The sequence below is a fragment of the Biomphalaria glabrata genome, chromosome 8, assembly GCF_947242115.1.
Source record: "Biomphalaria glabrata chromosome 8, xgBioGlab47.1, whole genome shotgun sequence".
NCBI classification, from domain to species: domain Eukaryota; kingdom Metazoa; phylum Mollusca; class Gastropoda; family Planorbidae; genus Biomphalaria; species Biomphalaria glabrata.
Window position 1 is genome coordinate 24,836,136 of NC_074718.1, and position 282,010 is coordinate 25,118,145.

Here is a 282,010-nt window from a genome sequence, read left to right on the forward strand (position 1 = left end):
TGTTTTCAATATCTTCAATTGAAAAGATAATGTAAGCATTAAAGGAAGAAGAATTACTAACTTGCGCTTCGCAGATGATATAGATGGCCTAGCAGGGACAGAAGAAGAACTCGCTGACTTGGTGATGCGCATAGACAAGACTTCCGCAGTATATGGTATGCAAATAAATGCCGAAAAAAATCAAATTATATAGCCAAGGGGGCCTTAAAGGGGCGTCGGTATTGGAGGTTAAAAGCTGTCAGTAGTTTTAAATATCTCGGAGCTATCGTCTCTGACGAGGGAACCAAACCTGAACTACAGCAGCACATGCAAAACTCTATACAATATGGAAAGACCTATACAATATGAAAAGACCTATACAATATGGAAAGACCTATACAATATGGAAAGACCTATACAATATGGAAAGACCTATACAATATGGAAAGACCTATACAATATGGAAAGACCTATACAATATGGAAAGACCTATACAATATGGAAAGACCTATACAATATGGAAAGACCTATACTCTATACGATATGGATAGCCATCGATGTAATACCGCCATCGATACCAAAATCAGACTGATGCGCTCCATGGTCAAGGCCACAATCTTATATGCTGGCGAGTCTCTGACGCTGACTTCTGAAATAGAGAGGAGAATCTTAGCAATGGAATTCAGATGCCACTCTTCTTCTTGAAACTGTCAGGTAGAGTTGAGCCTTCGGTTCTTGGAACTCCACAGAAGGACCGCATCACAAACAAAGAGATTAGAGATAGGGTTATTACAGCGATCGGACTACCTGATAACCTGCTAACTACTGTCAAAAAACTAAAACTCTATGGCTATATTACAAGATCTTCAGGGCTCGCAAAGACCTTCCTTCGGGGAACAGTACCAAGAAAAAGTAGAAGATGCAGACAAAGAAAGCGATAGGAAGACAACATAAATGAATGGACGGGCCTACCATAGGAGTTCTATCCAACCAAAAGTCAAAGAGGAATGGAGAAAGACTGTCGTCAATTCCTGTGTGGTGTCCAAACGGTCCAACAGACTAGTCACTAAGGGATAGGTGAAGTTGAAGCCTTGTTATAGTGAGCCTTGATGGCCTAAAGTCAAGCTAATCAATGCAAGCTGAAAGGCGGAGTCTTTGCAGCAAATGTATGAATAATATTCAGTTGTACACATCGAGATTATGAGAAGATGCGTTTTAATATGATTTATGTTTGAAATATTTTTGTTCTCTATTTCCAATTTTTAGAGGCCCCCGAAAGGGGAAAAGACACTATTAGTTTTATGTAGCCTGTCTGTCCGTCTCTCCGTCCGTCTACCCTGTTTATATCTCAAAAACTAGAAGGGAAAATGAATATTGGACATCATGATATTTTAGATCATTCAAAGTTCTGATGCAACGGCTACTTTTTTCTTTTCTGAAAGCGAAAAATCTAATTTCATCAATTATGAAAGCAGTTTTTTTCATAAAAAAACACCATTTTTACAACTATTAATAGTAACAAACACTGGACTGGAGCATGCATATCACCATGGAACACCAAACTAAAGGAATTATTTTTTATTTTTTTTTACGGAAATGTTTTTTCTTGAGGCTTTGAATAAGAGATTGACCCTTTACAAAACAATTAGATCAATTAGATACTCATTATAAGACATCAGTTAGGCCAAGTTCACATCTAACTTCACATTCACTTTCACCTATCCCTTGGTCTGCTGGACTTTTGGGGCACCACACAGGATCTGTCAACCTTCTTTCTCCATTCTTCTCTGTCATATGCCTTTGATAGAATTTCATTATGATATTCTTTCTGAAAATATTGAAGCCTGCCTTTTTACCTGCCTGGGTGGACCACTTCCACACAAACTGTCTTTGTAACCTTGTTTTGTTATTAAAGATTATGATATTCGTAACCTCCAACTCGCCTTACATCAAGAGAAATTTTTGAATACAAATTATTTGTAATGAAATGGGTTTAGGCTGAGGGTAATATGCACTTGTTTTTAGCGGCCCAAGAAATAAGGGGAAAAGACGCTATTAGTTTTGTGTGGAATGTCTGTCCGTTCGTCCGTCCGTCCCGTTTAGATCTCGTAAGCTAGCAAAGATAGTGAAAATCCGACATCATAATATTTCAGACCATTCAAAGTTCTGATACAACGGCTACTTTTTTCTTTTCTGAAAGTGAAAAATTTAATTTTTTAAATCACTTATGCAAGCAGTTTTTTCATAAAAATACACCACTTTTACAACTATTCACTATTAATAGTAGCAAACACGAATGCTCTTTAGTACGGAGGACCTCTATGTATCATATTTATAACACATTTATGCAAATGGTTTTAGACTTTTTTTACACTGGTATTGCTAAGTTACGTAAGTTCTATCAAACTAATTACTACATTTGCATCATATGGAATGTCTACTTTTTTTTTTTTTAAAGAGAAAACATCTATTTAGTATGAGTATAAGTTAGACATAATTTAAAATAGCAATTAATAAGTAGTTTTTCATATTATCGCGTGAACTGCAGTGGTACATTGTATATATAAAAAACTTAACCATAGCCATTGGAAATTATTTTTTTTACGGAAAGTTTTTTTTTCTTGTGGAATAAGAGATTGTCCCTTTACTAAACAATTAGAGCAATTATACATTCATTATAAGACATTAGTTAGGCCAGGTTCACATCTAACTTCACATTCACTTTCACCAATCTTTTGGTCTGTGGACCGCTGGGGCACCACACAAGATCCGCCAACCTTCTTTCTCCATTCTTCTCTGTCATTTGTCTTTGATAGAATTTCATTCTGATGTTCTTTCTGAAAGTATTGAAACCTGACTTTTTATCTGCCTGGGTGGACCACTTCGTGGGCCGATTTTGAGTTTGTGTCTCCACACAAACTGTCTTTGTAACCTTGTTTTTTTTATTATTATTATTATTTTAAGACCACCAAAGTCGAACAGACTTATGAAGTGGCAACGAGCTATTGGTCTTCACTTCCCACTGGTTATGACGTTGTAGGTCAGTGTTCAGGCCTTCCATAACGAATGGTCCCGATTGTCTTTAGACCAAACCTAAGTACTGACCAATAGCTATTGTCTCAATGTGTCATAGACTGATCAGATAAGGACCGCAAACTTGTGTATTAGATGAGGTAGCCTTGGGGGGGGGGGGGTGATTGGGACAACCGCCCTAGGCCCCGCGCTTGAGGGGTCCACCGATAACAGAAATTATCAAGTTAGTTGACTTTTTATGTAAAATGTTTCTCAATCATTAGTTGATTAATGGACACTAATCAATATTAGAGGACTGGAGACAATATGTTATTATATGCTATACAGATCAATTACAATATAGACTGTAAGGTTATCTTAAGATCAATAGTATATTACCTACTTAATTAAGGTACCGTACTAAGTTTTGTAACAATACTACTGAATAAGGCATACAGCAGATGGATCTGGTACTTGAAGCAACTAGCATTTCTAAAGACAGTAGCGTGCTCAAATGTGACAAATTTCATTAGACATCAATTATTGGCAATTATATATTTCAGAATGGCGGTATTTTATTTCTAATCTCTTATTCTCTCTCTCTCTCTCTCTCTCTCTCTTATATTGCATATATTGTCTATGGATTATGACCAATACCGATACCTAAAAACATCTTGATAAATACTTTTCTGCTGCTTAACATAAGTGTCATGTATCATAATATCATTGTCAGTGCCTGCAGCCTCCAGTTTCTCAAAGTAGAGGCACCACATCCTCCCCACTCTCCCATTGTCTTATCATCTGTAACGTCAGTTTATCCCTTAACACACTGGGCCCCACACAGAGAGAGAAGGATAAGACTAAATCATGTGTCGCCTTTGTGATCATTCGTCTGACAGGGGCGTAGCCTTTTTTGTTTTTTGTCTTGCAATACTGTGGTATCCCTCAATGGTATTGTAATAATATATTACAGACCAAAAAAAATGTGAAACACAGCATGCATCTTCAATCTTCGGAATCGAAGATATTGACATTCATTAAAAACACTACATCAAATTAAAGGTTAGAATTATAGTGTGACATTGAAGAAGAAACACAAACAACAAAGTTCAAAACAAAACTTAAAGAAATTGTTTATTTTACTTGCCGGTCGGATTATGAGACATGAAGTAATTCAGTACAATTACATGTTCTTCAGATAATATTTAATACAGTAATATGTTACTATTTAACTCTTTGCTGACCAGAGTTTAATCCCCACTAATTGTAAACACATCACTAAATATCATCAAGAATTGAAATGGCGGATGTTTCTTTGTTCACTATAATGTGTATAAATAAATGACATACATAGAGGAAGCTCAGTTGACACCGAACAACAAACGTTAAAAAGATGAAATTTGATAAATGCCCACCTTTTCTTTTTTAATTAGTTTGGAATTGCGATAATTTATTTTTTTTTTTTTTGTATGTACGAAATTCATAACAAATATATTTCTATTTGCTGCGAACAGAAAACAGCAAAATAAAAATAAACAACTCAAATTAGAAGATCAATATAAATGCAAACTGTGATAAAATAATGTCTATAAAATGAACATAAACAAATACAAGAATAAAGGACTAGAATAAAAGCCTCAAAGATGTAGTCAGCACAGTCTTTAATTCTTGATAACAAAAATAATTTCAGCAGAGATTGTGACTTATAATTTCATAATGAAGAGCGTAATAAAACCAATATATATATATAGTGTGGTGCGCCCATCATTCCATATCGTCTGCTCAACGGCTAAGCCAGGTCACTCAGCTCTGTTTTCTGTCTACAGTTCTCTCTTGCAACCCACTTGGTCACCGTGTCCTCTCATTAAAACTTACTTTCTATCATTCGGTACAAAATGGTTTGTTTCACTACATGTGTATGTCCGCTTAAAATTCTTTCAGATCATTTGAACATTAATAATTATATTCAGTGATCTTAGCTGAACATGATTCAAACAGTTTGGTATCAATGCCTGGTCTTTACTGTGTTCAGGTCTCTCAATCAATATATTCACCGACATTTGATTGATTGATTAAATAGTTGTTGTTTTTTGTTTAGAACAGCAGGCGACGGTAGAGGACAGGCTTCGAATTTGAAACCATGATTACAGTCCGAATTGCACACCACACAACCAGGCAGCCAGTCAATTTAAGGTTCGAACTCGGGACCTTCCTGATGTCCGAAGCGCATTCCACTCGACCAGTCAGTCAATTTAAGGGTTCCAACCCTGGATCACTCGTTTCACACAATATCTACACGATCTTATCACAAGAGACTCTAGATGCACTTGAATAATTCACCCAAGTCAAAGCGCAATAATCTGTAGCTGTTTTAGAAGAGAGTCTGTTTAATTCATGCAAATAATTGATCTAAACTCTTGCTAGGAAGTGTTTTGGAATTCGAAATTTTAATTCAAATTTGTCTTCCAGTTCTCTGAACATGTCATAGAAAGTGCTATATGGCAGGAATTAAACTTCAACACAATGACTGAATTACTAAAGTAAAAATTATGGCGTTCATTTAGAGTGTACCGTCTCAGTGTTACGTAAACTTTATCCTATGTACAGTGTTACATCTAACACATTTTATTTTTTAAATTCAAACAAAATAACTATATACATTTTATTAAACATGGAGAAGTTTGTCTTTGGTAGGTAGCAACAACTTTCAGATATAAATATACAAAATACTGATATGGTTTTGGATTTGAATGCAATATTTTTTTATTGCAAGAAAAAAATATAAAAAATCTGGGCATAAATTTTAGTCTTTTTCTCGTTCACTCCAATGCTGGGTCATAATCCCCCAGAGAAATACCGTCCATTTACCAATCGATAAACTGCCGCTTCATACAGTGACAATGTTTTTACAGAAATAGTTCACGTCTTGAAGCGAACTTTGAGTAGTAACAACATTTTGATAGAAGTCATTTTAAATTGAACAGTGACCTGCTAGAAATATCATTAGCGTACCAAAAAAAGTTTATTTGGCACAACTTTTTCGTCTTAACTTTGCATTGTTCATTTGTTTTCTTTCTAGCTAACAATGTTATTAACTTTTCTGACCATTTCTCCACTACATCTGCTCAGGTTGTGATGTATCTAGAAGTTACCAGATTTTTTTTGCAAGAACCGGAAGTGTTGCGTCATTTCAGTTCTGCCGCCCAGACGTGTTGGGGCCAGCCAGTTCTGCCCTTAGGTTTTTTCTCGGGACACGGACTAGACCCTTGACTGCTTGTCTCACTCTCTCCATCCTGTAAAAAAAATAAAAAAATGAAAAAAAAAGTTTAAAGCGTTGTCGTTAAGTAACTCAGATTTCCTCCTAAAAAAAATAAAATATTCCTATGCAGCCAGCGCTTTCACCACATTATTTTTTTCCCCTAGATCTGGGTATTTGCTTTAAAAAGAAATAGAAATACGAAGAATGCATTAAAAGTTAGACTTCTTGCAGTCAAAAATAATTGCTTTTCAAAACGTTATTTTTGAAAATGTATTTAAATTACAAATAAAATATGTTAATGCACCTTATTAAACTATTTAAAACTGTTTTAACAATTCATCACTCTGTGGTTACTCAGTGTTTTGAGTTTGAATGCTAGGAAATGATGTGAGGTCTGCTAAAACGTTTGCACTAATCTTTACCCAACAGTTAAATCCAACCGCAATAGTAGACACACAAAAAAAAGGTATTTAGGGGATTTTTTTTTAAATTGTTTAAATACCATTAGACTTTGAGATTGAAAAGTAATAATATCTTGTATGTAAATGTATCACGACCTTTCTGTCAGTATGATCACGTTATACCAAACATCTCAGTATTATTGCAATATATTTTTAAATATTAATTTGATAAATCAGAATGTTGTCAAAACCGTGTCTATAACATACAACAATACAATGAGATTTAATTTGTAATAGGTTGAAACAAACAATCATAATGCGTGTTAAAGCAAAGATCAAACATAGAAATCTAAGGAAAGAAACAGAAAGTGGAGTCATTGATTTCACATGTTAGCACCCAAGCTTCTTTTGTCAACATTCCAGTCATTAAATATCTTTGTTTCAAGATTTGAGAGATCAAATTTTCTGAATTCATCCGGTGGAGATGAAAGATGGAACTCTGTTAACGGACGTCTCCGGCAGACGTTTAAACTTGCTCAACAAATGCCGCCCCCAGTGTACATCCTAAGTACTCACCAGACGTCAGACGCAGGTAGTTATTGCCTGCAGGAAGATCCGTGGGAGAGAGGGGGGAAAATGCTGGGCTGGGTGGGGTGGGTTGGAAGGGGAGATTAACTATATGCACGTGAAATCATTTGCCCTGGCAGTGGACGGTGGTCATTTGCACGCGCAGACAGCAGTATAAATGTTTAGAGAAGCTGGGGGATCTTTGTAAAACCGGAAGTGGATTGCTTGGCGCCGGCCACTTGTGACGAAACGCAGTCAAGTAGACATTCTGGCTAAGTGAACGGTCCAAATATTTCTCAGACGTAGATGTACTAGGCGCTTGACCGATGCAAATAGACGAAGATGGAGTGGGAAGACAGGGGTTTTGAGCTTGGGGATCATAATATCAACAGAATAGGGTCAGTGTAAATAGATGGAGATGAACCGCCTCAAAGAACTGAAGTTGAGACCAGGATCAGTGTAATCAATCCAGCTCGGTGAAATGTGTTGATCTTGCAAAAATGTGGTACATTAATTGCTAAAATGCCACAGAGTGTTTGAGGTACTCTAGAAAGTCAAGTGTTATGCAATGTGGCAATAATAATAGTAATAATAATTTTATTTATAAAGCGCTGTTAACAAACATGATATAGGTTCAAGGCGCTGTGATAACAATACAAACAAAATGCAAGAGCTAAAATTATTATTTTTTAAGGGTTTTAAGAGAAGGGTTAGGGTTACCTATTATGTAATCTTTGAGATTTTAATAAGGGCTGTTTTAACAGAGAATTGTTTAATAGGGCACCAGCGATGAAAGTTCTGTAACGTAGGGGTCTGTCTAGGCTTGTGTCATTTACACAAAAATTAGACCTGGGCATTTTTTTTTTCATTAAATCAATATGTTGATGGTTTAAAAATTACTAGATAAAAAAACAGAAGCACGAGTAAACCATTTTTTTCCTTAATGATATCTATATATATAATTGTTTTTAAATCCTAAGTTTGAGAAGCAGTGGTGTAAAAGAGTTACAAAGCGAGCGAACTCGGCCACAACTATGCACTTTAACAACCCCTGCAGAGAAAAAAGTCGTCATTAAATTTTAAGACTTCATTAATAACCTATAGACTAGATCTAGTCCTTTAATTTTTAAATGCCCAGAATTCTCGGTGCAGTCCGGTGCGCACACTTCCATCTCCATCAAACAAAATGGCAACCGAAAAGCTACAAATTTACAAAAACGCCATTTTGGAGTGCCAAGCACCATTTGATTGGCTATCAACATGGCGTTAATGCGCCCTAGCGCCGTGGGCGGCAAAGATAGATAACTCTTAAGAGTCGGGTGAAACACAGATTATCTCATGTTTCACCTCCCTAATTTAGCATCTATTTCTTTTTTTTTTCTTCACCCCCTTCCTTTTTTACACATTCCCTAGTTCTCCACTCCATTTTCTGACCCTATTTAATGAGTTATTAAAAAATGCCAAATTCACAAAATAAAATAACGGAAATAAAATAGTTTAGCGTTGCATTTTTTTTTACGCCTGTTTAAGTGGTGACGGAACAATATATTTCAGAAATTAAGTTAATTAGTCCATGCCGTGCCAAAGTAAGTGTTCTTGTCAAAACTCCCATAATTCTGCCACCGCGAGCCTCTTGAGAGAGAGAGGGAGAGAGATGGAGAAATAAGGAAGATGGAAGAAGCTATTAGTGTAACTTTAATAGGGGGCACTTTGTACCGTTTCAAAGAATGTGCACACTCACCCGCAACGTGCACTTTAAGGTGTTGGTATGTGCACCTGCAAGTGACAAATTGAATTCAGGGTATTGTTAGGTGTGCCTCCATGAGTCAAGGAACGCTCAGCGTGTTGGTATGTCACTTGAATTGGGCAAGTCACAGTCGGTTGGTATGTGTACCAGCATGATGCAGGTCACAGTCGGTTGGTATGTGTACCAGCATGATGCAGGTCACAGTCGGTTGGTATGTGTACCAGCATGATGCAGGTCACAGTCGGTTGGTATGTGTACCAGCATGATGCAGGTCACAGTCGGTTGGTATGTGTACCAGCATGATGCAAGGTACTGTACAGTCATCTTTGAGTCCATTGGAAATAAGAAATGTGCTTCGATCACGAAGGAGGAGCTATAATATAGTAGGAATCGTGAACTAATTGCTGCTTTGTGATTGGTTCATCTCTTGAGACAGTACGACTGAAAACCAAACAACTCAGTCTGTGGAGACTGTGGAGACTAGTGGGATGCCGTTTATTTTGAAGCGTCAGTACAACCATTTTATATTAGGACGTTATGGGAAAGCTCTCATGCCCTTCTTAACCTTTAACCTAATCATAAAGTTAATTCTCTGCCTTTTTTTCTCAGAAGCTAAATCCTGCTATAGAATGTTATATTGTTATTTTAAAAATTAAAAAAAAATTATTTAATTATTGACATCATTATTCTCATATTGTGTGTTGCTATGTTGAAGGCTTTGATTGTAATTAGGCGCTAGATAACCATTTCGCTGTTTGTGGATCGCGTGATCTGATTGTTAAAATTATAATTTAAAATGTATATTGCCATATTCATTATTATTACTTTGTATTTATATTCATCTTGAGTAGGTGTACATTGTTATTATTTGTAATTTTGACAGCCTTTGTAACACGTCTGCTTTGTGGCAAAACAAATAAATTTGTTAAATTGTTTTAAAAAATTGACTGCTTTTATTTGACATAAGGTAAATTTCTGCATAGCTAAAAGAAAGTGCACGAATTATAAGCCTTTCACGAACACACTACTAATCAATTCTCTAGTATATATATATATATATATATATATATATATATATATATATATATATATATATATATATATATATTGTTGAACTTGTTTAATTCTTGTGTGAAGGAAGAAGAGATCTGAACCGAGGACCAGCTGCACCAATGTGGTCGCTGTGATGAAATTAAAACCAGGGTTAGATGAAGGCGGGAGGTTATAGGTCACAGTTCAAGTTATACAGTGGAATAAAGAAACTAATAAATGCTACAACAAAAAACTCACACGCATGCAAAAGTCGGTACTGTCACACACACTAGCACACACACACACACACTGACAAGTTGGTATAGTGCACCCAGCAGCCATGTCTTGTCTTTCAACACTCACGAATGGCAGCTACCAACACACACTGCGACCAAAACAAAAGGTACGATACGGGCGCGAAGTAGAAACTAAAAAACAAAAATACCCGCACCATCTCGATCCCCCCCCCCCCCGCCTTTTTCACTATTTTCACCCCAGTAAAAGTTGTGGAAGTGACTTCATTTAAATGTACTTAGTGAATCTAGCCATGTGAACTAAACACAACGTCGGCCGATGGAAAGGTGAGTGGAGGGGCGAGACGCCTGAAAGAACTGTAGCTGTAGCTGAGATTCCAATAATGCAAGGGGGGGGGGGTAAGGTGCGACGAGGAAGGGATATAGCGTGGGCAAGGGGGGGTAAGGTGCGACGAGGAAGGGATATAGCGTGGGCAAGGGGGGGTAAGGTGCGACGAGGAAGGGATATAGCGTGGGCAAGGGGGGGTAAGGTGCGACGAGGAAGGGATATAGCGTGGGCAAGGGGGGGTAAGGTGCGACGAGGAAGGGATATAGCGTGGGCAAGGGGGGGTAAGGTGCGACGAGGAAGGGATATAGCGTGGGCAAGGGGGTAAGGTGCGACGAGGAAGGGATATAGCGTGGGCAAGGGGGGGTAAGGTGCGACGAGGAAGGGATATAGCGTGGGCAAGGGGGTAAGGTGCGACGAGGAAGGGATATAGCGTGGGCAAGGGGGTAAGGTGCGACGAGGAAGGGATATAGCGTGGGCAAGGGGGTAAGGTGCCACGAGGAAGGGATATAGCGTGGGCAAAGGGGGTAAGGTGCCACGAGGAAGGGATATAGCGTGGGCAAAGGGGGGGGGGAATATAATGAAAACTCGGCAACATAAAAACAAAATGATGTCTTTCACTAAAATTTTAAGTTCGTCGTGCGATGAGTTTTCAGTACATCCGGGTGTTTAATGGGCACCATGGTGAGAGGTAGAATGAACTCGGGGAGCTTCGTAAGTCCATTGTGCCCCTTTCCGTAACCTACGACAGCCACGGTACTCCCTACCCCACCAAAACCAGAGGGGCATCTTGTAAACGATATCAGAATCTATTTTAATGATCTTGTTGTAGATCTACATACCTTTGAACATTGTCTCAAATTCACGAGTAAGAAAGTTGTTTGACAAGGTCATGTCAGTAGGTCCAGGACAGAGAGCAAAAGTTGGTCAAATAGTATAGGAAGCACAAGACCAAGGTGTGTCTGGTCTTAAAGCGTTGGAGGGGTCCAGGATACCCTCTACTGGTGTTGTCTTTCATATTATTTGTATTAGTTGTGTTCTGCATCATATTGTTACGTATTTCTGAATCTTCTGGCTAGATGTATTAGTTGGCACACAAATAAAAACACAGCAAAGAACTTGACGACTAAACTTTCAGTTTCATATAACTTTAATGACTATTACCTCTAACAATTTGTTACTGTAACATGTAGCGTAGAAGACTGTACAATATCTGTCAGTTTACAGTTAGCTATACTTCGTTGCAATTCATCTCTTCACTTCGTTGCAATTCATCTCTTCTCAACTTTCCTCGAGCCGTATTCCACAGAACAGACCAACGACACACTTCCCAGTGTCGCTCCAGGTCTCCTAAAGCTGAACCTAGTCGCACTCAAGTCTACCGAATCAGAGCCGCACACGTCTTACATCGACTGTATCGACTGTAACGGCTCAAGTCCACTGTAGTTCGCTGTATAGACTTTAACGACAGTAGTCCACTCCAGTTAACTCTACCCTAGTTAACTTGCACCGAGTCGTACACATTTCTCTTCCACAGAGCCGCACACGTCTTACATAGTCTGTATCGACTGTAACGGCTCACTCACGACTCCATACGACTGACTTTCACATTAACTCTCTGGCTTATATAGAGTCCCTAATCGCTTGTCCAAAGTTGCACAAACACGGCTAGTATTCTCTGAAATAACACGTGAGGAAACGTCACATCCTGTCTCTATTTATACACGTAGATTCCAGAAAACACTCGATGCAGTGTCATCAAGTCGGGGTCACACGTAGTGACCTTTATCTGTCACTGTTCATTAGTAACTGTCCCCCTACTTAGATCTGTTCGTCCCCTGGAACAACACGTGTGGACACGTCACATCCTGTCTTTGTTTGCACATGTAGATTCCAGGGAACACTAGTTGCTGTGTCATCTCGCCGGGGTCATACGTTGACCTCTGCCTATCACTGTTCATTTGTAACACTGCCCCCTTCTTAGATCTGTTCGTCCCGAACAGATTCTACTTCATCACGATACTGATGAAATCGATCGACGATCAATTAGGAAGCTTTGGTGGTTGCCCCCTTCTCAGAGATGTTCTTTCAATCTGGCAGTTGTCCATCTTCTTTCCATAGAAGAATGGGAGCCAAATCCTCATTTTTCAGCAGTTCCTCACAAGTGTTTTCATCAATCTTGATATGGAAACATCGACCTTCAGATGACTACATTGGGCACTCTTGTCGAGAAAATTCATCAGCATTCTAACGAGTTCGTGCTTCACTGGCTGAGTTTTACATTCTCCAGCATCTTTTTACAGAGCTTCTTCAGAGATACACAGGTTCATAACAGTACAGCAATATTCACATGTTCTTCTTACAACAGCAACTGACTTTGGGTTTGTACAATGCCTGTTGGATTGATCTTCTCGTACAGTTTTATTAGTACAGTTCTATCTCAGATGATTACTCACTTCACAGTTCTGGCATCTTACACTAGTTCTGTCCTTCTTGCTTCTGACTTGATTATCGTTCTTCTAAAACCTCTGTTATACTTCATCAAACCTATTCTGATGAGGAATGTTCTTAGATTATTCATTAGTGGCTTCACACTTTCAACTGATTCGTAAGGCTTTCTTCTTTGGTCTGTGGTCCCGGACAGAATCTTTCTAAAAACATGGGCTGTGGAGTTTCATTAGTGCAGGTGGGGGTTTATCAGTCGGAGAAGTGGTGGGCTTGTTTTCTAACAACATGGGCTATGGAGTTTCATAAATGCAGGTGGGGGTCTATCAGTGGGAGAAGGGGTGGGTTTGTATCTTGATCTTGTTGGAGCCATCCACGTTGCACTCTGCATATGTCGCTTTCTCCGCCTCCATTTGATATTTCTTTGGTTGCGTTGATGTCGTTGTCGTTGTCTTGCTTTCCTGTCGATCAATGCTGATGGCAGCGACTTAGCACATAGGAAGGCATTGTATTTCATAGCTGTAGTCATCAAGACTGTTGATCTAACAAGTTGCTTCAGCATTATTCTTCGATGGGTGCTTTGCGAATGAGCTGCAAGTCCACTTGAAGGCAAGTTGTCAAACACGTCATCACCTTCATCCGAGTCTGGAGGACTCGACTGTGGGGCAGGTTGATAACATTCAACGTGCAAAGGTCCATCAACTTCAGCATCAGTTTCTATTGTAATTCCTTGACTATCACCAGGGCTTCTCACACCTACCTTGATAGCTGTACAAGCTTCTGTTAAGTCTAGAGCTTGTTGGTGTATTTCTTGGCATTCACAGTCTTCTTGCATAGATACGTACGTACAGTTCTTGTCAAACGCATGGGTGCAATAATCCAGCTTCGAGTCCCTCTCGTAGACACTGGCAGATAGACAGAAGTCTTTAAGGCCCACAGCAACAGGCTTGGACGCAGACCCAACGTTGTCTTGATCTGTTTGGCTGGTTGAGGTACTCATATCAGGTTTATCTGTAGCTAAAGCTTCGGTCAAACTATAGGTCTCTTCTATTGTTTCTTCAGCGGTCTCATTCTGCTTCTCGTTGAAATAGTAACAGCTACCGTCTCTTTTCATTTCTTGTGGGCCACATTCGTTTGGTTTACTATCACAGTCACAGACAGCACAACCATCACCAGCATCCCTATCGTAATTGTCTGTATCGCCACATTCTTGGTTGGACAATTGTTCGCTGTTCATCAATGGTGTAGTTCTTTCATCTGTCGACTCAATCTGATAATGTTGGGTGTTCAGCAGCTCGTTAATCATAATTCTAGTTTGATCTTTTATCGTATTTATTTGTTCTTCTGTCTTGTTGGGCGTGGTAGCTATTTGTTCATTCTCATTCATGACTTTAATCAACTGGTTAAATGAAGAAATTCTGGTGTTGATTTCTGATTCTATCTCCTTAATGCTCTCTTTCACCGAGTTCATTTTGTATTGCAAAGTTCTCAGGAGCTCCATCGTATTAGGTTTGATTTCAAATTGGCAAGTGTCTGGATTCTCATCTTCCTCCAACAGGGCTTGTCTGAGACGTGCTGTTAGCGTTTCCTTATTTCCGTTAAGCTGTAGACCTCTTTCTCGAAGCTCTTGTCTAAGTTCTTTCATGTCAAGTTCAATTAGAAGTTTGATGGAACACATTCTAGCCAGAAATATCCCACTTCTGACACCAATTGTTACGTATTTCTGAATCTTCTGGCTAGATGTATTAGTTGGCACACAAATAAAAACACAGCAAAGAACTTGACGACTAAACTTTCAGTTTCATATAACTTTAATGACTATTACCTCTAACAATTTGTTACTGTAACATGTAGCGTAGAAGACTGTACAATATCTGTCAGTTTACAGTTAGCTATACTTCGTTGCAATTCATCTCTTCACTTCGTTGCAATTCATCTCTTCTCAACTTTCCTCGAGCCGTATTCCACAGAACAGACCAACGACACACTTCCCAGTGTCGCTCCAGGTCTCCTAAAGCTGAACCTAGTCGCACTCAAGTCTACCGAATCAGAGCCGCACACGTCTTACATCGACTGTATCGACTGTAACGGCTCAAGTCCACTGTAGTTCGCTGTATAGACTTTAACGACAGTAGTCCACTCCAGTTAACTCTACCCTAGTTAACTTGCACCGAGTCGTACACATTTCTCTTCCACAGAGCCGCACACGTCTTACATAGTCTGTATCGACTGTAACGGCTCACTCACGACTCCATACGACTGACTTTCACATTAACTCTCTGGCTTATATAGAGTCCCTAATCGCTTGTCCAAAGTTGCACAAACACGGCTAGTATTCTCTGAAATAACACGTGAGGAAACGTCACATCCTGTCTCTATTTATACACGTAGATTCCAGAAAACACTCGATGCAGTGTCATCAAGTCGGGGTCACACGTAGTGACCTTTATCTGTCACTGTTCATTAGTAACTGTCCCCCTACTTAGATCTGTTCGTCCCCTGGAACAACACGTGTGGACACGTCACATCCTGTCTTTGTTTGCACATGTAGATTCCAGGGAACACTAGTTGCTGTGTCATCTCGCCGGGGTCATACGTTGACCTCTGCCTATCACTGTTCATTTGTAACACTATATTACAAAAATAGTTGCCCTTTTATTTTACAAACTTCTCCGTTGAAAATAATCACGCGAGAATGGATTTAGAAGTATACCCGTAGGTGTTCATACAAAAAAAAAAAAAAGGTATGGTGGTATGTTTTGTAGATCTAGGTAAGTTCATAGTCAATTACAATAAGGGCTACCGATAGTGTCTGGGTTGAATTATTAATACCATATAATTATAACAGAGATAATTTTGTGACATATTTAGAGATACATATCATTTTCAGATTGCAAAATATCTTCAATAAAAATTAACTGTATCACATGAAGATTTTAATAGAATTCTTATCAATTTTTCTGGATTTTGTACAACGGAGGGCTATTGCAGCTTGTTAATTATCAATGCCTCTATTTAATGAAAATATATTTAACGGGTCAACGAGTGGCATTACAAGTGACCATTTATAGCCAGGTTTTCCCAGTGCTTTTTTTGTGTGAAGGTACGCATCAATACGGCGTACCGGCACCTTTTTCAATGTGGGGATGAATAATTACTTTAATACTTTTCTTGTATTTTAACGTTTATTATTAATGTATTAGCAGTTAAAAGTTAGGCAATATATCACTGATTACCGCCCCTATTTTTGTTCTGTTTTTTACAAAAAAAAAAACACTGGATTTTCCTCTATTACATAGGCCTTGACAAATACGACAGCACTGTTGCTTGATTGCTGTCCTAATGTGACACTTGCTTCCCTCGTCAACTAGTTCATACAAATGTTTACACTGTTAGTTTTGACACGCTATTATATAAAGTGTATATAGTGAATACTACTTGACAGGGGCGGACTGGATGTCCAAATCGGCCCAGGCATTCCTATACAGTACGGCCCATAAATTGTATATCATATGATGGGCCTATCAGTTCTCAAAATCATTATTTTTTTTTATAATGTATCGGTAACTGTAACTTTATAAGAAATAAAGGCCTTATGTTGCTTTTTAATCGCTATGTATTTAGGCCCTAAAAAGATGAAGCCTACTAATAGCACTGTCTACGAATGTAGGCTATTACATTATTTCTGAAAATGTGTTAGATTAATTTAGTATTACACTGTAGTTGTAAAAGATGTTTTTAACATGACGCTTATACAGCCCTTTATATATGAGAATATAAAACTTTTAACAATTTAATGCGTGCCATAGTGGCATTCATAAGACCCTTTAGGTGGCCCTACCGGCCATTTGTGTACCGGCCTACCGGGAATTTATTCAAATGCTCATATAGTCAGTCCGCCCCTGCTACTTGTTCAGCGAATGTTTGAAATAATTTGGGATAATTGTCTTTGCTGGAACCTCGTACTTGATGTATCAAGAAGGACTGACACCGTGGGGGGGGATGGGGGTCTATGAAATTGACCAACACCTGGAAAAGAGAACAAGCGGTGTCTCGTGCTCACGATTGCCCGTGCAGCAAGATTAAGATACACAGGAAATTGAGTTAGTGTGCGTTTCAATGGGAAACACCTTAAGTGCTAAATACATACACACACATAAACACATAAGCATGTACACGCACACAAAGGTATATACACACATGCGCATGCAGTAAAGAGAAAGGGGGGGAAAAAGCGATCCGTTCAAAAGTGTCAAGTGTCAATGGCTTGACAAGATGGTGACATGACAGTGAAGGCAAGTGGCACTGACGATTCGCCTCATTAGCGGTTTAGTCCCGGTGTCATTAAACCCTAAACCCTTGACCACACCCACCGCCCTAACGAACGTGAACCACGGCGGCCCTAATGCTTGAAAGATAATTACGTAATTGTTCTGTACACATCGGAAGGCGAAACCTGCAATAAGAAGTCTACTTAATAGACACATAGTTTCCTGAACTCTCACTTCCTTGTTGCCTAGGTTACGTGTTTTAAATTGTAACGCTGTTTACACTACGTAGACCAGATAGAAAGAGCCGATGTACCTCTACAAACCCGTTGCATCAGTGATTCTCAACCATTTGTTAATAAAGCCACCTCTGTCCATTCCTTATGCTATAGTGCTCTGCATGGATGGTGTTATAATAAATAAATAAAGAGGTAGTTTATGTAGGAGGGAGGGGGGGGGAAATGTAAGGGGGTAAAGCCCCTTCCCTTATAAAAAAAAATCTGGATTATCCCATGGTACCTTTGAAAACTGCCAACACAGGCCACGCTCTCTTTAGGAAAAACATAGTGAAAGAAAAAGGAGGAGAGAAAAAAATCTCCTGTTAGGAACCCTTGCTTTGGAATAATATTCTGGCGGACAAGGGTAGATAAGGACGACCCGTCTTCGAAGCAAGAGTTATCTCCGCTACACACTAAACATCTCTCAGCAGAGTGATTAGCCAGCATTTATTAAAATTATATTAAGTGTTACGGGAGAGTTAAATAAGACAGAGAGGGGGGGAGGAAAAATTACCGAGAAAAGACCAATCAAGTGGGAGGGGGTGGGTTAAGGGGAAAAACAGTATTTAATGTGTAAAGTAGGGATGCACAAACTACGGCCTTATGGCCTCTTCCTCCCCGTGGCGCAGTGCAATCAGGCCCATCCAAACTACTACACTGCCTCATGCTGTCGAAGAGGCTCAGTTCCATTGAGATGGACGAGGATGCGGCACATATCAGAAATGTATTTAGGGCAACTACTATTCCAAAAAAAAAAACAACCAAAATTGATGTAAAATCTTTTACATTTTTCAAATGTTCCTTCAGGGTTGATTATCTACTTCCTACTTCTCCAGCGGGACGACCGGGGGGGGGGGGAGCATTTATGAAACAGGGTTCATTGAGACGAACGACAGTCCAGAGCGCACAGGGCCTACCACACGACCAGTCAGCCAACCGATGTATAGAATGTGTTCGGTTAAAATGAAGAGTCCAATTCCTTTCAACCTTTTATTGGTTCAGTCTAACCATCTCGATGTGAAGGGAGATCCAACAAGCGCGCGCTCTTACACGTACCCATGTTTCACTCACACACTGATAGGCGAATCACAATCTCAAGTGTCGTACACCACAAGCTCCTTACAAGCCTCCACTTGTGTAAGCCTTCTTGAGGTTTTCATGGGGCGCATGCCCAGGTCACCAGAAAGAATGACTTGCCTCAGAGTCCCAAAGCAGTTTTTTTTTTTTTTTTTTTCAGAATGACGAACCCGATTATGAAATCAGATTTCAATAGCGCTTTTTTTTTTTTTTTTGTTAAAGATGACACTAGCTGCCAACTACAGTAGCAATATACAATGGAATGAACTTTTGTTTTTTGTAAAGTATTCCATCTGAAGACAATGTAAGCATCGCGTTTTTTTATTTCAAGCCGCATATCTCGCTTCCATGCCGTATGATTGTCAAAAAGAGCTGAGCCGAAGGCTCTTCGAGCTCTAGGCATGTAAGCCTGCTTTAACAAATCGTTCAGTCTGGAAGATATCCAAGTCAATGCCTATGTAAAGCATTGCCTACCGACACATCTGGCACTCCGAGCGCATGTACTAGAATGCATGGCCGAAGGCCGAGTACACCGGGAACCCCCGCCATTTTCCTATGTTGTATCAAGCTAACGGTGCAGAATTCGCAATTAGTGTAACGGTCCCTTGAGGAACGCAATATCGACAGGGACGTGGAAGCTCTCTTTCAACTCCGCACCGTGCAATGGGAGAGCTCTCGCATTCCCTTGGACACTCCCACAGGAGTTTTGTTTTGTTATTCATTTAGCCTAATTACTTCTCCAAGTAATCGTTTCCACCCGGGTGCCACGTTGTGGTAGAATAGCATACCCGAGACGCTTCCATGCCTGAAAGTTCTATCAGACTCGTCAGAACAGTGAGCACATATACACATGCACCAGCAGACGAAACACTTACTCGCATATCATTTGTTTTATATTTGTTTTAACCACTGATATAAGTATAATACTTATTATAACTTCTTAACATTAAAAATCAGTTCTTCGAAATGATTTCAGCTACAGGAATAAAATTATGTACTTCTGCCTGGACTTCTGTGTAATCGCCATTTTTTTCCCGGAAAAAACAATCTCGACTTTTCCCAAGCTCTGACGTGAAGGCACAGACACTACTTTATAGTCAAGAGTTGATACAGACACTACTTTATAGTCAAGAGTTGATACAGACACTACTTTATAGTCAAGAGTTGATACAGACACTACTTTATAGTCAAGAGTTGATTGATTTTTTTTAAAGAAATATTTAACGCATAGATTTTAAATACGGACACCCAGAGGTCTGATATTATGTTGTTGTTTTTTTCTCAATACGTCGGCAAGAGTGTAAAATTTAGTCGAAGACTCTCTTTACAAATATTATATAATGTGAACTTACCTAAAACTGTAGACCCTAGTTAGATCTATCGACATCTATTCTTCATTTTATTTCACTAATTATTTTAAAATGCGGTATAGCTTCAAGCGATGGAATTTCTTGGAATGTACAGGATTGATCTAGAGCTGCTTGCTTTTGTTTTACTGTGCATATTTTTAAAAAAAAATTTATACCAGATACCTGGATCTTGTTTTCGGAATATGGTTTACAACGATGTCCTAATTGAAACTAAAGATTTCGGAAAAAAAAAATATCCTGTTGTTTCAGAGGCGGTGAAAGGTTACGATGAGGCCCCTTGAATCTCTTGAGTTTCCGAGAATCTCAATGGCGGAAGAGTGAACGTTTGGGTGCCCCTACACTGCCCTCGCAATCAACCTGCAGAAGAAAGGAAGAGCCCGTTTAATAGCATCTGTGTGAGAGTCCCTGTAGATGCAGAGTTCCTAGTCGTGCTGTATTCAGCCAGTAACAGTCTTTCATCACTTGTAAGCCTTGACGTCTTCTGATAGGGAACTCACTTCAACCAAATGGAAAGCGGAAGACAGAAAGAGAAGAAAACGAAGAAAAAAAAAACAGAGCGATATGAGGAAAGAAGGAGGAAGCTCTGACGAGCTTGAAAAGACAGAGTAGTGGGAAATGGGGGAGGTGGGGGTGGAGGTGGAGGAGTGCGTCAGGAGAAACTTCTCGAAAGAAAGACATTGTGATTGTGGATATATGTACATACATACGCGTATACCCATATACATACATAAAATGCTTGTTTTGTTTGTTGTGTTTTTTTCGCTGTTGAATTTCTGCTTTTATAATTTGACATGATTGTGTGTTTTAGTTTGAGAGAGCATGTGGGCCAAGGAGATAAATAGCACACCAGTTTCTTCCTTCATTTACGTCCACAGATAGTGAGTTGTCACTTTGACGTGCAAGCTCAATGGCGTATTTCTTTTTTTTTTATGACCAGTCATAAGTCATAGCTTCCTACATGAATTATGATCATTTCCGGAACGTAACCAACAGAACAGATTTGAAACAATTTCCTTTTTTTTTTTTTAAATAAGCAGTTGGGAGGGGGGTGCTCTCATGACATATACTTTAAATACAGATTTAGATATTAATATTTAGTGACACGTTTTCAATACAAATTTCAATAGACCCATGGAAAAACATCAGATAGAATAGATTGAATTTTCAAGCTCATAGTAAAGTCAAAATGTAATAGAGAGTTTCATAAACAAGCCGTGAAACAGAAGTAGAATGTAGACAAGTTTCCAGTTATTAAACCGATAAAAGTGGGATGTGAGCCATGGATAATAGGGATGTAGCAAATGTGTTTCTGCCTGGACAGAGCAGTTGTTCAGAAAGGTCGAAGGGGGTGGGGGGCGTCTCCATGGGGGGCCTACAGTCCCAAAAGTCTCCCACTGAATTATAACACGAAGAAGAAATGGAAGAAGAAGAAAAAAATATTGTGCATAAGATTCTGTTTTGTTGTATTCCTGGCACAAATCGTATAACTCTGTAATAACTCTGTATAGTAGATATACTATTATTGTTCTAGGCGGCAATAGCGGAGTAAATTTACTGGGTTTTGCGGAGGGTTGTTTTTATTGTACGATAAGCAATCTCCTGTAGGATTGTGTAAGAGTAACCTCATCAATGGTATCCACGTGCTCAGAGTTTCTATCTTTGTGGCCGCACGCAGCGAGGGGACATTCTCTCTTTAATTTCACATTTTTATGAAACCAGAGATCTAGCGTTCTGAAAAGATGTCTATTTATTAGTCCCGGTAAGTAGGGGAAAAAAAACAAGCAACATAAAATCCCGTCAATGTTAACAGATCCACCTCACAGTGTGTCCCCCGCCCCCTTCTCCCATTTACCCTTTCCTTAAAGCACATTCATACTCATCTCTGCGTCTTATGACAGGGCGCAGTGAGGGCGCTATCTTCTCAAAGCCAGTATCTCTACTTACATGACACCGAGAGAATCAAATATTATTGCGCCTTGCGAAATTTGAAACCACGAGTTATGATGGGATCTTTGAAGGCTGAGGCTAGACTGAGGGCCAGAGTTATACAAGACTAGATTTGACCAAATGTATATGGTAGTCTTAGCGACTGTCTGTACGAGCTATAGAGTTGGTTTGGCTGGGGGACAGAGATAGTTTGAGATCTTTTCTGACATTATTCAAACGAATGTCAAATAGAAAGTTTTCGCCTGCTATTAGAGAACAAAATGTTTTGAGGGCCATTTCAATAAGAAATATTTATATTTTCATTTAGTACAATATGAATTTAATTTTTAAATTTAATTTTTAATTTCTTTTATTCACCAACGTCAGTAAATCTAGTCTCTAGTCTCTTGTTTTTTTACAACAGCGATTCTTTCACCTCTGCTTCCTTCTAAGTCTCAAAAAAAAATAAAAAAAAATCTGCATGCGTCTACGTCTACCATTACAAAAATGAAAAAAAAAAACTTGAACGATCACTTGACGTACTGTATGCTGGTGACATTTGGTCTTTGAAAGTTAAGACATAGTTTTTAAAAAGTTACAAATGCAAGAGTTAAATTTCTAAACTAAACCTCAAATTTAAAGCAAACATCCGACACAGTCTCCATACCTTGTTGTCTTCTGGCAGCCAAAGAAGGAATGAAATATAGAAAGATATATTAAAAGAAAAAATGATAAGATAGTCAGACAGACAGACAAACAGACATATAGATAGATAGATAGATAGATAGATAGATAGATAGATAGATAGATAGATAGATAGATAGATAGATAGATAGATAGATAGATAGATAGATAGATAGATAGATAGATAGATGGATCGTGGGAACAGCATGACCAGGTTTCCACGGATCACGGGATCACCCCCACACCCCCACCAACACAGTCCCTCTCCCATCATATACTTGTAGCAACAAAGTTTATAAATACGTCTGCCCGAGTCTCTAGACAGGGGTGCACCTTGTCAAAGAAATCCTCGCCGGGCGTCGACAACAGGTGGACGCGGGTCCATTGACCGCGGCCCGCTGAGAGAGTGATTCGGAACCTAGCGGCACCAGCTGTCTGATTGGGTGCTAAACCTGTACGGAACACTGTGCTTGTGTGTATGTCAGTGTGTATGTCAGTGTGTATGTCAGTGGACATTTCGCCATTTAACGTTTAGTACTTTTAAAAGTTATCAGTTGGTCTTAAGATAAAATAGACAAGATGAGAACCAAGTTAGAATCGATTGGAACACAGACATAGAGGATTCCATGTTCATCACTGAATGGAACACAGACATAGAGGATTCCATGTTCATCACTGAATGGAACACAGACATAGAGGATTCCATGTTCATCACTGATTGGGATAGCAAAGAGAAACCAATGATGTTATTATCAACGACTTATACAAGAAAGACAAGTATATTCTGAGAGATGACGAACAATTCAAAAGTGAGAAAGAATTCAAACGAAATTTTAGAAAGAATAAAAGCAAAAGAATAAAAAAAAAAAGATCGGAAGAAAAATGATGGTAAAAAGAAATGTAAAGAAAAAAGAAGAAAAGAATGTCTGTTAAAACAACTTCTCAATACACTGAAATGTCAACATTTTGGCACTGAAGCTAGTGACAAGTCATGACTGTCGTTATGCCAACTGTCAGGTTTTTTTCTTCCTAAAAATAACAACACGCTATGACACGGTTACATTTCATAATTTCTTCTTTAAATTAAAACCACGCTCCCAGGGTGCTCTGTAAATGTTTTTAATAGACTGGAAAGAATGAATAGGAGGCTGGCAATGGGGAGAAACCTGGGACCGAGAGAGCAGTCAGTCGCTCCGCCAACTTTAAAATTGTATAATTTGTCCCCTCAAAGTATCACGTTTCCTACTTTTTAGATTGTCCGGGACGTTACAAACACGTGCATTACGCGGCTGCGCTTAGTCTCATTTGTACAAACTAAAAAGCTTCCCTCTCTTTTAAAGAGCCTTAAATGGTTGAAGTTGACAGGCAATAAGAATAATATTGTGAGCCCGAAAACAGAACGCGATGAATAATTACGTCACAGGGCTACGTCTCGTCAAACGCCCCCCCCCCCTCCATCCTTTCCTATTTTGCGTCACGGTCCTGTCACACTTAAATTGCCGGTGCGCCTTTTCGACTAGGAAATTTTTTTCTACCGTCGGAGGCTTCTTCCTTCAGGCGATTGTCGAGCGGAGACGACGTCAGATCGGGTGTTTAAACCACCCACTCCCGCAGCGGTTGCAATGAGTGTACGTTCCAAATCCAATCACGCCGACTTGGACAAGCGACTCGCAGACTAAACTCTTTCCAATCGTTCGGCTAAACCCATCTCATACATTTTTAAACGGCTCTGCCCAATGTTAAGTCACGTGGCCCAGGTCGCGTGATCTCCATTGCTAACTTGCAGCTCTCCTACTGGTATTTTTTTCTTTACGATAATTGGTATGAGCGCCAGCGAATATTTTGTGTGAGTGGGACACGGGTCGATCACGCAGATGGGGCACAGGCGCCGGAGACGCCGGTGTGGGCGAGCCGCAGTCAACCAAACCAATGGTAATTTCATCAAGGGAGTCGCAGAGGGCCTGGCCGCGGCCTGATAAATTAGCGGGATACTGTTACGGATAAACAAAGTGGCCATCAAGTCCAATCTCTGGCCTGTTCGTCACTAGCCTATTGATCTGGGGGTTATATATATATATATATATTATTTAAGCAGAAGACATTACATTCCTACTTTTACACAAACTATGTACTGTAGATTAAATCTATCTAAGTGGATATATGAAAAATTCCAGAGTTTATCTCTATTAATAAAATGAAGATCCAGATAATGTTTAAAAAAATAAAGTGACATCACAACAAAACACGATGTGTGCAAATCGTCACACCGCTGAGGAATCCGTCACGATTTAGAAACTTTTCTGCTCGATATGTTTATGCGGCTGTTTGATCTAATAATGTTCTTGAATAGATCAAATGGATGGTTGCCTGGTTGTGCTGTTTGCGCGCTGGACTGTCGTTCGATCGTCTCGCTGATCCCGGGTTCATAACCTGCACACTGCTATCCCCCGTCGTCCTGCGGGAGGTTTGTACTAGAAGGTAAATTATCTTCAACTCTGAAGGAGCATCCGAAACATGTCAAACAAATCACATGAGTAGGCCTACAGTGATTATTTAAATTAGCTGAACTCAGAATAAGTCAATGAAATCATTACTTGTAAAAGGTGGTACTAATGCATGAATATATTAGATGCACAGGCATGGCATATAGTTACACTCATTTTATTTTCTTGGGAAAAGGGGCAAGACCCATTGTCATATTCTTGAATAGGTACCCACTACGTTACTAGCTTATTCAACACAACCTTGCCCCATTTGGTCTCACTTTTCATCGACCGACAACTTTTGTGTTTTTTTATGTTTGAGTTTATTGTTGATTGATATTTGTGGATAAAAACAGTCTGGAGTATTGCCTGTGGATAAAACGTCTGGGGTATTTCCTGTGGATAAAAACAGTCTGGGGTATTGCCTGTGGATAAAAACAGTCTGCGGTATTGCCTGTGGATAAAAACAGTCTGGGGTATTGCCTGTGGATAAAAACAGTCTGGGGTTCTGCCTGTAGATAAAAACAGTCTGGGGTATTGCCTGTAGATAAAAACAGTCTGGGGTATTGCCTGTGGAGAAGTGAACTAACAAAACAAATGCAGGGAGCTACATCTCAAGATTGTGTTCAGGTGTCAGTGTTAATGAGCAGATAGCTTTTCACAAACTGGTTCAAGTCTGCCATCTAGTTCCTTTTTTAATCCCCCCCCCCGCCCCTACTACCACAATCTTTCTCTCTCTCTTTGTCATCTGACGATGTAGTCTTGGTCAAAACTAATTTCTTCCTGGAACGATGTGTTATTGCTGTGTGATGCGAGCTGTTATTGTTGGCGATGTTTATCTCTCTATGTGGTATCAAGTACGTGTCAGAATCTTGTCCAAGCTAAGAAGTCATTAGCTCGTGTTATTGTACTCTGTACTGGGATGGGCTGGGTTTCTAAAATCCAATAGCTGATGACGCAGACCGTTGAAATTACTCAGAGAATGAAATCTCTTAAATAACTGCCAATTTTATCCCCCCACACACACACACAAACACAAGTACATACATCCAAACATAAACACACACAAACACAAGTACACGCATTCACACAAAAACACAAGTAAATACATACATATACACACAAACACAAGAACATACATACACACAAACACCAATACATACATACACACAAACACCAATACATACATACACACACAAACACAAGTACATACATACAAACACAAACACAAGTTCATACAAACATACAAACAAAGCAGGAACATCAAGAGTACGGAAGTTATTATCTATCAAATATATCAATCGTTTTGGGAGGGGGGGGTCGTATCTGAAATCTGTATTTCATCAAATTCACCATCTGTGGCGCAGCTAAGGTTGGGGGGAGGGATGTAAGAATCCCTCCGAGTGATTGAAATTGTTTTTTACATTAAATATTACGCAAAATGGAGCCCCTCCCCCGCCCCGGACCCCCAAACGATGTTGAATTCCTATCCATGCCACTGTCCACCATTCAATGATAGAGTTGGTGAGTAGTGACACACACAAAAAATTAAAACAATAACAACAATATACCATTCACAGTTTAAAACAAGATATAAACAGAAACACCTACTATATAATATAGTGATCTAGTTTGTTATCTATAACAATGCTGTCTTCAATACCAGTCTGTATGTCATATTGTGTTTATGTTGTTTGTTGGTCGCCAGTCTCATTGGACTCTTCGCCTACATATGTAAACACTATGGTATGTTTTAATTTAAGTCTGATTGATGATTTTGATAACTCGTGTAAGACGATTTTGTACTTAAATATATGTATTTAAAACAAAATCATGTTGTTATAAAAATCATTTACTTAGAAAAATAGATAAAAATTTTATTTATATTATAAAAAGATGTAATTTACTTGTATCCATTAGTTATAAAAATCCATTAATAATTCTTTAGAATATAATAGTTGTAACTAATCAATCAACTAATAGATTAAAATTTGTATTTCTATTTATCGAGTCCAAGACACAAATAAACATGATGTAAATTTATTTTTAATTTTTTGATAAGGTCTTTTTAGTATAGGTACTTGATTAGTAGAGAATGCCGGGTATTAAAGCTAGTGTCTATCCAATTTATATACAGATGAGCAGTCACACGTTCTATACTACGGTTGAAACCCACTAATATAGAGTAGGCCTACACACATCAGTCGTAACCTTCTCATATGTCTGCATTATAACGCACACCACACACATACTGAGTACACTTTTAAATAAAACGCCTCTTCCCCAATAACACACTTTTTGGCCCTTGTATATTCAGTGGAACAGTCAACATTACAATTTTTGGCATCATTTTTTATATAAAACATTCCTAACCACGAACGTTCAGTCCGCCTTCCTTTTTTTTTTTTTTTTGAAAGGCCAGTAAAGAACTGTTTTAAAGACAGCAAACCTCTCTTCGAATCACCTGTGCCATCCTGACATATGGCAATACACCCGCACTATACACATTCGTATCCGTAAATTATAGAAAGACTAAATAGCAATTTGTTGAAGCTTTACTCGTCCCGCACTAAAGTTTAAAAGATTAGTGTATTAGTCTACTAGTTGCATATTTTTATTTATTTTGTCAGTCATATATCTTGGTCTAGAGGCGCACCTTATTAAGAATAACTAATGTAAACAAACCATATTATACTCCCCCCCCACACACACACCAAAAAAAAACAACAATAAAACACACACGTTTAATAGTCCATTATTTTCATTCTGACATTTCGAGCATATAAAATTTTATAATTATAAGAGGCTTCTTGTACATCCAGATCTAGTTTTAAAATTGTGCTAAAAATTAGCATTAACTTAAGTCTTTACACTTCAAACTGTAGCAATTTTCTCCACACAAAGACACACAAACATTCATACAGATGTCTCGTGTTATTGTAAAAATACTTTTGAAATCACATTCACTCTGACCATCATCTAGAGGAGATTTAAGATCTAAATCTGGAGCTGTGTACAAATAAACATAAATAATAGAAACAAAAACGAAATAAAGTTTGAAGCCCCAAAACACTTAAAGTGGAAGAAAATTGAGAACCACATTTAAATGTCGGATTAAAAAAAAACATTGGGCAGAAGTTGTGAATATAAAATCGTTTTCGATAAATTTAGCCGGAGCGATTTTTTTATCTTGAAAATAACTTAGATGTTCTAGGCTTAATTTAATAGCAGGTGGAATTTTTCGCATGGCAAGTGGGAGAGTGCGATAATCAGTCAGTTGGTCATCAGGAGCAAGGATTCTATATAGTAGCTCAGGCTGGAACTAAAGCTGAAGTGTATTACGTGCCTTCACTTATGGCCTTGCCTCTTTGGAATAAGATAAAATAATGTTCACATTCATAGTCACGTGAAACTCTGTGATCATTTATTAGATTCACGACATTTGCCTTTTTTTGTACTATTTTTATTAATATTATTATTATACTACGTTTAAATTAGTTATGAAGCCCTTTAATGAGATACTCACATCCATATCTAGATGTTTTCCTACAAAGCTCATATCTGCTCAATCCGTCTGTCTGTCTGTCTGTCTGGTGCACATATTTTACACGTTATTTCTCCCACATCCATTCTCGGATCAAGTTGAAACTTTATACACTTATGTATTGTCTCTTACAAAACATGAATTAATAAAAACAATTAACCAAAAATTAATTAATTTGTTGCAATTAATTCATTTTATTTGATATAGAAAAAGGAAATAATTCTTACAATATTGAGATAGATCACTAAATGTGCAGTTATTTCCCTTATTTAAGCTTTGTTGGTTTTTTTTAGTTGTTTTTTTTTTACTGTGTTTGTTGTCTATTGCTAATTGTATTTGTTTTAATCTCTAATGTTGAAGGTCAAATAAAAAAGAGAGGGAGTGTAGAAATAGTCGACCAGAACGGGTTCAATGGTCAGGATTAAGTGGACATTACAAACTGGTAGCGCCAAGTAACCCTGTCTGATTCTCCACCCCCCCTCCTCCTCCCATCTCCACACACACTTCAGATGTCCGGGAGACATAGAAATGGCAGCAACCACCCCCTACCCCACACCATGACAAAAAAAAATCGCCCTAAGCCTGTTAATTTGATTTGTCAGCAATCGCCATTTTTTTAGTTCCACAACTTATTAATCACAGATGACCGCGGCGTTGTTCCAACCACTTCGGATAATTACATTAATCAGATCGTCTGCTGATTAACCCAGTGCCGGGCTGGGGCGAGGGAGCGTCGCCGTACAGAGGGAGGGGTCAGACATGCGAAACACTATCGGCACCAATGTTTCCGGCTTGTTTTCACGCCTCCCCCCCCCCCTTTTCCGCCTTTTCCTCCCATTGTGTTGATGATTTTGTGTGTATAGTCTGAAGAACTAAAGGGAAATGACTCCTGCTAAAATGAACATATTGTTCCATGTTTGAGACAATCAACAATCAACCAACTTGAACTGACGAGTTCGTAAAAAAAAAAGTAAATACGTTACGTCAAAAAAATACATTTAGTTTTAGAAACACTTTTTGAAAGTCAATGAGATTTACGTTGTACGTAGCTATCATCCAGGATCTGCTAAATCAGAGATCAAACACAGACTGGCGGACAGACAAAAGCAATGGTTGTAAAAAGTGTAGCAAAAGGATTCTACAGACAGACTGTTGAAAGATGGACAACCCAGGGCCGGATTTACCAATATGTAACATAAGCTTGCCCCCCACCCCATTCCAAAACAAATATATATCTAGCACTGACATATAAATGCTATAATTGCTGAACTTATAATAAAGAGCCCCATATCTAAAATAGCTTAGGGGCCTTTACAAGACTAGATCTGGACAAACTGTCAAACGTTCAACACACTGGAAGCGTACTAACGTATATGTGATCAGTTACTAATTACTATTATTTCATTCCCACCATCTTTCGTCATATTCACAGTCAAAAATGTGAACCATTGATTTGGACAACTTTTCATTCTCCTTTCGAGCTGAAACTTCACACATAAACTCTTGAGAACACGATTCCTAAACATTTCAGAAAGTTCATGAATTATTGAATTGATTAAAAATTTTAAATTACCATTGACGTCTATTAGACTCAGGGAAACTAATAACGATTGTGTATATTCCTTACTACTGAGTATCATTATTATTTCTTGTGCATATGGCCGCCCCCCATGCAAAGGTGAGACAAATTATGGACTATACATTATGAATGTTTAGTTGACTATATTGTTCGAACAAAGAGATTGGGTTTTTTTTCTTTTTAACTTCATAATTTAACATGTACTCCTAAAGCTTCAGTGCTTGATGCTTGAGTCTCTAACTGGTAAACTCCCCCCGATGCACCACAGCCGGGAGCCCGGGGGTTAATAAACAGTTGGCGCCCCTTGCTCTAAAAAGACGGATGGTGGAAGGGAGAGGATGGTAGATACATAAATAATCTTTTTTTTTTCAAAATATTCTTTGCCTCACATCAGCTGACGGCACCCCGCGTTGTAAAGTTGAATGGAAATTTTTGGCCGATACCGCAATGGGAAATACATTGGGAAAAAACTTTCTATTTTTTACAGGGTACAAATACTATATATATATATATATATATATATATATATATATATATATATATATATATATATGTATGTATATATATATATATATATATATATATATATATATATATATACTAGCCTGACATTACCCGTGGCTTGCGGGCCTTAGTTTGTGTTTACTAATCTAGTGGATTGGATTTAGATGTATGTTAAACTTATCTAGTGATCCTTTCAAGTTTTTTCTCTTTCGCTACGAAAATAAAATTAGTTTTGCGAAAATGGGTTTATCCGAAGCCGATACATTCATATCTATTAAAAACGAAAAGAGCGATAGATGAATAGTATATAAAGTACAATTAAAACGGGTTTACCCGATTTGTTAAATGAATGGGATTATAAAGTAAGTCAGGACGTCTGAATTCACAGATATATGGAAGGAATTTATGTAAAAATGCATTTGAAATACAAAATTGAAGGTTAATTTTATTAAATAATGAAATCAATAAACTATATTTTGTATTTTCATGTGTCAAAGTAAAAAACTATCTGCGCAAGGTGTAGATCTTAAAATTAGATCTAGATCTAGACCCTTTCAATCTTTTCTCATGTAACTATGGCCTAGATCAGTGGTTCCCAAACTTTTGTGTCTCGTAGACCCTTTGACATGTTTTCTGGTTTTCGGTAGACCCCCTGCTTAACGTTTATAATTTCATTTTTGCAAATTCATAAACTCCATTTTTAAAACTAATTTCTAACTGTAGTGAATGGAAGAGTGAAAAATTAATATAAAGCTTCATTCAAAGTTACAGAGATTTATCTTTTTTTTCTATTCATAAAATTCAAATTTAAACCAATTAAAATAACAATTAATATTTATTACTGGAATCACTAAACACACTGGAAATGTTTTGTTTTTTTTTTTTGGATATATATTATCCGTTTTTATGGATATATTGTTTCATATAGGAATTCGTTGTTCTATGATGTAGTCATCAAACATTAAATATTAATTAACTTATGTATCATTGATAAAAGTTTTCGCAAAGCGCAGTTTATCGTGTATTTCTTGAACTTTCACGTGTGACTCAAATATTGAACACCCACAACTGTTTTTACTAACAGGAGAACGGGCGAAGTTGAGTAACTGGCTATGTTTTATCACGCTCACATCTGCAATATTTTAAGTTTCAATATCACTGCCTGGTATGGCAATCTGAGCATTAAAAATAAAAATAAACTTAATAGAATCCTAAATGCTGCTGGCAAAATCATTGGCAAAAAACAAACCCCATTTGGGCAGTTGTTTGAGACCAACATCTATAAAAAAGCTAACAAGATCCTCGAAATAAAGAATCACCCTTTGTGTCAGGATTTTGTGATTTTACCTTCACAAAAGAGATACAAGACACCGATAGCAAAGACAAACAGACACAAACACTCTTTTGTTCCCCTGGCAATCAAATCATTAAATAAGAACAATCTGGTATAAACTTTGTCACATGTAAATTATGAGTGAGTCTGGTGTGAATGTACACTTTGGTTTCTTATAATTAAAATGTTTTTTGTTTGGTGTAATGCACAAATTGTAAGACAAATTTCCTTACGGATAATAAAGATTATTATTATTATTATTATTATTATTATTATTATTAAGCCAGTAACTTCGAGCAGGAAGGGCTCATTAGCTTTGGCTTGCAGCCCACCTAGCAGAAGGAAAACTGAATTCAAACCTCTGCTGCCTTGCAGCTATATCCAAACACGGGAAAAGTTTCATGGTTCAACCCTTTTAAAAATAAGGACCCGGCGACCCTTAAGCAGTTTGCAGCTCACTGCACTACATTCTATCAGAGCCTGTGACACCGCTTATCCAAAACTGTATGTATGTCGTTTGCAAAGAATTACATTAGAAGCTTTTAATTTTATAACTCATGCCACCGATGTGTCATTGAACTGTATTTTTGCTTAAAGAAATTCTTTTAATAATATCTGATGTAGTTTTATGTAAAACAGTTGTTTTTTTTTAAATCAATGTTTTACCTATAGTGTTTTCCGTATTTTGCTATAAGTAAAGAGATATTGTAAGACGCTCACAAACTATCATCTCTATATGATGTGGAAGAGAGATTTTGTGGGTCTATTCTGAACGTTATCTTTGAGTGTTTGAAAGTTTTTCAAATCTTTATCTATTTTGTCAGGGTGGCTTTGTCTCAGATGATCCTCCAACGTAATTAGTTTCAGAGAGTCATAAAAAAAAGGCACTTAGGCAACCGCTTGTTTGATTATGAAAGAATAAAGCCCAATTTTAAATAATCAACGCTGTCCAATCTACGTTTCTTATTGTTAAACATTAGTTACATGTAGGCAAAATTAAGCAATTTAAATAAGTATTGAAATTAAATACAACAATTTTTCTTTTGAATAGAAGGATACATATTTAAAGGATTAACTAAGGTACAAATCATATATTAGTTTAGGAAATAATTACATTAATGGGATGTTAAAATTAAGTCACGACCTGCTTAAATGAAATCCATTATCGTAGACCCCGTGGACATCTCATAGACATCCAATTTATTTTTTCACTTACGTAGACCTCTTGGAAGTCTTCGTAGACCCCTGGGGGTCTATATGGACCACTTTGGGAATCACTGGCCTATATCGATGAAGTTATAATTCTTTCATAGAGATGGTCAACTTTTTTTTTTGAGGGTCTTATGTTTGTTTTAGGGCTACAATATATACACTACGGTCTACATTAGCACCAAAGGAATATTTCTGCCAAGTTTTATCAAGATTTGTCAAACGGTTTTGATTTCTATTCGTAACATACATACAGACATACCTACGCCATACTTTCTACTTTATAATATAGATATATATATATATAGAGAGAGAGAGAGGAGGGGGGGGGTACAGTATACCACGTAGTATTGCAGATCTAGTTCCGATCTACAAAATGTGCCAAATTCAACGCAGACACAACCGTTGTCTGCCGGTGGTCGTTTTCAATTCCTCTTTTCGACATCTACTTTTTTTCAGCAGTAGCTTTTCTATTTTGGACTCTTTTTGTATTCCACTGCAACAATACTTCTATTACTACTATAAAGAATAATACATAAATTGATTGTAAATCCCAGACATACATGAGAATTATATAGGCCCTACACTTTGATTTAGTTCTCACACACATTGGGCCTAGAAACATCGTCCATTTCTTGTTTGTTTCTTAACGTGATTCATTAGCAATATCCAGATCTCTCGGATACGTTGCTAAAAGAACGAATGAAGTAGCTAGTTCCATCCGCTATAGTATTTTTGCAAAGCCTACATATATATATATATATCTGTCTGTCTGGTACTCATTTCGAAAACGTTATTTCTCACACTTCACATTCTTGAATCAAGTCAAAACGTTGTACAATTGTTTAATGTTCCTAGCAAAACACGTATCACTCACAAAAAACAAACAAAAAACTAATCAGTTAATTAAATAGTGGGAAATAGGGGAAATAAATCTTACAGTATTGATATTTATGGCTGTAAATGTGGAGTTTTCCCTTAGATAAGCTTTTTTTAAAAAGTATTTTATATTTTGCTTTTTTTTCAAATAAAAGATCTAGTTTAAAGCGTGTGTGTGTGTGCGTGCATTGGCGTCCTTGGCCTTGCACAAATAAATGAAAGTCTAGAAATGCAAAGCGATGGATGTAGCATTTCCGGAAATAAAGGGATACAAATCTAACGGACTAGACTCAAGCTGATTACCTCCCCGGGTGACGGAGTAGATTGATAGCTCTGACGTCATGGGGGGAACACACTAGGTGTCCTGCAATGAAACTCGACGGAGACGCGCAGTAATTTTCTCTGGTGCGCCTTCAGGGATTGTAGACTAGGATTCTTTTTTTTTTTTTAAGTGTCTGGAAAAAATGTAGAGAGATAATGCGCGTTAGCAAATAGATCTATTTTAGCGGTGATAGAGCGTAGACGTGTAACTCTTGTTCTCAGAGATCATTTTTTTGTTGTCTTTGTTTTGCTTGTCAAGTGTAGGCAGACATTGAAGTAGAACATAGATCTACACCATTTCTTGCATGGCTTGCAGACAAACGAATGTATTTCACTAAAACGGGTTGAGCTTGATGATTGGTTGATTGAAAACATTCTAGATCAATTTCTAGAGCAGTGTATTGTGTATTGAACAAAAGAACAATGGTGGAGGGATATGATTGTTATGGAATGTGTGCGTATTTGTTTCCAATGTGACTATGAAGAAAGGGAGCATAAATTGTTTGAGGATGACGAAAGGGAGCATTTATTGTTAGTTTTTTAATATGATGCAATACAAGCGGCTCTGTCATAATCATGTTAAGATCGAGAAGACTCGAGAATGCCAGAGTGCATGGACGTGTTTATAAAATTGTTTCATTTCGTCTCAAATAGAATTTGTCTTTGCTGTAATCAAAGTTATATTTAGTTTTACTCACAAAGAAGTTAGTTAAGTTATTTCAACTTTTATAAGTTAAACAAAACCTTAATACGCCTACAGCGGTTTAGTTGTCTAGTAGGAGTTTGGGGCTGTAAGTCAACGACCGTCAACAATGACCAACTTGGGCGGAATACTAATTGAATGCCTCTTTTAAGGTTTTGATTTATATGTGTGCGTGTGTGAATGAGTGATTGAAAAAGGCTACTCAGGGCTACAATAGATGTACTAGATAGCCGGAATACCATTGCTTTATTCTGAACGTTCTATAGTATACCATTGTGCCTAAAATAGACACTCTAGGCTAGACTATGGAAGTATATTGTAAGTATTAGTTTTAAAATTATTTTTATACAATTAAAAAATGGTTCGCTTTAAGAAGATCCAAAGAAGACAATTTTTTTATATTTTAACTACATTTACTAGAAGATTTAATTAATTAATTTGTTTTATATTTGACTGCATCACATGTAGTTAAGTTAATAGATCTTGTGTGGTGCCCCAACAGTCCAATAGACTGAGGAATAGGTGAAGGTTAAAGTTAACTGTGTAGATAATTAGTTTAGTTTTAAGATGATCGCACTATTTATTTTCTCTTTGGTTCCAGGGACACACTTCATGACGGCTCCAACTTTAAGAACATTTTGTGTATGCAGTCTTGAGGACTAGCAACAAACGTACGTACACATACTGACACTGAGACTAAATGTGTTCAAAATAGACTGTATGCAGTCTTGAGGACTAGCAACAAACGTACGTACACATACTGACACTGAGACTAAATGTGTTCAAAATAGACTGTATGCAGTCTTGAGGACTAGCAACAAACGTACGTACACATACTGACACTGAGACTAAATGTGTTCAAAATAGACTGTATGCAGTCTTGAGGACTAGCAACAAACGTACGTACACATACTGACACTGAGACTAAATGTGTTCAAAATAGACTGTATGCAGTCTTGAGGACTAGCAACAAACGTACGTACACATACTGACACTGAGACTAAATGTGTTCAAAATAGACTGTATGCAGTCTTGAGGACTAGCAACAAACGTACGTACACATACTGACACTGAGACTTAATGTGTTCAAAATAGACTGTATGCAGTCTTGAGGACTAGCAACAAACGTACGTACACATACTGACACTGAGACTAAATGTGTTCAAAATAGACTTTGTCAAGACTGCCATGGATAAGTCGAGGGCGGTAGGTCGAGGTGTTCAGGTCAGAGGTGTCCCATGAAACACAGAAAGCTACAGTTTAAAGACAGCTCGTAAACGGACTGGCATGTTTAAGAGTTTACCAGCGCCCATGTAGCTGTAGCCGTACTAGATCTACTAGCCGTGCCAAATGGCGCTAGGGAGGAAGAGAGAAAAGTGTTTTTAAAAAGAGAAGAGCGGCCATGGGGGAGTTTAGAGAGTATTGAGTTTAAGATATTCTCTACCCGAACCTTCTTTCTTTCGCAAAGTTAAATGCCACAAAATATAATCGGTATCTACTTTCGCCTTGTGTGGTCCAGCAAACTAAATTATGATTTATTCACTTTTGTTATAGTAAAGAAAACAAATGTTATCTATATAACTTTATATTGCTCTTGGATATAGCTATTGTAAGTGTAATCTATCCTAACGGCAGATGGAAACAACACATTAGCAGGGGTACTCTATCGTGTATTTTACCTCAGATATGAGTATTTTTATAGGGGGGGGGGCGGAACTTGTGGTAGCTTATGCATCCGATTTTACCGGAACATTGTTCAATGTTCTGGTAAAAGGCTTATAAATGCGTAAAAAAGAACCCTCTTGGTGTTATGGGTATAAAAATTAACTGTTACAAAATCATATGTAAAATTAAACAAAGGTATACAGCAAGATCTGTTTGTATGCAGTTCACAGGCTGGGTAAGTCATCTAGCTCAGTGATGCCCAACATAAATCGACCAGCGGGCCATTTTAATTTCCGACACTGGTGTCGCGGGCCACATAAAGGAAAGAAAAAAAAAACAGCGAGACTTTATTTATAACTAAAAAATATTGGCTTATTATCATGTTCTGCCAAAAAGTAAATTTTAATTTTTCTTTGATAAATTCTACATTGAGTCTCATAAACGCACAAATGTTGGTCATGGTACCAATCAATCGGAGTAAAATCGATGGCCCTAACGTAGGTAAAGAGATATTTTTAAACTTTTTCTTTGGAAGCGGGGGGTGGGGGGGGGGGTAGCGGATTTTATATACTTTGTGCCGACATTCGGCGGGCCGGATGGAACCACGTCGCGGGCCGGATCTGGCCCGAGGGCCGTATTTTGGGCATCACTGATCTAGCTGAATGATATATTTAAGACCTCCTTGGGTCTCTTTTCGCGGCTAATGATAATCTCAATTTCAATGTTAGAAATATAAGTCAAACTTTTAAAAAATTTCGCCTGACCTATATATTTACACTTGCAAACATATGCCCCATTCATAGTTAGTGATATATAAAATATATTATTTCTTGAGTTATAGTTATTATGGCTATAGTTATAATAATCCTATAAAAATTATAGGGTGGCATAAAATTATTCGATCTATAATCTTCTCCAATCATTCAGATCACAACTGAATCAGATATCAAGATTATCGTTATTAGTCCTTGGTTTCAAAATCTTTCTTTAAACCTTTCCCAAATATTTCTAATCGAACTTATATACTATGTCCATCCAAACTTATTGATACAATTAGACTTAACATAAAATTTGTTGTTGTTGTTCTTTATAAGTAATTGTTGTTTTTCTTGTCTAAACGCATATTTACAGTTTGTTGTTGTTTGTTTTGTTAGTCCCGTATAGAACAAATTAACCAGGTAACATCTTTTCATTGCTTTGGTTCAATAATTCATCTTTCCTCAAGGGGTATAACAGTAATTTCCATAAAAAAAATTGTTTTTATTAAAATGAATTGTAAAAAAAAAATAATAATATATGTTGAACACTTTTCTACAAGCACCAATCTTATACCGAAATATTAAATTATGAATATAATATTTGTCAAAATTTGTTTTTGTTACAAAAGAATATAATCTTGATTTAATTTTTAGTCCTCAAGCTCACTTCATTAGACACTTCAAGATAAATAATTATAACAATTGTAATTAAAGCTGAAAACATCTTCACATAAGAATACGGCACTGGTAAACTCTTAAACATGCCAGAATATATTTATATGCAGTTACTATGAAAACACAGTAACCCTGAATAACGGTTTAAATTGTTAGTAAATCTAATTTAAATTTATAAATACATTCATTTAAACTTAAAATAAGAACAATTACAGTTATATATGTGTTTATTTTTCTTCTTTTTTTAAAATCTAAAGAAATTACAATATTTGTGAAAGATAAACTACACAATAATTACTAATAATTATCCTGCTAATCTAAAGCAAGTTATGTTGACCAAAGCGATTATAATTTTGTACAAAGAGTTTTACTGTAATGTGCTGAGTTCCTCTCTGTAATCTAAAAAGTCTCCTGGAGAATTTACTTTTACAACTTGTAATAGCTCTCGTTTGTACATACAAAATAGAGGAGGAAAAGGCGACACCAGTCTTACGGTTGCAATTAGTAGCCTACACTGCTGTTGTTGTTGTTTTACGCCGTGGGCTAGTACTGTAGAGTGTAGATTAAACTAGCCTCCAGAGCATGTCACTAACACCAACTTAACTCTGTTGTTCTAGGTCGTATCTTGCACTGCCACCCTGGGAACTCGGGGGAACGGGACGCACGTGAGTTTATTGGAGGAAGATCAGCCAGGTGACATTTAGTGCTCTCCAGTACCGCACCAGGGGAATTCCCCACCTTCTTCCCATCATTTTTTTTTTGTCTTTTTGCCGTTTAAATATTTAATTTTTATGTAAACCTGTTTCTTAAACGCTTTGTGTACATACCAAAGAAGAAAAAATGAGTTAAAGCAATATAAATGTAAGCAGAGCATACATTGTGTGCAATTTTAAATTGAAATTAATGTAAAATAAATAGTCGCTTTGGAAAGGAATACAAACAGATCTGAGGCTGAATACAAACAGATATATCAGGGGCTGCATGGACCAAGCGATAAGTCTTGTTGCGCTACAAGTTAAAAATGTTTTAATATCTTGTTAGCCCCCCCCCCACTCCACCCGCACGCTCTTAAACCCATCCCCAGATTAGATAACTGAACACATTACAAGATGTCAAACATTGAAAACGATGTAATGTGGTCATAGACTGGCGACTACTTTAAAGTTGAAGACAGAGAGTGAAGTCTACTTTCAAGATTTTGATACGTTACGTTTTAATCTTAACAAATTAGAACTCTTTTAAATAATTGTGAAGTGCAGTGGCTACACCGTCACCCAAGTCTGAGGTACTATCAACATGGATCATATTTATTACAATGAGATCTTTCAGATTTATGATTACGAATAGAAAGGCTAATTATTTTAGTCTAGTAAATATTTTAGTCTATTTATATCTAACCACTTTTCACTTTTCAACGCCTTCTTAAGACCCTCGCTATATTAACCCATTATATTGAGGTGAACTATAGATAGATGGTAACTATGCTTGCCAGAAAGTGTTTTAGATGCTAGATGCCTGAGAGAAAACTTTAATGAAACAAAAACGTTGGTGGATCAAAACAAACAAATGGAGGTCAGAACAAACAGATGGAGTGCAGAACAAACAAATGGAGGTCAGAACAAACAGATGGAGGTCAGAACAAACAGATGGAGGTCAGAACAAACAGATGGAGGTCAGAACAAACAGATGGAGGTCAAAACAAACAGATGGAGGTCAAAACAAACAGATGGAGGTCAGAACAAACAGATGGAGGTCAGAACAAACAGATGGAGTGCAGAACAAACAGATGGAGGTCAGAACAAACAGATGGAGGTCAGAACAAACAGATGGAGGTCAGAACAAACAGATGGAGGTCAAAACAAACAGATGGAGGGCAGATCTCAAAGAGTGAGCTCTTTGTTTCCACTTACCGACTCACGTTTTCGTTTGTCTTCTCCCCTGTCCAGTAATGTCCGAGCGTGTGTTAGCGCCGATGACACGCATACATCAGGTTTAAGGTTGGTTAGGTTGACGGTAGACGTGAGGCCTCCGTTGTTGGTCAGCCCTTGAGCGCTGGACACCATAGACTGGTTTGTGGTCACTTTTTTGGTTAGCTCCGCTTTGAAGCCGGTTCTGGAAAGTTCTGGGTCGTCTTTGGCCAGTATGTCCATGAGGTAAGAGATGTAGCTGGTAGCCAGTCTGAGGGTCTTAATCTTGGACAGTTTGGTGTCCGAGGGAACATTTGGGATGCAGCCCCGCAGCTGGGCGAAGGCGTTATTAATACTGAGCGTCCTCCGCCGTTCTTTTTTGTTTGCTGTCACCCGGCGCTTAATGCAACGCACGGGCACCCCGTTCTCGTACTGGATGAAAGACTGGTAGTGAGTGCCCCCGGGTGAGTTGGCGCCCGGCGCCCCAAAACTGTGATAGCCGTCGGGAATGTGTCCAGTGACCGTGGTCAGCTCCGGCGGCGGAGAAAGCATCCAGTTGGGGAAATATCCGCCCGCGACGGCGGCGGCGGTAGTGTCGGGGTGCTCAGGGTAGCGAGCCATCTGGTGGTGGGGATACGTAGGGTAGAACTCGTGCGGGGCGGCCGGTGAGGACATGCCTCCACCGGTGACCGCGGCGCCTCCTCCGTTGGGAAGTGGATGGTGTCCGTGGTGATAGTGATGCGTCTGGTGTGGATGTGGATGATGTGGATAACTCTGCGGGTAACCGCCCACTGTGAGACTCATGTTGATTGGATACTTAAAAGAATTCTCAAACAAAGTAACTGTGAATCCTGCTCATGGAACCTAAAGCAAAAGAAAACAAGATATTTTTAAAAGAATAAGCTTATCTAAGGGGAATAACTATACATTTTGCAAACATATATCTCAATAATGTAAGATTTATTTCTATTTTTGATGTCCAACAATATTAATCAATTACTACTATTTATATCACTAATTGCTTAGTTTTTTCTTTTCTTGATTAATGTTTTGCTAGAAACAATGTTTCAAGTTTCAATTTGATCCAAGAAGGAGAAATAACGTGTTCAAAATCTGAGACGGACAGAGTGAGTTGATAGAAGTTTTGTACCAGACAGACAGAGTGAGTTGATAGAAGCTTTGTACCAGACGGACAGAGTGATTTGATATAAGCTTTGTACCAGACGGACAGAGTGATTTGATAGAAGCTTTGTACCAGACAGACAGATTGAGTTGATAGAAGCTTTGTACCAGACAGACAGAGTGAGTTGTTAGAAGCTTAGTACCAGACGGACAGAGTGAGTTGATAGAAGCTTTGTACCAGACGGACAGAGTGACTTGATAGAAGCTTAGTACCAGACGGACAGAGTGAGTTGATAGAAGCTTTGTAAAAACACAAAGTGTAATAAACAGTCCGAATATAAACAGCTGACACACATCTGAGTAAATACGAGACATAACTATTAGACGATTTCTACTAGAAGTTTTGACTCAATTTATTTGTGGAGATTTGATCATTGATCGCATTTTTAGAGACATCAATAGTAAGAATGGAAATGTTGCTGAATCCTACAGACATCAGGAGAACTTAGATCTAAAGAAGAAATAGACCTAGGAATTCATTCTCTTTCAAATAGTTCTATTCATATTGTCCCTAAAAAAAAAAAGAACAGATATAAGCAACGTCTATTAGTCAGATTATAAAATGAAAAACAAAAGTTAGACATTTAAAAAATACTTTAAATCCAGATCTAGTTAAATTACTATAAGACACTATTGAACAGTATACACTTTTTTTAATGGATGTCATGCATCCAGAGAAGTCTGTCAAACGGCAATATATATATCATTGTTTTTATTTTCGCAACTGCCAGAGTAACCCTAAATAATTACGTTTAAACACTGCCTGACTTTTAGGCCTGTATAGACTTAGAACATAAGCTAAAATAAAAGAATAGATAGGTCATTATTTTAAATTAAATAGACTTCTCGTCAAATACAATATTAATTATATAAATCGACCTAATTCAAAAGCAAAGAGTATTTTTTTTTAAATATCAAATGTCTGCCGCCCCCTCCCGATTGTTCTAATGTTCTTTAGTTGAAGTCTGCCACCCCCTCCCGATTGTTCTAATGTTCTTTAGTTGAAGTCTGCCGCCCCCTCCCGATTGTTCTAATGTTCTTTAGTTGAAGTCTGCCGCCCCCTCCCGATTGTTCTAATGTTCTTTAGTTGAAGTCTGCCGCCCCTCCCGATTGTTCTAATGTTCTTTAGTTGAAGTTTCCCCAAGCTGATAACGTGTTACAGTTTCTATCTATGTGTCAGTCTTCTATCGGAACACAAAATGTTATGTTCATACGGATTGAAAGTGAAGCTAATACGAAATATATATAAATACATTAAAAATAAAATAGGCCTATAGGTTTTGTAAATACTCTAGAGTCTAGGTCTAAACTAGTACCAGACTTCTCATTTTATTGTTTTATTGATTGACCCGACACAATTTCGTTAATTAAGAAGATTAAATTAAATTAGTCGTTAACTTAAGATTTAGCTAGATATAAATCAAATGTATAGCTGGCGTACCAGACAATAGAGACAAGATCTAGAATAATTCAGATATATTAATGACATAACCCTAACATCGATCCTATTTATTCATATCTAGAGTGAATCTATATGATCTAGATCTATAATGTCTAAATATTTTATATCCGATATTCCCTAGCTGCCTAGCTAGTGTCCAAACCTTTGTTTTTTAATGTTATGACTTGATAATGACAGTTATAGTCCTGAGTTCAGCACTGACTTGTGGGGGTCCATTCAACCACATCACGAAATGAACTGAGACAGTATCGAGTGGACACGTGGAGACCAAGCGGTCTCGTCTTGTGAAAATTCTTCCGTCTAAATTTCAAGAAGTCACTCGAAACCCGCTAAGGGAGGACCCTTAAGCACGCGCCTTAAGCCTGACGTCATTGACGATATTCACTCCCCCTTCCCCTCTCCCCGTTTCTCAACCAATTGGAAATCGATTCGGCACCGAAGCCGTTTCCCCATAAGCGTACGTGGCCCCGCCCACAATCTGACTAGAACCACCGCCTACCGTCTGCTGAGGTGTCAGCTACAGAGCGATAACCAGCGCGTGCGTGTTGAGGTGGGTGCACAGTCGCATCATGGCTACCCCTTAGCTGGGGGGGAGGGGGGAGGAGGCGAAGGAAGAGGGAGATCCTGCTGGTATTACAAAATAATGAATTACTTCTGCCGATAATCGCAGGAATCGGATGAAAACATCAAAGGAACCAGACAACAGAACCAGATATATTCCCTCCCCCCCCCCTTCTCTTTCCTTATCTAGAAGGACAATGATTTTAAAATCACAGTTTTAATATTGCGGTCAAGAAAAAAGTAATTCATCTAAATAACAAGTTTTTACTAAACATTGTAGAGATGGAGTCGCTGGTTTAGAATCTCAATTAATTACAGTGAACAGATGTTAATTTGGGACTACTTTGCAGACGAAAGCCAGAGCTATGAAGAAGTCAAGATTATTATCAACGCAACCCTGTTTTCATTTGCTTTCTCGTTCGTTGTAATTAATATTAAATATAAAAACTTTAATTGCTCGTGATGGTGAGAACTAGTCCATGCGACTCATCGACCTAATGGATGCAGTACATTTAGAAATCTCTCTGTTTTCTCTGAAGATGTAGTTGCATTTCATTTTAAAACAAATGTAGAACTGAACCAACGGTATTGGATAGATCGAGTTGATGAACATATAGAAAATATCATTAATGATAAATGAGACCCATAGATAACGCTTTAAAACTGTAAAAGTCCACTTTTCTTGTGTGTATCTACAACAAGCCATATAAAACAAGGTTACAAAGACAGTTTGTGTGGAAACACAAAGGTAAAAAGGCAGGTATCAATATTTTCAGAAAGAACATCAGAGAAGAATGGAGAAAGAAGGTTGACAGATCTTGTGTGGTGCCCCAGCGGTCCAGCAAACCAGAGGATGGGTGAATGTGAATGTGAAGTCTAATGCGAACCTGGCCTAACTGATGTCTTATAATGAATGTCTAATTGATCTAATTGTTTTGTAAAGGGTTAATCTCTTATTCAAATCCTCAAAAACAAAATGGGACATTTCCGTAAAAAAAAAAAAAACACCTTTAGTGAAGTAATTTGGGTGTTGGAAGTTCACACTGTAGTACACGAGATAATATGAAAAACTACTTATTAATTGTTGTTTTAAATTATGTCCAACTTATATGCATACTGAGGAAGTTTTTTTTCTTAAAAATAAGTACTTTCATAATAACCACTTTCATAATAACCACTTTCATTTGTGGTGTAGGACTGTAGGCATTTTAAAAAAAATGAAATAAAAAAAGATCCGAAGAAAGTATTAATTCAAATTTAAAATAGTAGTCTAAATAATATATTTTTTTCAATAGAGTTTCTTCTAGAAATTATTTCTTTATATTGGATATAAATCTAACAGATATATCACAGAACCTAAAATATTTAGAATTTATAGTTGACTATTTATCTCATAGAAATGAGATGTTCAAAACGTAAGACTATTCCAATAGTGAAAAGACAGAATCGTGTCTAGTATCAAATAATGCAGATCAATGTTACCATTACAACGAAGACAGCCACACCATCTTCCTTTCCAGACAAGGTTTTAATTCAGTCAGAATGGAAATTGTAATGTATCGATTTTTTTAAAAGATTATTTTCTTGAAAATTTAATGTTAATTTCTTTTTCCAGTGTCTACAAGCACAAAGAGGAGCAGAGCTTCAAGTCAAGTTCCTTAGGTCGGCAGTATTTGAGGGTGATTTAGAGTTCGCAAAAAGACTAGTCATTGAACGACCAATTCTCATTCTGTATACACCATATAATAATTCTCACCCCGGACTACACTTGTCTATAGAGGTAAGGTGCACTGTGAACTTTGGTACTCTCTTTAAAAAAATAATTAAAGATTTTATGTTTATATACACAACTTAAATACTGATGAGTACATTTGGGAAATCAAGTCTCTTGTGACGCGCATCGAACGTCTACAAAATACTGCTGGCGGTGCAGATTTAGGTATTACAGTGGTTCACACATCACTAACGTTGTATAGGTCTATTACGTACTAGTCTAGGTCGACCTAAACCAAAGATGGTTTTAGCTTCGTGTTGATGGGGCATGTCAGCCTGAATAACGCAACTCATCTAGGAGAAGGAAAAATCCAAACTTCCACTTTGTGGCGATACTCCCCCGTGTGGGTATCGGGGCTGGGAAATGACCAAGAGTAATAAATAACCTTACTGCCTTTTCAATTGCATTTCACTAAGCGAATAATAGTGGACCTTCCCCACCCCCTATAGGTGCTTTTTTACACTACTCCAGACGGAGGTCTATGTCTCACTACACTCTACTACTGGATATAAACCCATCATGAATTTTTTTCTGGATCTGGTGAATGTGATAGCGTGATAGCGTGAAGGGGCCAGGATGCGACGATTCCATAGTGCATACCCAGGGCACAGTCCACCTTAAGCTTTCTACTGCAGATTAGTTTTATTTGAAGAGTTCTGTGGATGGCGGACAATGGACCAGTGGCCAACCCCACCTTGTCCCATGGCTATTCCGGTTACTGTCTTTAGACCCAGATGTTCTTTTTATGTCAGTATTGGAGAAAATTGCCAGAACAGAAAACTTCCTTAAAATGCGGGGATTATATATTTAAAAAAAAAACACCTGAGGAAACACCCAGCCTACACTAAATGCCAAGAAGAAGAAGCCAATGGTATGAAGACATGCTTCACTTGGATTCAATTTTATATCCTGCATTATGGGGTCATCGTACAGAAGTTGTTGTCTACTTTCCGGGCTTCTTTATTTGGTAGAACGCGGATTCATTGCCGAGATGAACGACTCCTAACCAAACAATAGAAACCAACTAGAAATGTCTGCTTGTGGTGGCTTCTTACAAACATTAAGACAGACACAAATACTTTCATAAAATTGTATCAACATCGTCCGAGTTTTTAATTTTTTTTAACAAAATTATAATCTCAATTAACACTCCATGATTTTTTTAAAAACATTTTTAACTTAGAAGCTTATAAGTGCTTCCTAAACTATTTAGCAGAACACTTTGCTTATTTTTTTAATTATTTCAGTTAATTATTCCAGTAGTCCGTGGAACATCTATTCAAACCACGCTAACACTAGGGTTCCACGGAACACAGTTTGAGAGACACTGTGCAATGTATTTATCTAGCTTTTCACTTAGTGGTCCGTGGGCACATTTTGACTAAATAAAAAGGTTCCCGGGCAAAAAAGTTTTGAGAACCTGTGAGTTATTACATACTAGTCAAAATAAAAGTGACAATACTTTGACTAACACTAGTGGAAAGAATTGTCTATCTAATTGGGACACATACACAAAATAATGAATTAATAAAATAAAAGTAAAGCTCCCTTTCAGACCATGCGGTCTAGAGGGAAGATGCTGTAAATGTTATCTGTTTCTTTGATCAACGCTTAACGAGGGTGTCATGTAGCTAGCACAACGACCAATCGTCTTTCCCCAACTATAGTCTGGTACCCATGGGTGGACACAGGGGTGCCCTAAAGATCCCAAAATTAAAAATCCCAGTCTTTACCAGAATTCGAACCCGGGACCCTTCGGTTCGTACGCCTGGCGCTATCAGTGAATAACTATATAGGACAAAATATCTTGATTTGTTTTTCTAGTTAAGAGTACATCCTTTATGATCACAGCCTTTTCAACAATCTTTGAAAATATCGATCTATTGCAGATTTAATAAATGGAGGCATTTTTTGTTGTTGTAAATCTGGTGTTTAGAATACCAAACTAATTATAAACTATATTAAATATGTATTTAATTATTTTTCCTACCGCACTTTTTAACACTGCAGAAGCAAATGTTTCGTTTATATTTAATAACAAAGTTGTTTTTGTTTAATATAATTTATTTAGCAATTGAGTATTGTCACTATAGCGTCGTCGTGAAGCCAATGCGTATTTTTCTTATAACAGTGAATGGAAATGATTTTCTGTGGATGTCTCGGGGCCAGTCGACGCTCTAAGAAATCCATCATCTAATTGACAAGTTATACATACTTATCTTTCTTCTTAACAGACTTATAGTGGTGCCATTAACTTATATAGCAATTAGGGTAAAGTGGGAAGGATGCGGTTAACATTTTTGTTTAGCTAAATCTTAAGTCTACCACTAGTGGGTCGAATGACGATAGGATAATTATGTAACTGACCAAAAAAAATGTTAACATAGCAGTCTCTATTTGGTCCCGATCGCCCATTCACATCCCCCCCCCCATCTGTACCTTTCACACCTCTGCTGTAAGTTCGTGGGGTGTTTACCTCTATCTTGACACTGGTGAGACAGACAGTGGCGAGACGGAGGAATACAATGTGTCATCACCTTGTACAGAAATCTGGCAAGTCTAGACCACTGGATGTAACAAAATAAAAATACTTGAGCTAACGAGCTGGAAAACAAGAAATGATCTCGACATGATGTGTGACCAGTGTCCTAGAACTCTATGTGCCTATAACTAGTTGCGCAACAGAAAATGTATGTATATAAAAAAAATTAAGTCGAAATAAATGGACGAATCCAGGTCATGTAAATGTAACCAATAATTTTAATTTTAGAAGATTTTCACGATTAAAAAAAACCCAATGTTAGGGTTGCAAAAATAAAATTCAAAATTGCCAACTAAATAAAAGTTTTAAAAGTTGTTAGTCTGTAGTGGAAAAGTAGTATCACTTCATATACCAACATTGCATCTCAATAGTTCCTTAATTTTGTTCACTGAATGCACCAAAAAACTTGCTATTCATGGGCGACTAGGACGGGGGCGCTCGGGTTACACCCCTCCCCTCCCCCTCCTCCGAAATAGAATCTTGTGACAGCCTATTTGCTTTAATTTGTTTATTGTTGGGTGAAATTTTAATGTTAATCCATCAATTACATTAGCGCAAAAAATAAAACTATATAAAGCAAACGACAGTCACCAAATTCTATGAGCGTAGTCAAGAGAGTGTTTTGAGTTTAAAAGCCCCTCCAGCGGGACCTAAGTTTAAAACTCCCCTCCTGATAGTCTTAAGATTAAAAACCAAAAGTAAAGCAAAATACAGTCACCAAATGTTATGAGCTTAGTCGAGGGTTTTATTATTTTTAAGTTATTTAATTTTCATGCACGTTTTAGCTCTGCAGAATTAAAGTTCTTGAGCTCTTCAGGTTGCAGCTCATTTTGTTTTTATTTCGTTCGCAACATTGAAGTTCAATTGAGCGTCCTTGACATTGGGAAGTTCATTGTGAAAATCTGCAATAACATTTGTTCTAGTTTCTGTAAAAACATGTTCATTATTATTTTTAAAAAAGGTGAAGTAAGGTCCACCTTTCAGACCTAACAATCTTAAGGCAAATGATGGAAAGGTCATCTGTTTCTGTGGCCCACGGTTGACGAGGGTGTCATGTGGCCAGCATAACGACCAACCGCCTTTACTTTTCCCCAACTATTGAGGTACCCGTTAGAGCTGGGTGGACTCAGAGGCGTCCTAAGAATCTCGAAATTCAAAAATCCAGTCTTCACCAGGATTCGAACCCGGAACCCACGTTTCGGAAGCCAAGCGCTCGACCCGTCAACCACCATTATTATTGTTAATTAATTTCAAAGAATCGTCTACTCTAAATAATATCTTGTTGGCTAATTCCTTTTTTTTTTTTTTTTCATCTTTTTAATTCAAATCACCTTGTGAATCTTGGATATGAACTCAACTCATACTTCTCTCAGAAAGAGTAGACCTTTATGGAGAATTTAATTTTATTTATGCTACTTATTGATATTTCAAACCCGTTTTTTTTTTAAGTCGCCTCCCCCCCCCCCCCCCATCTGAAATATCAGCGTGTAGTCGAAAGGAAAAAAATTAAATTGTTTGTAAATAAAGGAAAAAAAAAAGGGAGGTGTGGCGGGGTGGGAGAGCAGTAGAGTATTTAGCTCTTTCTTCGTCCCTCATCTTGGATGGTTAGGGCACCACATATGATCTGTTTACCGTCGCTATTCATTCTTCTCTTTTGCAACGATTAGAGTCTCTTCCATTGACAGACTCATCCATGTTTTCATACCATCGTTTTCTTTGTGTCTCCTTTTCCTTGGTACTGTTTCCTAGTACTGTTTCCTGGTACTGTTTCCTGGTACTGTGCCCCGGTACTGTTTCCTGGTACTGTGCCCTGGTACTGTGCCCTGGTACTGTTTCCTGGTACTGTGCCCCGGTACTGTTTCCTAGTACTGTTACCTGGTACTGTGCCCTGGTACTGTTTCCTGGTACTGTGCCCCGGTACTGTTTCCTAGTACTGTTTCCTGGTACTGTGCCCTGGTACTGTGCCCCGGTACTGTTTCCTGGTACTGTGCCCTGGTACTGTTTCCTAGTACTGTTTCCTGGTACTGTTTCCTGGTACTGTGCCCTAGTACTGTGCCCCGGTACTGTGCCCCGGTACTGTTTCCTGGTACTGTGCCCTGGTACTGTTTCCTAGTACTGTTTCCTGGTACTGTTTCCTGGTACTGTGCCCTGTTACTGTTTCCTAGTACTGTGCTCTGGTACTGTTTCCTGGTACTGTGCCCTGGTACTGTTTCCTGGTACTGTGCCCTGTTACTGTTTCCTGGTACTGTTCCCCGGTACTGTTTCCTGGTACTGTGCCCTGTTACTGTTTTCTGGTACTGTGCCCCGGTACTGTTTCCTGGTACTGTGCCCTATTACTGTTTCCTGGTACTGTACCCTGGTACTGTTTCCTGGTACTGTGCCCTGTTACTGTTTCCTGGTACTGTGCCCTGGTACTGTTTCCGTGTACTGTGCCCTGGTACTGTTTCCTGGTACTGTGCCCTGTTACTGTTTCCTGGTACTGTGCCCGGTACTGTTTTCTAGTACTGTGCCCTGGTACTGTGCCCTGGTACTGTTTCCTGCAATTGTGCCCTGGTATTGTTCTTCGGTACTGTTTCCTTGTTAAGCCTACTGTTCCCAGCAGAAATGTCTTTTTGAGGCTGCTCGTAGATCTTATTATATGGCCATGCTGTCCCAATTTACTTGCGTTGTTTTTTAACAGTGGTCAGAGAGTCATCATGAGCCCCAATCGCCATTGTGATCCTGTTTCATATTCCCACTTTTATGGTGATGTCTTTGTCAGTGATGTCTAGACTAGAGAACATTTCAATTCCTTGGCTGAGATCTTGCTATCATTATTTCATTTTTAGTTAATTTGAAAATATTTGGAAATGAAATGCGAATCTATATTCCTCGCAAATTACTTTGTAGCCTATGTATCGGATCTCCCGTTCAGAAAGACGGCGGGCAGGATTCGAACCCTGGACACTCCAAATCTCGTACCAGACGACCAGACAGCCGTCAATCAATGTTTCCACACAACGCACTCAGAAGTCCTGAACACATATACACACACACAACAGAAAGACAAAGTGCAGAGGGTCCTGGGAATGATATGCGTACGTAAGGGAGGGGAGGCTGGGAGCGGTGAAAGCTTAAAAACAAATTTAACGTGAAAAGCAATTTGAAAACAGTACTTTTTAAAAGCCTATAAAATGTAGTTTTACAGTCTATGTATCCATTCTGAAATATGTCCTGTAGAAGTGGACACAAAAAAAAAAAAAAACTTCCGCTTTTAAAGAATGTTCCACGGAAATTAATGGTGTTTTAAATTTAAACGCCGTTCTACGTGCGCTCGATGCTAAACTAGACTATCGGCTTGACACATTTTAGCGGTAAAGTCAAGAACGGCTCATGTATTTTTGGTCACAAAATATATAAATAAATGTCCCTTTCGTTTAAAAAAAGAAATCCGACATTAATTGTTTCAATTTTTTAGCTGCCTCGAAAGGGGAAAAGACGCTATTAGTGTTGTGTGGCCTGTCAGTCCGTCTGTCCGTCCCGTTTAGATCTCGGAAACTAGAAAAGAAAATGAAAATCGGACATCATGATATTTTAGATCATTCAAAGTTCTGATGCAACGGCTACTTTTTTCTTTTCTGAAAGCGAAAAATCTAATTTTTTAAATCAATTACGCAAGCAGTTTTTTACAAATTTTCACTATTAATAGTAACAAGCATGGGAGGCTTTTTAGTAAGGGAGATGACTATTTACAATTATTTAATTAACATATTTATGCAAATGGTTTTAGATTTTTGATCAAAAATATTATTTTTTACAATTGTATTGGTAAATTATGTAAGTTCTCTCATACTAAATGCTAGATTTACAAAAAAAAATGTTAACTTTTTTAAAGAGAAAAAATCTATTAACTATGCTAATGAGTTGAACATAATTTAAAACAACAATTTATAAGTAGTTTTTCATATTATCGCGTGAACTGCAGCTTGTCGGCAACACTACAGAACACAAAAGGCATTTTTTTTTTTTACGGAAATTTGTTTTTTCTTGAGACTTTGAATAAGAGATTGACCCTTTAAAAAACAATTAGATCATTTAGATATTCATTATAAGACATCAGTTAGGCAAGGTGGGCCCCGGGGGGATTTTAAAATTCTCCTCCCCCCTCCTCCGTCACCCTAGCTACGCCACTGCAAATAAGTCTTCGTTTTTTGCACCCACTATTAAGTTATTTTTTTTAAATATTGTTATCTTATTTTGTTAAGTGTTCCCCCCCCCCCGGAGCCAATCCTCCCCCATCCGCCTCCCATGATACACACAGCCACGCGCTAGCAAGCCCAACCACGTGGGCACTAAAGTACCGCCTGGCCATTACACCATAAAGGCCAACCACTACGGAGTACAGATTTGAAGCAGTGATCTCCATGTAAGCTCCCTAAGGTGCCTCTCGCCGATGCAGGAACAGATACCCTCCCCTCCCCAGATCTGTATCGGAGTTATTGGATGGGATGCTTGCTCTTTGATCGCCAAGCACCACATAATTTGCCAAGCTAAACTTTTGCCCCGAGGAGACGTCTGTTGTGAAGCAACCTTTAACACAGACACCGGCCGCTGTATATTTAGTTTTAACACTCCTCTTTCTAAATGAAATGACATTCTCAATTCTGCTGCAGTTATCACACGCCCAGAGACGTTCTCTTCTACAAATCAATGTCTCGTGTGCAAAACATGTCGTGTGCAAAACATGTCGTATATCTTTCATTGAAACAATTCATTATAAATGAAAACGTACATTCGTACAACTTTAAATTTTCTTCTTCGTTCTCATTTTACATGTCGGAGAGTTCAGATCAGTAATCCTATATTTGAGATGAACCGCGCAGTGGTTTCCAGATCAGGCAGTTCTCCGTATAGTTTTTGTTCTATAGGAGGGTTTGGGGCCAGAGTCTTGTTCGGGCCTCTTGATATAGTATGCAGCTTTGAAGGATATGGTCAGCATTCTCTGGTGATGCTCCACAAGGGCAGGTTTCGCTAGTCCCGACTTTAAGCTTCCGGAACATACTTATGTTGTCTCATTCTGTTGTGTCGGCTCTGAGTCGAAAAATTGTGCGCTGGTCATGTCAAGAAAGCTTATAATAGGCGTCCCTTGTCTTGTAATTGGGATGTGAGCTGGTCCAATTCTCATTTAGTCTACACTCTACTATTTTCATCATTTCTTCTGGGTAGAGAGGAATTTTCATTTGTTTGTTCATTCTTCCAGCTTTGATCAGTATGTCTGCTTTTTCAATGCTTTCTAATTCAATGTGTGCTGAAATTATTTGCTTTCAATTATTTGTCAGAATGGACATGGAATGTTTCCACAACATAACAAGTACAACAAACAGGGTGCGAAGGCCAGGTGTTAAAGGGTACGAAGGCCAGGTGCTAAATGGTGCAAGGTCAGGTGCTAATGGGTACGAAGGCCAGGTGCTAAATGGTGCAAGGTCAGATGCGAATGGGTGCAAAGGCTAGGGGCTAAAGGGTGCAAAGGCTAAGTGATAAAGGGCGCAAAGGCCAGGTGCTAGAGGGTGTGAAGGTCAGGTGCTAAAGGGTGCGAAGGTCAGGTGCTAAAGGGTGCAAAGTCTAAGTGCTAAATGTTGCGAAGGTCAGGTGCTAAAGGGTGTGAAGGTCAGGTGCTAAAGGGTGCGAAGGTCAGGTGCTAAAGGGTGCAAATGCCAGGTGCTAATGGGTGCGAAGGCCAGGTGTTAAAGGGTGCGATGGTCAGGTGCTAAAGGGTGCAAATACCAGGTGCTAATGGGTACGAAGCCAGGCGCAAAAGGGTGCGAAGGCCAGGTGTTAATGGGTGCGAAGGCCAAGTGCTAATGGGTGCGAAGGCCAAGTGCTAATGGGTGCGAAGGCCAAGTACTAAAGGAGGTGCGAATGCCAGGTGCTAATGGGTGCTACTTACGAACCGCTGGTATTGAGTTTAAATCTTAGACATTTATTTTGAGTCTGACATTTGTTGAGGATAGTGAACTCGGTTGGTCGTTTTGCTAGCCACACATCAATGATCAACGTCAACTGTTAACCTCAGCTGACGATAAGCTTTAACCCTTAATGGCGTGTGGTATTTTAGCCTCCAAACTTTAGAATCGTAACTCCATTCTGTATGCACACATTATAAAACAGCTCAGCAGTTTAAGAGTTAAAGAAGTCTGCACAAGAGAACACTAGGTCCTAATAGGAATCTTTTTTTATTTTCTCACACAAACTTAGAAGCGGCACTTGAAGAGTCCATCAATGGGTCATCTGTTGAAGGCAGATTTCAATATTCTCAGCACTAATGTCAGACGCTAGGAAGTAGGGTAACATCTATTTAAAAAAAAAATACTTATTATTATTCAAGTATCATCTATTGAATAGTTGGCATGGCGTACAAAGATGTTGACGTAGGGAACATGTTCTTCCCTTGGGTCAATTGTCTAAATTAACTACCTGGTAATGAACTAGACACTAAAAACCACTTATTAAACCTTGGTTTAAACAAAAAATTGTGACTTTTGCACAAACAATATGCATTCTTTCTTTAAAAAAAAGATTAAATGTATAAAAACGTAATATGTAAATTGTTAGCAACAGAAAACACTTCCTTCATGTTTTATGATGTTTTAATAAAAAATATTTAAAAAAAAAATAATCCTTTTCCTTTAGTAGTCGTCTAACGTCTTTATGAGAAAAACAAATAATTTTCAAAAGGAAATGTTTCGAGTTTTGAAGAGAACAAGTTGCCTTTCTACGTAAACTCTGGATACTACAAAATACCACTACAATTTTTTTAGTTTTTTTTTTAAATAAAAACGTGACAGATGGACGGACAGATAGAGAACACGAAACTAAATGCTTTTTTTTTCCACTTCTGAGGCCGCTAAACATGTTTCTGCGAATAATAAACACAGTATTTAAAAATAAGATCATGTTTAAAAAATAATCTTTGTCAATCTATATTGGTTGGTGTCAAATGTAGTGCTAAGCATTCCTTCGGGTCACACCAGAGAGAAAGAGAGAGAGAGAGAGGACATGAAGCAGCCCATGAAACAATTCTGCTGAAACAATTGTCTAACTAAACTCGTCCATTGATAGCTCATTGCGCGTCCTTGACATTGTTTAGTTGATCGTGGCCCTCCCCACTGGTTAATACCATACTAGATCAAACATCGCCTTGGTTTGCCTTGGTTACTTTCTTTCCTGGATCTGCAACTGTCTTAGCCCGTTCATTTCTTCCCATTAAATGACCACAAAGTTCTGTGGCGGAGGCAAGGAGGAAACTGTTACCTTCATTGAACGACCTGGAGAACCTCCACCCCAAAGCTGTACGATGAGGTAACCCACAGTTTAGCACTTCGTTATTAGTTTTATCTGCTTCCGCCTACGTACGTGTCCACGAAGATGCCACGATGAAGCCTCGATAGCTGAAATCTTTAAAAAGACTCGTGTCATTGGTGTATACATTTTAACTTCCTGTTATACCATCAGGTGAAATAAAAATTCGGTCTAAAGTTCAGGCTATAAAATAAAAATATTAATTCATTATTGTTGGTACTGTCATAAAGTGTTGAAATAGATTTAGATAAACAATGGTTTTTGGTTTCATTTTTGTTCTTTATTTTCTTAAAAAAGTGCAAGTACTAAACCTAGTAGTTTTAGTCATTAAGCCTTAGATTTTCATAAATATTTAGACGAAATTTTTAGTGACTTAAAAAAAAAATATATAAAAATCTCAGTACAAATAAATGATTTCTAGAAGTAAATGCTGGATGAATGCCTGGTCGTGTAATATGCGTTCAGAATTGTTGTCCCCATGAGCACGGGTTCTAAACCTGCCCGCTGCCATTCCCTGTCGTACTGTGAGAGGTTTTGGCTTCAAAATCTGAACGAACATCCGAAACATGTAAAACAAAGAAACGCAGTTTCACAATTTTTTTAAAAAATATATTTGACATGTTTCGGATGTTTGCAGGACGACAGGAGATGGCAGCGGGAAGTGCACAAATACGGGACCATCGAGACCACCGAACGACAGTCCAGAGCGCCAACCACCACACGGCACAGTCTTTCCCTCCCCTCCTTTTAGGCCAAGTCAAAGTCACAACTCCAAGACTATGAGGTAGTTCCGAATCTCTGACCTACTTTATAAAAAGTCACGTTACTGTGGTCTTATATATGGCAATATCTTCCTATGATAAGATGTAGATCTAGATTTAGTGCTAGCCTAAATCTAGTAGTCCTACTAAATAATCATAAAAATTAGTGTAACATACTTTTTATTACTTAAAGATGTATAGATCTAGACTATTTTCAGGTTTAAATTACAATGAAATCAATGAGGTCATTAATGTAAACAACACAGCCACGTGACTGAGAAAAGATCCGGAACTACCTCTAGTTTTGTTATGGTGTTACAATAGAGCTCATCTACATGCCTCATCAACATTACTCCGCTAGATGCCTACTAGTCATGATCCTTCTCAAAGTATCTGATCCCAACGATTAGTCTTGCCATTTTGTTGAACAATAACCACAAATATGAAGATGTACCGACAGGGGAGGTGCATTTGGGGGGTTTTAAAGCGGAAGACGAATTGGGGGTATGTGCATGGGGGAAGGTGGCCAGGAAAGGGAGATGAAGACACGAGGGGAACAATGAATGAAAAATGAGTCCCACAGTAAACCTTCAACGTCGTCAGGAAGTCTAAGGCGGAAACGTGATGTAAACGGAGCGCCAAACGGTGTATACAAATTCCTCCGCGACTGTAAAGAGTTCCACGTCTAATGACCGGTCGTAAAAGAGACACCGAAAGAAACGGGGGTGAGCAGAGGAACAAGAGGGGGGAGGTCAGGGTTGGGGGGGGGGGGAGGATGGAGCGAAGAAGGACGGAGAAGAAAGCTAGAAGAATTCACTCGCTTGGCATGTATATAAACGAATAAAATACTTTATGGAGCTGCAGGGGGAAGAATTGAGAGAAGCACGACCAGAGAGCCGGAGTCTTTAAATAAAATAATTCCTCATGATGGCGCTTGTCCCGGTCTGTTTACATTTCCTAGGGAGTGGCCAGAAAGAATTTTACGACTTAATAATAAATACATTGGAAATAATTAAACTGCAAATGTTCGTTCGTTGAACACGAACTTCAAAAAAAAAAAAATCTGGCATCTAGTGATCTCATTTTCAAACCGAAACTTATTTAAAATATTTAGTTCAATACAATAGTTAAACAATAATAACTTTAGTTCATTTTTATTGTGCAGGTGGGACTTATGGTTAAAACATTATGGGGTAGATTTTTAAAGGACTTTCTATTCTAGTACTAGATCTAAGTTCATTAGGATGGTTATATTTTGTTGAAAGAAATAGGAAGATTGAACCAAAGGGAAAAAAGGTTGAGAGAGAAACAGACAGACAATACAGACACACACACACACATACACAGACAGAAAAAGTGGAAATGTGGATGGGAGTTGCAATTCTATATGAAACAAGCGATTGGGGAGGTACTCAGATGTACCAAATCAGTATCATAGAGCATGGGCGTAGCCAGGATTTTTTTTCGTGGGGGGTTTTGGGGGGAATTTCTCCCACCCCCACCCCACCCCACCCCCACCCCCCACCCCCGAAAAAAAAAATTGTATGGATGGATGTGTGGGTGTGTACATAATTAATCTCTAGTACATTCTGACCATTCATTCTTTTGGAAGACGTTTATTGTGCCCCAGAATAGGTTCTTCCTGGAGTTAGTGAAAAAATTGTAGACTCCTCGCCCTTGCCAGCAAGAGGTCTGGGGGAGCGCTGAGCGTGGGACAAAACCCCCTCCACCAAGCACTATTTCTGGTATTGAAAGCCAACTAAATGCATATTCTGAGGTACCTACAGAGCATTATTTTGCTATCAAAAAGGTTTATTTCAAAAACCTAATGTGCTATTCTTACTGACTTAGACCCTTCCGCGGCGTTCGGCGCATTTGCTGGCAAGCTGTTTCCACAAAAATCTGTCACTGGCAATGTCTGAAGCCTCTTCCCACCTGCCATGAGGACCTTGTTGAATGAGTGGCGTCAAGTTGTACTAGGATATCATCGCAACTCTTATTATGCGTATTTTCATTTTGTCGGAGAACATGTCCCGCAAACCTCATGCGACGCTCTGTCACAAACTTACTAAGGGGTCGACTCCCAGTTCGGCATAGGATTTCCTTAATTTAGACCCAATCTCTATAACTGACTCCTAAAATCTTTGTAGAGCCACATTTAGTGCTTTTCAATTTCATTGCACTTTATTAATGGAGCCCAGCCACTGGTAGACGTGTAACTTCTCTTGACTATGATCTTGGAATTAGGTGATTATTTTGCTTTAGATGTTATATCGAAAAGGTAAGTTTTATCGTCAAATCATCTGTTGGGGGGGTTTTAAACTAAAATATATCTGGAGTTGTTTTTTTTTTAAATTCAAAACCACATTTAGCTACTTTCATAGAATTAGGTGACTGTAGTTTGCTTTAGAAATAACTTTGAAGAGAGAGGCTTTCAACCTTAAAACGCTCTGTAGGGGGATTTTAAACCCAAAACTATCTTAGGGGTTTTAAACTTTTAAAAAAGCCATCTGGAGGAAAGGGGTTGAAACTCAACCCCCCCCCCCCCCAATTGGCTTGGCTACGTTCAAAGAAATTTAGAGTATAATTTGCTTTTTTTTTATATTGAAGAGGTATTTTTAGCATCAAACCCCTCTGAAGGGAAATTTAAACTCAAAACACCCAATAGGCTTGGATACACTCATAGTATTTTTAGTGCGTAATTAGCTTTTTTTTTATATTGAAGAAGTATTTTTAGCTTCAACCCCAGCTGAAAAGGGGTTTAAACTCAAAACCCCTTTGGCTACGCTCATACAATTTTGAGTGTGTAATTTGCTTTTTTATATTGAACGCTTTTGGCCCCGAACCCCACTGATAAATTAAACAAAACTGTAGATGTCATAGGAATGCGTTTCTGTGATAAAGAATGCAAGAAAACGCTTTTGGTGTCGGTCCACGGATGAATAATAAGCTGAAGATGTCAGGAGAATGCGTTTCTCCAGTGAAAAATGCAAGAAAACGCTTTTGGCGTCGGGGCTTTGCCCCGAACCCCACTGGGGAAGCTTACAGCGCTCCCCCAGACCCCCAAGCTTGCAAGAGAAAGGCCTCAATATGACTGTTTTTGTTTTTTTTTCTCCGAAGGTTGAGAAATACTGCTTTTTTTTTATTTTCACGCACGTTTATGCATAGGGTTAGGGTTTACTGGGCGATAGAGTTGGGGTTTGGAAAAAAATCGCCCCTCCCACTTCAAAGTTCTGGATCCGCTAGTGCCCCAAATTACCCATCACTAGCGGATCCAGAACTTTGAAGTGGGGGGGGGGGGATTTTTTTTCATATATATATATATATATATATATATATATATATATATATATATATAAATTAAAAAAACAAAGCAGTGTTTCTCAACCTTCGGCTAAAGAAAAAAAAACAGGTTTTTCAAGGGTTTAGGTGGGAAGGGCAGTAGAGGTTTCGCCCCCCCCCCCGACACACACACCAATCGGACAACAGGGGAACGACATAATATAAAGATCGGTTAAAATATCAATAACAAGTTTTAATCATATAGATATTTAATTGATTCTTTTGGCAAGCTGTGATTTCTACAAATAAATTGGACCGCCTCCCCACTCAAAAGTTTATGGTTGGGGGGGGGGCGGATTGATGCTATCGCCCCCTCCCGACCCCACCTAATCGGCCAACATACTAGAGGGGGGGGGGGCGAAATAATCTAAAAATAGTTTGAAATATAAATAATTAGTATATATTATTAACATAAGTAATAAATTCGTATACAAATTGTGTGACTTCTATACTAAAATTCGTCCGCCCGAGTGGGGGGGGGGGGGCGATCGCCCCTACCGCCCCCCCCCCCCCCTGGATCCGCCAGTGCCTGCAATCATTTAAATTATTGTGTATTCGTATGTGTGTGTATATATATTGTTTGTAAATTGTGTGTGTGCATTGTGATGTATTGTACTAATGTCTAAGTTGTTAAATGAAATATGGCTTGAAAAAAATCTGAGCTTGTTCCTTTTACTATTAGGTCCGTCATCGTCATGTGTCTTTCGCTCCCCATCTGATCACCTTAGATAAAAGTAGCCTACAAGCTTTACCCACAGACTAAACCCGACGATTAGCTCCCAATATATTGCGACATCTTGTTTGAAACATTTTGTTGAAGATTAGAAAACGATTGGCCGATTCCTACTATCCCTGATAGTATCGTCTTGCTTCGTTGAGTTGTTTATTTTGTTCCAGAAACTATCCCTCTCCCTTTTTTTGCGTGGTCCTAATGTAAGTGAAATAACCACGGAAATCTTGCACATTACTTTATGTAGTGAGGAGACGAACTTTTACAAAGCTTTAGCTGTAACTGCGATCACATTCTGGAGCTGATTTTAATTTACTTCTTTGACTTTTAGGTTACTAGACTAAGAAAATTACATTTTATTTAGGTGTGGGTAGCCTGGCAGCGTAGACATAGGCAATGGAACGATGATAAGTTGGGGGGGGGGGGGGGGGGAATTGATTAATACTAAACCTCATTGGTAATCATTCGAAAGATGTGAAATAATGAATGCTCCCTTGGCCATATCCAAGATGGCGGTCCAGTTTGTTTACATACATTGTTACTAAATGTAGCCAGATAAACTGATTAGGAAAATCGTCGCCTTACCGCATTCATTTCCTAAAAGCCTAATGTCTAAATTTAGTTTGGTAAAGAACAGAAAATACCGAAAATGCTAAGTGGTCGAAGTGTTCGTATAGCTGTTAAGTATCGTAGCTGGAATCCTACACAGCAAGAGTGGAAATTAGCCGCACAATGTGTACAGGTGGAAGAAAAAGAAAGAATTGGAAAATTTGTTTTTAAAAGAGACGCGAAATCAGCCATGGTACATTTTTTATTTATCTTAATCTGTAAGGTTAAAGTTATACATAATCAAAGAATCTAGATTAAACATCTATATTAGATATTGTTACGTATCTCTCTCCTACTATCCAGGCTCTCTTCCAACTGCACCACACGACACAACAAACTTAAAGAACCTCACAACTCAGGGCTCCAAAGTATCAGTCAGTTTAATTGCAAATACATTACAAACACTGTACAGTTGGCAACAACATTAACACTGTCTTTACAAAAACCTAGTCTTGCTCCGCCTGACTTCACACACCGTGCTGGTTCTCGCCTCGTACTGGTCACATAGCGAGGTAACGTGAAGTCCCGTCTTTCTGACACACTCGCTCTTATATAGTGTCTCTACTGGCCTTCTAGAATCGGATGGAACATTCTTGACCACTCAGAATGATCACAATCGCCGTGACTTGCGTGCGTAATATTTACACACAGGTCGTTGTCGAACTGGCGTGTACTGTCACTCACAGTTGACCGATCGTCCTGCGCTGGACTGGGGCAATTTGGGTAGGCTAAAAACACACAGCACTACCCCCATCTGTGTCACCACCAGGTTTACAACACTGTCCCCTCCTTAGATCTGTCCGTCCCGGACAGCATCAATCTCATGACATGGGATGTGTAGTTTCATCGCTGCAGGTGGGGGTCGATCGGTGGGGGTGACAGTGGGCTTGCCTCTCGAGCTAGAGGAAGCCACCCACGTTGAATTCAGCAACTGTCGCTTTCGTCTTCTCTGCCAGTTGACCTTCACCTGGTTGCACTGACATCGTGGTCGCATCGCCATCCTCGAACGCAGCCAACGTCGCTTTCTTCTCCTCCAGTCGATCTTCATCTTGTTGCAATGACGTCGTGGTTGCACCACCAAACGTCGCCTTCTGTCATTCTGTACTGTGGGCAGCCATTTTACACATGGGGAGGGATTGGATGCCAGGGCCGGTGTCACCAAAATCAATGGCCTAACAGGTGGTTTCAAATGGCTTTCTCGAAGAGGACTTTTGGGATGGGTTTCCGGTTCACTGAAGGGGACATTATGGGACAGGTCATCACACTTGTATGGAGGACATGCTTGTGGGGCAGGTTGGTAACTCTCCACACGCAAAAGTCCCTCTCCTTCGGCATCAGGCTTCATTCGACTAGTCTCAGCAGCGGACCAATCGTCTGTTGGGTTGAGACCTTTTCGATTACTTTCTACTTGCATGGGGATCTCTGCTGCGTCATCAGGTTTCGATGGGTGTTCATAATCATCACCAGGGCTTATCTCGTTGGTCTTGACTTCTAGACAGACATCTGCAGGTTTCAAACCTCGCCGGTAGCTTTCATCATGCAAATGTTCTTTAACACTTTCATCAGGTTTGTACTCGCTGAGGATATTGCAGCAATCATCACATTTCTTCTCATGGGAGCTACTTTCGTACGGCTTGCTATTAGAGTCACAGGAAGCACCATCTTCACTAGCATGGCCGTCGTATGTGAGTATTTCGTAGCACGGGGTTTCTACCACCTCGTTCAAAGCGTTCAGCTCGGGGCTCGTCACTTCTTTCACTGAAGTGTACATCTGTTCTACTCTGGTACAGGTATCTTTCTGTAAATCACCCTTCAACACGTTTTGAAAGTCCACCAGCATCTGTTGTTGAAAGGTGATCAGCAGCTGCACTACATCAGGTTCTAACTCAAACAGGTAGGTGTCTGGATCTTCACCTTCTTCAGTTAGTTCTTCTCTAAGGCGTGCTTGCAAGGTTTCTTTCTTTCCTATTGCCTTCAGCCCTCGATCACGGAGTTCTCGTCTCAGTTCTTTCAATTCAAGTTCGTTCAGCAGTTTCAGAAGAGCCATAGTAGATCCGATCCCACTTCTTGACGCCAGTGTTACGATCTTCTCTCCTACTATCCAGGCTCTCTTCAAACTGCACCACACGACACAACAAACTCAAAGAACCTCACAACTCAGGGCTCCAAAGTATCAGTCAGTTTAATTGCAAATACATTACAAACATTGTACAGTTGGCAACAACATTAACACTGTCTTTACAAAAACCTAGTCTTGCTCTGCCTGACTTCACACACCGTGCTGGTTCTCGCCTCGTAGTCCCGTCTTTCTGACACACTCGCTCTTATATAGTGTCTCTACTGGCCTTCTAGAATCAGATGGAACGTTCTTGACCACTCAGAATGATCACAATCGCCGTGACTTGCGTGGGTAATATTTACACACAGGTCGTTGTCGAACTGGCGTGTACTGTCACTGGTCACAGTTGACCGATCGTCCTGCGCTGGACTGGGGCGATTTGGGTAGGCTAAAAACACACAGCACTACCCCCATCTGTGTCACCACCAGGTTTACAACAATATAATTAATTCTAGTAGAACTAAGAATCTAAATCTATTCTCCTTCATTTGTCATATGATTGATTAGCCTCATTAGGCTTAGCCAGCTTTGACATGATTAGGCTTTGACTTTAGTCTTATACTTAGTGCTAGTGTTTAGTCTTAGTCATTACTCTTCAACTTTAGTCAACTCTTTTGAATTTGTTTTTACTATCAGGCTGTTTTTCTAGTCATTCTAGATCTATATAGAATAGATGAGTGCTTTTAACTTTTACAAAGAAACAAAATGTACTGTCAAATTCAATGGAGCCCAATCAGCACCTTTTGAGGTTAGCAGTGGTGTCAAGCAGGATGTGTGCTCACACCTACTCTGTTTGGCCTATTCTTCTCCTGCCTACTTCATTATGCGTACAATGACATCAACGAAGGTGTATTTCTCCTTTCAAGATCCTCTGGAAAACTATTTAATGTATCAAGGCAGCAGGCAAAAATAAGGTTAGGAAGATACTTGTCAGATCTCCTGTATGCTAATGATGCAGCTATTGTGGCTGATTCTGATTTTCAGCTTGGCTGACAAACTATCTGCTGCTTGCCAGAAGTTCGGCTTAAATATTAGTCAAAGCAAGACTAAGATACTAGTTCAGAACACAAATACTGCACCTTTCATAATGATTAATAGAAACCACTCGAAATTGTTGACCATTTTTGCTATCTTGGCTCCATCATATCCATTGATGCTCTACTGGATAAAGACATTAACAATAGGATAGCCAAAGCAATGGACACCATGTCACTGTTGCAGAATAGAGTGTGGGACAACATATTACTAACAATATACTTTAGCCTTAGTCTACCAGACCTGTTTGATGAGCACTATGCTATATGGAAGTGAAACATGGTCAACCTACTCATGGCAGGAAAAAAAAGCTAAATGTCTTCCCCCTCCGATGCCTACGGCAGATCTTTAAAATAAGGTGGCAATATAAAATAACCTATGAGGAAGTGCTACGAAGAGCAGGGTGCCAGGGCATCCACTGTGTTATCAGCAGAGATGCCTTGGCTGGCTTGGCCATGTTTGTAGTAGGCCAATAGGTTGACTTCCACAAGACATTCTGTATGGCGCTCAAACAGAAGGCAGGAGAGCCTCTGGTCTCCCACTTTTACGGTATGCGGATGTATGCAAACGCGACATGAAGCTTTTCAAAATCAAAACAAGCAGCTGGGAAAAGTGGCATTGGATAGATCCACATGGAGAGAGAGCATAATGGAAGGGTCTCAGATTGCAGATGGTGACCGGTCATTTCATCCCCTGGTCACTTCATTCCCCGGTCATTTCATCCCCAATTAAATATTTTATATATAAATATGATTATGTAGAATTCTTTTTGACATTTTATGACTTGTTACTAATGCGTTTATAGTGTTTCCTCTTCCACATTATTTTCTTAATGAGAAAGCTTATATTATATTGTAAATCTGGGTGTGTACTTAGCTATAGCGCTTCTATTGGATGTGGGGGTTGTAATATCATAATATTATCCGGATCGAAGGCCAAGGTTTGGTGGAAGTAGTCAAAAATCATTTGAGAATAATTATGATCTTGCTGCTGATAACTTATCATCAAAGGCCAAGGTGTGTTGCAAGTAGTGGAAATCTTTTGAGAGATAGAAGTGCGATTAGAATAATTATGACCGTGCCGCTGAAAACTTATCATCAAAAGCCAAGGTGTGGTGCAAGTAGTGGAAATCTTTTGAGAGATAGAAGTGCGATTACAATAATTATGACTGTGCTTATCATCAAAGGCCAAGCTGTGGTTAAAGTATGACCATGTTTCACTTTAGTTTATTTTTCAATCGCTCTTTCTTGAAAATGGGCGTGTCATTTTTAGCCTTGAAATAAGCTTTTATTTTTTTCTAATAAAGGTGGAGTTCACCCATCCTCGTGATATCATGTCGCCTGTATAAGTTTTGCTTTAATTCCTTTTAAACATTAACATGTTACAATTTTGTCATTTAAATAAAAAATGAATATATTAAATATTGCTCATTTCATGATTTTTTAAATTACAATTTGTTAGATAAAAATGATCAGATGATGAAAATATCAGGGGATGAAATGACCGGGGATGAAGTGACCAGGGGATGAAGTGACCGGGGATGAAATGACCGGTAACCATTGCAGATATGCCATACAAAACAGCAGCAGAAAGAAGGGTGAAAATGCAACAGCACCTGGTGATTACATATGCCCAACCTGTGACAGTAGCTGTATATCAAGGATTGGCCTCTTTAGCCACACATGAAGTTGCAAAGAAAAAAAAAATCGTCTCTCGAGACGTAAGATGATGAGAATTTGAAAGAAGCGATGGCAACATAGTGACTATGATTGCATCTGGTCACCTGGTGGCTATATATGGTTACATCTAGCGGCCATTGGTAAATAATACCGAATTGCAGAAATTACCTTGTCCTGACTCTAGTCTAGATTCATCTAGTTTTAGAAATCTAGAATCGAGACTAAATCTGGATTCTAAATTGTTTTCTAATTATTATTGGCTTCTGAACCAAGGGGTCCAGGGTTGAAATCCTGGTGAAGACTGGGATTTTTAATTTCAGGATCTTTACGGTGCTTCTGAATCCACCCAGCTCCAGATCTAATTCAATTGGCACCTGACATTAGTTGGGGAAAAGTAAAGTTGGTTGTGGTTGCCACTTGACATACTCATTAACCATGGGTTACAGAAACAGATGATCTTTACTGTCTCTCCATACAAGTAGCTGCCAACAAAACCAATCTGCCCTACAGATTGAAAGTTCTGAAAGGGGAACTTCACTTTATTATTAGTAATTAGTAATATTTTCTCTCTTGAAGGAAATATAGATCTACTTAGAATTAATGTTTAAGACTAATAGAGAGATCTAGTGTCATCTAGATTCATGGTAATTAGCAAGGATCACTCACTTAGAGAGAAGTAATCACTTAGTAAGAATCTATTAAGTATTACCATTTTGGTTTCCTCTATGAAAAAAAAAGACATTTTGAATTTATAGACATACTTATAAATTGATTGTTAGGCACTTTAACAGTGTCTAATGCAGATAAACCAAATGGAGGTAACACTCAACGAAATCCAATAACACAGGTGAAAGGCTGAACAATCAATATAAGTTAGTTGACACTAATACTGAACAAAAAGTTTAATAGTAATGAAGGGAATAGCGAATTTCAGCTAACTCTCTACATTCGTAACAAATTTCCTATCTCCAAGCCATCCCGAAAGTAGTCTGTATACATCGATTGTTATTTTGCCATCTCATCTCAAAACCTAGTCTAGTTTTTATTAGTCCTGTCATTGTCAAATTTTCCCCTATTTCTGAAACAAATAAATAGTTCCTAATCGTGCCATAACAGATACATATACAATTCTTTCTGGTTTGCTGCATGTATGAAATACATGTATAAGGATAGTGGTAAATATGAGATGTGGAGGTTTACAAAGGATTGCTTGTCTGTTTTGAGATACATGAAATTTAAAAAATTAATAATAGCCAAATAATTAACATTTTTTTTGTCAAGAAAGAAGTAAAAACAATAAACAAAAAGTAAATAATGTAAATATTTCTTCATGGTCTGCATAAGGACAGTCAGCGAAATAAGACAGAAATTATACAGGCAAGTACTGGCAAGGCTTAAAAGCAAAAGTGCAACACTGGCCAGAAGAATTACTGACATTGTACGGCAATACAAGCTCTTTATCTACTCTCATTATTGTAAATCTGTTTTATTGATGTACACTGTTACCTCACAAACACATAAAAACAATTTTTACTTTATATGTATATAGAATATTTAGATTTTTTATGAGATTAATCTATATGTTTATTTCATGTGTCAAAATTTTTTTCATGTATAGAAAATAAAATATAAAAAAATTATTTGAAATATTACTTACAAGAGAGCTAAATGGCCAGTGACCCAGCTCAAAATATTTTGTTATGAAAGTCGACATATTTTTGTTTTTGTGATTTATAAGAATTGTATTATTTGTTCTTGATACCAAAACATAAAAGTTTTTAGTGCTATAGTTATCACATTTCAATTTTGGTTACCCATTATATCAAAGAAATCATTTTGCAGGTTGGTCGTCTTGTCATGCGGTATGCCATGTCACGAATATTAAATGTACCTTCACGAACATTACGATTTAGCAGAACAGATAAAGGAAAACCATTCCTGCTTAGTCCTATAGATCGGACTACACCCCGTTGTGATGTCAGTTTTAATATCTCACATCATGGGGACTATGTTGTGTTTGTTGCTGAGCGCGGGCGATTAGTTGGTGTGGATACAATGAAAATAGAATGGCAGAGTGAGTAGTGACTTGAATATTTGGTACTTTATATTATTTTTTCTTATTTTCTGTTCTTTATACTTTGCTTTCATTAAATACAAATCTGATAGATATATGAGGTTTTAGAAAATAAGATAATGATTTAAGGAATTATATTAAATTTGAGTCTTAGTGTAAATTCATGAAAAAGTAAAAAAAAAGTAATCCCTGTTGTCATCTTTTGCCTAATATTGTTTGTAGAAAGCAATCAGCATTTTCTCTTCAGGCTCTTATACTTAAAGTTTTAGTCCTTTGACTTTCTTAATACAGATCGTCCTTGATTCCTAATGAGGATTTACAAATTAATTTTCAACTTCAAATGGCTTTGAAAAATACATTTACATAATTTAAACCAAATTCAAAAGTTATTCTTGTTTTTATAAAGTGTTAATAAAAATAAAACTACATTTTAAAATAGCAATGACTAACTAATTAATGTGCCAACTTTCAGTGACTGAAAACCTTTGATTTGAAGATTAAAAGGGAGAACCATTTTTCTTTTCTTTCATCTCTTAGGAAACAAGCCAATCAAAGATTTTTTGACTACAATGGAGGACCAGCTGACCTCAGTAGAGTGGAAACAAGTCAAGCAATTTACTAGTGATTTGGACCAACTGAAAACTTTTCTCAGGTTTTGGGTAAGTTATAACTTTATATACCTACCACAATTCTGAACTAATTTATTCATATTGAAGAAATTGTATTTGATACATTTGTACTTTATGTAAGCCTTACACAATTTCTAAAGGCATGTCTCAGCTGTGTTATGGCTTAAAAGGTCTTTGGCACAAAAAGTTATTTGTTTCACAGGAAGGGAAAGTTTTGCCTTGATGCTGTGACGTAGCTATTAAAAACAAGACTAGGATTTAGTGCAGCGAAAGGTAAACAGAAGACTTTTGGCAGCTCTAGTGTAAGGTCTGTTTTAGTTTCTGAAGTAGATATTTAGATAATAATGGCATTTGACAGTTCCCTTCATTACGTATTAAACTTCTTGTTTGACATAGTTCATCAGCATAGAGTACCTTCATATTGTTGGCCGTTCGCCTGTGTAATTTGGTTATTTGAGTGTTACCTAGATTTATCTACACAAGACACAGTGTGGAGTCACCTAACAACTGAGTTGTTTTGGCATGATTGCGAATTTGGTATGCAAAGTTATTTGTTTCATAGAAAGGGAAAGATTTGCTTAGAGACTGCAGCATGGCTATTAAAAACTAGACTAGGATTTAGGAAGTGTAATGAAAAGTAAGCAGAAGACTTTTGGCAGCTCTAGAGTTAGGCAGGCTTTAGTTTCTGAAGTAGATATTTAGATAATATGACATTCATTACATATTAAACTTCTTGTTTGACATAGTTCATCAGCATAGAGTACCTTCATATTGTTGGCCGTTCGCCTGTGTTATTTGGTTATTTGAGTGTTACCTAGATTTATCTACACAAGACACAGTGTGGAGTCACCTAACAACTGAGTTGTTTTGGCATGATTGCGAATTTGGTATGCAAAGTTATTTGTTTCATAGAAAGGGAAAGATTTGCTTAGAGACTGCAGCATGGCTATTAAAAACTAGACCAGGATTTAGGAAGTGTAATGAAAAGTAAGCAGAAGACTTTTGGCAGCTCTAGAGTTAGGCAGGCTTTAGTTTCTGAAGTAGATATTTAGATAATATGACATTCATTACATATTAAACTTCTTGTTACACATAGTTCATCAGCATAGAGTTCATAGTGTTGACCTTTCACCTGTGTTATTTCGTTATTTGAGTGTTACCTTTTTTTATCTACTCTTGACACAGCTCGGAGGCACCTAACAGCTGACAAGCAGCAAAACATTGTGCATCAAATGCTACCAGGCTGAACATATTTAGTTTTATTTGTATTGTTATAGTAATATGTTGTAAAAGTGAGAAATAGTTACTCTTATCTTGATTGTAAATTGAAATTTGGATAATTCCAGTGTCTCAAAGAAAGTCTAGTGAAGACATTGGGAACTGGCATAGGGTTTGATGTCAGCCGCTTAAACTTTCAACTTAAAACAACAGAGGTTAGAGACAGTCTAATGGTCAGAGACACACAGGTTGAGATTGATGATGAACCAGCTCCAGAATGGCACTTTGAGGAAACGATGCTGGAGGATCACTGTGTTGGTGTAGCCATTCAGGTAGTTGCAACTTTTGTATTGTAAGTTACCAAATGGTAGATCAGATTTCATTTTAAATTCTAATCTTAAACTTGTATTTGGGATATAAAAGAGTTGAACATTTCTTGTGCCCTGACAAATACTAAATGTTGTTCTTTTGCTGGTTTAGCCATTTTTATAGATTGTTGACATGTGGCCATGGAATTTAAAGCATTTCTGAGTCCACACTTTGCTAAATTGAACCTAATATAATTTTAGAGGAGAGTTTATATTGTTAAGTATTTTTTATTTGTTTCTTAGTTTGTTGACAAAACAGACACAATCAACTTTAAAGACTTTATTATCTGTACAAGATAACAAATGAACACTGAACAAATTTACTGTACAATGACTGAGTTGAACTGTGTTGGGCCATACTGAACTGAACTGACATTACAAACTCAACTCTCTATACTTGTATAGGATGGCAAAAAGCTTCTAGTGACTCTTAGAAACACAGTCCTCTGCCAGTTGCTTTGAGAAGGTCACCTGATTACAGGACATTCAGTGTGTTCTCTAATGGCCATCTTATCTTATAAATGATAGACAATACCGGTACTTCAATAGAGATGATATAAACCTATATAGACAATTTAAAGAAACTAAGCCAGAAAGAGTTTATAAAAAGTATATTATAATTAAACACCTTACCCAAAAAGTAAGCAGACAGCTGCAGAGTGAATACATAAACTATGTAATATCTAAGGATAACAGTAAAAATCTATAGTCATTCAATAAATCTAAGAAAATGGAAACAACAGGAGAAGCACCACTAAAAGGAGAATATAACTTAACACATAATGATAATGACACTTAAGTCAACATTGTAAATAAATACTTTGCATCAGCATTCTCAGCCTCAGGAGACAAAGACATATTACTTAATTTGAACCAAGTAGACAACATAGGAGATATAGAAGTACAAGAAAGAGGGATCCAAAAACTATTAGCCAACATTAAACATAAATAATAAAACATCTGGACCTGATGGTATTCCAGCTAGATTACTCAAAGAACTAAGCAATGAGCTTGCACCAGTGTTCAAAATACTTTTTTCATGCATCTCTTAATCAGGGCAGTTTACCAAGGGACTGGAAAGAAGTTAATGTCACTACCCTATTTAAAAAAGGAGAAAAGTCTGACCCAGGAAACTACAGATCAGTATCACTAATCAGCATCACTTGTAAAATCCTAGAACACATCATAAACCTTTTGTAACAACATCAGACTTTTTTATAGCATTAATGTGAATTCCAAAAGTTGGCAATAGATATCGCATTTCCAAATATAGATGCTGTTGTCTTTTATTTCTTTTAATTATTGAATTCACTTGTAGTAATGTGAATTCCAAAGTTGGCTATGAGTAGAATCAATTGTTAAGATGCTTAGGTCTCATTTCCAATGCTAATGTATCCTTTCTATACAATTCTGTCTGTGTTGTTTGTTCAGGCCAGTCTGGGTTTATGTTCCCATGACTACCCAGTATTCTTTTGTTATCTTTCATTTGACGAATTTTGGGAAAGATAACATTTTATTTTCATTTTCTTTCTTACCCTTTTTGTTGTTCTCCCCCCCCCCCCTTTTTTGAGGTTCTTATAAAGAATGTTAATTCCCCTTGACCTGACATCAAAAAGGAAATACTTTGCTTATCTCCCCTAACAGTGCATCCTCTGACAGAAAAGAAAGCAAACTGCTGTAAAACCTTTCTTTTTATTTCCTTAGCAATTAAAAAAATTTTTTTTTTTTGACTATTCTGAGTCTTGATGTTTAATAACACATTTTTGTTTTTTAAACTCACAAAATAAATAGGACTTAAAAAAAAACAAATATAAAACTTTTTCCCCTCTTTTTATGTTTGCTTCTATTACTATCAGTTTGAAGGTAGAAGTTTTACTGTAATGAGAGACTGTTGGACTCAAAGATAGGTTCATTCATCAAAATCTTGTAGTCTGTCCTCATAGAAATGATACAGAAAACACCATCTGGCTTGTCTTGCTCCTGTGTCCAGGCTGGCTAATTGTTTTGAATGAAAGTTGTTTTCATTTGCAGCAGTTAGCAATCAGTTCTGGAGTCTGGGCAAGACTTGCTGTTGAACTTATAGTTGCCCTTCCTACTTTTAATAATGTGACTTCGTTATAGAGGAAAGAAAGGGCACTAAGATGGTAACCAGAGAAATATGAAAAAAACAATGTTTTGTTATGGAGTCTCCTACTTATATGAAGCTGTGTCTTGTATTTAGACTGAAACATTTAACTTCAAATAATACATTTCATAAACAATTTTTGTGTTTCCAAATAACTTAAGTTCTATTATTTAATGGTTGTCTGGTGATTTGGTATGCACTCTGTACTCTTGTCTTTACTATCCTGGGTTAAAACACTGCCCATGTCTATCCCCCCGCTGTTCAGCTGGATGTAATAATCTTTGATTCTGAAGGAACAAACATAACAAACAGCATTGATGAACTCTACATTTGTATGAATAAAAGTTGTTCTGGCTAGATTTTAAGTATTATTCTGACAGTAGCGTTTTGCCATAAGTACTGGGTTTTTTTGGGGCACATCGGCACAATTTAGGCCATTTTGTGCTTAAGTAAAGGGAGATAATATATTATGTCACTTTATATAACCATATAGCAACAACTTTCCAATCAATATCATCATCACTAGTATCTGATATTTCCTCTATTCATAACATCTACTCTAACTTTTCAATGGCTTGTAACAGAACAAACAAAAGGTGAACCACAGCATTGACAGTTGCAACAGTTTAGGCTACACAGGCATCAGGGGTTAAATTAAAACAAAATTATAATAAGCTTTGAAGAAATATTTTAAGTGCTTGGTGAGAGATGCCCCATTAGTGGCTTAGTTAGATCTGTTTACAGTTGCTGAGTTTTTTCATCCCTTATGCTGTAAAACCTTCTCAAGTGTGAGCTTAATAGAAACAACAGTGCATAGAGTAGACACAGCACTGAGTAGGGACACAGCAGAAAGTAGACATGTCTATCCATGTCTTGGTGAAAGTTATCACATTATTTAATTATAGTTTGAGGGGACTAGTTGAAATGGAAAAGCAAATGACTTGGTTGTGTGAAGTTTGATTTTTTTTTGATGATGTTCCAGTGAAGAATTTAGCAGTTTAATAGATTTTTTATAAATTCACACTATCTTATTTTTTTCACAAAGCTTATTATATCTGCCTGTCTGTCTGGTAAAAAGTTTGTACATGTTATTTCTCCCACACCCAATCCCGGATCAAGTTGAAATTTTGCACAATTATTTCTTGCACCTGACAAAACAAGAATCAATTTTAAAAATTAACCATGGGATATTGTGCTTCCTACATTAGTTAAGTGAAATAGCACACTTATAGTAGATTCCATTGGAAGATTTCTGGAGCACTAATGTACCTTTGGACTAGACTATGATTGTTGTATCAGCATTTTGTCCCCCATTACTATGTTAAATATTAAGAATTATATAATTAATATCTCATTCAATGAATTGGTTGGTTCTTAATAAAACTAGTTTCAACAAATACACATTTATTAAATTACATTGTGTTTAATCCTCTCAGGATAAAAACTTTGACAAGAATGAAGAGGCACCATCATTTAGACTGCTTGACATACAAGACATACTGTCAGCTTGTGAACCGCTGACAGGTTCCAGCCCTGACCAGGAGTACTGGGAACTGTTTAGTAGTCGGGAGGAGGAGCCTGAGCTCAGATGACACCAAAGGGGTAAAAGGGGGTGTGTAGGATACGATGAAGCTAGCTAAATGAGCTTAGACTGATTTCATTTATAAGCATTAAGCAGAGTTGAACAGATGAAATTTATGTCTTTTCAGGGAGATGTTCTAGATAGTTGTTTGTATTTTGTTTATGTTCTAGATATTTGGTTGTATTTTATCTTATTAGAGATGCTGTTGCAAAATTTTGTTGAATTTGTATTAATATAATTTTTTTTGTCTATTTGAACTTACGTGTATTTCAGCATTTTATGTTACAGTAATTGATAGGATGTGTTCATATTTCAAATCCTAAGTGTGCATAATTGTACAGGTGAATGTACAAATATAAGTGAGGTAGAACTGGCCTTATGCTTTTTAGTGGCTCGTGGAAAAGCCACTATTTACTTATAAGTTGTAGTTGGCATACATAGCATTGTTTTGTTATTTTTTTCAGTTTTATGTGAATTTTTTAAAAATTTGTTAATAATTATAATAATATTTTATTCAAATCTGAAAACAACTTTAGTTTCATTTGTTTAAACTTAATATTAGTCTCTTGACTATAGTAGTCTTTGTTTTTTCCCCCACATGATCTATTATTATTTATTTTGTATTGCTTGTTTTTCATGTTCCTGTCACATGCTCAGTGCATTCAGGTCCTAGTTCTTTTGTGGACAACAGTGAGGAGGGGAGGAAGGTTTCCTTGCTTTTGACAGCAAACAAAACTCAAGTCAATCTCAAAGTCAAAAGTTCTAGTCAGTATTGGGATTCAAACTTGAGCTCTTTCAGGTGGATAGCCAAGTGGTTTTAGCCACTCATGCTCACATCCCATAATTTATATGTTGCTTACTAAATTTCAAGGAATTAATTTTTAAAAATTGCTTTTATATAGTGAATTTTTCATGCTATGGTCCAATCTCTAATGTGGACATGTGGGTGCAGGGTGTATCTGGGAAGAGGTTTCAGAAATGTATTAACAGCATCAGCAAACACAACTGGTCTATGCTACTCAATAGCTCAGACTGTTCAGAGTTCATAGAACTGAGTAATCAGAACAGATGGGGTTAAAAACTTCTACTAGTTTTATTTAGTCTCAACAGGGAAAGTAATTCTCCTTATTTGAGCACACTAGTCTTCCATCAAGTCTGTGTCAACTTCTGAAAGATGAGAACTGTGCTTGACATTAGTTGAGGACAGATTTTTTTTTATGATGTAAGTACATTGAAAGAGTGAAGCAGTTTGTTTTTAAAAACACAAACATAATACTTAGGATGATGAACATTATGCATATATATATATATATACCTTAAGACAATTTATCACTAATAATTTGTAGCAGTAATTACTTATTAATTTATAATTTGAAGCATCAATACATAAACAAAATGTCAGTAAATAAACTGAATTATTTCTTTCAATAGGCTTGTCTTATGCTTCTTGATGACATGCCATGATGTTAAGTGTGTCTATTCAGTGGATGTCTAAACATTGTGAATTGAAAACTGAATAATTTTGATATGAAAAAAAAACTGCTGATAACAAATGTGAACATGTCGATGATTTATCATATGAGAAGTGTTTCTAAGACTGATAGTTACATCATCTTTTAAATCTGGTCAAATAAAACTTTTAGGATTTATAAGTTTCTAACTTTCCTTCAGAACTAAAGATTGTTAGTCCCAGGACGGCATGGAATGGCAGCTGTCAAGCTTTTAACTTGGCACAATCATGATGATGGTCCAAAGAGCATACTACCTATACTACCTGGCCAAGAGTCATACTACCTGGCCAAGAGTCATACTACCTGGCCAAGAGTCATGCTGGTATCTCCAATGTAACACAATAATCACTTCTTTACTTTTTTTTTTTTTTTTTAAAGAACTTAACCTAGATACTTTTATTATGAAAGGTATGATAGCAACTAGTTAAGTATTAGTCAAATAAAAGGTGAAGCTTTCTAGCTCAAGGAATCTAAAAAATAGTTTTATGATAATCTCATGAGGATCTATTTAAATGCAGCTATTATAATTTCAGAAGTCCATGTTAGCATGCCCATACAAATTTGTTAAGCATTAAAGATGGCTGCCTGGTCGTGCGGTTTCCGCGCTGGACTGTAGATTTATCGATGGTCGAAGGTTCAAATCCTGCCTATCTAGGAAGTAAACTATCTTCAACTGTGAAGGAACATCCGAAACATGTAAAACATTAAACAAACAAAAGCAAGCTTTTACTAAGTGTTTTTATTTCAAGATATGTAACATGTCTCTCTCATGGAAACTTAAGTACAACATTTGAATTACTCTAAATTTTTGTTGTAAGCATTAATATAACAATAACTGCAAATTCATTATATTTATATATAATTATAATTGATACATAATGTATAAGTCTATACAATAAACACTTTTAAATTATAAGTCTCCAGTTTTTAATCACTGAATTTGCTTTGGTATATTATAACTCTCTTTCGGACGCTACAATCGTTGATTCCACCAGAATGTGGTAAATAATTATGGAGAGAAAGAGTTAATATATGGCCAAAACCAATGTAACAATGACATTGTGCACACAATAAGTAAGATTACATAAATAAATAAAAATAGATTTTGTGCTAGATAAATTAATTTTAATTCTATGTTAGCAAAACTTAGTTGGTTTTCTTTTTGAATAGACTCATTATTAATCAACTGTACAGCCTACTGCTTGCTTGAACTAAGTAGGACTATTAAATAAAGCTTTGTATTATGCCAAAACAATTATACATTTTAACAACCTTTTCCAACTAGACAAAATCAATGCAATGTCTCATTCTTATGTCATCAAAACAAATATGTCATAGATCTAGGTCAAGCTCATCACAGCAAAACAAATATGTCATAGATCTAGGTCAAGCTCATCACAGCAAAACATTGCATTGATGACACACAAACTTGATGATAAAAAAAACAACAAAAAAACAGAATAATTAAGAAAAAATAAATAAACAATACAGTAAATATAATAGAAACAATGGCTTGCAAAAAAAAAATCAACAATTTTGTTTTTAAGACCATTCAATTATGGGTTGATTTTGTGCTCTCAAATAAAAAAAAACTGACTAAACAAAGACTTAAGTTTTATCTTTCCTTCTTAAAATGAAACCAATGAAGATCAGACTCTGTGAGAAGTTTTTGAAATGTACACAGAACAAAGTTTGTCTTCCATTCAATAAGCCAGAGCCATCAAAATGTTAATATTTGTTTTTTGCATCAGATTATTGCTATTTAGAAGAACAAGTTGCTACTAAAGCACATAAGATGACTCGTGTTCAGAAGAGTGGTGATGAACAGCTAACTTAACATATTGAAAGTTGCCTGTTTGGATTATAGATTGTAAGAGGTAATAGATAATAATTTACAAAAAAAAATAATTTAAATGGCCATTCAGGCTTGTCTACATTATTTAGTTTTTAGTCATAATAATGTCTCTGTTCAAATGGCATGAAAATACTATCAATATAGTTAACTATGTCTGTCTTCAGTGCTATCTACTTCACCAAAATAAATAAAAAATTATTCAGTAAACCAGGATTTCCAAGATGGATGCAAACCCCACCAGGTTGCTGACTCTAGGAGACATCTGACAATTAGTGAGAATAAACAAATGTTCACACAACCTGTGGTGGTCAGATTTCAGTAGCAATGCACACAACCTTAACAAAGTTGTACATTAACACAGTTACAAGCATTAAAAAAACAACCCTAAAGGTTATGAAGTCAAAGGTTGCTTCAGTCAAAGTTTCAGCAGTTTGTCAGTCAAGTGAACACCCATAACAGTTTTGTTGGGAGTTGAGAAAATACAAATAGGAAAGGGGGGAGGAGACGTTAATTAATTGTTGAAACTCGAAACATGGAAAATATCATTTAAATAATTGTTAACATATAAAATCATAAAAACCAATTAGAAAACAATGACATTCATAAAAATATGCTATGTATATAAAAAAAGCAAATTGTAAACTCTGGCCTTAAAACAAAAAAAAAAAAAGAGAATTACAGTCAACTCTACATGCTGGTAGAAGCAGGTTTTCTTTGATTTTGTCACATGTGATTGTCTTACAATTTAAAACAATAGAACGGTCAGTGTTATAATACAAGAGCATTGATAACACACAAAGGTCTGTATGAAGTCAGATGTCACTAGTTGTCTCAACTCTTGAAGTACTTGAAACCAAACTTTAATTCAGCAAAGACACATAAAGCACTAAACATTTGTGCACAAAAGCTCTTTTGAAAAAAAAAAAGGATTTTTTTTTACCAGCCACTAAAAACTAAAACTTGGCCTTGTCACCCCCTAACAAACAAAACATTATACACAAAATAATGTCTTTTCAATTTGTAACCTATTTACATCTGAGTGCCCCTCCCCCTTTTCTGACAATAGATGAAAACACACATCAGGAAAGAATGAAACTAGTGGAATTGTTCATTTGGTTAAACCAAAGTTAAACCAGGAAGTGCAATGCTTCCAGCCAGTGGTGAGACTTCTATTCTGCAGCATTACTAAACAAGAGAGGCCTAGTGTCATCAGTGTTGATCACTTCTTCTTCTCTCCTGCACTGTAGACAGAATGCATTCATAGAGTTAGGACATGCTGAACAGGGTTGGAAAAAAATACAATTTGAACAAACTTAACACACTAGATCTAGCATATACTGAAATGGAGAGTATAACATGTGGGACTTAACATTAACATTATAGGTCTTTTTTTTTCTAATTGAGTTTTCTTTATCTTTGCCATTGGTTTCTCCATTAATCTAAATAATGGATGTCATTCTCTGGTTCTATCAATGTCTTGTATTTGAGAAAGCTTCTATCAACTCTCTCTGTCTGTCTGGTACATTTTGTGTACACACTATTTCTATCAACTCCCTCTGTCTGTCTGGTACATTTTGTGTACACACCTCCTATACCCACTCTAGAAGCAAGTTACAACTTTAAACAATTATTAATTGTACCCAAACAAAACATGAATACATTTTAAAAAATTAACCAATTAATTAACTATTGGTAATTATTTTGTTTGGTATTGAATAATTGAAGCTACTTATTGAGAGATGTGGCAGTATATATGGAGTTATTCCTCTTGATTTGTTTTGTATATGGTTTTTCTTCCACTTCACATTCTCTGATCAAGTTAAAATTTTGCATAATTATTCAAAATTATTCAAGATCACAATACATGAATCAATAATAAAAATAAACGAATTAGTTAATCAATTAGAGGTTATTAAATAATTTTGTTTAGAAAATGGGAGCTTATTACTTCAGTAATGAGATAAATCAAAGTGAATTTGTGGTTCTTCCCCTTGTTCTGTTGGTTTCAATGACGTTCTTTTGTTTTCAACTTTTTATCAGCTGGTACACCATTACTTTATTTTATCTGAATCACCTATTTCTTACATTCTCTGAGTTTACAATGACTACAGATTTCTCTAAGTTGACAATGACTACAGATTTAAATTAAAGTAAATATTTAAGTTTGACACACAAAGAATATATTTTTGATACTCGATAACTTACAAAATGTCTGACAACTAAAAATGATTTAATTTTAAGAATAATACTAAACATTATTTATGCACATTTTCTAAATATCAAGTAAGTGAAACAAAAATACAAATAAAGTTACCATTTGTCTCAGCCTCAAACTGACTAGGATAACGACCACACACAGTATCATGAAGGCACCTAAGCCTATCAGACCATACTTGACCCATGTGGTCAATTTGATTTTATCAAGAAGCTGAGATTTGAAGTCACTAGCGTCTTGGTCAGATATGACAGCACTCTGAAATACAAGACAAAGAACAGTGGTAAGGTACTGATCTTTTGTCCAGATAGTGAAAGAAACAATCTTTTTCCTTCAATATTCTTCTTTTAGCTGCTGAGCTTTGAGCTCTTTTGCAGACTTTGCCAAGGAAGTATAGTGTGCTGTTTTCTTCAGTTGTTCAACACTGTCGTACAGGGTCTTGGTTGGGCTTTAGTGGTAGTAGGGTCTGCCTAAGGTGGATTAGGAGAAGCACTCAAAGAGGATATGGTTTACGGTTTCATAAGGGTGGGCGCAGTTGTCTACAAAGGGAATTTATTTTGTTCAGATGGTAATTCAACAGAGGTGTGTGTCCTGTTCTTAGTTGGAAGATCGTAGATTTTTCTTTGCAGGGGAGGAAGTTAATACTGACCAGTTTGTTGGGCATTTTCTTTGTACATGGCTCTGCCTGTGTTTCCAGTTGCCCATTGGTTGAGCCACTCCTCTTTGTGATTGTTGACTAACATTGACCTTAGGGTTAGGTAGTTATCAAGTCTATCTGGTAGTTCCATAGATGATTCTGCCTTTGATAGTTTATCTGCCTTTTCATTTCCCATGATGCCAATGTGTCCAGAGATCCAATGTAGTATGAGATCGATATTTAATTTTGACATCATCTGATGGATTATCACAATTAGTGTTATCCACTCTCTTGGGCTGTTTGAGGTGCTGCTGTTAAGTGCTTGCAGAGTGGATATAATACAAGCAAAATGTTAAGTAAGATCTGAAACATAATTGTAGAACATGGCAGGACTAGAACTATATTTAAAGAACATGGCAGGACTAGAACTATATTTAAAGAACATGGCAGGACTAGAACTATATTTAAAGAACATGGCTACATAGCCCTAGAGAAAAAACAAAGTTCACCTCGTTTAGCCATATCACTGGCATAAAAATTGGAGATTTAATGTTGGCAAGCTCCCTGGTAAAAAAAAATACATAATAAAATTATTTGGTTAGTAATGGATGGTACAGTTTTGATATTAGTTTCCATTTTAAAATGCATTAATAGTGCCTTCTTAAATAAATTCAGATTTTCTTCAAATGAATTGAAAATTATAATCATAATAATTTTACAACTGACAGAATGGGAAAGAAATTAAATTTAATATGAAGTAATTGTTAAAGATTAAAATTATATATAAATGTAAATTATAATGTATGTGTTAATAGATATTTTTTTGAAAGACATCGGATTTGAAAAAAACTAATTTGAAATAATCATTTTTACACCTCACTTTTAATTTCCTTGTTAAATGAAGAGATGAGATAAAGTTAAATTTCTTACTAAAACATTTTTCTTTTCTTATTTTCTTTTCCTGCAAACTTTCAAAGTGAAAACATTTTATTTTCATTCAGATTGACAGCTTATCATACATGGTCTGATAATGTAACTTAGGATAATTTTAAAGACATCAGTAACAGCTAAAAATCGTCTGATAATTAAACAAGATTAAGATGTGATCATAAAAAAATTGAACAAACGTTCAAAAGACAATTATGTGCTCTAGGGTTACTTGGGTTAAAGACCTTCAGTTTTACTAGATAAAAGTAAAAATTAATATTATCCTTTAATAAGAAAGAGAAAATAAAAATTTAAAAAGTTTAGACTTTAGAAGAATGAGTCAGTTCCAGTACTTAAGTTTAAACCAAATATGAAATTTAGCAGCTAAATTAGAATGTTCACATAAAATCAACATAGTTGGAAAAATAGTGAAAACAAAATGTGCATGTAAAAATGACATTTAATTTACTTTATCCAATTTCTACTGACCATTATTTTCTATGATCTCATCTATTAATAATACAGATCGCATCTGTTGACTAAATATTAACATCTATGTGTTGAATATTTTTGTCTTTTAAAATTGAATCACATAAGGATAAAACAACAACAGGGAAAATTATAAATTACAATTTTATCTGTTAAGTAGTAATGAAATTTTTTTAAAAATCCATTCATGATTGATTAATCTATTTTGATATGTTTTATTCAACATCAGAATTTTTTTATGAATTTATGCATTGATCAACACTGTTAGATTGGTTGATGACGGAGTCTAAGAAAAAACCTACGAAAATCCTTCAATATGTTGTATGTATGTATTGATCTGTAGCCTTTTTCCTACATTCATGGCCACACCAGTCATCTGAAGGTATGATAAAGAAGAAGATTAGTAAGCAGTCAAAAAAAATCATCACATTGTGTGTACATTCCTGAAAAATTAATGACTCTGGTAAATATTGTACAATTTTAAAACATTATTTTAAATAATATTTACCTTTAGTAAAACGGTAATGTAATGAAAAAAAAAATGTTTCAATTGTTACAAATGATAATTTAAAAAAAAAAGTTTCTCAGCAAAGCTTAATCGTATCTTATATATTACAGATGTTCCTTCAAAGAAGAAAATAATTCTGTCCTAAAACATCCATGTGTCAATCTATTGTTATCTAATGAACTGCTCCATGTACAGGCACAGTGTGTCACACAAACTATCACAGGTATCACATTAAATAGCATTTTGATATTTGGACTTTTATACCACTCAATATTAGAGTTAGGCCAAGTCAACTACAAGAAGCATGTCAACGAGATAACTTACTGGCTCTATGTCAATGTAACTCTGATGCTCCTCACGATTGGGGCTCAGGCCATGAATACTGTCCACTGTCTCTTGGTCACAGCCAAGAAAGTGGGGCATGGACATAATAACTGGTGCCCCAGAACGGCAGACACTGACATTAAGGAGCCCTGATGGCAGGCAGTTGTCCTTGGGTGTGCAGAAACCAGCATTGTAAGGGTTGACTGTGACATTACCAAACATAATATCAGGAGCGACAAATCTATCCATACCTATGCCCTTCACAGTCACATCCTTAGTGTAGTCCATGCCTAAAGATCTACAATGTGAGAAAAGTCTTCATATTAGCAGAGAATGTTAGAGTACACATTTAGGAAAAAAATAAAAGGGATTTTTTTTTCAATATATTTCCACATTTAATATATAATATATATCTACATAAAAATATACTTTTTTTTAATAAATTGTTTGCATTAAATTTTTAAAAATGAAATGTCCAATATTAGATATTAAGATATTATATTTAAATATTAAGTAAGAGAACTGCAACAACATAGGATCCCCAGTCACAATAGATCGTATAGAGCTAGAAATCCACTTAGCCAATTACTGTAAGTCTTGAGTTCAAATAACAATTATCTTATATATATATCCCAACTACATACAGTTTTAACCATTTTTTTTTTAAGTTAATAGACATGTTTAAAAGAATGCATTGCTACAAATGTGACAAAGCCATAGGTCCTCAATATATTCTGATTTTAAACAATTTTCAACAAAAATTGAAATTCTAGTCTACACAACAAAAAAAAGCACTTTATCACATTAAATAAATATGAAATGACATTGGCCATGCACATTTTGTTAGTTGTATTGAGCTTGCAAATGCTTCAGGACAATCTTTTTGTTTGTTTTAAGTTTCACAGCAAATCTGAACTAGTCTCTTGTATGAGACTTATGCTAATGTCAAGACTTACCGACAAAGATCAGATGAGAATAAATATTTCGTCTCCTCTTTGGCTATGAATGGAGGGTATATAGTCCCATCTGATGACACAAAAGTAGAATAGGATTTTTAACATTTAAATTTCAGTATTTGTTTTTTTATATTTCTGCTTGTACTTCTGAACAAACTTTAAACACAAAGAATCATTAATTAAACATTTTGATTATGATTCTGATGTCATTCTTTTAGAACAATGGGGCCCAACTGTTTATAAATCTGAAGTCTTATTGAAATTAAAAATGAATATACCCCACCACATTAGCTTGGTACATGGGGAAAGCTAGTAGTGCTCACTATTCATATATTTAGTACTAGCCAAATATGACTGTGCCCTGAAAGGCCTTAGTTTGTGTATCACTGATCTAGTGCATTGAATTTAGATCTGTCAAACACAGCAAGATGTTCCCTTAACACTTTTTTCAATTTTCACATGAAAATGAAACTATGAAATAGGGATTTACCCATTTAGCCAAAATATTTATAACTACTATAGAATACTGTGAAAATGGGTTTACCAGATTTGTTTAAAAGTTTTGTGCTTCAATGGAGATAAATTTAGGTGTTTTTTAGGGCCTTCTTGTTGTGGCATAGGCATTTAACATACACACGGTCTAAGGAACATTCATGCTAAATTTTATCAAGATTGTCAATGAGTTTTTAATTCTATACATAACATACATGCATACTGCTTACATTGTGCTTTATTTATTAGATACATTATAGAATTTAAATTATCAATTTTTAAGGTTCACTACCACTACTACCACATCTATTAGGATGCCACAGATTGAACTTAAAGGATTAATACTTGCAACTAAAAAGTTATATAGCAACAACTAACCTGTTCCATTAATCATGTTTGAAACATCAGAAGTCCAATAGTTTAATTTCCTAAGAAATATGTGAATTTAAGTCAACATTAATATCCAATAACTTACATGTATTTCTATATACATATATATACAATAAATGCAAAGAAAAAATAATTGTCATTTACTTGATTCCTAAGCTAAAAATACAGAATGTTGATGTGAGTTTATGACAGTAGATTTAGTTTGTTTCATTGCTAATTGCAATGCCAGTTTTGTATGTTTAGCTAAAAGCCATTCAAATTAGATGTGAGATAATGCACATTTAAAATAGTGTAGGGAAAAAGTTAAAAACTATTTCATTTTTAAGGAGTTTATTTGCAAGTATTAAAATTTGAGATGAATTATTTAAAATAATTTTTAACATTTTGCATTGATATTTTTTTGCTTAAAAAAATCATGTCTGATTACAAGGGTATTGAGGTTTAAGGCCTGCACAAAAAATGAGTACTGGTACTTACAAATAGACAGTTTTGTAAGAGCCTTAAAAAAAAAAAAAAGAACTAGGCTCCAATGAAAACAATTTTATTATTGAGCAATTTGAAAAGACATTTATAACTTACTCTAAATAGTTCCAGGAAATAATTTGCCCAAAGTTGTCCATCGATTTGATTCCAGAATAGATTTCATAGAGACCATCATCTGTGTTATTTTGCTAAAACAAAAACAAAAGGAAAAATTTGAGGAATAAGTCAAACAGCCATGTCAAGATGGAACCTAGAAAATAATCAGGGGAGAGAAGGAATGCTTTCATTTATTAATTCTTAGCTCTACAATTGTTATGTACTAAACATAAATCTGACAATTTTATCTTCATAAACAGTAGATTTGACTTAGAAACGTAGCTTAGAATGGAAATATTTACAATTTATATCCACCAACTAAGTCCAAGATTTCAATTTGTTATAGAAAAAACAATGAGACTGGATGTCATTTAATACTAGTAGTACTTGCAAAATATATCTTTAACTAAACAACTAGATTCTAGAGCTTTATAAGTCAGAACCATTGTTCATATTGAGTAAACATTATAAAGAAATACAATTCAATTTAATCAATTATTAATGATGATTCATCAAATATCTAGATACTGACTAAATTTGTTTTAAAGAGGAAACATTTGTGTTCATTCCAGGGAGCAACTTACATTATAGAACAAACCAAATTCATCTGAGAAAGTGACATTCACATTCAAGTCTTTCAGCAGAGTCTTGACTGTCTTCAATAAATTGTCCTCATACCCCCACATCAACTGGTTGACAGACAGTGGAATAAAAAGTCTCTCCCCCAGAAGTAGGAGCAGTGCATTGATCACTTTCTTGAGAACGGTGTACTCTCTCTTCACTAAGTCCATAATAGTCTGGTCAAGCACAAATTGTAATGCAATAGCTAGTGACTTAGAAAATCTCAAATGTTTATGGTTTTATAGGTTCATACATATAAGGATCCAATTAGTTTTAGTTTAATATATTTAGTTAAAATATTTGTTTGTTGTTTTACATGTTTCGGATGTTCCTTCAAAATTGAAGATAATTTACTTCCTACTCCAAACTTCCGCAGGGTGATGGGGGATGGGAGCGGGCAGGAACATCAATAAATGTTAACGACAGTCTAGCACACAAACCGCACAACCAGGGTTCAGATTTGGGAATTCTGTTCACTTGGATTGGGTCTCAAGATGTTTGTTTTATTTGTTCATATATATATATATATATATATATAAGGATCTAATTAGTTTTATTTTAATATATTCAGTTAAGTCTTCTATTTCATGGGTTCAGATTAGGGAATTCTATGGACCTGGATTGGGCCTCAAGATGTTTATTTTCAAGGAGTTGGGCAAAGGTTCTTTTTTAAATTAAAAAACCATATCAATAATTAATACTACAAATTTTCAAGTTCTTTGTTGAAATAGAATATAGATAATGTGTATCAATTACTTGAAGTTCAGGTCATTTGTTTCAATGAATATTTGAATATCAAACTTGACCAGAAAATAAAATCTAAACTTCATTTCACTTGCATTATAGAACAAACTAATCTAAACTTCACTTAAATGTCAAATGTATACTTATTAAACTCACCACAGCAGGCAGGTTTACTGTGTAGTAAGTATCATCTTCTGAGCCAACAGAGTTCTCACGATCAAACACAAAAGACCTCAACTCCCGGTAGGTTACTGTCCCATTGTCAAAATATTTAATGTCAATTTTTTCTCTGTGTTCTCTGAATATAAACATACATTTCAGTTTTGTTTAAAGTTCTCTATAAACCTGGCAATTACCACTTCAGGCAAATGAATAACTACAGATGGGGCAACAATCAATTTGGTCAGTTATTACAAAACTGAAAACAATTCTTGAATGTATTTATTACTTCCTTGAGACAAACTTGGAAGTAATGGATGGTATATTTGCACTAAACCAAGGAATGATTTAACAGGGACCCCCTACTAAAATGAATAGGAGCAGATTATGTCACTTGAAATGCCAGGTGGCAGAACAACCAAGACCCAAATGAATCGATGAGTCAAAAGCTGATCTGTGTGACACTACTCTTGAGGTTTTAGACTAAGATGCTATAACAACCAAGGCCCAAATGAATCAATGAGTGAAAAGCTGATCTCTGTGACACTACTTTTGAGGTTTAGACTAAGATGCTATAACAACCAAGGCCCAAAATGACTCAATGAGTCAAAAGCTGATCTGTGTGACACTACTCTTGAGGTTTAGACTAAGATGCTATAACAACCAAGGCCCAAATGAATCAATGAGTCAAAAGCTGATCTGTGTGACACTACTATTGAGGTTTAGACTAAGATGTTATAATGGAAGAAAGAAATCCAGAGAAAGCAAATTCCATTTTTTGTTCTTCATAACATATGCTTACAATTAGTAAAAAATACAGCCTTAAAAAGACAAAATGTATTTAAATGGGAGAGACAATATTTCATGTAGGACAAGATGTTATGTTTTAAATGATTGTCTCAAGGAATTTTTGATGATTATTATTACTAAATAAGTAATAGTGTTTAACAGTAGAAGTCTTTAAGATGAAGTATAATAGAATCTCAACAGACTATTCCATTTTATGGAGTCATGAGCCCTCAAAAAAATATATATAAATATAGATTTATTAAGTGTTTTTATTATATTTATATATTTATATATACATTTCAGAAAGATTATATAGATCTACATAATTAAAATTACCAAAAAAAAACAACATAGCAATTTAAAAATAATGTTTGTTAAAATCTAAAAATTGAACTCAAAGATTACCTATAGGTGTAAGGCCCATGCTGCTGGACATGGGGTTTTCTCCCTTGAATAATTTCATCATGGTTGGTTACATTGAATATCCAGATCTGAAATTTGATTGGAGTTCTTGGGGACTGCCAATTTTTGAAGGAATCTGAACCATTTTTTAAAGGAAGATTCTGAAAACATACACATTTTAATGAATGAAATTCAATATTATTTGAAACGTTTCAATTCAACGTGTATGTTTATGAGAGGTAAATGAGTTGAACGAAATAGTAAAACGGTAGAGTTTCAAAAACTTGACCTAATGTGGACAGCCTTAGCAATGATATGAATACAGAAGAGAATATTCCTCGACCCATATGCTAGGACAAATTTGTACAAATACTCCTTCTTCCATAAAGCTATTAGAGCATGGAATGGGTTGCCTGAGCTAGCCAGGAAAACCAGTGACTTGGCAGAATTTAAGTCATTGGTTAATATGCATGACTAAATGCATGACGCGTAGGACGTAATCATCTTCTTTTTTGAAGTAAAGTCTGTATTATATAAGATACTCTCTAAATAGCTTTAAACCAAGAACAAGTATGCCCTTTATGACGACATATAGTTTTTATCACATGAAAATGAATGAATGCTGTTAAGAATGTAAAGTAATTTATCAGATAAGACTGAATTAAAATAAATACTTTATGAAGGCATAAAGTTGTATATAATAATAATAATATGTCAAAAAGTGGGAGGGGGTTTTATTTGCTATGCCATAAGATGGCAGAGTTATTCTGACTGCCAGGCTATTGAGTGCAAGAGTTTACTGAAATCAAACATATTAAAAACAAAATGAGTCAAGACAGGCTATACAAATGACTTAGATTAATTAGTTCTTACATTATTAATGTAACAAAGAATCAGAACAAAGCATATTGTAGAATGGAATACTTCCTGACCGTTTTGTATGCAGTCTGGGATGTTGTCAAGTTGGTTTTAAGTTCAAATATTGCCCATGGTCATGTCTGCTAGATTGAATTAGGATTAGGCTAAAAGTAATACACTTCATTCTAAAGAAACTTCTGAAACTTTCAACTTGTCAGAATGAACCAAGACAGACCACAGAGTTGAGTTTGATAAATTGGTAGTTACATCACACTCACAAAAACTATTAAATTCCTTTTTCTTTTTGGCCTTTTGCTTTGTGTATGGAGTCAGTAATGTAACACACAAAAAAAGAGCTATTGTTATCCCTTGTTATTTCTGACAAGCTAAAAATATTTTAACTACAACAGTAAATTTCATTGAGAAGATACTGCTTGCCAAACTTCTTACTATATTAAATCAATGAAAATCAAAAAGTACTTTAAGAGGTAAAAGTGAAATTCTCATCTCTCTCTCTCATATGTCCCTTGACTTTCATCGTAGGAGTGCTGTGACAGTTCAAGTAACCACCCTTCACTTTTCCCAATCAGCAGCTGTTCTAAGCAGGATATCAAGAGAGAGGCCGGTCCATTCTTTTATGTTATCTAGCCAGCTTTTCTTTGGACGACCCTGCTCCCTCCACTGTACCTTGAACAATGACTTTTGATAGTGAGTCATGTCTTATAATATGACCAGAACAGCTCAGCTTTCATCTCTTCACAGTATTGAGGAGTTCTTCCTTCTTGCCAGCCCAGTGTTGACTGGTAAAAGTACATTAGGGGGTGGCAAATAGGTAAAAGGATCAGCCTGACCAGACCAACATGCTCATCCTTATGAGGTCATCAACTTCAATCAAATACTCTGTATGAAGTAGCAAAATGCTGAGAGGTGCTTTGATAAAATACTCTGTATTAAATAAGAAAATGCTGAGAGGTGCTTTGATAAAATACTCTGAATTAAATAAGAAAATGCTGAGAGGTGCTTTTTACATTCCTTTCAAGTCTCATCTTCTCAACTTTGACCACCTCTAGCTCTTTGAAAAGATGAGTTTCATCACACTTAAGTGATCTAATGTATTCTCTTTATCAGACAAGTCATAAGCCATCAAGGGTTTCGGCTAAGCCATGAGCTTACGCCTGTTTATGCCCTGAGTATATTTTTAACACCCACTCTGTTGAGATGACTAAAAGAAAATTAGTCATTTGTCTGCTTTAAGTATCTAAATTGAGGAAATGAAAACTAAATCAGCTTTATAGTTTTACTTAAACTATAAAGGCTTTTTTAAAAATGTCTTTTTATGTTCAATTAATTGGAAACTTAAAAGATTTTATTAAAAATGTGGAAGTCAAAGAATGCAATGATCACTTAATTCATGAGATCAATGAATCAAACGTTAGTTATATTTATCTCGACCTGAGAGTGAATCATGACAAATGATGGAATCCATAAAAACCCTACTTACACCCTTCACTTCAGAGTGAATCATGGAGTCAAAGACATACAGCAGTGAACAGCCTGCTGCCAAGAACAGCACACCCAGCACTCCACACACAATGAGCCCCACACATTTTTTGGTAGCCATGCCTGCTCGCTACCACCACCACCACCGGAGATCTTCTTTTAGTAAACTAGGCAGCAGCATCAGCATCTAGACAATGAGAAACAAGAAGGGCACATCAACACATCATGAGACACAAGAAGGGCACATCAACACAACATGAGACACAAGAAGGGCACATCAACACAACATGAGACACAAGAAGGGCACATCAACACAACATGAGACACAAGAAGGGCACAACAACACAACATGAGACACAAGAAGGGCACATCAACACATCATGAGACACAAGAAGGGCACATCAACACATCATGAGACACAAGAAGGGCACATCAACATAGCATGAGACACAAGAAGGGCACATCAACACAACATGAGACACAAACACAACATATGCATACATCAGCATCTAGACATTGAGATACAAGAAGGACCTGTCATCACTAAGTGCTACATACATTAGCAAACCAAGCCAATTTGGGAATATAATATTCAATACAGTGCAGATTCAAGTAGCATTAGTGGATCAAGTCAGATGGGGGAGGGTGTTGGGTTTACAGCCAACAAAATAAATCAGAAAACTCTCCACTTCCATCTAACAATCCCCATTTGAAAGGCTAGTTGTACAAACGAACACAACAGCCTTCAAAACAATGCATGTGCATTAAAGCTCTCGACAACAAAACGGTGGTAATAAATAATGCTAAGGTCCCTTTTGGTTTAGGTAAGGAATAGGGGAAGCCAGCAACAACACCAAGATATTGTTTATTTAGCACACCACGTTACGACAGATCACATGCTAGGCCCAAGAGAAAGAAAAAGCATCTTGCTAGGTTCTGGTTATATTGGGCGGGGGGGGGGGGGAGAAGAGAGTTGCCTTGAATTAATTATCTTATCCTAAATAGAAAGTGTTCAGGTCAAAATAACGGTGAATTGAATTCAATTCAAACTCTTAAATTGCCTTCAGTGTTAACCAACATAGTTGGCTAAGTACAGCGCTCAACATGGCTCAGTTACACTAGCTAACCAAATGGACCTTTCCAGTCTAATCTTCTTATTGTTGAGTTGAACTATTTCCTGCACTAACCAACATAACCATTACTGTACTGTTACCAATACTATTCTAAGGGTGAGCATATTTAAACAAAAAACAAAGTTCCCATAAAAAACAGCACCTTTTTCTGACCAGGGTTTTTTGAACGAGTAACTGCCTACAATGTGAACTGGTTTGATGAATTACCAAGACCAATGTAGATAGTCGGGGTGGCTTAGTGGTAAACCGCTTGGCTTCCGAACCGAGAAGTATCAGGTTCGAACCTCGTTTCTATTGTCGAATGTTAACGAGGGTATCATGTGGTCAGCAACCGCCTTTACTTTCCCCCAACAAATATCAGATAATTATCAGAGTTTATTGGTTTATTGGGCGCCCTAAAATCCCTACAGCATTGATATATATGTTTCAGTTTGTAAATGTGGAGCTATTCCCTTTAGATAAGCTTTCGTTTTTGTTATTGTGCTTATCTATCTATCTATCTATCTATCTATCATCTATCTATCTATCTACTTGTCTTTTGCTTGTTATCTATCACGGCGCACCCGAGTCTAACCAACTCTAATGGGTATCAGACATTAGTTGGGGAAAAGTAAAGGCAGTAGTCGTTGTGCTGGCCACATGACACCTTCGTTAACCGTAGGCCACAGAAACAGATGACCTTTACATCATCAGCCCTATAGACAACAACACACACAACATTATGATATTAAGTATTATTAAGTGACATAACACTAAGTACCCAACAAACTTTAATCCAAAATCTAAACAAAATAACACACAAAACGTAGATGTGACCATTCTTTTACGCTCATATTATAATGGACAAATCTAATGTGTCGAAAAAAATTAGCGCGAAAATGTCTGGCGCCAAAACGACCACTGCGCTAAAAACACTGCGCCAAAACGTCCTGCTTCGCAAGAACAGAGAGATAACACTGTCAAGTGCTTAAGAGCTAAAAGTGAAGTGACAGATTTAGAACTGCTGGAAATGGGAGCCGTCCGGATATTTCAGTCAATGTGATGTTTACAGTTATGTCTCATCACGTGCCTCAATTACAAAAATAACATGTACAGGTGACCTAATGAGCAGCGCCTCGTGAGTGACACTTGACTAAAGTTCACATCAGTCATACTTTAGTTCCTTCACAATATACACATACACAGAAGCAGTTTGTCATTGCGTCTCTTAATTTAGGGATGATGCTCTACCAACCATTTTGTTATTGTTGGCAAATCGACACAATTGAGGCCATGACATGCCCTTAATTTTTTCAAGGCCAAATAATAATAATAATAATAATAATAATACTGGCAGGTAAATCCCTAACCAAAGCATTGTTGGGTTACTACCTCACTGCAGTTAGAACCAGTATGACTGTAATGCGTCACTGGGGTAATTAACTAGCCAATATTCCTGGGAAAAAAAATGTTTTTTTTCTTGTCACTAATTAAATCTTCTTATTTGCTGTTGTGCAGGCAATGACAAGAATGCACGAGCCAAAACTAACAGTGAAAGAGCAGGAACTTAGATGTAAAATATTTTGCAAGACTGCGACTGTGTTTCCTATTCGAAACCAAACAGCCATTTCTTTCTCCCTTTGATATTGGGTTCAGTGGATTTGAATTGATTTTTATGGCACATCGGACACTTTAGAGTCACTTTAGACCATGTCGTGTCCTTAGTTTTTCAATTACGCAAAGGGGGGTTGAAAGGAGAGGGAGATAGTGGAGGGTTTCGAACCTTAAAACTTTCAATCATACAGCAAAGGAAAACCTCCAGACTTGTGATCCACTTTTCACGCAATAATGGAAAGGGGTTCAGGGAAAACGTGTTATCCGTAAACTTGTGTTCCTGGAGATAGCGAGTGAAGATAAAACTCCAATGACCTCAACAAAGTTTATCAGTGATGACCTAACCAGCAGAGTGTCATCAGCTCTTCATTGAACAGGATCACTTTGGCCAATTACAAGCGATGCGGACCAGAACATTAGAAAACAATGATTGGGACATTGGACCTAAATCACGTGTCTGTATTCATGGCAAAAAGCAATCTTGTATTTTTTAGACAGTCAGTTGATATAATCTTTGTAAAAATAAAATAAATTTGACAAAGTTTGAAGCGTCCCTGAGCACAATGTACCGCACATACACTGTCTGCTCTAGACAGTGTACTTTTGTCCGCTCTCTAATCAGACAAGTCTATCAGTGCAATACTTCAACGGGATTCAATCTATGAAATAAAAAAAAGACTTATCTCTGTAGAGTTATGATTACCAACAGTGGCTCGAGGATTTGATACAACTTATGTAAACACTGGGAATGATATGAAACGGTTTTTAAAACAACGAGAAAGTACCCTTCTTAACGTGACATGCGTGCTCTCTCATTTAAAGTTTGTGTTGTTTCAAATGTCAAGTCATTGCAGAAGAGCGTAATTGCTATGATGCATGACCTAGCTCCAATTCTATTCACCAAAAATAAGAGGGTGCTCCTAGTTAAATCAGTGACTAGTCTAGTAACTAGATTGTTCCATACTAAAAGTAACACCATTATGAACTCATTGTATTTTTCCAAATAATGTATAACAAGGCTTGTCTTCCAGTTCGAAAAGGAAGGAGCACAGTATTTCACCAAGCTACAGAGACCTAGCAGTAACCTACATTTTTTTGCCTCACACGAATCAGACAAAATCGATGCCCTATGGTGATAGATTTAAGTTCTCTTTTCACCGCCTACGCCTGTCATTGGCTGCACCTTTCCTTGAGTCTCAAAAGTGTATCTCCTGGTCTTTGTAAGAACTCTCCAGCTTTCTCCTGGGGTTTTTCCAAATAAAGTCACTGTTGTAACAAAAGTTATTTGTACCTAAGCAAAGTGCACCCCTCTCTTAAGATAAGTTTATTATTCCAAACAAATGGAAATTCAGTTTGACTACAATTGTCCACCTCAGCATAACTATAATAACATAACAATACGAAAAACATTCACACACAAAACACTTACACACTCACACAACCGGAGCTTTATTGAACAGCCTGACTGAAAGTGGAATAAATGAGTTTTTAAATCTGTTGCAGCCTTAACGGAGAGGAGACGACCACACATTATAATGTACCGTAACAATCCATTGAAAGACGGTGTGATGTGAATGTCTTAGGAAGCAGTTCTGACAAACGGAATTGATTCGAGAAAGGATTTCTGTTCACATAAATACAACTCAAGAATGCAAGTTAGGCCCATTTGAGATTCAGTTCCCAACATTGTTGTTGCCTACAGAATGAAGTTGTCAATTCTTCAGACGCGAGTGCGGAAAGAAACTTTTCAAAGTTGAAACTTATCAAAACTATCTATGATCAACAATATCGCAAAGAAAAGACTGTGAGATGAAGCTATTTGTAGCAAGGAACTAACCTCAATAATGGACAAACATTTGATTTGATTCTCTCTTATCAACGTTTTGCACAGGGACGAGCTTGAAAATTAGACTTCCGTTTAGGATCATCAAAGCCACTGCTTGTTAAGTTGTACTGTTTTAACAGTGATATCTTGTCTTACTCTATCAAGTATTAAACAATATTAACTCCAGTGGAGTCGCCAGAAATAATTACTATATAGTTTGTTGATTTTTAATGCAAAATACTAATCAATATAAGAACGATACATATATATATAATTCAAACGTGATCAGGGCCCGCGTACTGCTAAAGTTGTCACTGAAAAAGGAAAGAGGGAGAAGCAATGAGATGTGAAAGACAATAGAGATGTGAGAAAGACAATAGCGATGTGAGAAAGACAATAGAGATGTGAGAAAGACAATAGCGATGTGAGAAAGACAATAGAGATGTGAGAAAGACAATAGAGATGTGAGAAAGACAATAGTGATGTGAGAAAGACAATAGCGATGTGAGAAAGACAATAGAGATGTGAGAAAGACAATAGAGATGTGAGAAAGACAATAGAGATGTGAGAAAGACAATAGCGATGTGAGAAAGACAATAGCGATGTGAGAAAGACAATAGAGATGTGAGAAAGACAATAGCGATGTGAGAAAGACAATAGCGATGTGAGAAAGACAATAGAGATGTGAGAAAGACAATAGTGATGTGAGAAAGACAATAGTGATGTGAGAAAGACAATAGAGATGTGAGAAAGACAATAGCGATGTGAGAAAGACAATAGCGATGTGAGAAAGACAATAGAGATGTGAGAAAGACAATAGAGATGTGAGAAAGACAATAGCGATGTGAGAAAGACAATAGCGATGTGAGAAAGACAATAGAGATGTGAGAAAGACAATAGCGATGTGAGAAAGACAATAGAGATGTGAGAAAGACAATAGAGATGTGAGAAAGACAATAGCGATGTGAGAAAGACAATAGCGATGTGAGAAAGACAATAGAGATGTGAGAAAGACAATAGCGATGTGAGAAAGACAATAGAGATGTGAGAAAGACAATAGCGATGTGAGAAAGACAATAGAGATGTGAGAAAGACAATAGCGATGTGAGAAAGACAATAGAGATGTGAGAAAGACAATAGCGATGTGAGAAAGACAATAGCGATGTGAGAAAGACAATAGAGATGTGAGAAAGACAATAGAGATGTGAGAAAGACAATAGCGATGTGAGAAAGACAATAGCGATGTGAGAAAGACAATAGAGATGTGAGAAAGACAATAGTGATGTGAGAAAGACAATAGTGATGTGAGAAAGACAATAGCGATGTGAGAAAGACAATAGCGATGTGAGAAAGACAATAGAGATGTGAGAAAGACAATAGAGATGTGAGAAAGACAATAGCGATGTGAGAAAGACAATAGCGATGTGAGAAAGACAATAGAGATGTGAGAAAGACAATAGCGATGTGAGAAAGACAATAGAGATGTGAGAAAGACAATAGAGATGTGAGAAAGACAATAGAGATGTGAGAAAGACAATAGAGATGTGGAGAAAAAAAGGGAGACAATGAGAGAGAAGACTAAAGATGTCTTTGAAACAATTTAAAATGACGATGATTTAAGAAGGACGTCATTGATCCTGTATTGCCATCTGACAACAACACTCCTAGACAATGATCTCGCAAACAGTTTGAGTGAAAGTGTCTCTCCTAGACAATGATCTCGCAAACAGTGTTGAGTGAAAGTGTCTCTCCTAGACAATGATCTGGCAAACAGTGTTGAGTTAAAGTGTCTCGCTGAATGCAACTAGCAATGTTTCTAATGTCTACAATTCTGTGTGCATGTTTTAATTGTGAGTGTGTTAACTCTTTCCGTCCGTAATTATTTTTTTACTTTCAGACGGAATTCTTCATTTGCTCATTAGTATTTCACTACCATATTATAATTAAGCTTCAATAACTTTGTCTCGTTGTGATCAGAAAATGTTTTATTTGGTCTAGGGTTCAAGGGGAATGGATGCTCCTTCTATAGAACACAAAGAAAAGTTTTTAAAATTAAATATTACTTTAATTTAATGAGGTCAAATCAACTATGGTATCGTCGATTAGGAGAGAAAGAGTTAAATGCTTTATGATATATAATAAAAGATATTGAAAAAAATATATTCATATCTGAACTAGCCCCATGACACTGTCGTTGACCTATTCTCCCCCCCCCCACCCCATAGATTGCAAGATCTGAAACATGGTACCTAAACATATGTAATATAAATAATATAATATAAATTAAAAAAGGAAAAGTTAAAAATTAAGCAAAAAAAAAAAAAAAAAAAAAAAAAACACAAAGCAAAATAAATGCTACAAGTTGAGTATGCACATAACTAAGAGAGATTTACCTAAGAATCTCACAGATCTGTTGACACTGCCATCCTCTACTGGAGACATGTGTTAATGTATTCACTGCCTATCAACAGTTAATGATTTTTTTTTTTTATTTTGTGGCTTTCAATCTATGGCTACTGTTATCAGTGGAAATGCTTAGGAAGAAACAAAACAGGCGCACACAGAGATTCTTGGCCTACTTTATTCAGAGACTACACACTACTGTGTGCCCTGTGTTGTGTCTAGCGAAAATGTAAGTGTGTAGCATGATGTTGTTGGAAAAGAAATAGTTCTTCTTTGTTTATACTTTTGTTTATATTGCCTATTGGTACTCTTCTGTACATTTTGGTATTATTGTGTTATTCTCAAATGTTGAAATGGTTCAACATAACAATACCAACAACAGGGATGTAAATTTGGTTAAACATTCTTACATGAATGAACAATTAATTATGCTTTAATAATTAAACAGTTAAATATTTTTATACATTTTTGAAGTAAGATATATTCTGTGATTTATTTTGTTATTACTTGCATGTGTTCATGTCTGATACATTTTGTAGACCATTATTATAAATAAATGTAATACTTGTCTTATTACCATTCTGTCAGGTGGGGGACAAGTAGCTAATAGAGCAGCCACCAGGGGCATGCAGTGCTGGACTGGGGTCATCTTTTTTATTTTGACAACTGAAATAAATATATTCCATGTTAAATGCATTAGAAACTCCTTCCACTTGATCTAGGTCTAATTTTGCAGGGCTTGTCTTCTGAGCCATGATTTTAACTCTAAGTTAGTGTTTCATAATTAATAAGTGACATTGCTAGGGAGGGGAGATGGGTGCAGGCCACACGAAAAAAATAAAATTTTATAGTAAAATCAAGGGAGAGAAAAAACAGACATAAGCTAAATACCCAAACAAGCTTCTGAATATTTAATAATGATGATAGCTTTAAACTTCACTCAAAATGTTATTTAAGTCAATTTATAGAATATATATATTTTTTTTACTAGATTTCTTCTTATCGTACATGTACCATGGTTATCTCTTCAGAGTCAGACTTAGCAGTGCGCAGGGTCCTGGGCAAGTGTCATATCAGGACCATAGGTATCATAGGCTGACAAAACATTTTATTTATCACTGGACCTCTTATGCCTTGGAGGTGGTTGCCTCATTTGTCACCTTGTTAGGCTGCCTCTGAACTCGTTATTATTCAAAATCCTTAAGTGTCCTAATTATTTTATTAAAAACCCACCTTTTTCCCCGTCCACATATCTTCAACATTATATTTTTATTTCAAGTCTTAACTCTTGTAATTTGATTGGGGAGGGGGGGAGTATTTGCAGAGTAATAACTGATTAAGTGTGTTGCTTTTTTTTAAAAGAAAATGAAGATAATTAGATCTATGTAAAATTCTAAAATATAATTTTCCTTTTTAACTAACTGAAATCAGAAGAAAATTTGGAACTATGATATAGAAAATATTTATATCATATTTCTAGATTTATTGTTTTTTAAATAATGATGTTTCTATTTTTTTTTTTATGCTTTAGGAAAAGATTGTACAAAATTTATGTATGTCAATGAAGTCAAAATAAAGAAGCACTCAAAATAGTGAAATTAAATGGTGCTACAAAGTAAGTGTGACAAAGCAAATAAAAAGTTTGAAACTAAAGATGACAGGTTAAAATTGATAGTTAAAACATATAAAAATCTGCTAGCCCAAAAAAAAACTTAAATAACAAGCAGGCAAGACATAGAATGTTGTATTTTTCTCATAACATATATTCCTAGTCAATTTAGATAACAGTTGACATACATTTTAAAACTCTAAATCAAAGAAGATATTTTGAGATCTACATTTCACAATAGACTGTAAAATATGAAAGCTGTTCTTTATCTTTTAGACAAAGTCTTTTTTTCTCCACTTTTATTTTATTAGCTACTTGACATTCTATTTCTAATTAATCCATCGTCAATTTTAAAAAAAAAAAGGGAAAAAGGTTAGAATAATATAGCCAGGAAAAAAAGCACACAACAAAGTGTTGATGGGCCATAAAGTATAATGATTTTCATTAAGATAAAAATGTAGATCTATCTCTTCTTATGGAATTTTAAGAAACCAATCAGGTTAGAAACTATATAATTATAACTTAGACTCTTTATATTAAATTAATAAAGTGAAGGGATTTGGTTACGCAAACTGTCACAGCACCCAAACAACGAAAGTGAAGGGACACCTATAGCCCAAAATTTCAAAGTTTCACTTTGACAGCGCATAATTTGACAATGGTTCGACATAGAAAAGAAAATGAAGTATCAAAATCTTCTTTAGTTTAAGGAGAATAAGGATGACTACTTATATTTGTACCCCTAACCTATATTTGTTATTATATTTAAGGTCAAGAGGCCGCGTGTTTTCATTTAATTCAGACAAATTTGACCCACTGGACATTATTTGATTCCAGACACCATAATTTATTTCTGACAGTCTCTATATTTAGGCATCAATAAACACAGATTTTAATTCTATATTAACATTAACTAAATTTTAAGATACCCAGGCATAGCCCCTCACATGAAATCATCTAGATGTTTTCAAATTATGCATAAATACGAACACAAAGAATAAAAATATGAACACACTTTTTTCTACCAAAATTAGGTCACTGGGATAGTGACTTCTACACAGACTTTTAGACTATTTTATGTTTGCATGATTAGATGTGCGTTGAATGTTTGTGTTTTTTGTTTATTAATTTAATACATTTCTTATACAGATGATCTTTTGTAGTATAGTACAGGTAAGAATAGCCATTCTTGCCTAAATAGCTGAATCCTCTATATTCTCTCTATATAAATCTAGATCTATCCAGTAGGTCTAGATCTAGGCATTTAATGTAACAAGCTCGCTCCAAACATTTGCCCTTTTATTTTCTAAAAAAAAAAAAAAAAAATATAAGATCATTAACATTGATGTCCAAAACTGGCTGTTTGAAATAAATTTTGGTAAGAAAATCATAATTTAATTCAAACACCCTATTAATTTTTTTTGTATGGAATCAAACAACTTGGCTTATGAATCAAATAAATCAGCTCCAAAAACAGAATAAATATAGCCGTGCTCATTAGCATAGACTTAGCCAATCAAAAAATATAGTCTTAACTCAACTGTCTTAACGTCTTAACCATAGGAAGAGGTAAAGTCATCCTGGTAACAGGTAAAAACAACTTAACCTGACTTACAAATTTGAAAGTTTTTTTTCTTACATAAAAAGATAGCTAAATGGAAGGAAATTGGGTTAGAATCATTGGAAAATGGACAAGTACAGTGACATTATAAATATACCAATATACAGCGCGCTAGTTTCATATTAAATATAACAATAAAGATGTAATTATTGTAATGACCACTTACCACTAAAACAGCGAGTGTCTGAATTCCTGTAATGTCCGGATTAAATAAACTACTCTAGATAGTAAGATAAGACAAAGTTTATTTTAGACTGTTACTTTACTGTAACTTTAAGACATTAACTCAGCCTGCTAGTAAGTTAATGAAGTCTAAGTCGACTAAGTGACTCTAAGTCAGTATTTGAGTAAGTCACTGTAAGTGAGTAATGAATTTAAATGAAACAAAAACAAGTCTCTTTCAGTTTCAGTTCTCAGATCAGTAGTCTAGATTTTTTTAGATCAATCATGTTAACATATCTGGATCTATAGTATAGTCTATTAACAAACTTACTCAATTTTGAATTTCGAATATTCGTTCCAAAATATGGGTTCAGTTTCAATATTCTACATGTACTGTGAAACTATATCTAGCTACTGTACAGTGTCAGTGTAGATCTAGACTGTTATAATGTTACTGTATGTATTTGTTTTACCAAGGGAGACTATTCAAAAACAAAAGGAGAGGGGGACTAGTGCATTATTTTACATTTTAAAGTTCACACTATTACAGTGATCTGTTATTATCATCATATCATGCTACATGGTAGCATTCTAGATCTATTCTGTTAAAAAAAAAAAAAAAAGTAAAGTTCCCCTTCCAGACCTTGCGATCTTTAGGATAGATGATGAAAAGGGCATCTGTTTCTGTGGCCCACGGTGTTAACGATGGTGTCATGTTACCAGCACAACGATCAACCGCCATTACTTTCCCCAACAAATAAACTAATGCCAGGTAGCCTACCCATTAGAGCTAGGTGGACTCTATACATGCCCCCCCCCCCCCGATTCTGATTATCCAAATTCTAGCCATTTTTTCGCACCATCAAATCAATAACTTCTAAGTAGCAACTGAACAAGTAGTGATTCCACTGGTTAGTTAGTAGTAGATTAGCCTAGGCGTATCAGGAATTGATGACCAACCATGTACGTGCTCGCCTCTGAATTCTGAGTAGCCACATTTTAGCCAATTTTTAAATATTTTAACAAAATATTTTATAATGAAATACATCTTCCAGATCTGTTTTGTTTTTATTACGTAGATGTAGCCTAGATTTAGTCAGAATCCGGGGGGGGGGGGGGGGTGCAACTGCACCACCATGTACCCCCGTGTGGGTGCCCATGCATTATTGATTTAAGAGTTTAATCTTATCTTATATAATACAGACGTTACTTCAAAAAAGAAGATGATTACGTCCTACGCGTCATGCATTCAGTCATGCATATTAACCAATGACTTAAATTCAGCCAAGTCACTGGTTTTCCTGGCTAGCTCAGGCAACCCATTCCATGCGCTAATAGCACTAGGGAAGAAGGAGTATTTGTACAAATTTGTCCTAGCATAGCATAGCATAATAAATTAATGTTTAGGAAAATTTTGCGCATCGTCTTCTAAGTTTAAATCTAAAGGCCTATTATTGGAATATTATAAAGTGCAGTATCTCAACAAGTGGTGTTTCCACTGAAGTACAGTTGTAAAGATATGCTATTATTGTAACTAGTAGTTTATGTCCGACCATGTAATATGTTTTGTTTGTTTGTAAAATGTTTTACATGTTTCGGATGTTCCTTCAGAGTTGAAGATAGTTTACTTCCTAGTCCAAACCGTTCGAAGGACGACGGCGATGGGAGCGGGCAGGGTTTGAATCCTCGACCGTCGATAAATCCGAACGACAGTCCAGCGCGCAAACCGCACGACCAGGCAGCCATGTACGATTTATTATAGTCTTGCAATTCTTTGCACTATAAAGGTTGTCAAATATTCTGTAGCATGCTAGTCGTGACGATTTGTTTTCATTTGCACATAGATTTAGTTATTATGAATGCCACAATGTCGACTTTCACAAGACTTTATGTATGGTGATTTAACAGAAGGCACTTGATCCGCTGGTCGTCCACAGCTAAGGCATACTATATACTGATGTATGCAAACGCGACATAAAGATCGGCACAAACAGCTGGGGAGAAAGTGGCACTGGATAGATCAATATGAAGTGCGAGCATTCAAGAAAAGGTCCTGCCATACACAACCGTTGTAGAAAGAAGGGTGAAAGTATAAACTACACAAAGGATTGGCCTCTTTAATCACACAAGAAGTTGCAAAGGGAAAAAATTGTCTCGAGACGTAAAATGCCACAATTACTTTTTATAATATTTAGCTAAGGTCTAGAATATGTTTGTGGCCTTGGAGAAGTGCCACTTGGATGGATGGATGGAGAAATCCTTGCCAATTATCTTTCGATGTGATAATGCTCTAGTTTCTTTGAACAAAAGTCAAGAGTGTAAATGTATTAACTTCTTGCGGTGGGTGTCAGCACTCCATAAAATATAGCATGTTAAACACGTCCACCAGTTTACAAAAGAAGAGATACAAGAAAGTTCTTCACATGCCATCGTTCGACTCAAAACGTTGATTTGGATCAATGTAATACTGGCAGCAGCAAGAAACCAAAAATATACATCATGAATTAACTGCATTTGTTGGGTATTTTAATGAAGAAATTGTAGATATCTCAGGCACTGAGCAGATGTCTCTTTGAGTGTTCGTTTTGTCGATTGCAATTGTATTCGACTTCATTGGTTTAGTTCCTGTGGTTGAGAGTGACGCACTGCATGTGTCTAATGTCATTGTACAGTCGTGACATAGACAAAATACTCGGCCAAGGCTGCCCCCTGATGGCTAGTATTCTTTTTCCGTAACTGTCCCTAGCGATAGCGTTGGTGCTGAATTTATCTTTTTTGTGTGAGACATAACCAACTGAAAAATACGAATCCATTCTAGATTTAAGTCTCAACTTTGAGATCTTTGACTGTTTGCTGGATCTTAAAATAACGACTGCAAGTGAAACCAAACAAACTGTACATGTGTAGTAAATGTCTCCGCCTCTTGTTTCTGATTTGTCCTTTCATTGTCGTTAATTAATTATCTGTTCTTGAACAAGTTTCCACGGTGTGGCAGTCTTTTCAACTTAACATAGTGGCCGCTCAACCGCACATCCTTAATGACATAAAAACCAACATGACCATCCTGAGGAACACGTCAGATTGAGGAAGGAGAGACTGCTGGCAGAAAAACTTGATACCGAATATTGAGTTGCTGCTGTTGAGAATTCGCAGTCGACAGACACACTGAGAAAAAAATACATGTTTGGATTTTGGGAGTTATTACAGTACACGGCTTTACATTACATATCTTGATTCTTAAGTTTCTTCATTACGTCAGTTCAACTTGTTTTGTCTTCATCCTAAAAGCTGCAATGCAAAGAAGAATATCAGAACTGCACGATAAGCGTTCATCGCCAGCTTATCCATCGCGACCAAAAGCAATGCATTAGTTTCGGCAGCCACAGTTAACGTTTGCAGTTTTTTGTTGTTGTTTTTTTTGTTTGTTTGTTGTTTTTTTTGATCGAACGTAGGGAATCACGGTCCTCACGGATAAAGTTAACAGTGAATACTTTGTTTTGGCCTGAATAGGGGCAGTTCTTTTCTTTAATATTATAACAAGAAAGTTGAGGCTACGACTTTGAGCCATGGTAGTCAGCTTGCACTCCGCTGCAAAAAATCCTGCGGGCCCCATGACTCTATATACAGGTCTAGAAAAAATATATTGTTACGAATCTCACTATCCAGGCTCTCTGCAAGCTGCACCATACACCACCAACTTAAAGAACTTGACAAGTCAGGGCTCCAAGATAACGTAAAGGTTTAATGTCCATAAATAACAGCCAATACTGTACAATTGGCAGCACGTACACTGTACAAATATCTCTCCGATAACACCGTTCCGCCGTATCAAGTCTTGCACTGGCCTCTCCGTCTCGTTCCGGGCTTACACTGGGTTCCAGGACTGACTTCACACACTAGGCTCGTTGTGTCGGACTCGATCGCAGACCAAGATCAAGACGCCAGTCGTCTCAACTGTACTTGACAGTACTCCGCACTGAACCGTCGTAATGCTCCGTACAGAACCACACCGTTGAACTGTGCTGTAGTCGACCGTGTTCTGAACTCCTGTCGTGAACCCGCTTTCTGAACCGTCTTGACTGCGTCACCTCCGCTCTTATATAGGGTCCCTACTGGCCTTCTCGAACCGGACAGAACGCCGCTCGACGTTTCTAGGCGGTCAGATGACTAAAACTCTCGTGACGCTCCTGAGCTCTGTTCACGTCGGCGATCTTTCCCGAACTGCCGTCGATCCTTCCCGAACCGCCGTGTTGACACTCGTTTCGGCTGATCGTCGTAACTCGTCAAGGTTGACCGCTTGTCTAGCGCTGGCCTGGGGCGATTTGCGTCGGCTGACTACACACACACCACTACCCACATCTGTGCCACCACCAGATTTATAACAATATGATCGCAAAACCTAAACTTGCCATAGACTATCATAACGTCTGTATTATGTAAGAGGATAAGAAGAAGAAGAATCGAAATCTAGATATTGTAGATCCATTGGATTTCATGTTTAACCTAATTATGTGGAATGGGTTTCGGACTGTCGTGCGATGGTCCCGTATAGGCTACAATTTAGGAGGTTTGAGCTCTGTGACTATGAGTCACAATGATTGACGAGATGACTTAATAATGAACATTTCTGGAGCGTATTAAACAAAACGTTCATGTCAATTATCTAGGCATTATCATCAACAACAAGCTTTCATGGGAAGACCACCTTGGAACTCTGACAAAGAAAACAGCCCAGCGACTCTTTTTTCTATACAAACTCAACAGTTTTAAATTAAATAAGAAGATCCTTGAGACATTTTACGGCGCGACTGTACAAAATCTGCTAACATACGGAATAAGTTGTTGGCAAGGCAACGCCTCATCTAAACTGTTGCAACGTCTAGAAAACATCATTAAAAAAGCATCAAAAATTACACTCACAACATTACCACATTTAAAGGAACTTTTTGAACAAACGTGCCTAAGAAAAATCGAAAAAATCTTGGAAGACAACGGCCACCCGCTCCATCAGAACTACGCCAGGTCGTCGCGAAGTGGGCGACTGCTGTCAATCAAAACAAGAACGGAGCGGTACAAAAACTCGTTCGTACCTCACTCGGTCAGACTCTATCACCGCCACTCATTGATCAGGGAACATGAAATGCACCAAGATACCTGTGTGTAGTCGCTGAATGAACTCTTTATGTTGTCTGTTGTATTTATGTGTATTTTTCGTTGTGTTGTCTTTATATGAGAAACGAGTCCTTGTAATCACAACAAATTTCCGTAAGGATCAATAAAGCAGTCTTAGTCTTAGTCTTAGTCTAGTCACAATTGAGTATTATTCAAGTAAAAACAACATTATTAGATCTACCAATGCTTAAAAAACAACAAAATGGGGTTTCAAGCCTATTACCGCTAGCCCTCACTATTCCAAAGCAAATGATCTAGCGGAGAGTGGAGTAAAGGCTGTGAAAAACATAATTAAAAAGTCTGAAATGAGAGAAGATGATGTGGAAATGAGTCTATCAATGTATCGATCTAGGCCATTAGAAAAAGGGTTGAGCCCAGCTCAAATGATGATAGGCAGAAGACTGCGTACTAATATGCCAATGAAGAACGATCTGTTAGTGTTAGGCCTAAGTGTCAACATTGTTCAAAATTTGTAACTGAACATAGGCTACACTTGTAAAGCAGAAAAAAAAATCAGTGTTGTATTAAAATAGAGTCAATAGAGGAATGACGGTTTAAGATCAACTAAAAGAAGTTGACACTTAAAGACTTTGGGATCATGTTAGTCAGCAGTGGTCTCGCTGTGCTGTAGTGAGAAGACATATTGCCCTTAGATCAGCGTTTCCCAAAAACTTTTGACCTATGTGTAGGGCCTACCTTTAATAATTTTTGTACCCCTCGCCCCCTTCTCGAGTTAGAATTTTTCCTCTAGATTGTCAACGAACATCGATATGAAAAAGAAGTTGAGTTTGACTACTTCCAATTAGACTACTTACAATTTGACTACTTACAATTTGACTACTTCCAATTAGACTACTTCCAATTTGACTACTTCCCATTTGACTACTTCCCATTTGACTACTTACAATTTGACTACTTCCAATGACTACTTACAATTTGACTACTTCCCATTTGACTACTTCCAATTAATCTACTTACAATTTGACTACTTCCCATTTGACTACTTACTATTTGACTACTTCCTATTTGACTACTTACAATTTGACTACTTACAATTTGACTACTTCCAATTAGACTACTTACAATTTGACTACTTCCCATTTGACTACTTCCAATGACTACTTACAATTTGCTACTTCCCATTTGACTACTTCCAATTAGACTACTTCCAATTTGATTACTTCCCATTTGACTACTTCCAATTAGACTACTTCCCATTTGACTACTTCCAATTAGACTACTTACAATTTGACTACTTCCCATTTGACTACTTCCAATTAGACTTCTTCCAACAATTTGACTACTTCCCATTTGACTACTTACAATATGACTACTTCCCATTTGCTTGCGAAAAAGTTCGTGCATTCAAAAGAAAGTTTTTAATGTAGTTAACTATTTTCACGCTTTCATCCAGAAATTTTCTGTTGCCGAAACGTCTCTGTGTACACATCCATATGTGGATATGACATTTAAAGCAACATTTTGAATTCATGCAACGTGTCTATGCATTACATATTTTTTTCATAACCTTTAAGATATATTCTCTTGTTGTGTGAACTAATAAAGGCTGTTAAAAGGAAAATTCGTTATGAATATATTTTTTTTAATTAAAAAAAAACACCATACATTAGCAAAATTATATTTGTTGTGAACATTTCTTGTAGCCTACATTTTATAAAAATATTTTTGACTTTGTGATACTGAAAATAAAAAAAAAAAATCTTTCTTTGTTAACGTATTGTAACATTATCTCCCGTACATTTATGTATAGTTTTTGAATTGGTGTATTTTTATGAAAAAATCGCTTGCAATAGTCATTTTGTTTTGTCTATAGAAGAGAGGGATTTAACTGCAAAAACCCCCTGGTATGGGTTTAAACTCAAAAACCCATTGACTGCGCTAGGATGCAAGTGATGGTTTAGCATTAAAATATCACCTAAAATAAACAAAATCAAAGCAAAAAATCAGTCTCTAAACTCCGACCCCCCCCCCCCCCCAGGCAGGGGGTGGGATTTCATTTCTGGAGGGGAGGGGGGTTGAACCCCACCCCCTTGGCTACGCCCATGAATTAAACTGTTTGTTTTTAGAAAACCAAAAGTAGCCATTGCACCTAAACTTTTCATCGCATGGCCAAATTATATTTTTCATTTCTCTTCTAGTTTTCGAGATCTGAGTGTGACAGACAGACATTTTGCACAAACCTAACAGCTGCTTTTCCCCTTAAGGGGGCCGCCTATATATGTCTATGTCTGATGTGTAAATAATGCACAACTAATGCGGAAGATAAGTTTAGATAAAATGGAATTAAAAATTACCGTCTCAACCATGTCGGAACGTTATATTTGTGTTTATTTCGTGTTCTTGGGATCTTTACACAAAATAAGTGACGTCATTTCAATATTTAAGGTAGATTACACCTTTCAGTTTCCTAGGCCTACTGTAAGAACATCGAATGAAAACTTAAGAAGAAGACATTTGACTTGAACAGAACAGGCCGTTACGACACGTCTTGCTGAGCATACAAACTTACAAGGATGTCTTAAAACAAATCAACAGCATTAGAAGCGTTACAGTCGTCTGCATGCTCATTGCAGCTTCATCGAATATCGTGCACACATCGGTATCAACTCTAGCCAGTCCGCCCCTGATCACTAGGCTAGTGTTTTATATAGATATATATTATTATTGCTTGTTAGAAAGCTTATATCAACTCACTCTGTCTGTATGTCTGGTAAAAAGCTTGAACATGTTATTTCTCCTTATCTCGGATCAAGTTGAAATTTCGCACAATTATTTCTTGTAACTGACAAAACATTAATCGATTACAAAAAAAAAACAAAACAATTAGTTAATTAACTTTTTGTAATTACTTATTTTGTTTAGTATCGAAAAAGGAAAGAAATTGGACTTAACAGATGTGGTGGTATAAGTTGAATTAGTCCCCTTTATACTTTGTGTAGATACACAGATACCCCCTTCTTTCTTCACTCCTTTTTCCAACTGGTCCAGACAATAATAGAATCATATATGGCCTCCTTCAGTCCGAAGCGAATGTGGATCATCTTATAGAAATGAGACGAATGCCTGGGCATTAGCTGTGGTCGAACGACGTCGCCCACACACCACTTCCCCCCTCTCCACGCAGCTGATGTATCCAAAGGAACGGCAAGTGTCGATACAGTTTGGGGTGCTGCAAACTGCCTTAGGGTCGCCAGCTCCTGAATTTTCCCCAGGGTTGACTCCCGAAGCTTTTACCATGATTGGGTAAAGCTGCAAGGCAACAGAGTCTTGAATTCAGAGTTTTCCTTCTCCTAGGTGGGTAGCCAGCTATGGCTAACGAGGCCCTCCTGCCCGAAGCTTACTGGTTTAGGCGCCAGTTACTCACCTTTACCCCTTCTCGTGTTAGGATCTTAATACATTGAGAAATCTAAAAGCGTGAAATAACGCTAAACAAATAGGCCTACAATGGGTAAAAGTATTTCTAATCGTACAGATTTATTATTGTTATTCTAGAAATCTATATCTATTTCAAATTTAATTGATACAATTATAATTACTATACGTTTTTTTTTCTTGTTTGATTTAATATAGGCATACACATTGATTTAAATCTACATGCTTAAACAAGCAAAATACTTTTTAAAATTATTAAGCTTATCTGAGGGGGGAGAATTCCATATTTACAACCATATATCTCATAATGTAGAATTTATTTCCCTTTTTCAATATCAAACAAAAATTCACCAATAATTAATAGACAAAGTGATTAATTTATTTTATTGATTCATGTTTTGTTAGGCACAATAAATAATTGTGTAAAGTTTCATCTTGATCTGAGAATAGTTGTGGGAGAAATTCTGTGGCATTTTACGTCTCGAGAGACGATCTTTTCCCTTTGCAACTTCTTGTGTGACTAAAGAGGCCAATCCTTGATACACAGCTGGTTGGGCATATATAATCACCAGGCGCCGTTGCATTTTCACCCTTCTTTCTGCTTCTGTTGTGTATGACATCTGCAATCTGTGACCCTTCCTTTATGCTCTCTCTCCATGTGGATCCGTCCAGTGCCACCTCTTCCCAGTTGCCAGTGTCGATTTTGAAGAGCTTCATGTCGCGTTTGCATACATCCGTATAACGTAAAAGTGGGCGACCAGCGGCTCTCCTGCCTTCTATTAGATCGCCATACAGGATGTCCTGTGGAAGTCAACCTACTGGCATTCTACGAACGTGGCCAAGCCAGCCAAGGCGTCTGCTGCTGATAACAGAGCGAATGCCTGGCATCCTGCTCTATATAGCAGGGAGAAATATTGTTTAAAATAATACCAGATAGACAGACAGAGTGAATTGATGTAGCTTTGTAAAAACAAAAAGAAATATTTAAGACTTCATTCATATGAGTAGTCCTAAATAGTCAATTTTTTTTTATAGGACTACTGTTTTGAATTGTTCAGGCCTTTTAACAGAGTATGGAGCTCTTAAGAACAAGGTCAGCATTCTCAAATGCTCCAAACTTTTAGCTTCCTGGGCATGTGTTGTCTCTTATTCTGTTGTGTCTGGTTGTGCGAAAAAATGTTAGTAGTTGCGGTTTCATGCTAAATTTGCATCATTTATATTTATATCATACCCTTGCCAGTTTAGTATTGGCCTATGCTACAACAAATTCTTCCCCAACTATATTTACAAGAAAGAAATGCTAGGAAATTATGTAGACTTACACCTGACATTAGCAAACAAGTTCAGACCAAATTAATCAAGCTTTAAATCACTAATCCTTTTGCGCCCATAGGGTTGGTAACTCTGTGTAGTAGAACTATAATTGGATGCATAACCATTTCAAACTTGAATGGTGTTACACTCATTATCCCAGCTGAGCACTTTTACTTTGCAACCTTCTATAAACTATATAATACAATTTTTCTTACCAATTTTCTAAGCAAGGGTGTGTTTAACACATTCTCCCTTATTCTTATTATTGTCTACTAGCAGAAAGAAACAAGAGGAACAATTTATTTTGTTTCAAAGATATTTCACTAACAACATGGAATTTATTTACCAACTTATATAAAACTTTAATAAGATATAATTTTAAAATCTTTTATTTGGATTTTGCACCAAATATATATTTATAAAAGCTTACTTAAAAGACCTTTTTTTGTAATTGCACATTGGTAACTATAGCAATGACCATACATTTCCATTCAAAAATTTTAATCTCATAAATCTCTTCACAGCATAAAAGGCTCAAAGTTTCATCCATACACACATTTACACTTGAGAAAAAATTGTAATATCACAAAATAATGTGGTAATATGAATAAAATAAAATTTAAAATAATATTTTTAACTCTTTGACTACTGGTACCACACCCTTTAAAAGAAACAAAGTGACTTATGGTAGATAAAGAGTTAAAAATTTTCATTCCGAAACAAAAACAACAAATTCAAACATTCACAGACTGTAAATATATTAAAAGAAAAATAATATTGCAAAGCACATCACGTAAGACTAGTTGTCTTACCACTATTACCAAAACTATCATAATATGCAGAATCATAGTACGAAGTTTTCTCTATGGAGAGCTGATCATCCTCTAAGGAGTCTTCCATCTGCCTGGCCCCTGTTGGATTGTTGGGTCTGTTCTGCGGCTTTGTATTTTCATCTCTTCCCTCCCTTGATTGAATACTGGTGCTGTTCAACCTGTTGCTGGTGAAAGAGTTTGGAGTAACAGGAGAGGCTTGTGCAGAATCACTTGTACCATTGATATCAACTGTTGCCTTTTGGGCTAATCTTTTACTTCGATTTCTGATCACTGGCTCATATTCTGAATCTTCAATTCTTGTGTACAAATTCTATTAAAAAAATATTTTATTAGTGATGTAACGGCTGCATCATATGTAAGATCAGTCATGATCAATAACTTATAAGCTTTTTTACCCAGATTTTAAAGACACTTCAGTTCATGTACCAGTACCTATTATTTTGTTTTGTTTGTTACCCATTGTGATGATAGTACTAAACACTTTACCATATTGTTGGTAGTTGACAAAGGGGTGGGGTAAAAGAAAATATGCTAGTTAATGAGCAAGCATAAAATACATAAGACAGTACTCACTTCTTCATGGACTCAGTAGTTGAAATATATTGTCTTTATGGCAATTTAAATTTATTTAATAGTCTACTTTTGTTTAAAAGTAGAAAAATAAAATCTATATCAGCATTGCTGTCCCCTTAATTCTAGAAACATTACAATGTATAAAATTAAAAAAAATTTGCAATTAACCATTTCTTGAAAGTGTTTTTTTCCTTATAGTAAATAGAAACAAGAAATGCTTATGATATGTCAAGGAAATATTTTATATAAAACGAAAGTCACTAAAAACTCACAATACTAAGTCATAGAAATAGAAATTTGAGGGTTTATGTGTGGGTTAGGTACATTTGCTCTAAAGTGCTATTGTCTTTATTATTCTGCTGCAATACTAAAAGAGCTACGATTATAATCAATATGCTGTCAAATTAATCTTATGATAAAAAACAAACCTGCTGTCTACTTTTATATTTCCAATAAGTGACTAATGATGCTGCTACCAGAAGAAGTACTCCACCAAGGCAAAACAATCCTATTCTTATAAAGGGTAGAGCATCCATTGGATCTTGCATTAGAGATTTTAAAAGATTGGCTGTGTCTGGATCAATATTTGCTACCTAGTGAACAAGACAGAAAATATATATTAGAACCTACAAAGAAAACTAAGTACAAATACATTATTATATTGTATAAGTTGCTGAAGGAAAATGAATAAAAATTGAAATCATATTATTTGATATTGGTCAAAGTATTACAAGAATCTCTGGTCAGTATTCAATCTGCACCACATTCACTTACATAAGAGTAGGCATGTTAATCCTATTCACCTCCCTAAAAAATCCCAACATATCTGATCCTAATACACCCCTCATCAATTCATCATACCCCATCAATATTATACATTATGCATCAATACATACATACCCCATTAATACATACATACCCCATCAATACATACATACCCCATCAATCCATAAAACAGGAATGTAGCTGATTGGAAAGTTTTTGAATTTTCTGATAAAAAAAAAATATATTAGTTCAAAATTAGTATCAATTATTCTTTCCTCCCTGTAAAAAAAATTGCTTAATTTTATTATACATTTTTTCAGCCTATAAAAGCTTTATTTAAAATAAAATAACACACTTACGTAAAATATTTAAAGCTTTGAGTTCTTACGACAATTTGATATCTGCGTGCTGCTCTCATTGAAATCCCAGTCAACTGATGAAAAAATTGTTAGAAAAAGTTGAAATTGCAATATACACACACACACCTACAGTAATAAAGAGTCTGTTGGTGAAAAAAAAAAATATTTCTATACCTTTATAAGAAACCTATTTTTTTTGGTCTCAACAAACTATATTGTCTCTCTCTCTCTCTATATATATATATATATATATATGAAGGAGGAAAAGCGGTGAGTGATAAAGCATGTGGCTACCAAACTGAGGGGGCCTGGGTTCGAATTCTGGTGAAACTGAGATTATGAATATCTGGATCTTTAGGGCGCCTGAGTCCCCACAGCTCTAATGGGTACCTGGCATTAGTTGTGGAAAAGTAACGGTTGTTGGTCATTGTGCTAGCCACATGACACCCTTATTAACCGTGGGCCATAGAAACGGATGATCTTTACATCATCTGCCCTAATGATCATTAGGTCTAAAAGGGAGATTTTTTTTTTACTATATATATGATGAAATGAAAATTTTTTCATTTTAAAATAATAATAAATTTAATTGAACTACCATCTAATTAATTATGACAAATTCTAAGTATCAAAAAGAAAAAGCAGGTTATTAGGACTAAAATGATCCTGCCTAAGTGAGTTCTCATAAAGTAGAATTAGAATCAACTGTCTTTGTTAAGTATGTTCATAAATGTGGACATACAACTCTTTGAAGTGCCTAATCTTTATCAAATATAGGTATGGTCAGACATTGTTAAGTCATGGAGCACCTTTCAAAAACAGAATAATCTTAACTTGTTAATAGCTCGGAATTTCATGACATTTTTTTCTTAGCTCATGCCAGAAATCACAATAAACAAATTTTTTTTAAAAATCAAATATGAATTATGTGATTTTATAAATAGATATCTATATTTAATTTGAGACCTGTAAGTGCTTACTTCATGAATGTCATAAAATGGTTGGTGATCAGACTGAGAAGGTCTTAAACCTGTGACCTGTTTTTGATAATAAGGATCCCCACCAACAAAATGTGGCAGAGACACATACATTGGAGCAACTGAAGAGTAGAGAGTAGAGAAGAGTTTTAAAATGACAGAGTAAAAAAACAAAACAATAAATAATCTTTATTATCCTGAGGGAAATTAGTCTTACAATTATGCACTAAACATAAGAATACATTAAGATGACAGCAAACCAAACATACATTAATACCACATTTTAATTAAAAATAACTTATGAAGTTCATCAGAAAGTTGGATTTTATTAAAGTATTAAATTGCTAAGGGAGCAAAATAGATCTTATTTTAGGGTCACATTTATATTTTATAGTATAATAGCCGGATATGACCTACGCATGTAGGCCCTATTTGGATATTACCGATCTACTAGATTGGATTTAGATCTATGTCAAACATGGCAAATGTTCCCTTCACATTTTTTAATTTTAGACATGAAAATAAAAGTAGAGTGTGAAAATGGGTTGACCAGTTTAGCCAACATATTCATATCAAATATGAAATACCATAAAAAAGGGTTTACTCCATTTGTCAAAATGTTTCGTTTTTACTTCTTACATACTCCTTACAATTGGCTTTATATAATATTACATTTTATTTAGTACTACTATATAGGTGTCAATATTCTTAACTTACAAAAGGAAGCTTCGGATAAGTTGTATACTCCAGATGGAAGACAGTGGGATGGATCTGGTGTACAGTAACCAATATTTTCAGGGTTTTGTGCATTGGCAGCAAATTCTGAGTAAGGCACATAATATCTCAGAGTTCTGATACCTCGATACGAAGAAGTACCATTGTAGACTAGTTTGAGAGATCTGCCACAATGTAACGGCAAAGAAAATGTTAATAAGTAGATAGGACTAGGCTACATATTATATCATTCTTATGTGCAACATTGATTCATAAATAATCTTTAAATATATATACTCTATTGTAACAAGGAAAATTAAATATAGTTGTGTATTAACCTAATAAAACACTACAGGAAAACATGTCTTGATCCTAGCTTTATTGTACAACAATGAAAAAAACAGTTCACGATAACATAGTACACACACACAAGCTGACCTGGACACCACAACATTTTGACACAATATTGCAGATGAGTTCAAAACACATAAGAAACATAAATACATAACAAGTTGTAAAATATGTTTTAAATAACTTTATTGTGTACATGATATTTGAAACCTTTTCAGAGTTACACTACCATTTTGTGAGCTATATTGCAATTCTCATTTTAGGCTAAATGTCAAAACAAAGTCTTTACCTTTTAAAATTGACTTGTTTAAAATCTTTAAATAGGTAGTGATTATTGTTGAAGTTTATAACTTACCTGTGCAAGTAAGCATCAAATATAGACAAATTCTTGCTAGTATCAAGGAATGGGGGATGCATGGAACCATCTGATAAGTAAAGCATTTTCACCTGCTTGAATTACTTAGCATGTAAAATGTAAAAATTTGTTTTCTTTAAATCTTTTAGTGTCTTTTTAAAAAATATATTTAAGATAACATTCCTTTCAATATATTTCAAATGTGTTATACATAAACATGTTACAAATAGCCTTTCTAAACATTTGAAAATATTTTGATAAATCTATTTCACTTGCTTGACTACATCCAAAAGAAAAAAAAATTATAAGAAAAGAATTATAAATTAGCTATCAGAATTAGATCATCCATTTAAAGATTAGTTGTTTCTTTGTTGTGTTTTTCTTTTCTTATAATTTCCTTTTAGAAAAATTTCAATGTAATTTGCTGGACAAGTCTGCTTACTTCAAAATTAGTTCATAGAAGTTTTTTTTTTCTTAACCCTGAATAACTATTAAAATCATTTATTTTGAAAAAGTTTGGTATCTTATGGTAATAAAGCCTTTATTGATTTTTTGAAATGCACAACAAACATAAACTAATTTTGTTCCTTCTGACTGCCACATTCATTTGACATGATCATAGTTCTATTGTACATGAATATCAGATCAAAACAATTTTGCAGCTAACAAAAATACTTTTAAGTTCACTAAGCCCTCTAATTATTAAGGTAATATCTAGATTTAATAATCAAAATACAGTTTAAAAAAACTTTTCTAAAATAAAATATATCTTTACCTGTTCCTCTGATACCATTAGCATAGTCTGACTTCCAGACAGATAACTTCCTTTAAAAGAGAAAATTATTACAAATCTTTATTTTTAATCTAGAAAATGATCCATTAGCCAAAGTTCAATGATAAAGATATTTAGGAATTTATAGGAAGGAAGGAAAAAAGTAAGCATTGTACTTGGAGTTCAAAAGTGGCAAAGAGAAAAAGAATCCAAACTTACTTTAATCCATTCCATCTGTCAATAATAGCAAAGTTATCTAAGTCTCCATTTGTACCTGAGTATACATTATAAAGACCATCACCTGTATTGTTTTTCTGGGAAGAAATTCAGTCATATAAATAAAATAAATCTGCCACTTTAAGTATCGAGCTATAGAGGAATCCACTTCAGCTGAAGTGTTAAGAAACACGACTTGACATACACTCCAAACAAGGGAAATAACTGTGAAGTCATCATTCATAAAAGTATTTTCTATTATATGTGGGATCACAGTTTGTCAGAATACTTCGGTATCTCTGCAACAGATATTTTGAACAATGTTGAGGGGGAGGTGTCAATGTTCTGCAGGAATGTATTTTGTATAAGTGAACATCAGAAATTAAAACATTTTACAGCTTTTTTAATTTCAGTTATCAGGAACTCTGGCAAAAGTAACTTAAAATTTACCAATTTTTCAATAAAGATAAAGAAGGGAAAAAAAAATGAAGTAAATTTGAATGAAACAAAACTCTGATTTTGAATAAATTCAAATTATCTAGATTCCACTGTCCATTTTTTATAGTAAAAAAAGTAAAGTTCCCCTCTCAGACCTTGCATTAATAGGGCAGATGATGCTATGGTCATCTGTTTCTTTGGCCAAGGATTAATGAACAGGGTGTCATGTGACCAGTACAATGACCAACTGCCTTTATTTTTCCCCAACTAATGTCAGGCACCCATCAGAGTTGAGTGAATTTATGGGCACCCTAAAAATCCAGAAAATCAAAATCCCAGTCTTTAAAACCAGGACCCCAGGTTCAGAAGTCAAGCACTTAACCACTCAGCAACTGTGCCCCTATTTTTTATAGTAAAAAATACAAAATGAGATTACAATCTTAACAGAAAAAGAAAAATATTAGAGACCATTAACATATTTATGGTGAAGACTGGAATGGATCTTTAAAAGAAATGGCAAGTGAAAACTAAAATAGCATAATGGATAAACAAAATGTTAATACACTTAGGAAAGGTCTAAAAAATGAACATATGACTATATTAATTATCAAGTCACTTGAACCCACTATAACCACTTAAAAATTATTTTAAATATTTTTTTTGTTCTAATTTTTTTTTTTTTGTTTCATTTCTTCTTCTTCCTCATTTTCTATAACTTCATTAAAGTACAGTCAAACTTATTGCAAGAGTAGATTAAGCCTTTCACACAAGACCCACTGACCACTTTTGCTCTCACTTTTGTCTTTTTTGTCTATACTTTATCATGGGCTAGTTTTTCTCACCCAAGTTGAGAATTCAAAGAACACTACAACTTACATCTGTATAAAATCCAAATCTCCCACTGAACAGAGGTGAGGATATGTTGAACTTCTTGGCTGTTTTTGCTGCTTCTTCTAAGACTGGATCCTCATAACCCCACCAGATATCCCGCACTGATAATGTTCTGAACACATCCTCTCCTTTGCTAATGAAAAAAGCATCTATAACTGTCTGAAGGGCTGGGTACTCATACTGCAGTATTGTAGCTGTGGTCTAGTTCATGTAATAAGCAAAAAGGTAACAATTAAAGAGGTTTCCATTGCACCATTTCGGAAATGATATACAAATTATTTTGTGAGAAGAACACACATCAATGTTAAGTTACAATAAATATTAAAGCTAATGCCTAAACTACATTATGTTCTATTTGTAGTGCCAGTTCTCAATTTTTTTTCCAGGGGCTTCTCAAACATTTTTTCAAGGTACTTCTGTGCTCTTTTCTTTGACATACATAATTAATTCTCCTTTCTATCAAGTGCACCACAAATGTGCCTCAATTTATAAACCTAATGCAGATGATAATTACCATTTAATTATTTCAAAATGCCACAACAACTACTGCTATAAAGTTCTTACTATATAAGGTATGTTTATAGTGGTAAAATTTTCATCATCTGGTCCCACTGAGGCATCTCTGTTGAAGACGAATGTCTGAGGCTGAACATATTCGACGGTGTCATTGTCATGCCACTTGATACTAGTCTTCTCAATGTGCATCCTATAAGATTTAACAAGTCTTAAGTTAAAGTTAATGAGGTTGTGGAGCTGTAACAAAATGATCCTCATCATGGGATTTTTATAAAGACCATAAATGGTAAAATTCTAGTTTGTTTTTTTTAAATCAGCAGGCATCAGGACTTCAAGGTGGGCATCAAAATAGTATGGCTATAGAAATAGATACTTGTGAATTTCTTTGTATATTATATATAATATCTTCTTTCCAGTTTGAATTTGAATTATAATTTATTAGAACTTTAAGATTACACCTACCGGTGTGTCATATCAGATTAGATCATTTAGTACTAAATGTGTCTCTATAAAGTGATGTACCTGTACTTTGTCTTTTTTTTAAATTACTAAACCTTTATGTTGTACACCTGCATATTTTATATCTTCTTTCCATGATTAATGTTAATTATAGCTTATTAAAACTGTAACATATTCTGTGATCATTACAGCTATGACATTTCAGATGATTTGGTATTGAATGTGTCTCTATTAAGTGATATAAGCTTATTGTTTTTTATAGACAGCATTCTCAAAATGTAAATATTTCACATGTTTCTTAATATTTCCCTTGTTTCGGATGTTGAAGATAATCTACATCTTACTCCAAACCTCCCACATGAGGACAGGAGATGACAGCATACAATGTATGAACCATGTACCATTGAGATGACCAAATGAGAAACAAGTGTGCTCACCACACACTGCTAGACCAGGCATATATTCATTTTTAAACATGTCAGTTTTAATTACAGGTATTGTTCTGTTAGTACATAGAAGTTGATAACTGTCTGGCCAGGGCCAGTAGCGCTTTTGGATGCCTTCAGGTGAGAGTTTGGCGGAACAGATCGCTCCACCTGCCTACAAAAATCATTGTCTAGAGTTTGAGTTTTGAATTTAGGCACATCGGCACAATTTCGGCCATGTCGTGCCAGTAATCCTTTAAGGATCACTCTCCCTTTACATAACAAGGGCTAAATTCTATACAGTTAAATCATTAAAAACAAGGTTTATTCACAGTTAAAATAGTAAAGGTAGTAAAAATTTAATAATTTGGTAAAAATTTTATATAAATATTATATGTTCACAATTCAAAAATCAGATCTTCATAGAAAATCAGTGTCTACCAGGCGGTGGTTCTCTCAACCCTTCTGTATGGCTCTGAGACATGGACACTTTACAGGAAACATCTAAGATTTCTTGAGTGCTTCCACCAAAGATGCTTGGGCTCCATCATGGACATACGGTGGCAAGACCGCAATACAAACAGCGATGTCCTTGCGAACGCAGGTATGGACAGTATAGAAGGACTTCTTTTGGCCCAACAGTTGCGCTGGGCAGGGCACGTATCCCACATGGGAGACAAACGTATGCCAAAGGCAGTCTTTTTTTGGTGAGCTAAAAGGTGGTCGACGTAACAGAGGCGCCCCACAGAAACGCTTTAAAGACCAGCTTAGGTGTCAACTTTCCTTGGCTGACATAGGAGAGAGCACCTGGTTGCATGCGGCCTCAGAATAAAACAGCTGGAGGTCACTCACGAAGGCCGTGGGATACACATTTGAGACCAAAAGAAAATTTGCTGCCGAGGACAAACGCAAACAGCGAAAAGAAAATCTAGATCGACGCCTGCGGACAATGGTTATGCTTGTCCTGGATGTGGCAAAATATGTAGGTCACAGCTGGGACTGCACAGCCACAGGAAATACTGCATTCCTCACTAATCTTCGGACTCGAAGACTAGCCTTATTATTATAGAAATATAGAATAGTTAACAAAAGAATGAATTAATAGAGACTTCATCTTAAGTAAGAACAGAAGGCATTAAAAGCTCCCTTTATTATATCCCATCCTTTCAAGTAATTTTCATAAAACAACAACATTAAACAATGTCATCATATAAACAACATTAAACTATGACATCATATAAACAACATTAAACAATGTCATCATATAAACAACATTAAACAATGTCATCATATAAACAACATTAAACAATGACATCATATAAACAACATTAAACAATGTCATCATATAAACAACATTAAACAATGTCATCATATAAACAACATTAAACAATGACATCATATATCACACCATTTGTTTTAAAATTCTTATTCCAGGCATTGTAAAAATAAAGTCAACAAGTGCACTCACATGTACACATATGGTCCTTTCTCAATTACAGAAGGTGGGGCAGTACCAGCTAGAATCTCATCTGGATTGGTGATGTGGAAGACATAAATGTTGAAACTAACTGGAACAGGAGGCTTCTGCCAGAACTTGAAGGCAAAGCTTCCATTTCTTATGGGCAGTTTCTGAAAGACAAACCAAATAAGATACTAGTCAAAATATTTTGTTTTGCAATTCATAGAAAATTCAATCATAGAACACTCTTTGGTACGGTAGAAGTGTTCCATATGATATGATATAGCATAGTTATGAAGTGTTCCATGTGATATGATATAGCACAGCTTTGAAGTGTTCCATGTGATATGATATAGCACAGCTTTGAAGTGTTCCATGTGATATGATATAGCATAGTTATGAAGTGTTCCATGTGATATGATATAGCACAGCTTTGAAGTGTTCCATGTGATATGATATAGCACAGCTTTGAAGTGTTCCATGTGATATGATATAGCACAGCTTTGAAGTGTTCCATGTGATATGATATAGCACAGCTTTGAAGTGTTCCATGTGATATGATATAGCATAGTTATGAAGTGTTCCATGTGATATGATATAGCACAGCTTTGAAGTGTTCCATGTGATATGATATAGCATAGTTATGAAGTGTTCCATGTGATATGATATAGCATAGTTATGAAGTGTTCCATGTGATATGATATAGCACAGCTTTGAAGTGTTATGATTTCTATTTACTACTTGCAAGACAATGATGGTATAAAAAATAGTATTTGATTCTACTTGTTATTTTAAATAACTTGTTTCTTAGTAAAATAAGGTAAAGTTAATAGATTGTTACAGAGAATATTAAGTTATGCTTCATAGAGGCTTTGGATGGCAAAAAAAAAAAAACAAATTAAGGAAAAATTAGAAGCATGGTAGCTACAGATTTTGGTTGATAATGTTTCCTTGATAACCATTTCATTTAGCCATCAGACAAGCCAAAATGTACTGAAGGTTTTTGATGACAAGCTAAAAAAGTTTTTTTGATGAAAAGTAAAGATTTCCTAAAAGATTTTTATGATAAGCAAACATTTACTAAAATGGTTTTTGATAAGTTAAAATGTTCTTTTAAAAAAAAAAAAAAAAGGTTTTTGAACCAAAACATTTTAATAGGTTATTGACTTCTGACACCAAAACACTAATGTAAATATAAACATACTGAGAGAATGTAACTGTAAGATTCATATTCATGTTAATAATGAGCAATAACTTTGATAACATGATAAGCTCACACACACTTTAAGAACTGCTGTGAAAAATTGGAAGAAGAAATGAGTCCAGGCAATCGGATCCAGCTACTATACAATGCCTAGTATGTAGCCAAACATTTCTGGCTAGGTTACCAGCCACATGAGAAGGTCCAAAATGTAGAGCGAAGCCCCAACAGAAATATTGGGATCCCAGACAACTGGATACATGGAAGCCCCAATGCCTTACCCCCACATGCCCAAAACTGGATACATGGAAGCCCCAATGCCTTACCCCCACATGCCAACAACTTTCCAATACCTATACAGGATGAACATGAATTCACTTTTAAAGTTTTCCTTCCATTGCATTTCTCATTATAATAAAAAAAAACAAGCAATAGAAAAAAAAAATACTTTTTATAGCAAAGCTTATTGATGGAAAGAACAGCTAATAAGGGGATTATATCCATATATGTATATATATCCACATCTCTCGTTAAATAGCTTTTATTCCCTTTATTTCGATATCAAACAAAAGAATTCATCACCAGAATGGGAAATCGGAGAAAGAGCAAGTTCAAACTTTTTACCAGACAGACAGACAGCGTTGAAATAAGCTTTGTAATAAAAACAACTACATAGGCCTACCGGTATTGAATGTGAAATGATATCTATTGGTCTGCAATACAATGTCAAAATTTAGCTCAGAGCATCTTCCCAACCCCTTTCCGCAAGAAAAGAAAAAAGTGAAAGCTAGATAGTTCATTAAAAACTACACTATTTGTTACAGCTACTGAGAGACATCCATAGTTCACCTCAGACATCTCCTGATGAGTGATGGCATCCACTATGTCGTCAAATACGATGGCTGTAACCAGCAACATCAGCGAAGACAGGCAGAGAACCACGAGAGACACCAGCCGCTTCTTTCTGGAACCTTTCACGCATGGCGACATCTTCTTCGCTGGCCTTATCGCATACCTACCATTTTTTGTAGTTTTGTCGATACGCTTGGGGCGTATAAATGGAACACTGCTTTGAAAACTAAAAACGAAAAAAAAATGTTCATGTACATTTATAAACTTCAAATCGGATGTTCTGGCCTTAAGCCAAATATAAATAAATAAATAGTTTTTAAAAAACGCTAATATTAAAACGCACTAAAAAAGTACAAAATAATTTTGGAAGGAAACAAAGTTACCAATATAGTTTGTGTGTAAACACAAACTCAGAATAGGCACCAGAAATGGTCCACTCAGGCAAGTAAAAAGGCGGGTTTCAATATTTACAGCCAGAATATCAGAAGCTATAAACTGCTAAATCTCAATAACCACAACCCTATCTCAATAACCACAACCCTATTTCCGGCAATACAAAAAGAAGAGACGTGCAATGTTAGGCCAACTGACAACATGATACCACAATATAAGGAGATATATTTGTGTTATTTTTATTACACTTTTAACATTCCTAGGTTCTCGATGAACTGATTGGTATATAGATATGGTACAATCATATGTAAACCTGGCCTAACTGATGTGATTGAATGATTATCTAATAGACGGTTTCCTAAAGGGCCAATCTCTCATTCAAGGCCTAAAAAAAACCTTTTCCCTCTGGTTACATCTCTATACTGATTGTGTTATAGGTACATAGCAATATCTATATGTATTATGCGGTGTATATGATAATATAAAATACTGCTTGTGAAATGTTTTAAATTCTGTTCGCGTTATATACATACTAAATGTATTCTTTCTCTTTAAAAACAAAAGTGTACATATTATTTTAAATAAATGTTTTACCAAGTGTAACAGAAAATGTTAAATTTTGTACTACAAACGATTTTTTAGAAAGTTTTTTTTATATAAAATAACAAAAACGTTTGCTTAATTTTTTTTAAATAAACAGGAAAATTTTCTCCCTAATTAATATAGTTTGTTGTGTTTTTGATAATCAATAAATAGTGTTATAGTAAAAATGGTGTATTTTTACAAAGCTTACATCAACTCACTCTGTCTTTCTGCCTGGTAAAAAGTTTGTTCACGCCATTTCTCCCACATCCAATTACGGATCAATCTGAAATTTTTGCACAATTATTTCTTTTACCTGACAAAAAATATCAATAAAAAAATTAACCAATTAGTTAATTAACATTGGTTATTAATTTTTTTTTTTTTGCTATCTCAAACAATGAAAAGAAATTGTACTTGACTGATGTGGTGGTATAAGTTGAATTAGTCCCCCTTATACTATGTAGAGTCGCCGCTTTAAAGTTTGAAACTAACCATAGATATTTATAAAACCTTCTATTTTCATAAGCACTTCCCTGCGGTTAATGTGTCTCTTCTTGTACCCTCAAGTTGAAGTTCATATTGTACAACTTTGTTGAAAAATGCACTTAAAAGGCGATCACGGTAACATTCACATAGATACACCTTCTCTCTCCCCCATCCCTTTGTGACTTGAAGTTTTGTGTACTTTATTATACAACATTTATGAACAGTATAAAAATTAAGTATTCATATCTATTTCAGCCACACACCTATATATATTGCAAATAAGGGGGCAGTGTAGAATTGTTTAATCTCTAAGAATGAAGATCATGCAATTTTTCATAATTCGGAAATCCGAATACAATAGATATACATGTTTTCAAGTTACATGAAGTTACTTCCTTCGGCCAGTCTATATTTATTTATGTCTAGGGTCCAGACGAATGTTAGGTTCATAGCGTAATGAGAAAGCTAAAAGCATGAAATTGCACCAAACAAAAACAATGGGTAAAAATATTTCTAATCGCACAAATTTATTATTGTTAGTCTAGATCTATTACACATTTTATTACATGACTGATCCAAATTTATTGATTAAACCATGATTTAACTACGATTGAAATAAGCTTTTTAAAAGTATTTTTCATATTTTCTTGTAATGAAAACAAAACCTGCTTGCATATTCAATGCACTTTAAATAACGAACAGGCTGTATATAGTGAAGACATTTTGTCGTCTTTAACAGCATTAGAATTCTGTCGAGATCATCAAATTACGGGCGGTTTGAGAGGCTCAAATTCTATTTTGAAAAAAAAAAACTGGATAAAACTTTGTGATTGCGCGCAATCACGAAAAACGAAAACGAAAAACAAGTAGCTTCTCCAGCGGAATGTTAAGGCACCAACAGAGAAGCTTCTCCAGCGGAATGTTAAGGCACCAACAGAGAAGCTTCTCCAGCGGAATGTTAAGGCACCAACAGAGAAGCTTCTCCAGCGGAATGTTAAGGCACCAACAGAGAAGCTTCTCCAGCGGAATGTTAAGGCACCAACAGAGAAGCTTCTCCAGCGGAATGTTAAGGCACCAACAGAGAAGCTTCTCCAGCGGAATGTTAAGGCACCAACAGAGAAGCTTCTCGCCCAGTCAGGGATGTTGATTCCATATTCTGAATCCCTTGAGAGAGTAATTGAAGGAACCTTTCTAGTGTTCAACCCTTTGAGAACACCTTCCAATAGGCATACACATATTCACATAATTGAAGGAGAACAGTGTTTACAATCAAATAATCGACACCAACAGTTGGGAGATAGAAGCACTAGATAGATCCACAAGGAGAGCAAGCGAAAAGGAAGGGTCTTGGATTGCCAATGCAACACACACCACTACACACCAACAGTTGGGAGATAGAAGCACTAGATAGATCCACAAGGAGAGCAAGCGAAAAGGAAGGGTCTTGGATTGCCAATGCAACACACACCACTACACACCAACAGTTGGGAGTTAGAAGCACTAGATAGATCCACAAGGAGAGCAAGCGAAAAGGAAGGGTCTTGGATTGCCAATGCTACACACACCACTACACACCAACAGTTGGGAGATAGAAGCACTAGATAGATCCACAAGGAGAGCAAGCGAAAAGGAAGGGTCTTGGATTGCCAATGCTACACACACCACTACACACCAACAGTTGAAAGCACTAGATAGATCCACAAGGAGAGCAAGCATAAAGGAAGGGTCTTGGATTGCCAATGCTACACACACCATTTCACACCAAAGGTAGAAAAAAAAAAAAGGTGAAAAAGTTGTAGCGTCTGGTGGTTACAGATGTCCAACCTGTGACCAAGATGTCCAGCCTGTGACCACAGCTGTGTATAAGGATTGACCTCTTTAGTCACATAAGAAGTTTAAGTTTAAAATCTCCAAAGGGTTTTGAGTTTAACCCCCCCCCCCCAAAGCCAGAGAGTTTTGAGGTCAATATTAAACTAAAGCAAATTATAGTCACCAAATTCTATGAGCGTAGCCAATGGGGGATTTGATGTATAAGCCCCCTCCAGATGGTTTTGAGTTTAACCCCCCCCCCCTTTTACATGTGGTTTTGACGTTATAACTCCTCTTTTGGATAAAAAATCTAAAGCAAACTACAGTCACCAAATTCCATGAGCGTAGCAAAAAGGGATTTTGGTGTCAATTCTCGCCTTCAAACTAGAGGAAAAACAAGGCTACAATTACTAAATTTCATGAGCGTGGCCAAATGGGGCTTTGAGTTTACTCTCCCCCCCCCCTTTCCAATGCACTACTAAAGCGAAACTATACGTATCATTTTTTACCGGTGGCTGGGCTATATTAATAAAGTGCAGTGAATAGCGAATTTGTTTTTTGACCTACATTTTTAATAGAAAAGTAGCAGGATAATGCACTGTAGATACCACAGAATATGCATTCTTTTTAGTTTCAAATAACGGAAATAAAGCTTGGAGTCGGGGCACCTCACTGGACCCCGCTGATAGAGCTAACAGCGCTTCCCAAGACCCCATAGCTGACAAAAGCGGTTGTCTTCTGTCATTCCATTAACTCAAGAGGGGTACCTATACTAGGGTAAAAAAAAAAAGTTAGAAAGAATGGTCAGAATGTAATGAAGATTTATTACGTGTACACAAACATGTATATGTATATATATATATATATATATGCAGATAGATAGATAGATAGACAGACAGACAGACAGACAGACAGACAGATAGATAGATAGATAGATAGATAGATAGATAGATAGATAGATAGATAGATAGATAGATAGATAGATAGATAGATAGATATGTGTGTGTGTCTATGTGGGTGAAAGAAAAAAAAATCCCCCCTCCCTAAAAAAATCCTGACTACGCCCATGATCTTTATGTTGACTATAAAAGTATAGGCCTACTACTAGATATATCTATCTATGTACTAGATACAGCACTACTGAAATGTACCATCAGCCTAGAGTGGTGCAACCAAATCAATGTCAGATGTTGACCAAGACGGGTCAAGTTAGACTAGAGCACTGATAACCGTCAACATCGCGTGCATGTAATGAACACAATGGAAAGTACATGAAGACCTGGGTGTCGCTTGATTAACAAAAGTACACAGTGGTTCTCACAAGATAAGCTAGTAAACGCAACGAATCCTAACTTTAATTACTGTCGATCCGCATTAAATGCTGCATTAGCTACCATATTTTGATTGTATACCTGTACAAACAATTAAAGTAGCTCTTCTTTGCAAGAAAAGGACAATTCTGTGCTTGTCAGCTCGATTTGTCTATGTTAAGACCTAATCTGACTCCATATAAAATAAAGCCCAACTCACCACATGACAAAACTAAAAGATCCACCTGTTAGTGGCTAAAAAGATCAAACTACTTTTTTAAAAAAATTGAAACAAAACTAAAAGTAAACAGTAGTTAAAAGTGAGTGAGAAAATGCACCTATATACTATAATAACTAACCCATTTTTTTTAAAGTAAATTAATTAATAGCCATAAGCTTTAGGCTTTTTTTTTAAATATAAATTATACTTATCGACCTTAAAAGTAAGAGAAAGAGTGGCTTCTTGTCTGGCTTGTGAGGCTTATGTGGACCCGAACTGATCGGCTGTACAAAGGTTGGAGATTGTGTGGCTTGTGAGGCTTATGTGGACCCGAACTGATCGGATGCACAATGGTTGGAGATTGTGTGACTTGTGAGGCTTATGTGGACCCGAAATGATCGGCTGTACAAAGGTTGGAGATTGTGTGGCTTGTGAGGCTTATGTGGACCCGAACTGATCGGCTGTACACTGGTTGGAGATTGTGTGACTTGTGAGGCTTATGTGGACCCGAACTGATCGGCTGTATACTGGTTGGAGATTGTGTGACTTGTGAGGCTTATGTGGACCCGAACTGATCGGATGCACAATGGTTGGAGATTGTGTGACTTGTGAGGCTTATGTGGACCCGAACTGATCGGCTGTACAAAGGTTGGAGATTGTGTGGCTTGTGAGATTTATGTGGACCCGAACTGATCGGCTGTACACTGGTTGGAGATTGTGTGGCTTGTGAGATTTATGTGGACCCGAACTGATCGGCTGTACACTGGTTGGAGATTGTGTGGCTTGTGAGGTTTATGTGGACCCGAACAGATCGGATGCACACTGGTTGGAGACAGTGGCGTAGCTAGGGTGGGTGGAGGAGGTGGGAGAATTTGAAGATTCCTTGGGCCCCCACTTGAGGGGGACCCCCAAATGAGTGTCCAAAATTTATTTTTAAATAAATTAAATATTACGTCACTGTCATGTAGTCTTACTTTCCCGTTGTTATATATGTTAGTGATCCTGTTGAATGTATTCCACACAGAGTAGTAGCACTTTCCGTGCAGGGCATAGACATAAATAAATATAGACTGGCCGATTAAAGAGTTTTATGAAACGAAAATTTGTGACTTGAAGTTTTGTGTACTTTATTATACAGCATTTATGAGCAGTATAAAAGTTAAGTATTCATATCTATTTCAGCCACACACCTATATATATTGTAAATAAGGGGGCAGTGTAGTTTTGTTTAATCTCTAAGAATGAAGATCATGGAATTTTTCATAATTCGGAAATCCGAATACAATAGATATACATGTTTTCAAGTTACATGAAGTTACTTCCTTCGGCCAGTCTATATTTATTTATGTCTATGGTGCAGGGTTACTCTCAATTTCAAGGAGTAACTTCCATAGCGCTAACTAGTGCCGTGTTATTCTCAGGAAGTAACTTTGTATATAGGCTAGTTTATTTCGTCATCCTTATTTAAGAAGAAACCTGATAAGAGCACTGAAAACAAAGGAGACCATGAACGTGTCGAAGAAAAGTATCACTATTCAGATGATTCATACAAAGATACAGCAGTCGAAGAAGAGAAAATGTCTCTTGATGAGAGAAGTATAGTGCTGAAGAAACTCCAGGACTCCAGGGGAATACCTTTTACCACAGTCAGACAAAACATCTAAAGTAATTGATACAGATGATGAGTCAAGTGATGGCCTTCCAAAATCACGTATTTTTCCAAAACAAAGATAAACAGTGCACAGAATCTTCTTCTTGCAGTGGAAAATTATGAAATTTTTGCTTATCTGAAATTCTGATCAAATCTACTTAGCCAAATCAATATAGTTCAGAAGAAACTACAAAAGTCTGGACTGCACATACGGGAAGCTGCTGAAGAAATTAAAACCTTTTCATGCTTTCTGCAAAATGATGAGATACTGACGAAACTGATCAGCCAATCCATCGAAAGAGCAAAAGAAGGTAGTGAATGCAATGGATTTCCTGTAATCAAAACAACCAAAAGAAAGAAAAGACTTGATGGGGAGTTGAGTTCTGACGTAGGACTGTCAATAGAACTGCAGTTCAAACGCGACAGAAGTGCTGGACAGACTTCATTGGGAGATGAAGGATATATTCCAAAGGCTGGAAAACCATGTGGACACATCTGGGTTTCTTCTTGAACCAAGACACATCTTGGAGTCTATGAATGATGACACGCTGATGAAAAACTGTGTTACTTTTTCCTGTTTTATGTGTTGATCAGACAATGCGTTTCTGATTTTATAATTTAGTGTAGTTTTCTATTACAATTACTGTACACTCAAATAATATTGTTATGTCGGAGATTCCAATGTAAACTATTAATTCAAACAATGAAGATCCTCTAATAATAACAAAGCTTTTAATTCTGAAACTAGAAATCACTTTAAGGACAACTTAAACCCCAAAATAGAAATTACATCATTTAATAATGAACATTTTTTTATTACTAGTCGACCCACGGCGTAGCATACGCCGCTATTTTGCAGGACCGGCCTTGGGCCACTGCAACCGGTTCCCTGACATATCATCATACGAGACATTACATCATTGCAACATTTCATCACCATAACATTTCATCATTGCATAAAGTGCATTTTGCAAACATAAGTACATGTAGGCGTAATTAAGTAATTAACATACTGAGCAAGTTAACCCTAACCCTAAATATAAATGATGAATTGCTATAAGGATGAAATGTTGCAATGATGAAATGTCTCGTATGATGAGGTGTCTGGTCACCCTGCAAACTATGCGACCGCAGTGAGCCCCGCACTTTCATAGGACCCGCGCTAATTCTAGGTGTAAATTTTTAAATTAAACCATTTTATAAATTATAACAGCTTTCCCGCGGCCTCCTGATTTACCAGGAGCTCCTTGAAATCTCTTGAAATTGCAAAATATACGACAAAATCCTGGAAATCTTATGAAATTATTAAAACATTTTGAAAACTCATACAAATCTCTTGAAATATATACACAAAAATTGTCATTTTGGGGTGTTATTCAATATGGAAAACGCCAATCCTACGTAAATCACGTTAAGATGTTTGTAAAAGGTTGTACATGTTTCGGATGTTCCTTCAGAGTTGAAGATATTCTACTTCCTAGTCCGAACCTCCCGCAGAATGACGGGGACAGTGGGCAGGGTTTGAATCCGGTAAGATCGAGACGACTGAACCACATGAATCATGTCATTGAAACACACAGCTCGTCTCTATGTACACTGAGAACATAATAAGGCACTTCTGGTGTCAAGGTAGATGACGAGAGCAACATTCAGCCAAGAAGTGTGCGAAATATGCATTTAATGCAAAGAATGATATAGACTATAAGTATTAAAAAAAAAAGCCTTGCAGTGTGCTAACAGTTCTATAAGTTTAAAACCAAACAAATCTTCGAAACTTAAAAACAGAATCTAAGAAAGGGTTTCACGTGATCTAAATGTACACTTCGTTACCAGTGAACCGTGACTTGCAGTGGCTCGTTACGTTCTTGAAGAAAATGTCTGAAAGCCAATCACTCAGCTAGAATAAGTGTCAGACTGGTTCACTGAAAAATAGTTCATCTGTGAGGCAGTCGTCAACAAGACAGAAAATACTTTTTTTTAAAAGATGTTCCTGTTTTTGTTTTTTATTTCAAAATAAAAAGACTGTCTTTTCCAAAATGGTCCAGATAAGTGACAGGATCAGAGCGTATTGAAAAGGCTTAAAGCATGTAATTGCGCTAAACAAAAATGGTAAAAATATTATTAATCGCAAACATTTATTGTTTTTGGTCTAGATCTATTAGAAACTTAATTACATGACTGATCCAAACTAATTGATACAATTTATTTCGTATAAGTTTTTTTTTAAAGTATTTATAAAAAATGTTTTTCTTGTTACTCATTGACTTTGTGTATTTCATTAAATAGCTCCACCGCAGTGGTGTATAGTGTTACCACTGTATTGTGGCAATCAGTGCCGAGGTATAAGATCTGATATTACAGGACGACATCTTGTAGGGGAACTATCTAAAAGTACAGAAAGTTGACAACTTTTTTTTTTAAGTGACTACATGATTGTTTCTTTGTATTGAAATACGTAGTGAACTCACGAACAACAAGAGTCTTTGAGTTTGTAGGTTATCGCCGATATCATTTGCTCAATATTCATCTCAAGTAATCAGTTTCATTGATATCTTTAAAAGATGTTTTATCTCTGTATCTGTACTTAGGGATCTAGATCTATATCTTAATGCTACAGAAGCAACATGTTTTCACTATCTGTATGCATTATATGCTCCACAACACAAGGATTATATAGAGATCTAGTTGGCAAGTTGTCTATAAATATTGTAACCGCTTTTTTTTCTAACAAAAGTAATTAATGATGTTGTGAGTGAAGAAAACATGTTGCCTGTGATGTTGTGAGTGAAGAAAACATGTTGCCTGTGATGTTGTGAGTGAAGAAAATATGTAGCCTGTGATGTTGTGAGTGAAGAAAACATGTAGCCTGTGATGTTGTGAGTGAAGAAAACATGTTGCCTGTGATGTTGTGAGTGAAGAAAACATGTAGCCTGTGATGTTGTGAGTGAAGAAAACATGTAGCCTGTGATGTTGTGAGTGAAGAAAACATGTAGCCTGTGATGTTGGGAGTGAAGAAAACATGTAGCCTGTGATGTTGGGAGTGAAGAAAACATGTAGCCTGTGATGTTGTGAGTGAAGAAAACATGTTGCCTGTGATGTTGTGAGTGAAGAAAACATGTAGCCTGTGATGTTGTGAGTGAAGAAAACATGCTGCCTGTGATGTTGTGAGTGAAGAAAACATGTTGCCTGTGATTTTAGGAGTGAAGAAAATATGTAGCCTATGATTTTAGGAGTGAAGAAAGCATGTTGCCTATGATGTTGTGAGTGAAGAAAATATGTAGCCTGTGATGTTGTGAGTGAAGAAAATATGTAGCCTGTGATGTTGTGAGTGAAGAAAACATGTAGCCTGTGATGTTGGGAGTGAAGAAAACATGTAGCCTGTGATGTTGTGAGTGAAGAAAACATGTAGCCTGTGATGTTGTGAGTGAAGAAAATATGTAGCCTGTGATGTTGGGAGTGAAGTAAACATGTAGCCTGTGATGTTGGGAGTGAAGAAAATATGTAGCCTGTGATGTTGTGAGTGAAGAAAACATGTAGCCTGTGATGTTGTGAGTGAAGAAAATATGTAGCCTGTGATGTTGGGAGTGAAGAAAACATGTTGCCTGTGATGTTGTGAGTGAAGAAAATATGTAGCCTGTGATGTTGTGAGTGAAGAAAACATGTAGCCTGTGATGTTGGGAGTGAAGAAAACATGTAGCCTGTGATGTTGGGAGTGAAGAAAACATGTAGCCTGTGATGTTGGGAGTGAAGAAAACATGTAGAATGTGATGTTGGGAGTAAAGAAAATATGTAGCCTGTGATGTTGTGAGTGAAGAAAACATGTAGCCTGTGATGTTGGGAGTGAAGAAAATATGTAGCCTGTGATGTTGGGAGTGAAGAAAATATGTAGCCTGTGATGTTGTGAGTGAAGAAAACATGTAGCCTGTGATGTTGTGAGTGAAGAAAACATGTTGCCTGTGATGTTGTGAGTGAAGAAAACATGTAGCCTGTGATGTTGTGAGTGAAGAAAACATGTTGCTTGTGATGTTGTGAGTGAAGAAAACATGTTGCCTGTGATGTTGTGAGTGAAGAAAACATGTTGCCTGTGATGTTGTGAGTGAAGAAAACATGTAGCCTGTGATGTTGGGAGTGAAGAAAACATGTAGCCTGTGATGTTGGGAGTGAAGAAAACATGTAGCCTGTGATGTTGTGAGTGAAGAAAACATGTTGCCTGTGATGTTGTGAGTGAAGAAAACATGTAGCCTGTGATGTTGTGAGTGAAGAAAACATGTTGCCTGTGATGTTGTGAGTGAAGAAAACATGTTGCCTGTGATTTTAGGAGTGAAGAAAATATGTAGCCTATGATTTTAGGAGTGAAGAAAGCATGTTGCCTATGATGTTGTGAGTGAAGAAAATATGTAGCCTGTGATGTTGTGAGTGAAGAAAATATGTAGCCTGTGATGTTGTGAGTGAAGAAAACATGTAGCCTGTGATGTTGGGAGTGAAGAAAACATGTAGCCTGTGATGTTGGGAGTGAAGAAAATATGTAGCCTGTGATGTTGTGAGTGAAGAAAATATGTAGCCTGTGATGTTGTGAGTGAAGAAAATATGTAGCCTGTGATGTTGGGAGTGAAGAAAACATGTAGCCTGTGATGTTGTGAGTGAAGAAAATATGTAGCCTGTGATGTTGTGAGTGAAGAAAACATGTAGCCTGTGATGTTGTGAGTGAAGAAAACATGTAGCCTGTGATGTTGGGAGTGAAGAAAATATGTAGCCTGTGATGTTGGGAGTGAAGAAAATATGTAGCCTGTGATGTTGTGAGTGAAGAAAACATGTAGCCTGTGATGTTGGGAGTGAAGAAAATATGTAGCATGTGATGTTGTGAGTGAAGAAAACATGTAGCCTGTGATGTTGTGAGTGAAGAAAATATGTTGCCTGTGATGTTGTGAGTGAAGAAAATATGTAGCCTGTGATGTTGTGAGTGAAGAAAATATGTAGCCTGTGATGTTGTGAGTGAAGAAAATATGTAGCCTGTGATGTTTGGAGTGAAGAAAACATGTTGCCTGTGATGTTGTGAGTGAAGAAAACATGTAGCCTATGATGTTAGGAGTGAAGAAAATATGTAGCCTATGATGTTAGGAGTGAAGAAACTATGTAGCCTATGATGTTGCGAAAACATTTCTAGACGTTTAAATCATACGGTACCGTTTTTAGATGTAGGTCAGTAGATCTATTTATAGACTACTTTGGCATTGACCTAAATTTATATAAAATAGCTGAATTGCATATATATTTTATGGGCGTAGCCTGGTGGGAGGGTTCTAAGTAGTCTTATTTCAACCCCCCCCCCTCGAATTGATATTTTGTGACTGTTTTTTTTTTTGGTTTATTTTGTTTATTGTAGGAGATATTTTAATGTTAAACCATCACTTGCCCCAGCGAATCCAATGAATATTTTGAGGTTAAAATACTCTCTTCAAATTCCATGAGCGTAGCCAAAGGCGTGTGTGAGTTTTGAGTCCCCTTCTTCAATATGACACTAAAGCAAACAACACAAATTCTATGATCGTAGCCAAGAGGTATTGATTTTGCTTTTAACCCCCCCCCTTGTTTCCAGACAGAGGGTTTTGGGTTGAAAAACCCCTCTTTAGCGGGTTTTGAGTTTAATAATCTTTAGTAGGTTTTAAATTTAAAAACCCATCTTCAATGTAAAACTAAAGCAAACAAGTAAATAAATTATATGAGCTTAGCCAATTGGGGGAGGGATGAGTAAAAAAAAAACAAAAAACAAAAAAAAAAACTAGATGGTTTTGGCGATAAAACTTCCCTTTTCGATAAAGAATCTAAAGGAAACTACAATCACCAAATTCCATGATCTTAAAACCCCCTCCCCCTTCTAGCAAAAAGAAAAGCAAAGTTACTAAATTTCATGAGCATGGCCAAAAGGACTTTGTGGCTACCCTCCCACTACAATAAGAAACTGAAGCAAAACTATTGTTACCATTTTCTACCAGTCGCTGGGCTCCATTAATAAAGTACAGTGAATAGTAAATTTGGTCTTTGACCTGAGATTCCTCATAATATGTATTTTTTAGTCTTAAATACCGGAAATAATGTTTGGCTCACAGCGCCCCCCCCCCCAAAAAAAAAAACCTCCTAGCTGGCAAAGGTGGGGTGTCTACTGTCACACACACACACACACACACATTCATATGTTAACCCCCCTCCCCCGAAAAAATGCTGGCTATGCCCAATATATATTTACAGATATTTAAAGCAAATATTTGGCAACGACTAGGATCACGAGACCTTTCCATATGCTTTGTTATTTTTCAAACAAAAGAAATGATAAATGACCATGAAAAAGGGAATTGTGGATCTCGGGTCAAGTATATCCAGGTCCAGGGGTAAGGATAAAATTACGTTTAGACATTCTATATAGGCAACGACTATAGATTACAATAAGCAAAATTAAAGTGAAATACTTTTAAAAAAACAAAAACAGAGCCAATACCAGACATATCGGAGAATGGGAAGTGGGAAAAATAAAAACATTTAAAAGAATCCACCCAGACAGACAATGTGACTGAGTAAGTTGATATATTACAAACTTTGTAAAAACATGAACTAGGCTATCGAGATCTAGATCCAGGTCTAAAATGTATTGATCTTTATCCTATTTTCTGTTGTATTGTCCAGCGGCATATTTCAGAAATATTTCTCACATCTTACTGTAGCCCACATGTGTGTGTTAAAAGTCTAGTGCTCTCTCCAGTCCCTCCATCATACTCCATGACCTTTCTGAACTAGACCTAGAGCTAAAGCTAATTTTTTTGACTGCCATGAGTAGTAGTAAAAATTTGATAAAATAAAATTTTAAAAATATATTTAACAAACTACGACGCACTGGGTTAAAAACTACTCAACATATAATTACAATTTCCCGCCTTTAAACTTACTAATGTCTATATTTTGTAAAGGGCGATTACGCTGTATAAATTGTACACTATTATGAAACGCGACATGGTATACTTTGGCCTAAAAAAAACACGTAGTATAGATCTAGATCTTTGAGCTGGAGTCAATAAAGTTAAATATTAAATAGTGGAATAAAAAAAAAAGACTATTTAAAGTAAAAAAAAAAAACGATTAGCTTACCTACTCTTAAAGGTGAATTACTCTAATGGAAACATTGTATAAAATCAAACTTATCCATCGAGTTAAACAGCGCAGTCCAACGTGACACACTGCTACCCTCCTGACTACACAGCTGGCACGAGCTCATCTCAAGTCTCGGTAACCCATTTGCACGTATGGAGCACACCAACGCACACTTATTTGCACACGCACACGCACACATAAGCTGCGATGTGATAGCAAACACATACACATTCGTTCCAGTTTATATAAGAGGGAAAAAAATAGATCAAGCTGGCATTGTTGCTTCATGGCTTGGCCTAGATTTAAATAGAAAGAGCCTCTGAAGTGAAGCAAAATAATAATGCTTTAAATATACCCGAAATAAAAACTAAATGGAGAGCTCCCTGATTTGGAAACCACTGCGCGGTTCATCTCATATAATGGTCTAGTCATCTGAACGCTCCAACAAAAAGATGAGAACGAAGAAGAAGAAAATATACCCAGATCTCAGGCATCGCTGGAAATGTTGTCAAACGGAGCCCGACAGTTAATCAAAACCATTGTCACTTTTACCAATCTTTATACATTCCCCCCACCCCCAATACCTTAATTTAATGGCCTTAAAGCCTACGTAGAAATTAAAGTGTGCAAATTACCGCATATGTGTAGCCCAAGTGAAACAATGTTTAGAAAGAGTACAATAGTTGCATTGAGGTGTAGATTTGTAAACTGCATTCACCTTCACTAATCTCTCAATCTGTTTGGGCACCACACAAGATCTGTTGACAGTCTTTCTCCATTCCTCTGATCGTCTTTTGCGGCACTTTTGCCCTCGATAGTATCTCTTTCAATGACAAGCCCGTCCATTCTTTTATGTTGTCTTCCCATCGCTTTTTCTGCCTGGGCTCCTAGTAATATGGCCATAGAGTTTTAGTTTGCGTTTTTTGACAGTAGTTAGCAGGTCATCGTGGGGTCCAATCTCTTCATTTTGTATACGATACCTTGGAACTTTTGTAGTATCTCAATTCCATTGCTATGATCCTATTCTCTAGTTCTGCAGTCAGTGTCTAAGTTTCGCAAGCTTATTTGCCCATGAGAGTGCATCAGTGTGATTTTAGTGTCGAGGGCTATGCCTTTGTCTTTCCTTATATATTTATGAGTTTTGATAGTCCTGCTGTGGACTGTGCTAATCTGGCTAGTAGTTCATGTTTGGTATAGGCAATATTTTTTTTTCTTGAAAATTATGTTTCCACTTCCGAACGAAACAGCTGGAGATTTCTTACAAAGGCCGCGGAATACACATTCGAGACCAAAAGAAAAATTGACTACCGAGGACAGACAAAGACGGCAAAAAGAAACCTAAATCGACCATGGTTATGCCTGACAAATTATGTAGGTCGCCGCTGGGATTGCTCATTTATTTTTGGACTCGAAGACAATCATTATTATTATTATTATATTTCCACGAAACTAGTCTAGCTATATTTTCTTATACATTACAGTTGTTGGTTCAATGAAGAAGCTACTTTGTGGAAATATAGAGCAAGAAATAGGCTTGCGAACAGCCATTACCACTGCTTCCTATGTCTGCCTGTTTGTGTGGTATGCGCTCTGGTTCGAACCTTGCCTGTGAGAGATTTGGGCTAGGATGTAATTATCGTCATAATCTGAAGCAGAAACACATTATACAAACATTTTAGATCCTATGAGAGACAGTCTAGAAATGAAGGGAATGTTGCATGTATTGAATGAAATGCATTCTGCACCAGAATCGCAATGAATATATAGATCTATATATATATCATGGGCGTAGCCGGGGGGGTTTTAGGGTTCAGACGGGGGAGACGGACTTTAGTGACTTCTTTTTTGCTTTGATTTTGTTTATTTTAAGTGAGATTTTAATACTAAACCACCACTTGCCCCAGCGCAGCTAAGGAGGTTTTGAGTTTAAAACCCCTACCAGGGGGTTTTGCAGTTAAATTTCCCTCTTCTATAAAACAAAACAAACAAAAAATAATGCAAACGACAATCCTCAAATTCCAAGAGCATAGCTAAGGAAGATTTTGATTTTAAAACCCCCTCCGAAATTTACTATAAACCCCCTCTTCAATATAAAAAAGCAAATTACACACTCCAAATTCTATGAGTGTAGCCAAAGGGATTTTGAGTTTAACCCCCCCCCCCTCAAGTGGGGTTTGAAGATAAAAAAAATACCTCTTCAATATAAAAAAAAAGCAAATTACACACTCAAAAATCTTTGAGCGTAACCAAAAGGGTTTAAAATGTAAACCCCTAAAATGACTTATGTGTTGCGTTTATAATGATTTACGGCCCTGATTGAGGATGACTTCATATTACTTGAGTTTCTGCACTACTTGTTACGTCGTAAGACTACAACTATAGCACAACAGTTAATAACAATCACGAACTGAATAAGTCCTCATTTTGCAGACAACATATAGGTTTATTGCATGAGAGATAAAATAAGTTTGCTGGCAAACAGAGCCATAGAAAATAGACAATAGGCTTCACGTAATCCAATAACATATTACACTCTCTTGTATAGCTCCTTACTCTCAGGAGTCCAAAATCAACTAACTAAAATCACCCCGTGGTCAGTCACAGACCCAACATCCCCTCGTGCATTAGCACGAAGTAGTTACATGATTGATAAATCACTACTAGTTTACTTTGTGTCACAGTGGTTCTAAAACTAATGTGTGACAACCCCCTCCCCCCCCCCCCCCACCAGTGGGTTTGAAGCTAAAAAAATACCTCTTCAATATAAACAAAAAAAGTAAATTGCACACTTAAAATTATTTCAGCTTACCCAAGCCAAAGGGGAGTCTTGAGTTTAAACCCCCCTCCTCCAGATGGTTTTTTTTTAGTTTAACACCACTCCAGATTTTTTTAGTTTCAAATCCCCCTACAAAGAGTTTTGAGGTTGAAAACTCCCTCTTCAATATTATTCTAAAGCAAACTACAGTCACCAAATTCTATAAGCGTAGCTAAATGGGGTTTTGAAGTTGTTAAAAAGTTAAAAACCTCACAACAAATGATTTTGACGATAAAACTTCCCTTTTCGATATAAAATCTAAAGCAAACTACAGTCACCTAATTCCAAGAGAGTAGCCAAGAGAGGTTACACATCTCTACCAGTAGCTGGGCTCCATTAATAAAGTGCAGTAGTTAGCCATCTGCCTAAATTGAAAAAGACTATATGTGGCTCAACAAAGATGGCTAAGATGGATTTTAGGAGTCAGTTATAGAGATCGGGTCTCAATCAAGGAAATGCTTTGCCGAACTGGGAGTCGACTCCTTGTTAAGGTTGTGACAGAGCGTCGCATGAGGTTTGCGGGACATGTTCCCCGACAAAATTAATTACACATAATAAGAGTTGCAATGACATGGAGGCCATTACGAGGAAATCGCAAACAGGAACATCCTAGTACAACTTCACGTCACACTTTCATAGAGGTCCTCAGAGCAGGTGTGAAGAGACTTCAGACATTGCCAGCGACAGATTGTTGTGGAAACAGCTTGCCACCCAATGAGCCGAACGGCGCGGGAGGATCTAAGTCAGTAAGAATAGCACGGGTTTTGAAATAATAATAGCAGAATATTGTACAGTAGATACCTCAGAATATGCATTTTTTAGGCTTTTAATACCGGAAATAGTGCTTGGCGGCGGGGCTTCGCCCCGCGCTGGGGGAGCTCGAAGCGCTCCCCCAGACCCCATTACTGGCGCGTGTAGGGAAGTCTACAAATTTTCCACTAACTCCAAAAAAAAACTAATTCTAGGGTATAATAAACGTCTTCTGAAAGAATGAAGAGTCAGAATGTAATAAAAATTAATTCTATATACACACACAAATATCTATCTATCTATCTATCAATCTATATATCTATATATATATATATGTGTGTGTATGTACGTATGTATGTAGCGCTGGGGGTTGTATCTATTGTTTCTTAAGTCTCGTCCTATTTCAAGTTTGTTTTCATAAAGACTCAGACGACTAATTAAGCCTATACAACCACTTCAGTCAAGTATAAGTTCTTTCCATTGTTCGAGATACCAAGCAAAATAATTAATTATCAATATTTGATTAACTAATTGGTTAATTTTTAGCGGCCCCTGAAAGGGGAATAGACGCTTTTAGTTTTAGTTTTATGTGATCTGTCCGTCCGTCCCGTTTAGATCTCTGATACTAGAGAAAAAAAAAAGAAAATCGGAAATCATGATATTTTAGATCATCCAAAGTTCTGATGCAACGGCTACTTTTTTCTTTTCCAAACATTATAATTTATAAAATTATATATGCATGCAGACTTTAAAAAAAAAATACCGGTACACCACTTTTAAATTAAAAACTTCATGGGAGGTAAGTTTTTTAAAAAGGTCACAGACTTCTTCATTAATAGCTCTAGCTTCATTTAGGCCTATAGATTCGTGCATTGGTACAAAACAAATGGAAGAGGTATCAATAGATCATTATAAAATATATTTTCCATTTATTAACTAACTCATGGAATGAAATACTGATTGAAAAGTTGTTTTTAAAAAAGAATTTTGATACGAACTTCGCTTTAGTTATACGTTTTTTAAAAAAACGAACGTCTTTTATAGCGCACTATTATGACATGTCTTCATTACACACTTGACAACAAGCTAGATTAGACTACATAAAGCCAATAAAGGCCAGATGTAGATCTAGATTTAGATTTAAATGCATTAAACACTTTACACCTATAAATTATTAAGGAAATAGTTTATCATCTTACAGCTAAGGGGGTGCAGATTTATTTATTATGTAAACAGTAGTATCACTTTAAGAAGTGAATCGGATGCGAACAGCAAAGTGCACTATTACCCACTATGCTGTTCGCATGGGAAACCGGTAAGTTGTGCGGGCTCCTTTTTAATTTCCTAGCCCGTCTACTCCAATATATTAATCGACATTGTTGGGAAGAGGTACGCATCTGGGAGCAGTGGCGTCACTAGGTGGGTCCGCACCGGGTGACACCATTTTAGGGGTGACAATTAAGTTGGAAAAATTATAACTTGGCAAAAGGAGACACATCGGAAAAGAAAATAATAATAAAATCACAGCACAACGTTATACCATTTCTGTCTTAAAGTATAGCAAAGGAAACCTGTTTAGATGATGTTAAGTCTGTTTATAATTTTAATCAAATATCAATGTAAAATTTGCAATAACACTGTAATAAATATCATGAACGGTGGGATTTTATAATCATTTTACATTTGAGTAAAAATCAATTAAAAGTAGGTAATCAGCTCTGGAAGGTTTCCATGCTGTTCTTAAGTGATCAGTTAACTTTACTCTACTTATTCCAGAAGAGTTAGAAGAATCTTTTATGCTTTAATGTGAAAAATAATGCCAAATATTTTTTTTTAAATGTATTACTTTAAACGATCAAAATAAGACTATGTATTGAATATTCCTAGTCCATTGTGAATTCGATGGGGGCCACAAACTCTCTTTGTAATCTTCTTAGTATCGATTCTAGTGTTGTCAGGTAAAAGAAATAATTGTGTGCATTGTGGGAGAAATAACGTGTACAAACTTTTTACCAGACAGACAGTTAGTTGATATAAGCTTTCTAAAAGAACAGACTAGCTCGAAGATCTGCTGAAGGTTTGGACTCGTATGAAATAATGTTCAATTCTGAAGGAATATCCGAAACATGTAAAACGTACAAACTATGAAAGGGCAGATTCCTACTTGAAACGATTATATTCGCATGCTGCCTCCCCCTCCCCTCCTCCCAAGTTCTTTAACATCATGGGCGAGATACTCGATACGAAGAGGATAAAATTCATCCATTTCATCTTTTGTTTTTTTAGGTTGGAGTTTCTATAAATAAAATAAACCTTTTGATTTAACAAAAATTGCATCATTGTTAGTGGCCCCCGAAAGGGGAATTGACGCTATTTTAGTTTTGTGTGGCCTGTCTGTCCGTCCGTCCGTCCCGTTTGGATCTCGTAAACTAGAAAAGATATTGAAAATTCGACATCACAATATTTTAGACCATTCAAAGTTCTGATGCAACGACTACTTTTTCTTTTCTGAAAGCAAAATTTTATTTTTAAAATCAACCATGCAAGCAGTTTTTTTTTTCATAAAAATGAACCATTTTTACAATTATTCACTATTAATAGTAAAAAAAAAAAAAAAAAAAAAAACACGGGGTATTATTTAGAAAGGAGGTCACCTTTTACCATATTTTAAACACATTTATGCAAACGGTTTTAGTTGGGTTTTTTTTGTAAAAAAAAAAATCATTTTTTCAAAATTGTATTACCAAATTAGATAATTTCTGTTAAACTAACTACTACATTCACAATTATTTTTTTTAAAGAACCAAATCGTTTTAGTGTGCATATAAATGGAACATAATTTAAAACAACAATCAATAAGTAGTAGTTCATACTATACACGTGTACTGTAGTCCGGATAAATAGATCATAAGCTTACTAAATGGACAAGTTGTGTTTTTTTGTTTTGTTTTGTTTGTTTGTTTGTTTGTTTTTGCCTATGAAGAAAACGCTAAAAATGAATAGCACAAAAGCTGAGGGGTGTTTTCCTTTAAAAAAAAAAAAGAAAAGGAAAAGTTTTTTGTTTATTTTTTTATGGGAAGAGTTCTAATTGAGGCTTTGAACGAGAGATTGGCCCTTTACGAATCAACAAGATCAATTAGATAATCATTCAATGACATCAATTAGGCCAGGTTCACATTTAACTTCACCTTCACCTATCCCTTAGTCTGGGTGACTACCGACTTTCTTCATTCCCTCCTGTGCTTTGCCTTTGGTAGAATTGTATTCACTTAAAGGCCTGACCATTCTTTGATGTTGTCTTCCCATCGCTTCATATTCTTCCTGGTATTGTTCCCCGAAGGAAGGTCTTTGCGAGTCCTGAAAAACTTGTAATGTGGCCATAAAGTTTGAGTTTACGTTATTTTGACAGTGGTTATCAGGTCATCATGGGGTCCATTTGCTGTATTAATCCTGTTTCTACTCTCTTCACTCGTGATACAACATTGTCAGCAACACTTTATCTTATATATATAATACAGGTCAGACGTTACTTCAAAAAAGAAGATGATTACGTCCTACGCGTCATGCATTTAGTCATGCATATTAACCAATGACTTAAATTCTGCCAAGTCACTGGTTTTCCTGGCTAGCTCAGGCAACCCATTCCATGCTCTAATAGCACTAGGGAAGAAGGAGTATTTGTACAAATTTGTCCTAGCATATGGGATGAGGAATGTGCCTTTATCTTTGTGTCTTTCAGAGAATTTTATTAAATTTTGTTTTTGTATTTGAAGATTATGGTTCAGTGTTTTATTTATTATTGCTACTTTACTTTTGAGCCTTCTGTCCTGAAGGCTTTCTAAATTTAGTGATTTTACTAAAGGTGTTACTCTAGTCAAATGTGAATATTCGTTTGTTATGAATCGCACTGCTCTATTTTGTGTCTGTTCTAGTTTCTTAATGTTTTCTTGAGTTGAGGGGTCCCAAACAGAGGATGCATATTCTATTATTGGCCTAACCAAGGTTAAATAACATTTTAGTTTTATGTTCTTATTTGATTTATAGAAACTCAACTCAAGCACGTCTCCTTTTGTGTATCCTCGGAGGTAGGCTTGGAGATGTTTATAGTTTATTGTTTATAGTTTCTTATATTTTTTGCTGAAAATATTGAAACCTGCCTATTTTTACCTGCCATTGCTGACCAATTCGGGGGCCGATTTTGAGTTTGTGCTTCGACACAAACTGTCATTGTAACCTTGTTTGATTTTTTTTTTGGACAATATTAAAACTCACGCACACTTTACAATGTTAGTGAATTAACAATACTTACACAGCAAACTTCATTGAACGAGCACGCACATTCAAAACATATAGGTATGTATCATTCTTCTTAGATATAGAATCAAATGAGCAACACAATTTGCAACACAATTTGCGCCAAATTGAAAAACATTAAAGCAACTTCACCAAATTGACCATCGCGCCTGCTTCGGAGGTTTTTATTGGAAGGATTTATTTTTTTTTTTTTTGGTGGGAAGGGGCACTAACAGTTAAACGCACCTGGTGAGTAATCCACCCACTGATTTATTGTTATATAAAATATAAAATAAGGCTAAAATATCAATACAATGTCTCGTCAACCCCAGTCTCTTCACCTTTACAGCCAGCTATTGAATCTGTTAATGATCCTTTCCTATAGGAACATAGGAAGCATCAGTGACCTAGTACTTATATCAAGACAATTTGTAACGGTCAATGATCCACCATGCGATAACTCTGAAAAGTGCAAACCTTGGGCACTTTTATATCAGATACATACTTGAAACTAATGACAAGGGAGACAATAGCAAGTATTAGGATGTCTGGTTTGGACTTTGAACTTGAAATCCTGGTATGTTATTGCTTATATCAGTGATGTCCAAACTATGCCCCTCGGAACAAATGCGGCCTTGCGACAAAGTCTTATCGGAATTTTCAGAGGTAAGTCTCAGTTTGATTCGTATTTGTTCATTGCGGTCCCTAAACGCTTGTCAGAAACGTAAATGGGCCCCATGCTGAAAAAACATGGACTCCATGCTGAAAAAATCTGGGCACCGCTGGTTTTATAAAAGAACATAAATACGCAGAACTAGAGTCATAGCTTATTTTATTTATTGATTTATCTGTGACTGAAGAAAAAAAATTTAAATAATACTTTTTAAAAAAGCTTATTTTGAGTGAAGGGAGAGCACCGTTCAATACCTGCCATTATTTTCTAAACCTAATCTAGATACTAAAATGCTAGATTCAGCCTAGATCTACTAGAGTTACTTTACTACTCTACTAGAAAAGTTACATGGTCATCTGTTCTATGTGGCACACTGTTAAGGAGGGTGTCATGTGGCCAGCACAACGGTCAACCGCCTTTACCTTCCCCAACTTATGTTAGGACCCATATAAGCTTGGTAGACTCAGAGGCGCCCAAAGATCCCGAAATTAAAAACCTCGGTTCGGAAGGCAAGCGCTTTACCGCTCAGCCACTGCGGCTCAGGATATCTAGAAAAGATTTTAATTTATAGATAGATTTGAGCCAGACGACAAGATATTTTAACAGAAATTCAAAACTGGAATACAAATACAGGCATCAAAAGTTAATTTCGAAGAAGCTAAAACTGGGAAGTATTACCATTGTACAATTCCAATGGAATACCATTTTAGTTATAAGTTTCAAAAATAACAAACTACTTTTATAACGCGCAGTATTGACATATCCTCATTATAGGGGCCTACACTGGACAGTCTAAATAAAACTAAATATAGAGGCAAGATCTAGATATATTTATAATATATATATTATAAATGTATTGATAATTTGAACAAAATTTTAATTATTAAGGCAATAACGTATCTTCTGACAGCTTAACGGTGCAGATTTATTTATTATGTAAACAATAGTATCACATTAAGAAATGAATCGGATACGAACAGCATAGTAGGTAACAAAAGGCCTACTATTCATGATCATAACATTGGCCTAGGTCAAGTAATTTTAAAATTAAACCTGTACATTCATACGAGTTCTAGTCTAGGGCGCGGTGGTTGATGAATGGTTAAGTGTTTGGCTTCCGAACCTGAGGTCCTGGGTTCGAATCCCGGTGAAGACTGGGATTTTTAATTTCGAGATTTTTAGGGCGCCCCTGAGTCCACCCAGCTCTACTGGGTACCTGACTTTAGTTGGGGAAAGTAAAGGCGGTTGGTCGTTGTGCTGGCCACATAACACCCTGTTAACCGTTGGCCAAAGAAACAGCCTAGATGACCTTAACATCATCTGACCCATAGATCGCAAGGTCTGAAAGGGGAAACTTTTAAGTCTAGATATAGTAGGCCCCTAGATTCTATATCAAGATTCTATATCTAGCTCTAGATCTAGACTTAGATCTTGAATCTAGATTTAGATCTAAAACTAGGTCTAGAGCTATGTCTAGTTTGTTTTTGTATGACAAATGACAATGGAGATATTAATTTTTATTTGCGAGGGGAAAGTCTTTTTAAGTCATTTGTAGCTAAAGTAGGTCAAGATTTTTTTTCGTGTTGCCAATTTATCTAATTTTGGTCGGGGCTTTAGTTATTAAAATAGCTCTTACAAAAAATCATCAGCTACATGTATGAGAAATTTACCTTTAAAAAAAAACACAACTTTTTGTTCTCGTTCTTCTATTACACTTGTTAATTCTAAAGATTCTATTTACATTCTAAAGAATTTTTTTTGAGAAATAAAATATATTAACAGAATAGAATAAAGAATTTTGATTTAGTCTTTTGCATTTGTTATGGACATATTATTATACTTTTTTTTAAAGAACATGATTTGTAAAAAACAATATTAAAAAATGAAATTTTCTTGTGATTTTATGATCGTAGAAGATGTGTATATATATTTTTATTTCTTACTTTATTTATTTATATTATATACATAGGCCTATACTTTTACGAATGGTTAGGTTTAGATCTATACATTGGTTCCACTTCCAACATCAGTAAGCAAAATTCTTTTTTTCTCAATACTTATGAACACAAATTAAAAACTTTTCTTACCACAATAGCTAATTATCTTTTTTTTTCTTTTTGACGTTAAAGTTTGAATTGGAAAACAACACAAAACAAAATCTGCATCAAATGATTATTGAAGAGCAAGAAGGCAATGTATCGACCTTGCAGATCGCAGTGTTTTATCTCGTGATTGGGTCGGAGTTTTTAGTAAGATCTAATCCAGTGTTTCTCAAACGTTTTACCTGAGACCCCTCTCGTGGTGAAGAAAAGAAATTCGAGTGCGCTCCCTTTAGCCTGTTAGAGGATCTGAGAGAGCGATGAAAGCTCTCCCAGCTGGGTGCGGGCGCAAAGCGTTTTCCTGAGATATGAACTTGAGAGATTCATTACCCAGGCCATGGGCGTAGCCAGGATGTTTTTTCGGGGGGGGGGGGGATTTTTTTCTCCCCCCCCCCGAACCCCCCCCCCCTTCCCGAAAAAAAAATATGTTTGTATGGATGGATGTGTGTGTGTGTGTACATAATTAATCTCTATTACATTCTGACCCTTCATTCTTTTGGAGGACGTTTATGGTGCCCTTGAATAGGTTATTCCTGGAGTGAAAAAATTGTAGACTCCTCGCCCTTGCCAGAAAGGGGTCTGCGGGAACCCCTGAGAGCTCCCCAAGTTCGGGTCGGAGCCCCGCCGCCAAGCACTATTTCTGGTATTTAAAGCCAACTAAATGCATATTCTGAGGTACCTACAGTGCATTATTTTGCTATTAAGAAGTTTTAGTTCAAAAACCTAATGTGCTATTCTTACTGACTTAGACCCTCCCGCGCCGTTCGGCGCATTTGCTGGCTAGCTGTTTCCACAAAACACTGTCACTGGCAATGCCTGAAGCCTCCTCCCACCTGCTCTGAGGACCTCCATGAAAGTGTGGCGCCAAGTTGTACTAGGATGTCATCGCAACTATTATTATGCGTAATTTATTTTGTCGCTCTGTCACATCCTTATTAAGGGGTCGACTCCCACTTCGGCATATGATTTCCTTGATTTAGACCCGATCTCTATAACTGACTCCTAAAATCTGTCTTAGACATCTTTGTAGAGCTACATTTAGTGCTTTTCAATTTCGGCAGATGACTATTCATTGCACTTTATTAATGGAGCCCAGCCACTGGTAGACATGTGTAACTTCTCTTGACTACGATCTTGGAATTAGGTGACTATTTTGCTTTAGATGTTATATCGAAAAGGGAAGTTTTATCGTCAAAATCATCTGTTGGGGGGTTTAAACTAAAATATATCTGGAGATGTTTTGTTTTTTTATTCAAAAACACATATAGCTACGGTCATAGAATTTGGTGATTGTAGTTTTTTTAGAAATAATATTGAAAAGATAGGCTTTCAACCTTAAAACTCTCGTAGGGGATTTTAAACTCAAAACTATCTTGAGGGGTTTTAAACTTTAAAAAAAGCCAGCTGGAGGAGAGGGGTTTAAACTAATATGCCCAAATTCATTTCCACTAGTCTAAATAAAATCCTAATACCATTAATGAGATAGATCTAGAGAATAGACTTAAATATATTATATATATCTAGACTAGAAATCGGAAACAAATTCTTATCCGCGATTGATCGATTCACAGACCTATAAATATAGATTTTTATGTACGTAACTCTTTTTCAAGCTGTAAGGGAGGTAGCACCAAATCTAGGAAAATCAATCTTTTCTGTCTTAGAAAAGTAATGATCTTTAGTTTTCAAAGTTTAGAAATAATGCAAAATCATTTCTCAGATTTTCTTTAGAATGGGCTATTAATCACATAACTATACATTCACGCAAATATATGAAACAAAGCCATTTCCTGTTATAATAATTTTAAAAATCCCATTCTATGAAGGAAAATTATAGAATCGTCTAGTCCCCATCCAAGCTACGCCGCTGTTCCAGGAGAACATTGAGTTACATATTTTAATCTTTACCTAGGCATTTGTAATGATGACACACTTTGGAATAAACTTGTTGTATCTGCACCAGGGCAGGTTTCGCATTGACTTAGCCTTAGATAATATCATCTAATTGGTTCACGGCCTTCTTTTTTTTTCCCTGTCCAGGCATATCATTGTTATTATATTGACGTGAACCTGCCATATAGCTAGATATTGAATAAGGACCAAGGTTTTCCGCATCAAATGTTTCTATATTTTGCTGACCAGTAGGCACAAGCCCTAGTTAAGTTCAAAGGAGAAGGCCTACTAACCATAAGGAAAATAATAATTTTACGCATCGACTGTTGTTTTTTTCTTTTAATTTCTTTTGTTGTTTTGCTTTATTTTATTTTTTTAAATACAGAGCTTATATCAACTCACCCGGTCTGTCTGTTTGAGTGGCATCTTGTACACGTTATTTCTCCAACTTTCCATTCTCGGATAAAGTTGAAACTTTACACAATTCATTGTCGATGACAACACATGAATAAAAAAAAAGATTTCTTTGAATGTTAACATATCCTTTTCCTCTTATCAACGTTTCTATTAAGAAAAGATACCCCCCCCCTTTCTCTTCTTAATAATGTCTTCCAATTAGTGAGATGTAAATCTATATTTTTATTAAGTCTTCTTCTTCCTCGTTCTCATTTTTATGTTGGAGCGTTCAGGTGACTAGACCAATATATGAGATGAACTGCGCAGTGGTTTCCAAATCAGGAAGCTCTGCATATAGTTTTCTTTCTATTGGGGTGTTTTGGGGCCAGTGTCTTGTACGAACCTCTTGGTAAAGAGAGCAGTTTTGAAGGATATGGTCAGCTTTCTCTGGTGACACTCCACATGGGCAGATTTCACTGGTTCCAATTTTGAGCTTCGGTACATCGAAAGTCAAAAGATTAGACGTTGATACTGTCGGGATAGCTTATAACAGGCATCGTCTTTCTTGTGATTGGGTTGAGAGCTTGTCCATTTCCCATTTATTTTATTTACTGTTTGTTTCTATCTACATTTCTTCTGGATAGAGAGCAATGTTTAGTTGTGTGCTTATTCTCCCACTCCTGACGAATTAATTAAATTTTAATATCTTCAAAATCTTCATAATCTGACAGCGTACTCTTCCCAAATTTCGTTCTTTTATATGAAATCTTTTAAAATATCTGTATCGAATTCTCAACTTTAATTTATTTCAGTAATTCAAATACGATTTTTAAGTTATTGTTATTGTTGTTATTATTCTTCTACAAGTAACGGAGTCCAGTACAAGTGGAAGCCCTGGTAAGATATTTGCTTTGAAAGATTGTAATGAGCACGCTAAGAGTTCTAAAGTCATCAACTATAGGCCTACATGTTCATAGCCATTTTACTTATTTATTAAATATTTATAATGCACTGGCCAGATATAAACCGCGGCCTGTATATCACTCCTCTAGTACATTACAAACAAAACAACAAAATAAACTTATAAGTAAAGCTAATGCGAGAATCTATAATGTTTTTTTTTTAAATTAGATAGGATACATTTAAATAAGATATAGGGGACATTCATGCTATAGTGGTCAATGACTAACACTTTGAACTCGCTTTGACCTACACCGAATTGTAAATAGAGAGGTCAACAAAATCCAAAAATAAAGAATTGATAGTATGTATATAGGCCTTTAGGCGGGGTCTTTCCATGGAGCGACCTATAAGACAAGTTAACTACTTTACTCTCAAGTCAATGTTAACCAACATTCACAAAGGGGAGTGACTCAACCAATGGGCATCAGGAAACACAGGCAGAGCTATGAACAAAAAAATGACCACGCCAAACAAACTGGACAGTATCAATTTCCTCACCCGCAGAGAGCCCTCTATAATCTTCCAAGAACAGGACAAACACCTTTATATTACCACCTTAACAGAATAAATCCACACACCCACCTGTCTATAAACACTGCGCCCAACTAAGAGCAGGACAAACACCTTTATATTACCACCTTAACAGAATAAATCCACACACCCACCTGTCTATAAACACTGCGCCCAACTAAGAGCAGGACAAACACCTTTATATTACCACCTTAAGAGAATAAATCCACACACCCACCTCTCTATAAACACTGCGCCCAACTAAGAGCAGGACAAACACCTTTATATTACCGCCTTAACACAATAAATCCACACACCCACCTGTCTATAAACACTGCGCCCAACTAAGAGCAGGACAAACACCTTTATATTACCGCCTTAACACAATAAATCCACACACCCACCTGTCTATAAACACTGCGCCCAACTAAGAGCAGGACAAACACCTTTATATTACCACCTTAAGAGAATAAATCCACACACCCACCTCTCTATAAACACTGCGCCCAACTAAGAGCAGGACAAACACCTTTATATTACCACCTTAACAGAATAAATCCACACACCCACCTGTCTATAAACACTGCGCCCAACTAAGAGCAGGACAAACACCTTTATATTACCACCTTAACAGAATAAATCCACACACCCACCTGTCTATAAACACTGCGCCCAACTAAGAGCAGGACAAACACCTTTAAATTACCACCCTAAGAGAATAAATCCACACACCCACCTGTCTGTAAACACTTTGAATCATTCCCTATTTAATTCAGCTTAAGCAAACACTATTACAATACAACCCAACATAACCAACACTCTGTACGGCAGTGTTGAACAACTGAAGAAAACTGCACGTTTTTTTCTTGGCACAAACTGCAAAAGAGCAAAAGATGGCTAGAGGAAGAAGAATGCATATTTTTAAACATATTCAATTTGAGTAAGTTTGTTGAGCCCCCTCCCCTTTTACTGTTGAGACCATGGGCAGCTACACAGTCTGCGCACAAATATGTCCCTGGATGACACTATCATCTCTACCTATCTGCACTATCAAGAAGATGAAGAGACCATTGCGAGTGAATGGGGCGGACTGTCGTGGTATCCAGAAATCGAAATGGAAGATAACAGTCTTCTAATCTTTCCGAAGATGACGTCATGTCGGACTACATTTTCAAATCTGTTAAAAAGTTGAGAATGAAAATGGGGTGGTCATGGGTGAAGCACGTGAATTGTTGAAGGACCTACTTTTTCAAATATATTTCAAAAGGTCTTTAGAGACAGGGGCAACTCGTTAGGATAGCCGCACCATTTGAGATGAGAAACCGTTGTGTCGCGATTTTCAGAGAACTAGAAGCAGAGTCGGCCTTGGATTATGGGAGGTCTTAGGCGAAGTGAATTTGGTGGCCCCAAATAAATTTTAAAAAATAATAAATAAAATTACTCAATTTATTAAAAACCTCTGAATCGACAAATAACCGAAATTCGTGAATCGCAATTTCCGTAGTAGAGACAAACCAGTAAACATAGAGTCATAATGCTCAACTATGTTTGAGATCTGATACAAGTTTCGCAAATTGTTCTCTAATATTTTTTTTAATCCTCTGCGAAGCTCCCACCAACAAGCGGCTGCCTAGTTTGCCTATTTTAAAGCCGGCCCTGCTGGCTATATGGGCAACCGGGCAATGCCCAATTCTCCGGTACCTAAATGGGCCGGCTTGGCTGGCAAATGGGTCATATTAAATGTCAGTAAGTCCCGTAAACGCGATTGACCTCGCCCTAACTTTTATAAAGGATACTTACCTGTAAGTACTATCAGGAAATAATGGATTCACGTATACCCGTAAACCGTGAATCTGTGAGTTTCTTATCTCTATACACACTAAGAGATTAACAAACAACATAAGACCTATAATGATATAGTCCTTTAGAAGTCAAACTTGTATGAACAAACTCGTGTGAACCTAAAACGATAGCCTGGACTTAAAACATGACTATTTCTTAAAGTTATAATGTAGTGCGGTTTACAGCAGTCTGTAGATCTACTGTTACTAAAATAAAATCAGGAACGTTGCTGAATCTCATGATAACTATCACGAATTAACATTCACAACTCCATATACTCCTGGAGATCATGCCACGTTAGACTACGTAGAAACACTTACTCATATCCACAAAAATGCAGACTTAAAACGCTCTAATTCCTGGAAATGCATGCACGCTTTCAACTTCGGATGTCTTGTAATAATTTAGTGTCACTAAATGCAATCAAGAAACAGTAGAGTAGTGTCTTGAAACACTAATATTATTTAACGTTGGCTTACCCAACACAGGAATTAACAATTGATGAATAGAAGTATGACACTTAGAATATAAGTGTTAAAAGTTCCCCATTTCAGAATTTATGGTCTATAGGGTCTATATGATGTAAAGCTCATCTGTGTCTGTGGCCTACTGTTAACGAGGGTGTCATGAGCGGTAAAGTGCTTGGCTTCTGAACCGGGGGTCCCGGTTTCGAATCCTGGTGAAGACTGGGATTTTTAATTTCGGGATCTTTGGGCGGCTCTGAGTCCACCCAGCTCTAATGGGTACCTGACATTAGTTGGGGAAAAATAAAGGCGGTTGGTCGTTGTGCTGGCCACATGACTTAGATAATAAGGACGATGAATATTGTGGAGATTTATTTATGGCTATGGCAGCAAAAAGTGCTGTCTTGTGATAACTGTCCCAATGGCTATTAATAAATTGAGGGTACAATTTATTAATTCTTCAGCTAGGCTTTAGAGTTAGTACTAATGTAATATTCGTAAGTAACTCGTGAGCTAATGTTTCTGCATATAAAGAATAAGCTGAAAAGCATTATGACACCAGAACACTTGCAGTTTCACGTTGAAATCTGGTGATAAAGACGTTCACACGAAATTTTGGACACAAACATAAACGTAGGCGAGGAGTTTGTTGATGTGGGACCTTTCTTATCCCTTGAATTTGGAAACATCTGCCGCAACGACGTTTCATGTTAATCTCTTTAAAAATGTGTTTGCTTTGTTTTACATGCTTTGGTTGGTTGGGGTTCTGTAGGAGGAGGAGTACCTCTGTCAACTGGGCAGTCGGGCTCTCTGAGCAGCTCATTGACCTTGTTCTCCATTCAGAGTCCAACTCTCACCTGTGACCCCAAGTAGTTGTCTGCATGCGGCAACGGCCATACCCCAGCAAACCGTCTCGACTGACGGGCCAAACCAGGTGAGGGTCAGCCAGAGCTAGTATCTGGTGAAACTATGGTCTCTGTCCACCACCAGCATGTGAAGTCTAGTTGCCGCTGCATGACGCTCAAGTCGAATTGGACTACCAGGGCCATCAGACGTCACCACGCCGTTTAACGTTTTGGAGCACTGTAGGACATGTAGAGCACACTGGTCATCCACTGCACCCCAAACCAGCTCCAGTTGTCTGGACTCTGTCCTGCCACTGGATTCAGCTGGCAAGGGGCGAAAGAGTGAGGCTGATGCAGTGCAAATCTCCCTCACTTTAATACATTCTCATCTCCTATGGTATCATGTGCTCATCTTCGATCACGAAGGAGGAGCTATATACATCAAAATAACCCAAACATCATAAGGACAGTTGACTCACGAGTCGAGGGGGGGGGGTATTGGGCGGTGTTTGAACATGAGACGATCGAGACGACACTCCAGAACACATAACACAAGAAAAGGCAGCCATCAAGTGTTAGGCTTTACTCTTTTAGTTATACCAAAATAATGTAATAAACTAATTAAAATTGTGATGTAGCCTACTGTAGATTTTTTTTTTTTTTTTACAAATTGAAATTATAGCCCTTAAGTGTGCTTCCATGTAAAAATAAAATACGTTATAGTGACCTAAGTTTGCATACATGCGTTTAATTTTGTGCATATCATATGCAATCAAGTTTTCGGCCGAATCGTATGGTAATGTCCGGGCCGATTTTGACACCCAGCCCGCCCCAGATCTCCGCCAATGCAAAAAGAAGACACAAGTACGCATTAAATGTTTTGGCGATATTATTAGGCCTACTGGCGACATGATACAACATTATACTGAGATATCAGCGTAGATTATTGTTATTACATTGTTAATATTCGTATGTATTTAATGAACAGATGATTGAGAAGTTATAGTTCAATGTGAACCTGGCTTATCTGATGTTATTGAATGATTTTCTAATTGATCGTTTTCTAAAGGGCCAGTCTCTCTGTAGTCTCTCATTACGAATAAACTTTTTCTTTTAGTGAAAACTCTACATTTGGAAGACGAATGTTGAAAGAGCATAATATGAAATTCTGCTTATTAAATGATGTTTTAAAATATATTTTACTTAAATACATATTAAATATATTTTTTCGTTTTAAAAACAAAAGTAAACGTTTTTCTTTAATGTAAATAACTTAAATAACACAACACATAAAATTTAGTAAACAAATATTTATTTATTTATTTATTGCAAATGACAAAAACGTTTGCATAAATATTGAATGGACGGACAGACAAAACCACAGAAAAATAATCGCGGCTATTTCCCTTTCGGGTGTGGGGGTTGGGGGGGGGGGCTAAAAATAGCAGATCTAGAGGTAGTTTAATATAGGTTTAAAGTGACAATATAAACACTAAATCATTCAAAAGAACCCCTTTTTCCCAAATGTTCGACAAAAGAGAGCCTCACTCGGAGTTCTAAATAGAATGTGTCTTATCAGAGTACAAAATGACCAGACTAACAGACACTAGCGGATCCAGAATTTTGGAGTGGGGAGGGCGATTTTTTTCTAAACCCTTACCCTAACGCCCAGTAAACCTAACGCTATGCATAAATGTGCATACAGCATACATATACATATATATATATATATATATATATATAGGGCCTATATATATATATATATAAAGGCTATATATATATATATATATATATATATATATATATGTATGTATGTGTGTGTGTATGTAATTGTGTGTGTGTGTGTGTGTGAGAGAGAGAGAGAGAGAGAATTTAAAAAAAGCAGTGTTTCTCAACCTTCGGAGGAAAAAAAAGTCATGCTGAGGCCTTTCTCTTGATAGCTTTGGGATCTGGTTGAGCGCTTTTATCCTTCCCAGTGGGGTCCGGCCGAAGCTAAAGGTGTTTCCTTTCAATTTTTACTGCAGAAACGCATTCTCCTGACATCTACAGCTAATTATTCATCAGTAGGATTTGGGGCGTTTTCTTGTATTCTTCACTGCAGAAACGAATTCTCCTGACAGATACAGCTCATGAAAAATATTTTAATATGAATTTATGGGCCCTTATTACATTGCAAATAAAACAATTTGAAGATACCCCACATATTTAAATTAAGGCCTTGAGGATCGCCGAAGAAAAAAAAATATTTGAAAAATAATATTTAAATTAAAAAAGCTCATTTGTAAGTGACATATTTTGTTGGATAGGCATGTTTGTAACTTTGTTTTGTTACAGGACTAAAATTCAAAGTTCTAAACAAAAAATTTCGGAAGTGGGAGGAGAAATTAAGTGTAGGCATACCAATTAGATTGTTCTCTAAGTTTGTTTTTTTGTTTTTGTTTTTTTTTGCATTTTTTAGGATTCAAGCATAAATTGTGAGCTATAGTCCTAAATTTATTTAACTAGAAAATATCAGATTGAATAGGGGGTAAAGGTTGGAAAAGGCGATTAGGAAAAGAATATTTGGGTTCAGAATTCATCTCAATCGTTACTCTTATAGCCTATTGAAAAATTTCGTATGAATTCTAAATTTTCCAAAGCAAAGTCTTTCTTAAAAATATTATGATAAATTCATGTGAAATGACATCAACTCTCTCACCATATTTGACCATTCTGTTTTAAAACATCATGTTTCCGTCTAGAAAGGGGAGGGGTGGTAGAGTGAAGATAATTAATCCTCGCTCCTTTTTATAATTTCTGCTAATGATTGCATTTGGCATTAAAGAATAGGGGTGGGGCGACTCGATATAAGAATTTAATTTATAGCATACATAAATTATATTAGTGACAGATTTTTTTTTAAATTTTGTAATTTCTTAACTATAATACAAAAAGAAAAAGTATTGGTTTGTCCGATGGGTGGAAGGCGATTGCATGTATCACCCCTCCCACCTGGTACAACCCTTTTTCATTTTTATTTACTGATGATAAAATTTGAGATTAGAGTGTGGTGCGAAATAATATATAAATAGATTCACATATCAATACGTAGCTTATTTTATATAGATATTCAACTAATTTTGTTCACAAACTATGATTTCTCTATACAAATAGGACCGCCCCCCCCACTCAAATGGCTAGAGTGGGGAGGGCAGTAGATGCAATCGCCCACCTTACCCCACCGAATCGGCCAAGATACCAGAAGGGAAGCGACATAATATAAAAATTATATTTTAATTCATCTAATTTTGTTCACAAACTATGATCTCCCCATAAAAGTAGGACAGCCCCCCCCCCCCAACATTCAAAGGGTTTAGGTGGGAAGGGCAGTAGAGGTATTCGCCCTCCCCCCTTTCACCCAATCGTCCAACAGGGAACGTCATAATATAAAGATCGGTTAAAACATCAATAACAAGTTGTAATGATGTAGATATTTAAATGATTCTTTTAGCAAGCTGGGATTTCTACCCGACCCCACCAAATCGGCCAACATTCTAGAAAGGGGGGGGGGGGCGAAATAATCTAAAAATAGTTTGAAATAGAAATAATTATTATACACTATTAACATAAGTAATAAATTCGTATACAAATTGAGGGAATTTCTGTGCAAAAATTCGTCGCCCCCCGGCGACCGAGTGTGTCGTAGGGGGGGGGGGGGCGATTACCCCCAGAGACAGAGTCTGTCTTAATACTTAATACATCTTCATACTTAAAATTTAGTTTGGTAAAAAAAAAAACGTTAATATCTAATTTAAGTATCAAGGAAACTAACTGTATTTTGTGTAATATTTCATCTTTGTAATGATAACCTCCCTTTACTTGCGCTCATAAATTTAAACATTTCTGCAGGCAAAGCACAGTACAGCGGAAAAAAAAAAAGGGGGGGGGGAAGGGGGAAGAAAGTGTTCAGTATTCAGTATCTGCGATTTAGAAAATAAAAAGCTACTCAACCCGACATTACAGATATGATCAATACGGGGCAAAATGCCACTAAACGGGGTACAGATTCGTCATTTGTATTACTAGCACATACAATACATGACGTTTGGCTGCTATACAGTTGCTGATTATTTGTTATGGACCAGGGTTGTCTCCTGAGGAAAAATCAGGAGCTGGTGACCCTTAGGCAGATTGTGGCACACCGCGCTACTGTCTGGCAGAGCCTGCGGCGCTCACTGATCCCAAAGTGTATCGGATATTCCGTTCCTTTGGTCACATCATCTGCGCGGAGAGGGGGGAACTGCTGTTTGGGCGACAACGGAATACCTGGAATGTCTCATGTGTTGAGTTTATTATATTTAAAATTAAATGCTAAGTGCAGATTCATTCCAACGACAGTATTATATCATGGAAAACATTCAGTATATGTGTTTACTTCTGTAAGAAAACTCGTTTCAAAATAAAAGTATAGTTATAACTCTGCCATGCGCACCGCCTCTAAGCTAGAAGGTGCGCACTGTGATAAACTAGACTAAAAAGGATGTCAACATTAGGAAGAGAGGAGAACGATTTCCGCCCAATTTGAGAGCCGAGGTGAAAAGACTGTGCCTAAGATAGTAGTTGTTTGTGTACCTGTGATGTCATGTAAATAAATATATATGTGCCTCGTTGAGTTGCCTCACCTAAGTTATTACAGTATCCAAAAGCAATTCATTAGCTTTATAAGCCCAATTACTAAACAATTTTTACAATTCCTCTATTCAGCTTGCAAATTCGTGGTCTCAAAATCCTGTGTTTCATTTCATTTTTATTGTAATCCATTTCATTTCATTGTATTTCATTTGTATTGTATTGTATTTCATTTTATTTCATTTCATTGTATTTTACATTAATTTTATTCATTTCATTTATTTAATATTTTTTTATATTTCATTTCATTGTATTTCATTTCATTGTATTTCATTTCATTTTATTTCATTTCATTGTATTTTTTCATTAATGTATTCATTTCATTTATTTAATATTTTTTTATATTTCATTTCATTGTATTTCATTTCATTTTATTTCATTGTATTTTATTTCATCTATATATATAATTCTCTTCGTGGCCCAACCATGCTGGACACCACGAAAAAGTCATGGAAAGATAACTCTTTTATTTCTGCAAAAGTCGGACTAGAGCTAACCCCACGTAACTTTCGCGGCGACAGAGTGCACGGCTCAGAAAAAAAAAGAATGGGTGGGGGGAGAGAACAAGTCATCTTTCTCTTTATAATTCTATATTTGACTACATTTATGTGTGTATTTTTTACTCACGTCAATTACTGATGTCAATAAAATAGTTCTTTGTTTTTTCTGTAGTTTTGTTTTGATTTTGTCCCTTTGTATTTCCCTCGTTTCCTAACCATGGCCAAGGCTTCACATATATTTCGTGGAGTCAACAGGTCTTTCAATGTAATAATAAAATACTCTGAAAGACACAAAGATAAAGGCACATTCCTCATCCCATATGCTAGGACAAATTTGTACAAATACTCCTTCTTCCCTAGTGCTATTAGAGCATGGAATGGGTTGCCTGAGCTAGCCAGGAAAACCAGTGACTTGGCAGAATTTAAGTCATTGGTTAATATGCATGACTAAATTCAAGACGCGTAGGACGTAATCATCTTCTTTTTTGAAGTAACGTCTGTATTATATAAGATAAGAAGATAAGATAAAATTCCTGCATCGGCAATTGTTTATTTCTATCAGTCGCAAATTTCTGGAAAATGTCATCGACGAAACTATTGCTCTCAAACTTCGCAAAATGGCTGTAAGCTTTGTTTGCGAACATTGGGATAACTATGCGACGCCCTGTCCGTTGTTCTTACTCACGGAAGCACAGTCATACACTCTGCTTGACCATGCGCTGCCTACATGAATACTTCAGGCAAAAAGTGGCGTATGCTACGCCGCGGGTTGACTAGTTTAATTTTTTTTCACTTCATTGTATTTCTTTTCATTGTATTCTTTTCGTTTAAGAAGCAAAACCTAAAATCTGAATATAGTAAAAAGTTTAAACAACTAGGCCTACAATCTGATGATTCTCGGGTGCGCTTCAGACTGTCGTCGCTTCTATTCCCTTTCTTGCAGGATGTTTGTACCATGACTCATTTCTAAAAGAAAGTCCGAAACTTAAAAAAAAAAAAAAAAAAAAAAAAAAAAAAAAAAAAGCTTATACGAAGTGTAATTGTATCAATAGTTTGGATCAATCAAGTAATTAAATTTGTAATAGATCTAGACCAGCAATAAATCTGTGCGATTAGAAATATCTTTACCAATTGGTTTTGTTTAGCGCTATTTCATGCTTTTAGCTTTCTCACTACGCTATGATCCTATCACTTATCTGAAGCAGTTGGGAAAATGGGGGGGGGGGGGGAGAAAGAAAGGTATATATGTGTGAATTTTTGTCGTAATCGCTTTTTAAAAGCATTTATACAAAAAAAGGGGCGGAGGAACGCTTTTATTTTCAATTTCATGGCTCAAGCCTCCTCAAACCGATATAATAAGCACTCTGCTAGTGAGGGGCTCATGAAAATAGAAGATTGTATCTATTATTTGCTTCAAACGTAATGTAAAGCGGCGATCTTTAAAGGGGACTAATTCAGTTTATGCCACCACTTCAAATACAATTTATTTCCCTTGTTTGAAATACCAAACAAAATAATTAATTACCAATAGTTAATTAACTAATTGGTTATTTTTTTAAATTGATTCTTGTGTTGTCAGGTAAAAAATAATAATTATGCACAATTTCAGCTTGGTCCGAGTCACTAATTCAGTTTATGCCACCACTTCAAATACAATTTATTTCCCTTGTTTGAAATACCAAACAAAATAATTAATTATCAATAGTTAATTAACTAATTGTTTATTTTTTTAATTGATTCTTGTGTTGTCAGGTAAAAAAATAATAATTATGCACAATTTCAGCTTGGTCCGAGATCGGGTGTAGGAGAAATAACGTGTACAAACTTATTACCAGAGAGACAGAGTGAGTTGATAGAAGCTTTGTAAGAATAATAATAAAAAAAAAAACACACGAAGCATTACCTTACAAATTCACTCTCCATTTCGATGTCTTCTCCCGACATCTAGATCAAGTTTGCAAGAACACAAAAACCCAATATGAACTAAATGAATGAATGAAAGAATTGAAACAACAAGCTAAAGATCTAGATCTAAGTCTAACAATGGAGTACGAAAAATCCGTTGAATCTTAGCAGCAAACGAAAATGTCGACTGTATGTTTTTAGCTGGATGTTTCACGTGACAAGAATCCTCAGTAATGAAACACGCCCCCCTATTTTGTATTCAGAATTGGCGATTAATTTAGCATAAATAAATCGATAAAATCTTGAATAATATTGGAATATATAGTCTATAGGGCTACTCATCTAGCTAGCTCTTTAGTAAACTATTGTTATGTAGGCCTATAAGTTAAAGTTCGTATTCACAAAATAACATTACAAAAGATTACACTTTTAACATTTAAACTCACTAAGACTTCACGTTCTTGATCTTCGCTGGAAATTTGTTGTGATTACAATGACTCTTTTTTTTTTTTCTGAATTAAAATCAACCACAACATTCCACAAAAAAAGAACAGACACACAACACACAGAGAAGATCTTATTCACATTCTTTAATCAACGAGTAGCGTTTATAGAGTCTGGAGAAAACCCAACCACTTTGCGATGACTTCACGAAATCATGAGGGAGCGGGTGGCAGTAGTCTTCTAAAATTTGTCCGATCTTGCTTAGAAGTCTTCGTTGAGAAAGTTAATTTTGTGAGTTTGGCTTTTAAAGCTCTTTTTATAAGACTGTCCAAGATGCACAACAGTTTAAGGGATACGTTGCCTTGCCAACAAGTCATTCCATATGTTAGCAGATTGTGTATCGTCCCACAGTAAAAATTAGTCAAGTTTTCTCAGTAATTTAAACCTATTCAGATTGTGAAAGAAACATAGCCGCTATGCGACTTTCTTGGCCAGGTTTTCAAGCCTGTTTTCTACAGTGACACTCAGATATCTGTATGTGAACTTGAAGTTTTATAAGACAAAGAATGGCGTAGAAAGAGAAGAGAAAGCGATATTAAGAAATGTGGTGGACATAAGGAAGCCTAAAGAAACAAAAAGTAAGAAGATAAAAAGAAAGAGGAAGTTTGGGAGAGATTTAGAAAAAAATAGAAACAATGTCAAGAACGCCATCTTGAAAGACCAATGTTGATAACTAAAGAATAAACTTTACTTTGTGCTTCAATCACTTAATTAAGATTATAAATTTGACTTTAGAATGCTAAAAATTTAGCAAAAAAACTATCGTAAACCTTTTAAAAAAACATACATGATCAACACTCCCTTTATTCAGTAAATCGGATACGCTAAAAAAAAAAATCTAGTAATTTATAGCATGTAGGCTTTGTCTACATCATTGTAACAAAATATACATGTCACAACTGGGTTTGCGTAGTCATGTGAAGCACTGCACTCATCCTTGTTCTTAGGAAGCGAAGACATTGCCATTATAGTTATCAGCCACAGACGAACATCTCCAGCAGGCTACATTATTGTAACCCTGTCCTGCGCGCTGACATCCCGATAGTGCCGCATTTTCTGGTTCCTTGTGCAATTTATATGCATTTTAGTTCAGCCGAGTAATCGAACAGAGATTACAGTAAGAGATTTTTTTCTGATCTATTTTGCTTTTAACTCGATCAAGTTATGGTCTTTGATCAAGTAAAATAGCTTTCATTGAAAACATGGGACATTGCTCAGAGAGGCGTAGCTAGAGTGGGGGAAGGGAGGGGGAGAATTTGAAAATCCCCCCGGGGCCCACTTGAGGGGGGGCCCAAATGAGTGTTTTTTACATTAAATATTACGCAAAATGCAGGGGCCCTCAAAGAGGTCAAGCCTCCCGGGCCCCAAATGATGGCAAATCCCAGCTACGCCACTAATTGCCCATATTTTCTACATTGATGACCTTTTTTAAAGTCAATATTAATAATAATATGTTATCTCATTTCACTATCTTTTTAATCTTGTCTATTTGTTTGTTTCTTAATTTGTTTTCCAAATCCAACCAAAATGAAGCTATAGATCAATAGAGCACTAAATGGATTCTTAAAATTCAACTGCATTTGTCCAAACATTTAACTCATTATACAAACATTTTATTTGAATCTGCTGCCTATAGATATAACAACCATTTCAAACGTTTGAATTTAGGTTCAGCATAATTAAACACTTGATCCGCCCCCACCTCCCAATAAACTGTTGTCATCTAAGGGAGGAAACTTCAACGAAGGAGCAGGATGAGATGATGATCGTTTTATTTCTATGCTAATTAAGATTGAAGAATGATGTGTGGGTGATCACAACAAACACAGCGACTGCCAGCCTTGGCTTTTATTCCCCCACACAGAGACTAGTTCTACCTCTACTTGGTGCACAAGGTTTAGTTCTTATCATCACCTGTTCTTTCTACTTGTCGACTTTTCTGGCAACTTCGCCGCACTGCACCAACAACATACTTCTGAGTGTTGTTCCAGGCCCATGTGCGAAAGCCTCCCAGGTTACCAGGCATGGCGAAGGCCAGACAGTAATTTCTTTTTTGTTGCTTTGGAATGGAAGAAGGCACCTTTCTCTCTAAACAAGTGTGCATGTATAGTGTTGAAAACACGAAGGTGTGCAAGTCCGTATCATAAACGCCGGTGTAGGGGCTGTGTTATAACAATATTAACCTGGTGTATCAATCGGTAAACCTTTATGCTGCTCTAAGACAAACGTCTCCTGTATTAATATAAAGTGTAAGAATGTAATATGAGCGTGTAAAATGCATATAGTAGGTCTTTAGTATATGAGTGTGTAAGATGCTCATAGTAGGCCTATAGTATATGAGTGTGTAAGATGCGTATAGTAGGCCTATAGTATATGAGAATAACACTATAAGGACTTTGAAAAGCTTGTGCTGAGAAAGAAAAATTCAATGTGAACCAGTTTTAACAAATTCATTTCTTTTTAATTTTCAAATTCTACTTCATTATAGATTCTAGCCATAATTATAAGAATTCGTAGGATTTAGCCTAAAATTTTGTTAAAATTCATTATTATTCGTACACATCATATTCATTGAACTCCAAATGGGTGAGGGCTTGAGAGGTTATTTGTTCCAGCACTCAAATCCTTTTCCATTTTTACCGTTTTCATCTTTACTATAGCATGATAATTCCTACACCACTGAAAATACATCATCATCATCACTCCTTTGAGTTCCTCATGGAACATAGGGCCTCGACAAAAACACGCCACTCTCCACGGTCTCTTGCTAGTTTTTTGATGGTTTCCCAGCTCTTCCAGGTCTGCTCTGCTTCTTCAAGTATACTGCGTCGCCATGTTCTTTTTGGTCTTCCTCTGCGTCTTGTTCCCTGGGGGTTCCACTCTAAGGCCTGCCTAGCTCTGTTGCTGATATCTTTTCTAATGGTGTGACCAATCCATTTCCACGTCCTCTCTAAGATCTGCACTTTTATATTTTTCAGTCGACTCATCTTCCACAGTTTGGTGTTTTCTACTTTGTCATACCAGTGTATTTTTAGGATATTTCTCAGGCATCTGTTGATGAAGGTCTGTATTTTTTTTTTGTTGTGGCTTCAGTTGTTCTCCATGTACTGAAAATACATAAACATGAAAAAAAAATGAACATACAATTTGGTCTAATAAGATATGGTTCATTAATTAAGAAATTTACATATTGTAGTATTAAGAGTTATTCAGAATATAACCTCATAACGACAGGATGGAGAGAAAGAGAGAGACAGACAGACAGACAGACAGAAAGAAGTTTTGTTTATTTAGATAAATTTTAGTTAACGAGAAACTATAGGCCTACTTTTTCTGTATGATTAAACACTAAACGACATTATAATATATAAAATATTGAACTTAATAATTTTTTTTGTTTTTTAAGACAAGCCCATTAAAAAAGAACCCAATTATTTTTTTAAATCTTTAAAAAAAAAAAAAAGCTTATCTGAGAGGGAATAACTCTCAATAATGTACAAGTTATTTCCCTTATTCGATATCAAACAAAGTAATTATTAGCAATAACTAATTAACAGATTTTTTAAATTGATTTTGCTTGTTATAATAAATAATTGTTTAAAATTCAAACTTGATCAGAAAGTGGGTGTAGGGGAAATAATGTGAACAATTATATAACAGGGCTAAACCCTACATATTGTTATAAAATTGGTGGTGGCACAGAGAGGGGTAGTGGTGTGTGTGTAGTCAGCCGACGCAAATCGCCCCAGGCCAGCGCTAGACGAGCGGTCAACCGTGACGAGCTACGACGGTCAGCCGAGTCGAGTGTCAACAGGACAGTTCGGGAAAGATCGCCGTCGTGAACAAGAGCTCAGGAGCGTCACGAGAGTTGTAGTCATCTGACCACCTAGAAACGTCTAGTGGCGTTCTGTCCAGTTCGAGAAGGCCAGTAGGGACCCTATATAAGAGCGGAGGCGACGCAGTCAAGACGGTTCAGAAAGCGGGTTCACGACAGAAGTTCAGAGCACGGTCGACTACAGCACAGTTCAACGGTGTGGTTCTGTACAGAGCATTACGACGGTTCAGTGCGGAGTACTGTCAAGTACAGTTGAGACGAACGGCGTCTTGATCTTGGTCTGTGATCGAGTCCGACACAACGAGCCCAAGTGTGTGAAGTCAGTCCCGAACTGTTGAACCCAGTGCAAGCCCGGAACGAGACGGAGAGGCCAGTGCAAGACTTGATACGGCGGAGAGATATTTGTTATCGCAGAGCTATTTGTACTGTTCTACGTGCTGCCAATTGTACAGTATTGGCTGTTATTTATGGACATTAAACCTTTACGTTATCTTGGAGCCCTGACTTGTCAAGTTCTTTAAGTTGGTGGTGTATGGTGCAGTTTGCAGAGAGCCTGGATAGTGAGATTCGTAACAACTGGTGTCAGAAGTGGGATCGGATCGGAATCGGATTGGATCGGATCTACTATGGCTCGTCTGAAACTGCTGTACGAACTTGAATTTATAGAACTGAGGCGAGAACTGCGTGAACGAGGGCTGAAGAATGGCGGAAAGAAGGAAACCTTACAAGCACGCCTCCGAGAAGACATTGTGGAAGGAGGGGAAGATCCGGACACATATCTGTTTGAAATTAAACCAACTTTAGGAGAGCTCTTGCACAAACAGCTAGATGAATGGAAGGAAGAGTTGCGGGCTATGAATACGACATGGAAGAAGTCCAACGAAGAGACCTGTACCAAGCTTGAAAAGATGTATATTTCGGTGAAGGAAATCACGAGCCCCATGGTGAAGACGATGGACGTGTTGGAAGAAACCCCGTACGACCAAGGAGACATGAAAGATAAAGGAGCTGCGCCATCGTTAAACAATGAACAAAGCTTTGAAGAAATATGCAGTGACAACGGCAGTGCTGATGAATGTGGTGCTGCCTGTCAATCTGAAAACAGGGAGTACAGACCTGTGGAGCCGAAAGAGACAGATGAAGAGACAATGGAAGCTGCCCATAGTTCGAACGAATCTTGTGCTGAAGCTTTACCTGATATGAGCACCTCAAACAGCAAAACAGATCAAGAGAACGCTGATTCAGCCTACAAGCCTGTTGCTGAGGGACGTTTACATGATGAAAGCTACCAGCGAGGCTTGGACCCTACAGACGTTCGTCCAGATGCTAAGCTCAGCGAGAGAAGCCCTGGTGGTGATAATGAGGACCCATTGAAACATGACGAAGCCGTTGAGAGACATATGCAAGTCGAGAGATACCAGCCAGGTCCGAACCTAACAGACGTTGGTCCAGCTGCCAAGACTGGAGAGGAAAGTCCTGATGGTGGTAAAGAGAATCCAAGGCAGTCTGACGTTGACATTGATGGACATTTGAAAGACGAAAGTCATCGACAAGGTCTGAAACCAACAAGTGATGGGCCCGATACTGAGACGAGAGAGAGAGGTCCTGATGGTGGTGAGGAAAGCCGAATGGAGCCTGAAGCCGAAGACGAGGGACCTTTGCACGAGGAGTGTTGCCAACCTGCCCCACGAGCATGCCCTCCAGACAAGGCTGAAGATGATGACCTACTCCACAATTCCCTGTCCTGTGGATTTGAAGCCCATCCCAGTCCTTCTTCGCAAAGCCCTATGAAGCCACCTCTTTTGCCAACAATCTTGGTATCCCCATCCCTTACATCCTATACCTCTCCATGTGCCAAACGGCTGCACTCAATACCGAACGACAAGAGAGCGACGCGACCACGACATCACTGCAGCCACATGAAGACCAACTGGTGGAGAAGAAGAAGACTACTTTTGTTGAATGCAAGATGGATGACGATGCAACCTCGATATCACTGCAATCACACGAAGACCAACTGGCGGAGAAGAAGGAGAAGGCGACTTTTGCTGAGTGCAATATGGATTACCATGCGATCACGAGGTCGATACAACCAGATGAAAGCTAACTGGAGGAAAAGAAGAAAACGTTTACTAAATTTGACGTGGGTGGCGATGAAAGCACGACGTCGAGGCAAACAGTTGAAGGCCAACTGGAAAAGAAGAAGGAAGCAGACTGCAACATGGATGGCTCCATCAAGCTCAAGGGGCAAGCCAACTGCCACCGATCGACCCCCACCTACAGCGATGAAACCTCACAGTCAATGCCATGATGTTGATTCTGTCCGGGACGGACAGATCTAAGGAGGGGGCAGTGTTACAAACTTGGTGGTGGCACAGAGAGGGGTAGTGGTGTGTGTGTAGTCAGCCGACGCAAATCGCCCCAGGCCAGCGCTAGACGAGCGGTCAACCGTGACGAGCTACGACGGTCAGCCGAGTCGAGTGTCAACAGGACAGTTCGGGAAAGATCGCCGTCGTGAACAAGAGCTCAGGAGCGTCACGAGAGTTGTAGTCATCTGACCACCTAGAAACGTCTAGTGGCGTTCTGTCCGGTTCGAGAAGGCCAGTAGGGACCCTATATAAGAGCGGAGGCGACGCAGTCAAGACGGTTCAGAAAGCGGGTTCACGACAGAAGTTCAGAGCACGGTCGACTACAGCACAGTTCAACGGTGTGGTTCTGTACAGAGCATTACGACGGTTCAGTGCGGAGTACTGTCAAGTACAGTTGAGACGAACGGCGTCTTGATCTTGGTCTGTGATCGAGTCCGACACAACGAGCCCAAGTGTGTGAAGTCAGTCCCGAACTGTTGAACCCAGTGCAAGCCCGGAACGAGACGGAGAGGCCAGTGCAAGACTTGATACGGCGGAGAGATATTTGTTATCGCAGAGCTATTTGTACTGTTCTACGTGCTGCCAATTGTACAGTATTGGCTGTTATTTATGGACATTAAACCTTTACGTTATCTTGGAGCCCTGACTTGTCAAGTTCTTTAAGTTGGTGGTGTATGGTGCAGTTTGCAGAGAGCCTGGATAGTGAGATTCGTAACAACTGGTGTCAGAAGTGGGATCGGATCGGAATCGGATTGGATCGGATCTACTATGGCTCGTCTGAAACTGCTGTACGAACTTGAATTTATAGAACTGAGGCGAGAACTGCGTGAACGAGGGCTGAAGAATGGCGGAAAGAAGGAAACCTTACAAGCACGCCTCCGAGAAGACATTGTGGAAGGAGGGGAAGATCCAGACACATATCTGTTTGAAATTAAACCAACTTTAGGAGAGCTCTTGCACAAACAGCTAGATGAATGGAAGGAAGAGTTGCGGGCTATGAATACGACATGGAAGAAGTCCAACGAAGAGACCTGTACCAAGCTTGAAAAGATGTATATTTCGGTGAAGGAAATCACGAGCCCCATGGTGAAGACGATGGACGTGTTGGAAGAAACCCCGTACGACCAAGGAGACATGAAAGATAAAGGAGCTGCGCCATCGTTAAACAATAAACAAAGCTTTGAAGAAATATGCAGTGACAACGGCAATGCTGATGAATGTGGTGCTGCCTGTCAATCTGAAAACAGGGAGTACAGACCTGTGGAGCCGAAAGAGACAGATGAAGAGACAATGGAAGCTGCCCATAGTTCGAACGAATCTTGTGCTGAAGCTTTACCTGATATGAGCACCTCAAACAGCAAAACAGATCAAGAGAACGCTGATTCAGCCTACAAGCCTGTTGCTGAGGGACGTTTACATGATGAAAGCTACCAGCGAGGCTTGGACCCTACAGACGTTCGTCCAGATGCTAAGCTCAGCGAGAGAAGCCCTGGTGGTGATAATGAGGACCCATTGAAACATGACGAAGCCGTTGAGAGACATATGCAAGTCGAGAGATACCAGCCAGGTCCGAACCTAACAGACGTTGGTCCAGCTGCCAAGACTGGAGAGGAAAGTCCTGATGGTGGTAAAGAGAATCCAAGGCAGTCTGACGTTGACATTGATGGACATTTGAAAGACGAAAGTCATCGACAAGGTCTGAAACCAACAAGTGATGGGCCCGATACTGAGACGAGAGAGAGAGGTCCTGATGGTGGTGAGGAAAGCCGAATGGAGCCTGAAGCCGAAGACGAGGGACCTTTGCACGAGGAGTGTTGCCAACCTGCCCCACGAGCATGCCCTCCAGACAAGGCTGAAGATGATGACCTACTCCACAATTCCCTGTCCTGTGGATTTGAAGCCCATCCCAGTCCTTCTTCGCAAAGCCCTATGAAGCCACCTCTTTTGCCAACAATCTTGGTATCCCCATCCCTTACATCCTATACCTCTCCATGTGCCAAACGGCTGCACTCAATACCGAACGACAAGAGAGCGACGCGACCACGACATCACTGCAGCCACATGAAGACCAACTGGTGGAGAAGAAGAAGACTACTTTTGTTGAATGCAAGATGGATGACGATGCAACCTCGATATCACTGCAATCACACGAAGACAAACTGGCGGAGAAGAAGGAGAAGGCGACTTTTGCTGAGTGCAATATGGATTACCATGCGATCACGAGGTCGATACAACCAGATGAAAGCTAACTGGAGGAAAAGAAGAAAACGTTTACTAAATTTGACGTGGGTGGCGATGAAAGCACGACGTCGAGGCAAACAGTTGAAGGCCAACTGGAAAAGAAGAAGGAAGCAGACTGCAACATGGATGGCTCCATCAAGCTCAAGGGGCAAGCCAACTGCCACCGATCGACCCCCACCTACAGCGATGAAACCTCACAGTCAATGCCATGATGTTGATTCTGTCCGGGACGGACAGATCTAAGGAGGGGGCAGTGTTACAAACTTGGTGGTGGCACAGAGAGGGGTAGTGGTGTGTGTGTAGTCAGCCGACGCAAATCGCCCCAGGCCAGCGCTAGACGAGCGGTCAATCGTGACGAGCTACGACGGTCAGCCGAGTCGAGTGTCAACACGACAGTTCGAGAAAGATCGCCGTCGTGAACAAGAGCTCAGGAGCGTCACGAGAGTTGTAGTCATCTGACCACCTAGAAACGTCGAGTGGCGTTCTGTCCGGTTCGAGAAGGCCAGTAGGGACCCTATATAAGAGTGGAGGCGACGCAGTCAAGACGGTTCAGAAAGCGGGTTCACGACAGAAGTTCAGAGCACGGTCGACTACAGCACAGTTCAACGGTGTGGTTCTGTACAGAGCATTACGACGGTTCAGTGCGGAGTACTGTCAAGTACAGTTGAGACGAACGGCGTCTTGATCTTGGTCTGTGATCGAGTCCGACACAACGAGCCCAAGTGTGTGAAGTCAGTCCCGAACTGTTGAACCCAGTGCAAGCCCGGAACGAGACGGAGAGGCCAGTGCAAGACTTGATACGGCGGAGAGATATTTGTTATCGCAGAGCTATTTGTACTGTTCTACGTGCTGCCAATTGTACAGTATTGGCTGTTATTTATGGACATTAAACCTTTACGTTATCTTGGAGCCCTGACTTGTCAAGTTCTTTAAGTTGGTGGTGTATGGTGCAGTTTGCAGAGAGCCTGGATAGTGAGATTCGTAACAACTGGTGTCAGAAGTGGGATCGGATCGGAATCGGATTGGATCGGATCTACTATGGCTCGTCTGAAACTGCTGTACGAACTTGAATTTATAGAACTGAGGCGAGAACTGCGTGAACGAGGGCTGAAGAATGGCGGAAAGAAGGAAACCTTACAAGCACGCCTCCGAGAAGACATTGTGGAAGGAGGGGAAGATCCAGACACATATCTGTTTGAAATTAAACCAACTTTAGGAGAGCTCTTGCACAAACAGCTAGATGAATGGAAGGAAGAGTTGCGGGCTATGAATACGACATGGAAGAAGTCCAACGAAGAGACCTGTACCAAGCTTGAAAAGATGTATATTTCGGTGAAGGAAATCACGAGCCCCATGGTGAAGACGATGGACGTGTTGGAAGAAACCCCGTACGACCAAGGAGACATGAAAGATAAAGGAGCTGCGCCATCGTTAAACAATGAACAAAGCTTTGAAGAAATATGCAGTGACAACGGCAATGCTGATGAATGTGGTGCTGCCTGTCAATCTGAAAACAGGGAGTACAGACCTGTGGAGCCGAAAGAGACAGATGAAGAGACAATGGAAGCTGCCCATAGTTCGAACGAATCTTGTGCTGAAGCTTTACCTGATATGAGCACCTCAAACAGCAAAACAGATCAAGAGAACGCTGATTCAGCCTACAAGCCTGTTGCTGAGGGACGTTTACATGATGAAAGCTACCAGCGAGGCTTGGACCCTACAGACGTTCGTCCAGATGCTAAGCTCAGCGAGAGAAGCCCTGGTGGTGATAATGAGGACCCATTGAAACATGACGAAGCCGTTGAGAGACATATGCAAGTCGAGAGATACCAGCCAGGTCCGAACCTAACAGACGTTGGTCCAGCTGCCAAGACTGGAGAGGAAAGTCCTGATGGTGGTAAAGAGAATCCAAGGCAGTCTGACGTTGACATTGATGGACATTTGAAAGACGAAAGTCATCGACAAGGTCTGAAACCAACAAGTGATGGGCCCGATACTGAGACGAGAGAGAGAGGTCCTGATGGTGGTGAGGAAAGCCGAATGGAGCCTGAAGCCGAAGACGAGGGACCTTTGCACGAGGAGTGTTGCCAACCTGCCCCACGAGCATGCCCTCCAGACAAGGCTGAAGATGATGACCTACTCCACAATTCCCTGTCCTGTGGATTTGAAGCCCATCCCAGTCCTTCTTCGCAAAGCCCTATGAAGCCACCTCTTTTGCCAACAATCTTGGTATCCCCATCCCTTACATCCTATACCTCTCCATGTGCCAAACGGCTGCACTCAATACCGAACGACAAGAGAGCGACGCGACCACGACATCACTGCAGCCACATGAAGACCAACTGGTGGAGAAGAAGAAGACTACTTTTGTTGAATGCAAGATGGATGACGATGCAACCTCGATATCACTGCAATCACACGAAGACCAACTGGCGGAGAAGAAGGAGAAGGCGACTTTTGCTGAGTGCAATATGGATTACCATGCGATCACGAGGTCGATACAACCAGATGAAAGCTAACTGGAGGAAAAGAAGAAAACGTTTACTAAATTTGACGTGGGTGGCGATGAAAGCACGACGTCGAGGCAAACAGTTGAAGGCCAACTGGAAAAGAAGAAGGAAGCAGACTGCAACATGGATGGCTCCATCAAGCTCAAGGGGCAAGCCAACTGCCACCGATCGACCCCCACCTACAGCGATGAAACCTCACAGTCAATGCCATGATGTTGATTCTGTCCGGGACGGACAGATCTAAGGAGGGGGCAGTGTTACAAACTTGGTGGTGGCACAGAGAGGGGTAGTGGTGTGTGTGTAGTCAGCCGACGCAAATCGCCCCAGGCCAGCGCTAGACGAGCGGTCAACCGTGACGAGCTACGACGGTCAGCCGAGTCGAGTGTCAACAGGACAGTTCGGGAAAGATCGCCGTCGTGAACAAGAGCTCAGGAGCGTCACGAGAGTTGTAGTCATCTGACCACCTAGAAACGTCTAGTGGCGTTCTGTCCGGTTCGAGAAGGCCAGTAGGGACCCTATATAAGAGCGGAGGCGACGCAGTCAAGACGGTTCAGAAAGCGGGTTCACGACAGAAGTTCAGAGCACGGTCGACTACAGCACAGTTCAACGGTGTGGTTCTGTACAGAGCATTACGACGGTTCAGTGCGGAGTACTGTCAAGTACAGTTGAGACGAACGGCGTCTTGATCTTGGTCTGTGATCGAGTCCGACACAACGAGCCCAAGTGTGTGAAGTCAGTCCCGAACTGTTGAACCCAGTGCAAGCCCGGAACGAGACGGAGAGGCCAGTGCAAGACTTGATACGGCGGAGAGATATTTGTTATCGCAGAGCTATTTGTACTGTTCTACGTGCTGCCAATTGTACAGTATTGGCTGTTATTTATGGACATTAAACCTTTACGTTATCTTGGAGCCCTGACTTGTCAAGTTCTTTAAGTTGGTGGTGTATGGTGCAGTTTGCAGAGAGCCTGGATAGTGAGATTCGTAACAACTGGTGTCAGAAGTGGGATCGGATCGGAATCGGATTGGATCGGATCTACTATGGCTCGTCTGAAACTGCTGTACGAACTTGAATTTATAGAACTGAGGCGAGAACTGCGTGAACGAGGGCTGAAGAATGGCGGAAAGAAGGAAACCTTACAAGCACGCCTCCGAGAAGACATTGTGGAAGGAGGGGAAGATCCGGACACATATCTGTTTGAAATTAAACCAACTTTAGGAGAGCTCTTGCACAAACAGCTAGATGAATGGAAGGAAGAGTTGCGGGCTATGAATACGACATGGAAGAAGTCCAACGAAGAGACCTGTACCAAGCTTGAAAAGATGTATATTTCGGTGAAGGAAATCACGAGCCCCATGGTGAAGACGATGGACGTGTTGGAAGAAACCCCGTACGACCAAGGAGACATGAAAGATAAAGGAGCTGCGCCATCGTTAAACAATGAACAAAGCTTTGAAGAAATATGCAGTGACAACGGCAATGCTGATGAATGTGGTGCTGCCTGTCAATCTGAAAACAGGGAGTACAGACCTGTGGAGCCGAAAGAGACAGATGAAGAGACAATGGAAGCTGCCCATAGTTCGAACGAATCTTGTGCTGAAGCTTTACCTGATATGAGCACCTCAAACAGCAAAACAGATCAAGAGAACGCTGATTCAGCCTACAAGCCTGTTGATATTTGTTATCGCAGAGCTATTTGTACTGTTCTACGTGCTGCCAATTGTACAGTATTGGCTGTTATTTATGGACATTAAACCTTTACGTTATCTTGGAGCCCTGACTTGTCAAGTTCTTTAAGTTGGTGGTGTATGGTGCAGTTTGCAGAGAGCCTGGATAGTGAGATTCGTAACAACTGGTGTCAGAAGTGGGATCGGATCGGAATCGGATTGGATCGGATCTACTATGGCTCGTCTGAAACTGCTGTACGAACTTGAATTTATAGAACTGAGGCGAGAACTGCGTGAACGAGGGCTGAAGAATGGCGGAAAGAAGGAAACCTTACAAGCACGCCTCCGAGAAGACATTGTGGAAGGAGGGGAAGATCCGGACACATATCTGTTTGAAATTAAACCAACTTTAGGAGAGCTCTTGCACAAACAGCTAGATGAATGGAAGGAAGAGTTACGGGCTATGAATACGACATGGAAGAAGTCCAACGAAGAGACCTGTACCAAGCTTGAAAAGATGTATATTTCGGTGAAGGAAATCACGAGCCCCATGGTGAAGACGATGGACGTGTTGGAAGAAACCCCGTACGACCAAGGAGACATGAAAGATAAAGGAGCTGCGCCATCGTTAAACAATGAACAAAGCTTTGAAGAAATATGCAGTGACAACGGCAATGCTGATGAATGTGGTGCTGCCTGTCAATCTGAAAACAGGGAGTACAGACCTATGGAGCCGAAAGAGACAGATGAAGAGACAATGGAAGCTACCCATAGTTCGAACGAATCTTGTGCTGAAGCTTTACCTGATATGAGCACCTCAAACAGCAAAACAGATCAAGAGAACGCTGATTCAGCCTACAAGCCTGTTGCTGAGGGACGTTTACATGATGAAAGCTACCAGCGAGGCTTGGACCCTACAGACGTTCGTCCAGATGCTAAGCTCAGCGAGAGAAGCCCTGGTGGTGATAATGAGGACCCATTGAAACATGACGAAGCCGTTGAGAGACATATGCAAGTCGAGAGATACCAGCCAGGTCCGAACCTAACAGACGTTGGTCCAGCTGCCAAGACTGGAGAGGAAAGTCCTGATGGTGGTAAAGAGAATCCAAGGCAGTCTGACGTTGACATTGATGGACATTTGAAAGACGAAAGTCATCGACAAGGTCTGAAACCAACAAGTGATGGGCCCGATACTGAGACGAGAGAGAGAGGTCCTGATGGTGGTGAGGAAAGCCGAATGGAGCCTGAAGCCGAAGACGAGGGACCTTTGCACGAGGAGTGTTGCCAACCTGCCCCACGAGCATGCCCTCCAGACAAGGCTGAAGATGATGACCTACTCCACAATTCCCTGTCCTGTGGATTTGAAGCCCATCCCAGTCCTTCTTCGCAAAGCCCTATGAAGCCACCTCTTTTGCCAACAATCTTGGTATCCCCATCCCTTACATCCTATACCTCTCCATGTGCCAAACGGCTGCACTCAATACCGAACGACAAGAGAGCGACGCGACCACGACATCACTGCAGCCACATGAAGACCAACTGGTGGAGAAGAAGAAGACTACTTTTGTTGAATGCAAGATGGATGACGATGCAACCTCGATATCACTGCAATCACACGAAGACCAACTGGCGGAGAAGAAGGAGAAGGCGACTTTTGCTGAGTGCAATATGGATTACCATGCGATCACGAGGTCGATACAACCAGATGAAAGCTAACTGGAGGAAAAGAAGAAAACGTTTACTAAATTTGACGTGGGTGGCGATGAAAGCACGACGTCGAGGCAAACAGTTGAAGGCCAACTGGAAAAGAAGAAGGAAGCAGACTGCAACATGGATGGCTCCATCAAGCTCAAGGGGCAAGCCAACTGCCACCGATCGACCCCCACCTACAGCGATGAAACCTCACAGTCAATGCCATGATGTTGATTCTGTCCGGGACGGACAGATCTAAGGAGGGGGCAGTGTTACAAACTTGGTGGTGGCACAGAGAGGGGTAGTGGTGTGTGTGTAGTCAGCCGACGCAAATCGCCCCAGGCCAGCGCTAGACGAGCGGTCAACCGTGACGAGCTACGACGGTCAGCCGAGTCGAGTGTCAACAGGACAGTTCGGGAAAGATCGCCGTCGTGAACAAGAGCTCAGGAGCGTCACGAGAGTTGTAGTCATCTGACCACCTAGAAACGTCGAGTGGCGTTCTGTCCGGTTCGAGAAGGCCAGTAGGGACCCTATATAAGAGTGGAGGCGACGCAGTCAAGACGGTTCAGAAAGCGGGTTCACGACAGAAGTTCAGAGCACGGTCGACTACAGCACAGTTCAACGGTGTGGTTCTGTACAGAGCATTACGACGGTTCAGTGCGGAGTACTGTCAAGTACAGTTGAGACGAACGGCGTCTTGATCTTGGTCTGTGATCGAGTCCGACACAACGAGCCCAAGTGTGTGAAGTCAGTCCCGAACTGTTGAACCCAGTGCAAGCCCGGAACGAGACGGAGAGGCCAGTGCAAGACTTGATACGGCGGAGAGATATTTGTTATCGCAGAGCTATTTGTACTGTTCTACGTGCTGCCAATTGTACAGTATTGGCTGTTATTTATGGACATTAAACCTTTACGTTATCTTGGAGCCCTGACTTGTCAAGTTCTTTAAGTTGGTGGTGTATGGTGCAGTTTGCAGAGAGCCTGGATAGTGAGATTCGTAACAACTGGTGTCAGAAGTGGGATCGGATCGGAATCGGATTGGATCGGATCTACTATGGCTCGTCTGAAACTGCTGTACGAACTTGAATTTATAGAACTGAGGCGAGAACTGCGTGAACGAGGGCTGAAGAATGGCGGAAAGAAGGAAACCTTACAAGCACGCCTCCGAGAAGACATTGTGGAAGGAGGGGAAGATCCAGACACATATCTGTTTGAAATTAAACCAACTTTAGGAGAGCTCTTGCACAAACAGCTAGATGAATGGAAGGAAGAGTTGCGGGCTATGAATACGACATGGAAGAAGTCCAACGAAGAGACCTGTACCAAGCTTGAAAAGATGTATATTTCGGTGAAGGAAATCACGAGCCCCATGGTGAAGACGATGGACGTGTTGGAAGAAACCCCGTACGACCAAGGAGACATGAAAGATAAAGGAGCTGCGCCATCGTTAAACAATGAACAAAGCTTTGAAGAAATATGCAGTGACAACGGCAATGCTGATGAATGTGGTGCTGCCTGTCAATCTGAAAACAGGGAGTACAGACCTGTGGAGCCGAAAGAGACAGATGAAGAGACAATGGAAGCTGCCCATAGTTCGAACGAATCTTGTGCTGAAGCTTTACCTGATATGAGCACCTCAAACAGCAAAACAGATCAAGAGAACGCTGATTCAGCCTACAAGCCTGTTGCTGAGGGACGTTTACATGATGAAAGCTACCAGCGAGGCTTGGACCCTACAGACGTTCGTCCAGATGCTAAGCTCAGCGAGAGAAGCCCTGGTGGTGATAATGAGGACCCATTGAAACATGACGAAGCCGTTGAGAGACATATGCAAGTCGAGAGATACCAGCCAGGTCCGAACCTAACAGACGTTGGTCCAGCTGCCAAGACTGGAGAGGAAAGTCCTGATGGTGGTAAAGAGAATCCAAGGCAGTCTGACGTTGACATTGATGGACATTTGAAAGACGAAAGTCATCGACAAGGTCTGAAACCAACAAGTGATGGGCCCGATACTGAGACGAGAGAGAGAGGTCCTGATGGTGGTGAGGAAAGCCGAATGGAGCCTGAAGCCGAAGACGAGGGACCTTTGCACGAGGAGTGTTGCCAACCTGCCCCACGAGCATGCCCTCCAGACAAGGCTGAAGATGATGACCTACTCCACAATTCCCTGTCCTGTGGATTTGAAGCCCATCCCAGTCCTTCTTCGCAAAGCCCTATGAAGCCACCTCTTTTGCCAACAATCTTGGTATCCCCATCCCTTACATCCTATACCTCTCCATGTGCCAAACGGCTGCACTCAATACCGAACGACAAGAGAGCGACGCGACCACGACATCACTGCAGCCACATGAAGACCAACTGGTGGAGAAGAAGAAGACTACTTTTGTTGAATGCAAGATGGATGACGATGCAACCTCGATATCACTGCAATCACACGAAGACAAACTGGCGGAGAAGAAGGAGAAGGCGACTTTTGCTGAGTGCAATATGGATTACCATGCGATCACGAGGTCGATACAACCAGATGAAAGCTAACTGGAGGAAAAGAAGAAAACGTTTACTAAATTTGACGTGGGTGGCGATGAAAGCACGACGTCGAGGCAAACAGTTGAAGGCCAACTGGAAAAGAAGAAGGAAGCAGACTGCAACATGGATGGCTCCATCAAGCTCAAGGGGCAAGCCAACTGCCACCGATCGACCCCCACCTACAGCGATGAAACCTCACAGTCAATGCCATGATGTTGATTCTGTCCGGGACGGACAGATCTAAGGAGGGGGCAGTGTTACAAACTTGGTGGTGGCACAGAGAGGGGTAGTGGTGTGTGTGTAGTCAGCCGACGCAAATCGCCCCAGGCCAGCGCTAGACGAGCGGTCAACCGTGACGAGCTACGACGGTCAGCCGAGTCGAGTGTCAACAGGACAGTTCGGGAAAGATCGCCGTCGTGAACAAGAGCTCAGGAGCTTCACGAGAGTTGTAGTCATCTGACCACCTAGAAACGTCTAGTGGCGTTCTGTCCGGTTCGAGAAGGCCAGTAGGGACCCTATATAAGAGCGGAGGCGACGCAGTCAAGACGGTTCAGAAAGCGGGTTCACGACAGAAGTTCAGAGCACGGTCGACTACAGCACAGTTCAACGGTGTGGTTCTGTACAGAGCATTACGACGGTTCAGTGCGGAGTACTGTCAAGTACAGTTGAGACGAACGGCGTCTTGATCTTGGTCTGTGATCGAGTCCGACACAACGAGCCCAAGTGTGTGAAGTCAGTCCCGAACTGTTGAACCCAGTGCAAGCCCGGAACGAGACGGAGAGGCCAGTGCAAGACTTGATACGGCGGAGAGATATTTGTTATCGCAGAGCTATTTGTACTGTTCTACGTGCTGCCAATTGTACAGTATTGGCTGTTATTTATGGACATTAAACCTTTACGTTATCTTGGAGCCCTGACTTGTCAAGTTCTTTAAGTTGGTGGTGTATGGTGCAGTTTGCAGAGAGCCTGGATAGTGAGATTCGTAACAACTGGTGTCAGAAGTGGGATCGGATCGGAATCGGATTGGATCGGATCTACTATGGCTCGTCTGAAACTGCTGTACGAACTTGAATTTATAGAACTGAGGCGAGAACTGCGTGAACGAGGGCTGAAGAATGGCGGAAAGAAGGAAACCTTACAAGCACGCCTCCGAGAAGACATTGTGGAAGGAGGGGAAGATCCGGACACATATCTGTTTGAAATTAAACCAACTTTAGGAGAGCTCTTGCACAAACAGCTAGATGAATGGAAGGAAGAGTTGCGGGCTATGAATACGACATGGAAGAAGTCCAACGAAGAGACCTGTACCAAGCTTGAAAAGATGTATATTTCGGTGAAGGAAATCACGAGCCCCATGGTGAAGACGATGGACGTGTTGGAAGAAACCCCGTACGACCAAGGAGACATGAAAGATAAAGGAGCTGCGCCATCGTTAAACAATGAACAAAGCTTTGAAGAAATATGCAGTGACAACGGCAATGCTGATGAATGTGGTACTGCCTGTCAATCTGAAAACAGGGAGTACAGACCTGTGGAGCCGAAAGAGACAGATGAAGAGACAATGGAAGCTGCCCATAGTTCGAACGAATCTTGTGCTGAAGCTTTACCTGATATGAGCACCTCAAACAGCAAAACAGATCAAGAGAACGCTGATTCAGCCTACAAGCCTGTTGCTGAGGGACGTTTACATGATGAAAGCTACCAGCGAGGCTTGGACCCTACAGACGTTCGTCCAGATGCTAAGCTCAGCGAGAGAAGCCCTGGTGGTGATAATGAGGACCCATTGAAACATGACGAAGCCGTTGAGAGACATATGCAAGTCGAGAGATACCAGCCAGGTCCGAACCTAACAGACGTTGGTCCAGCTGCCAAGACTGGAGAGGAAAGTCCTGATGGTGGTAAAGAGAATCCAAGGCAGTCTGACGTTGACATTGATGGACATTTGAAAGACGAAAGTCATCGACAAGGTCTGAAACCAACAAGTGATGGGCCCGATACTGAGACGAGAGAGAGAGGTCCTGATGGTGGTGAGGAAAGCCGAATGGAGCCTGAAGCCGAAGACGAGGGACCTTTGCACGAGGAGTGTTGCCAACCTGCCCCACGAGCATGCCCTCCAGACAAGGCTGAAGATGATGACCTACTCCACAATTCCCTGTCCTGTGGATTTGAAGCCCATCCCAGTCCTTCTTCGCAAAGCCCTATGAAGCCACCTCTTTTGCCAACAATCTTGGTATCCCCATCCCTTACATCCTATACCTCTCCATGTGCCAAACGGCTGCACTCAATACCGAACGACAAGAGAGCGACGCGACCACGACATCACTGCAGCCACATGAAGACCAACTGGTGGAGAAGAAGAAGACTACTTTTGTTGAATGCAAGATGGATGACGATGCAACCTCGATATCACTGCAATCACACGAAGACCAACTGGCGGAGAAGAAAGAGAAGGCGACTTTTGCTGAGTGCAATATGGATTACCATGCGATCACGAGGTCGATACAACCAGATGAAAGCTAACTGGAGGAAAAGAAGAAAACGTTTACTAAATTTGACGTGGGTGGCGATGAAAGCACGACGTCGAGGCAAACAGTTGAAGGCCAACTGGAAAAGAAGAAGGAAGCAGACTGCAACATGGATGGCTCCATCAAGCTCAAGGGGCAAGCCAACTGCCACCGATCGACCCCCACCTACAGCGATGAAACCTCACAGTCAATGCCATGATGTTGATTCTGTCCGGGACGGACAGATCTAAGGAGGGGGCAGTGTTACAAACTTGGTGGTGGCACAGAGAGGGGTAGTGGTGTGTGTGTAGTCAGCCGACGCAAATCGCCCCAGGCCAGCGCTAGACGAGCGGTCAACCGTGACGAGCTACGACGGTCAGCCGAGTCGAGTGTCAACAGGACAGTTCGGGAAAGATCGCCGTCGTGAACAAGAGCTCAGGAGCGTCACGAGAGTTGTAGTCATCTGACCACCTAGAAACGTCTAGTGGCGTTCTGTCCGGTTCGAGAAGGCCAGTAGGGACCCTATATAAGAGCGGAGGCGACGCAGTCAAGACGGTTCAGAAAGCGGGTTCACGACAGAAGTTCAGAGCACGGTCGACTACAGCACAGTTCAACGGTGTGGTTCTGTACAGAGCATTACGACGGTTCAGTGCGGAGTACTGTCAAGTACAGTTGAGACGAACGGCGTCTTGATCTTGGTCTGTGATCGAGTCCGACACAACGAGCCCAAGTGTGTGAAGTCAGTCCCGAACTGTTGAACCCAGTGCAAGCCCGGAACGAGACGGAGAGGCCAGTGCAAGACTTGATACGGCGGAGAGATATTTGTTATCGCAGAGCTATTTGTACTGTTCTACGTGCTGCCAATTGTACAGTATTGGCTGTTATTTATGGACATTAAACCTTTACGTTATCTTGGAGCCCTGACTTGTCAAGTTCTTTAAGTTGGTGGTGTATGGTGCAGTTTGCAGAGAGCCTGGATAGTGAGATTCGTAACAACTGGTGTCAGAAGTGGGATCGGATCGGAATCGGATTGGATCGGATCTACTATGGCTCGTCTGAAACTGCTGTACGAACTTGAATTTATAGAACTGAGGCGAGAACTGCGTGAACGAGGGCTGAAGAATGGCGGAAAGAAGGAAACCTTACAAGCACGCCTCCGAGAAGACATTGTGGAAGGAGGGGAAGATCCGGACACATATCTGTTTGAAATTAAACCAACTTTAGGAGAGCTCTTGCACAAACAGCTAGATGAATGGAAGGAAGAGTTGCGGGCTATGAATACGACATGGAAGAAGTCCAACGAAGAGACCTGTACCAAGCTTGAAAAGATGTATATTTCGGTGAAGGAAATCACGAGCCCCATGGTGAAGACGATGGACGTGTTGGAAGAAACCCCGTACGACCAAGGAGACATGAAAGATAAAGGAGCTGCGCCATCGTTAAACAATGAACAAAGCTTTGAAGAAATATGCAGTGACAACGGCAATGCTGATGAATGTGGTGCTGCCTGTCAATCTGAAAACAGGGAGTACAGACCTGTGGAGCCGAAAGAGACAGATGAAGAGACAATGGAAGCTGCCCATAGTTCGAACGAATCTTGTGCTGAAGCTTTACCTGATATGAGCACCTCAAACAGCAAAACAGATCAAGAGAACGCTGATTCAGCCTACAAGCCTGTTGATATTTGTTATCGCAGAGCTATTTGTACTGTTCTACGTGCTGCCAATTGTACAGTATTGGCTGTTATTTATGGACATTAAACCTTTACGTTATCTTGGAGCCCTGACTTGTCAAGTTCTTTAAGTTGGTGGTGTATGGTGCAGTTTGCAGAGAGCCTGGATAGTGAGATTCGTAACAACTGGTGTCAGAAGTGGGATCGGATCGGAATCGGATTGGATCGGATCTATTATGGCTCGTCTGAAACTGCTGTACGAACTTGAATTTATAGAACTGAGGCGAGAACTGCGTGAACGAGGGCTGAAGAATGGCGGAAAGAAGGAAACCTTACAAGCACGCCTCCGAGAAGACATTGTGGAAGGAGGGGAAGATCCGGACACATATCTGTTTGAAATTAAACCAACTTTAGGAGAGCTCTTGCACAAACAGCTAGATGAATGGAAGGAAGAGTTTCGGGCTATGAATACGACATGGAAGAAGTCCAACGAAGAGACCTGTACCAAGCTTGAAAAGATGTATATTTCGGTGAAGGAAATCACGAGCCCCATGGTGAAGACGATGGACGTGTTGGAAGAAACCCCGTACGACCAAGGAGACATGAAAGATAAAGGAGCTGCGCCATCGTTAAACAATGAACAAAGCTTTGAAGAAATATGCAGTGACAACGGCAATGCTGATGAATGTGGTGCTGCCTGTCAATCTGAAAACAGGGAGTACAGACCTGTGGAGCCGAAAGAGACAGATGAAGAGACAATGGAAGCTGCCCATAGTTCGAACGAATCTTGTGCTGAAGCTTTACCTGATATGAGCACCTCAAACAGCAAAACAGATCAAGAGAACGCTGATTCAGCCTACAAGCCTGTTGCTGAGGGACGTTTACATGATGAAAGCTACCAGCGAGGCTTGGACCCTACAGACGTTCGTCCAGATGCTAAGCTCAGCGAGAGAAGCCCTGGTGGTGATAATGAGGACCCATTGAAACATGACGAAGCCGTTGAGAGACATATGCAAGTCGAGAGATACCAGCCAGGTCCGAACCTAACAGACGTTGGTCCAGCTGCCAAGACTGGAGAGGAAAGTCCTGATGGTGGTAAAGAGAATCCAAGGCAGTCTGACGTTGACATTGATGGACATTTGAAAGACGAAAGTCATCGACAAGGTCTGAAACCAACAAGTGATGGGCCCGATACTGAGACGAGAGAGAGAGGTCCTGATGGTGGTGAGGAAAGCCGAATGGAGCCTGAAGCCGAAGACGAGGGACCTTTGCACGAGGAGTGTTGCCAACCTGCCCCACGAGCATGCCCTCCAGACAAGGCTGAAGATGATGACCTACTCCACAATTCCCTGTCCTGTGGATTTGAAGCCCATCCCAGTCCTTCTTCGCAAAGCCCTATGAAGCCACCTCTTTTGCCAACAATCTTGGTATCCCCATCCCTTACATCCTATACCTCTCCATGTGCCAAACGGCTGCACTCAATACCGAACGACAAGAGAGCGACGCGACCACGACATCACTGCAGCCACATGAAGACCAACTGGTGGAGAAGAAGAAGACTACTTTTGTTGAATGCAAGATGGATGACGATGCAACCTCGATATCACTGCAATCACACGAAGACCAACTGGCGGAGAAGAAGGAGAAGGCGACTTTTGCTGAGTGCAATATGGATTACCATGCGATCACGAGGTCGATACAACCAGATGAAAGCTAACTGGAGGAAAAGAAGAAAACGTTTACTAAATTTGACGTGGGTGGCGATGAAAGCACGACGTCGAGGCAAACAGTTGAAGGCCAACTGGAAAAGAAGAAGGAAGCAGACTGCAACATGGATGGCTCCATCAAGCTCAAGGGGCAAGCCAACTGCCACCGATCGACCCCCACCTACAGCGATGAAACCTCACAGTCAATGCCATGATGTTGATTCTGTCCGGGACGGACAGATCTAAGGAGGGGGCAGTGTTACAAACTTGGTGGTGGCACAGAGAGGGGTAGTGGTGTGTGTGTAGTCAGCCGACGCAAATCGCCCCAGGCCAGCGCTAGACGAGCGGTCAACCGTGACGAGCTACGACGGTCAGCCGAGTCGAGTGTCAACAGGACAGTTCGGGAAAGATCGCCGTCGTGAACAAGAGCTCAGGAGCGTCACGAGAGTTGTAGTCATCTGACCACCTAGAAACGTCTAGTGGCGTTCTGTCCGGTTCGAGAAGGCCAGTAGGGACCCTATATAAGAGCGGAGGCGACGCAGTCAAGACGGTTCAGAAAGCGGGTTCACGACAGAAGTTCAGAGCACGGTCGACTACAGCACAGTTCAACGGTGTGGTTCTGTACAGAGCATTACGACGGTTCAGTGCGGAGTACTGTCAAGTACAGTTGAGACGAACGGCGTCTTGATCTTGGTCTGTGATCGAGTCCGACACAACGAGCCCAAGTGTGTGAAGTCAGTCCCGAACTGTTGAACCCAGTGCAAGCCCGGAACGAGACGGAGAGGCCAGTGCAAGACTTGATACGGCGGAGAGATATTTGTTATCGCAGAGCTATTTGTACTGTTCTACGTGCTGCCAATTGTACAGTATTGGCTGTTATTTATGGACATTAAACCTTTACGTTATCTTGGAGCCCTGACTTGTCAAGTTCTTTAAGTTGGTGGTGTATGGTGCAGTTTGCAGAGAGCCTGGATAGTGAGATTCGTAACAACTGGTGTCAGAAGTGGGATCGGATCGGAATCGGATTGGATCGGATCTACTATGGCTCGTCTGAAACTGCTGTACGAACTTGAATTTATAGAACTGAGGCGAGAACTGCGTGAACGAGGGCTGAAGAATGGCGGAAAGAAGGAAACCTTACAAGCACGCCTCCGAGAAGACATTGTGGAAGGAGGGGAAGATCCGGACACATATCTGTTTGAAATTAAACCAACTTTAGGAGAGCTCTTGCACAAACAGCTAGATGAATGGAAGGAAGAGTTGCGGGCTATGAATACGACATGGAAGAAGTCCAACGAAGAGACCTGTACCAAGCTTGAAAAGATGTATATTTCGGTGAAGGAAATCACGAGCCCCATGGTGAAGACGATGGACGTGTTGGAAGAAACCCCGTACGACCAAGGAGACATGAAAGATAAAGGAGCTGCGCCATCGTTAAACAATGAACAAAGCTTTGAAGAAATATGCAGTGACAACGGCAATGCTGATGAATGTGGTACTGCCTGTCAATCTGAAAACAGGGAGTACAGACCTGTGGAGCCGAAAGAGACAGATGAAGAGACAATGGAAGCTGCCCATAGTTCGAACGAATCTTGTGCTGAAGCTTTACCTGATATGAGCACCTCAAACAGCAAAACAGATCAAGAGAACGCTGATTCAGCCTACAAGCCTGTTGCTGAGGGACGTTTACATGATGAAAGCTACCAGCGAGGCTTGGACCCTACAGACGTTCGTCCAGATGCTAAGCTCAGCGAGAGAAGCCCTGGTGGTGATAATGAGGACCCATTGAAACATGACGAAGCCGTTGAGAGACATATGCAAGTCGAGAGATACCAGCCAGGTCCGAACCTAACAGACGTTGGTCCAGCTGCCAAGACTGGAGAGGAAAGTCCTGATGGTGGTAAAGAGAATCCAAGGCAGTCTGACGTTGACATTGATGGACATTTGAAAGACGAAAGTCATCGACAAGGTCTGAAACCAACAAGTGATGGGCCCGATACTGAGACGAGAGAGAGAGGTCCTGATGGTGGTGAGGAAAGCCGAATGGAGCCTGAAGCCGAAGACGAGGGACCTTTGCACGAGGAGTGTTGCCAACCTGCCCCACGAGCATGCCCTCCAGACAAGGCTGAAGATGATGACCTACTCCACAATTCCCTGTCCTGTGGATTTGAAGCCCATCCCAGTCCTTCTTCGCAAAGCCCTATGAAGCCACCTCTTTTGCCAACAATCTTGGTATCCCCATCCCTTACATCCTATACCTCTCCATGTGCCAAACGGCTGCACTCAATACCGAACGACAAGAGAGCGACGCGACCACGACATCACTGCAGCCACATGAAGACCAACTGGTGGAGAAGAAGAAGACTACTTTTGTTGAATGCAAGATGGATGACGATGCAACCTCGATATCACTGCAATCACACGAAGACCAACTGGCGGAGAAGAAAGAGAAGGCGACTTTTGCTGAGTGCAATATGGATTACCATGCGATCACGAGGTCGATACAACCAGATGAAAGCTAACTGGAGGAAAAGAAGAAAACGTTTACTAAATTTGACGTGGGTGGCGATGAAAGCACGACGTCGAGGCAAACAGTTGAAGGCCAACTGGAAAAGAAGAAGGAAGCAGACTGCAACATGGATGGCTCCATCAAGCTCAAGGGGCAAGCCAACTGCCACCGATCGACCCCCACCTACAGCGATGAAACCTCACAGTCAATGCCATGATGTTGATTCTGTCCGGGACGGACAGATCTAAGGAGGGGGCAGTGTTACAAACTTGGTGGTGGCACAGAGAGGGGTAGTGGTGTGTGTGTAGTCAGCCGACGCAAATCGCCCCAGGCCAGCGCTAGACGAGCGGTCAACCGTGACGAGCTACGACGGTCAGCCGAGTCGAGTGTCAACAGGACAGTTCGGGAAAGATCGCCGTCGTGAACAAGAGCTCAGGAGCGTCACGAGAGTTGTAGTCATCTGACCACCTAGAAACGTCTAGTGGCGTTCTGTCCGGTTCGAGAAGGCCAGTAGGGACCCTATATAAGAGCGGAGGCGACGCAGTCAAGACGGTTCAGAAAGCGGGTTCACGACAGAAGTTCAGAGCACGGTCGACTACAGCACAGTTCAACGGTGTGGTTCTGTACAGAGCATTACGACGGTTCAGTGCGGAGTACTGTCAAGTACAGTTGAGACGAACGGCGTCTTGATCTTGGTCTGTGATCGAGTCCGACACAACGAGCCCAAGTGTGTGAAGTCAGTCCCGAACTGTTGAACCCAGTGCAAGCCCGGAACGAGACGGAGAGGCCAGTGCAAGACTTGATACGGCGGAGAGATATTTGTTATCGCAGAGCTATTTGTACTGTTCTACGTGCTGCCAATTGTACAGTATTGGCTGTTATTTATGGACATTAAACCTTTACGTTATCTTGGAGCCCTGACTTGTCAAGTTCTTTAAGTTGGTGGTGTATGGTGCAGTTTGCAGAGAGCCTGGATAGTGAGATTCGTAACAACTGGTGTCAGAAGTGGGATCGGATCGGAATCGGATTGGATCGGATCTACTATGGCTCGTCTGAAACTGCTGTACGAACTTGAATTTATAGAACTGAGGCGAGAACTGCGTGAACGAGGGCTGAAGAATGGCGGAAAGAAGGAAACCTTACAAGCACGCCTCCGAGAAGACATTGTGGAAGGAGGGGAAGATCCGGACACATATCTGTTTGAAATTAAACCAACTTTAGGAGAGCTCTTGCACAAACAGCTAGATGAATGGAAGGAAGAGTTGCGGGCTATGAATACGACATGGAAGAAGTCCAACGAAGAGACCTGTACCAAGCTTGAAAAGATGTATATTTCGGTGAAGGAAATCACGAGCCCCATGGTGAAGACGATGGACGTGTTGGAAGAAACCCCGTACGACCAAGGAGACATGAAAGATAAAGGAGCTGCGCCATCGTTAAACAATGAACAAAGCTTTGAAGAAATATGCAGTGACAACGGCAATGCTGATGAATGTGGTGCTGCCTGTCAATCTGAAAACAGGGAGTACAGACCTGTGGAGCCGAAAGAGACAGATGAAGAGACAATGGAAGCTGCCCATAGTTCGAACGAATCTTGTGCTGAAGCTTTACCTGATATGAGCACCTCAAACAGCAAAACAGATCAAGAGAACGCTGATTCAGCCTACAAGCCTGTTGATATTTGTTATCGCAGAGCTATTTGTACTGTTCTACGTGCTGCCAATTGTACAGTATTGGCTGTTATTTATGGACATTAAACCTTTACGTTATCTTGGAGCCCTGACTTGTCAAGTTCTTTAAGTTGGTGGTGTATGGTGCAGTTTGCAGAGAGCCTGGATAGTGAGATTCGTAACAACTGGTGTCAGAAGTGGGATCGGATCGGAATCGGATTGGATCGGATCTATTATGGCTCGTCTGAAACTGCTGTACGAACTTGAATTTATAGAACTGAGGCGAGAACTGCGTGAACGAGGGCTGAAGAATGGCGGAAAGAAGGAAACCTTACAAGCACGCCTCCGAGAAGACATTGTGGAAGGAGGGGAAGATCCGGACACATATCTGTTTGAAATTAAACCAACTTTAGGAGAGCTCTTGCACAAACAGCTAGATGAATGGAAGGAAGAGTTTCGGGCTATGAATACGACATGGAAGAAGTCCAACGAAGAGACCTGTACCAAGCTTGAAAAGATGTATATTTCGGTGAAGGAAATCACGAGCCCCATGGTGAAGACGATGGACGTGTTGGAAGAAACCCCGTACGACCAAGGAGACATGAAAGATAAAGGAGCTGCGCCATCGTTAAACAATGAACAAAGCTTTGAAGAAATATGCAGTGACAACGGCAATGCTGATGAATGTGGTGCTGCCTGTCAATCTGAAAACAGGGAGTACAGACCTGTGGAGCCGAAAGAGACAGATGAAGAGACAATGGAAGCTGCCCATAGTTCGAACGAATCTTGTGCTGAAGCTTTACCTGATATGAGCACCTCAAACAGCAAAACAGATCAAGAGAACGCTGATTCAGCCTACAAGCCTGTTGCTGAGGGACGTTTACATGATGAAAGCTACCAGCGAGGCTTGGACCCTACAGACGTTCGTCCAGATGCTAAGCTCAGCGAGAGAAGCCCTGGTGGTGATAATGAGGACCCATTGAAACATGACGAAGCCGTTGAGAGACATATGCAAGTCGAGAGATACCAGCCAGGTCCGAACCTAACAGACGTTGGTCCAGCTGCCAAGACTGGAGAGGAAAGTCCTGATGGTGGTAAAGAGAATCCAAGGCAGTCTGACGTTGACATTGATGGACATTTGAAAGACGAAAGTCATCGACAAGGTCTGAAACCAACAAGTGATGGGCCCGATACTGAGACGAGAGAGAGAGGTCCTGATGGTGGTGAGGAAAGCCGAATGGAGCCTGAAGCCGAAGACGAGGGACCTTTGCACGAGGAGTGTTGCCAACCTGCCCCACGAGCATGCCCTCCAGACAAGGCTGAAGATGATGACCTACTCCACAATTCCCTGTCCTGTGGATTTGAAGCCCATCCCAGTCCTTCTTCGCAAAGCCCTATGAAGCCACCTCTTTTGCCAACAATCTTGGTATCCCCATCCCTTACATCCTATACCTCTCCATGTGCCAAACGGCTGCACTCAATACCGAACGACAAGAGAGCGACGCGACCACGACATCACTGCAGCCACATGAAGACCAACTGGTGGAGAAGAAGAAGACTACTTTTGTTGAATGCAAGATGGATGACGATGCAACCTCGATATCACTGCAATCACACGAAGACCAACTGGCGGAGAAGAAGGAGAAGGCGACTTTTGCTGAGTGCAATATGGATTACCATGCGATCACGAGGTCGATACAACCAGATGAAAGCTAACTGGAGGAAAAGAAGAAAACGTTTACTAAATTTGACGTGGGTGGCGATGAAAGCACGACGTCGAGGCAAACAGTTGAAGGCCAACTGGAAAAGAAGAAGGAAGCAGACTGCAACATGGATGGCTCCATCAAGCTCAAGGGGCAAGCCAACTGCCACCGATCGACCCCCACCTACAGCGATGAAACCTCACAGTCAATGCCATGATGTTGATTCTGTCCGGGACGGACAGATCTAAGGAGGGGGCAGTGTTACAAACTTGGTGGTGGCACAGAGAGGGGTAGTGGTGTGTGTGTAGTCAGCCGACGCAAATCGCCCCAGGCCAGCGCTAGACGAGCGGTCAACCGTGACGAGCTACGACGGTCAGCCGAGTCGAGTGTCAACAGGACAGTTCGGGAAAGATCGCCGTCGTGAACAAGAGCTCAGGAGCGTCACGAGAGTTGTAGTCATCTGACCACCTAGAAACGTCTAGTGGCGTTCTGTCCGGTTCGAGAAGGCCAGTAGGGACCCTATATAAGAGCGGAGGCGACGCAGTCAAGACGGTTCAGAAAGCGGGTTCACGACAGAAGTTCAGAGCACGGTCGACTACAGCACAGTTCAACGGTGTGGTTCTGTACAGAGCATTACGACGGTTCAGTGCGGAGTACTGTCAAGTACAGTTGAGACGAACGGCGTCTTGATCTTGGTCTGTGATCGAGTCCGACACAACGAGCCCAAGTGTGTGAAGTCAGTCCCGAACTGTTGAACCCAGTGCAAGCCCGGAACGAGACGGAGAGGCCAGTGCAAGACTTGATACGGCGGAGAGATATTTGTTATCGCAGAGCTATTTGTACTGTTCTACGTGCTGCCAATTGTACAGTATTGGCTGTTATTTATGGACATTAAACCTTTACGTTATCTTGGAGCCCTGACTTGTCAAGTTCTTTAAGTTGGTGGTGTATGGTGCAGTTTGCAGAGAGCCTGGATAGTGAGATTCGTAACAACTGGTGTCAGAAGTGGGATCGGATCGGAATCGGATTGGATCGGATCTACTATGGCTCGTCTGAAACTGCTGTACGAACTTGAATTTATAGAACTGAGGCGAGAACTGCGTGAACGAGGGCTGAAGAATGGCGGAAAGAAGGAAACCTTACAAGCACGCCTCCGAGAAGACATTGTGGAAGGAGGGGAAGATCCGGACACATATCTGTTTGAAATTAAACCAACTTTAGGAGAGCTCTTGCACAAACAGCTAGATGAATGGAAGGAAGAGTTGCGGGCTATGAATACGACATGGAAGAAGTCCAACGAAGAGACCTGTACCAAGCTTGAAAAGATGTATATTTCGGTGAAGGAAATCACGAGCCCCATGGTGAAGACGATGGACGTGTTGGAAGAAACCCCGTACGACCAAGGAGACATGAAAGATAAAGGAGCTGCGCCATCGTTAAACAATGAACAAAGCTTTGAAGAAATATGCAGTGACAACGGCAATGCTGATGAATGTGGTACTGCCTGTCAATCTGAAAACAGGGAGTACAGACCTGTGGAGCCGAAAGAGACAGATGAAGAGACAATGGAAGCTGCCCATAGTTCGAACGAATCTTGTGCTGAAGCTTTACCTGATATGAGCACCTCAAACAGCAAAACAGATCAAGAGAACGCTGATTCAGCCTACAAGCCTGTTGCTGAGGGACGTTTACATGATGAAAGCTACCAGCGAGGCTTGGACCCTACAGACGTTCGTCCAGATGCTAAGCTCAGCGAGAGAAGCCCTGGTGGTGATAATGAGGACCCATTGAAACATGACGAAGCCGTTGAGAGACATATGCAAGTCGAGAGATACCAGCCAGGTCCGAACCTAACAGACGTTGGTCCAGCTGCCAAGACTGGAGAGGAAAGTCCTGATGGTGGTAAAGAGAATCCAAGGCAGTCTGACGTTGACATTGATGGACATTTGAAAGACGAAAGTCATCGACAAGGTCTGAAACCAACAAGTGATGGGCCCGATACTGAGACGAGAGAGAGAGGTCCTGATGGTGGTGAGGAAAGCCGAATGGAGCCTGAAGCCGAAGACGAGGGACCTTTGCACGAGGAGTGTTGCCAACCTGCCCCACGAGCATGCCCTCCAGACAAGGCTGAAGATGATGACCTACTCCACAATTCCCTGTCCTGTGGATTTGAAGCCCATCCCAGTCCTTCTTCGCAAAGCCCTATGAAGCCACCTCTTTTGCCAACAATCTTGGTATCCCCAGCCCTTACATCCTATACCTCTCCATGTGCCAAACGGCTGCACTCAATACCGAACGACAAGAGAGCGACGCGACCACGACATCACTGCAGCCACATGAAGACCAACTGGTGGAGAAGAAGAAGACTACTTTTGTTGAATGCAAGATGGATGACGATGCAACCTCGATATCACTGCAATCACACGAAGACAAACTGGCGGAGAAGAAGGAGAAGGCGACTTTTGCTGAGTGCAATATGGATTACCATGCGATCACGAGGTCGATACAACCAGATGAAAGCTAACTGGAGGAAAAGAAGAAAACGTTTACTAAATTTGACGTGGGTGGCGATGAAAGCACGACGTCGAGGCAAACAGTTGAAGGCCAACTGGAAAAGAAGAAGGAAGCAGACTGCAACATGGATGGCTCCATCAAGCTCAAGGGGCAAGCCAACTGCCACCGATCGACCCCCACCTACAGCGATGAAACCTCACAGTCAATGCCATGATGTTGATTCTGTCCGGGACGGACAGATCTAAGGAGGGGGCAGTGTTACAAACTTGGTGGTGGCACAGAGAGGGGTAGTGGTGTGTGTGTAGTCAGCCGACGCAAATCGCCCCAGGCCAGCGCTAGACGAGCGGTCAACCGTGACGAGCTACGACGGTCAGCCGAGTCGAGTGTCAACAGGACAGTTCGGGAAAGATCGCCGTCGTGAACAAGAGCTCAGGAGCGTCACGAGAGTTGTAGTCATCTGACCACCTAGAAACGTCTAGTGGCGTTCTGTCCGGTTCGAGAAGGCCAGTAGGGACCCTATATAAGAGCGGAGGCGACGCAGTCAAGACGGTTCAGAAAGCGGGTTCACGACAGAAGTTCAGAGCACGGTCGACTACAGCACAGTTCAACGGTGTGGTTCTGTACAGAGCATTACGACGGTTCAGTGCGGAGTACTGTCAAGTACAGTTGAGACGAACGGCGTCTTGATCTTGGTCTGTGATCGAGTCCGACACAACGAGCCCAAGTGTGTGAAGTCAGTCCCGAACTGTTGAACCCAGTGCAAGCCCGGAACGAGACGGAGAGGCCAGTGCAAGACTTGATACGGCGGAGAGATATTTGTTATCGCAGAGCTATTTGTACTGTTCTACGTGCTGCCAATTGTACAGTATTGGCTGTTATTTATGGACATTAAACCTTTACGTTATCTTGGAGCCCTGACTTGTCAAGTTCTTTAAGTTGGTGGTGTATGGTGCAGTTTGCAGAGAGCCTGGATAGTGAGATTCGTAACAACTGGTGTCAGAAGTGGGATCGGATCGGAATCGGATTGGATCGGATCTACTATGGCTCGTCTGAAACTGCTGTACGAACTTGAATTTATAGAACTGAGGCGAGAACTGCGTGAACGAGGGCTGAAGAATGGCGGAAAGAAGGAAACCTTACAAGCACGCCTCCGAGAAGACATTGTGGAAGGAGGGGAAGATCCGGACACATATCTGTTTGAAATTAAACCAACTTTAGGAGAGCTCTTGCACAAACAGCTAGATGAATGGAAGGAAGAGTTGCGGGCTATGAATACGACATGGAAGAAGTCCAACGAAGAGACCTGTACCAAGCTTGAAAAGATGTATATTTCGGTGAAGGAAATCACGAGCCCCATGGTGAAGACGATGGACGTGTTGGAAGAAACCCCGTACGACCAAGGAGACATGAAAGATAAAGGAGCTGCGCCATCGTTAAACAATGAACAAAGCTTTGAAGAAATATGCAGTGACAACGGCAATGCTGATGAATGTGGTGCTGCCTGTCAATCTGAAAACAGGGAGTACAGACCTGTGGAGCCGAAAGAGACAGATGAAGAGACAATGGAAGCTGCCCATAGTTCGAACGAATCTTGTGCTGAAGCTTTACCTGATATGAGCACCTCAAACAGCAAAACAGATCAAGAGAACGCTGATTCAGCCTACAAGCCTGTTGATATTTGTTATCGCAGAGCTATTTGTACTGTTCTACGTGCTGCCAATTGTACAGTATTGGCTGTTATTTATGGACATTAAACCTTTACGTTATCTTGGAGCCCTGACTTGTCAAGTTCTTTAAGTTGGTGGTGTATGGTGCAGTTTGCAGAGAGCCTGGATAGTGAGATTCGTAACAACTGGTGTCAGAAGTGGGATCGGATCGGAATCGGATTGGATCGGATCTACTATGGCTCGTCTGAAACTGCTGTACGAACTTGAATTTATAGAACTGAGGCGAGAACTGCGTGAACGAGGGCTGAAGAATGGCGGAAAGAAGGAAACCTTACAAGCACGCCTCCGAGAAGACATTGTGGAAGGAGGGGAAGATCCAGACACATATCTGTTTGAAATTAAACCAACTTTAGGAGAGCTCTTGCACAAACAGCTAGATGAATGGAAGGAAGAGTTGCGGGCTATGAATACGACATGGAAGAAGTCCAACGAAGAGACCTGTACCAAGCTTGAAAAGATGTATATTTCGGTGAAGGAAATCACGAGCCCCATGGTGAAGACGATGGACGTGTTGGAAGAAACCCCGTACGACCAAGGAGACATGAAAGATAAAGGAGCTGCGCCATCGTTAAACAATGAACAAAGCTTTGAAGAAATATGCAGTGACAACGGCAATGCTGATGAATGTGGTGCTGCCTGTCAATCTGAAAACAGGGAGTACAGACCTGTGGAGCCGAAAGAGACAGATGAAGAGACAATGGAAGCTGCCCATAGTTCGAACGAATCTTGTGCTGAAGCTTTACCTGATATGAGCACCTCAAACAGCAAAACAGATCAAGAGAACGCTGATTCAGCCTACAAGCCTGTTGCTGAGGGACGTTTACATGATGAAAGCTACCAGCGAGGCTTGGACCCTACAGACGTTCGTCCAGATGCTAAGCTCAGCGAGAGAAGCCCTGGTGGTGATAATGAGGACCCATTGAAACATGACGAAGCCGTTGAGAGACATATGCAAGTCGAGAGATACCAGCCAGGTCCGAACCTAACAGACGTTGGTCCAGCTGCCAAGACTGGAGAGGAAAGTCCTGATGGTGGTAAAGAGAATCCAAGGCAGTCTGACGTTGACATTGATGGACATTTGAAAGACGAAAGTCATCGACAAGGTCTGAAACCAACAAGTGATGGGCCCGATACTGAGACGAGAGAGAGAGGTCCTGATGGTGGTGAGGAAAGCCGAATGGAGCCTGAAGCCGAAGACGAGGGACCTTTGCACGAGGAGTGTTGCCAACCTGCCCCACGAGCATGCCCTCCAGACAAGGCTGAAGATGATGACCTACTCCACAATTCCCTGTCCTGTGGATTTGAAGCCCATCCCAGTCCTTCTTCGCAAAGCCCTATGAAGCCACCTCTTTTGCCAACAATCTTGGTATCCCCATCCCTTACATCCTATACCTCTCCATGTGCCAAACGGCTGCACTCAATACCGAACGACAAGAGAGCGACGCGACCACGACATCACTGCAGCCACATGAAGACCAACTGGTGGAGAAGAAGAAGACTACTTTTGTTGAATGCAAGATGGATGACGATGCAACCTCGATATCACTGCAATCACACGAAGACCAACTGGCGGAGAAGAAGGAGAAGGCGACTTTTGCTGAGTGCAATATGGATTACCATGCGATCACGAGGTCGATACAACCAGATGAAAGCTAACTGGAGGAAAAGAAGAAAACGTTTACTAAATTTGACGTGGGTGGCGATGAAAGCACGACGTCGAGGCAAACAGTTGAAGGCCAACTGGAAAAGAAGAAGGAAGCAGACTGCAACATGGATGGCTCCATCAAGCTCAAGGGGCAAGCCAACTGCCACCGATCGACCCCCACCTACAGCGATGAAACCTCACAGTCAATGCCATGATGTTGATTCTGTCCGGGACGGACAGATCTAAGGAGGGGGCAGTGTTACAAACTTGGTGGTGGCACAGAGAGGGGTAGTGGTGTGTGTGTAGTCAGCCGACGCAAATCGCCCCAGGCCAGCGCTAGACGAGCGGTCAATCGTGACGAGCTACGACGGTCAGCCGAGTCGAGTGTCAACACGACAGTTCGGGAAAGATCGCCGTCGTGAACAAGAGCTCAGGAGCGTCACGAGAGTTGTAGTCATCTGACCACCTAGAAACGTCGAGTGGCGTTCTGTCCGGTTCGAGAAGGCCAGTAGGGACCCTATATAAGAGCGGAGGCGACGCAGTCAAGACGGTTCAGAAAGCGGGTTCACGACAGAAGTTCAGAGCACGGTCGACTACAGCACAGTTCAACGGTGTGGTTCTGTACAGAGCATTACGACGGTTCAGTGCGGAGTACTGTCAAGTACAGTTGAGACGAACGGCGTCTTGATCTTGGTCTGTGATCGAGTCCGACACAACGAGCCCAAGTGTGTGAAGTCAGTCCCGAACTGTTGAACCCAGTGCAAGCCCGGAACGAGACGGAGAGGCCAGTGCAAGACTTGATACGGCGGAGAGATATTTGTTATCGCAGAGCTATTTGTACTGTTCTACGTGCTGCCAATTGTACAGTATTGGCTGTTATTTATGGACATTAAACCTTTACGTTATCTTGGAGCCCTGACTTGTCAAGTTCTTTAAGTTGGTGGTGTATGGTGCAGTTTGCAGAGAGCCTGGATAGTGAGATTCGTAACAACTGGTGTCAGAAGTGGGATCGGATCGGAATCGGATTGGATCGGATCTACTATGGCTCGTCTGAAACTGCTGTACGAACTTGAATTTATAGAACTGAGGCGAGAACTGCGTGAACGAGGGCTGAAGAATGGCGGAAAGAAGGAAACCTTACAAGCACGCCTCCGAGAAGACATTGTGGAAGGAGGGGAAGATCCAGACACATATCTGTTTGAAATTAAACCAACTTTAGGAGAGCTCTTGCACAAACAGCTAGATGAATGGAAGGAAGAGTTGCGGGCTATGAATACGACATGGAAGAAGTCCAACGAAGAGACCTGTACCAAGCTTGAAAAGATGTATATTTCGGTGAAGGAAATCACGAGCCCCATGGTGAAGACGATGGACGTGTTGGAAGAAACCCCGTACGACCAAGGAGACATGAAAGATAAAGGAGCTGCGCCATCGTTAAACAATGAACAAAGCTTTGAAGAAATATGCAGTGACAACGGCAATGCTGATGAATGTGGTGCTGCCTGTCAATCTGAAAACAGGGAGTACAGACCTGTGGAGCCGAAAGAGACAGATGAAGAGACAATGGAAGCTGCCCATAGTTCGAACGAATCTTGTGCTGAAGCTTTACCTGATATGAGCACCTCAAACAGCAAAACAGATCAAGAGAACGCTGATTCAGCCTACAAGCCTGTTGCTGAGGGACGTTTACATGATGAAAGCTACCAGCGAGGCTTGGACCCTACAGACGTTCGTCCAGATGCTAAGCTCAGCGAGAGAAGCCCTGGTGGTGATAATGAGGACCCATTGAAACATGACGAAGCCGTTGAGAGACATATGCAAGTCGAGAGATACCAGCCAGGTCCGAACCTAACAGACGTTGGTCCAGCTGCCAAGACTGGAGAGGAAAGTCCTGATGGTGGTAAAGAGAATCCAAGGCAGTCTGACGTTGACATTGATGGACATTTGAAAGACGAAAGTCATCGACAAGGTCTGAAACCAACAAGTGATGGGCCCGATACTGAGACGAGAGAGAGAGGTCCTGATGGTGGTGAGGAAAGCCGAATGGAGCCTGAAGCCGAAGACGAGGGACCTTTGCACGAGGAGTGTTGCCAACCTGCCCCACGAGCATGCCCTCCAGACAAGGCTGAAGATGATGACCTACTCCACAATTCCCTGTCCTGTGGATTTGAAGCCCATCCCAGTCCTTCTTCGCAAAGCCCTATGAAGCCACCTCTTTTGCCAACAATCTTGGTATCCCCATCCCTTACATCCTATACCTCTCCATGTGCCAAACGGCTGCACTCAATACCGAACAACAAGAGAGCGACGCGACCACGACATCACTGCAGCCACATGAAGACCAACTGGTGGAGAAGAAGAAGACTACTTTTGTTGAATGCAAGATGGATGACGATGCAACCTCGATATCACTGCAATCACACGAAGACCAACTGGCGGAGAAGAAGGAGAAGGCGACTTTTGCTGAGTGCAATATGGATTACCATGCGATCACGAGGTCGATACAACCAGATGAAAGCTAACTGGAGGAAAAGAAGAAAACGTTTACTAAATTTGACGTGGGTGGCGATGAAAGCACGACGTCGAGGCAAACAGTTGAAGGCCAACTGGAAAAGAAGAAGGAAGCAGACTGCAACATGGATGGCTCCATCAAGCTCAAGGGGCAAGCCAACTGCCACCGATCGACCCCCACCTACAGCGATGAAACCTCACAGTCAATGCCATGATGTTGATTCTGTCCGGGACGGACAGATCTAAGGAGGGGGCAGTGTTACAAACTTGGTGGTGGCACAGAGAGGGGTAGTGGTGTGTGTGTAGTCAGCCGACGCAAATCGCCCCAGGCCAGCGCTAGACGAGCGGTCAACCGTGACGAGCTACGACGGTCAGCCGAGTCGAGTGTCAACAGGACAGTTCGGGAAAGATCGCCGTCGTGAACAAGAGCTCAGGAGCGTCACGAGAGTTGTAGTCATCTGACCACCTAGAAACGTCTAGTGGCGTTCTGTCCGGTTCGAGAAGGCCAGTAGGGACCCTATATAAGAGCGGAGGCGACGCAGTCAAGACGGTTCAGAAAGCGGGTTCACGACAGAAGTTCAGAGCACGGTCGACTACAGCACAGTTCAACGGTGTGGTTCTGTACAGAGCATTACGACGGTTCAGTGCGGAGTACTGTCAAGTACAGTTGAGACGAACGGCGTCTTGATCTTGGTCTGTGATCGAGTCCGACACAACGAGCCCAAGTGTGTGAAGTCAGTCCCGAACTGTTGAACCCAGTGCAAGCCCGGAACGAGACGGAGAGGCCAGTGCAAGACTTGATACGGCGGAGACATATTTGTTATCGCAGAGCTATTTGTACTGTTCTACGTGCTGCCAATTGTACAGTATTGGCTGTTATTTATGGACATTAAACCTTTACGTTATCTTGGAGCCCTGACTTGTCAAGTTCTTTAAGTTGGTGGTGTATGGTGCAGTTTGCAGAGAGCCTGGATAGTGAGATTCGTAACAACTGGTGTCAGAAGTGGGATCGGATCGGAATCGGATTGGATCGGATCTACTATGGCTCGTCTGAAACTGCTGTACGAACTTGAATTTATAGAACTGAGGCGAGAACTGCGTGAACGAGGGCTGAAGAATGGCGGAAAGAAGGAAACCTTACAAGCACGCCTCCGAGAAGACATTGTGGAAGGAGGGGAAGATCCGGACACATATCTGTTTGAAATTAAACCAACTTTAGGAGAGCTCTTGCACAAACAGCTAGATGAATGGAAGGAAGAGTTGCGGGCTATGAATACGACATGGAAGAAGTCCAACGAAGAGACCTGTACCAAGCTTGAAAAGATGTATATTTCGGTGAAGGAAATCACGAGCCCCATGGTGAAGACGATGGACGTGTTGGAAGAAACCCCGTACGACCAAGGAGACATGAAAGATAAAGGAGCTGCGCCATCGTTAAACAATGAACAAAGCTTTGAAGAAATATGCAGTGACAACGGCAATGCTGATGAATGTGGTGCTGCCTGTCAATCTGAAAACAGGGAGTACAGACCTGTGGAGCCGAAAGAGACAGATGAAGAGACAATGGAAGCTGCCCATAGTTCGAACGAATCTTGTGCTGAAGCTTTACCTGATATGAGCACCTCAAACAGCAAAACAGATCAAGAGAACGCTGATTCAGCCTACAAGCCTGTTGATATTTGTTATCGCAGAGCTATTTGTACTGTTCTACGTGCTGCCAATTGTACAGTATTGGCTGTTATTTATGGACATTAAACCTTTACGTTATCTTGGAGCCCTGACTTGTCAAGTTCTTTAAGTTGGTGGTGTATGGTGCAGTTTGCAGAGAGCCTGGATAGTGAGATTCGTAACAACTGGTGTCAGAAGTGGGATCGGATCGGAATCGGATTGGATCGGATCTACTATGGCTCGTCTGAAACTGCTGTACGAACTTGAATTTATAGAACTGAGGCGAGAACTGCGTGAACGAGGGCTGAAGAATGGCGGAAAGAAGGAAACCTTACAAGCACGCCTCCGAGAAGACATTGTGGAAGGAGGGGAAGATCCGGACACATATCTGTTTGAAATTAAACCAACTTTAGGAGAGCTCTTGCACAAACAGCTAGATGAATGGAAGGAAGAGTTGCGGGCTATGAATACGACATGGAAGAAGTCCAACGAAGAGACCTGTAGCAAGCTTGAAAAGATGTATATTTCGGTGAAGGAAATCACGAGCCCCATGGTGAAGACGATGGACGTGTTGGAAGAAACCCCGTACGACCAAGGAGACATGAAAGATAAAGGAGCTGCGCCATCGTTAAACAATGAACAAAGCTTTGAAGAAATATGCAGTGACAACGGCAATGCTGATGAATGTGGTGCTGCCTGTCAATCTGAAAACAGGGAGTACAGACCTGTGGAGCCGAAAGAGACAGATGAAGAGACAATGGAAGCTACCCATAGTTCGAACGAATCTTGTGCTGAAGCTTTACCTGATATGAGCACCTCAAACAGCAAAACAGATCAAGAGAACGCTGATTCAGCCTACAAGCCTGTTGCTGAGGGACGTTTACATGATGAAAGCTACCAGCGAGGCTTGGACCCTACAGACGTTCGTCCAGATGCTAAGCTCAGCGAGAGAAGCCCTGGTGGTGATAATGAGGACCCATTGAAACATGACGAAGCCGTTGAGAGACATATGCAAGTCGAGAGATACCAGCCAGGTCCGAACCTAACAGACGTTGGTCCAGCTGCCAAGACTGGAGAGGAAAGTCCTGATGGTGGTAAAGAGAATCCAAGGCAGTCTGACGTTGACATTGATGGACATTTGAAAGACGAAAGTCATCGACAAGGTCTGAAACCAACAAGTGATGGGCCCGATACTGAGACGAGAGAGAGAGGTCCTGATGGTGGTGAGGAAAGCCGAATGGAGCCTGAAGCCGAAGACGAGGGACCTTTGCACGAGGAGTGTTGCCAACCTGCCCCACGAGCATGCCCTCCAGACAAGGCTGAAGATGATGACCTACTCCACAATTCCCTGTCCTGTGGATTTGAAGCCCATCCCAGTCCTTCTTCGCAAAGCCCTATGAAGCCACCTCTTTTGCCAACAATCTTGGTATCCCCATCCCTTACATCCTATACCTCTCCATGTGCCAAACGGCTGCACTCAATACCGAACGACAAGAGAGCGACGCGACCACGACATCACTGCAGCCACATGAAGACCAACTGGTGGAGAAGAAGAAGACTACTTTTGTTGAATGCAAGATGGATGACGATGCAACCTCGATATCACTGCAATCACACGAAGACCAACTGGCGGAGAAGAAAGAGAAGGCGACTTTTGCTGAGTGCAATATGGATTACCATGCGATCACGAGGTCGATACAACCAGATGAAAGCTAACTGGAGGAAAAGAAGAAAACGTTTACTAAATTTGACGTGGGTGGCGATGAAAGCACGACGTCGAGGCAAACAGTTGAAGGCCAACTGGAAAAGAAGAAGGAAGCAGACTGCAACATGGATGGCTCCATCAAGCTCAAGGGGCAAGCCAACTGCCACCGATCGACCCCCACCTACAGCGATGAAACCTCACAGTCAATGCCATGATGTTGATTCTGTCCGGGACGGACAGATCTAAGGAGGGGGCAGTGTTACAAACTTGGTGGTGGCACAGAGAGGGGTAGTGGTGTGTGTGTAGTCAGCCGACGCAAATCGCCCCAGGCCAGCGCTAGACGAGCGGTCAACCGTGACGAGCTACGACGGTCAGCCGAGTCGAGTGTCAACAGGACAGTTCGGGAAAGATCGCCGTCGTGAACAAGAGCTCAGGAGCGTCACGAGAGTTGTAGTCATCTGACCACCTAGAAACGTCGAGTGGCGTTCTGTCCGGTTCGAGAAGGCCAGTAGGGACCCTATATAAGAGTGGAGGCGACGCAGTCAAGACGGTTCAGAAAGCGGGTTCACGACAGAAGTTCAGAGCACGGTCGACTACAGCACAGTTCAACGGTGTGGTTCTGTACAGAGCATTACGACGGTTCAGTGCGGAGTACTGTCAAGTACAGTTGAGACGAACGGCGTCTTGATCTTGGTCTGTGATCGAGTCCGACACAACGAGCCCAAGTGTGTGAAGTCAGTCCCGAACTGTTGAACCCAGTGCAAGCCCGGAACGAGACGGAGAGGCCAGTGCAAGACTTGATACGGCGGAGAGATATTTGTTATCGCAGAGCTATTTGTACTGTTCTACGTGCTGCCAATTGTACAGTATTGGCTGTTATTTATGGACATTAAACCTTTACGTTATCTTGGAGCCCTGACTTGTCAAGTTCTTTAAGTTGGTGGTGTATGGTGCAGTTTGCAGAGAGCCTGGATAGTGAGATTCGTAACAACTGGTGTCAGAAGTGGGATCGGATCGGAATCGGATTGGATCGGATCTACTATGGCTCGTCTGAAACTGCTGTACGAACTTGAATTTATAGAACTGAGGCGAGAACTGCGTGAACGAGGGCTGAAGAATGGCGGAAAGAAGGAAACCTTACAAGCACGCCTCCGAGAAGACATTGTGGAAGGAGGGGAAGATCCAGACACATATCTGTTTGAAATTAAACCAACTTTAGGAGAGCTCTTGCACAAACAGCTAGATGAATGGAAGGAAGAGTTGCGGGCTATGAATACGACATGGAAGAAGTCCAACGAAGAGACCTGTACCAAGCTTGAAAAGATGTATATTTCGGTGAAGGAAATCACGAGCCCCATGGTGAAGACGATGGACGTGTTGGAAGAAACCCCGTACGACCAAGGAGACATGAAAGATAAAGGAGCTGCGCCATCGTTAAACAATGAACAAAGCTTTGAAGAAATATGCAGTGACAACGGCAATGCTGATGAATGTGGTGCTGCCTGTCAATCTGAAAACAGGGAGTACAGACCTGTGGAGCCGAAAGAGACAGATGAAGAGACAATGGAAGCTGCCCATAGTTCGAACGAATCTTGTGCTGAAGCTTTACCTGATATGAGCACCTCAAACAGCAAAACAGATCAAGAGAACGCTGATTCAGCCTACAAGCCTGTTGCTGAGGGACGTTTACATGATGAAAGCTACCAGCGAGGCTTGGACCCTACAGACGTTCGTCCAGATGCTAAGCTCAGCGAGAGAAGCCCTGGTGGTGATAATGAGGACCCATTGAAACATGACGAAGCCGTTGAGAGACATATGCAAGTCGAGAGATACCAGCCAGGTCCGAACCTAACAGACGTTGGTCCAGCTGCCAAGACTGGAGAGGAAAGTCCTGATGGTGGTAAAGAGAATCCAAGGCAGTCTGACGTTGACATTGATGGACATTTGAAAGACGAAAGTCATCGACAAGGTCTGAAACCAACAAGTGATGGGCCCGATACTGAGACGAGAGAGAGAGGTCCTGATGGTGGTGAGGAAAGCCGAATGGAGCCTGAAGCCGAAGACGAGGGACCTTTGCACGAGGAGTGTTGCCAACCTGCCCCACGAGCATGCCCTCCAGACAAGGCTGAAGATGATGACCTACTCCACAATTCCCTGTCCTGTGGATTTGAAGCCCATCCCAGTCCTTCTTCGCAAAGCCCTATGAAGCCACCTCTTTTGCCAACAATCTTGGTATCCCCATCCCTTACATCCTATACCTCTCCATGTGCCAAACGGCTGCACTCAATACCGAACGACAAGAGAGCGACGCGACCACGACATCACTGCAGCCACATGAAGACCAACTGGTGGAGAAGAAGAAGACTACTTTTGTTGAATGCAAGATGGATGACGATGCAACCTCGATATCACTGCAATCACACGAAGACAAACTGGCGGAGAAGAAGGAGAAGGCGACTTTTGCTGAGTGCAATATGGATTACCATGCGATCACGAGGTCGATACAACCAGATGAAAGCTAACTGGAGGAAAAGAAGAAAACGTTTACTAAATTTGACGTGGGTGGCGATGAAAGCACGACGTCGAGGCAAACAGTTGAAGGCCAACTGGAAAAGAAGAAGGAAGCAGACTGCAACATGGATGGCTCCATCAAGCTCAAGGGGCAAGCCAACTGCCACCGATCGACCCCCACCTACAGCGATGAAACCTCACAGTCAATGCCATGATGTTGATTCTGTCCGGGACGGACAGATCTAAGGAGGGGGCAGTGTTACAAACTTGGTGGTGGCACAGAGAGGGGTAGTGGTGTGTGTGTAGTCAGCCGACGCAAATCGCCCCAGGCCAGCGCTAGACGAGCGGTCAACCGTGACGAGCTACGACGGTCAGCCGAGTCGAGTGTCAACAGGACAGTTCGGGAAAGATCGCCGTCGTGAACAAGAGCTCAGGAGCGTCACGAGAGTTGTAGTCATCTGACCACCTAGAAACGTCTAGTGGCGTTCTGTCCGGTTCGAGAAGGCCAGTAGGGACCCTATATAAGAGCGGAGGCGACGCAGTCAAGACGGTTCAGAAAGCGGGTTCACGACAGAAGTTCAGAGCACGGTCGACTACAGCACAGTTCAACGGTGTGGTTCTGTACAGAGCATTACGACGGTTCAGTGCGGAGTACTGTCAAGTACAGTTGAGACGAACGGCGTCTTGATCTTGGTCTGTGATCGAGTCCGACACAACGAGCCCAAGTGTGTGAAGTCAGTCCCGAACTGTTGAACCCAGTGCAAGCCCGGAACGAGACGGAGAGGCCAGTGCAAGACTTGATACGGCGGAGAGATATTTGTTATCGCAGAGCTATTTGTACTGTTCTACGTGCTGCCAATTGTACAGTATTGGCTGTTATTTATGGACATTAAACCTTTACGTTATCTTGGAGCCCTGACTTGTCAAGTTCTTTAAGTTGGTGGTGTATGGTGCAGTTTGCAGAGAGCCTGGATAGTGAGATTCGTAACAACTGGTGTCAGAAGTGGGATCGGATCGGAATCGGATTGGATCGGATCTACTATGGCTCGTCTGAAACTGCTGTACGAACTTGAATTTATAGAACTGAGGCGAGAACTGCGTGAACGAGGGCTGAAGAATGGCGGAAAGAAGGAAACCTTACAAGCACGCCTCCGAGAAGACATTGTGGAAGGAGGGGAAGATCCGGACACATATCTGTTTGAAATTAAACCAACTTTAGGAGAGCTCTTGCACAAACAGCTAGATGAATGGAAGGAAGAGTTGCGGGCTATGAATACGACATGGAAGAAGTCCAACGAAGAGACCTGTACCAAGCTTGAAAAGATGTATATTTCGGTGAAGGAAATCACGAGCCCCATGGTGAAGACGATGGACGTGTTGGAAGAAACCCCGTACGACCAAGGAGACATGAAAGATAAAGGAGCTGCGCCATCGTTAAACAATGAACAAAGCTTTGAAGAAATATGCAGTGACAACGGCAATGCTGATGAATGTGGTGCTGCCTGTCAATCTGAAAACAGGGAGTACAGACCTGTGGAGCCGAAAGAGACAGATGAAGAGACAATGGAAGCTGCCCATAGTTCGAACGAATCTTGTGCTGAAGCTTTACCTGATATGAGCACCTCAAACAGCAAAACAGATCAAGAGAACGCTGATTCAGCCTACAAGCCTGTTGATATTTGTTATCGCAGAGCTATTTGTACTGTTCTACGTGCTGCCAATTGTACAGTATTGGCTGTTATTTATGGACATTAAACCTTTACGTTATCTTGGAGCCCTGACTTGTCAAGTTCTTTAAGTTGGTGGTGTATGGTGCAGTTTGCAGAGAGCCTGGATAGTGAGATTCGTAACAACTGGTGTCAGAAGTGGGATCGGATCGGAATCGGATTGGATCGGATCTACTATGGCTCGTCTGAAATTGCTGTACGAACTTGAATTTATAGAACTGAGGCGAGAACTGCGTGAACGAGGGCTGAAGAATGGCGGAAAGAAGGAAACCTTACAAGCACGCCTCCGAGAAGACATTGTGGAAGGAGGGGAAGATCCGGACACATATCTGTTTGAAATTAAACCAACTTTAGGAGAGCTCTTGCACAAACAGCTAGATGAATGGAAGGAAGAGTTGCGGGCTATGAATACGACATGGAAGAAGTCCAACGAAGAGACCTGTAGCAAGCTTGAAAAGATGTATATTTCGGTGAAGGAAATCACGAGCCCCATGGTGAAGACGATGGACGTGTTGGAAGAAACCCCGTACGACCAAGGAGACATGAAAGATAAAGGAGCTGCGCCATCGTTAAACAATGAACAAAGCTTTGAAGAAATATGCAGTGACAACGGCAATGCTGATGAATGTGGTGCTGCCTGTCAATCTGAAAACAGGGAGTACAGACCTGTGGAGCCGAAAGAGACAGATGAAGAGACAATGGAAGCTGCCCATAGTTCGAACGAATCTTGTGCTGAAGCTTTACCTGATATGAGCACCTCAAACAGCAAAACAGATCAAGAGAACGCTGATTCAGCCTACAAGCCTGTTGCTGAGGGACGTTTACATGATGAAAGCTACCAGCGAGGCTTGGACCCTACAGACGTTCGTCCAGATGCTAAGCTCAGCGAGAGAAGCCCTGGTGGTGATAATGAGGACCCATTGAAACATGACGAAGCCGTTGAGAGACATATGCAAGTCGAGAGATACCAGCCAGGTCCGAACCTAACAGACGTTGGTCCAGCTGCCAAGACTGGAGAGGAAAGTCCTGATGGTGGTAAAGAGAATCCAAGGCAGTCTGACGTTGACATTGATGGACATTTGAAAGACGAAAGTCATCGACAAGGTCTGAAACCAACAAGTGATGGGCCCGATACTGAGACGAGAGAGAGAGGTCCTGATGGTGGTGAGGAAAGCCGAATGGAGCCTGAAGCCGAAGACGAGGGACCTTTGCACGAGGAGTGTTGCCAACCTGCCCCACGAGCATGCCCTCCAGACAAGGCTGAAGATGATGACCTACTCCACAATTCCCTGTCCTGTGGATTTGAAGCCCATCCCAGTCCTTCTTCGCAAAGCCCTATGAAGCCACCTCTTTTGCCAACAATCTTGGTATCCCCATCCCTTACATCCTATACCTCTCCATGTGCCAAACGGCTGCACTCAATACCGAACGACAAGAGAGCGACGCGACCACGACATCACTGCAGCCACATGAAGACCAACTGGTGGAGAAGAAGAAGACTACTTTTGTTGAATGCAAGATGGATGACGATGCAACCTCGATATCACTGCAATCACACGAAGACCAACTGGCGGAGAAGAAGGAGAAGGCGACTTTTGCTGAGTGCAATATGGATTACCATGCGATCACGAGGTCGATACAACCAGATGAAAGCTAACTGGAGGAAAAGAAGAAAACGTTTACTAAATTTGACGTGGGTGGCGATGAAAGCACGACGTCGAGGCAAACAGTTGAAGGCCAACTGGAAAAGAAGAAGGAAGCAGACTGCAACATGGATGGCTCCATCAAGCTCAAGGGGCAAGCCAACTGCCACCGATCGACCCCCACCTACAGCGATGAAACCTCACAGTCAATGCCATGATGTTGATTCTGTCCGGGACGGACAGATCTAAGGAGGGGGCAGTGTTACAAACTTGGTGGTGGCACAGAGAGGGGTAGTGGTGTGTGTGTAGTCAGCCGACGCAAATCGCCCCAGGCCAGCGCTAGACGAGCGGTCAACCGTGACGAGCTACGACGGTCAGCCGAGTCGAGTGTCAACAGGACAGTTCGGGAAAGATCGCCGTCGTGAACAAGAGCTCAGGAGCGTCACGAGAGTTGTAGTCATCTGACCACCTAGAAACGTCTAGTGGCGTTCTGTCCGGTTCGAGAAGGCCAGTAGGGACCCTATATAAGAGCGGAGGCGACGCAGTCAAGACGGTTCAGAAAGCGGGTTCACGACAGAAGTTCAGAGCACGGTCGACTACAGCACAGTTCAACGGTGTGGTTCTGTACAGAGCATTACGACGGTTCAGTGCGGAGTACTGTCAAGTACAGTTGAGACGAACGGCGTCTTGATCTTGGTCTGTGATCGAGTCCGACACAACGAGCCCAAGTGTGTGAAGTCAGTCCCGAACTGTTGAACCCAGTGCAAGCCCGGAACGAGACGGAGAGGCCAGTGCAAGACTTGATACGGCGGAGAGATATTTGTTATCGCAGAGCTATTTGTACTGTTCTACGTGCTGCCAATTGTACAGTATTGGCTGTTATTTATGGACATTAAACCTTTACGTTATCTTGGAGCCCTGACTTGTCAAGTTCTTTAAGTTGGTGGTGTATGGTGCAGTTTGCAGAGAGCCTGGATAGTGAGATTCGTAACAACTGGTGTCAGAAGTGGGATCGGATCGGAATCGGATTGGATCGGATCTACTATGGCTCGTCTGAAACTGCTGTACGAACTTGAATTTATAGAACTGAGGCGAGAACTGCGTGAACGAGGGCTGAAGAATGGCGGAAAGAAGGAAACCTTACAAGCACGCCTCCGAGAAGACATTGTGGAAGGAGGGGAAGATCCGGACACATATCTGTTTGAAATTAAACCAACTTTAGGAGAGCTCTTGCACAAACAGCTAGATGAATGGAAGGAAGAGTTGCGGGCTATGAATACGACATGGAAGAAGTCCAACGAAGAGACCTGTACCAAGCTTGAAAAGATGTATATTTCGGTGAAGGAAATCACGAGCCCCATGGTGAAGACGATGGACGTGTTGGAAGAAACCCCGTACGACCAAGGAGACATGAAAGATAAAGGAGCTGCGCCATCGTTAAACAATGAACAAAGCTTTGAAGAAATATGCAGTGACAACGGCAATGCTGATGAATGTGGTGCTGCCTGTCAATCTGAAAACAGGGAGTACAGACCTGTGGAGCCGAAAGAGACAGATGAAGAGACAATGGAAGCTGCCCATAGTTCGAACGAATCTTGTGCTGAAGCTTTACCTGATATGAGCACCTCAAACAGCAAAACAGATCAAGAGAACGCTGATTCAGCCTACAAGCCTGTTGATATTTGTTATCGCAGAGCTATTTGTACTGTTCTACGTGCTGCCAATTGTACAGTATTGGCTGTTATTTATGGACATTAAACCTTTACGTTATCTTGGAGCCCTGACTTGTCAAGTTCTTTAAGTTGGTGGTGTATGGTGCAGTTTGCAGAGAGCCTGGATAGTGAGATTCGTAACAACTGGTGTCAGAAGTGGGATCGGATCGGAATCGGATTGGATCGGATCTACTATGGCTCGTCTGAAATTGCTGTACGAACTTGAATTTATAGAACTGAGGCGAGAACTGCGTGAACGAGGGCTGAAGAATGGCGGAAAGAAGGAAACCTTACAAGCACGCCTCCGAGAAGACATTGTGGAAGGAGGGGAAGATCCGGACACATATCTGTTTGAAATTAAACCAACTTTAGGAGAGCTCTTGCACAAACAGCTAGATGAATGGAAGGAAGAGTTGCGGGCTATGAATACGACATGGAAGAAGTCCAACGAAGAGACCTGTACCAAGCTTGAAAAGATGTATATTTCGGTGAAGGAAATCACGAGCCCCATGGTGAAGACGATGGACGTGTTGGAAGAAACCCCGTACGACCAAGGAGACATGAAAGATAAAGGAGCTGCGCCATCGTTAAACAATGAACAAAGCTTTGAAGAAATATGCAGTGACAACGGCAATGCTGATGAATGTGGTGCTGCCTGTCAATCTGAAAACAGGGAGTACAGACCTGTGGAGCCGAAAGAGACAGATGAAGAGACAATGGAAGCTACCCATAGTTCGAACGAATCTTGTGCTGAAGCTTTACCTGATATGAGCACCTCAAACAGCAAAACAGATCAAGAGAACGCTGATTCAGCCTACAAGCCTGTTGCTGAGGGACGTTTACATGATGAAAGCTACCAGCGAGGCTTGGACCCTACAGACGTTCGTCCAGATGCTAAGCTCAGCGAGAGAAGCCCTGGTGGTGATAATGAGGACCCATTGAAACATGACGAAGCCGTTGAGAGACATATGCAAGTCGAGAGATACCAGCCAGGTCCGAACCTAACAGACGTTGGTCCAGCTGCCAAGACTGGAGAGGAAAGTCCTGATGGTGGTAAAGAGAATCCAAGGCAGTCTGACGTTGACATTGATGGACATTTGAAAGACGAAAGTCATCGACAAGGTCTGAAACCAACAAGTGATGGGCCCGATACTGAGACGAGAGAGAGAGGTCCTGATGGTGGTGAGGAAAGCCGAATGGAGCCTGAAGCCGAAGACGAGGGACCTTTGCACGAGGAGTGTTGCCAACCTGCCCCACGAGCATGCCCTCCAGACAAGGCTGAAGATGATGACCTACTCCACAATTCCCTGTCCTGTGGATTTGAAGCCCATCCCAGTCCTTCTTCGCAAAGCCCTATGAAGCCACCTCTTTTGCCAACAATCTTGGTATCCCCATCCCTTACATCCTATACCTCTCCATGTGCCAAACGGCTGCACTCAATACCGAACGACAAGAGAGCGACGCGACCACGACATCACTGCAGCCACATGAAGACCAACTGGTGGAGAAGAAGAAGACTACTTTTGTTGAATGCAAGATGGATGACGATGCAACCTCGATATCACTGCAATCACACGAAGACCAACTGGCGGAGAAGAAGGAGAAGGCGACTTTTGCTGAGTGCAATATGGATTACCATGCGATCACGAGGTCGATACAACCAGATGAAAGCTAACTGGAGGAAAAGAAGAAAACGTTTACTAAATTTGACGTGGGTGGCGATGAAAGCACGACGTCGAGGCAAACAGTTGAAGGCCAACTGGAAAAGAAGAAGGAAGCAGACTGCAACATGGATGGCTCCATCAAGCTCAAGGGGCAAGCCAACTGCCACCGATCGACCCCCACCTACAGCGATGAAACCTCACAGTCAATGCCATGATGTTGATTCTGTCCGGGACGGACAGATCTAAGGAGGGGGCAGTGTTACAAACTTGGTGGTGGCACAGAGAGGGGTAGTGGTGTGTGTGTAGTCAGCCGACGCAAATCGCCCCAGGCCAGCGCTAGACGAGCGGTCAACCGTGACGAGCTACGACGGTCAGCCGAGTCGAGTGTCAACAGGACAGTTCGGGAAAGATCGCCGTCGTGAACAAGAGCTCAGGAGCGTCACGAGAGTTGTAGTCATCTGACCACCTAGAAACGTCTAGTGGCGTTCTGTCCGGTTCGAGAAGGCCAGTAGGGACCCTATATAAGAGCGGAGGCGACGCAGTCAAGACGGTTCAGAAAGCGGGTTCACGACAGAAGTTCAGAGCACGGTCGACTACAGCACAGTTCAACGGTGTGGTTCTGTACAGAGCATTACGACGGTTCAGTGCGGAGTACTGTCAAGTACAGTTGAGACGAACGGCGTCTTGATCTTGGTCTGTGATCGAGTCCGACACAACGAGCCCAAGTGTGTGAAGTCAGTCCCGAACTGTTGAACCCAGTGCAAGCCCGGAACGAGACGGAGAGGCCAGTGCAAGACTTGATACGGCGGAGAGATATTTGTTATCGCAGAGCTATTTGTACTGTTCTACGTGCTGCCAATTGTACAGTATTGGCTGTTATTTATGGACATTAAACCTTTACGTTATCTTGGAGCCCTGACTTGTCAAGTTCTTTAAGTTGGTGGTGTATGGTGCAGTTTGCAGAGAGCCTGGATAGTGAGATTCGTAACAACTGGTGTCAGAAGTGGGATCGGATCGGAATCGGATTGGATCGGATCTACTATGGCTCGTCTGAAACTGCTGTACGAACTTGAATTTATAGAACTGAGGCGAGAACTGCGTGAACGAGGGCTGAAGAATGGCGGAAAGAAGGAAACCTTACAAGCACGCCTCCGAGAAGACATTGTGGAAGGAGGGGAAGATCCGGACACATATCTGTTTGAAATTAAACCAACTTTAGGAGAGCTCTTGCACAAACAGCTAGATGAATGGAAGGAAGAGTTGCGGGCTATGAATACGACATGGAAGAAGTCCAACGAAGAGACCTGTACCAAGCTTGAAAAGATGTATATTTCGGTGAAGGAAATCACGAGCCCCATGGTGAAGACGATGGACGTGTTGGAAGAAACCCCGTACGACCAAGGAGACATGAAAGATAAAGGAGCTGCGCCATCGTTAAACAATGAACAAAGCTTTGAAGAAATATGCAGTGACAACGGCAATGCTGATGAATGTGGTGCTGCCTGTCAATCTGAAAACAGGGAGTACAGACCTGTGGAGCCGAAAGAGACAGATGAAGAGACAATGGAAGCTGCCCATAGTTCGAACGAATCTTGTGCTGAAGCTTTACCTGATATGAGCACCTCAAACAGCAAAACAGATCAAGAGAACGCTGATTCAGCCTACAAGCCTGTTGCTGAGGGACGTTTACATGATGAAAGCTACCAGCGAGGCTTGGACCCTACAGACGTTCGTCCAGATGCTAAGCTCAGCGAGAGAAGCCCTGGTGGTGATAATGAGGACCCATTGAAACATGACGAAGCCGTTGAGAGACATATGCAAGTCGAGAGATACCAGCCAGGTCCGAACCTAACAGACGTTGGTCCAGCTGCCAAGACTGGAGAGGAAAGTCCTGATGGTGGTAAAGAGAATCCAAGGCAGTCTGACGTTGACATTGATGGACATTTGAAAGACGAAAGTCATCGACAAGGTCTGAAACCAACAAGTGATGGGCCCGATACTGAGACGAGAGAGAGAGGTCCTGATGGTGGTGAGGAAAGCCGAATGGAGCCTGAAGCCGAAGACGAGGGACCTTTGCACGAGGAGTGTTGCCAACCTGCCCCACGAGCATGCCCTCCAGACAAGGCTGAAGATGATGACCTACTCCACAATTCCCTGTCCTGTGGATTTGAAGCCCATCCCAGTCCTTCTTCGCAAAGCCCTATGAAGCCACCTCTTTTGCCAACAATCTTGGTATCCCCATCCCTTACATCCTATACCTCTCCATGTGCCAAACGGCTGCACTCAATACCGAACGACAAGAGAGCGACGCGACCACGACATCACTGCAGCCACATGAAGACCAACTGGTGGAGAAGAAGAAGACTACTTTTGTTGAATGCAAGATGGATGACGATGCAACCTCGATATCACTGCAATCACACGAAGACCAACTGGCGGAGAAGAAGGAGAAGGCGACTTTTGCTGAGTGCAATATGGATTACCATGCGATCACGAGGTCGATACAACCAGATGAAAGCTAACTGGAGGAAAAGAAGAAAACGTTTACTAAATTTGACGTGGGTGGCGATGAAAGCACGACGTCGAGGCAAACAGTTGAAGGCCAACTGGAAAAGAAGAAGGAAGCAGACTGCAACATGGATGGCTCCATCAAGCTCAAGGGGCAAGCCAACTGCCACCGATCGACCCCCACCTACAGCGATGAAACCTCACAGTCAATGCCATGATGTTGATTCTGTCCGGGACGGACAGATCTAAGGAGGGGGCAGTGTTACAAACTTGGTGGTGGCACAGAGAGGGGTAGTGGTGTGTGTGTAGTCAGCCGACGCAAATCGCCCCAGGCCAGCGCTAGACGAGCGGTCAACCGTGACGAGCTACGACGGTCAGCCGAGTCGAGTGTCAACAGGACAGTTCGGGAAAGATCGCCGTCGTGAACAAGAGCTCAGGAGCGTCACGAGAGTTGTAGTCATCTGACCACCTAGAAACGTCTAGTGGCGTTCTGTCCGGTTCGAGAAGGCCAGTAGGGACCCTATATAAGAGCGGAGGCGACGCAGTCAAGACGGTTCAGAAAGCGGGTTCACGACAGAAGTTCAGAGCACGGTCGACTACAGCACAGTTCAACGGTGTGGTTCTGTACAGAGCATTACGACGGTTCAGTGCGGAGTACTGTCAAGTACAGTTGAGACGAACGGCGTCTTGATCTTGGTCTGTGATCGAGTCCGACACAACGAGCCCAAGTGTGTGAAGTCAGTCCCGAACTGTTGAACCCAGTGCAAGCCCGGAACGAGACGGAGAGGCCAGTGCAAGACTTGATACGGCGGAGAGATATTTGTTATCGCAGAGCTATTTGTACTGCTCTACGTGCTGCCAATTGTACAGTATTGGCTGTTATTTATGGACATTAAACCTTTACGTTATCTTGGAGCCCTGACTTGTCAAGTTCTTTAAGTTGGTGGTGTATGGTGCAGTTTGCAGAGAGCCTGGATAGTGAGATTCGTAACAATATTTAGCTATATCTTTGAATACAGAATGATTAATTTCCCTTGTCAGTATAAAATATAATAATTAATTACCAGCATTTTATTGACTAATTGGTTAATTTTTTAATTCATGTCTTGTATGTACCAATGAGTATTGAGTATTCGTGTAAAGTTTCAACTTGATCCGAGAATGAGGGTGGGAGAAATAACGTAGGCTATACAAAATTTTTATCAGACAGACAGAGTGAGTTGATATAAGCTTTGTATTTAAAAAAAAAAAGAAATACTTAACCGACATACAAACTCAGAAGCCTGTAACTTTACTATATATGTGTAGTATATTTTTTAAAAAGATGCAACTAAATAGTATTGTATGCCTGATTTTGTGGTGTAGTATTGGAATATATGAAACGCTGTCCCTTATCATATAGCCTATATGGTATTGTCGAATTAACCAATGAGAATTCAATCTTAATGTTTTTAATTAAGCCTAGTTATTTTTTCTTCTGGCTTTTCTACACGTGATATATAGATAGATAGATAGATAGATAGATAGATAGATAGATAGATAGATAGATAGATAGATAAAATTCTTCATCTTTTAACACGATTTTGTTTCCAGACGTCATAAATGGACACTCCCTTAAATTTTCTGAAGCGCTATATAGTTAGACCTATTCTTTTTAAAGAAATTACTAAGATATGTTTTAAAAGTAAATAACTAGTTGTAATTACAAATTATCCTACTATCTAGTCTAAATGTCATTCTTTACGCCTAGATCTATTTATTCTAAAATGTAGTAGATTCTAGATCTAGATCTAGTAGATCGATGTGTGCTAGCATAGAGGCGATATTTTTACTTATAACCGCCCAATGTAGGTCGCAGTGACCGCAAACCAAGCCCTTCCCATCATGCTTTATTTCCTCTTGAAAGAGTGTTGACAAGCATCATGGCTACCAATTTCAAAATCGGAGATTTAGTTTGGTATGAAAATGCAATTATGCTAAGTTATATTGATTGCACAATGTATAACGTAAATTAATATGAATATTAACATGTTCCCTTATCTATTATTGCAGGGCTAAGATGAAAGGGTTCCAGGCTTGGCCAGGAAAGGTACGTTACCGGCTTTTTCATGTACTGTTTTAAGTTGGAAGAATTAAAATTAATGGCGTGCTTGTGAAGTTCAATGCTTGGACTTGGCATTTGACCATCTAGACTAGATCTACACTCTACAGCAGCCAATGTTCATTGAATGTTGTATGTAGGCCTAGATCTAGTTTTTAGATCTCATTTAGCGACATCAAGGTCTAGACTAGAATAAATATGATTAATATTATTATCTACTAGACTCTATTTTAACTATCTAGAATCTAGATTCACTAAGTCTAAGATTCTAGTCTAGATAGTAGATTCTAGATCTAGATCTCTAGAGTCTAGCTAGAAGTCTAGTAGAAGTCTACTGTCTAGTCTTTCTAGCTAGCCTCTACTTACTCTTCTTAGACTACTACTGTACTAGCCACTCAACTTCAAGAGTTAGAGTGATTAGAGTGCAAGTTAGCAGTTTCTAAATTCTAGATTCTAGAGATATATTCTAGATTCTAGACTCTCTCTACTCTAGTTACTTAGTTACTAAAGCTAGATTCAGCTAGATCTAGGTCTATATATTTATTAGTAGCCTAGTTTCTCTAGTCCTAGAAAACTGAAATCTGAAGTCTGGTTGGTCCTCTGGATCTAGCCTTTTCTAATAGACTACTTCAGACTAGCCTAGTTACAGTCTTGAGTGAGTCTCTTGGTTGCTGTTCAGATTGTTGCCTCACTGATAACATTACATTACATCTGTAACGTATATATGAAATCTATAATGACTATAATCTATCTAGATCTAGTCTATGATAGATGACTAAGATGTACACCTAGAAAATGACCTAGATCTACATAACCCTATATTCCTATATATAAAGTAATATAAACATTTAATCTAGATTCTAGATCTATCTTGTTAAGACTCTAGAAACTAGATCTAAATATAATATAGTCTAGTTTAGTATCTAAATCTAGATATCTATTCTAGCCCTGCTACCTAGATCTAGATTCCAAAATGTAGAGTAAATCTAGATTTTGTCATTACTCACATTACTCAAAAAAAAAAAAACTACACATCATCGTAGATTATCGTAGATCTAGATCCCAGGATTTATTCTATAATTTATAAAGTTTAATTAATAAACATTTACTCTAGATCAAATCAAAGTTGTTGTTTTTTAATGTGAAACATGCTAGATCACAACTAGACCAGTAAGACAATAATAATATTAATTTACTGAACTATAACTGCTAAATTTGCAAAAATGTTAGTTCTGTTATGTCCTTTTTCAATCTAAATGCCATATTATCTAAACTTTTAAATATGTATCATAAATTTATCATCAATATGTTTAATGTTTCTATGACCTTTTTTTTTTTATATTACAGATTGTGGAGCCCAAAGATAGTGTTAAAAAGCCTTCAAATAAGAAGAATGTTCATTTTGTTTACTTCTATGGATCAGAAAACTAGTAAGATTTATTAAGCATGTATATATTTTTAATATTTTCTTTTTTCGTTAGCTGTAACTTGTGTATATAATTTATAGATCTTAGGAAACAATTCTGTAACAGGTATTAGCTGCTGTTGTGTCTTTCATGTTGCCAATCAGGGAGTTTTTATAATAAACATAATTACAGTAATCTTCTTATATGTATATTTTAAGGTTAAAGATCTGTATTACTTTTAAAAGACATCTTGAAAGCAATAAAAATGGTAATAGATTTATAAAGAGAAAGTGATATACTTAGAAATGTTGGTATGCTCTTATGGAACTTTAAAACAAAAATTAAAATATTAATGGAAGATTTTAAAATAAAAGGACTAATTAAAAAATAAATGAATGATATATTGCAAGATCACTGTTGCCAGCTAAATAATAATATATATGCCATTATTTGTGTTAGTTTTTTAATAGGCTATCGAATTAAAATTACCCTGTAAGTAAAATTTTGCTTTAGAAAAATATTTATAGTTAATATTGAAATGACAAGTATTAATTATTTTTTAAATTTAATTATTTACTATAACACTGACTTATTTATACTCTGCTAAGGCATACAAAAATAGTAATAAATGAGTGCTGCTATATTATTGTATTGAAAAAGCATCAGATGTTGAAAACTGTATGATTCTTTTAAATAAAAAATGGTAAAAACGATTTTCTTACAAAGGCTTAATAATTTGGGTATAAATAAAATAAAATAATACAAACTTTTTTGTAGCTGATCTAACATTGAGTACAATTTGAACCATGCAATTGAATAAAAAATCATAGAACTTTTTTCTACTTTTATTGTACTTGCCAAGACTACAATAACAAGATTTGTTCGTACTATAGCCAGTTAATATAGTTCTGGTTATTTGAAGTCAATAAAATTATAATTTGTTATAAGTCTAAGCACTAACAATACAGGAGGCACAGTGGCTGAGCTGTAAAGCGCTTGACTTCTGAACTGGGGGTTCCAGGTTTGAATCCTGGTGATGACTGGGATTTTTAATTTGAAGATCTTTGGGCGCCTCCCAGATCTAATGGGTACCTAACATTAGTTGGGGTAAAGTAAAGGAGGTTGGTTGTTGTGCTGGCCACATATTAACCATAGGTCACAGAAACAGATTACCTTTGCATCATCTGCCCTATAGATTGCATAGTCTGAAAGGGGAACTTTACTTCTTTTTTTCTTTTACTAACACCACAAAATATAATGTGTTGATAACCTGGTGCATAACTGATTATTTTTCCTTCCTGCTGACAGTGCTTGGATCCAAGAAGAAAATATCTATCGTTACCCTGAGTACAAGAGCAAGTATGAGGGAAGTTCACGTATCCCTAAAGGTTTCAAGGAAGCTCTGGAAGCCATTGATAATGAGTATCAGGCTATGCTGGTTTGTACATTTTTAGTATTATCAATTGTAATTGTGATAGGCTATACAATCTTAATCAGAAACCCTAAAACCCTAAGAAAATATAAAGTTGTCACATTTTGTATTGGAATATTTTGATTTAGAATTCATTGGATCATTTTATAAGTAATATAAAATGTTTCTACTAGCTATCTTAGTTTTCTTTTTTTCTCCCTTATATATATATATATATATATATATAACTGGCTTCTTATTTCAACCCCTTCATGATACAAATTTTTTTCAATTTTTTTTTTTTTCAATTTCAAAGTTTTAATAATTATTACAGTTATTTAATTATAATTATTGAATTGAATAACATGAAACTACATTTCTTCGTATAAAAAAAATTTCAGGCAGCAGGATCTCTGGAAGATCTTCCATCAATTGATGAAGAGGTTGCATTGATGCAGCACAAATCTGTGGGCTCTGATGTAGATGTTACTCCCTCTGCGTCAGCCAGCTCAAGCAGTGTTAAAAAGGTTGTGAAATATTGCATGGTTATTTTTTTTAGTATTGAAAGTTTAGTGAAACATGAGTTTATTCAACATAAGACTAAATAAGATTCTTCTATAAATATATTTTCTTATATAAATGCTCACAAAAATTGGAATAAATAATTTGTATTAAAATTCTACATATCATTTTATTTCTAGACAACTAAAAAACAAAAGGAACCAAAGGAAGGAAAGTCTGAAAGTAGAAAGGTATGTCAGAATCAAATATCAGATTCATAATTTTCCTAAATCTAAATCATTACTGTTGTTTTATTTTTAACTTATATCAAAAGTCTCAGGCACATGGGGCTCATTAGTTTAATTGGGACACCCAACTCTGTTGAAAACTCTGAATCTAAACCTCCCCCTGCTTTGTGGCTTGTGGTGGAACTCAAACACGGGACGAGATAAATAATTTTAAAAATTAACCTCGAGGAAGAATATAAGAGCCAGTTAGCAGCTTTCAGCACACTAGGTAATTGCGAAACTGCTGACCCCAAACTGTATTGCTTCTTGTCAGTTCTTTGGAACTAAAAATTGCACAAAGTTGGGGGAGTTGTGTATGGGGCACTATTCTAATCATAGCTAATGATCAGGCCTTTATATATTTCATAAATCTCAACTTTAAAACCAGAGTGGGTGCTTCCAACTTCACCTTCTGCTACACAGCTACTGTGGCCAAAAATTTTGGGCATAACATTTTGATTCGGGTAAACTAAATTTTAATATTGTGCTCAACTGCCTTTATATTGGGTAAATTTGTGTTAATCATGCAGGTTCTTTAAATGGTATGTTCATTGTGCTTGTAGCCATGGAAATTTGTTAATTTGTAGTGTTACTAAGTCTGATTAGCTCTATTATTGATTCATTATGTACCAACAATATTTTTCAAGGTACTCCATAAAGGTTTATTGTGTTATAATAATAGTCCAACCTTTTAAAATTTCAAGTGCAAGTAACTAACGAAATAATTTTCCTTGTCAGAGTAAACTGAAATCTCCAGTGAGAAAAGGTGGTGGAACTGGTATCAAACGTCCTAGTGGTACTCCTGACTCAGGAACACCTTCCACCAAAAGGTAAGTTATATTGTAAATTATATTTTTGCTTCAAAGCATAAATTCCTATTGAAAACGTTACCAGTATGTTTTTTTTTTTTTTTAATTTTAACTTGAAAAATTAAATCGCATAGCCTGTCACCAAGAAAAGGTAGGGCTAAAAACTAACCTTAAATAACATTTTCTAAATATATGTAATAAAATATATCATTATTGTAATTTTTTATTTTTGTAATTTAAGTTGATCTAAAGTTAAAAATATGTGATGATTTAATTCTAATTATCAATTACCACTTGTCCACAAATGAGATTCGACCATAGCACTCTAAGCTTGCTATAAGCATGAAAGTATCACTATATAAAGGCTATTATTTATTTATCAATACATTAGCACTTTATTAAGAACTTAACTAAAAATATTCACTTTAGAAAAAAATTAAAGAATGCATCTTTTACAAACGATTAAGCCTACTTATTTTATTTATGAATTTTTCAAATGTTGTTGAAACCTGTGTAATTTTTTTTTTTTCTTTGGCTAATACTCATTATAACAGTATTAATCAGATAATACTAAACATAAAAACCAAGTATTTCTTTGAAATAATGAAACTACTAGATCTATTGTCTTTTTATTGTTCCTCATTTTTGATGATTTCAAAAGTTCTAGGTAAAATATTCTGCACTTTGCTTTCCTAATGACATAAGAGCTGCTTGTCATTATTTATTTGATTCTGTGTTATTCTCAGTAATTTATACATTCTTGGCTGTTTTGTTTTTTTCCAGTTCATTATTTTTATTCCAGATTACCCTGCCATTAGGAAATATACATTTGTTGCTGACATTCTTTTTTTCTTTTAATCAAAATCAATACCATATATAATATTGATTTAGTATCCTCGTATGAATTATTTATTTTTTCCTTGCATATTGTTGTGTCATTTGTTTGTCCATAATTTTCTTTTACACTATATATACATATATAAATAATGTTGTTGTTTTTTTTTTCCAGATTTTTTATGACTAAAAATAAAGGTGACTCAGAAGAGACCCAAAAAACTGGGGACGACTCGATGAGGGAGTCTTATCATTTTACACATGCTATAGGTGTGGGAGATTCTACAGTAACAAAACTAGAAGAATTTGATGAAGCTGAATCTGAAGAAAAGGTAATTTTTTTTTTTTGTACCAGGGTTGTTGTTTTTTTTCAGCCATAAAACTACAAGTTACTTCCCCACATTATTACTGGTGACCTTTTTTTTTTTTAGTTTTCATACACAATTAAAACCTTTTTTTTTAGCAAGGGTGCAAATTTTCTGGGATATCGAGGGGTCTGATTTTTCTTTCCTTCAGAGCTCTTAAATTACTAGTCGACCGGCAGCGCAGCATATGCCGTTATTTTGCAGGGCAGCCTTAGACCACTGCAACCTATGTGACCGCAGTGGGCCCCGCACTTTCATAGGACCCGCGCTAATTCTAGGTGCATAAATTATTAAATTAAACCATTTTATATTTTATAGATTTCCCGCGGCCTCCTGATTTACCAGGAGCTCCTGGAAATCTCCTGAATATACAAAATATACTAAAAAGTCCTGGAAATATCTGGAAATTATTAATACTACTTGCCCCCCAGCCACCTTTTTTTTCTTTTCTTTTTTTTTCACCTCGAAAATTACGTGCTGAAATAAAAGAGTGATCTTTCCATTACTTGGTGTCCAAACTCTTGAGCCATGAAGAGAATTAAATATATATAGATTTGTTTTTGGTTGTTTTTTTTGTTTTTTTTTTATAGATTTAGATTTTGATCTGAATTTCTTAGTTTTTCCCCTGTTACTCTTAGTTTGCTAGTTCCAGTTGAGCGAGCCACCATTTTGAAAAAAATTTCCTGTTTCATATCTCGGCGGTGGCTGAGCGGTAAAGTGCTTGGCTTCCGCATCCAGGTTCCGGGTTCAAATCCTGGGATTTAACATTTCGGAATCTTTTGGGTGCCTCTGAGTCCACTCAGCTCTAATGGGTACTAGCTTCTACAGGAAATGTGCCAAAATTTAGAACTAAATCTAAATCTGATCTAGACGGTAGATGCTCATTTGGTATAGTTCTGAGATTTAAGATTAAGTCTAGATGTACTCATATATGTATGGAAAAAGTATTTGTTAGTGTTTTCACAGATAACTGTTGAGAACTGAGAATTGACTTTTTTATTTTATGTTTTATAGATCTAATACATTCTAGATTAAATATTGATCTAGATGTAGCATCTAGTTTCTAGATTTAGGATGGATTAGATCTTGATCTACATACAATAGCTGGGTTTACATTGTTTTAGTGAAGATGGTTGAGCCCAAGATCAGAACTAGAATCAATGATTAAAGAATTTTTTAAGTTCCCCTAAGCAGAAATCGATTGGTATAGATATGTTCAAGAAGTCCAGCACATTCTAGATCTAGATCTACATTTAAAATATTACAATCTAGATCTGGGACTAAAAAATTGATGTCCATTTTTGGGTAGATCTGGATTAAATCTAAGTCCATTTCTATTGAAGTTCAATATCATTTTATTTATATCATTAATATTATGTTGAAATAGATTTACTGGTCCATGCACATAGAAGGAATTAGTTTTAATAATGTGGTTAAACAGGGTGTTTTGGAGGAATAATGAAAAGTAAAAAGAGTTTCAAGTTTGGAGAGAAACATCATTTAAAATATCGTTAGCTTTTTTTTGTGTGTGTGTGTCTAAAAAAAAGATCATTGTTAAAAACAATGTTAGACATTGTCAATATAAGATTGTACTTCATCAACCTCTTTAACTAATCCAAGTATTGTATTACAAATTTCATCAATAACTATATATATATATAACTATATACATTATAATGATAGGCCTATTAATTACATATGTATATTTACTATATGGAGGCAAAATAGATCTCTTGTTTCTTGCAAAAATTTGAATTAAAAACATTTTAGCTTGCACACACTTTATTTTCAAGGCTTGTGAAGTTTGTGTATTTCGGTTCAGGGTTTATAAAAATTGAGAAGTTTGAGTTACATGGTTTACTGGAAAAGTAAATGGCATCCCTGTTTTTTTACTTAACATACACAGCGTGTAGCTAGTAGCCTTGCCAATGGTAAAAGCACCTAATCTTATGCATGAAATTTAGATTAGTGTTCTAGAAAGGATAGAATTGACATAGATTAGGTTTTGTTACATTATTGAGATAGCCAGAGTTGCCATAGAACCTTCTTAGCATAAACATCTTTTATTACAGACTCAGACTGAATTCCATTTGATGGATTAAATGTATTTGTATTAACTGGACATGATTCTTCTGTTACTCCTATATAAATTATGTTTTTAACTCTCTGAGAATACCACATTGCAATAAAATACACCTGATACAAGATACTTATTTTGTAATTGATCATAAGTAATCATGTAGTGATTATCTTGTTCTTGAACTATCTTACAACCAGTCAACCTCTAACAACTGAATAGCCTACAAAACAACTTATTATACTAAATAGACTGCAATTGTTAAATTGTTAAACAAAAATGCAGCATTTATTTACAAAATGTTTTTTAAGTAATTTTTTGGGTTCTTATGGAATATAAAGAAAAAACGTTTTTCAAACATTTTCAGGTATCTGCTAAAACTGTCATCCCTACCCCACTTAGAATTGGTTTTCTGGGACTGGGTATCATGGGACAAGGAATGGTTATGAATTTACTGAGATCAGGTCATGAAGTGACTGTCTGGAACAGAACTGCTACAAAGGTAGGAAGAGTTTGTATTTATCTTGCATAACAAAGGCACTTCTTTGCTAGACATGAAGGTTGGAAAACAAAACCTTTTTTTTAAACAGTTGCCTAACTTCTTACATTTTTTCTTGTTAGCGCTTTTAGTTGAGCCCAACATTGTTGCCACAATTCTGTTATCTTAATAATAATTTTTTTTTTTTGCTTTGAAGTTTACTGGTAGTGAAGATTTTAATTAATAAACTAAAATATTTTGCCTTCATATGGAAACAGTCCACCAATTGTCACCAAGAAATGTTATCCCACTAGATCTTATAGTGGCCTTAAAACCACCACTGAAAATTTTTTCATAGGGTAATCACACACACAAGTCTGGTATATTGCAATCCATGGAAAGGGGACATTTTATAAAATGCTTGTTAACACAATCAGATTTAGGATTCAGGTACCCACATTGGGTGTAGGTTTGGAGGTGTTTTCTTCTCTTTGTTAGGCTTGACATCAAGGCTGATGTTCCTATTCTGTTAAAGTAAAACTGGATTTGAGGTTCCAGTTTTGTACCTTCTGTCCTTTCTTCTGTTGGAAGAGAAATAGTTTTTGATAGACTTTGCTAAATATCCAAGTCTTACATACTTTACTTATTAAGTCACTACTTATCCACACTTTGACCCGTTATAATAACAGCCCTTTCATTCAATTTTTAAAAACAAGAAATTATTCTTTTATTCTTTTTTCTTTCATTTTAGGTCTTCTTTTTTTTTATTATTATTATGAGACACTTTTATCACCATTTAATTTTTCAAAGACTGACTGTGCTACCTTTATTATCATATTATAATATAAAAATTATTCATGCTGACAATCATAATTGTTCTACATTTATTTATTTTTAATATTTATAAAAAAAAAACGACAATCTACATCTTTTAAAAATATTTCATAGAAAGTATATTTTGTCATCTAAGATTGCTTTATTGATGCTTGTTGGAAATGTTCTGTGATTACAAGGACTCTTTTCTCAATCAAAAACATTCCACATAAATAGAACAGAAATTCATTGAGTCACTAAACACAGGCGTCTTGATCCTTTTCACATTCCCTAGTAAACAAGTAGCGTTGATATATGATAGTCTGAGTAAGGAACAAAAGAGTTTTGCACCATTTGGTTCTAGTCTTGATGGACAGAAGCTGTTCACTTCACAATGACTTGAAAGTTATAATGGAGTTGGGAGTTGTCTTCTAAGATTTTTCCTGACTTTGCTGAGACTTTTTTGTTTTAATAGTTCATTTAAATGAGGTGTTGTGCGTGTGGTTTTTCGATCCTCTTTTATAAGACTATCCAGAAATAAAACAGTAAAAAAAATACTTAAAATATGTTTTAATAAACATAATTTTTTTTATTTTCTTTTGTGTATGGAAGAGGATCTGATAAAGACTTCTATTCTTTAGGTACTTCACTAACACAACTCCACTCTCAAGCTTTAAAAAAAAAACTGTTCACCATATGTTATATATCTTTTGATAAAAGAAACAATTCCAAGGAAATGAAACAAACCTTGTATCTTGATATCTCTATGGCACTTAAATAAGTAAACTTCTTTTATAATTTATTCTAACATATTTCTCCCATGTTTTGTATAAATTATCAATATAAAATAATGATATATATATGACACAACTAATGATTAGTGTGATACATTTTTCCTTCTTTACATTATCAAATGTCTGACCCTCTCAGCTAATTTCTTGCATACATATATTCTGTTTCTAATGATATGAGCAGAGGTAGAATTGTTTTAAAAAATATTTATTTGTTCTGGTTATGCATACTCTGTAGCTTTTATACTCAAAATGAGTGTGAATTTCTTGGAAATGTGTTGATATAGTAAAAAAAATCTATTTACATTTTACACCGGTTTAAATATTTGTACCAAGTAGAGAGTATAGTAAATAGCAGGAGTGATTGCAGTTTTTAAATAAATATTTTGAGTTTCAAGAGTATGATGTTAATATGATGCACATTGTGTCAACTGGTCATGTGTTCTCACATGTCAAATACAGGTATTTCTAAACCAAATATCAAGCCTTGATGAAATAGTGAAGGAGTCTATTTGGGATACTTAACTTTACACAAAAATTACTTTAGACAATTCTTGATAATAACTTGTCATAGTCTATTACTGTGTTGTCTTTTTTCAATTTGGACCAAAAAAGAGGCCAGTATTATGATATCATAGAGTTAATTTACTATAATGTATAATATACTATAATATATGCTGTCTGACATCCACATAATTCTTCAATACATTCTTTGTCCAAACTCATAAATCAAAAGTTTATTCTATACAAAGAAAATATGCTGTCCCCTGCTTACTGGTAACCTTCTGTCTAATCTCTACCTTGAAACCTTCATTATCAGTTTCCCTCTAAATATAACAAGGTACATGATTTTATATCCTATTTCCACTAGCAATGTACCTTGACAACAGTGATAATTGAGATAGTTTACATTGAGATAGTTTACCCATTTATCAGTTTGTAACATGACATGCCATTTGATGAGTTTGGTATCCCAGATTAGTTAGTTAGAAATAATAAAGAGAGCAGTTCAGCTCTACCTGTGTTGTTTTTTTTGGTACTTAAAACCCTTGGTTGTTTTTCATATTCATACCCCCCCCCCCCTTTTTTTTTCCCCATTACTTTTTTAAAGTCTTTATAAAAAATAGCACATTTATAAGAGGTTTTTTTTTTTAATGATTATTACTGTAAAACTGGGGCTGTTCATATATACAATTGAAATAAAATATAGACCTATTACCTAGCTAGTAAAAAAATTGGCAGTTCTCTCATACAGTTTTGGCTTGCTATCATGATACTTTAACTTTTTTCTTGCTGATGTATTTTGATCTCTTTAGAATGTACATCCTCTATAGCAAGAAAAACAATACAATGGTTTAATAAATAATTTATTCATTCTATTTGGTTCATACATTAAAAGAAAAGAAAAAGTAACCTGTCCCTGAAATGAACAATAACTTGTGAAACAAACAATCTTTACTCTGTTGTCACAATTTGTCTGGCATCCAGTTTACTTGTAATATCATTGTTTCTTGAATACATTTTCATACATCCTGAGACATAGCAATAAGTAAAATGCAGCACTTAATATTCTTTACACAAACCAAAACTGATTTTTTTTTCTTTTTCATTGGCTTATTAAATTCTCAAGTGCTTAATAAGACAGTCTGCCATTATATTTTATTACATCTTTTTATGTAACCTAAGAACATGAAAGATGTATGGTAATCCTAGTAACATCTTGGTTAAAATATTGCACATAAAGGGGTGGTAGGATACAGAATATATAATCTCTTTCACACTAGTAAATGTCTGGAATAGTTAACTTGCATGATTTACATAAATAAATTGAGCAGATGAATATCTGCATGGAAATAGAAAGTCTGGAAGTGCAGGCCATGAATGCAAATAATTTATACAATGATTAGGGGAAAGTGTCAAGATGAAAGAACATTGGATTAGTGTGTGTGAGTTTTAAATAAAGAAAAGATGTTGAACATATTCTGTCTATATACTATTCATGAAAAACTTACTTTGAAAAATAACTCTAAAATCTTCTAAGTGTGAAGTTATTTGTGCACATAGTTTCATGAGAAAAATTAACATAATCTCAAAATCAATTTAACATAATCTCAAAATCACCATCAAATATCAGTCTCTGAATTGTCATGAATTTTTTCTTGACTTTCTTTCCCTGCTAGATGTTTTAGTTTATAGTTGAAAGTTTGACTAATTGGACAGTATTTCACTGGAGATGAATCAGGAGTGACATAGGATCCTTCCCATTGACTTTCATTGTCATCATGTTTCTGTTTGACTGCCTTCAGCATGCCCTCAATGTCTTGTTCAGGGAGAACACTTGTCTCACTCTCAAGTTCTAGCAGACATCTTTCATTGCCAGATTCTGACTGACTCAGGACTTTCATGCTATACTCATGTCTTTCTTCAAGTTCAGGGTCATATTGCCACCTGTCTGCAATGTTCAGACTCAAAGTAGGCTCCAGGTCCACTCTAGTCTGCATCTCAATGATAATGTCCTGGTCACTGGAACTAGTGCTATAGTCTCTGTTGTTTCCAAGATCTACTTCCATGGTGCTGCTCAAGCCAACATCACTTTTCTCTTCCAGGCTTGTGGCAGGACTACTGGCTGCTGTTGTATACTCTGAGAGAGGAGAATCTGTACGGTCTTCTTCTCCCAATAGGTCTATATCATACATCATACTCTCTGCGCGCATACATTCTGTTTCTACCACATGACGGCAGTTGTCTAAGTTCATTGTATCCAAAAGCTTTAGAACATGCTGCTGTTGTAGTTTGTAGGTCTCCCTAAGTTTATCTAATTGAGATGAGCCATAGTCTCGAATTCGTACTATCTGATTATTAGCACGTTCTCTAATCTGTATTATTTGGTTGGTGGAATACTCTCTGAGATGATGCAGTTTTGAGTTGTAATTGTCCCTGACTTTTTCTACTTGGTTAGAGCACCCTCGCTTCACCCTAGCAACTTGTGAAGTATAATTGCGATGAAGCTTATCTCGCTGAATATGATACTGGTTCCTCACGCGGGTTAGCTGATGTGTATAGTTTTCATGAATTCGAGTTATTTGGGTTGTTTTATAAGCGTTTAGATTCTCCAGCATCTGTCTTATAATTTCTCTTCTTCGTTTGTTGACAAGGCGCCTAGCTGTCCATGATATTATTACATAAATGACATTAAGAGTGAAAAATGCCAGTGCACAGAGTAGACCAACTACTATAGCAAAGATTTTGACCTCACCTGAAAGCTTGCAAGCTATATAAATTTTGATGGATGTTGTTTGGTTGTAGAATTGGTTGCTGACTTGGCATGTGTAGGGCCCAGGGTCAGACCTCATCATGTAGTCAATGTACAAGGAGCCATCAGATAATATCATGACCCTGTTGCTCTTGGAGGATAACTCAGAATGATAAGAGCTACTGTCATGCCAGTAGTGGCCAATGTGGAACTCAGACTCTGGCTGCACATCCTGTGGGGACAGCATATGCTGGCTGGCATTAGTGTAAAAATGATGATGGTAATAGACAGCCCCTGATGGAGTTGTCCATTTTATAACAGCTGCTTCATCTGAGTCATACTTGCATTCAAGTAACATCCTGGATCCAAGTGGAACAGACACTCTAGAAGTCATATTGTGAACCTTTACTTCATAGCATTGAAAGTCTGCTTTAGCGACAGAGGATTTAGTTTTATCCTCAAAATTAATACATTCTAATAAAGAAATGTTCACAAATTTAGAATGGTCTTCATGTACTTCCTTTGCCAGCCAAGCATTGACACAAGAACAGTGAAATGGGTTGTTGTTGAGAAAGACCTTCATGAGATTTACATTGTTCACAAAAGTTATTTCAGATAAATATTTGATACCTGAATGAGATAGATCCAATATTTTTAATTCTTTAAGAGGTGTAAAAAGATCTGGTTGAATCCAGTGAAAGTTAGGATTGTTACTTAAATTAAGGTATTCCAATTGGGATAATCCATGGAAAGTTACATGAGACAGAGTGGTCAGGTTAGGCATTGAAGAAATAGATAACCACTTCAATGATGTTTCCTGAAATAGTGGTTGGGACAGGATTCTAATGCTATTTGAATTGAGATTAAGTTTCTCCAAGTGTTTCATATTCTTAAACAAATGGGCACTCAATTCTTGTAGGGAACAGTTGGCCAAATTTAAAGAGTGCATGAAAGGCAAATGTTGAAAGAAGTCCAAAGGTAGCTCCATCAAAGGGTTGTTAGATATATCCAGAGTGGTCAAATGATTGAAAGATAACACTAAAGTGGAATTGGCCTGGAACTGCATGTGATTGTTATTTAAAAGCAATTGGCTTAATCTACTGAGAATGTGTAAGCTGTCCCAGACAGATGTATTAATGTTATTGTGACTGAGATCAAGCAGCTTTAAACTGACCATGCCAGTGAAGGTTGTATTCTCAATATGATAAATGCTGTTGTGGCTTGCGTTGAGATAATCCAAGCTGCCAAGCTGTGGGAACATTTCTGCTGTCAAACACTGAAGTTTATTATTGGACATATCAAACACTTGCACCTCATTTGACGGAAAGCTTGTAGTGTCTAGTTGATTATGATTTGAGTTAAAGGAATCAAAAGGTTGACCCTGGATAATTAATGTATTGTTTGCTTGATCAGTTTTATTTATTTTAAGCTGGTCATCTAAGTTTAAAGTAATATTGTCATCTGTAATGCCAATAGAACTATTGGAAGTCAACATGTACTTAAAGACCACTTGAGAAAAACCTAGGCCTGAGCAATCAACTGACATTAAGGCACCAGAGCTTGGTGAAATGGAATCTGCACTGAAGCAAGTGCACAGATCTGGACATTGCAACTTATTGGATGCTGCGGAAGTCTGACATATACAGAAGACCAACAATACAACGAGTATCTTTGTCAAAGAGACAGGCCACAGTTCCAGTGAACTAAGAGCTGAAATGGAAATTTGCTTGAAAATGAGCTTGACCCATCTTTTTACTGACCGCAGAGATGTGCTAGGTGGACATTTCTGTGTGAAAAGTTGAATTGGCTCAGTAGTGAAGATGTTCAGAAAAAAAGCTGCTCTTTTAGATGACCAAGCACTACTGGTTTCTCCCATCTCTCACTTGTCAAACCTCTCTCTTGATAGTGCTTTACAAGTTTCTGTTTTCATCAGATTTGGCCTGGTACACTGTCAGACATGCTTAGCATCCTGAAAAGATAGTTAACTTCATTATGTGCTTGTGAAAATTTAATTAACAAACAGTTCTACCTGTATAAATTATTACTAAATCAAGTCAGTCTTTATTCAGTCTATACACATTTACCACAAAGCATTCACCTAATTGCAAAACACAGCACCTGTGCAATTAAGTGGTTCCAATGTATAAAATCACTATAATAGAAGTCAGATTTATGATTTTATGTTCTATTTATCACATACATCTATTCCAGTCACACTTTAGAGCTTGAATATTTTCCTAGAAATTTGACAGTTGATATAGATTGCTGGGAAAAGAATTACTAGCTCTTTGAACAATTGTAATGGTCAAACTATAGTTTTCCCCACTGTAGCCAAAGTATAAAAAGAAATTTATTTATATTGGGTTAGAGAACTAGAATGTATTTATATCTTCAACAGAATATTTTCAGGTATTTTTCATTTAGTGTAATATGTTTATAGTCGTAGAAAAATAAATCAGCAGACTACCTAAGAGTTTTTTTTTAATCATTTTTTCTTTAAAGAATAGTTGAATATATTCATAGAAAATATTATAATTATGAGTATTGCTTATATTCATAATAAAAAGAAAAAGGCCTAAAATCTGTTGAAAATTAGACTTGGTCACCAAAAACAATGCATTTATATGTTATAATCCATTTTTAAAATTCAGGAAAGATTGTCATTCTAGTGTTGCATATTATATATATATATATATATGCCATATATTATATATATATATATTTATCAACTTGTATACCATCACTAACCAGCTTCATATATGTATCCTACTAAATGAGTGGCTGTATGATAGGTCTGTATTTGCAATGATGGCTTTATCTTATCTTATATAATACAGACCTTACTTCAAAAAAGTCATGCATATTAACCAATGACTTAAATTCTGCCAAGTCACTGGTTTTCCTGGCTAGCTCAGGCAACCCATTCCATGCTCCAATAGCACTAGGGAAGAAGGAGTATTTGTACAAATTTGTCCTAGCATATGGGATGAGGAATGTGCCTTTATCTTTGTGTCTTTCAGAGTATTTTATTAAATTTTGTTTTTGTATTTGAAAATTATGGTTCAGTGTTTTATGTATGATTGCTACTTTACTTTTGAGCCTTCTGTCCTGAAGGCTTTCTAAATTTAGTGATTTTACTAAAGGTGTTACTCTAGTCAAATGTGAATATTCGTTTGTTATGAATCTCACTGCTCTATTTTGTGTCTGTTCCAGTTTCTTAATGTTTTCTTGAGTTGAGGGGTCCCAAACGGAGGATGCATATTCTATTATTGGCCTAACCAAGGTTAAATAACATTATATTCTTATTTGATTTATAGAAATTTCTTTTAATAAATCCTAATGCTTTGTTAGATTTTTTTGTAGTTTCATCAATATGTGGATTTCATTTATTATAACACCTAGGTATTTTGCGTTTTTAGTCTGTGTTACTGGTTTGCCATGAATAAGATAAGTGGAATTAATTTGTTTTAGTTTTTTTGTTACTCTTAACAACTGACATTTTTCTGGGTGGAAAGAATATTTAAATGACATACACTTGGCAAGTTCATAAAATGAATGGTCAGTGCTGAATATTATTTGTTCCAAAATCCAATTTTGCTCTACTTTATTTATATAATAGATTTAAGATTTCAATTGAAAACAATCTGACAAGAAACTAGATGTTAGATGATATTAAAAGTAATCTAGATTTAGATATTTAATTCTAGAATATTCTAGATCTAGACTGTCTAGAGTTTAATATTATTATAAAAAGAATTGAATTATGTTGATTATATTATTTTTATTTTTGCACTTTAGCATGATATAGATCTACTGTGAAATATAACTGTATTACATACATACTATACTAGATCTAGAGATGTCTAAAGTCTGAAAATGTTATATACCGATATCTGGTCACCTAAACTAATATCCTCAATTCTAGTTCTAGATTCCAATTCTTCTACGGACACAGAATCTTAAAATTTATTTTTGCTTAATGTTCTTTGGTGACTCAATCTAAAGAAACTAATGGAGTCTGCTTTGCTAGATCATTGAGTCTAGCTATTTTTGTCAATAACCCGCTCCAATCTCTATCATACTCTATGCTTAAACGAATTCACAATGAATTGTTGCTTTCAGCCTTGCTATAGAACTAACCTGCTTTAGCACTTTGATCCTTTCCTAGCAGCACAGGCCTAATAGCACAAAACTAAACCACAACAAAATGTTGTAACCGTCCAAGTACACAGCCGTGTTGTTCATCAGCTCGATGCACAGAAGAGATGGAACACGCCAGCCCGTCTCGGTCTGTGTTACACACAATTCGACTCATCTGCCCTCCATTCTCGCAGCGCGGATTCTGGGCCACCTTCGTCTTTGTGTGCTAATTTTTTTCCCTTACAGATTTTTTTCTTTTTAAATTTTAGTTTATGGCGGTCTTTGTCTTGGCTTGTTTTTCTCTCCACCAAGTAGCCAGCCTTGCCTGTCTTCTCCTCCCCCCGCCACCGTGATGCTATCCACCACCCAACTAAAGCCAACATGTATTATTTGTCTCACATTTCGTCCTACACCAGTGAAGTTACTTATTGTGTTGTCTCGTGGCAACAACCTGTATGTCAGAGACACCTGAGATTTGAAACCCCAGCAAAGTACATAATAATTGGGTAATGGTGTATGGCTTATCATCCCCCCCCTCCCCCGTTCATAGTCAGTTCATCTTGTATAGTAGGTCTTGTATATATCCACTTATGTGAGATCACATAGCGATTTGGTGGAGCCTTATTCAGCGTTACAAACGTGTACACTGTTTATGATCCAGTATCTTAAGGATTGTATTTGGGATTTAGTTATTGTAGCCTTGAGTTTTTAATGGCTCAATAAAATGCCAGTGGGAAGTGCACTTAAAGTGTTCTAACGTCATTTCAAAGAAGAAAAAGTTTCTTAGAAGTCACCAGTGTTTAGTTCCTGTGGGCATCCAGGTTTTTTACTACAAGGGCTGTAGCTAACTATTGCTAACTAAAAATATCCAACTACACAAACTCTTATATTTACATTTGTCAGTACTTTGTGCATATTTGAAAAAAAAACAAAAAAACTATCCAGACCTATTCCACACCATATATGCCTTGGATGGCTAAGTGTGGATAGTCTGACTACTCCAGTGAATTTCTAATATTTGCAGTTTTGACTATTTTTAATACTGAGAGCAGTAATTGGCCTATTCTGAAGTTATTCATGTCTGATAGCTTGTTTCAAAGTGTTGTTTTTCATGTCGAGTCAATGATAGTAAATGTACAAATAATAGAAACGTTACCATTGAAACAAAAAACGTGAACTTTTCTTTTGACATTTGGTAAAGAAAATAAAAGCTGAGTAGCTTCTGTTGTATTATCATCTCTCTCTCATCTCATATGTCCCTTGACTTTCGCCTTATGGCTTGGCTCTTCGTGTAACCTGCGGTCAGCAACTGTTCTTAGCAGGATATCGAGACCGATCTATTCTTTTCAGTTGTCCAGACAGCTTGCACGACTAACACAAAAAAAAAAAAAAAAGAATCTAATATCAAATCTGTATATATCCCCCCCTTTTTTTTACAAATACTCAGACGATCAAATTCGATGTCTGTGTCCGTCTTGTGATTGATTGACCGGATGTGCGCAAGAGGAAGTCTTGCATACATTGTTATTCAGCCGATGTAAATCTAAGAAGTTGACTTGAGTTGAGTACTTGCTGATTCAGATGGACCATTATTAGATGTTACCGCCACATTACCAGTGTATTTGTTGTTTGTGCTGTATTGTCCTATCACCTCAAATAGCTGACATCTATAGGTGATGACAGTTGAAAACCTTGGGCAGCAAACATAATGGAAAGCAGCTTAGGCTCTGTACTCTTTTTCATGTGAAATGTTTCCTTGTAGAATTAATTACACTCAACAGTCCCGCACCCGTGACTTGAGTAAATCCACGTCCACACGAAGTTGACATTACACGAGGCTGGAGAAACATAGGGCAAAGGTCATTGGACCAGAAGATAGCAACTTTTATCACGCACAAAGACAAAGGGACATAATTGTAGTGAACAGGTTTTAAAAGACCATTTTGTATTTGTTGCAAATGTACAAGAGTTGTTCACATTCTCCTCAGTACCCGTTAGAATCTAAAATCTTCTCTCAGACCATTAATGCCCTGCGTGCGAAAAGATGGCTGGACACTGCCATTGGTTCAGAAACACTGTATTTTGGAACTATAGAAGTAATCAGCGAACAAGGTGAATAGAAATTGTCTAAGGATATTAATCATCAAACTTCCCAAATCATTTCCCTGTTTCGATAGCGCTGTAACGTTATTCTATTAATAGCTTGGAGACGGAAAAACAAATCTCTCTTTGTTTTCAGCACAGCTCACCTCTTTGTTTTCAGCACAGCTCACCTCTTTGTTTGCTTTAGATCGTCTGTTGGTGCTCTTGTCACCTGGCCTCCCTGTCGGCTAACGTGAGTAGTTTACACAACACAGAGAGCGATGCCCGCTCATGGACAGGTCTCAGTACATCAGGTCGAGCAAAGCAACATTGAGATAATTATGTGATGTATCATACATGTGTCGAGGGGGGGGGTGAACAGTTATCACCATTTTAAAGTTGCCTACCCTTTCAGAATGTTTGAAATTAATTCATTGCTTAAAGTGAAACGGACGAAAGTGTCACCGTATAAAGTCCTCTGTGCCTCTAAGTAGTGTCATGGAATGGAATTGTAAAAGCAAGACTTGTAGTTTTTAGTTTTGAAAGTATTTCTTCATTGATGCACACACGTTTGAATAGTTTCCAAAAGTTTCTGGATTGTTTTACGGGAGTCAAGTTGTGAAGATATCAGAAGTACCTGACTGAACAAAGTCAAAAATCATTTTAAGCAATAATTCTTCATTGAGGACTGGATATTATTTTTTTTTGGTTAAATTCCAGTTTCTTGTGTAGATGAACTAAATAGACAAGAATATCAAGGATTGTATATGCCAGTAGCTGCATGCCACTAACTCATAGTAACCACCCTTAAATAGAAAATGAACTGACATCTTTAAGGCTTGTTCAAACCTGCAAAAGTCATATTAACATTCAACTTTCTATCCTAGTTTGATCTAAAACTCGTATACCTTTGATCATTGTAATTAGTCTGTTTTACATCTAGATCTTCTTGCTCAACATGCGGCGTACGTCAAACTACACACTCGATGGTTTGTTTTCTACCAATGTTTGATAGGGAGTCGCCTGGTCCACCTCGAATGCTTTGATTTGTCTTCACAGTGTCATCTGCAATGTATGGTTTGAGTTCTCGGTCTAGACTTCGCAATCACGTCTTGATTACGTTGTCCTAAGCTTATTAGACTGTTGACATTGCGCGTCCCCTCCCCCCCCCCCCCCTTTTTTTTCTCAAAAGAGAAGCATTGTGTCACAGCAGTTCAAGCAAGTTGGAAAGGTCATGTAAAGATAGTCTTACAGCGGATCCTGGCACAACTGAGCAGCAGGTGTGAGTAGAGAGGTGGTCTAGTTTGCTGCCAGCAGAAATCAATATTTCTTTCTGGGAGACCTTGTGTAATATTCTTGGGATTTCCTCCCATCTACGTAGATTTGTGTGAGGGGCGGGTACACTGGACGTGTGTGTGTGTGTGTGGAAGAGTGTATTGGACAGAAGTAACCAATAGTTCTATGCTTGTGCTAAGGCCGCTACTCTGGGATATTGTCTGTTGAGAATCTTCAAGAGATGTTTTGGCCTATGCCGTAGGCTTTTGTGTGTCTGGGCGTTTGCTATGGGTGGTATTCTGGGTTTGTGGTAGGTGCTATGGGCGATATTCTGTATTCATGATATTGATGCTTATATCGGTACATTGGGATGAGCACATTTTTTTTTAGGATCGGGTAAAAAAATATAAGGAAAACTTTTGACGGTCCATAATAATCTTTCTTTTTTTTTTAATAGCAGTGTAAGTAATATGTATATGTATGTTCAAATGAAATAATGCGATGTATACAGCTGCTCAAGTTTTGATAATAGTTTGACAAAATCTGGTTCTAATTCGCAATAGTGCCTACTTTAAAAAAAACAACTCTTATTAAAAAGTTAATCTGGGGAGTCTTGAATATAGTCTAGAGATAGACCGGACGGAAGCTTTCGTTGTCCCATCACTGTACAATGGTGTATGTCTAGCTACTCAAGTCAAAGTACTAATAACATAATCAAAGACCTTACTCTTTTTTTTTTTTTTTTTTTGACGATAACACTTTAGATTAAGAGTTCTAACAAAGTGATGTTTCAAGTGATTTGATTCAACTCTGTCCCCCCCCCCCCCCCCAACCACCACCATTGTATGTGTATTGTAGACAAGTTGCTGGAGTATGTCTCTTACCTACTAAGTAACTAAAGCCAGTCTGAGCTTAGTTCAGTGCATCGTTCATTTTGGATTCATTAGATGTGTACATTCCCTTGTTGTCTTTAGAAAGTAAACAGGCATCTCCAATGAGAATGCACACTTCTTCACAAAGTACAAGGTCTTGCCTCATTTAGGAAGGATAAACTAAAACTAGTCTATTAAATATGTATTTATCTAATCAATGTGTAGACCAAGGGCGAGCATGGGAGATAAAGCTTGAGAGAAAATGTTTAAATGTGATTAGATAACAGAGATAAAACCTGTCAGCCCCTAGGCCTCTACACACTTAGACAGTAGATCTACTGTTTTTAAAAGCACAAGATAATGCTTGTCATCCCAATCATCAGACCTTTCCACTACAAACTGGCATAGCCCTACTGGTTGAAAATCACCATATCAAATCATAACTTGTTTAATTATGTATTTCCTTAGTTTTTGCGAGTTTGAAGTCAGGAGCATCTATCGGCTCAGTTTAACTGTACTGCAATCAAGAAAGTCAAATGCCTTGTTTCTAGTTAAAAGTCTAGTCTGTGATCTCGGCCTGTTCAACAGTAGCCTGAAAAGGAAGTCACGAGCAGCACTTGTCTAAACCCCATTATGTTTGTGCTTTGTCAAGAAGTTAGTTTTCATTCTCATCATAGATGACTGTTTACTTTCTGGTCCGATTTTAACTCTTTGGATTGAAGCTTACTGGGCGGCTTTTTTTTTTCTTTCTATAACGTAAAGGTTTTATGCTTAGCACCAAATTGATCAATAAGTCACAGGCACACTGTCTAACAGCAACCAGGTTAACAATTGAACACGGTTTTAATCTCACTTGGTACAAAATGTTACCCACTAGAAAATAGTTGAAGTCATCTTTCAGTCTCACAATTTGTTTTTGTTTTTTTTTTCTCACGACTTTTGTTTATTAACTAACGCGCTTTTTGTCCCTGTCCATTAAGTATTGCATCATTTCCTGAACACACATATTCCATAAGATTCTGAAAAGGAAGACTTTTTTTTTTCATAATCACATGATTCTGTATTTCATAAACTTAACACTCAAGACTTCCTGTTAGGTTATATGATCACTTCAAGACTTAATGGGCTCAATTGAACTCTTTGGCCACTTTTAGGTTGACTTAATTTTTTTTTATAGCAATGTTCCGAATTTGTTTTGCACTATGTTTTAATTGTTAATGTATTTGCCAACTCATAATCTAGTTATTATGGTCCATTTGAACCTCAAGTTTTCAACCACTGTTTTTCCCAGACGTTTTCTATTGACCCGCGATGGTTTTTAGATTTGAGTCTTGTATGATTGCTCTATAAACTGATGTTGCCCCACCCCAGCCCTACCCTATCGCTCTACGCACTATAGCTTAGCGTGATGGCTCGATACTTGAGTCAATCCGGGCGCCAGCATAGTCAATTGAGTAACTATTTACTCGGTCATAAACTTGGAAGAAGTTAGGGATTGATTTTGTTTTAGCATTTATCCTCGGCCTATTTTGTGTGTTTACGTACGTGTGAAACTGTGTGCGTGTCTTGTATGTCTTTACTATAGCGCCCCCCCCCCCTTTCCACAATATACTAGTCCATTTATTGATTGGGACTTGGTGAGCAGTGTAAACTGGTCTCACAAAAACCTGCGCTAGGCCTGCTCATTAAATCACGCCACTGGTCTGGCTGAACACAAGTGTATGTGTTGTAGCGATGCAGTGCGCATGTCCCTTGCTAACGTTAGAGCTTTTCTTATGCATAGCCGATGAACTCGATGTAGATGTCTGTCGCTCGATGTAGATGTCTGTCGCTCGCCGGAGGTAATGCTATTAGAACAGATGCACGTTGGCGACAGTTGACAGTTTTTTCCCCAGCTGTGACTGTTTGGGGGCGGGCAGCTAGCGAAATCATGTCACAACATATATGGAATATTCAATTAGATCATATTTCTCAGCAGAACTTGTGTACTCCTGCATCATTAGTGATATTTATTACATGATAAAGTTATCTCAATATGGCTTTCAGGATTAGAGAGAAACTAAGCATGTATACTCATCACCCGTAAATGTTGCAAATAAAATCAGTTGAGTTTGTGTCTGGTCTGGTTTGCTATTAGTCATTTAAGTTGATTTTTAGATGGATTATCTCAATATAGCTTTCAGGACTAGAGAGAAACTAAACATATATTTATCCCCCATAAATATAGCAAATGAAATCAGTTGAGTTTATGTCTGGTTTGCTATTAGTCATTTAAGTTGATTTTTAGATGGATTATCTCAATATAGCTTTCAGGACTAGAGAGAAACTAAACATATATTTATCCCCCATAAATATAGCAAATGAAATCAGTTGAGTTTATGTCTGGTTTGCTATTAGTCATTTAGCCTATCCACCTCCTTCCCCCTCCCAGGTACACTCCAACAATCATTCTGATTGAAATCCTTCATCTGGTCCATTCACTTATCTGGTTATGTACTTCCTCCACAGTGCCGTGAGTTTGTCAAGGCTGGAGCACTCAAGGGAAACAACCCAGCAGATGTAGTGCAGTCCTGTGACATTACCTTCACCTGTGTAGCCGACTCCACAGCAGTTAGAGATGTGTGTGAAACAAAGACATTGGCTTTTTAGTTGGATTGACAAGAATAGTTCAAACAGTAGTATTTAGAGCTCACTTTAAATTATTCGTTTTTCTAAATCTCTTCCTATTATTAACTTTTTCTTTTTGCATCTGCTCTAGATCATGTTTGGAAATATGGGTGTCCTGGATGGTATTTCCAAAGGCAAATGTTATGTAGAGATGTCAACAGTGGATGAAGAGACTGTTCAAGATGTTGCTGATGTAGGTGCATACATGGACACTGTACTTACTAATGAAATTCACCCTAATAATAGCACCATTAACTTGCCTAGATAAACTACATGAGTACACAAAGCTCGCTCCATGGCTAGTTTCAAATCTGAATCCTTTACAAATATGCAGATCATCGTAATTTTTTATTAGTATTTTATGGACTCATTTAAGAGGGTTGTACATTTTAGGTTTCCAATCAATTTAATAGGGTTACAAATTTTAGGCTTCTAATCAGGGCCGGTCCTACAGGTTGCGGGGCCCTATGCGAAACGGATTGCGCGGGGCCTAATTTGGGTTGTGATAAGGATAATAAGTGAAAATTAAGATTTTGTATTAGAAAATAAATTCATCTTTGCATTTTATTTATACTTTACTAAGTACAAAATCACTGTCAAATTAACTTTACGAGCCATCTACAGTAGATAGTAGTTTTCCAACAAAAAGCCGATAACATTCAGATCTGCTTTTTTAGATTTACTATCGACTAGCAAAATATCGCTTTTGTGTTGTTTTTTTTATATAAGAGGTCGAGATAGATTTAGATCTATATTTGTATGCCAATGACTATTGAAGTAAATTAAGTATTTGAAGTTCTTGTTTGGTTAAAATTCGGCTTATTATTACATTTTTTTAAAAATCAAAGCTGACAATGCCTTTTTTTTTAATCGCGAGTAGAATTGGCATTTTCCATATTGAATGAAACATCGAAATTACAACTTTGTCTGTTTTAATATTTGCATCAGTTTTCAGAAGATTTTTTTAATCTCACTACATTTTCATGACTTTTTCTTATTTATAATTTCAGGAGAATTCCAGGAACCCTTTAAAATAAGTTAAAATGGTTTAATTTAATAATTTACACCTAGAATTTGCATCGCGCGCGACCTATGAAAGTGCAGGGCCCACTGCGGCCGCATAGGTTGCAGTGGCCTAAGACTGGCCCTGCTTCTAATCATCAATTCAGTGCTATTCAAAGATCAAATGATTTTGCAAAGGGAGAGGATAACTGATGAAGTATTATTATACATATTTGTCTGATGATGCCCCCTTTTTCAAATTTAAAGAAGAAAGAAAGAATACTAATGTCCTAATAATTCTAACTCTTATAATCCTTTGAGCTGACTTAAAAAATGATCCAAAATGTTTGCTATAATCATTGCATGGTTAAAGGGCTTTGAGAACAGTTATGTACCTTTAAGTCTAGTTCTTTTGTTTATGCTTTTAATTACAAATGTTTTTCCCCAAAACTACAATTATTTTTCTAAAAAAAATGTTCTTAAACTTGACATTATTTTTCAAGCATTTTTTTTTTTTTTTTCTTTTTTTGCTTAGTTCATAAGGGAAGCTTGTTGTGAGAATATGTTGTGGTAATCAACTGATTGAGTACTTGACAAAAACACTTCTTTGAAGAAAAGCAATCATTAATGTGTTTGTTCATATAATATATATATATAAATGTAGTCTTTTTTTTTTCCTTCGTCAATTAATTTTGTTAATTGTGGAAAAAAATTTTAATCAACTTTTAGCTAGAAAAAATATGAATGTTAAAACTTGTCTTTCTGTTATCAGGCTATCATGGCCAGAGGAGGTGCATTTTTGGAAGCTCCAGTGTGTGGCAGTCGTGTTCCAGCTCTAGAAGGTCAACTACTGATCTTGTCTTCAGGAGACCGAAAATTGTTTGATGATTGCTACTCATGTTTTGAAGCCATGGGCAAAAAATCATTTTATCTTGGAAGTGAGTATCAAGCTTTGTGAAAGATATCTGAACTTAGTGATTAACTCTTCATTTTTGTCTTGAGATATTTAGCTTAACATTTCATTTTCAGATCAAATTTATTTTCTATTAAATCACATTTTTATTTCTTTTATATTTTGAATATTTAATTAATAGCCATAATATGTGTTTGTATGTTTTCATCTTGCCAGATGAAGTGGGAACAGCCACTCGTATGAAGCTAATCCACAACATGATCCTGGGCAATATTGTGGCCAGTCTCGCTGAGGGTATGGCTTTGGCAGAGAAAGTAGGCATAGATCTGGAGGATTTTGCTGAAGTTCTTTCTCTTGGTTCTTTGGCTTGCCGCACAGTCAATCACAAAAGTCAAGGTACAGTTTCCAAGGCTGAACTACATTGAAAATACATTTAAAATAAATTCCTTCTCCTTCACAGTCTAAGGTCTAGCCAAAAATGAATAATTTTGTATTCTTGGGTAAATTGTTTCAGATCAGTCCATATGTTGTTGGACACCTCTTGGTCTTCTGTAGAATGACATAGACCATATTAAATAGCCAGCATTAGGAGTATTATTTGAATGACCCAGTCTAATAAAAAAAAAATCGTTTTAATTAGGGTTGCACTGAATAAGTACTTCGTGATATTCGGCCTGAGCTGAATATGGCCCAATAGTAAAACATGTGATGTAATAAACTTGTGTTGCTGCAAAACTTCTAAATACCTAATACTAGTTGAAACTACTAGCCGCTGTTAGTTTATAGTAGAATCTGAAACGTTGTAGATCAATATTTAGTGGTTTAGATTAATTCATTATCGTCAAACGATATGTTATTAACAGTAGGAACATCAAGAACATCCATTTATAGCTTCAACCTTAGATTGTGCCGAAGCTAAAATTAAATTGTATTCTGTAGGCTTATTGAATTATAGGTTCTATCTAGATCAGTGTTTCTCAAACTGTGTGCCGTGGCACACTAGTGTGCCGCCGAAGATTTGCAGGTGTGCCGCAAGAGTTTTCAGAACGCCACACGTGCAACGTTACACAGGTCTGCCTACTATTAAATTTTTATTTTACGTTGCGATGACATCCCTACTTGCAACGACCAGTAATAGTAGTGGATTGCTCTATTATGACGGAAAGGGGTGTTAGCTATTCAGGTTATGGAATTGTCCACAATACATATATTATTATAATGACAACAATTTTGGCCGCCTTAGCAGACGCACAGCAGTTCTTGAATTGGTAACGATAATAATAAGCGATTTGTTTCATGTAAAGTTTTTGGGTGTATGCTAATAATAACAAATTATCAATAAGCGTTATTCATTGTTATCCATGGAGAAATACGTTAGCAAGAATGAAACTGCGAAAGCGTTAAATGAAAAGCAAGGAACCAAACGAAGGTACAAAGAAGATTACATTGGATATGGTTTCATATCTTCTGGACCTGAAGATGCTCCATTGCCATTCTGTCTGATCTGCAATGTAACTCTGTCGAATGAGGCGCTTGTTCCAAGCAAGTTGAAGAGACATTTGGAAACAAAACATCCAGCTGTAAAAGCGCAACCGAAGGAATACTTTTGAAAACATCAGGGCTCAACAAAATAAACAAGCTAAGAAACTTACAAAGTACCTAAATCTGCCAGAAAAGGGATTGATTGCAAGTTATAAGGTTGCTGAGTTATTAGCAAAACGCAAGAAAGAACACACAGAGGCTGAATCAGTCATTGCACCAGCTTTAGCAATAGTTGTTGAAACTATCCTTGGACTCGATGCCGCCGAAAAAGTTAAAAAAGTTCCTTTGTCAAATGATACTATCTCGCGCAGAATTGAAAACTTATCGTCAGATTTACAAGATCAAATCTGCGAACACTTCGACAAGACTGACGATGAATTGTCTCTGCTATGGTCTCTTCAAGTTGATGAATCCACTGACGTTAGCGGCAAAGCCCAGCTTCTAGCTTTTATTCGGTTCATAAAGGATGAAAAATGTGTCAACAAATTCTTATTTTGCAAAGACTTACCAACTACGACCAAAGGCGAAGATATTTTTAAGTGGTGAACGAAAACATTTTGCTATTCAAACTACAGTGGAAAAACTGTGTCAGCGTCTGCACCGATGGCTGTACTTCCTTGTCGGGAAATACAAAGGGATTCGTCCCTCTTGTGCATCAAGAAAATCCAAATGTATTAGTTGTTCACTGCATGATCCACACAGAAGCTCTTGTCTTCAAATCTTTGCCGGAAGATTTGATGTCTGCTCTGGATCAAGTGAGTGAAGCAATGGATTCAGACTACAAATGTCTCCTGTATCACACACCAACTTTCGTTGGCTCTCCAGGGGAAAAGTATTAAAGCTTGTAGTCCAACTCAAGGCTGAGCTGATTTTATTCTTGGAGGCTGAAAAAAAAAAAGACTTTGGATTTTCTATTCATGACGAGATTTGATGGGTTAAGGTGACATTTCTCTCTGATTTATTTGACAAATTAAATTCATTGCATTTTCAAGGACCATCGCAAACCATCATCACTGCATCCTCAAAACTGAAGTCATTTGGTGAAAAATTGTCTTGTGGCATAGTAAGATCTCGAAAGGAGTCTTCGCCTGCTTTCCTACTCACAATGAATGTGCTTCAAATAAAGAAATCACCCCCGAAATTCTGGACACTTTGACACACATGCAGTCAGCATTGCAGCATTAGTTTCCAACAGTTGGAAGTAAAGAATATGGATGGGTCAGCTCTCTATTTGGAAAAAATGAAGCTACAAATCTTACAACTAAAGAAGAAGAGCAGCTCATTGATTTAAAAAACGATGCAGTTCTTAAGTCAAGTTTTGCCAAGAAAAGCCTGGATGTGTTTTGGATTTCAGTCAACAAGTTATATCCTGCAATCAGTTTAAAAGCATTCTTCCATTTGCATCTTCATGGTTTTGTAAGTTTGGATTTTCAGCACTGACTGAAATCAAGTCTAAGAAAAGAGAGAGACTTCTTACAATAGACGATGAAATGCGACTTTGTTTGTCGACTCTGGAGCCTCGATTAGATCGCATTCGCTCTCAAAAACAGGCCACACCCTTCACATTAAATGTAATACTTAAAAACAGGTAAAATCTTTTTTTCTTTTTTATTATAAAACAACTGTCGCTCTTCGTGGTGTGCCGCGAAATGTATGTAGTTTTTTTTACTGTGCCGCCAGACAAAAAGTTTGAGAAACACTGATCTAGATCTACAGTTATAGAGGTGTGGCTTGTAAACCATTCCCTTGAGATTTTTCTCAAAGTTAGCAAACCCATTACCCAGTTACCCATATAGATGTGTAACTTGAAGTCCTTCCCCGTAATTAACATTTACTACCATGTAAAACTACTCAGTTCCCTCTTAAGGTGTGACCTCTAGACAGTCTACATGCAGACATTATGTCTGTCCTGACTGGTCACCTTTCTTTCTATGAATTCAATGTGATAGACTAAACAGATAAAAGGGCTGAGTTGTTCATCTCTACCTCTAAGATATATGAAGATATACCCTTACAGCTAGTCATGTGGTCAGCGTGAAGTAGTCAAGGAATATAACGTTAACCCACTCAAAGGTCAAGACAAACAAATTGAAAAAAAAAGTGCTGCTTTATATGTAATGCACATTAAAAATGTAAAGTTTCTTTCTTTTTATATTAACACACCTTGTATTGGTAATAAAAGATGTTGAAGCAAATTATTTTGTTTTAAATATAAACGTTAATGTATTGCATAGGAAACATTAATTGAACCACGCCTACTTTATACATATTAATGGAAATGTAGGTACTACTGTGTACTTTTTACTATCCTGCCAACTATCCTGTTGTGTAGGCCTGATCCTGATAGTGAAAAATGGCTGGATACTCCACCAGAGCTGAACAGGTGCAATCCTACTTGTAATATCATTAGAGGTTCTGATATGTTGGTGACTGAATATGTTATGTTGGGCATGCCTACAATGATGTAGCGTGCTGAATAGGAAAGGCAGGGAGCATTTTCCAAAGGCTGCAGCATATTTGGACAAACCAAGCCATTAGATTTGAGACAAAAATACACAATCGTCATCCCAACAGCAACATATGCATGTGAGACATGGAAGTCATCTGCTGAAATTGAGAAAAGACTAAATGTGGCTCAACAATAATGGCTAAGTCGGATTTTAGGAGTCACTTATATGGATCGGGTCTCAAACAAGGAAATCCTTTGCCGAACTGGGAGTCGACCACTTAGTGAGGTTGTGACAGAGCGTCGCATGAGGTTTACAGGGCATGTTCTCTGACAAAATAAACTATGCATACCAAGAGTTGCGATTACATGGAGGCCAACACGAGGAAAACGCAAAACAGGGACGTCCTTGTATAACTTTGCGCCACACTTTCATGGTGGACATCTGATGGGAAGAGGCTTCAGACATTGCCAGTGACAGATCTTTGTGGAGACAGCTCTGGATGGTCTAAGTCTAAGTAATGTTGTGTTGCATTGAAAGGCTGAATGGTAATTTGATTTTCAATTAACATATTTAAGACATCTAGGAGTTCACCATTATCTAATGGGTTACTATCATTAGTTAGGGAGAGTAGAGGGAGCTGGTTGTGGTGTCTGTGTGACAACAGTTTTCTTCACAAACATGAATTTCCAGGGCCTTTACTTATCCTTTAAGTTTACTATTGTCATGTGGTGTATGGGTCAAGGTCTCAATAGATGTGCAAACAATATGTTTACTTACACATTGTTTTGCAAACATTCATGTTTTTAAACAAAAGATTGGAGAATAAAAGAGAATAGTTAATAAGAAATGAAAAGTCTTTATTTCCTGTTTGAGATGTGTTTAAAAAAAAAACAACTTATAAAAGTTTATATTGTTAATATGTTTCAAGTTTGTTTGTGAAACACTTTTATGAATCTAATATTGTAATTAATGTACATTGTGTGTTCAATCTGTTTGTGATGTCTACTTGGAGAATGTAAATGTTTGATTTTGTAAAGAGGATTAGGGTTATACCTTCACCTAAACAAATATCACCTGCAGACTTTTGAAATTGGCTCATCAGATTTATAGATCTCTGGCATACTTAAGTCACCAGATTTGCATATCTCTGGCACAGTCATCAGATTTATATATCTCTGGCATACATTAGTCATCAAATTTATCATTTGAAAATACCTAGACATAAGCCACCCTACTGGATTATATCAAGCATATTTCTAGCTAATGTTCCATACAACTTATTACATGGACCTGACAATTTGTATATGAAACCTTGCTTTTATGTCCACAGCTATCTTAAATGGAAGATTTGATCCCCACTTTCCCTTACAACACCAGCAGAAGGATCTCCGCCTAGTCCTAGGCTTGGGTGATAGTGTAGAACAGCCTTTGTTCCTAGCTGCTGCTGCAAATGAGCTGTTTAAGAAAGCCAGGCGGATGGGTTATGGTGATGCTGATGTTGCAGCTGTATTCAAAGCTGCTAGTAAGTTTATGTTACACAAACTTCAGTATGCATTCTAAGTGTCAAGTTTGTATTGTTTTTGTCATATAGTGTTTCTAGATCTAGTGACTTTAACACTCTCATGATGTCAGTCACAACAGGAAGAGATTGCAAAACATAATTCCTATTTAAAATAGTAAATTGTATAATTGAATAAAATAACCTGTTCAGAAGAAAGAATAGGCACAATCATTTTGTTTTTCAGTTCAATAATAAATAATTTTGAAAATTTTAAATTTTTTAGTAAATAATCCAATACTAATTTTCAAATGACTCCCAAAACATTGTTATCTGCCACTTATTTAATGAACAGGAAGGAAATCAGTTCTATCTTCATTTAGTATCTTTTGGAATTTATTTTTTTTAAACTTTGCTAAGAATTGAGTGATTTCTCAATAAATAATGTCACTATTAAGGGATGCATAGGTGACACTTAGAATATGAAACAGCTAAATAATCTTACTCTCATAACTCACCATTGGACTTATTGTTTCTTTGTTGGTTCTAAGTTTTGCAGACCTCATTTGTTTTATTTTAGTTGGAATATGATTCTCCTGTTATGTTAAATTGTTTTAACAAAAAAAAATATACTTGTCTTTTTTCTAGATGAATTCTCTGCAGGAGATAAGAATGAAAACAGTACAGAAAACTCGTCCAAATGAAAACAGTCACTGCCTCATCTGCTACCATTACTTTGTTAATTACATTCACTTTTGACTATGTCCATCATTGCTAATGTTCCATGAGCTCGTATATTTTTTTTTTTACATGTAATTAATTAAAGAGAGAAAAAAAAAACTTACCACATTGTTAGGTTTGTATAGTTTATATATAAGTACACAATTAATATATATTCATGCAAATTTTGTTTTGGTACATAAATATTAGACCAACAAACATTGAATTATAATTGAGCTAAATAGTTCATCTACAACTGTACTTAGTTACTTCTTGACTTGTTAAAGTATCTAAAGATATTTGTTTTTTGTTTTAATTTACATTTCAAATAATATCATCCCCATTTAGGTTTCTTTTTCTGGACAGTAGGAAAGATATTATCTTTCTTGTCAGCCATATTTAATTGAATCTCTTGTTCTAGACCCATCAAATGTAAAATCATTTGGTACAATACAACAAAAACCTCCCCTGCACAACACTACTTTAACACACTACCATACAGTTGTATAATTGTGCATACCAAAATCAACTCTAGATTCATTAAAATCGTTGAGAATACATGAGTCCTGCCTTGTTAGCCAAGAAGCAGTAGAAAACTCCCATAAGCCTCCAGCAAAAGACATTTTTTTTTACTATCTTTTGTTTCTATTTATCTGAACCAATGTCACAGTATATGTCAGTTATCTATGATATGGAAGTGATTTTATTATTATTATTATTATTATTATTAGAAAACAAAATATTTTTAACTTTTCTATTCATGTATCATTTTAGTTCTGATATTTTTTGTTGTACTTCCCACTGTTTGTAAGTCAGGATTGTGGAAAGTTAATTGCTTTAATGCATTACATATTTACGGTCAAATCTATTAGAATAGTGAGGACGCTTGAATTACACCATTCATTCATTGATTCATATCTTAGTAACTTCAGATATATCAAGTGGTCATGTAATACCTTTGATTGTAACAAGATTATACCAGATTCTGCCATAACAAATTAATGCCACCCCACCCCCTTTTTTTTTCTTCTATGTTAGGACTAGTTTATGTTTAATTACCCAAATGCTTATTTTTTTATATACACTTTAAACTTTGTAATGAAGAAAGGAAAGTTTAAATTTGATTGGTTTGGTAAAAAAAAAAAAAAGCCACCATTATTTGTCAGAAATGCATGTTTTTATTTGATTCCATTGCTTTAATGTTGTGTATATTTTTGTATTCATGGCTATTGATTCATTTCCATCTTTTTTTTTTCTTCACATATAAACCTTTTATGAGAGAGCCAGGTTTTGAGTGGGACCTTAAACACTTGAAGTTCATGATCTTTAGGCTTCATTAATAAATAGGCCTACTAGATTCATTCATGTGGAGGTGTTTGCTTTTGAGAATGATGGTTACAGTTAGACTTGGTTACTACCATCTAAGTGTCAGTCGAAGACTTGCATGGGCTTTTCTAGACACTGCCTAGCGAGGAGTTGTGTTGAAAATTTTTAACGTTTTTGTACATATTTTTGATAATCTGTGTACCGTTGATTTACTAGAACCCATTTTTTTTTTTTTTATTTGCAATCATTCACTAATGACTCTTAGCGCTATGGAGTTGTGTTAAGTCAGTGATCCTTGACATTCTCATCCACATTTTTTTTGTTGTTCTATTACAAAATATTTATTATTAATTTTTTTTTTAATTCTTTAGGAGCAACTATTATTATTTTTTTTGTGAACATTTTTTAAAAAAAGAAATACTGAATTTAGTGTTGCCTTTTTTATATGTTGAAATTAATGTTAGCCAAATTAGATTCTGACTAATGTGTTCAGTAAGATGCATTCTTTGAGAGAAACCTCTTGAGCATTGACATTTTATTTTGGTTTTATTTTACTGAAAGATGATAGAAGATTGTGACTAGTGTCCTAAGTTGCTAAAGTTTAATGTGTGTTCTCAGCTGTTGACACATGAATGGAATTGAGCTTCTATGTAAACTGTCCTTACAGAATTGTGTGTACCTGACAACAAAATAATGTCTTCATTTCAATTAGTGTGAATGATTGAGGGTAGGGAGAGGAGAGTTACTAGAATTAAATCGACTTAAAAGTATACAGATTTAAATGATGAATGCATAACTTTTAAGGTTTAAAAGCTTTCCTACAGTATAGAGCTAAGAAGTTTATTTGATTTTTCATACTTTTAGTTTATCTTGACATGGACATTTTTCCATTGTAAATTTGTATGGAACAAAGTCAAATTATTTACTTACATTGCATAGAATGTTTAGGTTTTTTATTTTTGTAATAGAAATTGAAATTTTGACCTAGAAATGGTTACCAAACTTTTTTGGAAAACTTTTTTTTTTTTGGTTTTGTTTACAGGATGATTTTTAATGGACTAAGGATGAGTTGTTTTTTTCTCTGTAGGAATAATTCAAATGTTGCAGAGAGAGAGAGAGATAGTATTAAGCCTTGTTGATGATGTATTGAGGTTTTGTATTTGTTGGTCATGTAGACATGGTACCACAGAATCATTGATCAAACATCTTTCTAGAACATGGACACACTTTGGAGTGCCTGTTGTGTCTTCTAACTCCATCAATAAAAGTATGTCATTAATCATCACATGCATTGGTCTTATTCTCTTTGGAATGTTTGCCTTACATCACATGCATTGGTCTCTTATTCTCTTTGGAATGTTTGCCTTACATCACATGCATTGGTCTCTTATTCTCTTTGGAATGTTTGCCTTACATTGAAATGGGAAAAGGTATCAATGGATTTATAAGGTTGATGTATAGATCATTTGAATTGATTTTGATAATAAGGATTGTGGGGAAAATGTTGACACATTGAGACATTGTTAAAAGGTATCAAAGAATGGAACATAACAATTGTAGGCTTTGTTTCACAATGGAGCTATGAAAGATATGCTCTGTTTCACAATGGAGACATGAAAGATATGCTTTGTTTCACAATGGAGACATGAAAGATATGCTCTGTTTCACAATGGAGACATGAAAGATATGCTTTGTTCCACAATGGAGACATGAAAGATATGCTCTGTTTCACAATGGAGACATGAAAGATATGCTTTGTTCCAAATGAAAGGCAGTGATCTTAGATACTAAAAAAAAAATAATCTTAATGCATGTGTCCTTTTTTTTTCCCCAATTAGCATTACTTCTAAAATTTGACAGACGCACGCTGGAAATTCTTTAAACTCTAAAACAGTGAAGTCATGCTAGATGTGTATGCTCTTCCTTTCTACTCGAGTTGAACAAATTAAAGCTAACATGCACGCTGGACTTTTTTTTTTACATCTCAAATGACATTTCAACTAAAATTCCAGGACACAAGTCTAAGAACCGTTGATCTCAGGTCTCCATTAACATACCACCCAGTGATCCATTCACAGATGTGACTTGCCCTTTTATTTACTCCATAGTTTGCGTCATTCGTACACAGGCACTTGTGACAAATACTAGCAGTGACAGTGTCAAACGTCAATCTGTTGGTCAAACATTCATTCTGGGAAAGAAGATTTCGATTGTCTTTCAACACACTCATTGGTCCATCTCAATTGATATAAGAAAAAAAGAGGTCACAATCAAATGCAACCTGCTAGGATTGCTTCGTGTAAAGTTATACCCTGTACGTCCTGGGGGGGGAGGAGGAGAGTCATTTTAATAGACCTTCTTCCATTGCAATGTCTGACACAAGCGTCACTCAGTTTGAATTATTCCAAACGTTTAGTTTTTCCTTATTAACAGTGACCTTTGACATTTGACCCCAGTAGCACAATGACTTGGCTTGAAGGACTTTAAGCAAATATAATTTGAAAATGAAGGACGAAAAACACAAAGAGCGAACAAAATGGGGGGGGGGGGGGAGAGAAGGCGGGAATGTCGCAACCCACCAACACCGAAAGCTTTTTTCGTGGCGAACTGTCCGACTGATTTGGACAGTATTTGAGAGAAAAGGTTGATTATAATAGAATTTCGATTTAGGAGGAATATATGTTTAATAATCTTTTATGATACCGGTATCAATACCTTTTTTTTTTCGATTTTGATGTTGTTTTTTTTCACAATTAAAATGGTTTAGTTTTGGTGACAACTATCACTTAGTTCGTTAGTCGTGTTTGTCGGTCGGCTAAGGGGGAGTTCCTGAAGAGGAATATCAAGAATGTATGGAATGGGTAAGTTGTTTTTTATGTCAACATTTATTTGTGCGCCTATATTGCTTTGAAACATTTTAGATATAGTTACACTGTCCGTGAACATTCTTCTAGAATAGATTATTAGTAACTGATAATATGCTTACATTATACTTAACATAGGCCTATAAACAAATATCTTACTTCAGGCTTACTTTGAATTAAACTATAAATACAATGTACAAATAATAATAAACGTTCCACATAATGAAGCCAACAATTGAAAGTACCGGTATTAACTACGCGACTACAAAGGTTTTTACATTTCCAACTATATAGAGTCGTAGACCTTTGTTTAATTTTTGATTAGTTAACAAATGACAAAAACCTGGACAGACGGTAATTTACATTTGTCCTATAAAACAGGGGAGATAACAGAGAGTCGGTTTGTGTTTGTTGAAGTGTGTTTGCTAGTGTTTTCTTTGTTCCAAACGATGTTCTAAGAAACACACACACAAAAAAAAAACAGAAAAGTGTTACAAATATTAAAATAAAATTGTGTTAGTTTCTTTTGCAGGTTTAACCTCCTATTTACAATTTCGAGTGTTGTGTAAAAATCAGAAATTTATTGGTTTCATTATTCCATACTATACTATAGAATAGATATAACTTTTAATTATCCCTTCTATGCCATATAATAATAATAATAAGGCTAGTCTTCGAGTCCGAAGATTAGTGAGGAATGCAGTATTTCCCGTGGCTGCGTAGTCCCAGCTGTGGCCTACATATTTTGCCACATCCAGGGCAAGCATAACCATTGTCCGCAGGCGGTCGATTTAGATTTTCTTTTCGCCGTCTGCGTTTGGAAGATACAGTTGTGTTTTAGGTTCTCAGATTCACAGATCATTTTTTAATTAGGCCTATTTGTGCGACCCACTAAGATTTTCTTTCATACATAAACAACAACAAAGTGAATTTACTCTTATTTCAGTAACGTTTCATTAACCTCCTAATTGATGTCTATGCTGCTACAATCAGAGATTAAACCAAAATTTAAAGCTCATAAGTAATATTGAAATCATGATTTCAGAAAACAAAAAAATTCTCAAAATATTTCATCTTGCCAAAGATCCATTATATTTGAGAAAGATGGGAAGATTGACAAAATCATTCAAACTGAAAGACGGGGAAAAGTGGAAAACAAAAAGAGAGAGAGAGAGAGAGAAAGAAGAATGAAAAAAATATAAAGTGAGAATCTGTTGTCTTTTGTCGAAGAACTTATTGTAAAGTTTTTAGGTCAAAACCTGGTACATTATTCGCTCCACAAATCTTTATAACAAGTTTACTCATTTTGGTCAGCCTAATATTCCCTTAGTCTAGTCTTATTTAACCAGATATTCCATCTAGGGAGGATTACTCTCTTTATATATCTTTTTGATGGGCGTGTGTGTTCGGTGTACATAATATTGAAAGTGTTGAAAATCTACAAATTTTAAAAATTTTGCGATTTTTTAAATATTGTTCTTAACGCTGTAATATCATATCTAAGTTTGTATCATGAACTAAATAGATGTCATCCTTAACGATGTTTAGTTTGGCTATTTATGTTAAAATTATCTCCCAATCTTCCTCTTTTTCCATACATTTATCATTAGGTTACCCTGTGTTGTCTCCAAATTTATCCATATCGCTTTTTCTTCTTTTTACAAAGCTTATATCAGCTCAGTCTGTCTGTCTGTTTGTCTGTCTGGGCTGAATCTTGAACACGTTATTTCCCTCACTTCCCATTCTCGGCTCAATTGAAATTCTGCGAACTTATTTTTTGTATAGAGACAGCAACAATTATTCTTTGTCGAGGAATCAATGAAAAAATTAGTTTAATCATTTAGTTGTCATTATTTTTTTTTTATACAGACAGCAACAATTATTCTTTATCGAGGAATCAATGAAAAAATCAGTTAAATCATTTAGCTGTCATTATTTTTTTATAGAGACAGCAACAATTATTCTTTATTGAGGAATCAATGAAAAAAAAAAGTTTAATCATTTAGTTGTCATTATTTTTTTATAGAGATAGCAAGGCCTACTAAGCTAAGGGACGATAATCCTTTCGCTAAAACTTTTTAACTAACAATAGACTATAAAACCTTCTACTTTAGTAAGCACTTGGTTCAGTTGCTATCAAGTTGGACTCCATCGTGGAGGCTCGAGTTCGAATTCAGACTTGAGCAACTCCTTTTTTTTTGTTTTTAATTTGCAAAGGCATTTGCAAAGGCAGCACGGAAGCCTTCTCCCAGACACCCCCCCCCCACACACACACACAACTGGTCCACAAAAGTGATTGGACCATAGCTCAGTGAGCATGCGAAATTCCAAATATTTCTAATCTCATAAATTTATAATTGTTAGTCTGGATCTACTAAAAATTAATTACACGATGGATTCAAAATAATTAGGCCTAATGCAATTTCAATCAATATAGGGCCTATGTTGTTGTTGTTGTTGTTTTGTCTTTTGTTTTTTTTTTAATGTATAAATATCTAATTTGATTCTATGTTGCTGTATTTTAATGCTAAAATCGAAATACCAACATTGTTTAACATATATCATAAAAATCCCCAAACGGCAGTGGCGTAGCTAGAGTATATGATGCCTGGTGCGGTACCTCATCTTGATGCCCCCCCCCCCCAAAAAAAAAAAACAACACAAAACAACTAACTAATTAATAACATTGCAAAACCTTACTTTTTTTTTCAAAATAATATGTAGGCCTATTCATTAATCAAATATTGTTAATTCTTTCATGACCTTAATGACCTTTCATGACCGCAGCATTATCATAGCCTTTGTGTCGATGAAGTCAACAAAAGACTCACGAACCTGCACCCTGTCATTCTCCATGACAACATACCGTAAAATTTGGGAAATTTGATCCAGCTTTGAGATGTCAGGTGTACTGTCAAAAATAATAGAGAAATATTTGGCTTGTTTTACTTGCTGTATGATTTGTTTTTTTAGCGTGATCCCCCAATATTGTAATAAATTCATTTTGTATTTGTGGAGACATGTATATATTCGATATGGAACAAAGCTTAGTTCGAAGCACATGCTCCCTCAAGAGTGGATCGTACTTTGATAGTAATTTTACTAACTCTCCAGGTTTTCGTCTCTTGTATAATCAAATCTTGGGCCTTGTTGTCAATATTGTTCCCTACTCTCAGGCAAACTTCAAGTTCCCTCCAAGCAAGCGATGACTGAATGTGAGCTCTGCTGGTCTCACGTTTTTCTATTTTCGGGGATAACCTCCACCACTCATTGAATCCATCTTTGGATTTAAATGAAGATTTGGTACTTGATCTTGTTGAGAAGAGCATGCAGGGGAAGCAAAATAATAATTTTTTTTTTTTTGGCGAATAACACATCCACTTTCTAAGAACTTTCTCGCCGTTTGACATTTGCCGGAAAAACCAAGCCTTTGAAAGCTTTCTAGCCTTTCCTTTTGCTGATTCTTGATGTCTATACGCCTCTCTGAATTGACTGTCCATACGCTGAACTGTTTCAGATCCTTGAGTGAAAAGGTTTATGCGAATATTATCTGTGATGACATCAGGCCAATCTCCAATGTCGTTCAGTCTAGAGTTTATTATCCTGCTTTCTGTATTGTTTACACTGTCTGATGGTTCAGCTTCTTCAGTATGAATTTTTGAGGACATGCTTGTGTGCTGTCCTTAAGTCTCTAGAACCTGCGGTATTGAAGTATTTTCTTCTTTTCACGATGTCGGCCTCATCCTTTTTTTCTGAATTCAATGATAACCGTCTCATCTTGCTTTGTTGCTTTTAATTGTTCAGTTAATTCATACCCATTAACAGCTCGCCTATAGTCGGTGGACTCTGGCAATGATGTGACTTGAAATTGTCTCGATGCTTCTTTAGACTTAAGAAATTTAAGAAACGCACCTCACTGCGGTCAAAGAAACTGCTTTATGCGGATGACTTTGTCCTCTGATCAACCGGCAAGAAAGCCGACCAAATACAGACGGCATTACAAGCAGACCTCCAAACCATCTCCTCGTATTGCGACAAATGACAGATACAGATAAACATTGCCAAAACGACCTGGTCCCTGTTCAGCCTATGGATCGACATTCTTAAGGCTCCATTCGAGCTTGAACTTAGTGGGCTGCGACTCCAACGTGAAAACACGCCAAAATATCTAGGGGTGACCCTGGATAGAAAACTGTCAATGCTCCAGCACGTCCAGGAAGTTGAAAGAAAAGCCTCGGAGAAGTTAGTGTTACTAAGAAAGCTGGCCAGCACAAAGTGGGGTGCCAAAACTTACATGCTACGCACATTGTACTTAGGGGCAGTCAGATCACACATTGAGTACAGCTCAAGTATATGCTAGTAAAACTGCCCTCGAATCACTCGACCGAGTACAATCACAGGCACTAAGGTTCATTTGTGGCACCTTTCGGACAAGCCCAACAAACGCTGCTGAAATCTTAACAAACGAGGCCCCTTTACATTTAAAGAGGGAGAGGGCGGTACTTACAGCCTATGAGCGCTATAAAAGGGGCGACAACATGTACCGTGTGTCCGAAAGAAATCTAGTAAATTAGAGTCAAACTGTTCACATTGTATGGAAGAAATAGTCAAGGAGATGAAACAAAATAGCGACATGACTAGTTTATAAATCGTTAGTTCATGTTTAAAATACAGTAGTTTAAGTTTGTTCGTGTCCATACAATTAGTCGTTTTTACTGAAAAGCTCACGGAAATAGGAAATTAATACACACTGGGGGAATCTTGGTGCCCCTCTCCACTTGGTGCCCTGTGCGGCCCGCACCACCCGCACATTGGTAGCTACGCCACTGCCAAACGGAGTAACTACTCATCTTTGTTACACAAAAACAACATGCAGATAACATCATCAATTGTATTTTTCAAGTGATCACATTAATTGCCTGGATGTATCTGGGTGCAAATCTAGGCCAGTCACAGACAACAACAAGATTACCAACAGCACCATCCCCATCACCAATCTTGCACAACAGCAGCACAACCTCAGCGGCGTCCTCCACAACTACATCTACGACAACAACGACGCGCTCACCTCAGACTTTCAGACCAGGTGAGTAACTATGGTTACAGCAGTTACAGGAAGTTAATTTGAACGAGATTGGTTCAGTTTTTCATAACGAGACAAAAAAATGTGTCTTTTTAAATAGCACATGGAAATGTTTTTTGGACAGAAACATTTAGTTATCGTGTAGTGGTTAGATAAGGGGCTGGCTGGTTATAGGAGCATTTTGGCTTAATGCCCAATGAGCCGGTGGGGGGGCTGTCGAGAAACGAGCCATTTTAAATGAAAGTAAGAAATGATTGTATATGTCCTTATATCTTGTGCTATATGCACCTCAAACAGAGGGGTGGAAATGTAAAAAAAAGTTTTATCTGTAGACCACTCTCATTATAAGGAAACAAGGAACATAGAGAAGTAGGCTATATATATTTTTTTATCTGGCAATTACTGTGTAAAATATACATTTGTTTATGGGAGAACAGCCCCCTTACGCGACGTTTGGCGCAGTCTTGCGCCTTGCATGGTTTTCGTATGTATAGATGCCTATATTTATTGTCGATAGATAGATAGATAGATAGATAGATAGATAGATAGATAGATAGATAGATAGATAGATAGATAGATAGATAGATAGATAAGATAAGATAAGATAAGATTAGATTAGATTAGATTAGATTAGATTAGATTAGATTAGATTAGATTAGATTAGATTAGATTTGGGTGTTTAGATTAGATTAGATTAGATTAGATTAGATGTTTTTAAAAATCTCATTATGTATTAAAGGCCTCTTTAGAAAAACCCACTATTTGTTTTGAATTACATGTTTATTAAGCTGACAAAAACAGGTACAACTTCTGCCAATTTCCGAAGGTATTTAAATGTAACTGTTTTAAAAATAATTAAACTGATATAGCCTACACTGATATACACCAATTTTATAACAAGATAAATGTAGGATAATAGTAAACTTATATGTTAGCCACAGTTATACACGACATGATATTTTAATTATTCATCTTTCTTAAGACGCCACATCAACTGTGAGTCCTTTCGGTCAGGGGCAAAGAAACATAACCCAACAGGATGGCTCTGTGTGGCTACGGTGTGTGGGTCAGTCAAGGCCACGTGAGGAGGCAACGGTGGTCAACTTGTTGACGTCGTGGTGCCAGTAAGTGTGACTAGTTAATACTACCGGAAGTTGACATAAGTACAGAGTCAGTGTAGAGTCCGTGGTCTGTCAGCCACTTGTAGACTTTGACCAAACATTTATTGGTCCGCAGTCCCAACTATAGAGCAAGCAAAAACACTGCCATCAGTTACAACCTTCTCATCTGCTTGCACTATATCGCCCCACCCCCTTTTTTTTATAATGACACGTTTTGCCCGAACATTTTTGGTCCTTGTATTTTCAATGGAACAGCTGCCGTTGAATTACAAAAGCGCCTAACTATAAAACATATCTGGTTAGATTGACCCGAATCTTTATTAGTATTATGGTGGGAAGCATGGTCGAGAGGCCAAGTGCGCTTGAACTTGGCTTGGCTTGGCTCGAGGTTCGAAACCCGACTCGGGCAGAATTGTGTTTACTGAGCGCCTAAAGGCAGCACGGAAAACCAACTCCTAGATACCCCCTCCCCCCACCGGTCCACAAATGCTATAAGCATGAAAGTAGCGCTATATAAAAGCTATAAATAATAATAATTATTATAATTATTATTATTATTATTTTCAACGGAAAAGACAGCATTACAATGACATTGTATATTTTTTGCATCCTCCAATAGAACCCTCATGCCCAACTCAAAACATTTGGGCATTCAATTTTTTTTTTACTTCAGATCAAACTGTTATCTAGAGAGGAACCTTGTCTAGAGATACAACAACTTCACAAACCCTAATATACACCCCTCAAAAACAAAACCCACAGTTTGAATCGTTTCTTATATTCACTGTGATAATTTTGTTGAGACTTTTAATTTTAGATGGATTTACAATACATATTGAAAAGAAAATCCACTGACCTATGTAGATGGCTAAAAGAAGATCAAAATCGGCCACCGGCAGACAATGGTTATATCTGCCCTTGATGTGGCAAAATATGTAGGTCGCAGCTGGGACTGCGTAGCGACGTGAAAGACTGCACTCCGAATTAATCTTCAGACTCGAAGACAAGCCATAAATAAATCGGAAGGAATTTTAATTTTGTACTTCAGGAATTTAAATGTCGGCTTTAAAAGACAAACGGTCGAAATTGCGAATAGAATTTTTTTGTTTTGTTTTGGTAAATGTAACGCTGCGGTTTCGATCTTGAAAATGGCTTAGTCATTATATGCTAGAGTAAAATAATAACATGTTTAATTTTGGCATAATACAGTCTATGGCAAGAGGGAGAATTAGTGATGATCAGTGAGTGGACAGGACCAAGAATTGTATATGTCAGGTAATGTTGGCGTCTAAGTCTCATCGTTTGGCTAAATCAGATGTTTTCAACTAATTGAGTGCGCTTACTACTAAAAATAGATACGGGGAAATTTTCTCTTGTAGGCTACTAAAAATAAATGTTGAGTTCATTCTCATACTTAAGCAAGATCAGGAATTGAACATAATAAAAAAAAATGTAGCCTATGTCTACTTTTGTAAATTATACTATTGAAATTAATTAGACTAGTCGACCGGCGGCGTAGCATACGCCGCTATTTTACAGGCCGGCCTTAGGCCACTGCAACCTATGCGACCGCAGTGGGTCCCGCACTTTCATAGGACCCGCACTCTCATAGGACCAGTGCTAATTTAAGGTGTATAAATTATTAAATTAAACCATTTTATAACTTAAAACAGATTTCCCGCGCCTTCCTGTCGATTTACCAGGAGCTCCTGGAAATCTCCCGAAATTGCAAAATATACGAAAAAGTCCTTAAAAAATACACAAATATATAGACAAAAATTGTCATTTTGGGGTGTCATTCAATATGGAAAACGCCAATCCTACGCGTGATAAGTAAAAAATGGCCTTATGCTTTAGCCGTAATTGTGTAATCTGGTGAAAGAAGCTTCTCGCGCCTCAAACTAATGAAGAATTACTTGAGGTCAACAATTCTCAAAGATAGATTGAAACATTTGGTAATTCTTGCTATTGAGCGTAATATGTGTAGGAAACAGAATTATTATGATATACTGTATGACTTTGCTACACGCAAGGCTCGTAAAGTAATTATGTAAGAAGGAATACAAACTCTTAAATTTCACTTATTATCCGCTTCCTTACCCAAACTTAGCCCCGCGAAATCTGTTTGGCATAGCGCCTCATAATGATTAAGTCCGACTCTGCTATTTAGTGACGGGTGAATATACATAGTAAGTTAAGTCCGGCGCCGCTATTTAGTGACGGGTAAATATACATAGTAAGTCCGGCGCCGCTATTTAGTGACGGGTGAATATACACAGTAAGTCCGGCGCCGCTATTTAGTGACGGGTGAATATACATAGTAAGTCCGGCGCCGCTATTTAGTGACGGGTGAATATACATAGTAAGTCCGGCGCCGCTATTTAGTGTTTGTAAAATGTTTTACAAGTTTCGGATGTTCCTTCAGAGTTAAAGATATTTTACTTCCTTGTCCAAACCTCCCGCAGGACGAAGGGGTATGGGAGCGGGCAGGGTTTGAACCCGGGACTATCGATAAATCCAAACGACAGTCCAGCGCGCAAACCGCACGACCAGGTGACGGGTGAAAAAATACATGTTCTCCCCCCCCCCCTCTTTTTTACGTGAGGTAGAAATAAAAAAAAGAGTGATCTTTCTTGGTCACAACGCTATTGCTATTTTGTGAATACTTGTTCTCCCCCCCCCCCCTCTTGTTTTTTCGTGGGGTGACTATTCGCAGAAATAAGAGAGTTATCTTTCCTTTACTTCTTCTTCTCGTCCAAACTCTTGAGCGACGAAGAGAATTACATATATAGATGGTGTTTATAGTTTGTGTTCAATATTTTTTATGATTAAGGATTAAAAGTGTTTTATTTTGTAAAGAGAATGTCTGTTCTTTTTCTTCCTTCCCTTCAATAAGTATCTCTGCTGGAGTCAGGGTCAAGTAAATAAATATACTGATGCAATCCCATTGTGCCATTAAGACATTGTTGAAAGAAATCCATTATGAATTTAATGCACAACACTTACAATATATAGCTGGCTTTGGTTTGCTTGACGGACCAGATGTACAATAACTTTCTATTCAATTTTCACACTTTTCAAAATCTTCTGTTTGCTTGGACCCCATCTGCTCTCCATGTTGGCTTTCCATTGGCAATATTTTGTTTTTTTCTGCCAGTCGGTTGCCTTGTTCACTTTGCAGCTGTCCAGGAAAGCGGGATGGGGGTGTTTCTGAACAACCTCGCACACACCCCTTCTCTCATCCTTTTTACCGCCTGCCCGTGCACACATGCGTCCATCTCGAAGCCTCCATGTTTGCATTTTAAAGCCATCTTGCTATCTCTTTCCTTTCCTGTCAACCCCTCTCTCTCTCTCTCTCTCTGTTAGTGTGTTTTCCGAGTTGTCCTTTCACGCTGGGCGTAGTATGTTGACTTGGGTGTTTAGAAGCACAAAAAGAGACAGATGAGTCCCCCCCCCCCCGTTCGAATTTTGCCCCTCTAACATCCCAGAATGAGATAAACGCTTAAACAAATGCTGTCAAATAACTGACTTTATTTTTTGTTTTTCCAAAGTCCCATCCCCTCCACAATGCTGCCTTGAAACTGAAGGCTTCTTCGACTCCGCCTACTCCCTACAATCGCCGGAGGTCGTAGTGGTCAACTAGATTGTGTCGAACGTATATTCTCGACAAAGCGAACTTTTTCTTTTTCAGGCCCAAATATAAATCTATATCTATTTCTCAACGATAAGACTTGATTCATTCTGTTTAGAAAAACACTCTTTAAACAGCTATTGATAACATCGAATTTATGAAATCAGCCCCACCTCCATTTTTTTTAAACTACTCATTTCAATTTTAGCTTTCAATGTTCTGTTTAAATACTTTCAGTGTTCTGTTTAAATACTTTCAATGTTCTGTTTAAATACTTTCAGTGTTCTGTTTAAATACTTTCAGTGTTCTGTTTAAATACTTTCAGTGTTCTGTTTAAATACTTTCAGTGTTCTGTTTAAATACTTTCAGTGTTCTGTTTAAATACTTTCAGTGTTCTGTTTAAATACTTTCAGTGTTCTGTTTAAATACTTTCAGTGTTCTGTAGAAATTTTCATGATAAATTTTAAAAAATTCAGCAGCATAGAATTAGAAACCAGAAATACGAAAACACTGGTATTAAGCTATTGTGCTTTTTTTTGAAAAAAAAATTAGGTGCCGGTACTGAGTGATAAGGTGCCGGTACAGAGTGAATAGGTGCCGGTACTGAGTGATTAGTGATTAAATAGTTCAAATAATATAGTAAACTAAACCTTTATATTTTATTTTTCATGTGTTGTTTTAGCATGTGGGGGGAGGGGGGATATGCAAAAGGGATATTACTGGAACTCAAGTTACAAGAAACATACAATATAATTGTTTTAGTTCCCCTGAGTTTCCGTTACTTTAATCAACGGTAATAGGCGCTACCTTTTCATTTTTAGTCCCATAATTGATGAAGTGATCGTTCAGAAAGTTGACTCAAATGTCATGCAGCAGTTTGGGGGCGAAATTTCAGTTCGATATGATAATGAAAAATTGTCAAGAATAAAAGATTCAAATGTTCAACTTTTCCATTTTGACTCTGGCGAAAGTGTGCCCTATTAGAAGGAACTGAAAAAAGTGTTTCTGGTTTTCCAACTGCTTTCTTCCTTTGATATGTTAGGTAATGAAGATAATCTTACCGTTAACTAAAAACTTTAATAAAGGTATTATAGTTTACATAACCTTTCTATTTGTCTGCGCTAGATGTGATAAAATATGTAGGCTATGTCACAGCTGGGGCTGCGTAGCCACGGAAAATACTGCAGTCCTCATTAATCGTCGGACTCGAAGACAAGCTTAATTATTTGTCATATTATGTAGACCTACTAATTATTCATTCATTTCATAACCTCCTCTATATAACATATTATGATGAACTCCAAATTGATCATTTAAAAAATTAAAATGGTATTTAATATATGAAAGCATGTCATGAAAAAAAATGGATGTTTATATTTGTACAGACAGAATGAAACCATTGTTGGTTGTCTGTCCCGAGACTTTGGTTCAAGTAGACTCAACAATGCATTTGACTTCTTTGTTAACTTGACGTTTAACCAGCAGCGACTTAGACGAAAGAGCGTTGAGCTATGCAGTCGGTATCAAGGTAAGAACAGGGCGTAGGCTGTGTCTAGTTTCATTATACCCATCAGAATTATTTCTTCAGTACGGATAGGAATCATTTGAAGCTTTGTTTACGTACATACATGTGTGAGTAGGTGGAAGTGTATCTGTATCACTGTCATTGTCTTGCTGCTGACGGAAACAAATGGGTTTCACACCGATGTAGAATCTGGTAAGAATTCAACCAATGTCTGCTGACTTTCACTCGCTTGATTTGGGATACTATTTCTTCGTTTATCAAATGATTAAGTTTTGATTTTCACATCCTGTCCCTGACAGATAAGATACAGCTAAACGAATTGCTAATCAACTAGCGACTGAATTCTCGTTTTTACAGAGGCCATTAAATGGTCCCTTCAAGTGATAATGCTAAAAGCTTCTTTCTGATTGAGAGATGCTCAGTTTTTTATATAACATGTTACGGGGGCTTTTAATTATGACTAGCACTCATTGGAACTGCGGAATATGCAGCTGACTTGATGGTCTCTCTTGTACCATTTAATGTCGAAAACTCACGAAGGTGTCAAATTCTTCTTCTTCTTGAAACTGTCAGGTAGAGTTGACCCTTCGGCTCTTGGAACTCTAGGCCAGCAAAAGTGAACAAGAGCTCCCTCTCACTGGCCTGAAAGAGAACAGTGTAACTGTTCTGTCTGACGGGTGAGTCAGACTCGCGGCAAGAGGCCGCGTACACTAAGACCCCCGCCATTTTCCTTTTCTATACCAGGCTAACCGTGCGGGACACGCCATTTATGTAACGGCCCCTTGAGGAACAGCGCCTTGATTGTGACAAGGTTGTGGGAGCTTTTTTACAATTCCGCACAGTGCAATGAGGATGCTCTCGCACCCCCTTAGGCACCCCCATGGGAGTCTTGTTTTGATACCTTGTAGCATAATCGTTTCCTCCTACGATCGTTTCCACCCGGGCGCCACTATGAGGCAGAGTAGCATGCCCGGGGAAGGTGTCAAATTGTTGTTGAAACAAAGAAAAATGACACAACTGAATGAAGCTCTTTTCACATCCGTAAATACATATTAAGTACTTTATCCATGCGGGGGGGGGGGGGGCGGAGGAGCGGTGAGTCCACCCCCAACTCTATATCTGTAGCGCAGCAAGGTATCCATGGGGGAGCGGTGAGCAGTATCGACAGCCCAAGATCCAGCTACTTCAGCAGCTTCTTGTTTTACTCTCTAAAAGTAATTTTCTAATGAGTTACTTCCTTCAAGATCTTCTGTTGACTTTCTGATGTATGTATTTCTCGCTGCTTACTTTATTTTTGACACAACGTTGATTGCGCTTACAATTTTGTACTGCACAATAGGCAGAACAATATTATAGAATGGTTGTAATATCCGTGGCTAAGCTGCAGTATGTTATTTACAGTTCGTTATTTATCAACCACAATAGAAAGTCAGTTAAGATCTCTGACTTATCTTAAAACAAAGATAGTCACTATTTATAAAATGACAGTGCTTTTTTTAAATTTTGTCTGAAAGAAAAAAAGAAACAAATTGAGCTTTATGAAAATTGAATAATTATTGAATAAGCTATATCGAAATGTTGATTCGTGACCATCAAGATTATCCCTGTCACAGCTTTCCTATTATATAACTCTATCTACTTATAATTCGATAGAAACTACCTTAAGTCTCGATACGTCTAGGTGTCCCTGGTTCAGTTCTAGTTAACGAAATAAAACAATTAAACCACTAGATCAAAAACATAAACTTTAATCAGCTTTACTGCATATCACACACGCTGGACTCTCTCTGATCAACCTCTGACAACAAAACACACTTCCGGTCATTCGCGCAGAATGTAAAAATAGATTATACATATATATACACACATTCATCCGTGACATCTCGCCCCTCCTAAAATTATAATCAATTTTTAACAAGGTTACAAAAGACAGTTTGTGTGGAAACACAAACTCAAAATCGGCCCCCGAAGTAAAATGTTTTACATAATTCGGATAATCCTTCAGAGTTGAAGATAGTTTACTTCCTAGTCCAAACCTCCCGCAGGACGACGGGGGATGGGAGCAGGCAGGGTTTGAATCTTCGATCGTCGATAAATCCAAACGACAGTCCAGCGCGCAAACCGCACGACCAGTGGTCCACCCAGGTAGGCTTCAATATTTTCAGAAAGAACATCCGAATGAAATTATATCAAAGACAAATGAGAGATAAGAATGGAGAAAGAAGGTTAACAGATCTTGTGTAGTTCCCCAACCGTCCCGCAGATCAAAGGATACGTGAAAGTGAATGTTAAGTTAGATGTGAACCTGGCCTAACTAGTTTGTGGTCTATAGGGCAGATGATGTAAAGTTCATCTGTTTTTGTGGCCTACGGTTAACGAGGGTGTCATGTAGCCAGCACAACGACCAACCGCCTTTGCTTTTCCCCAACTAATGTCAGGTACCCATTAGAGCTGGGTAGACTCAGAAGTTGAAAATCCCAGTCTTCACCAGGATTCGAACCCGAGACCCTCGGTTCGAACTAAATAAGTAAATTGTTTTGAAAAGGCTCAATCTCATATTCGAATCCTCAAAAAAAAAAAAAAAAAAAAAAATCCGCTATATAGAAAAAATGTTGACGAAAATGATATTTATAAGATTACTATTCGTCTTAAATTAGGTCTAACATATAATGCATACTAATTAGCTTTTTCTTATAAAAAACTGCTTGCATAATTGATTTTAAAAATTAGAATTTTCGCTTTCAGGAAAAAAAAAGTAGCCGTTGCATCAGAACTTTGAATGGTCTAAAATATTGTGAAGTCGGATTTTCAATATCTCTTCTAGTTTACGAGATCTAAACGGGACGGACGGACAGACATTTCGCACAAAACTAATAGCGTCTTTTCCCCTTTCGGGGGCCGCTAAAAAGATACATAAAAAAAACACGATTATAAAACAAGTATAAAACATTAAAACACAATAAATCAAAAATGTTAATTCGATAGGCCACAAAGGCTCTGGGTATGCCACACAGGCGTTTATGTAGCCATACAGACTTAAACATAGTCACAAAGATCTTGATGTAGTCACACAGACTTCAATGTAGTCACACAGACTAAGTAATAGACATACAGTCTTAATTGCAACAAAGTCGAAACTGTTGAAGACACACAGTCTTTCTTGAAGACACACAGTCTTAGTTGAAGACACACAGTCTTAGTTGAAGACACACAGTCTTAGTTGAAGACATACAGTCTTTGATGAAGCAACACATGCTTGTAAGAAGCCACGTAGGCTTATATCTATGATAAGCGTGACAGAATGTCCGCTTTACCTGGAATATGCTGCACTTCGAACTGAAAGTCCTAAATCGTCAGGGCCCAGCGAGTTACCCTGGAATTCACCGACTTACGTGTGTTTAAACAGCGTAAGGGTGCGTGATCTGTGCGGAGTACGAATGTTCTGCCTAACAGGTACCTGGCCAACTTGGTTACTGCCCAAACAACTGCTAAGCACTTTCTTTCTACGGTGCTGTATCGTTGTTCTGCTGAAGACAACTTTCTACTGACGTACATAACGGGATGTAGAATGCCCTGTGATTCCTATGCTAGGCATCCCCCGATAGCAACAGCAGACGCATCTGTAGCTAGTATGAATTCCTTCTGACAGTCGGGTAGGCGCAGTATCGGCTCCTCTGCAAATGCCTTCTTTATCTTTTGCAGCGATACTTCACAGTCATGTAACCATCTGATCACGTTGGGTGCTCCCTTTCTGGTCAGGTTTGTGAGTGGCTCAGTCATCTCTGCAAAATCTGCTATAAACGTTCGATAGAAGTTGCAGAGTCCCAATAAACTACGGACCTGTCTCTTGGTTTTTGGTTGACAAAGATTCATAATCCGTTGTCGTAGTTCAGGTTGTGGTTTTAGTGAGTGTCCTCCAATTACATATCCTAGAAAGGAAATGTTCTTGCAACCAATCTCCACTTTAGATAGTCTCTCTCTGATCAACCTCTGACAACAAAACACACTTCCGGTCATTCGCGCAGAATGTAAAAATAGATTATACATACATACACACATTCATCCGTGACAATCCCCAAAGACCTTATTTGTTATTATCGCCCCTCCCCTTTCCTTTTTTTTTCTGTACCACACATAAATATTTTCTTAACCTAACTCTCCCCCCCCCCATTCCTCTAAAACTATTAATGGTTTTATGAATATACAGGGAAAAAAAGAATGGGGACAATCTGGCAACAATTGTCTCCTCAAACGCACGTGATTTTTAGACCACCCCACTCCCGAGCCCAGACGACGCTAATGGATACCTAACTTGGGGCTGTGGAAAGTAAAGGCGGATGATCGTTGCACTGGCCACATGACACCCTCGTCAACCCTCAACCATAGAAACATGACCTTTATATCATCTGCCCCATAGGTCTTATATGGCAACTCTGCTACATCCATCATATTATTATTATTAAGAAACACTTGAATTCCATCTTGCCTACATTTTTCTTCTTACGAAATCTTTTTTTTATTTTCACCCACTGCACAACAACTGCAGAGAAGAAAGACAAGTTTGGCTGTGCCTTAACGTCCAATCAATCCCATGCAAGCTCTTGCTTGGGCTCTTTCAGCAGTGGCCTGGCACACATCTTTGGGCTACACACGGATAAAAAGATGCCTCTGGAACTTCTCCGAGATGTGGCGTGCGAGTAAGTTCTTAAGTTTGTAGCTAATAGTTTCCTGTTTTAAAAACAAGGCTTAGATCTACATTCAAAGATTGATGTAACGAATAAGAAAAGAAATATTCTTAAGTGAAATATTTAACAAGTTCTCTATAAACATTTAAACAACTATTATATATATGTAAATATTTATTTACATATAAATCGAGTTTAATTTGTTTAAAAAGAGGAGGCCTATTTATTGCTTTATTCAAATTCTGTATCAAGATGATTAAGTCGCCTTAAAGGATAAGTTGAATTAGCTGTCTGGAACTTTATATAAAAATAGACCCTATATCAGCAGGGACACCAGGGGATATGTGACATACCTTCTAACAATATCTTTATTTTTTTTCACTTACATTTGATTATATCTATATTTAGCGCGTTGATAAATAACAAAGTATGTAAATTTTTCAGTGTTTTACTTCAGACGACACTTTGTCTCCGTGACTCCTTGACTGCTTGTGAAGAAGATGTCCAGACAGTCCTAGTCAGCTACTATTCGCTGGTCTATAACGATACATGCATTGCTAAATTCGGACAGAGCAGTGGGTATGGAAATAAAATATGTATATCGCTAAAAACTTACTTGTTCGTTAAAATTATGACTTCCTATTGTGCATACGTAGTCTCACTAAATATCACAGAATAAATCTGACTTCTAGCTCCAGCTGCCTGTAAACACTAAATATCACAGAATAAATCTGACTTCTAGCTCCAGCTGCCTGTAAACACTAAATATCACAGAATAAATCTGACTTCTAGCTCCAGCTGCCTGTAAACACTAAATATCACAGAATAAATCTGACTTCTAGCTCCAGCTGCCTGTAAACACTAAATATCACAGAATAAATCTGACTTCTAGCTCCAGCTGCCTGTAAACACTAAATATCACAGAATAAATCTGACTTCTAGCTCCAGCTGCCTGTAAACACTAAATATCCCAGAATAAATCTGACTTCTAGCTCCAGTTGCCTGTAAACACTAAATATCACAGAATAAATCTGACTTCTAGCTCCAGCTGCCTGTTTAAAAAAAAAAAAAGAAAATAATTCTTCATGAAATGTTTTTTGTATTGACAGAACGATTCTGCCGGAAACAGTGGTAGATAAGTGCGCGAAGGAAGCAGCGGAGAGAATGCCTTCCAATCAGCATGAGCCAGCTTCACTTCGCGATTTCCTAATTCTGGGACTCAGGACTGATTGCAAGTAAGTTAGTTAGACCGTGTAAATATATACAGTAAGCATATACTAGCCAATTCGAGATAGGGTGGGGAGAAATAACATGTACAAACTTTTTACAAAACTGACAGAGTGAGTTAATATACGCTTTGAAAGAACACACCTCTTTCTGTCACAAGATTCTCTCTTGTTCTCCCCTTTTAACTTTCACGTCCTATTTATTGACTTGAACTACGAGAGAATAGCTCGAGGTTTCATCAGAACCTATTCAGCTTTCACAACCAAACCATCCGCTCAATTTTGCTCATGGTCACATCAGAAACACCAGCATACTCTCCATAATAGTCCATAACACTAAGTTAAAATTATAAATATAGTTTACGAATTTCTTCCTAGATATATTTTTTTTCTTTTGTTTATTAAATTCCATTTCACGTGAATCTAGAACGTATCCTGTGAGATATGGATGTTATGGCCGTGAACTTGGTAACATCACGAACTTCCGTGACTTCTGGTTATCTTTAACATTTGATTACGACAATGCAATGGCCTCACAGAAGACATATTGTGATCAAATCGAAAGTAGGTCTATGTATAAGCATAGATATTCTTTTGTTGCATTTTGACTAGACTGATTTATTGACCTTCTCTTCCCACCTTTCCATTTGTTTGTTCTTTCTAGCCAACGTGATCAGTAAAATAAGCGAGAACTGTTTCACTCAAGCTCACCCCAACCTTGCCTCTTGTGAGATTGGTTTCGGTCGAGAGCTGGAGGCAATTAGAGACGAATGGTTTGGAAATGCCAATCTAGATGGTCTGGAGCTACAAACAATGGCATGCAGGTAATATCACTGTCTGGAGCTACAAACGATGGCATGCAGGTAATATCACTGTCTGGAGCTACAAACGATGGCATGCAGGTAATATCACTGTCTGGAGCTACAAACGATGGCATGCAGGTAATATCACTGTCTTGAGCTACACACAATGGCATGCAGGTAATATCACTGTCTTGAGCTACACACAATGGCATGCAGGTAATATCACTGTCTTGAGCTACACACAATGGCATGCAGGTAATATCACTGTCTTGAGCTACACACAATGGCATGCAGGTAATATCACTGTCTTGAGCTACACACAATGGCATGCAGGTAATATCACTGTCTTGAGCTACTACTCACAATAAGGAGCATGGGGAAGGTTCAAAAATAAAAAGTGATACATTAAGGCCTATATTACCTCGAAATGTGATTTTTGGTATCATGAAGGGAAAGAAGCACGACAAGCTACACATATTAGAGCATTTATAGTTCATCTTTATGTTCTTAAAAGAATATGTCAAATAGAAACTCTGAAAAACTGCTGTGATTGTCATCTCAGATATAAGACTGGCTATCAGAGCTCTCCACTAAGGAAAACAGTGGGGAGGTTGAAAACTGAAGGTCCTTGTTCTTGTGTGTGTGTGTGGTAGAGAGAGAGAGACAGAGAGAGACAGAGAGCATGTTTGTGTGTTTATGCAGAAATCACAATTTGAACTAGAGTTATATGAAATTCCTGGATACAACTTTTTCTTGTTTCTTCGAACGTGAAATTTTACTTGTTGACCAGATCTCTATTAATCTCAGATTAATGACGGTAAGTAGATTCATCAGAAGTAGTAACCTTTAACTAGATACGTAAGGTTGGATGCATAGAAATTTGCTGTTAAGTCCCTCCAATAGTAGACAAACTACATCTAGAAAACAGAATTTGTCAAACGCTTTTCTCATTTTCTTTTCAACTCAACAGAACCTCAATGGCACGTGCTGCTTGTCTCAATCACGCCATGCAACCGTGTGGGTCAGAGGTCGCTACCATCATGGCTGTCAGCGAAATGGGAATCCTCCCTGACATTTGCAGACAACTTCTAGTCCCCGAGTCCTCGCCTCAAGATCTCTTAAACAAATCCGACAATGACCTTACACTTGTCCGCCCACCTTACAATCCGAACGGTAACCAAGTAAATGGTGTGGATCGATCAAGGGGTAACAGTAACCCTATTTCATCGTCCACACCAAACCACCTCAGATCTGGTGAAACCACTCAAGTTGTGCCTCGGCGTTCAACAACTTCGACTACAACAACTAACAACAATCCTAAATCCGAGATCACAGGGAACGTGCACCCGAATAGCGCGCAGCTAAGTCCATCTAACAACAGTTCTCGTTTAAGGACAGACCCAACGCCAAACAGTCATCAGCAAAACGTTTCCACGACAACCATAAAACAACAGCATAACAGTAACGAAGCCAGCAGTGGCCAGATAAATATTGCCGTTTTTATATTCCTTTCTGTATTTTGGCTTTCTTGTATTACTTAATTTGTTTTCCAACCTGTAAACTTTATTTTATATTTATTTTAAGACTTGAAACCATAGACATATTTATTTATGTCTATGCTTGAAACAATGGTTTGATCAGAGCCGTACTTATTTTTAACCTGATTCCGGGGAGAAGAGACATACATTGGTTCAATTATCAATATTTCAATGTCACTTTCGAAGTCTAATTTAGAAAACATGTAATGAATTTAACTATTTAGTTTGTGCTTGCCCTGGATGTGGCAAAATATGTAGGTCGCAGCTGGGGCTGCGCAGCCACGGAAAATACTGCACTCCTCACTAATCTTTGGACTCGAAGACAAGCCTTATTATTATTATTTAGTTTGTAAATTTGTAAAGATTTTTAGATCTTAATAAATACGCAAAAGTCTCAGCGGTTCTTTTTTTTTTTTTTTTGCGCGACAAATCTATTTGGGTTTTGTTGCTGCGCTGGAGATGACACTGTAGTCCGTAATAGTCCGTCGTTTTTTTTAAAATCTATCTATCTATATATATATATATCTATCTCTATCTATCTATCTATCTATCTATCTAATTTATCTATCTATCTATCTATCTGTCTATCTATTTTCTGTTTCTCTATTTTCCTCTCCGCTTGTCTGTTCTTAATATTTACATCATTTTTCGTTTTCTTAGATCTACATTTGGATAACTCTTTTGTTTATTTTTTTTTAAGCTTATCTAGTTATCTCCCTTGTCATACTCAGATTGTCCATTGTCAGTTGATAAATTCAAGACGTGTTTCACTGTGACATATATTTAAATATTTCAAAGTCCATCTTGTCTGTACATATTTATGAGTTAATGTGTGAGTGAGATGAGCTTTTTATTCATAAACTATCTGCTATGTTTTTGTGGCTTGTAAAAAAAAATTAGTAGGTCCCTGCTTGTAAATGGTCTAAGATCCTTTTACCAATCAATCCACATTTATAAAACTCTTAGACTCTGGAGTGATTCCCATACGGCATACAGAATCAAAGGTTATGATGAATGTTTTAATCGTGCTGTTAGAAAATATTTGTCTCCTAAAATTTACGTCTTACTCAGGCATTTAAAAGTCTTAATGATTCAGAGAGATTATTGCAGATTGAAAATAGCAATTGTGGCCTATATTTTAGAATTGTATTAATTGTATTAATTTATTCAACGACTTTTTGGTTTAACGAAAACTTTGCCCAACTGCTTACCATGTATACATAAGTGCTCTTATTATATACTTATTTATGATACTTTATCTAGATCTAATGATTGTGATTAAATTCTTTGTAAGGTTGTCAAAAAAAAAATTCGTTTTAATTCTCTTGTTTATTGCTTTGTTCAGAGTTAAATTTAAAATCTGTGTGGGGAGTTCAGAAAGTAGAGCAGACGGGTGATAGATTAAAATTACTCACAAGTCTATTTCAAGTTTTACTTGTAGAGGACAAAGAAAGTAATTCAGTCCTTCAACTATCCAAGTGTCGACAACAATAGAGGAAAACAGAAAGTGGCTTCTAAAAGGGACAACACTAAGAGGGCGACACATAGTCTACAATAGTCTGCATAGACTGTACATCTATCTCGCAAGATAGACTTCAATTTGAAGAACTACTTCATTTGCATCTATATTGCAAATTATTTTTCGAGATCAAATTTAATTTTAGAAAATACTAGTTCCAAAAATTAAAACGGTCAAACTAGAGTTTTCTCAGTGTGGCCAGTTAGGTAGTAATTCTTTTCCCAAAGATATACACCAACTATCAAATGTCTAAGAAAATAGTTAGAGCCGTTTTCAAGAACCGTGTCCATCTAGGTTTTCCATCCAGGTTTTTCTTTAATTTGAGCCGATGAATTTACAATCTGAATAGGGGAATTATAGAAATGCACCTACCGTTAAATTTAATCATATACCCGTAATTAAATTAAACAATTGAAATTAAATTATAGCTTTTATTTAACGCTACTTTCATGCTTATAGCATGCTCAGAGCGCTATGATCCAATCTCAGTTGCGGGCCAGTGGGGGGGGGGGGAAAGGGGTATCTAGGAGAAAGTTTTTCCCTGCTGCCTTTAGGCGCTCAGTAAACACAACTATGCTCGTCGGGTGTCGAACCTCGAGCCCCCTTCATAGGTATTGTACTTAGCCTCTCGACCAAGCATCCCACAGTAATCAGTATTACCAACTGAATTTAAAAAAAAAAAGATTTGTATTAGTCTAGAAGGTAAAACATAAACAATGTAGGGCATGGGCGTAGCCAGGATTTTTTTTCGGGTGGAGGGGGGGGATTACCCCCCCCCCCGCCCCCCACCCATCGCGAAAAAAAAATATTTGTATATAAGTATGTGTGTGTGAGTTCATAATCTTTATTACATTCTGACCCTTCATTCTTTCGGAACACGTTTATTGTTCCCTAGAATAGGTTCTTCCTGTAGTTAGTTAAAAAAGTGTTGAATCCACGCCATTGCCAGCAAAGGGGTCTGGGTGAGCGCTAGGAGCTCGCCCTAGCGCGGGGCGGAGCCCCGCCGCCAAGCACTATTTCTGGCATTGAATGCCAACAAAATGCATATTCTGAGGTATCTACAGTGCCTTTTCCTGCTATTAAAAAGTCTTATTTCAAAAATTAATGTGCTATTTTTTACTGACTTAGACCCTGCAGCGCCGTTCGGCGCATTTACCGTCAAGCTGTTTCCACAAAAATCTGTCACTGGTAATTTCTGAAGCCTCTTCCCACCTGCTCCGAGGACCTCCATGGATGTGTGGCGCCAAGTTGTACCTACTAGGATGTCATCGCAACTCTTATAATGCGTAATTCATTTTGTCGGAGAACATGTCCCGCAAACCTCATGCGACGCTCTGTCACAATCTTACTAAGGGTTCGACTCCCAGTTCGGCATAGGATTTCCTTGATTTAGACCCGATCTCAATAACCGACTCCTAAAATCTGTCTTAGCCATCTTTGTTGAGCCACATTTAGTGTTTTTCAATTTCGGCAGATGACTATTTACTGCACTTTATTAATGGAGCCCTACCACTGGTAGAAATGTGTAACCTCTCTTGAATACGCTCTTGGCATTAGGTGACTGTAGTTTGCTTTAGATTTTATATCGAAAAGTGAAGTTTTATCGTCAAAATCACCTGTTGGGGGTTTTAAACTAAAAAATCTCAGGACTTTGTTGTTGTTTTTTTAATTCAAAACCCCATTTAGCTACGATCATAGAATTTGGTAACTGTAGTTTGCTTTAGAGTAATATTGAAGATAGAGGTTTTCCACCTCAAAACGCTCTGTAGGGGGATTTTAAACTCAAAGCCATCTGGAGGGAAGGAGTTTAAACTCAAACCCCCCAATTGGCTTGGCTACGCTCAAATAATTTTAGTGTGTAATTTGCTTTTTTTATATTGAAGAGGTATTTTTTAGCTTCAAACCCCGCTGGCGGGGGGTTTTAACTCAAAACCCATTTGGCTCATAGATTTTAGAGTGTGTAATTTGCTTTTTTTTTTTAATTGAAGATGTATTTTTTAGCTTCAAACTCCACTGGAGGGGAGTTTAAACTTAAAACTGAGTCAAAACCCATTTAGCTACGCTCATAACATTTTGAGTGCATAATTTGCTTTTTTTTTTTTCATATTGAAGAGGGGGTCTATCGTAAATTTTGGAGGGGGTTTTAAAATCAAAATCTTCCTTAACTGTGCTCTTGGAATTTGGGAATTGTCGTTTGCATTTTTGTGTGTTTTGTTTTATAGAAGAGGGGGATTTAACTGCAAAAACCCCTGGTAGGGGGTTTCAAACTCAAAACCCCCTGTTAGGGGTTATACACTCAAAACCCTCTTAGCTGTGCTGCGGCAAGTGATGGTTTAGTATTAAAATCCCACCTAAAATAAAGAAAATCAAAGCAAAAAATCAGTCACTAAAGTCCGTCTCCCCCCCCCCCCCCCGTGGGAGGGATTTCATTTCGGGGGGGTGAACCCCAACCCCCCCCCCTGGCTACGCCCATGATGTAGGGGCTTAGTGTCATTTTTTCCGTTACATGATGATGTATTTTGTTCATGTATGGATGTAGCTAGTATAAAGCAATAATCAATTATTGGTTTCTTACGATATGACATGGACTTGAAGTACGCTACATCTATGGTTTTATATGCTGAACAAAATTTTTTTTTATATATTAAGGTCACCTGTAAACGTTAGATTGATTTGGCTAATACTGCAGTTGAACTAAATGGGGATTTCGACCATTGGATAAACTATACAAACTGAGTCGATCTCGCGAAGATAAGATACTAGACGCAGATTTGTCTTGTGGTTGTGCATAACAGTACGGCCAATACAAATCATGGTTAACAAAAAGTCGGTAAGACGGTGCCTCGTGAAGTCGATATAGGCAACGTCACCAGACTTTATTAAATCTCTCGACTAAATCTTAGACTCCATAACCTTTTCACTCTTTCTGACACCAGGACTTTGATATAATCACGCTGGACAAAAACAGAAGTAAAAGAAAGAGAGAAATGTCAGTAAATTCCAAACTTTTCAGATCAAACTGCACTATTTCTCCGCACGCACACTTGGCACGCAATGATTCGAGCAGGTAGTACCTATTTAAATAAGCGTTAGATCTTCACGAGACGGTCACAGTTCAATAGTTTTTATTGACTTGGTTTCCAGTCTGGATCATTAGGCCAGAATGTGTACGGCTCAATCTGTTAAGGTGATTGGCACTCTGTGACTTACTTCACTGTAAGGCCTACAGGTAGGATGAATGTTTTTGAAACTTACATTTGTAATAGGCCTACATGCCTAATTTTAAAGAATATCAAATTGAAATAGGAAAATTGCATTGTTATTTGTTATTTTATATTTAAAAACTACCAAAAACTTTTTAGGAAACTTTCTTAACAAAAATATATATATTTTTACTAAAAGCGCTTAAATTGAAACTTGACACACAAAATTTTTGTTTAATGTAGATTGGCAAAGATCTACAATTTTTTATTATGTTATCACGTCGGCCAACATTTCTAATCAATGTAAATATTTATGATTTTTTAAAAATATTTCAATGTAAACATCTTAGTTAACATGTGTTTATAAATTATCAAGACATTTGAAACTAAATTATAACTTGGAATTCTACATTCCTACAAATTACGAATACAGTACTATAATCACACTATCAAAGAGAACAGATGTTTGTTTGTAAAATGTTTTACATATTTCCGATGTTCCTTCAGAGTTCAGACTAAGACTAAGACTGCTTTATTGATCCTTACGGAAACTTGTAATCACAACAAATTTCCGTAAGGATCAATAAAGCAGTCTTAGTCTTAGTCTCAGAGTTGAAGATAGTTTACTTCCTAGTCCAAACCTCCCTCAGGACGACGGGGGATGGGAGCGGGCAGGGTTTGAACCCGGGACCATCGATAAATCCAAACGACAGTCCAAACCGTACGACCAGGCAGCCATATGTTCTTTCAGATATGAAGAAGATTATTAGGCCTACAATTTGGTAGGGGATGAAAGTGGCAAGGCTTGACACATAAAAACATTGTGAAGACAGGCTGAAACGCATGCAACTCGACCATGGGCGGACTTGGTGTCAAAATCGGCCCTGGCATTACCATACCATCCGGCCCACACATTGTCTTGATTGCCACGCGACGTACATTTTTTTTTGTTACCTGCCCTCAAACTAATTTAAGTTTTGATAATGCACCGAAAACTGATCGCAGGTATGCTAAAGAGGGTTTAGATCGGCCTAATTTAAACGTATAGCATTTCTACAACCAGATAGGCTTAGAGGCCTCTTCACCAGAGTACGTGCAACTTCTACAGGACTATACAAAATATAAACCATTGGTTGTTTGTTCAAATCAATAAGTGTATATAGAGGGTTGTAAATCACCAGTAGCATGGTATATGATTGTTTATAGATCTAGGCATCATCTAAATAATTCCATTATTACGAGAGTATGTTTATAGTATTGCACAGAAAAGTCTGTAAAACTCTTCCTCGTCCTTTAATGGTGCGTCCACAATTTAAAACATAGGCTATATGGGCTATTGTTAGCAAACGATGCATATTTAATATAGGTCTAAGACAGTGATGCCCAAACTACGGCCCGCGGGCCATATCCGGCCCGTGACGTGGTTCCATCCGGCCCGCGGCAACGTCGGCTCTAAGTGTAAAAATCTACCTTCCAAACAAAAAAAAAGATTTTATTATATTTATATATATATACATATTTATTATGAATATGATAATAAGCCAACATATTTATTTTATAAAGAAAGTCTCTGGCTGTTTCATAGAACAACAACATAAAAACGGCATTATAAAATTAATATGGTGGCATTCTTGGTATCAAATCCATAGGTTTCTACCAAAATAGTTTCCGAATAATTTCATTTCATTTTATAACTTTTCGTTCATGTGGCCCGCGAGACGAGTGTAGGAAATTATAAAGGCCCGCGGGCCGAATTAGGTTGGGCATCACTGGTCTAAGAAAATAAGGGAAATGGGTTTAAATTTAAAAGTACAAGTTAATATTTCTTTCTTCACCAATATGACCTGCTTTTAGATTTTTAAAATATTATTAAGTGCATTTATATCGAAACTTGATGAGGGTAAAATCCCGGGCTATTGTTAGCAAACGATGCATATTTAATATAGGTCTAGGAAAGTAACGGAAATGGGTTTAAATTTAAAAGTACAAGTTAATATTTCTTTCTTCACCAATATGACCTGCTTTTAGATTTTTAAAATATTATTAAGTGCATTTATATCGAAACTTGATGAGGGTAAAATCCCGAGCTATTGTTAGCAAACGATGCATATTTAATATAGGTCTAAGAAAATAACGGAAATGGGTTTAAATTTAAAAGTACAAGTTAATATTTCTTTCTTCACCAATATGACCTGCTTTTAGATTTTTAAAATATTATTAAGTGCATTTATATCGAAACTTGATGAGGGTAAAATCCCAGGCTATTGTTAGCAAACGATGCATATTTAATATAGGTCTAGGAAAGTAACGGAAATGGGTTTAAATTTAAAAGTACAAGTTAATATTTCTTTCTTCACCAATATGACCTGCTTTTAGATTTTTAAAATATTATTAAGTGCATTTATATCGAAACTTGATGAGGGTAAAATCCCGGGCTATTGTTAGCAAACGATGCATATTTAATATAGGTCTAGGAAAGTAACGGAAATGGGTTTAAATTTAAAAGTACAAGTTAATATTTCTTTCTTCACCAATATGACCTGCTTTTAGATTTTTAAAATATTATTAAGTGCATTTATATCGAAACTTGATGAGGGTAAAATCCCGTCAAGGGCCTCCACTTTCTAAAATACAGCACTGGATGCAGCTCAGTTTGTACATGCACGTGTCTGTGTACCTTCAAACGAAGTAGGCTATTTTCTTTCATTTCATCGCTTTAAATGGTTCACAAACTCTCTTAAATAACATTTAAATTGACTAAACAGTACTACTTTTGTTCAGTTATCTTGCCTGAAAACTCATTTCTCGTAGATTTATAACAATAATAATATTAGAGACTTTAATTTCTGTGTGTGTGTGTCATTTGTGGTTAGCTAACATAAAACAAAACGTGTAACGTATGTAATCGTTGGCATTAATGACCTACTACACGTAGGCCATAAACAAGCACCCACACACGCACAAATCTATAAGTAGTTTTTTTTTTAAGAAAGTCTAGAATGTCAAAGTTAATTCACTAAATAGCCTATCTTTTCAATGCTTCACCTCAAAGATTTACTTTGTTAATTAAGTCCTACTGTGGCCCATCAATCAAAATCTCAAATATGTTGTACCCTTAATTGCCAGCATTTGAGAGTTGACAACAAAAAAAATAGGCCTATCGACTTATTATTTATAAACCATATATCAAGCCTTAGGCTTGATCAATATTCCCATTCTTCTCTCTTTAGTTTAGTCATCAGGTGTACAATCATGGACTGTTTTTCCTTTTGGTCTATTGTTCAACCGATCAATAAAAATCCGTCTCTCCGTTGTTTAAATTTGTATAGGCCTATTGATCTCTTCTCGACATTACGTTAAAAAGAGCCTATAGACATATTTAAAACATATGCAGTTTACAAGCAAAGTAAAGTGTGCCCTAGACTGACTTGAGCAGCGTTTCTCGTACTAACATTTATTTGGATAAATAATGCGATGCAGAACCAGGAGAATGCATTTCTGCAGCTTGGAATACAGATAAACGCTTGGCGCTGAGTTTTAACTGGATTCCACTGGAGGAGCTTATAAAGCTCCCCCCAGACCCCTTGTCTGGTTAATTAAAGGAGGTGGGGGGTGAACTTTTCATGAGGGGTGCCTTACAAGTGGAATGGTGAGAAAAAAATGACCCTAAAGCAATAGGCCTATATATATTTTTAAAATGAACGCACAGTGTCTCTAGTTTCAGGTCAACTCTCTTCCCTGAAAGCGGCTGTTAAATTAGAACTAGATATAGGGGCTCTTAACCGTAATGGAACGGATATGACTACTTTTATCACTAGATTTGGAGGTGCGGTGGCTATTTGGTCGAATTTGCGAATAAAAAATGCTTACTTAAACCGCTGCGATTTCGATCTTGAAAATGCCTTAGTTGTTATGTTGGGTCCCAAGTTCGAATCCTGGTGAAGACTGGCATTTTAAATTTCCTGATCTTGAGTCCACCAGCATTATTTGAGGAAAAGTAAAGGTGGTTGGTCGTTATGCTGGCCACATGACACCCTCATTAACCGTAGGCCACATAAACAGAAGAAACAGACGACCTAATTACATCGTCTGCCCTAGTTATATGGTATATAACATATAGAGTATGCAGAAACACTTCCTATGCCCATCATTTGTAGTTTGATCATCAGCCCCCCTCCCCACACACACAATACATGAACAATCTACTTTTAAATGAAACTTCTCTCCCCAATAACACACATTTCCCAGCATACACTTTCCAGCATACACTTCCAAGCATACACTTCCCAGCATACACTTCACAGCGTACACTTCACAGCATACACTTACAGCATACACTTCTTTGAATCACACGTTGCATCCTAGCTTACTACACACATTTTTACAGTATTACAGTATCATTCCCGCTCCCCCACCCAAAAAAAAAAAGGCCGTTAAAATTAAATTCACTGTGACAATTGTGTACTGTTGTAACCCTGCCTTGCACCAGTGCTTGAGGTGCGCACTAGTGAACGTAAACAGGAAGACACTAGGATAGAGAGAAGAACAGTGCATCAGGGATTGTGAAGAGTCTGAATGTTTGGAAACTAAGAAGCCAGCTTTTGGTGCTGCCTGAAGGTTGTAGAAGGGACCTGGAGCGAAGCGGGGAAGGCTGTCGTTGGTCCACATTCGGGTTGCTGTCTAAAGAACTGGTAAATTAGTAGAAAGACTCTGAGGAAGCTGAAGGATGCTATGTGTTTTTCCTAGTGAATAAACACCTGTCTTTATTTCCTGTTACACTGTGTTGAGTTGCCTGCCTTTACGTTGAGTGCCTACCCAAGAGTTACAACAGTACATTTAAATTTTGGCTCTGGGAAAAAAAAACATTAGGTTATAGTTATCTATAACAAAAAAAAAAAGGTCGATTTCGATCTTGAATATGTCTTAGTTGTTATATATCTATAGGTTTTGGTTTTGTAATAACAGAGGTTAGATTTTCGTATTTTATCGTCCACAGGAAGTAAGAGAATTAGTGATGATAAGGGTCAAGAATTTTATATTGTAGTTCGGAGGAAAGTAGGGGGTAATATGAGATGGTGGGTAATTAGAGATATCTTTGTATAGGTCTGTGCAATATAAAATTGCCAAAGTGAAAACGAGGTTTGTGATATTAGTATACGACACTAGAAACGCTAAATCAGGTTTCTGTTATATTTTCAGAATATGCAGAAAAAAATGCAGATTACAAATATGTAATTTGATTTCCTCGGAGATAAATAGTTTTTAAAATATATATTTTTAAGTTTTATTTCTTATTACCATATATTGTCATTGGAAATACGCCATTTTGGTTTTAAGGCTTAGTACTAGACTATCTACCTTGAATTACTTGCCAACTTTTTTCTGTTGCTGCTTTGTCTTTCTTTCTAGCAGCTATTAGATCTAATATTAAAATTCATTTAAACTGCAAACAATCTTTTGTACTTTGAAAAATAACTAAAAATCGAAATTAAAATCATGTAGTTAAAGTAATACAACAGACAAAAAAAAATTAATAGAAAAATAAAAAAATAACTCTAAGCCTAACAAAATATCTTTTATTGGCAAAATAAAAGTAATTAAATAAATAGATACCGGTACCCTGACTTTAAATACATGAAAATAATAGACATTAAATGTTATTTAAGATATTAAAAGCATGCAAGAAAAAAATCAAATAGCCAAATAGATCTAATCTGAATAGATTGTAAGATGAAATATTAATCAACACTTAAAAATTTAGGCTAAAGCATCATACTCCAAGCAGTGGATTTGGCAAAAAACAGTTACATGTGGCCTCTTGTGGTACCATTTGTATGCAATAGTGTTATGTTGCAGCATATATGGTTGTCTGTGTGAGATAGTATGTATGTGTTTGCATCATTTTAATCGTTTTAATAATAGCCATGAGTATTTTGTTTTGTTGTGGTTTGGTGAGAATGTATAGATGTCTCTTTGCAGTAGTGTAGCAGCTGCAAGCATTTCTGCAGTTGTGGCCCATGTTGTATCTTTTTTCATCAGCTCCATATGCTGCAGTTAAAAAAAATATGGTAGCTATAAGTACAAGTTCTTTATCCTTCTCTTATTATGTACGGTAACTTATAATCATATTGAATGAAAAACAATGCACAATATAAGAACAAGCAATATCTACAACAAGGTAGAGAAAGTAATGATAGGACTGAAGAGTGGAAGGGAACTCCTTTTATAACAGATTCGGGAAATGTTACAATGGCATCACAACACGATATGATCCAACCACGGGAGTTTTTATCGTACATAACTATCTGTAGAAGCTGGCCGACATTATAGGATACAACCAAGAGAGTTTTGATCGTGACATCGTTATGTTGCGTCACGTCTCAGTCTTAGTCTCATCCGACTAGACCTCAGTTGAACTGCATGTCGGTGAAACGAACCGGCAAAGAAAGCGAAGAAGGATAAATTTTGACCAAGTAAAACACCGTACCTTGCCCTTCTCCCTTTATGAGCATACCAGCGATCCTAGCAGTAGATGACCTAATATGACCACGGCGCCGGCGAAGCTCCGAGCAGGGGAAGGTGATGTTACATCACACCTAGTTCTGCCGTAAAGACAAAGATCGTGTGTGACGGCCGGCGCAGCGAGGGTTTAAAGGTACGTAAGAATAAACGGAGAAAATCGCCACCTGTACGGTA

At 38.5% G+C, this 282,010-nt stretch overlaps 7 protein-coding genes and 1 long non-coding RNA gene across 15 annotated transcripts; 4 read left to right on the forward strand and 4 right to left on the reverse strand.

Annotated features, from left to right (window-relative positions):
- Positions 1-4,099: 4,099 nt before the first annotated feature.
- LOC106056654 (heart- and neural crest derivatives-expressed protein 2-like) lies at positions 4,100-40,988 on the reverse strand. 2 transcript variants are annotated; one of them, XM_056039014.1, is made up of 2 exons: positions 40,196-40,988; positions 4,100-6,284 (listed from the first exon to the last, which is right to left on the reverse strand). In XM_056039014.1, the coding sequence occupies exons 1-2, from the start codon at positions 40,986-40,988 to the stop codon at positions 6,271-6,273; spliced, it is 807 nt and encodes a 268-aa protein (XP_055894989.1). In that variant the 3' UTR covers positions 4,100-6,270. The 2 variants fall into 2 exon arrangements, with proteins under 2 accessions (XP_055894989.1, XP_013068922.1); XM_013213468.2 differs by having other exon boundaries at positions 40,188-40,988.
- A 19,359-nt stretch (positions 40,989-60,347) lies between these two features.
- Positions 60,348-77,160, forward strand: LOC106051553 (L-aminoadipate-semialdehyde dehydrogenase-phosphopantetheinyl transferase-like). 2 transcript variants are annotated; one of them, XR_008779557.1, is made up of 6 exons: positions 60,348-60,678; positions 67,161-67,392; positions 67,930-68,051; positions 69,368-69,571; positions 73,169-76,169; positions 76,211-77,160. XR_008779557.1 is itself a non-coding variant. In XM_056039708.1 (5 exons), exons 1-5 carry the CDS (start codon positions 60,526-60,528, stop codon positions 73,322-73,324), a joined length of 867 nt encoding a protein of 288 aa, XP_055895683.1. In that variant the 5' UTR covers positions 60,348-60,525; the 3' UTR covers positions 73,325-77,160. The 2 variants fall into 2 exon arrangements, 1 of the variants encoding a protein (XP_055895683.1); XM_056039708.1 differs by having other exon boundaries at positions 73,169-77,160.
- LOC106051554 (lysosome membrane protein 2-like) lies at positions 75,547-100,092 on the reverse strand. 4 transcript variants are annotated; one of them, XM_056039706.1, is made up of 14 exons: positions 96,215-96,352; positions 93,834-93,978; positions 89,272-89,457; positions 86,916-87,073; positions 85,719-85,860; positions 84,782-84,994; positions 84,198-84,289; positions 83,607-83,656; positions 82,737-82,806; positions 81,781-82,078; positions 81,251-81,324; positions 80,042-80,096; positions 78,995-79,153; positions 75,547-77,921 (listed from the first exon to the last, which is right to left on the reverse strand). In XM_056039706.1, the coding sequence occupies exons 3-14, from the start codon at positions 89,389-89,391 to the stop codon at positions 77,850-77,852; spliced, it is 1,503 nt and encodes a 500-aa protein (XP_055895681.1). In that variant the 5' UTR covers positions 89,392-89,457; positions 93,834-93,978; positions 96,215-96,352; the 3' UTR covers positions 75,547-77,849. The 4 variants fall into 4 exon arrangements, with proteins under 4 accessions (XP_055895681.1, XP_055895680.1, XP_055895682.1 ...); XM_056039705.1 differs by lacking the exons at positions 93,834-93,978; positions 96,215-96,352 and adding an exon at positions 99,948-100,092; XM_056039707.1 differs by lacking the exons at positions 93,834-93,978; positions 96,215-96,352 and adding an exon at positions 99,621-99,750.
- Positions 96,411-122,761, forward strand: LOC129927905 (uncharacterized). The gene is made up of 3 exons (XR_008779558.1): positions 96,411-96,453; positions 97,756-97,839; positions 121,624-122,761. It is a non-coding gene; the product is annotated as an uncharacterized LOC129927905 (long non-coding RNA).
- On the reverse strand, positions 109,869-159,894 carry LOC106061853 (lysosome membrane protein 2-like). 2 transcript variants are annotated; one of them, XM_013220071.2, is made up of 15 exons: positions 145,864-146,003; positions 122,838-122,912; positions 121,649-121,877; positions 119,608-119,768; positions 117,304-117,445; positions 116,725-116,940; positions 115,414-115,508; positions 115,198-115,247; positions 114,423-114,492; positions 113,720-113,901; positions 113,006-113,124; positions 112,026-112,099; positions 111,840-111,891; positions 111,330-111,494; positions 109,869-110,638 (listed from the first exon to the last, which is right to left on the reverse strand). In XM_013220071.2, exons 2-15 carry the CDS (start codon positions 122,894-122,896, stop codon positions 110,285-110,287), a joined length of 1,968 nt encoding a protein of 655 aa, XP_013075525.2. In that variant the 5' UTR covers positions 122,897-122,912; positions 145,864-146,003; the 3' UTR covers positions 109,869-110,284. The 2 variants fall into 2 exon arrangements, with proteins under 2 accessions (XP_013075525.2, XP_055895678.1); XM_056039703.1 differs by lacking the exons at positions 122,838-122,912; positions 145,864-146,003 and adding an exon at positions 159,860-159,894.
- A 54,453-nt stretch (positions 159,895-214,347) lies between these two features.
- On the forward strand, positions 214,348-249,399 carry LOC106051559 (cytokine-like nuclear factor N-PAC). The gene is made up of 15 exons (XM_013206752.2): positions 214,348-214,460; positions 214,556-214,592; positions 215,952-216,034; positions 217,319-217,448; positions 217,823-217,948; positions 218,123-218,173; positions 218,948-219,039; positions 220,028-220,184; positions 222,662-222,796; positions 238,507-238,617; positions 238,757-238,858; positions 240,440-240,605; positions 240,797-240,976; positions 245,903-246,094; positions 246,719-249,399. The coding sequence occupies exons 1-15, from the start codon at positions 214,426-214,428 to the stop codon at positions 246,772-246,774; spliced, it is 1,653 nt and encodes a 550-aa protein (XP_013062206.1). The 5' UTR covers positions 214,348-214,425; the 3' UTR covers positions 246,775-249,399.
- On the reverse strand, positions 225,727-236,137 carry LOC106051556 (immunoglobulin domain and leucine-rich repeat-containing protein 2-like). Of its 2 annotated transcripts, none has more exons than XM_013206749.2 (2): positions 236,011-236,137; positions 225,727-229,598 (listed from the first exon to the last, which is right to left on the reverse strand). In XM_013206749.2, the coding sequence occupies exon 2, from the start codon at positions 229,503-229,505 to the stop codon at positions 226,500-226,502; it is 3,006 nt and encodes a 1,001-aa protein (XP_013062203.2). In that variant the 5' UTR covers positions 229,506-229,598; positions 236,011-236,137; the 3' UTR covers positions 225,727-226,499. The 2 variants fall into 2 exon arrangements, with proteins under 2 accessions (XP_013062203.2, XP_013062202.2); XM_013206748.2 differs by lacking the exon at positions 236,011-236,137 and adding an exon at positions 231,770-232,211.
- A 1,254-nt stretch (positions 249,400-250,653) lies between the features above and the next one.
- LOC106051557 (uncharacterized) lies at positions 250,654-270,983 on the forward strand. Its single transcript, XM_056039227.1, has 10 exons — positions 250,654-250,977; positions 255,884-256,066; positions 257,046-257,187; positions 262,201-262,343; positions 266,887-267,037; positions 267,470-267,604; positions 268,135-268,260; positions 268,679-268,815; positions 268,916-269,075; positions 270,025-270,983. The coding sequence occupies exons 1-10, from the start codon at positions 250,965-250,967 to the stop codon at positions 270,593-270,595; spliced, it is 1,761 nt and encodes a 586-aa protein (XP_055895202.1). The 5' UTR covers positions 250,654-250,964; the 3' UTR covers positions 270,596-270,983.
- The last annotated feature ends 11,027 nt before the right edge of the window (positions 270,984-282,010 follow it).

Excerpts from the sequence above, each read along its gene's own strand:
- LOC106056654 (XM_013213468.2), bottom strand. The coding sequence starts at position 40,988 with ATGAGTCTCACAGTGGGCGGTTACCCGCAGAGTTATCCACATCATCCA. Across the intron at positions 6,285-40,187 it reads ACAAACGAAAACGTGAGTCG|GATGGAGAGAGTGAGACAAG; the intron begins GTAAGTGGAAAC and ends TTTTTTTTACAG.
- LOC106051553 (XM_056039708.1), top strand. The coding sequence starts at position 60,526 with ATGCTAAGTGGTCGAAGTGTTCGTATAGCTGTTAAGTATCGTAGCTGG. Across the intron at positions 68,052-69,367 it reads AAACTTTTCTCAGGTTTTGG|TGTCTCAAAGAAAGTCTAGT; the intron begins GTAAGTTATAAC and ends GGATAATTCCAG. Across the intron at positions 69,572-73,168 it reads GTGTTGGTGTAGCCATTCAG|GATAAAAACTTTGACAAGAA; the intron begins GTAGTTGCAACT and ends TAATCCTCTCAG.
- LOC106051554 (XM_056039705.1), bottom strand. The coding sequence starts at position 89,391 with ATGGCTACCAAAAAATGTGTGGGGCTCATTGTGTGTGGAGTGCTGGGT. Across the intron at positions 84,290-84,781 it reads AATTTGGTTTGTTCTATAAT|CAAAATAACACAGATGATGG; the intron begins GTAAGTTGCTCC and ends TTTTTGTTTTAG. Across the intron at positions 77,922-78,994 it reads GTTTGAGGCTGAGACAAATG|TGCAGGAGAGAAGAAGAAGT; the intron begins GTAACTTTATTT and ends TTCTGTCTACAG.
- LOC106061853 (XM_013220071.2), bottom strand. The coding sequence starts at position 122,896 with ATGTGGGAGAAATGGCGTGAACAAACTTTTTACCAGGCAGAAAGACAG. Across the intron at positions 116,941-117,303 it reads CTATAAACATACCTTATATA|ACCACAGCTACAATACTGCA; the intron begins GTAAGAACTTTA and ends TACATGAACTAG. Across the intron at positions 115,509-116,724 it reads GATTTGGATTTTATACAGAT|AAAAACAATACAGGTGATGG; the intron begins GTAAGTTGTAGT and ends ATTTCTTCCCAG.
- LOC106051559 (XM_013206752.2), top strand. The coding sequence starts at position 214,426 with ATGGCTACCAATTTCAAAATCGGAGATTTAGTTTG. Across the intron at positions 219,040-220,027 it reads GGAACACCTTCCACCAAAAG|ATTTTTTATGACTAAAAATA; the intron begins GTAAGTTATATT and ends TTTTTTTTCCAG. Across the intron at positions 238,618-238,756 it reads ACTCCACAGCAGTTAGAGAT|ATCATGTTTGGAAATATGGG; the intron begins GTGTGTGAAACA and ends CATCTGCTCTAG.
- LOC106051556 (XM_013206749.2), bottom strand. The coding sequence starts at position 229,505 with ATGGGAGAAACCAGTAGTGCTTGGTCATCTAAAAGAGCAGCTTTTTTT.
- LOC106051557 (XM_056039227.1), top strand. Across the intron at positions 256,067-257,045 it reads ACCTCAGACTTTCAGACCAG|ACGCCACATCAACTGTGAGT; the intron begins GTGAGTAACTAT and ends ATCTTTCTTAAG. Across the intron at positions 267,605-268,134 it reads AAATTCGGACAGAGCAGTGG|AACGATTCTGCCGGAAACAG; the intron begins GTATGGAAATAA and ends TTGTATTGACAG.